This window comes from Populus alba, chromosome 6 (assembly GCF_005239225.2).
Source record: "Populus alba chromosome 6, ASM523922v2, whole genome shotgun sequence".
Taxonomy (NCBI): domain Eukaryota; kingdom Viridiplantae; phylum Streptophyta; class Magnoliopsida; order Malpighiales; family Salicaceae; genus Populus; species Populus alba.
In genome coordinates this window covers 6604617-6846130 of record NC_133289.1, presented here as the reverse complement: position 1 = coordinate 6846130, position 241514 = coordinate 6604617, and the positions used below count along the sequence as shown (strand labels likewise).

The following is a 241514-nucleotide window of genomic DNA, read 5'->3' as shown; positions in this document are numbered from 1 at the left end:
ATTCAAGGGAGATGGATATTTTGGCTTTTTTATAATTCTTATATTGTTTTAAGGGTAATTGTGTTTTTTAAGAAATATAAATATAATTTTAAAAAATAGTTAGCCAATGAGCGGGCAACGTGTGTAACGACGTCCATTCCCCTTAAGTTGCTTTCTAGGATGATGTTGGAAGTATCTTGACACCCCCTTCACGATGGTGCAACGCGTGCCATCATCAAATTAACGATTAGACTTTAATGGGGTATTTTTCTTCTCCCTTTCTTTTCTCTCTCCTCTCTTAAAAGTATGTTGGAATTGAAAGAGAAAAAAAAAAAGTATGCTCATTTGTTGATTGAATTAAATTTAGTTCTTATTGTTTTAAATGTAATACATTTGGTTTTGGATTTTTGTATTGAATTTTTTTTCAATTTCATCCCATACAAGTTGATTTTTATATCAAGATTGGTCATCATTGTTTTAACTATTATTTGTTATTTTCTTATCATTTTCTTGATTTAAATTATTTTTCAATTTCATCCCTCGCCATTTGATTTCATTTTATTTTTGTGTCAAATTTGGTCCTCATTCTTTTTAAATTTTATTTTCTTAGTTTTGGATCCTTTTTTAGTTGAATTTATTTTTCCAATTTTATCCCTTAATATTTTGGTTGGTTGGTTGGGAAATTGACTTTGTTATAATTCGGGTGTGCTTTTTATAGTGTAATTTGGTTTCATGACACGTGTCACGGGTTTGAGATATTAGATCAAGTTGACTTTGATCTATTTTAGGTTATTTTTAAAAATATTTTTTTATTATATCTTTAGTGTTGGGTTGCTGGAGATTGATATTTGTTATTTTTTTAACCTTTTTTTCTACCGGGTTATCTTGATCTCGTAGATTTAATGGGCTTTTCAAGGTTGGCTCGAGTCTTTTTTTTTTCCATTGTTTATTGTAAAATAACAAAGAATTTAGTTTTTTACTTTAATATTAGGTTGGTTTGAGAATTGAATATCATGATTTGTTTCAATTTGTTTTTCACAGGTTTATCTTGATACAATGACTGGTTATAAATTTGGTATGTTAACTCAAATAGATCGTGGTTGTTTTTTTCCTTAATTTTGCCTTAGACGTTTTATTTGTTGTGAATGGAGATTCGGATTTTTTTTCCTCATCTTGTTTTCTATGATATTATTTTACTCTTTTAATTTTTGATTTGTTAACAAATTAGATCATAGAGACCTTTTAAGAATACTTTAAACATATATTTATATAATATTGGCTAACGTTCATCTTTTGCATTGAATCATTATTGATTTTTTTTTTTTTTGCTTTATTTGTTGTCAATGTCTTCCTTTCCAATCATACTATTAAATTTCTTCATCATCTTTCTAATGGTTGAAAAGGATCTTTCTTTGCATCAAGTGATTAAGCAACCATAGGTATACTCAAATGATGAATATTGTCCATGTAAAAGTGTTTAAGACCTTTTTTATATACATTGATTGATAGATAATTTTTTTCATTTGAAAGATATTCAATCTATAAACCAGTATAAAATTTCATCTTTCCGAGATCTTTCATCTCAAATTCATCTTTTAAGTAGGTTGCAGTTTTTATGAGCTCTCCAATAATACTAACAAGATTGAAATCATCAGCATATACTGCAACAATAGCAAATCCAGATATGGTTTTTTTAATAAAAATACATAGGCAAATCTTGTTGCTCTTAAGCCTTTTTTTCTAGGAGGTATTCATTAAAATGATTATATTACATTCAACCAAATTACTTCAATCCATATAGAGATTTGTATAGGTTGATAAAATAAACACTTATGGGTTTATCATAAAAGGCTTTAGGCATTTTGAATCCTTCAGGGATTTTCATATGGATATCTTTATCTAATGATCTATATATATATACTGTAACTACATCAATTAAATGTATATATAGAGTTTCCAAGACTACCTAACCAATCACAAAATTAAAAGTGATTGCATTCATATCTAGAGAATAATTTTTCTCGTAATCAATAACAAGTGAGAAATTTTATGCAACAAAAAGTGTCTTGTATCGAATAATTTCATTGTTCTCATTTGATTTTATAACAAAAACTCACTTATATCCAACAGACATAACACATTTAGGTGTATAAACTAGAAGGCCAATACTTCATGTTTTGCAAATGAGTTTTGATTGCTTCTTTCTATATTTGCCAATAATTTCTATGTCGACACTCTTAAATAGTTCGTGGTTCAACTTAATCATCATTTTTTGTGATGTCAAAAGCAACCTTAAGCACAAATCATTTATAAAAAATTTATTATGATATAAAATCTCTCTTGTATGAATATAGTTTATGAAAATCTCATTATTTTTATGTACCTTGATCTCTTCAGGAAGTTCTTATTCAATATGATCAATATTAGGAGATGATTTTGACACAATATATAATGTTTATTTTATGGATGATGAATCTTCAAGAGTACCATCATCTATTTGTTGTAATTTTTGTTTTCTAGGATTTTTGTTCTTAGCACCGACAGGTCTTCCATATTTTAAGCATGATATAGATTCATTTGGTACTATGTTGCCTTTTTTCCCCCTTCATGGATTTCAATTCTAGATGGAGCATTGCAATTAAAAAATGAGATTTAACCACCTTTTTACTATTGATGAAAACATCCGATAATTGATTTACAATATTTTGTAAATGAATTATCTTTTGAACTTCAAGTTCATATTAATTTTTCTTTGAATCAAAATAAGATAACTTCAGGTTATTTCAAGTAATTTATTATCGTGTTTCAAGCGCTCATTTTTCTTTCCCTAATGATGGGAAAATATTCTCATTAAAATGACACTCTTTAAAATGTACCTTAAAAACATCACCAACTAAAGGTTAAAGGAGTCTAACAATAGGTGGAGAATCAAAACCAACATAAATTTTTATTTGTTTTTGTGGAACCATTTTAGTCCTTTGTGGGGCTATTATAGGTATATATATCGCACAACCAAGAGTTCATGGATGAAATATATTTGGTGGTATACCAAAAAAGGTTGTAAAGAAGAATATTTATGGTAAGCACTTAATCTAATTCTAACTAATGATGTACATGTAATATAGCATGTCCCCAAATAAATATAGGTAATTTTGATTTTATAAATAATGGTTTAGCAATTAATTGAAGGCATTTTATAAATGATTTTGCTAAACCATTTTGAGTATGTACATAAGCAATAAGATGTTCAACATCAAATCCAATAGAAGTGCAAAAAATATCAAATGCTTGAGAAGCAAACTCACTAACATTGTTCAATTGAATTTTCTTGATTGGATAATAAGGAAATTGCACCTGTAGTTTGATAATCTGTGTTATTAATTTAGCAAATACAATATTTCGACTAAAAAGTAAACAAATATGTGACCATTTGCTTGATGCATCAATTAATACAATAAAAATATCTAAAAAGTTTAGCATGGTGGATGAATAAGTCCACATATATCTCTTTAAATTCTTTAAAGAAAAAATGATGATTCTATAACAACCTTTGATAGAGATAGTTTGATAATTAATTTACTTTGAGAACATGTGGCGTAAGGATTTTTATTTGGTAAAAGAATCTTCAGGTTCTTTAAAGGATGCCCTTATGAATTTTTAATAATTTATCGCATCATAATTAATCATAGATGTCCAAGTCGATCACGCCAAAGCATAAATATTTATGGGTCGAAGCACTTCTGGTGCATCACAACATTTGTTTCAATAGATTTCATGATCGTGTAATAAATTCCAGAGGAGAAAGCAAGTAATTTTTCAAGTATATATTCTTAGCCTGAAATACACGAAATAATATAAAGATATATTTTTTGTCTTCATTTATTATTTCGATATGATAACCATTAGCACACATATCTTTAAAACTAAGTAAATTTCTTCTAGACTTAAGTGAATATAATGCATCTTTGATGCACAGTTTTGTGTTATTTGGTAGCAAAATATTAGCTCTTCTGGAGCCTTTAATCATGTTTGTTGAACCTGATATTATAGTAATATTAGCTTTGGTTAATGTCAAATATTCAAAGTATTTCTTTTTATTGAGAATTGTGTATGTTGTTGCATTGTCTACCAGACATAAATCTCCATCATGAAAAGCCATGCCTCTTTTTAAAATATAATTAAAGTTTATTATTTAACTGAAATAAAATTGATATTGTTTATTAAAAATACAACAAGATCAATATCATAATATAAATATTAATCATCCATAAGGATTCCACCACTAAGTAGGTTATCTATTTTATCTAGTTTTTTTAAAAAATAAAAAACATCAAGATAGGCATTATGACCTTCAAAATCATCTTTATGGATAAAATTAGTCTCAATTTCATTTTGTTTCAAAGAAGCTTGATATAAATCTGGAAGATGTTTTGATGTTCGACAAGTACGAGATTAAAGACGATGTATACCACACCTATAACGCTTAACTTCATGTTTATGCAAATTCTTGCCCTTTCCTTGTTTAGGTTCATTGTGTCTCTACTTCTAGTGATATGGTAAGTTGCTTTTCAAAGGATCATCTTTTTTGCCTTTCCATTTATTTTTTTCATATTTATACCCCTAGTTTTTTTTTGTCTTTTAGACAAAGATTCCATTCACTCTAGGGAATGATTTAGAACCTGTAGGATGGGATTGATGATTTTTCATCAAAAGCTAATTATTTTTGTTCAGCACAAGAAGACATGAAATTAGTTATGAATACCTTCTTGAAATTACATTCTCGATATTGTTATTACAGGACAATATTTGAGGCATGAAAAGTTGGGAATGTTTTCTTTAACATTTAGTCTTCTGTGATATTTTCACCACACAATTTCAGTTGTGAGGTCATTTTAAAACAAGAATAATTATATTCACTAATCAATTTAAAATCTTGCAACCCCAGGTATAACCAATCATAACGAGCTTGAAGGAGTATGATAAACTTTTGGTGATTATATTTTTCCTTTAGATTTTGCCACAGAATAAAAGGATATTTTATTACGAGATATTCAATTTTTAATCCTTCAAGAAAATGATGGTGAATGAAAAACATTGCTTTTATGTGATCCTTTAAAGATGTGTTGTGTGTGTATGTGTGTGTGTAGACACACACACATAAAGGTCTTTTTACGATTCATAGCTTTCAAATGAATCTTAATGTTAATGATCTACAACAAAAAAATTATTCCAGGTATATGAAGAGCAGTAAATTCAAGTTTTCTCAAAATTAACATTGAATAAAATCACAAATATAAAAGAAAAAAAAATCAATCTTTAAACACTTCTATTCAATTCTTTAAAAATATTAGTTTTTCTAGAACTGTATTTAATTCTTTAGAAACTTACAATACTAGTTCTTCATGAACTTTAAATCTTGACAAATAAAAAAGAAAATAAAATTTGTCAAAACAAGTTATAGAACCAAATATATTTCATAAAGTATGAATAATAATGAAAAGAAAAAAAATATTGAAATTTATACAACGTAACATAGGAGTTCATGCATGCCAAAATTTAATATAAATTAAATAGAGTTATCTTTGTTAATGTATTAAAAAAATAAAAAACAAGTAGGAATTTATATATTTAGAGTAAGACTTGAAAGAAAAATTCATATATTTTTTTTTATATTTTTATCAATACTTAAATATAAAACAAATAGTATATTTATATAAAAAAATAAAAACATCAAAATGTCATAAAAAAATTAAACACAAGAATCACAAAATTTAAAAAATTATAATATGCATTCAATATATATATAATTATAAATTTTACAATAATAAATTGTTAATAAAATGCAAAACAATTATTAAATTATTTCTCGTACTAAATAATTGATTCATTTCAATAAATTAAGGAGAACGTGCACGTCCATGATTCGGTATAAGAAAGAGAGCCCAAATGTCTCGCCCGTGGATTCGTTGACCGGACGATTTGCTTCCCCTATTTATACAAATACAAAACCCTATAACAGAGTGAGTCAGTCTGAATCTGATCCAAAAGGAAAATATCTTATCTCCACCGATCTCTTATTATTTATTTCTCCAAAAATTAGGTTGGGGTTTTTTTACTTCTCTTCGACGAACAATTAAATCCCTACGAGCTCCTTGTGACAATCTTTTTTTTAATTGAATTGTAGATTTTTTTTTTGACAAAAAAAATTGAATTAGGGTTTTGAGAGTGAACGTTTACAGATCAGAGAGGGAAGGGGGTGGTGGCGTGGTGGCGGTGGTGTGTTAAGGTGGCATAATAAATAAATATGCGTAGGGAAACCGCCATAGAAAAAATTGTTTTGGTCCCTTATTATTATTATTTGACGCTGTTTTGTGGTGGATTGTGCTCCCATCGTTTGAAACGTTGGCGCGCTAGTCATCTGTTCAGTTAACATTAGATTTTATTTGCTCACTTTCCTTTTTTTGTGCCTATTTTGCTCTCTCTCTCTCTCTCTATTAGGGTTTTTGTTTCCTTCTCTCTTCTAAGTGGAATTTGTCGAGAAGTCAGAAACAGAGATCGTGTTTCGAGGATTTTATTAGACTTGGTAAGATTCTTTAACGTGTTCGTTTTTCTTTGATCATGGCATCTGTTGATGAGATTATTTTTTTGTGTGATCTGTCAATTTTGAGTTTGGCGTATTCCATTTGTTTGCTGATTTTAATTTAAAGAATTACAGAATGGTTAATGGATGATTAATATGAAACTGAAGGAATGTGTTTTGTGATATTGCAATTTTCAGATATGAGAGTATCAAAACTCTTGGATTGGATATAGAAGTCTATATATTAAACACGGAAGGATTTTTTAGGAGAGAAACATTCTTTTTTCATAATTTGTTGATTTTGCAGTTCCTGTTTATTGATTTTGCAGTTCAGTTCCTGTTTATTGATTTAGTGTTATAATCAACATGAGCTCTCGTAGTCATGCTGGTGGTGATGTACTCGTGGATGAACTCGAAAGCAATCTTAGCAGGTTTGCAAGTTTAAAAGACATTGAAGAAGAAACGTATACATCTGATGGGGATGATAACAGCGATGCAGAAGAGGGATATGAACCATATGGGTCTCAACCTGTTAAAAAGTGCCATGATAATTCATCCTCTATGGCTCCTTCAGATGATGAACCTGAAACTGGGTTGCAACTATTGTTCCCTGAGGAGTTTCCTCACTTGAACTCAACCCGTTTGCCTGTAAGCGTTCTCTTTCTATTCCCAATGGCATTTTTGGAATTCTTGTTTGCTATTACTCATGATTATGTTTTAATGCTTGTGAAAACATAACATCTGATCTGAGACGTGACTGTCCACATATATACTCCTAACTAAAGTTCAGTACTCTTGGGTATTTTCAAAGAGATACCCTTGTTGGGCATGCTAGAACGTGGTCTTATTATGCAAGAGTAGTTGTAAAGGTTGAAGTGCTTTGCTATGCATGAGTGATGTATTTGCCGGTATTTGATTCATTGAAATATATTTGTAATTTCTAGTTGGTTGGGCTGAATTCCGTGCTAGAGAAAGTGAATCAGGTTTACTAATTTCTCATCCTCAAACCAGTCCTCTCTGCTGTTAATTGTCCTAATCAAATCAAACATGCAACTGTGTGAGTGAAATATTGATAGGAATTTGATAAAGCAAGCTGCATGTCCAGGTAATAACAAAGGCACCAATTTTTTATAGGGTTGGATTAAACAAAAGGATTCACAAATAAAAATCCTAATGCTACAAGCATTATAAATTCTTTCAGCATCTATTACAATGTTAGTGGCATCCATGCAATAGTTTCTATTACAATTACCTTGGCCTGTTAGAGCTTGTTTATTCTGAAAGTATCATGCTACATTTAGAAGTTAAGATAACTTGTTGCCTTGCTGTGAGTTCAATATATAAGCCTTCATGATTAATTTGGTCCTCTCTGTGTTTTTTTTTTTTTTTTTTTTTTTTTTTTTAAGCTTGTTTCTGCAATGAAAGGTAGCCGAGAAAAACAAGAAGGGTCACCAAGGAAACTGACGGTGTCATGGGCCCCAGATGTGTATGATCCAATTCCCAACTCCTTGTCTCACAGTGTTAAAAGCAAGCAAAAGAAGTCGTCTAGGAAAGATAGAGATAAAGATAACAATCACAATAAGAAAAATGGTAAGAAAGGGCAGAAAGGTAGCTCATCAAAAGGGCTAGGTGGCAAAGACAAGAAGCAATTTCGCAAATCTGGTGGCAGGTCTGACAAGTGCCATAAAACAATGGATGCTCCTGAAGACACTGATTTTGGTGTTGGGAGCCCGGACTATTGTGGAAGTAGCTTCCTCAAAAATTCAGGTGCCAAGTTTCATTATTCTGTCGCGGAGGCATTATGAGCATGTCTTCATTCACACATCCTTTGTGTTGTTCTGAAGCTCTGTGTATAAATAAAGCTTCTATCTGATGACTTTAGTGTGAAGGTTTTGTTTATTGGTCGTGATCATGACTTTGAGCACTTTGTTACCTACTCTGTGCATCTATTTTTGACACTGATTTTATAAGTTGTAATTGGCACTGATTCTTTCTGATGTTGCAATCTGCCTTGTAAATAGAAACAAAATGGCTTCCTGTCGAGCCTTTTGCCATCTACTGCAGTTTGTTGAAGCTGATGCTTGCGTCTGGTGTTCCATTCTGTGCAGTATTCTGAAAGGTTGGATGCACCACTTGGAGGCAAAAATGTGCGTCCACCTATCCATGGTTTTGCATGCTGGATGCCATATGTAGATAGTTCGATTTCATATGCGTTATTTACCTGTCCTTGTTTTTGCTGTACTGTATTGTATTGTATTGAGAGTTGTGTTTTTCATTTACTAGCTATTGAATGCTAATTTTGAATTTAGTAGCCAAGTAGTAAATCCGACTGGTTGGATTCACCAGTCAGTTGGAAGGAGTCATCTCTCTTATAGTAAATTTGGTCTTTTTAGATGAAGCCCACCGGTTGGTATGGGTTTGGCAAACTTTGAATATTTTTATGGTTTTCAATTGATTTAATAAGTTGATATTTAAAATATATTTTTTTAAATAAAAATAAATTATTATTTTGATATATTTGGAGTAATTGTTATCGGATGTAAAAAACCATTGTCTTTTAAGTTTTTGGTTTATTCGCAAATCGCAAGATATGGTGTAATCTCACGACCTAATTGATGGATCCGTTGGGACTTGCATCGGCTTTCCTTTTATTTTGTTTTTTTTTTTATCCATCCCAGCAAAGGCATGCCTGGGCTTGGTTATCTGCCCTTGACTGATATGTACGCAAGACATGGTGTAATCTCATGAACTAATTGATGGTATATTTTAATGTATGAAGTCATGAGTACAAAGTATGGGTGTTACCCAAAAGAAAGAAAGTGTTACCTTTATTTTATTCTTCACCTTTCTCTATCACTATCTTTTATTTGCATTGTCTTTCCTGATAAACTTTTCAAACTACTTCATTAAGTTACCAAAAAGCTTGTGCCCGGTTTCTTAATTTGATGGTGAGTGGCTTTACCTTCATCTTCTTTATGACTTCTACTAAAAACCTCTCTTCTTTTCATTTGACCAATCGATAAACTCCTTTGTCTATAAGGTTTATGGGAACTTAGAAAGCTCTACTTGAAATCTAAAATCTCTACGATACTTATCTTGATTAAAAGAATATCTTATGAAATGGGTTCTCACGATTGTTTATGAATCCATAACCACTCTTCTCGGGATCCTTTAAGGTTTTTAACTTTACTAACCATCAAGTCAATCATATAATATATCTCAACATGTTTATATCACTAATTTTGAACATCTTTTTCTCGAGAAGGAACCTTCTCATACCCTCATGCATAAGAATATCATGCTCTACAAATTATTTAAGCCATGAATATTTAACCGTATGTAACAACTAACCACCAGAAATATTTGAGATTTGATACCAACTCACATAAACAAAAATAACATAAAAAAGACAAGCATATCAAAAGATATAATTTAGTTGAATAAAATCAAAACACATAAAACCTGATAGAAAATTTTATTATTTTTTAAAAGGTTTACAACTCTTTAAATAAATTTAAAAACCGACCTAAATAAACTAGGAAAAAATTCAAAAATAAAGGAAACAACGATAAAAATCCTAAATAAAAGTTCAAAAATAAAAAGAAAAAAAAAACAAAACAAGCTCAAACAATATATCACGAGCCTAATTTAAAAGTCTTCAAGACCTTGACCAATTATATAGCTAGTCGATCTTTTTATAGAAATGGATCTTTAGAAACACCTAAAAACATTTCAGCGAGATTCATTGATTGAATAGAAAGTTATGGGCCTTTTCATCATGTTGATCATTTTATGCTACCCATGTCTCTTCTTGGAATTGGTCCACAAATATCCCTATAAGACTATCTATGCAGTCTAATTATGACAGATTAACAACTACCTAATTAGAATTACCTGCATAAAAAAAGCTAAATCACATAAATAGACCATCATTTCTTAAATTTTTAAGTAGACTTTAACTAGATATTTAACTTGCGCTTCGTCATGGATTATATATGCTTTTTTTTCAAAAAAATGAACGAGGAGGCTTTTTCCACACATTTTGTATGAATAAAAAAAATTCTAAATGTAAATTAAAAATCTTATACTAATATTTGATCAAATAAATTATTAATTATTCATATAAATAAATAAATAAATAAAGTCATCGAAAATATTTAAAAGCAAAAGGGGACCCTGGACAATCATTTAATTACTAGTATGCTAATGTAAAAGACTTAATTACCTCAAACCAAAGTCAACTAATTTTCTCAACCGAGGGTAAAAAAAAGTGATTTTAATGTTGAAGGGAATAGTGTTCAGTGAGTGTGTGCAAAATGGTTTCCTACGCTTTTTTGTGTTTTTTTTAATTGCGTGGAGCCATATCATTAGTGAATTCACAGGAATCAACAATTTCTACTTTTAAATATTTTCTAATTTCTATTTATATATATCCTTATAGGACAATTGATTTTGCATTTGAAAACAAATCATGTAGAATTTTTTTTTTTAATACAAGGATACTCCTGTGCTAGGAGTTCTGGTGGCAAGGATTAAAAATTTGGCTTTTCTTTTTCTGCAATGGACAGGATTGCAGCATATAGAAACTGCATTAGAAGGATGGGTCACCGCTAATCATCAACCGCCACCGTGGGATCCTTCTTTTGTGGAGTGGCAGCTTTCTGGGTTCTCCCATTTAACTAATTCTTTCACTTGTTTCTCAATCTCCTGTGTTTCTTTTGTCAGGCTACTGATGCAGAACTCTAGGCTGTACATGCGAAGGATCAACCGGCTCTTGAGCTCCTGTTCAATACCGATGGCTTCTTCTTTTGAATGTTGGGGAATGGAATTCTCATCTTCTTCTTCATCTAGTCGACTCAAAGTCCTAAATAGTACATCTGCACTTGGTGATGATTTTCCTAGCTCATTGTCATCATGAGATGTGCTTATCTTTTGCACCCCGCTTTCCAGTAGTGTCAAGGAATTCATCGAAATCAACTCTTGAATACATTTCAATGAAACGCCTACCTTTTCCCTCAAAGAATGTAGATAATTGTTGATGAGTTCTTGTAACCCATCTGATACTTGTGGTAGAGTTTCGATTTCAATGGCCACGAACAGCAAGAGGCACTCCATCTTTCTTAAAGAAACCAGTAATTTGCGATAACAAGCACCATAAAAAGGCAAGAACCAGAAGTTAGGCTCTGACTCGGCTGCAGCAATGAATTTCTCCAGGTTGTTGATGCGGGATGTGATCACCTCTTGATGCTTTCTTCGTAATGCTGGAATCGAAGATGACAACGCACTCTTTTGGCCGGCACAAAGCCGGGATGTATCGTCAATGCAATCTCGGAGTGCCCTCAAGCTCCATGCAAACTCAGTCTTTGCTAGAGTTGCAGCTCTCGCGGGTTTCAATAGAATCTCTACCATAATGAAGCAAGTCAATCCTATGCAAACCTCTACGAGTCTTGCAGTTGCAAACTCGTTTGGAGGGCCATAATTTTTCCTACCCAAGATTAGTAATGCTCCTGTCACAGCTGAAATCCCGCCGGCTTGGCCATACATCCTGCTGTGACTTAGAAAACTGGTGAAAATGATCCATGGAAGAAGAGGTAGAAGCCGTAAGTCCTCAAATCTTTGGAAAATGAAGCAACACAGGATCCCGTAAACCGATCCTATCGCTGCCCCTTGCCCACGAGCATTCGTAACTGTAAAAGTTGCTTGTCTTTCCGTGACAAAACCGGTGGCAATGACGAGTCCTGACCAATACCCGTTTTCTTTGTTGAATATCAAACCGAATAGTACAGCAAAACCCAAAGAGAGTGAACACTTGGTTGCAAGAGTCCACCTCTCCATGTTTGGTAATTTAATAGTTGAGCAATCCCAAGTCTTTCTAAGGTTTGCCTTCTCTTGATCTCTTTTACTGGTTACATCTCTAGTATCAGTTTTGTTGGTGTTCTCTGAATTGCACTCTGGATTTTGACCAACAGGCAATTCCCCCGAGAGGAGTTCCAGGCAATACAAAAAGAAGAAAGCTGGTAGGTCTGCCTGCGTTGCGCCACCAGTTTTGGGGGCCTGAACACAACTTTCTCCAGCCTTTGCTTCCGGAGCTGTTGTTGCATCAAAAGGAGCAAAGCACTTGGCTTTCTGCAGCTTTAGGCCTATTTTTCCTTTCATATCGAGTAACGCTTGTTTGATCCCTTCATCTATCACGCTAACAGGAAAAGAAGGGCATGAATCAAGAGCAATTTCCACGCCTTTCATTAGTATTTCGATGTCTTGCAAATTTTCTCCTGGGTTAAGCTTTCTGATTTTTGGTTTGATCTCACATGCCATCCCTCCCTGTTCACAAAGAAATGACTACAATTGGCCACCTGAACCTCTCAAGTCCCAAGCGGGTAATGGTAAATAATAATTAGAAAGAGTAGAGATGACTTACTCGAGTATCTTTGATAGTTTGAAGATGCTTGGCTCCTGTTACAGAGAGGAACTTTGCTTGGGAAAGCAAGTCGGTGGCAGCTTGCTTGTTTTGGGCTGTTAAGCCCTCTACATAGATATTCAATCTCTCTGACGCGTTTTCAACATATAGTCTGCACGTTTTCCTAGCCTGCAAATACCGCCAATGGTGTTTATATATGATTTACCTATACATGTAAAGTATCTAAACTTGAAAGCTATTGGAACCCGTTGCCATTCAGAGGAAAAGGACGAAAGTTTGTACCAATTTTTTTTTTAAAAAAGAATGAGATTATATATATATATCCGTTGCCATTTGCAGATGCTTTTGGACACCAGTAGTGGATTGTGGGATTCAGGCTGGACACACACATCCATCCCTAAAACACAACTTCAGAGAATATACTTTCTCATATCTTATGGGTATAAAGCAAACCTTCCCGTCTGTCCGCAATAGGAGTAGGAGTTGTCCGTTCGAAAATCAACACTTTTAAGCATGAAGCACAAGATACCATCGGAGGCCATGAAGATACAGAGACAAGATAATCTGGACAAAGCAACCATCCTCGTCGTGCTTTCTCAAAGTAGAAGTGCTTAAGAAACAGTCAGACACGCCCCGCAGATAACGAATTGTTGAATAAGGCTAGGACAATACTAATGCCATGTCTTTAAATCCCAGAGGGCTTTGAAATCTTGAAGGCTAGCACTGCCATAACCTTCGACATTCAAAGCAAGTGCTATGGTTTAATATGGCTTTGTGCAGATTTTTTATTAAAAGGGCAGCGCAATGCCGCAACTAAAAAAAAGAGGGTGTTAATTGTTATTATTCTGAATAAATTTTCTACTGTGCTATTTCTTTTTTAAAAAGAAAATCTAAGATTTTTTGCCATCCATTATCATATATCTCCTAATCCTATCACACGTCTTTCATGGCTACAATATTCAAGTTTCTGTTTCCTTTCTCTCCATTGTAATTTAAATCCCGGAGACTCTCATATTTTCCTTTCTCCCCTTTACACCATTAGCCCTATAACCTCAAAATCCTTGGATTAGTGGCTGGAGATACTTGGAGAATGGTCGAATAAGGTGTCTTCTTTATCTAACACCTCTCTCTGTTATAATTTTCTTTTCCTTTCTTTGAATTGAGATTTTACATGAGAGTCGAGAGTGTGAAGAAGAATATTCTCCAACCGGCATCTATAACAGTATAGAAAATTCTCCGACCGGCATGGAGATGATTCGTCCGTCATAGAGAAGCTAAAATATGCTACGAATCACCTTCAATAATTGTTTTTTTTTTTTTATTATATCTCCTCATAAACGCAGTAAGAGACTTCATGTCTTTTAGGTTTTGTCGAAGTCCTTGATTGCTTTTTTATATGCTAAATTTGCTGTCAAATTACTTAGTTTTTTCCTTTTTGATTGAATGGTGATGCCAAAACGTCAATTTAGGTAGTGGGATATTTCTAATGATGTGATATGATGGTTCATGCAGCAAGTGGATCACACCTGAAACAGAGAAAGAATTTTAGTTCCATGGTTGAAGGAACAAGTTGACCTGCCTTGTAGTCCATTGTCAAAAAAATAAGCATATAATAATACAGCAAGAAGTGTTTTAGATTGTAATAGTTTTTTTTTTTGGAAATATATTTACAAAATATTATTTATTTTTTTAAAAAATTTTATTTATAATATCAATACATTAAAACGATAAAAAAACATAAAAAATATAATTTTAAATAAAAACATTTTAGTTTTTATAAAATATTATTTGTACTGCGTCATCGGATGGAGCCTTATTAGGCATGCATGCACCATCCTATCAACTTGTTGCTTCAACTATGGACCTAAAATTCTTTCTCTGTTTCAGGTGTGATCCACTGGCCATGTGTTGGTGGTGAAGGGGTTGTGAGCCATATTTAGGATCAAGTTTTAATATATATATATAATATTAAAAGGTGGGGGGGGGACTAAACAAATCATGGAAAAAGAAACCAAGATCTCTTTGAAACTAAAACTAGGAATCTGCTTAGTCCCATCATGATTGCCCTGTTGTTTGGTGACCATGTAGTTTTTGTTTTTTTGTTACACAGAAGAGGTTTGAACTCAAAACCTGGTGGTGACATGTATCGCTGCAACCGGAGCCTTTTCTTCTAGCTATTTCTCTATTATTAACTACGTACGTATGGAAGTTTGAAGGATTATTTGCAGCTTTCTTGGACTAAAATTGTGGGAAGACAAAATAAGCACTGCTGTGAATCGACAAACTCAGGTAGTGGGACGTCGATGGCTAACACAAACAAACATAAAAAAAATGTAACAGAAGAAAGAGGGAGGAGATGGAAGAACGATTTTGAAGCTTTGATGCTGGATACAGAATTTGGGTATGAGGTTTACGTACGTGGTCAATGATCACAAAAGCAATATGATGTACAATGATCACAAAAGCAATATGATGTGTGTGTGTGTGTGTATAATGAGAAAAAAAACAAAAAAATTCTCGGATTTACGTACCTTGCTGTAGGCTAGCCAAGGGTATGGAATCAACATGGCCAAAACAGAAGCTAAAGCTCCCAAGGCTGTACTTAAAGCCACATGAATTGGGTGCGTGACTGCTCCTTCTTCTGCACCATGGATAGCTGCGCCTACAAACACAATCACAGCCTGCCCAAATGCAATCCTCTTAGCCATCAAGGGAGTTGATTCTGGCAGCGCCACCATGAAGGTAATGACGGCCACCGCCACTGCTGCCAGGGCATTACTGAACCTGGCTGGTCGAATCACTTGAAAGGTCAGTATACAGGGGATCATTACTTGGATAGTAGCATACAGTGCATGCCAACAGCCTCTAAGAGTGTCACCAAGAGTAGCATCCGAGACAATTAGGATTGCTGTCACATAAGAAAAGGCCGGATATGCAAGAAAGTCCCTAAGTCTTGCAGGGCCATAGAGGGTGGTGCAACCAACTATGGTGCATGCCAAAGCGGTCCTTAGAGCGGAGCTTAAGCGCTCAACCCACACCGCCTTGATTGAATCCTTTCCGGTTGCTGCTGCCATTTCAATAGCTGCGGCGATCGGCAAGAACGAGGGACTCTTTATATGTTGAAAGTGAAGATTTGAGAAGATATTTTGTAGGGAACAGGTAGAAATGAGTTAACTACTGTTTATGTATTCAAGCTTGGTCTGGGTAGCAGAGAAGATGTTCTACAGGAGAGGACAGTCGTATGATCAGTTGCTTGTGCGAGGTCACCCTCGCTAAAAAGAGTTACTTCGGGTAACTGTGGTTAGGTATCGAATTTACTTTTCAATAATCACTAATCACGTCTTTGAATAATAAAATTTTTCATTAGATATTTACGTTGTTACTAATTTTAAAACCTTTAAAATTAATCAAGCACACACCAACTGAAACTATTATAATAAAAAGGAAAAAAAAAAGTCACTTAGTTGTTAATTATAAGATTTGTGAGATAATAAATTTTAAAAAGATTAGCTTATCACCTAATGACTGGTATTTAATTGTTAGAAGATTGGTGGGACGACCGCTAAAGATATCGAGAGTAAATATTCTATTAGTTGGAAGGAGAATACAATTACCACCACACATGCATGGGGAATCAGTTCCAGCCTCTAATACTGACTTGCCAAGAAAATGAGTGCAGGAAGAGTGAAGGAGAAAATTAAACAAGTGGATTGACCGGAGAACTAAACTATACCATTCATCAATAAAAATAAAAAAATAATTAATTTAGTTAAAAACTCTCGTTGACTCTTAACGCAGTTAATTTTAAATTTTTTTTAGTTAAACCCAGATCCAAACCTTCTTTTTTTTTTCTCTTTTCCAAAATAATATTATTTTTATTGAGCCTTGACTAGTTTTTTTTTAATATTTAATTTGTTGAAAATTGAACTTAGATAAGATACTTTCTATATTAATAATTCAGGTTATAAATTGAAAAGATAACACGGATTAATATGTTTTTTTTTATATCATTTGATGTTTTTTATTTTGAAAAATAAATTTCATAATTCTTTTTGGTTTTTTTTAATTATAGTACTTTAATTTTATGATTTTGAACAATAAATTTGATCAGCTAAGACGAGGTTTTTTTTAGGTTTTGTCCTTGAAAATTAATTTTATTTGATAACATAATTGGTTTCAAGTGTATGAAAAATAAATTTCCACTGTCCATGGTATATACATGCAATAAGGCCATAAAAATGAAAAGACTAGAAGCATAATGCTAGAACAGCAAAAGTTCTCATTCCTTCAAAACCAAAATCTCACATTTAAATTCTTGATATCTTTATGCCAATTACTTTAGTTTGTTTTTCTCCCTTGTAACTTTGAATCCATGAAGATAAAAAAGAAAAAAAAAAATCAACGATCGCTCATCAGCAAGGCTAATGAACGTGATATATTCCTAAATAATTATTATTTTTAAAATAAAAACATTTTAAAAAATAATTTTTACCCCACCGTCGAATATTTAGTACGTCGAGGAGCGTATCAAAGCCATGACGTCAACCAGCTGCCATCCATTCATTTCGTAATATAACAAGCTAGCGATCTAGAATATATGCTGACTGCACCACATCGTCTCTCTCTCTCTCTCTCTCTCTCTTCCTTGGAGAAGAAGGCGAGGCTCCACATTATCATTCTCTAGTAAGTAGTAACGTGGAAAGACTAAAAACTAAATTCTTAACTGATCAAAATCCATGGAAAAACGATTTTTGATGCTGCGAAGCTCATTGCTTTTGTTTGACTTGAAATATTTACTTTTGTGGTGTAAGAAACGTTGTAAAGTGTTAAGTAATACATTAAAATATGTTTTATATTACGGGTTGATTAAAAAATTGAGTTTAAAATCTAGTTTTTATGAAATAGTTTTTATATGTTTTTTTAATTGAATTTCTTTAAACTAAACATTATATATATATATAATATATATTTTTTTTTGCTACATATAAATTTCAATCATAATTTTTACCAAACATATATCTAAATTTAATTTATAACTTCTAACCATATTTTTTTAAAATTTATTTTTTTTAAAAAATTATAACTGTAAAAGTTATCTGAAAAACAAACCCACTGTTCGAGGATGAATTCTTAGATCTATGTTGTACACGTTCTTGAACAATCTAGCAAACAACATAATAATTGTCACCAGCTTGTATTTTTAGCATCAGAAATGGATGGAATTTTTCATATAAACACAGCCTCAGACTGGCCCGATTCCACACAAAAACTGTGGTCTTCCGGTTTCCTACCATTGATATTACTGGATTAAAAGGCACAATCTTGAATGTAGTCACTTCAAGCAAGAACATTTTCCAATTTCTTCATTGAATTCGATGAACTTTCTAAGATTCCAAATTGAATACATGCAAATATATCGAGACCCTTAACTTCGCAAAGTTTTCACTGCAAAAAAAGAAAAAAAGTATCAGTGATGATCCTTTTTGTGTTTGTTATTGCAATAATAATGGTTATTTAAAATATTTTTTTGTTTAAAATATTTTATTTTTTAAAATTTATTTTTCACAAACAAGGCAAACACATTTTAACGAGTGTTCATCTTTAAATTACTACAGGGAAAACGCATTCCTAAAAAAACCAAACGGAAGAAGGAACAGACGCAGCATATGACCTTCCACGCCGCTGCATATTTGCCCCAGGTTGGTCACCTCATCAAACACTCCCTTTTGCCTTTTCGTTTGACAACCCATTTTTCGAAATTTTAAGTGAATAGATAATTAAAGAGTGGTCCTCCAAGTTGTCAATTTTTGTTATATTGTAATGCTACAAGTTCCTTTGATGTCCGGATTTTTTATGGAGGGGTTAGAACGATCAAAATGAAAATCTTGAGTGGCCAAGTAATGTGATTGTGTTTTTTTTTAAAAAGAGGTTCCCCGAAATAAAATCAAAATAAAAGAAAAGGAGAAAGGTAATTTGATTTTATTCAAGAGGTTGGCGAAGTATTTAGAGAAGGAAAGAAAGAAAGGGATGGATCTGTGAAGCTCAAATGAAGAATGAGTATTTCTCTATCTCTCTCTCTGTTACAGGTACAGCACAAGTAGTATAATCGTCTATCAGTAGTCAGATCTGTTGATAAAACAGATCAGATCGGATCTTACAAGAATCAGAAGGAAGGAAGGAAGGAAGGAAGAAATATGCTGCGATTAAGAGCATTCAGACCCAGCAATGATAAGATCGTAAAGATTCAATTGCATCCTACGCATCCATGGCTTGTCACTGCCGATGCCTCCGATCGCGTCTCCGTTTGGAATTGGGAACACCGCCAGGTTATCTACGAGCTCAAAGCCGGCGGTGTCGACGAGAGACGTTTGGTCGGCGCCAAGTTGGAGAAGCTTGCTGAGGGTGAATCTGGTACGGCTTCCCAAGTTCTAACCTAACCTTTCACCCTCCAACTGCTGCTGCTGCTGGTTTTATTTTTTCAATTCGTTTCATTTTCACTTTTTTGTTAATTTTTTTCAGAGCCGAGAGGGAAGTCTACCGAAGCCATGCGTGGAGGGAGGTAATTAATGGATTTGATTACTTGTTTCAATTCAATCAGTTTTGATTTATTTTTTATAAGTGTATGGTATGATAACTAGAACGAAACCAAAAAAAAAAAAAAACATAAAGTGTGCAGCAGGTTAACTTTTATGATGATGATGTCCGGTTTTGGCAACTCTGGCGTAATCGGTCAGCCGCTGCGGAGGCTCCTTCCGCCGTCAGCAATGTAACTTCAGCATTTGCTTCTCCAGCTCCATCCACTAAAGGGAGACACTTCCTTGTCATCTGTTGTGTAAACAAAGCCATCTTTCTGGACTTGGTCACCATGCGTGGTCGTGATGTGCCCAAGCAAGAACTTGACAACAAGTCACTTATCTGGCAAGTCTTACCACGATTTCACCAACCTCCTTTTTTTGTTGCATTAATCAATGGGGGTTTCTTTCTTTCACCTTGTCATGTTCATTTTCACTTATGAAAATAAATATCTGGAATTTAACTACTGTTAGTTATGTTATCAACTAGCATTTTCTGCTTTTGTATGCCAATGTTTCATGTAGACAGATAGTAAAATTTACAGGCAGCAGTTTGGTCTTTGATCAGACTTATTGTAATGATATTAAGATAACATTGTAGCAAACCAAAATTCCAAATATACAAGCAGAATCACGTTTTACAGATTTCCTTTTAAGCTACAACAGGGGGCTCCAGCTCATTTTATAGGGTGAGAGGGGCTATTTTGGTGATTGGAAGGGTTTTGAGAAAGAGGAGTTGCCTCTCTTAGTATCTTAGATCAACTAGCTTTCTTCTTTTATTTTACGGGAAACAATTTTTTTTTCATGTTTCCCTTGTTGCATCTTTTGTAGCCTTTCCTGTCTTGCAATTGAAAGTTTTGATATTGCACATGGGATTGCGTGATGCATTCCTTTGGTGCTCTACAGTATAGGTTTTGCGTGTCTGAGGTCTTGTAGGATCAATGGTTTTTTCCTACATATGATTACCAACTACCTACATGGACCTGCTAGTTCCTGTAAGCTTATCATGTTTACAGTACAATGAACGTTTTGTTTTTTGTCCTCTTCTGCAGTATGGAGTTTCTCTGCAGATCTACTGCTGGTGATGGTCCTCCACTAGTTGCATTTGGTGGATCTGATGGTGTCATCAGAGTTCTTTCAATGATATCATGGAAGGTTTGTGGGTGGCTTAGTTATTGGTCTGTTGTATGCAATTACTTGCTTTTTGTTGTTTGGTAATAGTTGTTACTTGCAGCTTGTACGCAGATACACTGGAGGTCATAAAGGATCCATTTCTTGTTTGATGACCTTCATGGCTTCCTCTGGTGAGGTAGTTCTTTATTACCCTTTGCTAAATTTGTCTTGCTTAATATTTTCCGTCATCCAGAGTTACTGTTAGATTCCTTACTGGTATTTTTGCATTGAAGGATACCTTCTCCTCCCTGTAATCTTTTTCTGTCGTGTTTGTTGCATATACATAAATATACGCAGCTGCGATTTGTGTTACACCTTGGATCCTTGCTCCTTGGTGCTAATAGTGTGCTGGTGCCTTTTATCAACACCGGACACTCAATGGGTACGGATGTAAATATGCATCTGGATATGGAAAGTGAAACTAAAAGATAGTAAGAGAGCCGGAGGGGTGCTTATCTTTTGCTCATTTTTTCATCATAGGCCTGGGCACCATCAGTCATGACATGGATGTTAGTTCTGTTAAAACTTTAAAAGACTGCAGATCTTTTAGAAACATGTGAGTTTTATGACTTTTGGTGGCATACTTCATTATGGATCTTTAAGAGCAGGAGCATCATTGTCGAGTATGAGTTAATATTGGAAATTTTTGGAGTCTTACAGTTTCAAGAGAAGGTTTGATGGGAGTCAAATAGTCATTGTTCCCTACTTTCTGTAATGTGCTTCATAACAGGAAGGCATATAGTCCTTTCTAGACTGTCTAGTGGCCTCGGATATGTGGAGTGAACCCTCGGTTTTGGTGTTGAGAGTTGCGGCAATCCTGAGTTCAATGTTGGTATGTTTGAATGAGGAAAGGATTGCAAGAATAAATGGTGGTGTGCTATCAATGTTGCGAATTGGGTCTTTGGATGGAATAAAGAGTACAGAACTTGAAAGGATCATTTTTTCAAAGAAATGTTAATGGATAAATTGTTTTTTTGTACCCTTTATGGTGCACCTCTTAAGGGGCTTTTGAGGGGTTCCTTTACCTGACATTCAATGTGGACTGTAAAGCCTTGTTGTTCTGAATATCTGTTTTTTATTTTATTTTATTTACTTCTTTCTTTTCTCTCTTGGAGGACACCTTATTCTCCATTATGTAAACTCCCCCCCCTTCTTACTCCACCTTCTGTCTAAGAAAACATTTGCATGCCTGCCTTCCACATTCTCTTTCTTGCGCATCCCCACTCAATTAATATCCATGCATTTTAGAGAATACATGTAACGACCTATGTGCATTAACTTGCATGTGCTATATATGATATATGTCATGTACCTCATATTTGTTTACAATTGCTATGCTATTGATTGCAGGCTCTTCTTGTTTCGGGTGGTAGTGATGGTTTACTTGTACTTTGGAGTGCAGACCATGGTCAAGATTCACGAGAACTTGTACCCAAGCTAAGCTTAAAAGTAGCGTTCTTACTCTTCTTTCATCATGTGTCATGCTGCTCCCCTTTCTATATCACACAACTAAAAAAGCAATTTAAACCTTGATTTTGATGCTGAGCACATTAACTTAGCTATGCCAAGAATTTATGATACCTGGTATTAAAGAGGCAAGATTTGCAACTTTGCAGCTTAAATAAAGAAAAATGCCACACCTATTTGAGTACCTTGTTTGTCCAAGAAATAATGCAAATATGTCAAACATGGCTGTTTTTACTAGTTTCTTTAGGCATTTTGAGTTGTAAATTTTATGCCCAAAGTTTTACTTGCCAAGTCATTTTGTTTATACATGATTTCTAAGCATGTGCACATTTAATCTTGTTCCAACCTATTTATGCTGTACAGGTCCTGCTTCTTTGAACTAGTGCTACTGAAGTAGGTTTTAATGCTTTAATTTGCCTTATTACCAGGCACATGATGGTGGGGTTGTCGCTGTTGAGCTTTCGAGAGTAATTGGAGGTGCTCCACAACTTATTACCATTGGTGCAGATAAAACATTAGCTATATGGGACACAATCTCTTTTAAGGTGTTGTAACAACCTTCCATTATTTCATAAGCTATGTGAAAATCTCATTTTATTTATGGAAATTCGAGTTGAAGGCTTTGGTACTATATCTGTCTTTCCTTCCTTTCCTAATATAATCCCACACACTTTCTTCTTTCTATCCCTTTTTTGTTTGTGTGTGCAGGAGTTGCGGCGTATTAAACCTGTTCCAAAACTTGCATGCCACAGTGTGGCATCTTGGTGCCACCCTCGAGCTCCAAACCTAGATATCTTAACTTGCGTCAAAGATTCTCATATATGGTATGCATAATTTTGCTATTTCTGTCATATGATCTGACAGAAAGTTGATGATTACTAAACAACTGTGTTTTGCAATTTTGCATCAAAGATGTGTACAGTGGATATCATGGCTGTAACAACTCATACATTTTGCAGGGCCATTGAACACCCCACTTATTCAGCCCTTACAAGGCCATTGTGCGAGCTTTCTTCACTAATCCCTCCTCAAGTTCTTGCACCAAACAAGAAACTTAGGGTATGTAATTATTTTCGTTGCCTTTTCTTTAGCAACTTTATATCACGAGTTTGATGTCAATTTAGCATCTCTTGGTACTGTTAAATAAAAGCTTTTGTTGATTATTTGTTGGATAGCTGGGAGGGAACAGGGGGATGTTTGAAACTTGTTATAGAAGTAGCATTATATTTTGCATTGCAACTCTTTATATTCCCATTTTTTCAGTTTCTTCTTCCTTTAGAGGCTTCTCTGGTATGATTATTTTTTAACAATGTTGCATGTTTCTGGAAACTGGCCCATAAAATCATATATTTATGTTTTTAACCATGGTTGTCACTCCCAGATTGGATGCCAAATCTACATTAACAAATGTGAAGGTTTGTTTTTCACACCTTTATGTTGGTTGAATCACTCCTTTGCCCTGATAAATTCCTTAAAAGGATGGTACTAATTTTGGTCAATTCTAAATTAACAAGGCACTTCTTATTTACTAATCAATATTACATATTGGAATTGTTGATCACTGAAAATTGATATTTCTACAAATAACAACTTTCTTTTAATTGAACTTGGGTTGATACAGTTGTCTATTTGTCGGATTATGCTCTTTCACAAGTAATGTGTTATCCTTTTAAGTTTTCATATTGGAATGCCTTTTATTTGACACCTATAGGTTGCTACTGCAGGTTTATTGCATGGTCGCACATCCTCTACAGCCCCACCTTGTTGCTACTGGAACCAATATTGGTGTTATTGTCAGCGAGTTTGATGCTAGATCTATTCCAGCTGTGGCTCCCATACCAACACCAACAGGAAATCGAGAGCATTCTGCCATTTATGTAGTTGAAAGGGAATTGAAGCTTCTGAATTTCCAATTGTCCAACACAGCAAATCCATCTCTTGGAAGTAATGGTTCATTATCTGAAACAGGAAAGTACAGGGGAGACTCGGCTGAACCATTACATGTCAAGCAGATGAAAAAGCATATCAGTACACCTGTTCCTCATGATTCTTATTCAGTTCTTTCTGTAAGCAGTTCAGGGAAGTAAGTCTCCTTGACCCTTTCTTTCTTTCATTTTTTTTTGCCTTTTTTAACAAGAGAAAGAGAGGATGCAATTAAGAAGGGCTGGTTCTACACTCTTCCTTCCAATGAAACAGAGGAAGCAATAGTCAAGTCAATGCAACTTCATGTCAAGTCAAAAATACTAACATCAGTAAAGACTCGTCCGAGGTCTTACTTTTAAACATGGACATAAATTTACAATCATTTGTCTATTTCTTCCTTTGAAACAAAACGGAAGCAACATGTGTAACCATCCCCTCTTACTCAATTGCCGGCAGCTATATCAATAAATATATTTACCCTGGCTTTCTGAACGCTTCGTATTCTGGCTTTGAGACTGTAATTATCTGTCCATTAAGTGGTTTTGACATTCTTTTTTGTTTATAACTGGTATACACATGACATTGCTTTCTTACCAAACATTTTGGTTGCAGATATCTCGCAATTGTGTGGCCAGATATTCCCTACTTCACTATATACAAGGTGAGTGACTGGTCCGTTGTAGATTCAGGCAGTGCAAGGCTTCTGGCTTGGGATACCTGTTGTGATAGGTTTGCTATATTGGAATCTGCATTGCCTCCTAGAATGCCAATAATTCCGAAAGGGGGTTCATCAAGAAAAGCAAAAGAAGCAGCTGCAGCTGCCGCACAAGCTGCAGCAGTGGCTGCTTCTGCTGCCTCTGCTGCCTCTGTGCAAGTTCGTATCTTGCTGGATGACGGAACGTCAAATATATTAATGAGGTCCATTGGTGATCGCAGTGAACCGGTACTTGATGTCTTTCTCTCAATTTATGGCACTCTTGTAGTTCCTGTTCATGCACTGAAATTTGGTGATTGCAGTCTTTATTTTTGCTGTCATCTGTTGATTTGCTGTCATCTGTTGATCTATCTGAGGCATATCCAGAATTTTCCTAGCTTATTCAGTAATTGCAATGGAATTTAGTTCTATGAAAGGACTTAAAGTCGTTACCCCTGTAATGTATTGCCCAACTTCCTTTTCTGGTTATTGAAATGACTGGCACATGGAAATTCATTGTAAAGAAGTCATGCCTATTTTTCATTCAATTATCCTTTAAACTCAAACATATGATTAGTAACATTGACTGGAGTGGCTGTACAATGCCATTTCTTTTACCTCATCAATTTTTATTTAATCATTTATTTATTTATTGATTTCATGTTTATCTTTTGATCATAATACCACTGACTGGAAAATACTATGGGATTATCTTGAAGTAGGATTCATTTGTGTTGTGTATGTTGTGGGAACTCCTGTGTGCGCGCGCGTGCGCGCCCGCGTGTTTTTAAACAGAGGGAAAAACATATGTCCTTAGTGTAGTATATCATGTAGTGTTCTCTACATGTAATTTAAGGCCAGGATTGTTTCAATCATTTTTCTTGCATGGAGCACTATAAGGTTCTCTAACTCGATGCAATCTCTTCTAGGTTATTGGTTTGCATGGAGGGGCACTTCTAGGTGTGGCCTATCGAACATCTCGGAGGATTAGCCCTGTTGCAGCTACAGCTATTTCAACTATTCAGTCTATGCCCTTGTCAGGATTTGGAAGTGGTGGCCTTTCTTCTTTTACTACTCTCGATGATGGATTTAACTCTCATAAATCTCCTGCTGAGGCAGCCCCACAAAACTTTCAGCTTTATAGGTGAATCATAGTCATCCTTTTAGTTGCCTGCCATTAGTTCAATTTCAAGATATTAGACATCAAATATTAGGTGACTAAGGTTATCTTTAGGGCATATTTATGCTTATATATTCCTTTACAGTGCTGAACAAGATCTTTTAAGCACACTGATCCTTCTTAATGCTTGTTTGACAGTTGGGAAACTTTTCAACCTGTTGGTGGTCTACTTCCTCATCCAGAATGGACTGCATGGGACCAAACAGTTGAGTACTGTGCTTTTGCTTATCAGCACTATATTGTCATATCTTCTTTGCGGCCTCAATACAGATACCTTGGAGATGTTGCTATTCCCTATGCTACTGGAGCTGTTTGGCATCGGAGACAGCTTTTTGTGGCCACACCAACTACCATTGAGTAAGATCTGTTTATTGATTCACTTTTTATTCTGTTTGATATTTAGCTTGAATCTTACTTTCTATATTTCTCTTCCATATATTAAGTTGGTTTTGTGTTGAGCTGCCATAGTATTCTGAGCACTTGCTCCTGTAGGAAATAAAAAGATCTACGGAAATACGCCAGTCAACTTTTAGATTCATTAATTCAAGTTTCACAGGGGACTTGGAATACTAAAATTAATAAATAAACAATTTGCGTATCTCATGCAATGGAGCTTTTACAATAAAGGAAGAGTAATAAGATGTATTTATGAAGACATAGGCCGGATTTCTTCTTTTGACGTGCCTATAGATAGAGATGATTATGTTGTCTGAATCAGTACTTTGAATAATACTATTCCAATTGAAGTGCTGGATTATAGTATTACCATGGATTATCATGTATACTGATAGTAGTAAGGAATCTAAGGGCATTAAGTCCCATTGGCGGTACTATTGTTGTGTCCTTGAGTGCATGAATGACGATTCTCGTGGACACTTTTGGACCATTGATTGATTACTTGTTGCCTTTGTCTTTGGGATTCATAGTGAGGCTACTGGCAAAGTGAGAGAAAGTTTGTTTAAGAGATTGTTGCATGTAAAAATGACTGTTTTGAAGGGCAACTAAATAATCAATGCATGAGTTAGTGACGATGATAACTCGAAATTTTGTAAATAAAGACATTTTTATTTCTGAAAAATGAATGGCTTTTTTGGTCACTCCTTGGAAAGAAAGGATCGACCTTAGTTAAAGAGAAACAAAAATGAGAGAAGTTATAAAAAAAACTGACTATTGTGAGTCAAAGAGTTTTAAGTTTTGAAATAAAGGTAATAATTTGAAGTGGTGATCGGACATCAGAGAGAATTCTAGGAGTGGTTGAACAGTTTGAAGTAAATTTGCAAAAGTGAGCTTTAGTTTTACGGTGAACACACAACTTTATATCTCAATCTGTACAATTTTTTTACTATAATTTTCTTATGTTATCTGGGTCAATAGGCCCACAAACATGAGCAAAAGGCTTGTTCAATTATCATGGCTCTTTCATGGAGTACTTATATACTTTCCCCTTTAGGTATTGATTACATAAGATATTCTCTTCTTCTTGCCTTTTCTTTCTTTCCATGCCTCTTTGGAAATTTTAATTTTGACAAGCTCATATCCAACACACCACTCTTCTTCAGATGTGTTTTTGTAGATGCTGGAGTAGCAGCAATTGATATAGAAACAAGAAAGAGGAAAGAGGAAATGAAAATGAAAGAGGCACAGGCTAGAGCAGTTGCTGAGCATGGAGATTTAGCCCTAATCGCAGTAGATGGTCTGCAATCTGCTACCCAAGAACGAATACCATTAAGGCCCCCAATGCTACAGGTTTAGTAACTTTATAGCTTTCCTGGTGTTAATTAATTATGTTTTTATATTGATCTTTCATTTTGGGCATATTGGGAAAATTTGGCCCCTCTTTTTTTGGCTTTTCTTTCTGCCTTTTGTTCCATAGAGAGATATTGCTGGATTAAACTTGGTCCTCACTTACTCAAAACAAGGCAATTATATTATCCTAATTCCATTACCTATCCTGTGTACAATTTGACGAGGGAAGAAAAAGATTTTAAGTGTTGTGTTCTCAGATAGTGAGCTTCTTTGGTGAGAAATTTCAGGGAGCGATAAAGATTTTGTTCCAGATTGTGTATCAACTTACTGAACTTCTGTGGTTCCAGTGTTCTTTTATTGTGTAAAGTTTGAATCGTCCCAACTATTTAATAAAGATAAAAGCCATGTTAGAATGTCTCTACATCTGTCAGTTTGGCTGAAGTAGTATTTCATATGTTATATTAGCCAAATGAATTGATCTGGGATATGGTTTCATCAAGTTGAGTTATGTTGTTGAATATATTATTTCAGACAGCAAACAACACTTGGAAAGCAAGCAATCAACTGATCCACTCTTTTCATTTACCTTTTATTTCGTTTTCTTAAAGTATTATCAGCCTTGAGTTTGTTTATTTTGTACCATGTTAACTGTGTGACTAGAAGAATCTGGTTTTCTTCTTGCTTCTTTAAGTGAATAATACATCTTCTTTTCAGGTAGTCCGGTTAGCTTCTTTTCAGCATGCTCCTTCGGTGCCACCTTTCTTAACATTGCCAAAACAGACTAAAGTTGATGGAGATGATTCAGCAATGCCAATAGAAGAGAAAAAAGTTAATGAGATAGCTGTTGGTGGTGGAGGGGTCTCTGTGGCAGTTACTCGTTTTCCAACAGAGCAGAAACGACCAGTAGGACCTCTAGTTGTGGTGGGTGTGAGAGATGGAGTTCTTTGGCTTATCGATAGGTAATTTGGTGATCTTTGTTTCAAGAATTTCCAATATTTAAGGCTAGTGCATTAGCCTTCACTATTAGGAAATGAGGATGCAAATGCTATTTCAACTTTTCCCTTTTACTATTCGCCTTCTTTGTTAAGACTTGTTGGCATAGTTTTTATGTTGTGCTTGTATGGTCTCAATCTAATTAGAAACTTTATAACTTGCAGTAGTGCCAGCAACATTGTTGTTTGGTCTTGTTTTTAAGTCAAACCTCAAGCTACCCAATTTTCCATGGTGAAATTGACCACATAACAGAGCATATCATTATTCACCTTTTCTCATGTTTTTTTATGGATGTTCAAGCTGAAAAAATGTACCGATTGTTATAACCTCTATTTATATTGATTTGTTTAGAGAACTTAGTTTTGACAGCCTGTGTCTCCATATCTTACTATGCTATATTACCTCCATTATCACTTCTATACTGTTTGTTTTGCTTCTATTGCAAGTAAAAAATCTGCCAGTCCATGTGTTGCTTTTTTGTGCACAAGGACATTAATCTGAGTCTATCTTCCTTTTACTGAATTAAGTTTCTTTCAATGACTTAACTCAATTCGTAGAAACTTTCCACTGCCCTGTTTGAGAAACCCAGGTTCAGAATGAATTTTTTTTGCATGTGGGTCCATGTTTTCCATGGCTATATTTGTGCTCACTCCAAATGAAACTTGCCTGTGTATTAGTTTTTAGAGTTGAAGCTCCAGTTTGTTGAATAAGTTGCACTTACAATGTAAAGTATATTGTCCTTAATTGTAAATTTGGGCCTGCAAAAGTTTAGGAGATAAGGCTAGGAAGTTAATTTCATGGGCTGGTTGTGTAAATTGGTCTTTTTAATTGGTGATAATAGTAGAGTGTTTTTACTAATATCAACAAGAAAAGTACTACAAAGTTGACTAATTGTTTCTAATTGCTACAGCATGTTGCCTGAGTACTCCGGCACATAGAAAATTGATCTATGGCATTTTTCTTTCCATTTTGAAAAACTGGAGCTAGTATCTTCATTTCAAGGTCTACCATTCAAATCTATTGTGTCATACAAGAGAACTCAATATGATAGATGAATTCTCTTTGGTAGGTACATGTGTGCACATGCCTTATCCCTAAGTCATCCTGGTATTCGTTGCCGCTGTCTTGCTGCTTATGGGGATGCTGTTAGTGCAGTGAAATGGTATTTACTTTTTCCACCTTGTTTAATTACAGATGAATTGCAGAAATGCTTTACTACGGATTATAGTTCTTGCATAACCTATATTCTACTTTCATATGCAGGGCAAGTAGGCTTGGTAGGGAACATCATGATGATTTGGCACAATTTATGATGGGGATGGGCTATGCTACTGAAGCACTGCATTTACCTGGAATATCTAAGAGGTCTGCCTTGCAACAACACCCCCCCCCCCCACCGGCTCCCTCTCTCTCTCACACACACAGACAGTCCCCTTGTATTGCGTCTACATAAATACTCATACCATTACATTGTTGATTAGTGTTTCAGTTCTTGATATAGTAAAAGAAGTTCAAGTAATTCTATTCAAATTTTTAACTATGGCAATTCAAGTCCATTAAGAGCATTTTATTGTTGCATTCTGCAGCATGTGCTTAACTTCTTTTTTTTCCCTTGCAATCAAGTTATATTGATAGTCTATATTATTTATAGGTTGGAGTTTGATCTGGCCATGCAAAGCAATGATTTGAAAAGAGCTCTTCAGTGCCTTCTTACCATGAGCAACAGCAGGGACATAGGTCAAGATGGTATTGGGCTGGATTTGAATGACATTCTCAACATAACAGCTAAAAAAGAAAATATTGTTGAAGCTGTTCAAGGAATAGTGAAATTCGCAAGGGAATTTTTGGACCTCATTGATGCTGCGGATGCTACTGCTCAAGTTGATATTGCTCGTGAAGCTCTCAAGAGGTTAGCCGCTGCAGGTTCTGTGAAAGGAGCCTTACAGGGCCATGAATTGAGAAGACTTGCTTTATGCCTGGCAAATCATGGAGAGTTGACAAGGCTGAATGTATGTACCATCATATTTCTGCATTTTCTTGAATATTGATTCAATGAGTTGTGAATGCATGCTTGAATATTATACTATCTGGTAGCTAATATTGACTAAAGTGTTTTTCTTTTGTTGAAAATGATTGAGAGTTTGATACTATGATTCCTCGTATATATGAGGTTTTAGTGCAAGGGTTTAGATTCTCAAAATTTAAACCAGAAGTACAGGACTGAGTTGAACCTGCAATGGTAGTTTAGGCATTGCTTTTGACTTGGTCATAAGAAACTAACGTGAGAGAAAAGAGGGGGGTGGGGTTGGTTATCTTTTGGATTAATAAACATGTATGGCTTTGTATTTCAAGAAAGCAAGCTGGCAGTTATTGCCCTGGCCTGCCTGCCATGAATGACTTTGTTAGTTGATTCTGGGTGTTCAATGATTTTCAATTTTATGCCTTGCTGTTTATGCCTTTATTTTTATCTCTTCTTTTAAAAGCAATTTCTTGTGTGCGCTCAAGGGTCTGGTAAGCAATTTGATTTCAGCTGGCCTGGGACGGGAAGCAGCATTTTCTGCTGCAGTGTTGGGAGACAATGCTCTCATGGAAAAGTCATGGCAGGATACTGGGATGCTTGCTGAGGCTGTACTTCATGCCCATGTATGAATAGTTCATATTCACTTTTTATTTTTAAACCCTGAGATTAAAATCTTTTATCTGACCTTCCTCGTGAATATCTCTAGGCTCATGGACGGCCAACACTCAAGAACTTGGTTCAGGCTTGGAACAAAATGCTGCAGAAAGAGATTGACCATGCTCCCTCTAAAAAGATAGATGCTGCATCTGCCTTTCTGGCTTCACTTGAAGAACCTAAGCTTACCAGTTTAACAGAAGCCGGGAAGAAGCCACCAATTGAAATTCTTCCACCGGGAATGCCATCTCTTTCTGCTCTAATTACCACTCAGAAAAAACCAACTCCTGGTATACAGAGTTCACAGCAGAAACCGTTACAATTAGAAGGTCCTCCGACTGCCACTCCTGAAGCAGTTACTGTATCTGCTGCAACCACAGCAACTTCAGAAGCTCCAGAAAATGCATCTGCTGCAACCACAACTACTTCAGCAGCTACAGAAAATGCACCTCCTAGCACCACACCAGAAGCAGGAAGTTCTCCACTGCCATCAGAAGCAAGCAAACCTACTGTTGATGATAAGGCTCCTACTTCATCCCCAGGAAGTAATTCAGATCAAATTGCTCCAGTGGAAGGTATACCGGAAACAATTGCAAGTGATTCGGCATTGCCACCACAAATACCAGATAACCAGGGAGCAAGTGTTCCAGCTAGTACTACATTGCCGATGAGTGATGTTCTAGGTTGAAAAAGCTAGTTTGAGCAACTTGGTGCCAGAAGATAGAGAAAATTCTTTCAATAATTTCTTTTTACCTGCAGGAATTTTTGAATTTCTTGCAGCCGGCCAAACCATTCCATAGTCAAAACAAACAGCAGCACTAAAAATCAGTTTGTAGCTTAGGTGCATCCTTTCGTGTATAATTTTGTCGGTGATTTACTTGGGTGCATCCTTGGTGTATATTTTTTGTTGGTGATTTACTTGTGTGTATCCTTGGTGTATGTTGTCTCGAGCCGATTTAGCTCGTCGAAATTTTCGTAGCCTCCAAAAGAGAGGAGAAAAATTGTACTCCTTGGTGTGTATGGTTGTTGGTCTTCAATGTTTCATACATACAGTGTCGAAATTAGAATTTAGCTCTGGTCTTCCTGTGTTGGAACTTAACATGATGTAGATACCTGAACAAATTATTTTATCCCGCACGATGAACATTAAGATAAAGATGGTGTTTGAGGGAGAATATGATTGTTTTTATTTGGAAAAATATTAAAATATTAATTTTTAAAAAATATTTTGATATTATTAATTTAGAATTGATATTGTGAGAACGAAATTGTCATTGTAAAGACAAATAAAGTATACCAGGCAAGTACGCTTCTTTTTTTTGTTCTCTGTTTTTCATCTGTTTCCTTCTTGTAGCCCTCGTTGTTAAGGTGAGGGACTTGAAGCAACAGAATCAATGTAGCGTTGAAATTACAAGGAACATAATTGAATAATGTACACGAGTAAACAGGAGTTGTACGTTTACTTTTATTATTAAGAATAATACACTAAAAGAGGGAGCTAAAATATTGTTTCTTATGCCATTATTCATAAAAAAAAAAAAAAAAATTATTTTGGATTGTTACAATTACTTCTTTTTTTTTTTTTTGTATTTTTATAGGCCTAAATTAATGGCTAATTAAAGCATATTTATCAAAGAAAGCAAAATTCAAAGATAGTGGACTGGGATAAATAAAGCAGCAAAAATATAGTTTTTCTAAACTTGAGCCTAAATTTATATTTTGGTCCTAATTTATAAATTTTTAGTTCTTAATAAGTTATGAAATTCAATTTTGGTCCAAAACTTTATTTTTCTTATTTTTTGATCCCATATTCAAGAGAAAAGAGGGAAAGTGACCAGATTCTGGTGATAGAGAGAGAGAATCTCAATTGAGACCAATTACAACCATGAAAACAAGTGGTTTTGGTGTCAATGAGTTCTTTTTAATAGAAAAAGTTTATACCCGATGTTTTTTCTTCTTAAACTTGCTTGAAAGGATAGATCTGAACTCGAAAGAATTTTTGTTTCGAGTTGATTATGGTTTTGGATTCAGTTTTCTGAGTTATTAAAGGCTATGAATATGTTTTAAAAGGTGATTATGGTGTTTTCTTGTTTTTTGTTTATTTGTCAAAATATGGATTAAAATGGGCTTCTCTTGATCTAAAACAGGTCACATCAATTTTTCGACGACTAGAAGTGATATGAATTTGGGTGGTGCAAGTGACGCGTCGTTTTCTTTTTTTTTTCTCAAAAACCAGGAACTTTGGGCCTTCCTAACCCAAGAGACCAAGTCTTTTTTTTTTTTTTCACTTTTACCCATCACAATTGCAATTATCTCATGGCAAATAACCACTTTTTAGCAATAAAACTCGTTGTTTTTATTGTCAACAAATTTTATTTGAGGGATTCTATTCAAGTCTTTTTTTTTTCCTTTATCTTGTAAAAAAAAATAGACTGGGGATTAGGAATATTTTGGATTTAGTTAATTTTTTTTATTTTCTAACCAATTAAATACTCATTTAAGACAAAAAAAAAAAAAAAAAAAACTTATAGATCCATAGGATGTTTCTTAGGTGTTTTAGTTGGAAAAATAGATGAAATGTTTTTTTAGCCCTTTAAATCGACTACTTTACTTTCTAACCATTTATGATGGACAAAATCTAAAGTTGGCTTGTAGCACTTTTTAAAAAAAAAATAAAAGTGGGTGGATGACATTTCATCCTTAAGAAAATTTAAAGAATAGGCTTAGCCCACAAGCTTGACCCTTGTTTTTCTTCGATTTTTTATGGAATTTTTCTTTCAATTTCGTAATTCGACCTTGAGTTTTTATTAGTTTTGTTAGTATTTGTTTTTTAATTTTATTTTTTATTACTTGGTCGATTTTGAATTGAGCTATGCAATTTACTTTAGTTTGCTTTTGTTGGTTTATCACAATTTTAAACAAATATCTCATAATTTTGTTGTTACAGTTTTACTAGTATCTATTTTATTTTGTCGTTAATTAAATAAAAAATATATTTAAAAAAAAATGTTATTAAATCTAGTAAATTTCATGACCCGAATCACAGGTTGTGCAGATTAATTGGGGTTGATTAGGCATTGAATTTTATAATTTGTTTTCTATGAGGTTATTATGATCTTAAATAAACATTTCAACATTGAGTTAATACTCGATTTTAAAAACATATTATTTTATTATATAATAAAATAAAAAATAATTAAGAAATTATTAAGGTCAGTGTAGTTTTTGACCAAGATAGTGGGTTTATGATTATTTTTTTTAAAATCAAATTATATTTTTATTGATCATCCAAATTATTTTTAAATATTCTAAATTGATTAGATCATGATAATTTATTTATAATTTAATTTAAAATCAAGTAATAATTAGAGTAAAGAATTTAAATGTTCATTTGTTGGCTACCAAAAAGTTCTCCATAACTTGGGATTTTTCCTATTTAAGATTTTTTTATATGACCTGCGTCCCATGGAAAATTATGTAATTGTTGCTATAATATAAGGTATAAATTAGTAAAGTAAAATAATAACAGTAGTGGTGGTGTAATAATAAAAATAAAAAATAAAAATAAAATTGGCTCAAATTCTCTTGCAGTAATTGACTTACTCAGACACTAATTAAAACGATTTTTTTTAATTAGCATATTTTAATTATGTAATATTTTATAAACATGAAATTTAATAAATATTATTATTAAAGAACATGATATATTTAAACATCACACTTTTAAAATACAACAATTTAAAATATTATATTTTATAAACGTTTTCTAAACACAATAACTTAAATATCTGTTTTGAAAGTGCGAAATCAATTATAATGGAAGATATTTTTTTTATCCCATCAGTGAGAGCTAGCCGGCACCTGCAAAAAAGAAAAACTCAGCATAAAGAGTCGATAATTCTTCTTCCCTGCCTCTATTATTTTTAGATGGGTTCTATCAATAGCTTAGGGGGTTGTGACCAAGAGGAGCAACTAGCGAAAAGGAGGAGGTCGGCGTGCAGGAGCTGCTGAAGGAGATTCTGTCACGGCTTGGCCGGATCGGGTTTGGTTGAAGGTGGAGTTGGTTGTGGCTGTTGTTGCTGACCACGGTGAAGAGGGGAGGAGTTGTTGGCTGTCGGCTGGAGGATGGGAGCATTTTGTGTTGTTGGTGGTGAGGAGTTGCTTGCCGCGAGTGAAGGGAAGGGTTTGGTGTTGAAATGTGAGGCTATGTGTTTGCAAGAGATTTAGCAGAAGACAAAATGAAAAGGAAGTTGGGGTTCACGGGTATGGCCTCTAGTGATTATGGGGAAGGAGAATGAAAAATGGGAGGCTGATGTTCTTGTATCATTGTATGCTCAAAACTACAACGGAGACTTTATTTTTGGATAAAGACAAAAAAAATGGTGTGGGGGCTGTTGATTTCTCAATATGGTGGTTTTTGTTTTGGGCAATGATGAACAAGTGTTGGTCTCAACAAAAACTCATGCATGGTGGAGGAGTGGGAGATGGTTGAATCTTCTTGTTGAAAAAGAGTTGTTTATTATGTAGACATTTTATTAATTATCATGATTGTAAATCACGATAAAATTATAATTAATATCGCGATATTTATGCTAATTCCCAAATTTATATGCTATTTTGTATTTTATATGCTAACTCCCAAATTTATCCGATTAAAACACGCCATTAGGGCTTAGAGAGAGATCTCATCTCTCCCATTAGAATCAGGTCAACGCACACCCTCTCTCACCCTCTCTCTCTCTCTCTCTCTCTCGTTTATCTGATTGAAAGCAGGTCTTTCTTTCTATTTTAATTTTTTTTTGGGCTCCCTAGAAACATAATAGAATCAATCATCCACAAAACCCAAAACAACAACATTATTTGATGTGTATTTGTGAAGAAATTAATTCCAAGAGAAACTGATAAATCAGTTAATGGCATGTGCCGCTTCCGCTGCTGCTTCTGCTTGTGGGGTCTCCATGATTTTCAGTGAATTCGTCTCTTTCCTTCTTCCAGAAACACGTCAATAAAAAATGGGGAAGGGCCTGCCTTTCTTTTTACGCAAAAACAGCCGTCGTCGGTTAAAGAAGGCTGGTGGCCTGCAATCACCACCATCTGCTCCGCCTCCTCCACCGTTGAGATCACCGGAATTAATTGATGCTAATCACAGCAACAACAACAATAGTTTGGTGGTTGGGGCAGCGACGGGGCCTGGGAAGGGGAAGAAGAAGGCCGGGGGAGCAGCCAGGCTGTGGATGAGATTTGATAGGCTGGGGAATTCGGAGCTGGTGGAATGTGATAAAAGTGCCATCATCAAGCGCGTCTCTATTCCTGCTAGGGATTTGAGAATTCTTGGCCCCGTCTTCTCTCACTCTTCTAACATTCTTGGTAATTTCCTTCCTCTTCTTCTTTTTATTGTCCTTTTCTTCCTTTTTAGTGTTAGTTTTTTAATTTTTATTATTGTTTCCAGCCAGGGAGAGAGCCATGGTTGTCAACTTAGAGTTTATAAGGGCTATAGTGACTGCTGAAGAAATCCTGATTTTGGATCCTCTGTGCCAGGAGGTTCTTCCATTTGTGGATCAGCTAAGGCAACAACTTCCTCATAAGACCGCGGTTAACATCCAACAGGTCTCTCAGAATGCAGACACTCATGCTTCTACCGGGGGCCAATGGCTGCCTGTTCCAGAAGCTGCTGAAGGCTTGCAGTGTGAGCTTCCATTTGAGTTTCAAGTTCTGGAGATTGCTTTGGAGGTTGTCTGTACCTACTTGGACTCCAATGTGGCTGACCTGGAGAGAGATGCTTATCCCGTGCTGGATGAATTGGCCAGGAATGTTAGCACCAAGAATCTTGAACATGTTCGCAGTTTGAAAAGCAATCTCACCCGTCTGCTTGCTCGTGTACAGAAGGTAGGTAGTTTGCCAATACAGTGATCTAAATACTTGTCATGCTCAACAATCTCTCTTCACTCTTCAATAGTACAGCTGAGAAAGAAAGAAAAAACTAATTTGTCAAACAAAATAATACTGGTACTGATAATACTAACACGTACGGCTTTACTCTTAGCATTGAAAACTAATGTTTAAATTTGATTTTTCTTAGTTTTTAGATGCACTTATAGAAGATATAAGCTAGAACATATCTGAATGGAATCTCTTAACAATTTTTCCAGTAGACCCCCCCTCCTCTCAATAAATTTTAAATCTAGGTGTGCACACATGTAAGATAGATCAAGAAAGCATCTAGCATCTTCTTTGCCATCCCTTATGTACAATTCTTCCTTTTTCCCCCAATTTCAATATGAACTTGGAATCCAATTACTTGAACTTGATACAATGCCTCCGCTTATCTTTTTCCAGTATCATAGGAATAATAAATATTCTACTCAGCTGAATTATGCAATCTTGGAAATGCGTGGATAAAGAACAGGGGAGTTGGCATGTAGAAATTATTCATGCATTTTAAAGAACCTAACTTTACCGTACATTATTTGAACATCATTTCGCATGCACAATCTTCCTCTCTCCCTATATATGCTGGAATGTATGGAAACTTCATGCAAAAATCTTAATGAAGCTATTTACATTAATCATGTTATTGCTAGAAATTGTTGTGGGAAATGTTTTTTAACTCTTTAATGTTTGTAAATCTCTTGTAAATTTTGCGTGTCTTTTTTTTTCCCTCCATAATTCTTGAAACTTGAAACTGTCACTTACTTTGTGCGGTAAAATATTTTTTATACATGAAACCGACAGACTTCATCAAGAATGTTACAGTTGATGCTGAATCCTAATTTACTTTCTCTTATGTTCTCATCAAGGATTACTTATCTGTCTAATATCAGGTGAGGGATGAAATTGAACATCTATTAGATGACAATGAAGATATGGCAGATTTGTATTTGACAAGGAAGTGGATTCAGAATCAGCAATCTGAGGCCTTGGTGGGTTCTGCAGCTTCAAATAGCATAACCCTTGCTACACCACATCTCCCTCGACTTGGCTCTAACCGGAGTGCAAGTATGGTGACCAGCAGTGTTTTGGATGATGATGATGATGTAGAGGATTTGGAGATGTTGCTTGAGGCTTATTTTATGCAGCTAGATGGAACACGAAATAAAATATTGTCTGTGAGTATTGCCTCCTTGTCTACAACTTGACAAAATGTTAAGCAAATAATTGTCTTGATAAATGTCAGTTTTTACACTGGTCACCCTCTAAGGATGTTCTTGGTCCAAAAGCAAGCTTGTTGGTCTAAATTAAATAGGTCTTGACATTATGAGGGACATGTTTCGCCTCAATATTAAAAGTATTCTATTGTAATTTTCAGATTGCTAAATTGCTGATGGATGATATAATTTGAGAAGCTCATAGGGCTTTGAACTCTACGGAATTTTGTCTGGTCAGTTCTGATTGAACTGCAACCGGTGTCATACAAAAATCAATGTGCCAATCCCAATCAGGCAAGAATAACAATTAAAGGATTAATGACTCCCACTTAGGTTTCTGCTTGTATAATTGGTTGTCTTTTAATGGTGAAGATTTTTCAATGAGGGAATCATGAATGTGAGAAAGTGGCATAAAATGCTTTGCTATTCAATTGCATCCATGATTAGATTATTGGACTGCTCAATCCATTTATGGTGATTATTTAGCTTCACGTTCTTGAAGTTAACTGGGTTCTTGAATTTTCAGGTTCGTGAGTACATTGACGACACAGAAGACTATGTCAATATTCAGCTTGACAACCAGCGAAATGAACTCATCCAGCTCCAACTGATATTAACCATTGCGTCTTTTGCTATTGCAGTGGACACCCTGATAGCTGGGATGTTTGGTATGAACATTCCCTGTCGATTGTATAATATAAATGGGATATTTGGCTACTTTGTGGGAAGTTCTTCTACCGGATGTTTGTTTCTTTTCCTGCTTGTTCTAGGTTATGCCAGATGGAAGAAGCTACTTGGTTCATAAGTCTTTTAACTCTTTGCCAGTTGCAGATGTGTGTTTAATGAGGTAGATTCTCACAACTGGCTTATCTGTGAATCCCAGTACACTGTCTTACAAGTGCATTTGGAGAGGGCAACCTTACTGTATGAAATCACTGGTGATCTTCTTATGTCCATACCAAAGTACGCTACACGTCAGTTTCTTCTTCTCTTCCTCTTTTCTTTTTTCTTGGGGCCTGAAAAAATATGACTCTTGCATTCATGTAATGCTGAATTTTTTTATCCTTTTCATGGCAACCAAACAGAGGGCTGTAAAAGTTGTGTTTATGCTGCTATTATTTTTTCCTTGTGTATTATATCGTCGACTTGAGATTTTAGTCGTGAGATTGGCTGCAAGGATAAGTTATTTACATTTTAGTTTTAAAACCCGAGACAAATCTTGGATCATGGTATGTGAGGGCTGTACAAATTTTTTTTAGGGATCAAAAAGATGTTGATCGAAAAAATAAAAGGCGGTTTTATTTGGATTACTAAATCAGTTATTTTTTAATTATATTTTTTTAAAAAAAAAACCTAGATTCAAGTTGACCCGCTAGGCTTTTTACAAGGGACATTGATGTGAACTTCGTGTAAAAATCTTGTATTCAGTTCAGTCCCCCTTTTCCATTTTAATTATCACGATACCCCCTACACTTTTTTCTTTATTGATTTTTTTTCTTTGTTTATTTTAGAAAATTTTTCAATATGAAAACATAAGTGAAAGAATAAATAATTAAAAAATTGCTAGAAATTAGTTGAATTACGTGAAAATACATGTTTTTTTGAATTGGTTATTTGTACCCTAGATTTTTTAAAAAAAAAAAAAACAGGGATAAAAAATAGATAATGACAAAACAAGTTCGAGTTTTTAAAAGTACGGTTTATATTTTCTTTAATTGTTAACTTGAGTTTTAGGTGGATTTGGTATATGATGGTTTGCATGGCACCAAAGGATTCATATTGCTGCTTCCAACTAGTTTGGGATAAGGCTTTTTTTGTTGTAAGAGAAGAGAACACAGTAAAAATTCTTCCGATGTTTTTCTTTTTAACCTGCAGGAATTCTGAATTTTGATCTTCTTGCAGTCGGGACAACCATTGCATGCCTAAACAAAAAGCAGCACTAAAATTAATTTATAGCGCAGTGCATCTTTTCATGTAGTTACATTGAGTTGATTCAGCTTGTTTGAGTTTTATTTCTTGGCAGGCCTGGCTCCATGAGAGAAGAAAAGTAATCATCATAATTTTGTTTAATTGTTATTTTTTTAAAAAAAAATTGTCATGATTAATTTTTTTTTAATTTCAGTCTTTAAATATTTGATTGATTAATTACTGAGCTTTGTGATTTTTTCTAAATAAAGTGTTTTCAGTCTAATACCTCAAATTATATGTTTAAAAAGTTAACATGAGTGATTTCTTTTATTCTTTTATTATATTATTTTAATTTTATAGCCTTTGAGTTGATTCGGATTTTAAAAAATACAATAGCAAAAACATAAATTTACTGTTTTTGCTCTTGCGGTTTTTGACTGTGAATGGTTGTATACCCCGCAGTAAACACAAAAGTAGAATCAGAAGAAAAAACACAAGTAAAATTGACCTTTCTGTTTTTTTTTTTTTTTGGTTAGCACAAATGACAGCAGCAGACCATTTCACAAGACTAGAACATAAACTGGAATTTAACTTTGTGCTACTTGGGTGCAGGTTTACATCATTATGTTAGACGACAAGTTTCATAGTAGACTTAAAGTTTGAGCAGTGCCCTTGTTACTGTTTTTCTTTCTAGGAAGATGGAATGAATAAAGGGAGGAGGGGAAAGCATGCGAATTTCAGGGGGGAGGTTTCAGTTCAAATTGTGTTTGTAAGCCAGAGACATGGGGCTTGTTTTTCTGAGTTGGTGAAGGTTGGCAAATCAAAATAATAGTAAAATATTAATTTAAATTTTTTAAAAAAAAAATGAAAAGAACAGGTGAATTGCAAAGCCAAAAGATGTCGTGGAAAGGGATTGGAGAACATTTTGTTGTTATTTTTTTAGGTTTTAAATGATAACAAGCAGCACTATTATGGAAGTTCCTGCCATCCTGTCACAGTAGTTGTCGCATCAGCCACACTTTTGCCATTTGTCCAGGAGAGTTTTGCCTCTCCCTAGGTGAAAAGAGAAAGCTTAAAAAAGAAGAAGAGGAGAGGAAACACGTGGAGGATGCCCATTGCAGGAAGCAGACAGCATAAGGGACACAGGGCCCCACGCTTTCGAAGAGAAAAGGTGCCCACCCCAAGACCAGACCACGGGTGTTCCCTTCTTTCTTTGTCTCATCAATGGGTCCTTTCCAGTTAAGGAACTATTTGGTAAGAGCAATGATGCTGGGTGGTGTGTGCCTGTGTGGTTCAAGAACAAGCCTATCCCTGGGACCGAACCAAACAAGCCCTATCTCCTGCAACCTTTTTTCTTTTAGAGAGAATGAAAAACACAACGGCAGAATACAAATAACATTTACCGTTCGTTGGGAGTACTAGTACCGAGCAATCCATCTTATCTATGGATACAAAAGCTTGCTACCCTCCATCCTTCTTCTTTTTGTATGCTTTCTTCCTGCTCATCATACACAATCCATCCAGATAATCCGGGAGGGGGATGGGCCAATCCTCTTCTTCATGCTCGTGCAATAATGGCCATGAGATTTACAGGCCTGTTATCATTGGTAAAAACAGCGGTGATATTGATGGGGACGACGACTTGACCTTGAGTCTACCTGACGAGTGCCTGGGCAGTGTGTTTGGGAAGCTGGGTTGCCTTGACAGGAACTCTTGCTCTCTGGTTTGCAAGAGATGGAAATGTGTGGATTCGAAGTCAAGAAACCGCCTTGTCTTGCTTGCTCGTTCCGAGTTGTCTCCATGCCTGCCTTCCTTGCTCTCTCGCTTCAACACAGTCTCCGTTCTGTCTCTCAAGTGCTCCCGCAAGCTCTTCAGCATAGACGATGCTGCCCTCTCTCGCATTCCCGTCTTTTTCCCATTTCTCAAGAAGCTCAAACTCAAGGGCTGCATCCATATTTCTGACGATGGGCTGCATGCTTTCTCTCTCCACCATCCCCCTCTCCTCACAAAACTGTCCTTTGCATCCTGTGGTTTTGGTGCCAAAGGCCTCAACTCCCTTCTCTCTAATTGCCCTTCTCTCCAAGATCTCACCCTCAAGCGCCTAAGAAAGCTGGATGCCACTAGCAGCACCCCTGCATCGTCATTGTGGCCTGGAGCTTTGAATGTCGATGGTGGTGATGTTATTAATGATCATCATAACAATATTAATGCTGTTGTTGCTGGAGATGCCATCAAGAAGGAGAAGGATGTTCACAATTACTGCTACAAGAGGAGCCTGAGGCTGGAGCGGCTGTGCCTCAAAGATCTTCACAATGCTCGCCTTTTCATCCCTCTAATTCTCTCAGCTTCCGCTTCCATCAAAACCCTCATTGTTTGCAGGAGCTCCGGTAACTGGGACAGAGTTCTCGAGACTAGTCTCCATGGCAAAACCACTTCCATTTCTGAGATCCAGATGGAAAACGTCCAGATGGGCGATGCAGGCCTCTTGGCCATATCCTCTTCTTGCCCTGACCTCCAGCTTCTATACCTCAGCCGCACCACTGATTGTACTGACGATGGGTTATCCGCAATTGCAAATTCTTGCAGGAAGCTTAGGAAGCTACATATCGATGCATGGAGCAGGTTCGGAAGCAGGACTATTGGTGATGGGGGGGTGTTTTCCATAGCCAACAAATGTTCCCAACTGCAGGAGGTGGTGCTTATGGGCATTCCAATAGCTATCCCATCTCTGAACGCCCTGGCTTCCAACTGCCCCGGACTTGAGCGGATGGCCCTCTGTAACACCGATTCTGTTCAGGATTCGGAAATGGCATTTATTGCTGCCAAGTTCCTGGCCTTGAAGAAGCTATGCATCAAGAACTGCCCCAATGTCTCGAAGTCAGGGATCGAAGCTGTTGGGCGCGGTTGCCCCAATTTGGTGAAGTTGAAGGTGAAGAGGTGCAAAGGGGTCACTCCGGCAATGGTGTCCAGATTGAGGTTCCAGAGGAGTTCGTTGGTGGTATCATTGGATGCAGGATCAATGCTGTTTGATAGTGGAGGAATCTCATTATTATCATCAGCAGTAAATGAAGAAGAACAAGGAACCGCGACTGCAATGACGAACACCAATAGTACCAGGAGCGCAGCAGCAGCATCAACAACAACAGTAGCAGCAACTCATGTTATCTGCAGCAGCAGGGGTGCTCTCTTGCTCAGGTCTAAATTCGAAAGCGCTCTTCAACTTGGTAGGAGGAGGAGGCCAACTGAAGACAATGCTAGTTGATATTCGCCATCATCATCGATTCCAAGCTGCACCGCCACCATCACCTACTAATACTTGTTAGCTAGGTTTCCAATATAAAATTCTGCTAGCTAATGGCACATCATCAATATTGCTTCCTTGTTCTTGGTGTATTTTCGCTTCCCTTTCCTTTCCCTTCTCCGAGGAGTGACGTGTACCTCGGATTGCATCTTTCAGGTTTGCTAGTGTTGTTTTATTTTTCCCCTTCTGATTCTTTTATTCGAGAGTTTGCTGATATATTTATGCAATTTTCTGTTTTGTGGTGTTACATGAATCTTCCAAAAGGAGAGGATTTTCTTTGAAGATAGAGTTTCCATGGAGGGAAACGTGAAACAAACAGTCTGAGAAACTACGGTAATTAATTTGAGAAGGCAAGGAAGGTGGCAGCAAAGACACCATGATTGCAAATAATCCTTAGGAATAATCAAATTAGGAGTGTGATTTCTTCATTTACTAGAGATTTATCTTTCAGAAGTTGAAAAATAAAACAATAAACACATTCTTGGCAGCATCTAGCCAAATTATCCTTTTTTAGGCAACATATATATCGGATAAAATTTATTTCAAGTTAATTTTGCATGCAAGGGAAGAAGGCGCTGGCACGAAATTTGTTAGTTGTGAAATGGAAAAATGTTGTATATGTTTCATAGAATGAATTGAAAAAAAAAAACATTAACTGATAAATTATATAAATAATAATAATAATTATGAATGCTAATTAAATACTAGGATAAAAAAATTAAAAATTAAAAAAATATATATATTCTTATTGAATTCATGTGCTTTATTATACTCGGATAATTTATTAAATAGCAATGTAAATGGGGATCTATTTTGGTTTTTTTTTAAAAAAAAAAAAAAAAAGCTTTTGTGGGCCAAAGAGGCAAGGCATATCTATCACGGGTAGCCTCTAAAGATGAAAGCTTAGGCCTGGGACTAGGCTCGTGTGCTGAGGACTGGTCAGTTATGTGAATGGATAATGTACCATTAGCTCACCTAGGTTAAGAAAATGAAAACAATTATATATGCATCTTCTGGTAAAAAAAAATATTCCAGCCATCTCAAGTAGCCGAAAAATCAAGGCTAATTTTAGTACCTTTAAAATTCAATTTTTAAATTGTTTTTTTACGTGAAAACACCATCTAAAACGTCTTAGGAATCTTAATAAGCATATTCTCAATCTCGAACACACCCTCTAATCACTTTAAAAATAAAAAAAATCAAATTAAATAGATAAAAAACCACATTATAGGCCCTGGTGTGCAATCGTTTTGGAATGTTTGAAGGGTAATATTATATCCATTAAACTACCATCTATAAAATGAAACTATTACCATCAATTTTATTTTTTTTATGGTAGAATGTGGCTCTCTCCTCTCTTTTTTTTGCGACTCTCTCTCTTTCTTAATATTCAGGGATTGGAATGTGAAAGAAATTAAGTTTAGGGTCAAAATATAATAACCTAAAACAACAAGGACCACATCTAGTTTAGCAAAAACTTCATGGATCAAAATAAAAATTTCCATACCTTCTGAAAGTAAAAATAAAACGGAATCTTCTTTTTTTCTTTTGTTTGTTTTTTTCCATGTTGTTTGAGTTTTTTAAACTATAATATAAAATTCTATTCGGTAAAATCGATCTATAATTAAATGTTATAATATTTTATGACACCTCAAATGCAAGAGAGTATGCAAATCAAAACAATTCCTAAAATGTAAAATTATGCCAACATAACATGAAAGGGTGAAATTGAAAATAAATAAAGTTCAGTAACTTTAGTTCCAAGTATGAAAAAAGAGTGGACTGCTATGGATTGTATAGTGTAATCCATACTGACATTGATCTTTACAGTATAACCCTAACCTTTTTTAGTTATAGAAACTAGTCTTTATGATCAAGTTACGCTACATGTAAGATTTCAAGTTAATCTTTAACATAAAAAAAAAAAAAATGTTATCTTATAAATATTTTTTCGAGTATTATAATTTTTTTAATTAAAAAATAGAAAAATATTGCTTACGCATAATAGAATAAACTTAGAAAGTGTAGGTGTAATAAATCTGTTTTTGAATATCATGATTTTTTTAATTGAGAAATTGAAAGATGTTGTTTACACTTAATAAAATATATATGAACTAATAAATTAAAGAAGATTGTTAATGTTAATTAAATATCAAAGTGAAAAACTAATTTTCCTAGTAAAAATAAAAAATAGATGCATGACACTTGGATGTTAAGAATAAATTATTTTCATTTTCATAAATGAATCATGTAAATATAATCTGTGTATGTAAAGTATATATATAAAAAAAAGTTAAAAGGAAAATTACAGTCATTTCTTTTAAATTTTTTAAAAAGTAATCAAAAAATTAATTATTATTTTAAAAAAAGTGAACTACACAATTTAAAAAAAATAGCGATGATATTAGTTAAAAATAAACTAAAAAGAAAAGAGAGGCAATGTTAATTAAAATTTAAATAAAAATAATAATCAAAGTACAAAAACAAGGTGAGGTGTTGTAAGTCTGGCAAGCCTAACCTAGCACCTGGTCCACAAAGAAAAGACATGTGCGTGGGCCTTAATTATTTTTTTAAAATTAATGGGGCGGATGATGCATCGTTCCCTTTATTCTTTGCAAAAAAATAGACAATACTTTGTCTATAATTGCCCACAATCTAACCATTATGATGGCTGGAAAAACAAAGTTTTTGTATTTTCAATTTAAAAACTTATTTTTCAATCAATTTTTGACCCAAGCACTTAGGGAACACCCTTTGAGCCTTGTTTAACCAATCCATAACCTTCAAGAACTCAAAAAATCATCTCAAAACCCAAAATCTTTTAGAATTTATATTTTTTTTAGGTGTTTTCAAGGTAACAAAACACTTAATCTTAACTTTCCTCGTCATATGAAACAATTTGACATAAAAATTAACTACTTTAGAGGCCGAAAACATTGCCAATGATGATTTTCTCTTTTTATGTCAAAATCTAGTTACTCTCCATCTCTCCTCCACTTGTAATGGCCTTGCGAGTTGCGATGCCACCCAAGTCCTGACGTAAATTTTATAAATTACAAGTAGAACTAATAGATACTATAAAAAAAGATGAAAAAAAAATTAGGGTGAAAACACTATTTATATAAACAGTCAACCACATAAAAAAAATCATTCTCATGTGCTTCTTTTTTTTTTCATTTAACAATCATGGTTCATTTTCGTAAAATTAACACTCGATAACCAATGAAATGATATTTAGAATTATAAACATGTAAGACAATATAAGATAAGAGGAATATTAAAAAAAACAATAAAAATACAACATGGGATAAAAACACAATTCACTAAAGGTTGCAATTACCCACAATGTTTTTTTTTCCCTTTAATTTTCTTGTCACTTGTTTTTTTTTTTTTTTTTTTAATTTAATTATTTTATATTAAGTTGACTTGGTATTATGTTTGATGTTTTGTTGCGGTTGATTTTACATGGGACTCACATGATGTTAATAATAAATCCTGACATTGAGTTAATACTTAATTTAACAAAAATAAAATATGTTTTTATTCGATTTAAATCAATTAAAAATTTAAAAATCTAATTTCAAACTGAAACAAATATTCAACTTTTTTTTAATAAATAATTTTTTAATCTTAATTTTGCGATTTAATTTTTGATTAAAATCAATATATTTTTTATCATTTATCAACACATATAATTTTTTATTTATTTAATTAAAGACATTCATAATTTTTTCAGTTTGTAATGAATTTTTTTATGATAAAAATAGGATCACAACGCTTAGGTTTTTTATTTTTATTATGTTTTTTTATTTTTACGTTGAGAAAAAAAAAAAAAAGGCTCCATCCAGAAACTAGTACAAAACAAATTAAGTTATGGATAAACCTAATTTTCCTCCCGTACACGAGTTCTTTCCAAAATTTTGTTCCTTGTCAATTATTTATTTGATGTTCCCCTCGTTTATCAACAAAGTCCTCGTGTCAGCTTTCACAAGCAGATCTAATAGAAAATATTATTTTATTGTGTTAACCTAGAATTTTCGTCAAAACTATTTGAATATATATATATATATATATAATTCATCAATTAACTCTCTAAAAACATTTCTCATATAATTTATAATTTCAATATTTATACTGCAAAATAAATTCAGTTAAAATATTTAAAAAGGTTTGATGAATAAAATATAGTTAATTAAAATAAGAAAAACACAATTGACATGCTAACTATATATTAATTTTCTTTTATTTAGTTGCATCAGGTTTTTTTCTATAGTTGGTGTTTTTTATATTTAAAAAAATATTAAAATAATTTTTTTAAAAGTTATTTTTTATATCAGCATATCAATTAAAAAATATTTTTAAATAATTATTTTTTAAAAAATAATAAAATGTAGATTACACTAAAATCCCAAATGCCTTTAAATATGTGACTCTTATGTGGTGATATAATTTAAAAAATTAAATATACATAAAAATATTTAAAAATAAAAATTAAATACATATAAAATAATTAAAAACACAATCACTATTTAAAAAATACTAAATACAAAAATAAAAAATCAGTAATAAAAGATATTAATTTAAATATAAATTTAAAAATTATTTAAAAAATTACATGTTAAAAAGCATGATTTTTTTTTAAAGAATCGAAATAAAAAAATAAAAAAAGAAAGACAACTGAAAAACAAAACAAAAATCAAAATGAAAAGTTAATATCGGTCATAGTGATGGGAAGGTTCCAGGAAGGACGACGCCAAAAACGATTTTTTTCCCTCAGAACCAGGACGGTGGAGCCCAACCGCTAAAGTTGTCAAACCTCTTTCTATCATAAAAAATTAAATAATCAGAACATTGAATATTCTACTCTTGATATTTTTTTTATAATAGAACACCATTAAAATCTGACTTAGCCTTACAGGTTAATTTAAAATTTAATCGATTTAAAGTTAGAATTGGTACCTAGTTAATAATAATAATAAAAAAAAAATTTAATGCGACCTAATTAACCTGGTGATCCAATTAAAAATTTGGTTATAATACGTTGATTTTTTTTTTAAACTAAAATAACATAGTTTTGATTAAAAAAAATTAGCCCTGGCAATCTGGTCAAAATCCAAAACCCGAGTCTTAGACCGAGCCAGATTTAAAAACTATACCAACATCTATAATTATTATATAATTTTAAAATTCAATCAAGAGTTGGTTCACGAGTTACGGGTTGTATTAATTCAATTTAACATAAAAATAAAAATAATATTTTTTATGATTTAAAAATCTAAGTTAGATGTCAATTATAGACAAGACCCAAGTTACAAGTAGATTGATAATTAATCTAGATCAATATTATTATTATTATTATTATTATTATTATTATTATTTTAACATCTAATTTAGATATCAATTCCTAGACAATACTTGACTTACAAGTGGATTGATAATTAATCTATATCAATATAACAATAAAAAAAAATAATTATTATAATTTTAAAACTCAAACTGGGAGTCGTTCGAGACAAAAATTCAAGTCAATCTTAATTTTATAACTAGAATTATTATAATATAATTAATTTCAAGTATACTAAAAGAGTTAATATCTATTATTTTTTAAAATATATAAATTTAACAACAATATATATATCAATAATAATTTTTATATTTTACTCTTGTTTATCATAATAAAAAATAATATAAAAATAATTATGTTCTTATATATAATTACCATACATAATTTTATCATAGCTTCTTTTGTTTATGCCGTCAACATGAAGATAAAGTAACCAAACAATACCTAAAACATAAAAATATATGTTTTTTTGTTTTTTGTTTTTAACCACATCTCAAATGACACCCGTAGACGAGAACTGTTTTGTCGTTGCTGTGGCTGGATGAATAGAAAGTGAGAAAAGTCCACTCCGAAACCGCGTGCGCCCCGCCGTCCCTCGCATCAATTTATTTACCAAGGGTGGGTGGAGCTCGGGGGTACCAATTCAGATACAACATAGTTTGAGGATTAAGATGTAAATAGGCAAAGAAGGTGTGAATGAGAGGAAAAGTGTGTGGAGATGGTTCATTAGCTGTCTTTCTTTGACTGACTGATGATGGTGTTACATGTGTATGCTCTCTGACGAGGAGTCTTGACTCTTGCCTCTCTCTCTCTCTCTCTCGCTCTAATTTGTAAATTAATAATAATAATATTATTGATGAGAGAGGAGAAAATGTTAAAATTAGTTGAGTTTGAGCTTGTTTGACGGCCGCGTAATTGAAGAGAGAAACAGAGGTGTTTTCATTTGGTAAACGCAACGCAAGCTCCTCCCTTTCCTGCCTCGCAGAAGACCAAAAAACAAGAACACGAGGAGATGATCATACCTGTCTTTTCTTCCTTCTTTTAATCTCTCAGAGCTGACCCGGAGATTAGCAAACAGTCGCTGCGTCCAAGTCATCATCGCAATTTCATGTATCCAGACAACAACCCCAGCACCAGAACCAGCCTGGTATTAGATTAGATTTGGTTGGTTGGACAAGAATTTCAGCCCCAATCACTCCCTTTTCTTTGATTTGATTTGATTTTACTACATATACATATACGCGCGCAGTATCTGTATCTATCAAGAAACGCTAATATTAGGAAGAGGAGGGGGAGGAGGACCATATCATCAGTTTTGAGATAGATAGATTGAAAGGCAGAGGCACAGACAAGTATAAGTACGATGAGTAGAGAATCAGTTGCCGCAGCAGGTGCTTCTCAGTCTCACACCTCCACCTCCGTCTTTCACAAGTTAAAGGTATCATCTAGCTTGAAACTCTCCCTCGTATGTATTTTTTTTTTAATCCCAGATGCTGCACCCTCTTCTTTTATCACTCTTGTCTTTCTTGTAACCATCTTGGATTTGATTTATTTATTATTAACTCAACGAATCTAACTATTTATGATGGATGATATGGATCGAGTTCCTTCCAAAAAGCTTCTTTCTTTCTTTTCTTTCCTTTTTCTTAAAAGAATATCTCTTATCAGCTGTTTACATATGATCACAAATCCACAATGAATATTATTCAGCTTCTGTGATGGGATGGGATGGGATGGGATTGGATGGAATGGGGAAAAAGAAACATTTTGACCCGTCAATTGATTGATTGCAGTGTGGTGCCTGTCTCAGTTCTTCATCTTCTTCAGACTGTTCTGGTAAAGGCAAAAGTAAATCTTCCACTAAGAAATTGTCCCATGGCTTCCACTTGGTCGAGGGCAAGTCTGGTCATGACATGGAGGACTACCACGTTGCTGAATACAGGAAAAAGAAGAATCACGAGCTTGGTTTATTTGCCATCTTCGATGGTCATCTTGGCGATCGTGTCCCTAGTTATTTGAAAGATAATCTTTTCAACAACATACTTGACGAGGTCCTTCCTTCCATCCTATCTCTGTTGTTGTTGTTGTTATTGTTTTTGTTGTTATGATTCCTCTCACTCTCTTATTTGCCTGTGAATTGTGATGATGCTTGCAGCCCAATTTCTGGAAAGATCCCACCATTGCTATTAAGAATGCTTATCGCTCCACTGATAATTTTATTTTGGAGAACGCATTGCAATTAGGACCTGGTGGCTCCACCGCTGTCACTGCAATTTTTATCGACGGCAAAGACCTATGGATTGCAAATGTTGGTGACTCTAGAGCTGTTGTTTGTGAAGGCGGCTGTGCTAATCAACTTACAGTGGACCATGAACCACACACTGAAAGAAAAAAGATTGAGAAGAAGGGTGGCTTTGTCACAGCCCTTCCTGGTAACATATCACCGTTTTTAATCACTTTCAAGACTCTTTTTTTCTTTTGGTGGAACATTTTTCCGACTGTGTTTGCTATTATAATGCACATAATTCATTGGGCTGTTATTTCCGTTGTATAAACTTAGTGCACCACTCTAATCTCATTACAAGATGGCTTGGTTGCAGTTATTCTTCTTACTGAATAAACTAATAATTTCTCCAGGTGATGTACCTAGAGTCAATGGTCAACTTGCAGTTGCACGAGCTTTTGGGGATCATAGCCTTAAAGCGCATTTAAGTTCAGAGCCTGATGTGAGACATGTACCTATTGAATCAAATATGGACTTTTTTATCTTAGCAAGCGATGGATTGTGGAAGGTCAGTCATTATAATTATCTATAACTTCTAGTTTTTGAATTTGTGCATCATCATGCAATCTATTCCATGGTGTTTGTTTTTTTGTTTTGTTTTTCCAACCATGTATGAAATGATCCTACTTATCGTGACACTTGTTGCATTGTTGACACCAGACTACATTTAGTTGGTGACGGACCTAGGAACTTAAGACTGTTGGTGTGTTAACCCAAAATATTATCTTCTATCAGCAGATGAATTAAATTTATGTGATTGACATGGAAATTAATTGATTTATAGGAAGGATTAGCTGACAAAAGGACAGGTTGAATAAGTAAACAGAAAAAAATGATGAGGTACTTAGTGGAATTATGGAATCTGGGATCTTAGATGATATTCAATTTAGTAAATCCATTTTCAGAGTATGCATCCTTGTGATATCACCTGGATATACTTATTTAAGAACAGTTGACAATTTTAAGAAACTTATCATGTCTCCTGGCCATTTCAGCATGTTTTTGGAATTTCTTCCAACATGTTAAGGGGTGGGATTGATTTTAATTTGTAGTTAGGTTGCTTTGATTATAGTATGTCAAATTTCCAAGGAGGATTTGATTATCTTTATCGATGTTGATTGATAGATTGAGGTTTAAAAATTTAGATTACAGAAGAAACTAGTTGGTAAAAAAGAAAAAAAACAAGAGATTTAATAGCTTAGAGAAGGGGGCAGTTAAAACTACTCGGGCAATTTACATTTTGGAGGCGATCTTTGATGGATTTGAGTTTACTCTGCAGTGGAAATGACATAATTTTCCAGAAAATTTGAATAAAGAGAACTTGTTTTGGGCCCAGGATGGATCAGATGCTTGTCCCACCCTTTACTGTTTCCTAATTAATTCTCACTTCTTATATAATCAGATCATGCATATTACTTAGGAGTTTGAGATGGTTGAGTTTCCAATTATTTTTTGATAAGTAGCTCTCCTAGCCCAGCATGAACGTAACTGACATGGTAGTGATAACAGGAACACTGTTTAGCAGACAGGAAGCCTTGAGCTAGGTAAAGTTATTTGGGGAATTTAACCAAGAACTATACTTTGCCAATATGGGAGCGATTCTTGGTGAGCATTGTTAAAAATGTCCATGTAATGGTGTTGGTGTTTTAGCTTGGTAACTTAACAAAAGAACTCTCAAAAGTTCTTGCTTTCCTTTCTTTTCCCACATTCCTTTCTCGTCCTTTAAGCTCGAATTACTCTCTCTGGTCAAATAATTGACGTTTCAAACCGTAATTTGGTTTTAAGACATTTGTTACAAGAAACAAATAAAAAGATTTGAGGTTTGAGTGATGTAGGATTAAACAAATAATCTGGAAAAGATGGGACTTCAGTTGGGTCACACCTAGAACCCTTTCAAATGACATGGCTCACCATAGAATTTGAATATCGAAAACTGATAACTGCTGCATCACACGTTAGAAAATATTGGTGTATTTACCAGCAATTGTCACTTCTATCTTTTCACGCACCTGCAGAAAATAATATGTGCAACAATGTTCAATAGGCTTTCATCTTTATTGAGTATTTGAAGTCATTCCTTGCTTCATATTTGCTGTCTACAGTTGTATGTAAATATGACATGTGTTGGTTATTAAGTTTATGCATTAAGCACGAACTAGAGTCCTTGAAAACAAATGTACCCTTCTGCTGAAATTCTTCCGTCCCTGATCTCCCAGTTCTTAACTGACATAAGAGCTTAGCATGTATTACAAGAAACAAATGGAAATTCACATATGGTACTCAAAGTTGCAGAAAATGGCCTTTCCATATTTTCTACAAGCTAGTACTAGGATCTTAAAGATTTAAGCCTAGAGATTACATGCTGGCGAGGAGGTAGGCTTAGGCAAAAAAATGGTCATGTCAATAAAATCAACATTTTGGGCTAGAATGGACTTGAATCCACATGTTGGTAGCTTTGTAAAAAAATCTGCCTCCTTGGATATTAAGTTGTAGTTAGCAAGTCTAAAAATTTGCTCCGAGGTGTAGAGTTTCATGTTTTGTCATTTTACTTGTTGGTTTTCTACCCGAGGTGCTTAATTTTCTATTGCAGGCTTTTAATATTTGAAAAGTACTTCACTTGTCAATGTTTTCTTGTCTTTTACTTGTATGTTTCATCTATATATACATGTCACAACCCGAGAATGGCATAGAGAATTGTTGAGTTAATGAAAATCAAGTTAAGCTTGACACCTTGTTTTTAGTGCTTTATCTCTTTGGTGGATTCCATTGAGACATGAGCTATCTTAAACTCTAATCTCTAAGGTGGTGATTTTTCTGTATCTTTAAATTTTGAGAGTTCAAGTCCTTGTTCATTCCCCTTAAGAGTTGTGATTTTCTATAGAGTAGTGATTTTTGTATCTCTAAAGGGTTGAACATACAAATATCCAGAATTCCCATTGAAATTCCATCCCCCTTTTCTGGTATCATTAACTATGATCAAGGAGAACATGATCATAGTAATTGGTGTGCTCGTAACTTCCTTAACAATTACACAGCAGCAGGACCCAGGCTAAACTCCACAACTGAAAGTAAAAAGGCCAAGTTGTCTACATGCCAAGCTCAACCTCTACATCCTTGGCTTGTCATGAATATGAGTTGAGCATGAGCTTTGCTAAAATTAGACGAGTCAAGCTGGATCACATCGAAGCCCTATTCATTTCCAAATCCACACAAAATTGACACTGACAGTCAAGGAGCACAATGCATCAATTTGTCCTAAGATAATATTCAATCTGTATAGAATTGCTAGGCTGAAACTTCTGAACTAAGTTCGCTGTTGGTGCACTAGCATAAGAAAGTTGCAGTTCTTTCTGTCATTGGAGTTTGGAAGCATGAGCTGAACCATTGAATCACATATGTTTACTTCGTTGATTTTTGTTAGAGGCCTGAATTGCAAATGAAACTGTACATGATACCGAATTCTCTTCGTTGAGCACACATGATACTGAATCACTTCTGCAGGTCATGAAGAATCAGGAGGCAGTCGATTTAGTGAAACCAATTAAAGATCCAAAAGCAGCAGCTAAGCGCTTGACATCTGAGGCACTGGCCAGAAAGAGTAAAGATGATATATCATGTATTGTGATCCGCTTTGGATGATGCCAGTGAGAAAGCACATCGGCACCACCAAGCTCCGCTTGCTGTGTTGACGTTATCCCTTTAAAATGGCCAGCTGATGGGGTCTGTCCGTTTGAAGCCTTTGTGTTGTAGTTGTTTTGCTTTCAAAGATAATCATGTTAAAGAATGGAAGTAGAGGTGGAAGTGTGATGCATTTTTTGTTTGAACCATGAAAGAGATTTTCCTCGTTAATCCATGAACCGCCTCCCTATACAGGGCTGGGAGTAGTCTGTAGAGATTATTGAGCCATTAATGGGGTTAGTTATTTCGCTGGACAGATGATAGATAGAAAACAAAAAGGTTAATTCTGTGTATAGAGGTTGTGGACATAAATAAATAGAGACGAACTCGATTTTCATGTATTGTACGTGTTATAGTGGTTGTGGTTGCCAAGGTGCTAATGAAAGTGTAGGTTTTTCATTGGAGCTCAGTTTATTTTGGGTTGCTAGTGGAATTATATGTTTTTTTCTGAGTTGAAAAAATAGAAGCTTTGGTTGTGGGGGTGATTTGATCTTTTCTAGATGTCCATTAATTATTAAAATTTTTTTTGGTATGATAATTATTTTAAAAAATTTTGTACAGTGAAATAATAAATTTTCCTCAAAGAACAATAAATTCTAGGATTGTTGATTTAAAATAGTAAAAATATTTATTTATTTCTAAGGTAAAAATATTTTGAGTTGTTGACCAATGGTTTTTTAGATGTTTTGTATTTTATAATAAAATAAAAATAGTTTTTACCCTTAAAAAAACAAAAAAAAAACAAGGTATGCCCATAGGAGTAATCGTGTTCTTTTATATTGGTTTCTTTTTTAAATGGAGGGTATTATGGTATTTTTAACTTGAAAGAATATTTTTTATTAAAAAATATTGGCATGTGTTCATTACGCTCTAGATCATAGGTGACAGTTGACACTGTTTGATGGTCAAACCTATCCTTTTAATTTATCTTTAAAACTGTCATCATGTCCTTTTTTTAATGATGAAAGATGATAAATGATTTATTGCCAACGATCATTTTTCCCCCTTTTTTTTTTTATTTTTCAGAGAAAGTACATTTTTATCCTTTTTTATTTAAATTTTTTTTTTATTTTAGTCCTTATATTTTTTTATTGGTTATTTTCAACCTTGACTCTTTTATAAAAGTTTTTTGTGCTTTCAATTTTGTCCTTAAATTACAATCATATATATATATATATATATATATATATATATAGACACACACACACAATTCGGTTCTTATTCTTTTGATTTCTGGTTTTTTTCTTAGCTTTTTTGTTAAAGTTTTATTGATTTTCAATTTCATCATTTAATCAAGGTTTATTTTTTATTTTTTTCAATTTATCTCTCATTCTTTAGATTTCATTTTCCTTCTGTTAATTCTTTTATTTTTAATTTAACTCTTCAATTTAAATTTTATGATGATCTCTAATTTATTTTGATTCTTGTTCTCATTCTTTTAATTATATTTTTTTGCGTGATTGATTTTTTTTCAAGATTTATCCTTTAACGTTTGATTTGTTGGGGGTTGGGCTTTACAATTTCTTCATTTGTGGTGCTTCCGATCTAATGACACGGGTAAAGAGTTTGAGATGTTAAAGTGGTTTGGTAGTCATTTTTCTCATTTTTTTTATAATTTATTATTTTGCATTATTATATATATTTTTTAAAAAATTGGTCTGTGGTCATTTTCAATTTTTTTTTTATTAGTTTATTTCAGTATAATCGCATAGGTCACACGTTTTTCAAGCTTTTTTTTAGTTTTTTTTTTTTTGTAATTTTTTTTATACTTTATATTTGAAGAATTGTTTTTTATTTCACACACATGAGCTTTAATTTATAAAAGAATTATATTGGCACGGAGAGGAACGCAGTTTGAAGCAGGCCACGGCATAGATTGGAATTGCCGTGGCCACGGACTGTTAATCTGAGAGTAATTTCTCAGGCCATGGTATAGACGAGCGAGAGTTTAGCGTTTTGACTTTTGAATGGCAGATGGAAGCCCTCGAGAACGGTCTTGAGCACCAACATGCAAGGAACTCCACAACCCCAAAACTCCATTAATTGAGGAAGAAATTGCTGACAGCCCCAAAACTCCACAAACTCTACTGATATGCTACGGTGCACCTCTGCTTTTACTTTGAACCCTCAGATTTCCCAAAACAACCAAGGATAACGACCAGCAAAGAAGCTAGAAGCAGAAGCACACAGATTTGAAAACTGAACATGGAATGCCAGATAACACAGGTGAGCACGCACGTATAAACCTACAGGGACAGCTTTTGCCACAGGTTCTCAACTCTCAAGCAAGCCCTTTTCTGGCAATGGATTTATTGGACTTGTCCAAATAAGCACAAAAAGTATAACCACTCTTTGGGACATTTCCACACAAAATATGAAGACCAATAATGAACAGAAATTGTTGCTGATCATCCCTCGATGAGAAGAAGAGAAAAAGGGAAGCCATCTAAGCTGCAGGATGCACATGCTGCAGTTGCAATGTTGACCAAGACAGTTGGCAACAGAAAAACAATTTTTTAATGGTTGAAGCAAGAAAGCAAACACAGGTCTTCATGTGACCCATGCACTCAATTTCAGCAATATACAATCAAAGGAGTAACCAAGCAAGTGTAGACACCATTCTAGACCAATAAAAAAACAAGACCCTCTCCGACAATTTCAAGGCTATACAAGGTGTCACAGTTAACCATCTATTCTCTTTTCAGTGGATAAAACAATAATTGAGTATCAAACATGATTAAGAACTTTCCTGCAGCCTGTATATCGTAATTTCCTGTTGCTTAAAGTAGCGACGATCCTCTTCATCAACCAGAACAAGATTCAAATAATACTTCACACTGAACTTGTTGTTAATGTTGCGATGGGTTGGTGTCAGTTCATAAGGGCTAAGAAACAATCTGATGGGAATCGATTCACCTGAAACAATATTCACATGCTTGTATGTCATTGCCTTGGAGAATAACAAAAAACAAGGATATTTCCTGACTCAAGTATAAGAAAGAGATCAAAACATACCTAAATTTGAAAAAAAAAATAAAAAATAAAATAAAAGATTCATTTAAAACTCAGGTCAGCGTTTACTTGTGAAGTAGAAACACTGGTCAAAAGACTTTTCAACTCATCAAAAAGATAATTTGTAGTGGAGTATGGTAGTTTGTGCTGCATTTCATCATATACCGCCTCAGTGGTTATTTTGGTTAGATACAAGAAATTTCAAGAAGAATGGTGAGCATACCTCTGACAGGAGCACCATCCATCAACTCAAATTTAGCTAGTGTCTCTGTCTCAACATGTGTATTGGCCCCTGATCCTGTTGATTCTCGACGCCTGATCTCAAGATCCATATTTTTTATCTTGATTCTTACTAAAAGAAAATATATCTTTCCAATAATCACATCTTTTAGATGATACCTGCATAGTTTAATTTCCAAAGAGTCAATAGGGAGATCCTTCAAAGTCACATAGCAGAAATTTCAATCAGTTCTACAACTAAATAATTTAGCTCCCAAGTGTGCTGCTAAACAAACTGTTTGAACCACCCGGTTTGGACACATCAAAATGCAATGAACGGAAAGGCACCTTGGTTGATTAGAAGCCACAGTTGAAAATAGCCAACAACCACAAGAACAAGAATTTTCAAATTACAGATCTGATTGTCCAGCCACACTCGGATTACTAAAGCCCAAAGAAGAGCATAACAAGCATAATGAGATTGAAAAAAGCCTATTCACAGAAACTATATTGTCTTACTTGCTTTTGTTGTATTCAAATTCAATGTGCAGGCAATCTTCAATGCCAACTTCCATCTGCACAAGTTGTTAGGAAGAATATAAAGAGTTAGACTAGTCAAAAAATGGACATCCAGGGCACAAAACTATCTGGTTATTGTATACTGTGACTATTGCAAGGTTGCTGTTCATCACTTTGTACATTAAGGAGTTGTCCACTTGAAACTACCAGAGGCATCACAATGAGTTGAGACATGGACAGTGAAGCTCAGGTTTCAGGTACAGATAGTAGAATTTTGCACTTACCTTGATGCAGTTGTTGATTGTTGGAGGGGGGGAATAGTTGCGAACCTGGTACATAAAAATGAAATACAAGACAAACACAGCAGGTGTTAATAGAAAAGGCATGTGAATAGTATGCAATCAATTAAACATGATGCAGATATCACAAAACCATTCAGGATAAATATGTGAGGTCAATGTCTAATTTTCCATAATAAAGACACTCTAAGCTCCCAAAAATGCACTCTGCTATACAGATAAAACAAGTTCATAAACCAACAAGAAAAGGCAACTTGATTTGTCCCATTTGCAAAATGCAAGACAACAGTCTGAGAGATATATTGATAAGCATCAAACTGTGTGTGCACGCCCGCCCATACATGAGAGACAGGTGATAAGTTTTTAAAAAATTACCACAAGGTCCTGGTATTCAATTATGCTTCCTGCATAACCACGAGTGACTGTCACTTTCAAAACATACCTGTAGAAGGCAAATGAGCAAATCATTAAGACATCAATTAACTATTATAATTTCATTTATCTATTTCATTTCACAAAATTTAGTTATTTTAGATCTCCATCCTGAGTACCAAGCAACTGATTATTCCTAATCTTATATTATTCCACCGCTCCTTTTGTACTCCACTCTTATCTCTATTCTCTCCATGCTATTGAGTGTATTGATGCTAAAAATTAAAGCGGTAATTGTGAAAAAAACGCATCTCCAATAATTTGTATATCGATGTACATTAGGATGAACTAGTGACAACAGCTATTTTACTCCACAAGCTGAACTTCAAAGATGACAAATTAAAGGTAAAGAAACATGAAATGCCAACAGTTTGATAGAGATATATTTATGATCAAGAAATGATACAAGATTGTGATATTATTCTTAATTGGTTTTTGCTTCAATTGTAGAAATAAGTAATCAACTGCAGCCTTGTATTTTTAAATTACTCAATAACCAAATTAAAGTCATGCTATGCCTTGACATGTAAAACAATGCATGGAGCTACCATGTTTAACATTGCTTCCATGTTTTAGTTGCAGATGAGGTCTGGTGCAATTGGATTATGAAAACTTACAAAGAGAGAATCTAAAACCATTCTCAAAACTGCTTATACTGATTTTGAAATAATTTGCAGAGGAAAACTAACAGCACAATGTCCACAAAACACCTTGAAATAATCAACAGAAAGGATAAGGAAAAAAATATTTAACTTGCAAATTTTAAGACTAAATAAGTGGTATACCTGAGCCTCACATTCACCCCATTATACGTTTCATATGGCATTTCAACTGTGGAAAACTCAAATGGATACGTCTTTCTTTCATATATTTCTCCAGGAACATCTAATTCACGTACTGCAAAGCAAGAGAAGGTGGAATCATGTCTGAAATCCAATCAATTATTGTTTGGGTACAAATATAGCTATTTCCAAGGTCATGAGAAGAGTGCAATTGAGGGGGCAGTCATATATCGTTGATAATTTTATAGCAGATAAAAGTACGCAACGGTACATAAAACATGAAATTTATAAAGAAAGATAAAGTAACATGCATGGTACACTCTATTTTTCAATTCTATACAAAACAAGGAGTAAGGAAATAATAAAAATTGATGGCTTAGTAGGGCACCCATTTCTCCAAATAGCACAGCATGTGTTTGAGACACTGAACCATTATAAGTTCAACCTTTTTATCAGAAGTTAAATTGTAAACCCAGGCCATTGATTATTGTGCTTCCTCTTCAATGACCAGTTGCATCATTGGCAAAACAATTCACCAAGGATTGTACTAGGAAGGACTTAGGAGGTAACCTAAACCAAATTAAAGGGTTCACTGGTTTTCAAGTCAGGTCAGCTGATCCAATCTGGTTTTCAATATCATTGCAATAAACAAAATAGACTTCCGCATACTAAACAGGAACCGTGTAAAGAAAAAACTAAAATTAAAGCAATAAAAATCATTTATAGAATACTCACCAAGTGATGTGAAGTCATAAAAATTGCCTCTATCAAAATACATCTCTGCGAAGTAGAACAAAAGGTTCCTTAAATCTTTCGAAAACAATTCAAGGACAAAATAATGCATGCATGCATGCGAGTTGACACAAATTAAAATGCAAATAGTACAAAACAATCCAATTTCAACCAAGTAGAAAACAGAGCAGTTCAAAATCACTGTAGGATAGTTAGCAAAGCTCATAAAATTCATTAATGTTTATTTTAAAAAGAAACAAAGAAGTAGTTATAAATTATTATTATTAGTATTATTGGTACAACTAGCATTAGAAGCTTTTTATATTTTTTTAATTAACGAAGAATATTCAGAGAGAGCCAATCCAGCAACAGGTTTAAAATTACTTGTCTGGTTTTGTATCATGCCTGAACCATTAACAAAAACAATCCTGAGAAGAGGACCAGAATATTTAACAATATTTTTATATGAAAATTAACGAAAGGCAATATTTGAAGTTTGGACTCGACTGCCAGTCATGGATGGATGAATAATAGCGAAGGGTAAGTTTGCTGGGAGGTTGGGTTAAAAAGAGAAACTATTTTGTTTCAAGAAATGAAAGAAGCAATTCAACGCACAGCAGTTGCAAATGGCAAGAAATGCAATGAAAAAACTTGACTAACCAATTTGGCCAAGAAGTTCAACTTTAACACCATTGTGGTCAACTTTCTTCCCTTGGAGAGGCTCTATAGAAATCTGAAGGAAAAATAAAAATAAAAATTTATTAATGAAGAAGCCAAGATGAATCAAGCAAGATATACAGCAGTACTACAGAGCACCTGTCCAGCAATGTTTTCTTGACTGTGGAAGAGGGGAACCATAACTGTCTGACCATTCTCCTTCTTCATCGGAACCTACCAATCAGCCCAATGTGATTTGATTTGATGAGTCCACAGTCACAAACAATGATGGATGGATGGGATCCAGTAGATTAAAATTGAAATTAAAAAAAAAAAACACCTGCTTGCGATTTTTTGCATCGGAAAAAGTGGTGGAGATATTACATGAAGGCTTGAAAGCTCCAATTAGGTAATTCTGATCATCCATTCAATTTGATTAGTAAACTCTCAAATTTTATCACCAAACACACACACACAAAATAATAATAACAATAATAATAACAACAATAATAATAATTAATGAAGAAAGAAAGATACCATTCTGTATAATTGAATTGAATTTAGCTCAAATCGTCAAGTATCTGCAAAACCAAGCCGATCAAAAAAGAATAAGCAAAAATGAAGCTGTGATTATGTAGTCAAACAAAAAGAAAGCGAGGTCTTACAAGTAATGAAATGAAATGAAACCCTAACGCGAAAGCTAACTCACCCACAGAAAGAGTGAGTCAGTGACGAGTAAAGATCTTAAATAAATAGGGATTTTGGATTCTACTTTCTACACAAACAAACACTTGAAAGAGAGAGGGTAGTTTCCTTCCTGTCTTCTTCTTTTTTCCAGTTAATATTATTATTATTATTATTACTAAGCATTGAATGAAAAATAATATGACGTGCTTGTGAATCCATGAGATGGTAATGGAGTCAATACATGGTAATGGACTGCAGAACTATTTATCCTCAAATGAAATTAGTGACTAATAACGGGTTGAATAACTATTTATCTTAAAACCAAATTAGTGTCCGTTAATGGTTTGAAACTTTGAAGAACTTGCATCTTTTAATGGAATCACTGTATCATTTTTCATAAATTTCCTAGTAAATCTTACAATGTTATGGTCATTGTTTTGTAATTTTGGATCTTAAATGTATAAATTAAATTTATAATGTTTTCTTAGGAAATTGTGCAATATCCTTCATTATTTATTAATTGTGTATTTGAATAATGGAATACAACGGTATGAGATGAATTCGGAGTATTGGACTATGATTATGATATAAAAATATTGCATCATGAAAGTTATTGATAATTTGATAAAAATCAGAGGATGGATGATAAAAATATTTGATTCTGTTTAAATTAATTGTTGGATCTGTAAATTTAACCGCTCAACCGTTTGATAAATTTTAATAGTGAAATTCACTATTATCTCAATTGATGGAACGAATTATCAACCAATAAGAGAAATAATCAAGTAATAAAATAAATCAGTCAACCGAATCATTGATAGAATTAAAATGGAAGGCTGTTACTTTAACTAGTATAGGGAATTGTTAAACCATTGAGCTAAATTAATATGCTAAAAGATTGATTTGGTTGACTATTATTACCACAAAAATAAAATAAAATAAAATTGCTACATCTTTAACATTATCCAAGAAGGAAATTGTCCATCAATCTGCATACAAAGTTGGGGTTGTAACACCAACAATGGTTTTATTTTCTTTTTGTTTCTATGCTTCGATTTTTTTAGTTATTATTATTTTTTTCCCTCTGATCCTTTTATATTAAATTCATTTAAGATTAAATTTGATGACTCATTCTAGTTGGTTTTATATAAGGTCTCGTGATGTCAAAGATAAATTTTAATATTGATTTAATTGTTGATTTTATAAAATAAAATAAAATTTTATTGATTTATAACAATACAAATTTTAAGGATTGGATTTAAAACTATGATAAATATTTAACCTCTTTTTTCATCATTGTACATGGAGCATGTTTTTCTTTTATTTTAGTTCATTAAGCTTTTTTATTTTCTATTTTGATCCATGTTTCTTAAGGTTTTCATGTTTTTTTAATCATTGTTTTAGCATTTTTAGTCCGTAAATTTGAAAAAAAGATATGGAGGGTGAAAAAGGGGAGGAGAGAGGAGGTTAGTTTGTTACCCACAATCCAGGCACCAAGAAAACTGTTTTATTTCATTGGTGGAAAAGGTTGATTGAGCCTTTAGAATGTTTTTTTGAATTTAGTTAGTGTTTTTTTTTTTTTTTTTTAGAGATTGAGAGCTAAATTGAGCTTATTAACAAGTTCATTGAGGAGTTTAAAGTACCTTTTAGATTATTTTTTTGTAAGAAAAAAAAAATTAAAAGCGGGTTTTCTTTATCAAATGTATTGAAACCTGACTTTGCCAGCTGCTTGATGTGGTTGATGACCATAGCAAAAGGCAACGTGTCAGCTATCACTACACTCGACATGTCATTTTTTTTTTTTTTTCAGACAACATGCTTGTAAGCTTGTGGGGCCTGGCCTTCTTTTTTATGGTCTAGGCCTAAACGTCTTGGCTCTATTTATAAAGGTTTTTTCTTTTTTAATTTAAATTCATTAAAATGAAATGACTTAAAATATATTTATGATATTATTTTATCATATGATTGTTCATCTTTTATGGGATTCAGTTTTTTTATATATAATGTCATCAAATGTTCTTCCTGGACAAACCTTTAATTTTTTTTATATTTTTATAATATTTCAAAGAGATTATTGTAATTTATCTTTATATATATATATATATATATATATATATATTATGAATGAGTTATATTTTCATGATATATTTATAAAAATAAAAATATATGTTTTTATAAGAAAAAATAACCTCAAAGATAAAAAAAAATATAAATTAAAAAGAAAAGTCATGGTTAAATATTTGTATACTTATCTTTTTGTTGCTTTTACAAGAAATATTATGGTTTTATTTTAGTATTTAATTAGCATTAACAATCTTTTCTTAGTTTATTGGCTCATGCATTTTAAAACTTATTTCATTAAGATTTTTTAATTAAAAAAATCATGATACAAAAAAGCATCTGCAACATTAACACATTCTTCTATTTAAAAACTAACTTGAAATTATACCCGCGACGTAGCATACTTAACAACTCTTTTTATCATTTACTAACATATATAATTTTTTATTTATTTTATTAAATATATGCATCAATTCATATTCCTTTTTTTTTTCTTCATGTTAAAAAATGCATTGACAGCGCATGTTGAATATTCATTTTTTTATGTTAATTTTTTTTATCTGACCTGGGCCAAAACATGGATTAGCTAACTAGTATTGACCCCTGTCAGATTGAGTTATATCTCAAATGGTAGATAATTTTGTCATCCTTATCCCAATCTCAGGTCCATTGTTGGAGCTTCTCGACCTAACCTTTGAAGACATATAGGATTTTAGGGTAGATAAGTTTCCATGGTCACAATGTTGAGGAAAACCAAGTTCATATAAAACCACCTTGATCCATACAGGTTTTGATGTTTAGAGCCTTGCATTATGCATCAGTGCTACTGTGAGCTAAGTAGGCTGTTATTTACAGTTCCTAAAGACCGAGTGAAGATAATTACATTAAATAGGTCCTTCAAAGAGTTAATTACATTATTAGCTAGAGAGTAGCTGAACCTGAACCCGTTATGAAGATATCAGCAACATAAATAAAAATATAAACAACACTTATAGTTGTTTGGAAAACAAAGAGAGAAGTATCATCTCTGTTCATGGAAATCTAAGGGCTTAAGCTTGCCTGAAAGTTTAGAAAACCAAGTTCCTGGAGCTTGACATAAACCATTGAGGGATTTATATAACTTGCAGACATATATGATTGAGATGTTGAGGATGAACATAACCCTATGGTTAGGACATGAATACTTCTTGTAAAACACTACGCAAAAAGGCAATTTGTATATAAATAGTTGCATGCATGTTTAAGAACTCGACTAAGGTCTCAGAAAAGCAGATTCCTTGTTGTTGGTGGAATCCTTTGGCGACTAAACCTCATATTTATCCTTCCAAGTTTGTTGCTATAATCTTGACACTTCTGGTAAATGTTTTTTTTTCCTTTCCAACGAGGTTAAATCTCTCGCAGAGAGGTTGGAGGGGGTACTGGTGTATATTATATATAGCTTCTTTTTTTTTTTTTTTTGTAATGTATTATTGCTCATCCTACCAGTATTTATCAATGCTATTTAATTTCTCTGTCAGTCCAGGAAAACAACTTGAATGCAATGCTGCAGATATTATTATTATGAAGTCAGGAAGAGGAACCCTCCCTTCTGCATATTCGCTTCGGTTTGAAGGAAATGGAAACAGGGTCCCGTCCCAACCCCAAAATCTAATTGAAAGCTTTGCATTGATGCAGAGCAGCAGAAGCATTTATGACGAAATCTGAAATTGCCATGCTCCATTTTCAAAGTAGGTCCTCTACATAAATACGCTCATGCATGTCTGTCTCCCGCCAATGATCTTAGTAGCTTCATGCATTGAATGAGTGATTTCCCTTCAAGATTCGCAAGTCCAGTTCCAGAAATCTTAATCAAGATCAGCGTTGTTCTTGTTGAAATCTTTTGAAAAGCATCCCGAAACGATGTCACTTTAAGAACTGAGATTATACGAACAACTCAAAATCTGCTTAATATTGATCGATCCCACAAATCTCTCCGATCACTACGAGCAGCTACGCACAATTCCTTTTTAAATAATAGCCCTAATGGTTTATGCTAAGCTAAATATTAAACATGAAAGAAATGGAGGATGTAGATCTAGTACCAGCTCCCTCCAGACTCCCAGTAGACAACTCTAGATGAGAAATACTACTGCAAATATTTATGAACTGTAAATTCTATTCTCCAGCTATGATAATCAATAACAAACGCCTACTACAATTATTATTGAGTGTTTTAGAGCACGGTATGTTCTGCTTTTATAATTGGAAAAAAATATTAAAATAATTTGTTTTGTATTTGTTTAATAATTTTAATATATTGATATTAAAAAATAAAAAAAAATATTTTAATGAAAAAAAACTTTTGAAAAATTATTTTTTTATTGAGATATCAAACACATTAAAGAGTATTAAAAACTCTGTTTGGTTTGAGAAGATGTTTGAAATTATTTTTGAAAATATTTTAATTTTTTTTATTTTAATTTTTTATATATATGTTTTAAAATTATTTTTATATTTTAATATTAAAAAAAATATATTATTTTAATAATAAAAAAAACTTTAAAAAATAACTACTATCATACTTTCAAAACATTAAAGTTTTTTTTATATTTTTTTATTTCAGCACATAAAAACATAAAAAATACTAACAAAGATATTAATTTAATAAATTTTAAAATAAAACACACTTTAAAATTTATTTAAAAATATTTTTAAACACAAACAAATAATATATAATTAGTTTTTTTTTTCTTATAATAAATATATAATTAGTTAGCTATTGCTAGTCTCCTCCAGCTATGAATGCCCCGTGCATGCACAGAAAACTGAAATCATGGAGCATGATGGAATCAATTAATACAAATTATGGATAAAAAATTAACAGAAACTTATACAATAATATGTTATTAATTGCTACAACTTGATCAATTTAGTTTGTTCTTCGAAAATAAAAAAAATAATCAGAAAATCAAATTAAAAGAAAAAAAAGAATTATAGCAATTGCTACAGCAAAAACACGAAACGTCGTGGGTGGACCCGATGGATGATTGTCAATGTTGTAGACGAAAAAGAATATTTCTCAACATGACCGACTCACCTGTGACTCGCATCTTCTTAATCATCCTTCTCCTTGTGCAACAATATTAGAAGAAAAAAAGTAGAAACCGTGCCATTAATCCTTGTAATATCATGCTTGCCAGCAACCTGCCACTTAGTAGTAGGGAATTATTGGGGGAGGAGGAGATGCATACGATACTCCTACAATCGGTGGAAGTGGAACTGTGTTCTCAATTGCTGGCGGCGGCGGCCGGCGGCGGTGGTGGTGCATATGAATTATGGGGAGGTGGCGGAGGACTTTGTTGATGGGGTATTGATGGTGGATAATGCCATTGTTGTTGATGAGGTGGAGGTGGAGGTGATTGCGGATGATGATAGCTTGGAACAGGTGGCGGTGGTGGAGGTGATTGTGGGTGTTCATAGCTTGACATAGGTGGTGGTGGTGGTGGTGATTGCGGGTGGTGGTAGCTTGGGGTAGGTGGCGGCGGCGGCGATTCTGGAGTGATACACCCAGTTGATGGTGGAGGTGGTAGGGGAAGCCATGGTTCTTCTGAAGGCGGCGGCGGTGATGGTGGCGTTTGATACAATGGAGGTGGAGGTGGACTAGAAGCTGCTTTAGGTGGGTAATACTCTACTGGTGATGGAACTGGAGCTGTAGGCTGGGTTGGAGGGGGAGAATATGTATATCCATTCGTTGGTGGAGGGGGTGGTGGTGGAGAGTTAGTGTGGTAACTTGGTGGCGTCTGATACAATGGAGGTGGAGGTGGACTAGAAGCTGCTTTAGGTGGGCAATACTCTACTGGTGATGGAACTGGAGCTGTAGGCTGGGTTGGAGGGGGAGAATGTGTATATCCATTCGTTGGTGGAGGGGGTGGTGGAGAGTTAGTGTGGTAACTTGGTGGCGGCGGCGTCTGATACAATGGAGGTGGAGGCGGACTAGAAGCTGCTTTAGGTGGGCAATGCTCTACTGGTGATGGAACTGGAGCTGTAGACTGGGTTGGAGGAGGAGAATGTGTATATCCATTTGTTGGTGGAGGGGGTGGTGGTGGAGAGTTAGGGTGGTAACTTGGTGCTGGAACTTCAGCTGACTGCTTTGGTGGCGGTGGTGCTTGGTATTGATGGGAAGGCGGGGGTGGTGGTGCATGGTAATGTGTACTGGGTGAGACTTTTTTGATAGGTGGCGGTGCTGGATGATTTGAATGGTAATGGCTGGGTGGAGGAGGAGAAGATGGTGGTGGCGGTATATGTTGCTCTACAGGTGGAGGTGGAGATGGGGGTGGAGGCGGTGGTGGTGGAAGATGTGTTCTGGGCGATACTTTTTTACTAGGCGGTGGTGGGGATGCAAAATGTGGAGATGGCGGCGGATGGAAAGGCCTTGTAGGAGGTGGTGGGGGGTGTGATCTGGTGGAAGGTGAAGACTTGGAAGTGGGTGGTGGTGGTGATGCAAAGATTGGCTTTCTAATGGGTGCAGGAATTGGTGCTGGCCTTGTAACTGGAGAGCCACTTCCACCACTGCCACCGCATTTGAACTTGCTGCAGTCAACAGGGCGTGCAGCTTCAGAAGAACATTGCTTGGCTGATCTCTGATTTGTCTTTCCAGGAATGCAATTCTGGGTACCATTGGAGACGCCTCCGATAGCAGCACAGCTAGGAGCTTCGCCAGTGAAGTAGTTGAAAGAATAGGTGAAGTTTTGCAAATTAGGCAACTGGCAAACACTGGCAGGTATAACACCTGTGAAACTGTTGTGTGCAATATCAAGCTGCTCAACACTCTTCATGTTTCCAATGCTGGAAGGGAGAGAGCCTTGAAGATGATTAAAGCTCACGTCAAAAACAGTCACTTCCTTGAGCATCCCGATCTGAGGAGGCAAGCATCCAGTGAGATTGTCGTTAATGAGAATGATCTCGTTGAGGGTTTTGCCCATCTTTCCGATGCTGCCTGGAATGCACCCTCCAAGGTTGTTGTTCGCAAAGACAAGAACAGAAACAGGAGAGTTCCCAAGATTCTCGGGGATGCCAAACTGGAACCTGTTGTCGTTCAAGAAGATAGCATCAAGAGGCTTGTCAAAGAGCTGGGTGGGCACAGAACCTTCAAACTCGTTGAAGCGCAGATCCAGGTACTTGAGGGAAGGCAGTGAGAGCACAACCTTCGGAAATTTACCCACAAACCGGTTATTGCTGAGGTCCAGCTCATGTAGAAGCTTCATTTTGCTGAAACTATTGGGCACCACTCCACAGAATCTGTTGGAGTTGATGTGGAAGAGCGCCAGATCGGAAAGAAGGCCAAGCTCGGTAGGGAGGTAGCCAGCAATGTCAGCGTGGTTGAGGTCAATGCCAGCCACCACCCTTACTTTCTTGTTCCGGGGAGATGGAGCACAAAAGATCCCCGTGTAAGAGCACACGTCTGAGCCCTTCCAGTTGGCCGTGAAGTTGAAGGGGTCTGAATAGATGGCTTGTTTCCATGACTGCAAGGCGATGTAGGCTCTGCGGATCCTAGGGTTCTCGAACTTGAGGTTTGGATTTACGTCTATATCATGATCTTCATCTTCATGGGCTGCAGAGGAGATCTGGAAGAGGAAAGAGGAAGCGGAAACAAGCAAGAAAAGAATCAAGAATAAGCGAGGAGGAGATGACATTGATGCTTGCCTGTGTGAAGAGAAGCAAGTCACATGAAGGAGAGAGTTGGTGTCATATGAGATACGCTGGACAGTGTGCCCTTTCCCATCTCCCCATACTTTGTTTTATAAAGCCCTTGTTTTAGCCTTTTCATTGCTGTAGTTTCGCTCTTTTTACTGGCCACCCCACCTGTTTTTTCTTTTTTTATCCCCTCTTAATGGTCAATTGTTTTATCATTTTAACAGTACCAAACCCTAATCAAATCCATTTGAGTTCAAATTTTTATTCATTTAACAGTTCTAATTAACATTTAATTTAGAGGTTAGCACCGCTGCTGCTGGGTGCTTAAAAAAATAGTTGTTTCAGACGAATTTGAAATCATAACATGCTGGCACGTCTGTACATAACAGGAAGAGAAATGAGAAGTGTTGTTGTGAGTGGAGACCCAAATTGTTTCCAGCCTATTTTCATTGCGTGTGAGTTGAAGTTGTCTTAATGGCTTTATCATGATTGTTTTTAAAAATATTATTTTTATTTTCATATTAACTCATTAAAATAATTTAAAAATTAATTTAAAACTAAATAAATAAATTTTTTTAAAAAAACGATTGAAGTCTAGTAAAAAAAATATAACATTTATTGTCATTGTTTATCTGCCTGGAGCTGGAGAGGACGTGCTGGCACCGTCTCACTCTAGGTAAAGAAACGACAAGGCAATCTAGTTGACCACTACTTTTCTTTTCCAAAAAGAAGAGGAAAAAAGCGATCATCGATTAGTTGCATAGCTGTTCTCCTTGTGCTTTTTTAGGTTAAAAAAAAAGGGACCTAACTAGATAGTTACCAAGAGCACAGACATGTAGTTAGCTTTGTTCCATTTTTTCGACACGGACCGTTCTCGGTTTCGAATCAATCAGAATGATGAACATGAACATGAACATGAACTGAACTGAACCCCTTACATTTTAAGAAAGAAATTTCATGAGACAAATGGTATCGCGTTACTCTTAATGAAATATGAATGCTCTGGCACAATAACGGACGCCTACCTACCTATATATGGATAGAAATCAATGTCTTTCTTTCTTTTATATATATATATATATAAAACCAGACATTACAGCCTAAAAATACAGGTGGACCGAGTTTAATTGGGGTGTTCGGAAGAGCTTCTGCTTTCTACTCTTGTTTAAAAGTGTTTTTAATTTGAAAAATTATTAAATTAATATTTTTTTAGTGATTATGTTAAAGTTTTTTAAAAAGTTACTTTAATGTTATTTTAAATATAAAATTATATAAAAAAAAATAAACCATACAGTCTACGTAGTTTAATTTGAAATGGAATTTTCCTACTCACCGGATAGTATTGGTTGGAGTTACAAGAAATGGCGAGATTAGAAAATTCCAGCCGAGTTATTTGATTGGTGAGGAGAGAGAGGGGGGGGACATGGGTCCCTCACATTACACTGTCTGCACGATGTTTGTTTGGAGATGGGAGTGGCTTTTGTCCAAATTTCAGAATCTTTTATTTTATTTTATTAAAAAAAATGGAAATTTGAAAATGAAAACGCGTTGCGTTGGAGAATTATTCTGCGGTTTCTGATGCGATGACAGTACGTTACATACGTAGTGGTAGTTGTTGTTCAGGTAAGCAGGTAAAGGAATAGGTGAGGCTTCATATTTGGAATTGTTTTAGAAAATAGTAAAGTGAACAAAAATATTTTACAAACTTTTGGGAAAATTTTTAATATTAGAGAGCATTACCAATATGTGTTGATGGGAGGAGCACAATTCAATTGATTAGTAGCACAACCAATTGAAATTTTATAAAATTAAAGATTTGAGATAAAAAGAAAATAAACATTACTTTTTTTTTTTTTTTTGTATCCCGGAGTGTCCGGGCCAGCTTGCGCGCACCAGAACTAATCCCCGGGCTCACTGAACATCCTGCAAGCCCAGTGAGTATGTAAGACACCGCAAGGGTGACAAGCGTACACAAGTAGGGCTTGAACCCTGGTGTGGAGGAAGGGAACAAGTCCCTTCAACCACTAGGCCACAACCACACGTGTAAAAATAAACATTATTTGAAGTTGGGTGTGGTAGCTTTTTTTTTTTTTTTTTTCTATTATTTTTTATTTTAACGTACCACATATTTAACACACAAAGCATCATCACCAAAAACAAGTTTTACGTTATTGTGTTTGAAAGTGTGATTGTAGTTGCTTTTTAAAATATTTTTTATGCCAAAATGCATCAAAATGATGTTTTTTTTTTCATTTTTTAAAAATTAATTTTAAGATCGGCGCATCAAAACAATCCAAAACATACAAAAACAATTAATTTTTTAGAAAAAAAAAAATTTAATTTTTTAAAAATACAGGTACAACCACGTTTCCAAACGCTCACTAATAACATTGCGCTTCCAAACACAAATCAAAAGCCTGTTAAAGCAACTCCAACCCAAGTGCTAAAAGGAAAGCTAAAAAAAAAAAAGTGATATTTTAGTTTTTCTTTTGCTTTTTTTTCATGCTCCATTAGAAAAACTAAACAAAATGTTATTTTAGCATTTTTCTTACAAAAATGTTATTCTTACACATCTTGCAAAAATATCAAAACACATTCATTACAATAGTGTTTTTTTTTTTTAATAATTTTTTTTTCTCCTTTGATTTTTTTTTAATCTATGTTTTTAATAAAATTATCTTGGTCTCATGACTCATGTTATAGGTTTTACGAATTCATCCAGGTTGATTCAGGTTGTTTTTTGTTCTTTTTTTTTTAATTTTATCTTTTAATATTTGATTGATTGAGAATCATCCAGATTATTTTTAGACCCTTCAAATCAACCAGGTCATATCAGATTGTTAAAATAGTTGTGTATCAAATATATTAAAATGTAATTCACTTTTCTAAATGACTTTTTACCATCGAATCGGAGTGTATGTAAGCAAAAAGACCATATTTATACTATTCAAAAAACCATATTACTAATTTGGCTCTTTTGAATAGCATTTGCCATTGAAAATGCTCTTATAGAGTGTGATAAAAATTGTTTTTCAAAATGTTTCTCACTTGAAATATATCATAAAAATATATTTAAAAAAATATATTTTTATTTTTGATATTAATATATCAAAATGATAAAATAAAAACACTAAAAGAAGCTTTTTTTTAAAAATAAAATTTTTTTAAACGCATGATTAGATCGCGCAAAGTGATGCATAGCCTTTGAGATTTTCAATTCCAATCAATTGAATACAAATCTATTATACCTATGTGAAAAACTAAAACATATGTTTTTGAGCTAGATGAGTAAGTATAGTTTTGAACTAAATTGATCATTTGCTCGCAGACTTTGCCGCATACTTGACCAATTTTTTTTTAAAACATAAAAGAAAAACACCAAAAATGTGAGAATTTTTTAGCAATACTATTAAATTTGGGTAAGCAGCTAAGTCTTGAAATTCCTTGACTTGGTTACTTGCATGACGTGAGTTTTGAACCAAACCATGTAAGAGCTAACACAATGTAAATTGGTTGATGTAATGGGTTTAAAAAAATTTAGATGACTGGTAAAAATATAGATTAATTTATTAAAAAAACCAAGAAGATTATTTTTAAAAAAATATTAAGACGATAGCATATTGGATAAACCCAATCACATGTGACCCGGTTCATGGATTTAACCGGGTTTAATAATTTTTTTAAAATAATTTTTATTTATTATATAATAGAAATTAGATACTTGCGAAATCAAACATTAATTATAAAATAGATGTTTGTTTGAGACCGTGATAATCCTAAACAAAACAAGAAAAAACTACTCACGAAGTCTATTCTCAACCAACTAAACATTGATGGATGAAACCAATAAAAAAAATTCTTAACATTAAATAAAGATCAAATTGCCCTTAATATGACAATTAAGCACTTGAAGTCAAGCTTTAAAAGTGATTTTTTTTTTTATAAAAAAAATCTTAGACCCAAGTTAAGTGTTGTTTTGCATTTATAAGCTATATAGAAACTTAACTTTGAAAAAATAATAATATAAAAGACAACAATAACTTCAATCAATTATAATCAATTATAAAATGGCCAGTTCACAATAATTGAAGGAGGGTGATTATTGAAGTCATTACGGGGGAAAATAATAAATTTATTGTTTAAACTCATACCAATTGATTTAGGCAAATCATTTAAACCTATATTAATATTCTAAATCTATAACTCGTGAAATTAAAAACCTAAGTCCAATTAAAAATTTCATTTTTCAACTAATTTAATACTAAATAATAAAATTAAAAAAAAACAAAAAAACTAACCATAGCAAGGAAAAAAAAAAACAAAAGAGCAAAAACAAAAAGAAGAAGAATGAGCATCAAATATGAATGGAGAAAAAAAATAAAGAGGTGAAATTGAAAAGAAAAAAAATTAAAAAACTATCTTAAATTAAAAAAAAAATCAAAAGAATGAGGACCAAATTTAATAGACAAAAAAAATAAAGAAAGGAGAATGTAATTAGAGATAATTTTTTTTTTGAGAAATGAATTAAAAAAAAAAAATATTAAAAAATTTGGAACAAGATCAAAAGAAAAAGAACTTGAAGGTTTGATATGAAAACATGGAGGAATGAATATCTATTAATAAAAAAATAATGAGGTCAGGCTTTATGTCTGGTCCACATAGAAAGGGCACACACGTGGACTTACAAATCCAAAAGCCCACGCACATGAGCCTTTAATTTTTTTTCAAGTGCACGTTGTCCACCCCTAATGAGCTGAACAAAAAAAGATGATGCAATGTCCATCAGTCACCGGGTTTCAACCACTGGGGTGGCCGGGAAAACGGGGTTTTTTTACCCCAAACACCAAAGAACTTTGTTAAACCAATCCATAGCCTAACAAACCAATCCAAAACCCAAAATAAACTCAAAACCAAAAATCTTCTAGAGCTTAGATATGTTTTCCTAGGTGTTTTCAAGGTAAAAAAAAAAAACCACCAAATCCTAACTTCCGTCATCATACAGAACTATTTGCCATAAAAATCAAACCATTTTGGTATAGCCAAAATCTTCATCCCCTGCAACTTTTTTTCTCTAAACTGGAATACAACGACTCCATCTCTCCTCCACAAAAAAATAAAAAGACTAAAAGAAAAGGGAAATTGAAGTTTGGTACTAAAATATATATATTTTTTAAATTAGAGAGGCTGGTTACCTAGTAGTCTAAAAAAAAGACTAAAATGAACTTTTCAAACAAATTGCAAATACATCACCTATTTTACTTGTGTTTTCTATTTCAGTCCTTTATCTTTCAATTCAACCCCCACCAACCCCCCCTTGAAATATAGTTTTGGCTCAACAGAGCTCTATTGTGTAAATTAAAACCTGAGGATCCAGTTTTTTTTTTTTTTTAATCAACATTTCCTTCTTTTATGTCCAAAAATATGTTCCTACGGCAATACTTCAAAAAAAATAAAAGCACCTTTTTTTTCTTCTTTTTTTTGCCAAAGACTGGCTATCCATCCCTCTCGTTCAAGCATCAGCAATGTGCTTCTACAGCTCGCCGGTCAACAGCAAAATATTTTCTAGAAGACATATTCTTCAGGAGGTGCTTCTTCTGGAATCTGGGTATGCACAAGGAAGAGACCAATTAGACTCGCTAAGGTCCAGAAATCAAGCATTACAGAGCCTAAAATTCACTTAAAAAGTAAATGCATAAAATGCAGTTGCAGTGTGAATCTAGCATAGTTTCTCAAAATTTATGGGCTACCAAAAACTGATCTCTCAGTTCATAAACCTCTGACTGGAAACACAGATCTAATTGCAAGTACCATGTAAGAGAAGGACACAAGGAATCCCATACCTCTCCAGGAATCCATTTTTCCTTCAACCAGATGCTTGCATCCCCAGAAACAGTCTCCCTTTGCACCATAGTTCTGAAGGATTATAAAAGGCAAATAAAAATTTAGTCGTACGCATCTGATATGAACTAATAGACAAATTAGGATTCTGTGTTCTTAACATTTTTCAAATTCTATCTACAAAAATACCCAGTAAAGAGACAGGATTATGTCTAAGTAGAAGGTAGTTCAAAGAAGATAAATGTCAAGCTGGAGAACAGAGGTTAAAAAAAAATACCTAAATATGAACTTGGATTCATCCTAGATGCAAGCTAAATGGAAAAAGAATGCCTTCGGCTAAGAAAAATTACAACTAAGGAAAATTGTGCAATGCAAATGCAAATTCAGTGTTCTTAAACCTTAAACTTCTGACAATGACGAAGCGAGGTCTTGATTGTTATAAGTAGCAATTCCAACTCAAAACATACATCATTGCGTATGCTCAGAACGTGAAGTGGCACTCAGAAATTCATAATTTCAACAGACCACTTATGCCTTTGGCTAGGAAAAATTACAACTAAGGAAAATTGTGTAATGCAAATGCAAATTCAATGTTCTTAAACCTTAAACTTCTGACAATGACGAAGAGAGGTCTTGATTGTTATAAGTAGCAATTCCAACTCAAAACATACATCATTGTGTATGCTTAGAACGTGAAGTGGCACTCAGAAATTCATAATTTCAACAGACCACTTCTAGTTTGCTTTAAAACTACACGTTCTTGACATGCTTACGCTGGCTGAACGTTTGTAGTAGCTTACCCTGCTGCATTAAAAGCTGAATTGAGCCCGTTGGAAACGCTAAGAGGGTGGATTGATGGGTTTTGCATTGACAATGGAGAAGAAGAAGAAATATTTTGAATGCCGTTTACACCACTGTTGCCAAAGCCTGCTATATTGGGGGTGAAGGAATTTCCAAGTGCCTGATTAGGAAGTTGGCTGCCAAGCAGGCCTGTCGTATGACTGATAATCAAAAGGCATAGATCATAACACACACATCAAAACAGAAAATACCAAAACCTACGAAATCGCACCTGCATTTATGGATGGAAAACTGGTTGTTCCAAATGCACTTGAAGTCTGGCTAGAATTTGAGGCGTTTGCAGAGAGAAAATTATTTGTCCCAAATGCATTCACAGTCTGGCTAGAATTTGAAGGAAGATTTGATTGCCCAAAGACAGTGTTTGATGGTGCAGGGGGGCTGAAAAGAAAATAGCTTAACATATATAAAAAGCCAAGGAGATAGCAAGGAACAAAATTTCATTAAATTAATAATTTCAACATGACTGAAACAAAATCAGAACACTCGGAAAGGTTTTCTTGCCTTACTCCAAATGCAGTCAAAGGCAGACTTGGTTGCCCAAAGGCATTATTTGATGGTGTAGCAGACCTGAGAAAACAGAGACAATTTGCTTAAAATGACTAATGAAAGCCTAATAAATATTAGGAACAGGATTTCAAGAAAAAAAATCAAGTAGGCACCATGGGTTTAAGGAAAGAATGGAACAAAAACCTCATATTAAGAGAAGTCCCCAGTTGACCAAAACTGGAAACTGATGGAGGGGCAGTATTTTGAGCAGTAGCTGGAGTTGCATTGGCAGTGGCTCCAAAGAACGGACTCTGACCAGCAGGAGCAGGCTTTAAGGGTGCTATATTGGGATTATGGAGAAGGTTATTGAACTCTATCAACTTCGAATTGAGTAAATTTCTCTCCTTTTCAACCTGCAAATGACGTGTTTAGTAATAACTGAACAAGGGCAGCAACATTAGTTTTAACTTAGATATCTAATCTCTATGCTCATCTACAATGGCATCCTTCTAGAGCCAAAGTGATTTTTTTTTAATCTTTTCTTCTGTTCTTTGTGGCTTTACCAGATTTTATTCAAATAAAAGCAATAATCAGTACATAGTTTATGTGATTGTTCATAAAACCATAAAAATTAAAAATAGAGTTTTTTTGAAGCAACAGTTTGATTATATCATCTCCAGGAAGTTTCACTTCACTATATTATAGATTTCTCAAATCCCATACCAATGTCCCATCCACATACATAAGAATATGAATCCCATCATCCATAGGACTCACTATTGCATCTATGAAGGGTTGTTTCCTTTGATATGCCCTAGAAAGTTATACATAGTTTTAATTGCATCCCTCAAAGTTTCAGCTGTCTATTTAACTTCATAAACTCCTCAGATTTAATTCCACTTGTTTGAAAACAAAATCACAAGCAGAAACAGTGAGAGAACAAATGATGATGGATAACAAAACATTAGTATCTGCTGTTAATAAAGTATAAGCAAGCAGAAGAGTGGGAACGCAGTCTGCTGTATTTTTCTTACAATTGATTGCAAGCTCAACCCACGCTTATAATCATCATATGCTGCAGCTCGCAATTCTTCGTAACTAACATCACCAATAATGTCACAAGGGCCACTGCATACAGACAAAAGGAAAAGCTCAGTCCAATGCATCCTCAAAATAAAAAGAAAGGAACAAAACTTGTCAGACAGTTTCAAATCAGATGGTGGAAGTCCACTGAGACATAAAAAAGCCATGATTATATAAACTTAGTATCATCATTCATTATCACATTACTTGAGAAATGCATTCCAGACATGCATTTTCAAGAAGCACAAGCTGGTTTTTCATTCCTCGTGATTGTTTTATCATCGAATTTCATCCTTTCAGCCTAACAGGGACTGTGCTGGTCCCTTTTCTCCATTTCAATCAAACACTTTGACTCTAGGGTATATCTTCTTGAATGTCCATCCTTTTTTTTTTTTTTTTGCATGATGGAACCTAGGTGTCTTCTTTATCCTTGGTGTAGCTAATAAAGAAATGCAAATGTTCTGTTTTCATTCTATTCAATCCAAAACCTTTTCTAGAGAACTGGTCATGGCTGTTTAACTCTGAATAATTGATGTCCATCACAAATGGGATTATTTCTGTTTGAAAGAAAAAAAGTGGGCCTAAACGCAAGATTACAAGACCAAAGACAGGATCCAAGAAAACAACATTTATAGTACACCGTGAACGTAGAAACAAAGGAAATAACTATATACAACGTGAATGCATTGGCAATTGATGATCATATGATCTATACTGCGGATGTTTCAAGCTTTTTTCAAGTGATAAATGGGAGTTAGAAAGACATACTCTCTCAAATGACCATAGCATGTAAGCTTCCAAAGCGGTCTCTCATGCTCAAAATCTTCAGCAATGAGACGTTTACACGAATCAGGATCCGCGCAACTGCAAACAAGCCAAATGGACAATTTAATTAGGTACAAATAAAACAGAGTCTCAGCAAAAATAAATGAAATTGTTTATTTGAAGGTATAGCAGCAAGGTTGTGTTACTTGAGAGTAGTAAATAGAAGAAGTTTACTTATGATTGGCAGGCTGACTGTCAGGTCGAGGACGCGATGAAGGGGCAGAGGCACCACGGGACCATTTATTCTCAAAAGGCTGAAGCACAAACACAATAAAGCAGCAAGTATTATTATGAGTAACAAAAAACGAATCATAAAAATAAATAAAATCATGATCGAGTGATAAGCGTAAAAATGCAAGCATGCACAATATATAAAAAGAAGAAGAAGAAGAAGAAAAGGTTGTGGGTTAAAGCAATGTGTGTGTGAGTGTGGAGGGAGGAAGGGAAAGAACCTTGAACTGTTGAGGTCTGTTATTAGCAGAATTATTAGGGGCAGACCCAAAAGGACTGTTGGGTCTTTGCTGTTGCTGTCGATTGCCAAATCCAAAAGAGTTATTATTGTTGTTATTGGGTGTTTGCTGATTGCCAAATCCAAAGGGATTGTTGCTGGATTTGGGGGGTTGCTGAGGAGTGACATGAAGAAATTTGCATCTATCACCATACTGGCAGCTAAATCAAAAAACAAAAACAGCAGAGTAGTTAGTATCAGCAATTAAACCCTACACCCGTAGGATAATAATTAGCTGCTGACAAATAAGAAGAAGATACTGATAATTGAGAAGGATGAAGAAGAGGTGATTAAATACCTGCCACGCTGAAAATTCCTACAAGGTTCCTTCTTTTTATACATTGTTATTCCTGTTTCTCTCTGAATTGAATGAAAATGGCGTTTATTTATAATTACTTTGCTTTTAGCTCTGCTCTGCTTCCCTCCCTCTCTCCCGATTTTTAATACCAGAGAGAGAGAGAGAGAGAGGGTTGGGTTGGGCCATGCTAGCCCACTCATGTTAAACAAGAGCCCACCATCAATCAAAGTTATACTATTATACTGGGACTGGGACTGGGGATGGAGGCTACTGACTTGTAAACAAAACAGAGGGAAGACAGAAAGAGGAAGAAGATGAAGTGATGAGATGTGCAGTATAATGGGTGTGTGTGGAAGGGTGGAAAGCTTAGGCTTGAGAAGGCCAAAGAGCATTATCTTTATCGAGAGCAATCCTAATCATGATCATGCTCAAGATGATCCCACCAACAAGAAACAGCCATTTCTGGAAAGCCCGCCAGCAAACAGCTCCTTTTCAGAAAATAATCAACTTCGCCTCTTCTTCCCCAGATTAGGAAAGGTGGAGTACTAGTATTATCATCATCACTCTTGCATGTGTCAGTCTCCAGCTATATAAGTACTGGCTAATGCATGTAAACGTATCTCTGTGGTGCGGTTGAAATCAATACCTTTTAAGTGGAGCTGGTCTTCCAAACATGTTGAAGCACCTCCTCTTCCCAAACATTTCCGTGATTGTGAAGGACGCTCTGGTCCTCCTCCATCTAAACACAGACACATTCCTACTATGGAAGAACAGGGTGCCGGGATGGATGGGGAAGAACTCAATAGGATGAATTCTGTTATGAATAAGCTCTTTCAGATGGAATATGTTTCAGACAATACATGTCGTGAGATTGAACTCGAAAATGAGGTTGATGATTCCATCAAAACAATTGATAATTCACAACTTAAAAGAGAATGAAGGTGATATTGATGGAGATGACGACGATAATCTCATAATTAATATGGTGAGTGGAGCACAGGCAACTATGGTAGCTGATCAGGGACTGATTAATATTCCATCAATCATAAATCTTTGCATATATATTTTTTTTCATCTCCTGGTTATTCGCTTTCAAGTTTGAACTTGTTGGTGGCACAAAACCGAGGCCAATACAAGAGAAGATTTTAGCTCAAAACTAAGTCCAAACACCAAGAAAAAGAAGGGCAAAACCGAGCCCAACAAAGGAAGGACGAAGGAAGGGCTAAACCAAATCTAGAAGGGCAACACCTAATCCAGAAAGGCAAAACCGAGCCTAACATGGAAGGAAGAAGAAAGGGCAAAACTGAGCCGAACAAGGAAGAGAGAGGAAGGGCAAAATCGAGGCCAAATGGTGGAGAAAATGGGCTCAAAACTGAGTCCGAAAGTGCTGGAAACGGGTTTTAAAGGCTGTTAGCTAAGGCAGTTAGTTGTTAGTTAATTTAGTTAGTAGAGTTAGTTGCAAGGTTGTTAGTCATTGTATAATTAACTGTCAAACTCTTTATCTCTCTCAACTCTCTTCTAATTCTCCCTCAAATTTTCTTCTAAAACTATTGTTGCTTAAGAAAAGATCCTTGACAATTTCTATCAGACCAATTTTCCAATGGTAAAGGAAGGGTAGCTTATCTTCAAGAAACTATTAACAATGATGGAAAGCACCATGGTGAAGGCTTTGGTCTTACACACGAGATTTGAAGAATGAGTGTGAAATACTTGCCAACAACTTCAAGAAATCAATGCTTTGATTCAGAAAGGAGAGTGAAAAGAATCATCTTTGGTGATTCTTTTACCCACAAATGCAGTCGAAAGGGTGCTGCATTTCCTACAACTGCACGGCCTTCTTCGAGATGTACGAGGTTCTGTTAGATGAAGGACTGAAGGAATTGGGACATCAAAGCCTAACATCACAAGGGTAGTTAGACTTCTTGTTTGAGCTATTTCCTCGAAATAACACTTGGGATCCAGTCTTCTCCTTCAGACATTCCAGAATACAAAGACAACTTTCAGACTTCTCACACTGAAATAGAATTCACCTTGCAAGAGTAGCATCATCAGTTGACCGTACGTGTAAATGCACAAAGTTACCAACCACCATATAAAACACAACTTCATCCTCTAACAAACTAGAAGATGGAATAAATTGTGTCATCATAAAGAACCACCATAGATAAATCTGAAAGATGCACGTGACATAATCAAAGTACCCAATAAAGTCCATCTCAAGTTCTGTTTGCCTACGCATTTTTAGTGCTTGGCCACAGGAAACTGTCGTCTTAATGATCTTTGTTACGTTTACATATGTTGGGGGGGGTGGGAACTGCTAAAAATTAACGTTACAGTCCAACAACATAAGGCAAGATTTTGAGGAAAATGCTTTTACTGGCCCCCATTTCTATCTATCTTTGAGTTCCTGCTCGAATTGGAGCAACTTTTCACGGACAGGCTGTAAAAACAGCTTCAAATCCTGACTGATCTGCAGCTTATCTTGCTGCGAGAGATCCTTCTCGTCATTAAGCTGTACTTGCATCTAGAATATCAAGAACAAAAGATTGAGATTTATCATTACAAATCTTTAAATAATCATTAGACTAGAGTCTATATACAGATGAGTGCAACCTGACAGGCTAGCACAAACCTCCATAAAGATAGATACACATAGAAATGGTTTGATAAAATAAAAGTGCCACCGGTTAATATGACTCATGCAAGTTTATGGGCTATTTGACCTCTTGTCTGCTATATAATTGTTCATGGAGCTACTACAGGTTACAAGTAAGATCTCACTGTAGCTCTATTCCACGCTATTAAATAAAGAACTGAAGTGTTTTCTCATCTTTTAGTAATTTTGATGCGAAGATGATGGAGCAAGCAGGAGGGAGCAAAACATCAAAAAAAACAACCTGGCCTAACATACAAAGGGGTTTTGCACTATATTTCCACAGGTCACCCTAAATTTCCCGATATTTTCCTGACACTTCCATCTAGATTTCATTCTATACTCCAAACACTTGGATGGAAATACAGAACTTACCTGCAGGTCATCCAGCTCACCAAATGAAAACTCGGGAAAATCTATGTCACCCTTCACCATCCTTTTCTCCTCTTTGACAGTCCATTCCCCTATTTCCAAGGACATAACAACTCTTTCAGGATAGAGTAGATAGATCAAGATGGGAAAGGAGGCCATTTCAAATGACACCAAATTACCTTTAACTTTCAATGTCAACTCATAGGTATATCCAACACGTTTCTTGTTCCTCACTATCACCAAGAATGCCTGCTCACTCAAGTGGTAACCGAATTAAACTTCCCATGCATATCAAATATGCAGGATATTGAAAACATGATAATGACAGAAATATTTGTGCAGGACCTCTTCTAAAATAATAATGAGACATCAGAAAGGGAAAAAAAGGAGGAAAAAACACTAACAACAAAATAAAGTGAAGTAGAATAAGGGTTTGAATCTAAAAGGGGGCAAATTTACATGTAAGATTATCAAGTGGTAACCAATTATCACACATTTTTCAGAATTTCAGTCCAATTTCGATCTGCACGAGCACTAGAACTTCTGGTTTGCTTTTTCATGATATTAGCCATATATAGGACAATTCAAAGACAACACAGAACGACAGCAATCAACCAACATAAAAAAATATAGTGTCCTTTTACCTGTTTCCCCAGATAAAAACAAAGTGGAAATATGATAGCGGGACTGGAGTAGTTCAAAGTGGCAACTTTTCTGTCATGTACTCTTATAAAGTCTTGGATTGGTCCAAAGTAGGAACAATAGTTTTCAATGGAAAGCAAGATGGATATCTCAACTTCCTCTAGACTTCTATTTTTTTCTTAGAAAAAATTCTAGGAGCTGTCTAAATCAGGAATGTGACCACTGGTAACTTCCAAAAGAGAGGCAAATCTTAGCAAAGTGAGTTTTAATTAAACCAGCTGAATCAATCAATCAATCAAGTCATCTATTCTTACATTAAACAGGCTAGAAGCTCTTGGGATTTAATCGGTAGAGTACATCTGCCTGGCAAAGGTGTTTCTTTTGTATAAGCAGCAACGATATGTAGGAATGTGCATCACTAACCATGTTTTTGAGAGCATTACAAAAAGCATTCGACAGAGAAGAAACTTCTCTTGCCTATTTCAAAGATATTAGAGCACCATTTCAAAAGTAATACACAGTAGTGTTAGTCATCAGACATGAAGGGAAATTTCTAAACCTCTGTTGTTGTGAATATTGTATGTAAAAAAAATAACTTTGAAGATGCATTAAAGAACAAGGGGTTTATCTAGCCTAAACTTTCCATCTTTACGGGATAAAAAAGAACTTACATCACCAGAACATTTGGACACTTGTGCTATTTCTGCTTTGCCACCAGAGAACTCCAAAGAGGCCACTGACAGGAGCAGCTCCTGCGATATAGGAAGAACGAAAGTGTAGAATATTTGGTAATATTGATTGTGACAAATAAAAGAGAGGAGTGAATTCAACAATAAAATAGAGTATAGGTTCACCTTTATCCTATTGGTGGCCCAATTATTAAGATTTTTCTCTTCCCATGTTCCAGCCTGCACAAGTTTATTAGCAATTAAAAAAATTATATAAATATAATGATAAGAAGAAAAGAAGAAGAAGAAGAAGAAGGGTACCGTATTCCAGACAGAACCAAGGTTGTTGGGTTGAGAAGGAAGGTGGTCTTGAGGAGACAGCTTCTTAGGAAGGGGGAGAGGAGCTGCATCTGATGTTGCTTCCCTCACCCAATACCTGTACGAGCCTTCTCCTCCTACTGATCCTTCTTTTTCTTTGTTATCTTTGTTACATTCTACGTCTCCTCCTCCTCCATTCTCCATTCTCTCTTCTTTTTCTTTCTTTCTCTCTACAAATAAAGAATCAATCCAATACTAAATAGCAACCAGGCAGAAAGAAAGAAAAGATCTTAGATCGATCGATAACAACAACCAATTTTTTATATAAAATATTCAGCCAAACACTCAAATATTAATGGAGGCGGGGGCGGGGGCCGAGGTGGGGGTGGAGGAGCAGGGTTGCGAAAAGAGAGGCTGCTGCTGTAATTGCCTATTGCTTCAAGGGAAGAAAAGTCCACGTTTTTCTTAATTTATTGTTCCTGTAATATTGGATTAAATTAACTATTATTGTTGTTATTATTGGGGAAAAGGCCGTGAACCAGACTGGAAGCCTGAAGGCTCTTCTCGAAACTTCTTCTTATCGGGAGCCCCATTTTTTTTTTTCTTTTTAGCTTAATAACATGTTATCCTTGAGTAGAACTCCACATTCCACAAACCCATCATCATTTGCTGGGTCCAAGCCCGGTTCATCTAACCAGCCCGACTCAGATAACTGGCTCCTACTAAAAGTATATGTGTAATGATAAGTCACCAAGCGGTAGAAACTCATCGTTTTTTTGCAATTATCTTTACATCAAGCACGTTGATTTAGAAAGTGTTTGAAAACATGGACCAACTTGTATTTTTTTAAAAATTTTTAATTTGTTTGTTAAAAATTATTTATTTTTTTTTATATTTTGAATCGTTTTGATGCGTTAATCTTAAAAATAATTTTTTAAAAAATAAAAAAAATATTATTTTGATACATTTCGGTATGAAAAATACTTTAACAAATAACCGCAATCACACTTTCATAGAGGTATTTAAAGTTGAGGAAAAGTTTGATGTTGCTAAAAGTCATGTGTTAGTGTGTTGCTAGTTTGCCATTTCTTGGAGACTTTTTTTTTGTATTTTCATGTTTGGATTATATAAATATATAATGTGAGGCTTTGTAATTAGCATGGATTGAGTGTATGTTTTGAAATGTTTGTACATAATTATAGATATTTTGTGAGAATATGAGTGTGTTCGTAAAATTGAATTGATGTGATTATATTATTTTAGCTATTTGAATTTTTTATTTTTAATTATAGGTATTTAAATCAGCTTGAATATATTTCAACTAATTTCTCGAGATCCTAAAATTAACAATTATATAAGTCTTTAGTAACCTTAAAATTTATCACACTCAAACTGATAATTTCTAAAAAAAATAAATTTATTATCTAATTAATTGAGAATTTATTTGAATCTTCTTTATTTGGAAGATGTTTTAGTGTGACAGGTTCGAGACTTAACATGGTTAAAGTAGTCTTTATACACTCTAGATCATGTGTCCATCATGTTCTAATTTAGAAGCGTGACAGATGTAGCAGCTAGCTTCGAGGTGCATCGACTGCCTTTACGAAATTTCCCTGCAGGAACGTTGCCTAGGGACCAATGTGTAGCCTGGACATGCTTCCATCCTATGCGGTAAAACACCAGTTCTAACAGCATCCTTTATCGACAAGGGCTGGAGAATGGAAATGAAGAAGATGACATGTCATGTGATCCCTTGCCGTTGTGTTGTTGTACTGATCATTGACAAAAACAAGCAGGATTCCAGGATAAAATAATAAAACAATACTGTCAACGTTTTCGCCATTATTGACAGAAGAAAAACCAGAGTCTTCTAAATATGAAAAGACTGAATCTTTCAGTGTATAATACTGTAACATTTTACTAAAAACTAGTGTTTTATTGTGAACTGTATATTATTGTATAGTGCAGTGTGCAGTCTACGGTAAAACAGTGATCTCTATACCTTAGTTTTTTTAAAAAAAATTGTGTTATTTTTTTAATTGTTTTTTATGCATTTCAGGATTTTTTTTTTTTGCTTTTTTTTTTTTTAATCTTTTAGCATATTTTTTGTTTAATTTACTTTATTAATGTTTAATTTTTTTTATTTAGTTATTAAATTTTCACAAACAGTGATTTTTTTTTGATGTGGTCAACCTGGTTTGACAAGTTAACTTAGAATTTTTTTTTGCTTTTTTTTATCGTTTTAATTATTATTTTTTGTTTAGTTTAGTAATATTAAATTTCCTGGGTTTCACGGGTGTTAGTTCGACCGTCAATTTTTTTTTTTTTCATAATTTTTTTTTTGTTAATTTAGTTTGTTAATGTTAATTTTTTTTATTTAGTTATCAGACTTTCATGACACAGATCCTGAGATCATGATTTGACGAGTTAACCCAGATTTAGTTCAATTTGTTAATATTCACTTTTTTTTTTTATTTAGTTATTAGACATTCATGACAAGGATCCCTTAACCTGGTTTGACAGGTTAACTTGGTTTGACGAGTTAACCTGAATTTTTTTTTTTTGCTTTTTTTTTTTTTTTTTCGTTTAGCTTAGTTTGTTAATGTTAAATTTATTTATTTTTTTTTTTACTTCATAGATCTATGTAGTTCTCGGCTGCTGCTTTAGTTTTTCTTTTTTATGTTTTTGACTATGGACTGCATAGTGCAGTCCACAATGTAAAGGCTGATGCCTTTTGTTTTTCTTTTTAATTAATTTAATTTAAATTGTTAATGTTAAATTTTTTTTTTATTTAGTTATCAAACTTTCATGGCACGGATTCATGAGTTAACCTGGTTTGACGAGTGAAAATTCGGGTTAACCCATTATTATTATTTTTCTATTTAGTTATCAAACTCTTACGATGCGAATCTAAGGTTTGACGGGTTAACCTGGTTTGAAAGGTTAACCCAGTTAATTCATATTTTTTTTCTTTTTTTCATTAGTTTTTTTTCGTTTATCATACGACCTTGCAACCAGACTCACAATGCTATTGGATCTGGTATTGCAGTCAAACCCACTTAAATTATGGGTTATGCTTATTAATATTATAAATGTTATTATTGGGTTAGACGTTGCGACCAAACCTAAAACTCTTGGTATAATTTTATAAAAAGACTTAACACTTTTAAATCTTAATTTTTTTTTTAAAATGTAAAACATAATGAAGTCATTTAACTAGTAAAAAAGAAAGATGATCAGTGTTGGAGCAGTTGAAGAAAAGCTATGGCTGAGCTTATTTATTATCGGTCAGGTATTTCAGAAAAACACTTAATCTCTCTCTCTCTCACTAATCATTATTACTAGATTGCCAACAAATTAACACAAATCACACCACATTCTAAGTTAGTTATAGTTATTTTAAGCTGTTATACAATAAATACAGAACCAGTGAAAATTAATGAGGGCTTTGTGACTTTGCATAAAAAAATTAAAGAGAGAAATCCCCGACGGGTCGGTCTCTAGCTATGCTAATTGCTAGGTTGGTCTATGGGCACTAACAAATAAACATGCGAGTAAATAATTTTGTTAGTTTAAAAAATCCAATCTTTTTTTTAAACACAATTTGCATTTCACGCAAGTGCTCTGTTTTTAGAGCTTAAAATTTTTCTACTCTCTCCACAAAACCATTACATTCTCATTCCCAGCAAGCAACACACAAGGGGCGAGGGCGGCGCCCTGCCTCGACCATAGATAAGCATCATAAGCTGCGAAAAGTTTTAATTCTCTACGAACTCAAATTAATGTACAATTCAAACGTATGTTACAAACCTTTTGCCTACAGTTCCAAATTCTAAACAACAGATTAACTACTGGGTCAGAAAGCACACGATTGTACAGAACTCGAGCAAACCGCAATGCAATATTCTAGCTCGTTGATTACATCACTGCATCTCATTCCGATTTCCTCTTTGATTCACAAACATTTGGTTAAAATTTCGCAGCCTTAAATGGAGAACAAAACTGTGTATGATGAATATGCTAAACAGGATCGAAAATTTGCGTAATCACCCCCCTCGAAGTAACTTTACAAGTCTTCATGCATAATCCCGCACAGCTTCGCAACCATGACTTCCACCTAGAAGGGTATTAATTAATCTTGGGTTTTGGTCGTCTAGGCTTCAGAACCATATACAGAACACCAAGAACAACCAAGAAAGCAGGGACTGTTGTCAAATCAATCACCAAATGTACTTTTCTCTCTCTCATGCAGTGAATTGGGTGAAGAACGGCTATAGTCGCATTCACTTGATTAGCAAACCTGCAAGAAAAATGTGGTTTCTAAGTCATAAACTAGCCAGAAATATCAGCCATTTCCTCAGTTCCAGCCATGCACATCGAAACAAACAGAAAAGGCATAAGTAACATAATGTTTGACATCCTCGAGGCTTTCATTCACCAACAAATCTGAAACAGATGTAAAAGGACATTTCTATACGATAAATGAAAAACAAATTCAAATAATTAAAATGCAAGCAGGTGAAACTGCCAGAATTATGCCCAGTCATCAAAATGGATCAGCAGCCAACAGAAGCTTTCCAGCTAAATTTATGTTTCATTAGTGTACCTACCACACTTGTTCGTGAATAGATTCAGTAGGGAAAGGAAATAGAAAAAGGTCACGAGTGTCTAACCTTTCAGATGCATCCTCTAAAGTATAAAGAAGTCTCATTGCATCCATGTAACGCAGCTCTCCATGAATAGTTGAAATCTGAAAGACAGCAAAATATATTACATAAGTCAAGCAGGTTCTTCAAAATATTAGACTTGAACAGGAATATAGTTCAGTGAAGAGGTTAAAGAACAAGCATGCTTACCCTTCTCCAAAGGCTAACAACATAATTATACTTGTTCACAAGTTCTCGCTCCTCAGACTGAAACATTTTGAAGGTCTTTTCAGCTGGTTTTTGTCAAGTCCTTATCCAAAGACAAATAACAATCACAGGCCTAAAAATACAGATGCATCTTTCAAGATTTTTTTTTTTTTTTTGTTAAACATCAACTGCAAGAATATTTGAACTGTCAGATCATGACAGCCTTGGTAGGTTCTATTGCAATTCACAGACAGAGTAAAGGTGGAATCTTGTTCTATTTAAACAAAAGGAAACCAGAAGCACTGGGTTATGAATTTCAATTTTTTTAATTGATTGCATACCCTGAGCATTCCAATTCCGTACTGTCCAGGTGGAACTTCTTTAGCTTAAGGTTATAGCAGGAACAATATGAAAGTGCAGATTGGATAGCAATGGATACCAGATGAACATGTGTAGGCAAATAAGTTGGGACTCCAATCAAAGTTAAGAAAATAAAAGGTAAAAACCTTGCAAGATTTATAGAATGGTAGGAATCACAGATATTCAACTGGAACTACACAACAAGGCAAGGATACATGTATGTTCCATGAGTAGACGACGAATGGCTGCATTGACCAGTTGTATTGACTCTTCAAGCGCTGTGATGATGTAGCTCCGAGCAATTGTATCAGACTGAAATTGTGACATATGCCAACCTCTGGAAGTGATTGAAAAAGGATTGCATCCCACTGACCATACCCAATCCTGTCACATTGCACGCAACATTAGCCATTCAATTAGTGTGGCAGGAGATGCAAGCTCATCTACAGAATCAGCAATAAGAAAAGGACGAGGAATCTGAAGCACACAAGTATGTGTGCATGTGCGTGTGAAAAACACATGACACAAAATGTTCAGTTCCAGAAAAACATCCAAGTGAAGATGGTATTCAACCATTCACAAGACACATGACTTGCTAGTTGGATCTCCTGATAGAACTTCAATTCTTTGACAATTAGAATACATGACCATTTTGGTGCAATGAGATAGTCTTGAGCTTACATCTTAAGTATGTAGGTTTGAATTTTCAAAGCAATCACGTCATGCAAAAACACTAAGGATCAGACTGTCTCCAAATTCTCCCTCTCAAAAGCCCATTTTCTGTCTATGGTCAGTTTCTCCCAGTGACAATTAGGATAAAATGAGTACAAGATACCATCATTAAGAAAGTTCAGGGCCAATTAAATTGGTGTTTCAGAGGCCAAACAGAAATTAGTACTGAATGTGTGCGTGTACAAGCATATTTATATATAATGCATATATCAGCCTGAGAAAATTTTGAAAGGAGTATATCAATGAAGGGCAGTGAACTAATTTTAACTCTTCTTTGGCATGTATTATGTTGCCATATTATTGTTCAAGAAAATCAACATAATTCCAACACTAACTTCCCAGTTTTTTAAGTTTAATGTCTCTGAGACTCAAACCTCAGAGGAGTGTACAAACTATCATGCGATCTATAACCTTTGAGGGGGTAAAGGATTGATAAGCCACAATAAACCTCTCACATAATTCTATCACCAGTAACTGAAAAGTGCATTACTACACATCTAATCATATGTTTACTGGAGTTCTATCATGTTATCAGGCAGAACTGCACAGAGTGATAACCTCTACATTGTAAAAAGTACCTCAATTGCAGTTTCATGGGCATGGCTGTAGACAAGATGAGGTGGAAGTAAACCAGCCAGATGTTCGGAGACAGAAGCCAATGCAGCTTTTACAGGGCTCCTGGATGATGGGGGAAGGGGAGAATATAACAATAGATGTGAGTTAGACTCTAGATTTCAGTGGAAAAAAAAAAAGCATACCTCAGGATCCAGAGTGGATTAGGATAAAGATTTCATGCTTTTGCACTTTCATAATTAAGGTAAATTTTCCAAGAAATTGGTTTCCATTTTCATTTTTTCCTTCCATCGTTCCTTATATATTTTTTTTGAAGTACTAAAATTTACTCAAACTAGAATAGCATGAATGGGCAGCCGCTGCAATATTACAGAAGTTTCCCTAGGAGAAAGAAAATCTAAAATTAAATGAAAATGAAAAATCATGCAAAAGTAGAAGATGCTAGGAAATTGTAAAGAGAGTGAAAGGGGGGAAGAGCATATAACAGGGACAAAAGGTCAAGAACTGGAGCAATTTAAAAAAAAAAAGGAGAGGGAGGGAGGGGGGGGGGGAGATCAGAAACTATGCATCAGAAGCAGCAAACCCTCAGGCAATTCCATCTGCTTCTTCTGGAAATTATCTAACTACTGAACTAAATATCAACAGTTGACAATAAGCCATTAATAAAATCAAAATGAATGGTCATATTTCCAACCTCAAATCCCACAAAACTGATTGCCCATTACACTGCAGATGGCTTTCCCAAGATGATGGTTCTGACTGGACCACAATAACCATGTCAGAAAGAGCCTTTGCCTGATAATGCTTGTCAACTAATAGTGGCTCGCCATAAATGAACCAAAAGATAGGAACTTCAAGTGTGGACCTACTACGGGCATGTGCTCCTACATTATTTAAAGAAAATGAAAACATTAGCCTGGCATATGTCAGTGATGAGAAATAAAAACAAAATGTATTTAGAGGATGTAGGTTATGATAGTTATCACATATACCAGAGGCAAATGGTAAAAATTGGAAAAAAAATAATGACATATACAACTTTAGTGAGCATGGACCACGGGTCACTGGATTGAAAGGCTACAGAAAATTGACAGAGGCTACTATGTGCATCTAACTAACCTGATTTACTTACAAAAGAATCATCTTACTAATCTGTCTTCCAAGACAGGCACATGAGCAGCTCTCTGACAAACAGAGATTGTTGCACACAAATTCGTCTTCATCAACACTAGTACAGGTGAAACATTGGAGGACCCAGAAAGAAGCGCAACACTCTATGCATATGTTAATATATCAACAATAGCCTCGGCCTCTTAAATGTGAAAACCCATACTTCTTCACCTATCAATTGTCTACCCATCTACTGAATTATAGTAATTTAACAAATGCACTGGTATCTACTCATGTATATGATCTCACATAAATAGAAAGAGAATACAGGTTAACCAAAAGGAAAAGGTTATGGTGACTACTCAAAAAAAGGATAGGGTTTTAAACATAGCTGACACAAATACTACAGGATCACTTGCACTGGGGACAGAAATAATATGTCCAACATTACAAGTATCATTAACATGCAAGTCCCAGAACAAGTACATTGTTTTCAAAATTATAGGAAAAAAAACTGTCATAACAAGCCAGAAGAAAAGAAGAGCTAGAAATGTAAGCTCATAGATGACCTTTGAGAGAACCATGGTCATGGAGCTGCCTCTGTAACTGATGCTGGAGAATGGAGGAATCAAGATAGGAACGAGTGGTTTTCCTATATGTTCCATTAACAAGCAATAATGGGACAGCTGCTGCTCGCCGAGCCACTGAAAAGGCCATTGCTAATGCAGGTTCCTCTGACAGCACTACCCTATATGCAATTTGGAAAATAAGTAAGTTGAAAGGAAGACAGGCCTGACAATCTAAGAGTGTTTTTTTTTTTTTTATCAAAATGAGGCTCTTATTTAACTTTAATAGAATAAGGTACTTCATGCCATGTAAGCTCTAAAAGGTATTTTATGCCATAGAGACTTCATTGCATACTTTTGTCACTTTCTATTTTTATAAATTATTAGCCACATAAAAATAGAGAAGCAGTCATGATCTCTCTCCCTCTCATATCATTTTGTTTGCACTTGATGCATGTCATCATGTCAATTAAATTTTCTATATTTCTAATTCCAAGTGTCTAATTATTATTAATAAAAACAATTAAAAGTAAACCCCAAGTTTTTCTTATCTAAATACTAGGATTTTTGTTTCTGAGACCTTTGAAAATCATTAAAACATGTGTAATTCATCAGTAATTGGAGAGACTAGAAGGAGTAACTTGAAGGAAGATTGAGCAATCCATTAACAAAAAATTAAAATACTTATAGAGTGTTGAGGATTACTAAAGCTAAGACTTAAGGATGTCTATGGCCTACTGTAAGAGAAAACATTCAAATCCATTTAAAACTCTTGTGAAATTCATCCAGCCAATCACCAACAGTAGGGGGGAGATGAACATGGAGAAGAATAATATCAAATAATCATGCTTGGTAAACTAAGAAGGACCAAGTTCACCGTGATCTTTGTTCCCGTAAAACTTACATGGGAAAAAATGCATTTAATTAGAAGACAGAGGATCAAACGATTTAGGGTAAAATACAGGTAAGAAAAGAAGGTCATGAGACATATAGAAGAGGTGGCAGCACCTTCACCTAGATTTTCTAGGTAATAATCTCTTAAAAAAATTTTTTTAAAAAAAATAACAACTGAGGTGTCGATATACATGCAGGACAAAGACTACTTGGCATAAAATACCCTATTCTAGTAAATAAGATTAAAAAGTACCCTGCAGTGGGAATAAGTTTTAGAGATGCCTTCTTAGGAAAACAAACTCTGACAACAAACCATGACTATATAAGCAGGGACCAACTGTTGATATACAAAGTTGTTCATGAATTAAATGAATCATACAAAAGATACTAGTAACAGAAGACAGAGATATCTTAATCTATCCAGTGACTAATGAACAAAGGACTTACTGGGACAAAATTTCAAAAATAAAACAATGGAGAAAACATACAGGTTCTCACTGAACATAGCCTTTTGTGATGATACAAGTAAGGAGGATAGCCCATTCTTTAAAGCCTCAAGATTAACAGGTAGATGTTTAACATTCCTAACTTTCTGCATGAACAAAGTAGGGGTTAGAGCAAATTACAATTTTCATAAAAGCTCCTTTAAGAGTATAGTAGACAGAACATACTTCATGTGTGACGAAAAACAACTGAAAGGATATCTTCTCGTAATAGTGGAATGCTCCATCAGATAGTGAAGGTGAGATTACGTGTCTCATAGACCCCCAAAGGGTTGCACCTAAATGTGCAAGAAAGGTATCCCTTGCAACTGTGTAGTTTCGAAACTCCTGCTGGAAAGATAAGTCTCCAACTCAAAGGCAAGATTAAATATTGAGCAACTATGTACAAATAATAAAAAGGGATGTGCTAAAAGATCATTCACATGAACCTTCTATCTAATGAACCCATACAACCATCTATTACTCTTAAAATCCTAAGAATAATTCTTCCAACCAAATACACAAGTTTTTTCCTCTCATTATATGGATTTTTAACAAATCAAAAGGAAAAAGACAGCATAATAATCCTTGTCAAACGACCGAATGGTATACCTCATGGGTATCACTGAAAAGATTCCAACTCTCCATTCGTTTTAATGCCTCTAAGGCCTTCTTCTTATGACTTTCATCATGCTCTTCACGGTCAAGAGACTGGAGCTCATTTTTCAAATCCCGCATTCTCTCATCAAGCTCTGTAACCATATATATTACAGTTATGCTAAATTCACAAAAACAAAAAAAAAACAAAAATTCACACAAGATACTGCAAAAGTAAGACATCATTATGATTTTTTTTTTTTTTTTTTGAAAAAAAAATTAAAAAAAAAACACCCATCAAGTTATATGCGAACCATAGAACCCATGCAGCCCAAACAAGCAAGATTAAAGAATACTACCTTCACAAAGAGCTAGCTTAACTCTCCTTCCTTTGCAATGCTTGAAAGCAAAAAGCTCATAAATATCAATCTCAGCCAAAAGAATATCGATGGCTTGATGATCCTTCTGTGAGATTTGCAGAATCAATTAAAACAGGAAATCTAGAGAACCTTACAGCACTTCATCTAGCTTAACCAAGTCATATAATTTCATCTCAGAACCCAGTCAAATATCATCATCTAGCCAACTGTAATATTAAGATTAGTTCTTGTGCTCATGCTTCAGTTTCACAGGGAACAGGCTGATCATTTGAAGGAAAGAAAAGTAAGTTCTTAAAGGAAAATGTGTGTTCCTGTAATGACGCTAATGGATCAATCCCTGTCAAAGTCATGAGCAATTTTTACACTATTGGCAATGGACAAACTTGCATATCTGACCCACTTAATCCAGTGCACAGTAGACTAAATAAGCAGGCAGAACACAGGGAACCCATGGAGTAGACACTAGCTATTGTTTAAATTATACGATAACTAGCTATTGACCTACACAAGAAGATGAAGATTTTCTAGATAGAGGTAAATGGATATCCAACACTCAACTTGCTGGTCACCGCAGACTTGCATTTGTAACCCTTTTATCAAATAATCAATACTTATCTTGGATACCTTGGAATAGGTAACCAACATTTTAAAATCAAACCAAAATTGAAAGTCTCTTTCAGGGCCCTAGATTTGTGGCACCACCTATCTCTCTAAGGCTGTAAGTCTTCTCCATTGGGATAGTTGGCCAACTCTTGGTTCTCAGAAAGCAAAGGTTCTCTTAAGATAAACATATCACACCATCTTTAAGAGCTGGGAGGTGCCAAGACAAAAGCCTAGATTTCAATATCTATCCATAAGACAGCCTAGGTAATGATCCCAACAAAAAGAATCCATCATTAGTCTTAGAAGTCAAAATAGGTTAATATTAATATGAATCCTATCACCATGGTGTAACCATGCAGCAATTTTTGTTTAGCATAAAATATATGAAAGGAATTGACATGGTGAATCACTACTTGTTTGATTACTTGTACATACATCACCAAGTACTGAAAACTTTTCCTGAATTGCTTCTTGCAAGCGCTCTTCAGCTTCATCTTCTGAAATCTCTGGATGCCAAAAAAGGAGCATGTTATTCGTTGAAAAGCTGGAAAAAACTGGTATAGATGCTGATTGATGCTTGATTGAACAATAAAGCAAAGTTTCCATGAAAGTGAAATACAAAGAGTTGATAGTTGGCATTTATAAATTAGAATAGTGTTGCATTGTTTCTAATTTGTCAAAATAACTGGTCATTGGATCCATAAAATCATGAATGAACTATTTTGACCACTTCAATGAAGAAGACAAGCAAGGGAGCACATATCAAAGCAATCAAATTCCAAAAAGGGCCTGTCCAGTTCTGCAGAAGGTGGAATAAAAGCACCTCAAAAAGAAATGAAAGAAGCAAAGCATCCTAAACCACAATGTATCTACCACAGCAACCATCATATACATTCAATCCAGAAAGCTTATATTACATGGCTTAAAAGTTGGTTAAATACAAATAATAGTGTAAATGCAACAAACAAGAAATAAAATTTAAAATAAAATAAAAAAGTTTCAGTGGAATAGTAATCAACAGTACCAGCAACTGCACCAATAGTTTTCTGCACATTTGGCAAACTACGCTCTGTGCGCACACCTTCTCCACCAACAGCAGGACCCCACGAGAAGGGGCCAGCAGTTAAATCAATAAAGGCCCACCTGATGCAAAATATGCCACTAGTTGAGTATCCACATAGCGTGTGTGTGTGTACAAGAGAGGTGGGAGGATGACGAAGAAAATGATACCTGTCCCTTCCGATCCATGTATCTGTAAGACACTCTGCAGGAAAATCACTGAAGCCCCCAGATTTTAACTCTTTTTCAAGAAGAAGCTTCATATCTTCATTCTTCCCTTTCAATAACTTGGTATAGACAGAAACCAAAAGTCTCAATAAAAGAATCAATAAAAGTTGCAAATCTATAATCTCATTTGGCAACAATTTAAAGGATAGCGAGAAAGAGAGATAGAACATACTTGTACGACTTTATTCTGAATGATGTCAGAAGTGTCCTTCCCTTGATATAACTTCTCAGCATTGTTCAATGCATCCAGGCAGATATTATACCATTCCACCTTAAATATAGAAATAATTATTACATCTTCCATAGACATATTGCAATATGATACACCAGTTTAAGTATCTTTCTGTTTGAAGGATAAAATTGAACAGTTTTAGGATTTAAGCTATAGAAAGTATTAACTGTATGAGTTTCTTCAGTTATCGTCCAGGTAAATGCGGTCATAGGATGCTTTTCATACAGAGGTCTCTTAATCTTATCAAGTGCTGCAAAATGTTTCCAGAACATTAACTTTTGAAAGGAACATTATAATATAAATAAAAAGCCTCCACAACATTTATAAATGGAAATGAAATGGAGAAGATGATAGTTTCATACCAAGAACACTTTCTGAAACGCCTCCAGACTGAAGAATTTTTGTTTGCAAGCTCTTATTCTAAACAATACAAATAAACAAAAAAATAAATTCTGGATCTGGTCTATAAATATCATATTAGCACCAAAAGGGAACAAGGATATCAAATATTTTTCCCAAGAACTAATTGAATGAGGGATTGCCTAGGATTCTCATTGTAGCCAAAATTATTGAAAATCATAACAGAATGTGCAAATAATTATCATGCTTGAAGAATGCAACAGATATATAAAGGAAAGAAGAAGCTAAAAGAATACCTCTTTTAGAAATGTTATTTCTGACTCAGACAAACCTCTCCTGCCATATCAAAATAAATTTCAAAACATAATATGACAAATCTAAGATACACTACATTATAAAATGCAACACAGATCACAGAATCAGTCTCAGTTCAAAAATGAACAGTTAGATAATTCAGAGGTTTGAAAAAAAAGGCAATAGATAAGATTCAAGCCAGCCATTCGATGCAGCTCATGTTCAGGGATGTATCATGTTGAGTGTTCTTATGTTCTAAAATTGTGCACGAAATGATAAAAGGAAGCAGGGACATCCTAAAAAAAATACAAACCTGTAGCCATATTTAGCCCTCTTTAGGTCATGCTTGGGATTCAAAATGAAAACGTTATATGCATTGTCAAGTTGAAGATAATCAACAAGACTAGTGAAAAGAGCATCCATCACGTCCATATCTACTTGCCACAGGACATCCTTGTTATCACTGTCATGGTGGATGAGCCACAGTTAACAAAGGAAGAGAGTGAATAAGGAGAGTGAGAGCAAGAGAAGGAAACAAATCAGGCATAAATGAATGGTGACGGACAAGTGTTCAGTGAACATCCACAGAAAAGAATCTCCAGAGAAAGAACATGATCTGCAGGAAGAATCCCTTGAGAAAGAAAACAATCTTTCTCTCCTTTCCAGAAATATGTTACTTTAGCACAGAGAATTAAGGTTCGTGACAGAAAAAATAATTTGGGGCTGACATCACATTCCTCCCAGCCTCATTCACTCATTGGAATACTAGGTGTGCAACAGCGTCTAAAAGACAAGATCAAAGCAGAATATGTGCAACTATAATACTATAAAACATCAATTTACATGTCTAAATAACTTGAACTTGACAGGTATCCTAACCCGCATGTGCAGATATATCAAGACCACTCTCCTCGAGCAATCAACTTCCATTCAAGCATTAAAATATTTCCTCCAAAGTTCACATGATAACAATTCTTTTGACCAACAAAACAAAACATTAAAAAGAATAATATTTTCTCACTGTCCATTTCGCTACAAATATTGTCACTCATAACAAGAAATTAACTTGTTGACCACAAGTTTATTACAACTGACAGTGGCCATGAAGCATGTGCAAGGTGAAATTGGCTAATCCTAGTTATTAGTTATAACAAGAACTAAGATAAGGAAGTAAATTGGGATTTCAACATACAGAAAGGGGAGGGGGGGGGGGGGGCAGATCACCTGTTATCAGACACATCATCCTTGCGAGCCAAAAGATTGATGGCATGCTCAAAGATATAAGTAACCTTTTCACCCATTTGAATAGCATGAACAGAAAAACTGCACAAGCAAGTTAATTATAATGACATGAGCAGAAATTCAAAACTACTCAGAGCAACTAATACCATTGCATCTTTAAATCAACAATCAATTTTAAAGGAAAGAAATATGCACACTACATGGAACCATTACTTGTAATTTATGTGACTGACTAAGGGAAGATGGTGATGTTGCTCTTTGTCTACATGAATTTTGTAAAATGGGGTGAGAACTTCTCCAATTTTTGGTATGCGTGTATGTTCAAAGATGTGATCAATTTTTGTGAACCAACGCTCGATTTCTTCTGAATGAAGCTTGAATGCTATACATGGGCACACAGATGAAAGAAGAAGAACAGGATTAAGGCAGTGAACAAAAAATAAATACAATTACTACTTAAGAAAAAAAACGATAGCCAATGAGATTATATAGACCTTGGTTCCCTTTTCCTTCGAAGCCTATGAAAATGAAATTTACAGGAACTGGAAGGTACATGGAATCCACTTCTTGGAGCTTAAGATAACTTGCAATGTTACCTGAAATATTATAATCACGAAAAAGCATTCAAGGACCTTCACTAGTTAGCAAGCCTAAGCAGAAATTACAGTTACCAGCACGTATAGATAAACAAAAAATCAATAAGATGCGAGGAAGGAACGATGAATTACCCGCTTCGGTGAAATTGATAGGTCCCTTTTTGGCAGGGCTAGAAGATTCCAAATCATCGAAATCTGCTTTCAACAATCAAATGATAAATAAATAGCTACTCACTCCTCAGTTAATTGGATATACGTGTACTTCGAAAGGAAAATGTAAAAACAAGAGAGAGACATACCGCCACTGTGAATAACAGATTCACTCCAAAACCTACTCTTCTCTTTGAGATTAAATAAAGAAAACACCGATGATAATGAAGACTTGCCCGTTTTGCGACTTCCAGAAGGAGACCCATTTGACCCCGTAGCTAGCAGCTGATAATAACATTTTTATCAATCAATAATTTAGTCAATAATAAATAAAATAACAAAAAATTCAAAAGCAACATTCACAAAATTCTTAATAACAGAGCAGAATTATGCATCGTTTTTTAATCCCTAATAATTATTATTGTTATTCACTGGAATTTCCAAAACCCCAATTCTAGTATTGTATTGAAAAAAAATAGAAGAATTGAGAATTATGCAAGAAAAGAAAAGAAATTACCAGTGTCAAAAAGGCGGAGATGACAATAATAAATCTAAGAGAATCTGTTGATAGATCGCCGGCCATCTCCGTTCGAATCTCTCTACTACCACTACCTCCAGAGAGCAATACGTGCTCTTGCTCTTGCTCTTGCTCTCCTCGCTACTCGTTCCTTAATATTACTGTGCATTGCGTTATTAAAATATTTTTGAAAAACATTTTTTAAAAAAATTTATATTTTATATTATAAATTAATAATTTTTTATATTTTTAAATATTTTAATATTAATTTTAAAAATAATTTTTAAAAAAATAAAAAATACTTTAAAAAAACCAATAAAAACAACACTCCTAAACATAATCACCGGAGAAACTGAAACACGGTAAAAGAGACTGCTTGACAAGTTTAAATAATATATGGTAAATTACAATAATTTTCCCAGGCTATCACGAATTACTATACTTCCACAAAAAATGTTTTTCTTTTAATTTAAATTTTTATTTTAAATTAATTTTTTATATGTATATCTTTGAATTATTTTGATATGATAATATTAAAAATATTTTATATATATATATATATATATTTTAATATATTTTTAATTAAAAAATAATCATTACTTATAATTTACTGTAAAAATCATAAAACATGGTGAATTGTGTCCACTGTCCACCATTATATTAAATTAAAATAGACTAAAAAAGGAGGCGATTTAGTGTAGTGATTTTATTATCTAGGTTTTTACTATTTATTAGAATATGATTTTTTTTTTTTCAATCAATAACTTTTTATAATTATTTAGTATTAGATTTGGTTTTTATTGGGTTATTCTATGCTCATGACATGAATCGTGAATATAGTAAGTTAACTTGATTGACTCGGGTTTTTTTAATTAACTTTTTTTTTATGATTTCATCATTTGATATTAGGTTGAAGGCTTTATGATTTGTTTTGTTTGCTTTTCTATTAGGTTTTATGATATATTTTTTAAATTTCATCATTTAATATTAGATTTATTTTTTTATTGGGTCATCTTACTCTTATGACATAGATCATAAATTTGCTAGCTTAACCTAGTTAACTTGAGGTTTTTTTATTTAATTTTTTTTTTAATTTCATCATTTAATATTGGTTGATTGAGAATTAAACATCATGATTCATTTTGTTTGCTTTCTACTAAGTTATTATGGCCTCAATACCCAGGAATAATGTTTAAAGGTTAACTTGGGTTGATTTTTATGTCATTTTTTAATTAATTTTTTTTTTCTAATTTTATCATTCAATATTAAATTATTTGATAATTGAGCTTCATAATCTATTTTGATTTGCTTTATACAGGGATATCTTGGTCTCATTATCAAGATTGTGGGCTTTGACATTTTAATTCTGGTTAAATCAAGTTGTTTGTTTTTCTTTTTTTTTTTTCTTTTTTTCAATCAATATTTTTTATTCATTTCATCATTTAATGTTGGATTTTTTTTATATTGGATTATCCCTATCTCGTGACACATAATGCAAATTTGCCGGATTAATCTGGTTGACTTGAGTTTTTTTTTTTAATTAACTTTTTTTTTCAATTTCATCATTTAATATTGGGTTGATTGGGAATTAGGCTTGATTATTTGTTTTGTTTTCTTTATATTATGTTATTATGGCCTCAATACCCGTGAATAGTGTTTAACGGGTTAACCAAATTAACTCGGGTTATTTTTTTGTCCTTTTTTCAATTGATTTGTTTCTAATTTCATCATTCAACATTGTTTCGGTTAGAGAGTGAGATTCATAATCTGTTTTGATTTATTTTATTAATTGTCCAGGGACTAAAATGTAATTGGTGTTGCAAATTGAGTGATGAAATTGACTTATCAGGGGTAAGATTGAAAGAATTTAAAGTTAAAAGGTCGACTAAGGGGTAAATTAAAAACTTTTGAGACCAAAAATCATTTTGTAACACGCGTTGAAGTCCTGGGGGCTAGTTAAAGATGGTTAGGGGTAAGATTGAAAAGATTCCTGAGATTAGGGCTAATTGAGGACCTAATTGCAAAGTTTCAAAATCAATGACCAAATTTTAAAGAATGATGTAATTTAAAGACTACTTTGTTTTTATGAAATGGTGCCATTTAAGCCAAATAAAAGGAACCTTAATTAAAATCTTTTAGATTACACATCGTCCAATACCTCGAGTGATATGTCATCCGATTACAATCGATCGAGTGATATGTCATTCGATTACAATCAAGAGCCCAGATTCCTCCTTCATACGACTTATCATCCATCTAGGCCAGGAACCCTAATTTTAAAATATGAATGACATGTCATCCAATCTAACATTTAAAAAAAGGATGATGTGTTGCTCAATGTGCTCCACCTCTAATTCTAGTTTAAAAAAACATGGTTGAGACCAACCTTTTTATCCATTTTGATCTCCTTTTCTACTTAGAGGGATAAAAAAAACACACATTTTACACATTAACATCTTCTTTGCAATCCCAACCTTAAAACCCTAGTTATAAAACCCGGCCCGGTGGGTCGATTCGGGACCTAGTGGTTGGACCAATTCGGGTTTGATAAAAGACTGGTCGAGGAAATAGCCCGACAAAATCCGGTCGACCCAGGCGAACCCAGACGAGACTTGGTTTTTTTTTTTTCAAATGTGAAATTTGAAACCCATTAGTATATATAATTTATGTTCCTAAGAAAAAAGTTATGTTTTTTTAATGTGGGATTAAAAAAAATGGTTTAAATACTTCAACTTAAATGGATAACATAGTATCTTATCAATGTGGGATTTAAAGCCCTTTCGTATATATATTATATGTTCCCAAGAAAAAAAGTCATGTGTTTTTTAATGCGGAATTTGAAACCCATTAGTATATATTATATACGTTCCCAAGAAAAAAAAGTCATGTTTTTTTTATGTGGGATACAAAACTTTTTGGTTTAAATACTTCAACTTAAATGGATAATATAATATCTTTTCAATGTGGGATTTAAAGCCCTTTTGTATATATACTTTATGTTCCCATAAAAAAAGTTATATTTTTTCAACGTGGGATTTGAAACCCATTAATATATGTTCATAAGAAAAAAATTATTTCTTTAATGTGGGATAAATGATAACATAGTATATTTTCAATGTGGGATTTGAAGCTCCTCTTTAAGTTGAAGTATATATACCAAAAAGTTTTATAAACCAAAATGTTTTATAAAATTTATGTTCCCATGAAAAAAGTTAAGTTTTTTCAATGTGAGATTTGAAATCCATTAGTATATATACTCAATGTTCCCAAGAAAAAAGTTATATTTTTTCAATGTGGGATAAATGATAATATATTATCTTTTCAATGTGGAATTTGAAGCTCCTTTTTTAAGTTGAAGTATTTAAATCAAAAGGTTATGTTTTTTCATTGTGAGATTTGAAATCCTTTCGTATATATACTATATGTTCCCAAGAAAAAAGTTATGTTTTTTCAATGTGGGATACAAAACTTTTTGGTTTAAATACTTCAACTTAAAGGGATAACATAATAACTTTTCAATGTGGGATTTGAAGCCTTTTCATATATATACTCTATGTTTCCATGAAAAAAAGTTATGTTTTTTTAATATGGGATTTGAAACCCATTAGTATATATACTCTATGTTCCAAAGAAAAAAGTTTATGTTTTTACAATGTAGGATTTGAAACCTGTTAATATATATACTTTATGTTCCTAAGAAAAAAGTTATTTCTTCAATGTGGGGAAAATGTTTTTTTTTTAATATTCTTTTAAACTTTATTATTTACAATATTTATAGATTATATTTACATGGATTTTTTTCCTAATTTTTTCATATGAAATATTAAAGCTTTAAATATTTTTTTTTAATTTTTTCGGGTTGACCCGAGTTGGCCCATGAAACCCGGGACCCGATCCCTTGACCGAATCAACCCTCAGATTAGGTTTAATAACTATGCTCAAAACCCAATCTAATAGCTCTGATCCTTTATAATACTATGCCAAATTCCATGCCCAAGCCATCCCTCTAATAACCTTGATCCAGTATAAGTTTAATTGAATTTGTTAAAAGGTGAAGACCAATTTAATTTGTTTCAAAGGCTCATATTGGTTCAAAGTGGGAAGGTAAATACTACTCTTGAATCTTCTATATATACAACCCTAAGATAGCAGGGGGACACCAAGAGATAATGAGCAAGGAAAAAAAAGAATAATGAAAAGAAAAAAAATAACAATACAACGAGAAAGAGATTAAGAGAGAGAAATACAATGAGGGAAGGGAATAGAAAAAGACAAAGAATGAAGGTGAGGAGGAAAGACTAGAAAATGAGTCGTGGGTAGGAGGAGAAGTCTAGGGATTATCTAAGGAAATAGAAGAGAAGTTGCATTGCAACTCTCAAAAGCTAGCTTTAAACACCATAAATTGGATTGTGTCAGGGTTGTGAGTTTCCCTAAGCCCTTGTTTTTCATAAGAAAGAAAAAGGATACCTAGCATCATTCGTGAGCACAAAATCAAACCTACATCACCATTATAGGTATCACTCTAATAACTCTCCCTATCACATGGTAACTATAACTTGAATGTGTAGATTTAGATATTTTCCTTTTCATTCTCTTATACATGAGATTTTGCCTATTTTCTTGCTCTTGTTTCAGCTTGTATATTATATTTCCTTTTTATTTTCATGATGATGGTGTGTTAGTGAATGACCATGTTAGGTAAACCTTCTTACCAAATTATATAAAGTCTTATCTTAGGGATGATGCTTTGATTTATTTGAAATGAGAGAAGGAACCAATTTATTTATTTATTTATTATTATTATTATTATTATTATTATTTTAAGTAGTGTTTAAGCTTGTGTTTCCTCTAAATTGAGGGTCTATAGGTTAGCTTTGTAGGTTTATAAGCACATGTTATTAATCATGAGTTAAAGATGAGGAGGTCTTTAAAAAGACACCTTGAGGCACGCTAAACTTTTGATAATGAAAGATAAATCAATTTTTTTTTTCTTATGTAGGGTGTGCAAGCTTTTTGTTTTATGAAGGAAATAGAGAGTTGATTTCAAGTTTTCTTGATGGCAACAAAGTTGTAGTACTTATGAAGGTCAAGTCCTAAGTGTTTAGGCGTGGTGGGAACCTATAGACAAAAAGGTAGGTTTTGAAGCCCTTTTAGTATTAACACTAACATAAGTTCCTTTTTTAAATAAAACTTTCTTTTATTTTTAATAATGCATGTTGTAGTCCTTTTCATTATAAAGTTAGTTAAGGTGTCTATTTTATTTTTCTGTAAAAACAAAAAATTTATCTATTTTTGTAAAAGCACGGATGGTAGCCCACACACTTTTCTTTTCATTTATGCTAGCATACATGGGTATAAGGTTAATGAGTTGATTGAGGGTCCTTTTGTTTTTTTGAAAAAAGTTATCTGATGAAAAAGATATATGATATGAGAATATGGTTATGTTTTTAGGAGGGTAATAAGAGTTATGTCATTTGATATTATTATGCTTCTTACATGAATAATAATACGTGTAACTTAGTATGATTATTGCTTGCTTATTGCCCAATCGTAGTCATTGGGAAAAAAATAAAATTCTAAACATTCTCTTTTAAATCTTCCATAACTAAGTTTCTCATCTAAAGAAAAAACAAGAAAAAGAAAACCTTTTTACATGCTTTAATATTTTATCATTAAAAAAAATATGTTTGTTTTAACATTTTACAAAAAAAATATTTATCGTGCATTTTTGGATTCCACAATAAATTTATAAATTTATTGGAACTTGCCCCAAATTAAAAGGCCTATTAGGCTAACAAACCCAAAAAAAAATGTCTTGATGTTTGTTTTTATGTTTAGAATATATAGACTCAACATAGATCATTGCTTTAAATATTAAAGGATTTTTGCATATCCCTTTGATTCTCAAACAAGTAAAGATTCTTTTTTGTCTAATATTCATTGACATTAAAGTGAAAAGTATTAAGAATCTTCAACATAATATTCACCAAAAGAATTAAGAGTATTATTTTTAGTTTTGTCATAACCCAATTTTTGATCATTTTATTTTAATTATTATTATTATTATTATTATTATTTTATTTACTGAAAAGGATAAAAAAAAGATGATGAAATAATAATAATAATAATAATGTTGGAAAAACAAGTAAAATGAAATAAATGAAGAATGAATATAAATTTGGTTTAAGGGCAACATGATTGGAAGTTTTGGGGTCTAATTAAACTTTGGAATTAATCTAATTAAGCTTGGGATTAATTTAATTCATCCAATTAAGGGTTTAATTGAAGAATTGATAAATTTGAGACTTAATTAAGCTTGGAATTGATTTAATTCATCCAATCAACGATTTAATTGGAGAATTGATAAGTTTTGAGACTTAATTAAACTTGGAATTGATTTAATTCATCTAATCAAGGATTTAATTGGAGAATTGATAAGTTTTGAGACTTAATTGGACTTGGATTTAATTAAATTAATGAAATCAGGGACTTAATTGAAAAACTAGCAAAGTTTGGGGTTAATTGGGGACACGATTGCAGCAGATTAAAGTCCAAGGACTAACTTGTAAAAGGCGCCGAAATGAAGGAGAAATTACGGTTTAAATCAGGGGCTTAATTATAAAATTTTCGAAACTTCGCGGGTCAAAGTGAAAATGGCCACTGTTATCTCCAAATGGCGTCGTTTTGAAGATGCTGGTCATCTTCTTCTTCTTTAAGCCAACAACCGTTTTCCAGCAGTTATGGGTAATAATCATCCGCTCACCTCAGTTATGGACGTTTTAATGTTGCCGTCCCTCTACATGTCGTTCGTTACCACCGATCAGACTCTATAAAACAGAGGAACGACGAAGAAATCAGGGGGCGGGGAAAAAGACTCAGGAAGAAGCTAAAACCCAGACGAAAAACCAGAAACCGGGGAAAATCAGAGCAAACATCAAAGCAGAAATACAGAACAAAAAAAAACCAAAACACAGAAAAGAGAAGGAAAAGTGAAGGAGCAGGAAGGATAGGAGTATTGGCTTTGCCATTGCTTTTGTCCCTACAGACAAAGGAAAAACCGAAACCCGAAAAACAGAGGAAAAATACCCAGAGTAGAAATCCAGAGAAAACAAATTCACAAAAAAGAGGAGCAACCATTGTCTTTGTTCTGTAAAAAAAAAAGGAACAACCCAGAAATCAGTCAAAATAAATCCAGCCAGCGTCTTCATCATCTTCTTAGTTCCTTCATCATCTTAGAAGCTATTGGAACACGAAAGCAATCGGTGAACACAGAAGCAAAGGAAAGCAGAAGGAGCAGAGAAGAAGAGGTAGTGTCGGCCAACCAGTTTCATCATCGTCTTCGTCCCTTCCATTCTCAATAACCGGGGCGACGAGCAAAGTTAAAAAGCAAGGGAAGAAGTTCAAAACAGAAAGACAGGGGAAGCAAAAGGAAAACGCAAGCAGGAGACACAGAGACCAACATTAATCTCCCCATCGTCTCCATCAGCACTGCAAGCGTCTTCGGTCTCCAGCACCAGGTAAGCAACCCTTTGCTTCTTTGTTAATTTAATTAGCATTGGCTATGTGCAAGTGAATTTTAATTCACTTGCACACTGAAGCAACAAGCGTGCGTTAGCGCACGCGTGTTGCTCAGCCCAGCCTGGTCACCGGCTTGGGCCAGTGACCGGCTGGGCTGACCCAGCCCCAAAAAAAAAATTAAATTAAAAATTAGAAAAAAACAGAAAAATTAAAAAACAGAAAAAATTAAAAAATGTGTATGCATGAATAAAAATAATGTAAATTTACTGGTTTATTCATTGACGCCAGAATCATGAATAAAAATACCAGTTTAAATTTATATTATTTTTATTCGTTGTATTTTATTTTATTTAGCTAGAAAAATAAAATATGTGCGTGCTTTAAAATATATATTTTTTAAATTTAATTATTGGCGCTAGTAGGGAATTAAAAAATATTGATCTAATTTTTTTCGTAGCTACAAATTTTTACCAACGCCAGAGTTGGAATTATTCAAGCTCGAATATTCACTGGCGCCAGAGTCAGGAATATTATAAACAAATCATCATAGCATAAACTAATAAACATTTAGCAATTTAAGACAATATCAACAATGCAGTCTGTCTTAGGCAGAACGTTTAAGGGGTGATAATATCTTTCCTTTTACGTAACCAATCCTGAACTATAGAATCTCTGTTGACCAGTTAGGGTTCCCAGTGACCATAATATTAGGTGGCGACTCCTCAAAGAAAATATTTTTCCTAAAAGAACCGGATGCCAGAAATCTGTTCTTTTTCCATAATAATTCTAGAGAATTATATTTTTAGGGCCGCCGCGATGTCGGGTGCGACAAGTTTAATACTCACAAATTACATCAAAAGTACGAATCATCACTAATGAGTCTTTATTTAACAGGTATTGCTAATAAACCCTGAGTGCTATAGAGCTAGTGAACCTCATTGGAAACCTTTTATAAATCTTTTCTGGAATTTAAGTCGGGCTTAATGAGCCCAACATAGGCTTATGGTTCATTGTTTAATATTTTATAATTATTTCTAGAAGCAAGAAATGAAAATCAATATTTAAAACATTTCAAAAATTAAAGAATATCAAAAAATCACTCATAGCAAATGGTTCTGATTATTAACAAAATATATTGTTAAGGGATCCCATAATAAAAAGATTTAACTAATTAAATCATAGCAATGGAGGTGTAATTAACTCCTATCATATCCTATCTTATCCTATGAAATCATAAATTAATTAACAAAAACTAAAAGATGTGTTTTTTTTTTATTAAACACCACCTTACAAAACATTGTTAATTGCAATAATGTTTTTTTTTCTTGTCTTTTTTCAATCCATATTTTTTTGTTTTTTAAATTCATTATTCAACATTTAGTTTATCAATGATTGAACTTTATGATTCATTACGAGTTGCTTTTTTTAAAATCATTTCAATCTCATGACCTATATTGTGAGTTTGACATACTAACTTAGTTGACCCAAGTTTTTTTTTAATTGATCTCTTTTAATTTTACTATTTAATATTGAGTTGATTATGAAATAAGTTCTATGACATTTTTTAGTTTTCTTTCTGTAAGGTTTTTTTGGTCTCATGACATAGGTTTTACTGGTTAACCCAGGTATACTCAAGTTATTTTATTGCGGTATTTTTTTAGATTGTTTTTTCCTTTTAAAAAAGCATATTTCAACAATGGATTAATTGAGAATTGAATTTTATACTTTGTTTCGATTTGCTTTCTATGAGATTATCCCAATCTCATTGACCCGATTATAAGTTTAACAGGTTAACCCAAGTTCACTCAGGTTATTTTTTCAATTTACTTTTTATGAGGTTATACTAGTCTCATAATCTAGGTCCTAAGTTTGACGGGTCAATTCATGTTGATTCAAGTTGTTTTATTTAAGTATTTTTTAATTGATTTTTTTTTTCAAATTTATCATTTAATATTTGATTAATAAGAAATTAAGCTTCATAATTTATTTTGATTTACTTTTTATAAGATTATCTTGATCTCATGACCTAGGTCGTAGATTTGTGATTTTTTTAAAATATTTTTTTTTTATTTTATCTTTCAACATTGGGTTACTTAAGAATTAGACTTTAATTTTATTTTATTTTTTACTTTATTCAGGGTTATTATGGTTTTATAACCTGGACCATAAATTTATTTGGTTAACCTAGTATGGCCACAGTCAATCCAATATGTTCTTGTCACATATATATATATATATATATTTAAATATGTGTTAAATTTTTAGTCAAACTATGATTTTATCAGTTGCGTAGATTGTCTTTGGACCTGCCAAGTTGATCGGGTCACTTCAAGTCATTTTCTGCATGATTTATTTTTTTTTCACTAGACAAATGTTAATAATACCTGATTATGTTTTTTACATTAAATAAAATTTAACTCGACTCTAGTGCAAGCCAGCTATGAGCTCGTTTAGTATTATAACAACGGTTGCTTCTCAATGTGCTTTTCATTTGAAAATACATTGAAATAATATATTTTTTTAAAATTTATTTTTAATATTATCACATTAAAATAATTAAAAAATAATTTGATACAAATAAAAAATAAAAAAATTATTTTTTTTATAAAATATTTATAAAATATAAAAATAAATTGGGTTATAGTTGGGTTTGGTGTCTGAACAAGAAGATCTGGTCCAAACCCAGTAAATAATGACCGACATGCGACCACCGAAAGTAGCCGTTGGAGAGATGAATGATCAAATTATTATTACATAGCTGAAACAAAGATGCCTGCCAAATCCTGTCTTGCCAATGTTGCAGACAGACACCCGACTCAAGATATTTGTTTCAATTTATTGCGAGTTGATTATAATCTAGTCCTCTTACTTTAATGAGACTAATTAATTAGTCCTTATTGTTTATAAACTATATTTCTAATCCATACATCTATCTATTTTTTTTTTTTAAATAGAAAGGTTCAAGGAGAGACTATTTATTTATGTAATGTGGGAAAGTTTTCTTATGAAAGAAGTCATTCCGAGAACTAAAAGTTACTGAACCGAGGATTGTCGATCGCGAAACTACATGGACTAATTATCTAGTTTCAATAAAATATAGGGACTTATTTATAATTTACAATTTCGTTTTTTGTTTTCATTTTCATATGTTAATGTGACGGCACCTCCTCTCACTCCCCTCTACCTAAAATAACATTTGGCATTAAGGTAAAAAAGTGCTTTTTAAAAAAATTTAATTTTTTTTAATTTAAATAAATATATTTTTAATATTTTTAAATTATTTTAATATATTGATTTTAAAAATAATTTTTAAAAATTAAAAAAATATTATTAAAATATATTTTCGATAAAAATACACTTTAAAAAACAACAATAATAACACTCCTAAACACGCTATAAATCACTCTCTCTTTGTCTCTCTACTTTTGTTTAGTTGCAGGCCAGGTGTCAGTCAGTGAGTGCGTGGTAGTGTTTGTATGGAGCAAGGACCCTTCCTTCCTTTTTCATGCTTCAGTATTACAACTCTTCTAACAAGTTCGATCTTTAGCTTAGCTAATAAAATACTGCCTGCTTCAACAGGAGCAGGATTCTTAACTTCTTCACGACCTCACATTCCTCCTGGCTACACCTCCCCCTCTCCCTCTCTCTTCCGCGCTTTAATAAACCCCAACTTTTCGCTTTGTTTGTTCTGGTTTTGTTTTTTGCACTCAGTGCGCTGTCTTGTTTACGAATCTGGTTCCTAGTTATCACTGATGCAAGTTGCTACTCTCTGTCTCCCAGCTTCTTTGTTGTAAATCTTTCCTTCTTACTTTTTTGGTTTAGCTTAATCTTGTCTTATTTACGAATCTGGTTCCTAGTTACCACTAATGTAAGTTGTTACTCTCTCTGTCTACCAGCTTTTTTGTTCAAAATCTTTCTTACTTTAGCTTAATCTCCCTCTCTTCACTTAAGCTTTCTCTCTTTCAATTTTAGTTTGTTTGATGATTTCAACTTAAGTTGACAACTCCCTTTTCTTTTCTTTTCTTTCTTTTGCGATTCATGGAAGACATGCTCTTGCAAATTCCAATATTTCTGTTTTCAGATGTTAGAGTTTTACTTTAAAGCTTGTTGCTTTATTGTTGTACTTGCTACTACTACTACTACTTATAATTAAGACCACCTATATACCCATCCTTTTCATCAAAACTAGATTTGATTGGCCTCCTACTCTTCTAGCTACTTTTGCATCTGGGGATTCTATAGTTGGTTTGCCTCTGAAAGATTAATTCCCTTTTTTTGTACTTGCTTGTAAGATTTGTCTCTTTACTAGAGACTAATCCCTAAGCATATCTTGTATTGTTGTTGTCATCACTATCTACTCCAGTTCTGTGCTGTTATTGTTATCGTCATCACTTTCAGAAAGAAGCTTAGCTCATTTGTTTGAAGAAAAGGAAAGATGCGGTTGTATCATGCGGCTATTGGATTAGTTTCATTGCTTTCAATGGTGAGTGGTGCAATGACCATAGGTGCCAACTGGGGAACGCAAGCTACCCACCCTTTGGATCCAGCAATTGTGGTGAGGCTGCTTAGGGAAAATGGGATCCAAAAGGTTAAGCTTTTTGATGCAGATTATGATACTCTAAGAGCTCTTGGTAAGACTGGGATTGAGGTCATGGTGGGTATCCCAAATGACATGCTTGCTACTCTGGCTAGTAGCATGAAGGCTGCTGAGAAATGGGTTTCCAAAAATGTCTCCGCACATGTGACCTCAAATAATGTCAACATCAGGTCAAATTTACTCTTGCTTTTTATGTGCGCGCGTATTGTTTCCTGGCTTGGTTTACAAGAAATTGAGATTATTAGCTGAAATTAATTGTTTGCTGTCCTTCCTTTGAACTGTCTCTTGGCCATTATTGTGATAATTTATCTTTTAGTTTGTGGTTGTTGAGAGAAATATTGCTCGGAGGGTAAGGATGTTGCCTGGTCTTATGTTCAAGATTACATTTAGTAAGTTAGATGCTGGGTTGTCATTATATCTTGCCTTAATCAGTCTGAGAGCCTTCTCTCTGTCTGCCTCATTCAAACTGATCTGTAATGATGTCTAAAGCCCCCTTTTAATTGTTGGCTGATTTATCTGTACAGTATGCTGATGTCCCCTTCGATTTATTGCAGACTAACTAAGCAATGTCATGTTCTGCAAAAGATTTCAATTAGAATTTGAATTAACTAAAGCCTTTTTGTTATTGGTGACAGATTTTATTTGCATATTTTGCTGTGGTCCCTCTAGATTTATTGCGGACAGCACAGTCATAACTCCAAAAGGTTTCAATTAGAATTTGGATTGACTAAATGACTATGTGCTTTATCATCATGTTAACACCAACAAATTGATTCTTGCTCTGGCTATATGTTTTTATCTGATACAGCCAAGAGACAACCCGATGAAGGTAACTTAACTTGGCTACGTAATTGTGGGGTTGTGTTTGATGCTTGGCACTTTTGTGAATTTGTCTTACCATGATTTATCTTATAGCCTTTTGTTTTCTCTATCTTTCTCTATAAGTTATTTATGTTGGGGATTCCTAGTTTATCTTGAAATTGCTACATCAAGAAGTGATTTTATGAGTTCTATTGCATGAAAGTTAGTCACTTGCCTTGGTTCCTGCTTAGAGATTTCCGAATATACTCTCCAAAATATCTCAAGATTTTCTACTGTCTAGCTCATTTATCGGCAAATGTGTTATGGAGTTCAAGTTGCACCTTTTAGGTATTGGCCGAATCTCAGGTCCCTTCTTCCAGTGAACTTTAAGCCCCATTCTTCAGTCATGGTTTCTTGCATGTCTTGGGTGATTCCATGCCCTATTCTTCGATTAATCTTGCCCATTGGATGGTGGTGCTTGGTCTAGAAAGAGTTGAATATGAAATCTTATCTTTTTGTCTTGGCTTTGGTTCACATGAAAGAAATGAACTGGAATAATTTATGATGCATCGGACAAACATAAAGTTGATTGAGGGAAGCATCATGGTCTTTCTGACTCTTCTGTGCTCCAACATTCATAGTTTGGGTGCAATCCCCATTTAGGTTCCCAAAAGGCCTTCTGTTTTCATAAGTTTCTTGTTTTCCCATTGTACATTTGGATTATAAAATGTTATGTCGGAAGAGGAATTGAACTATCAAAGTGTAAAAAAGGCCACAAACTGTGCAAAGCGAAGTCAGGTAACCTTGCCTGCAAAATTCCAAAAAAAAAAAAGAAGAAGCAATAGAACAATCAAACTACAATCTGGAGCCAGCAACTCTTAACAATTTCCTCCAGAATATTAATGATATGGGATCATATTAGTTGAACTGAACTTTGTGGTCCCATTTGTTTCTATCTTCAGCTACACTAGATGTTAGTGGCTCTATTTCTTTCTTGTAGAAATCTCATATTTAAACATCCAGAAATACAGTTCACATCATTCCATCACTGTTCATATCATCAGATGTGAATAGATTCTATTTGTCAATAAAATCACTTGTGCTTTCTGCTAATTTTATGTTACCCTGCATGTGAAATTGTCCTGAAATTCACCTCTGCAAAAAAAGCTCTTGAAAGCAAGTGCATGTAGTGTTAACTATGGGAGACATCATTAACATAATGGCACTGGCATCTTTATGTATTTGGCTGATATAATCTGTCTGAAAAAAAAAGTTCAAACATTCATCCTTTCTAAATGTATGGTATGGAAATGATGGGCTTTAGCAGATTGGATGGGCATACATCTCTTGCATGTCCTGGAATTTGTCATGGCCATCTTGGATTTATAGGTTCTTATATGCCCTTAGACATGAAATGTGTACTCAAACGATTTTGGTGTAATTTTATTTTGTCTAGATAGAGGTGATGAAATCTTTGGAGGTTTATAAGAAAGATAAAAGGGTTCCATAGACTTCTGCTATTTTGTTGTCTTGTGAAAACTTGACATCAAGTGCAGAAATATGGGCGTGACTCGACACTGTAATTATTCTGCTTTTTGTCTAACTAATCAAATTATTCTTGTACAGATATGTTGCAGTTGGAAATGAACCTTTCTTGCAAACGTACAATGGAAGCTTTCTCAGAACAACATTCCCTGCTCTTCAGAATGTCCAGTCTGCTCTGATAAAAGCTGGGCTTGGCAATTCAGTAAAGGTCACTGTCCCTCTGAATGCTGATGTCTATGAGAGCTCAAGTGGACTTCCTTCTGATGGTGACTTTCGAGCTGATATCCATGATCTCATGCTTGCCATTGTCAAATTCTTGAATGATGCCACTGCCCCCTTCACTGTGAATATCTATCCTTTCATAAGCCTGTACTCTGATGCTGAATTCCCGGTTGATTATGCCTTCTTCGATGGCAATGCAAATCCTGTAAATGATGGCGGCACATCCTACTATAACATGTTTGATGCTAACTATGATACTCTTGTGCATGCCCTACAAAAGAATGGATTTGGGAATTTGCCTATCATTGTTGGAGAGATCGGGTGGCCAACTGATGGGGACAGGAATGCTAACATAGAATATGCCCAGCGTTTCAACCAAGGTTTCATGTCACATATTTCCAGTGGGAAAGGGACTCCATTAAGGCCTAATGCTGATATTAATGCCTATTTGTTTAGTCTGATTGATGAGGATGCCAAGAGTGTTGATCCTGGGAACTTCGAACGGCACTGGGGGGTATTTACATTTGATGGAATGCCCAAATATGCTTTCAACCTTGGCACAACAAATACAGGAGCTTTAATTCCAGCAAGAAGAGTCAACTACCTGGAGCGTAAATGGTGTGTGATGAAGCCATCGGCCAAGCTTGATGACCCACAAGTGCCACTAAGTGTAAGCTATGCCTGCGGACTAGCTGACTGCACTCGACTTGGTTATGGGACATCATGTGGAAGTTTGGATGCTAGGGGGAACATTTCATATGCATTTAACAGTTATTTCCAGATACAAAATCAACTTGACGATGCATGCAAGTTTCCAAACCTTTCAACAATCACTAAGACAGATCCATCTACTGGAACTTGCAGATTTGAGGTAATGATTGAGCCATACTATGGAGGTGCGGTACAGGCATCCGGGCATGCCAAGAAAGCACTGGGTTTGGTTGTAGGTCTCATTCTATTTTTCCTAAAGATTGTGTAAACCTCAAAGCTCTCCCAACTTTTTGTGGTAACAGTTTTCATCAACTCGTTCTATTTTTCCTAGAGATTGTGTAAACCTCAAAGCTCTCCTAACTTTTTGTGGTAGCAGTTTTCATCAACTATTCTCATTAATATCTGGTGTGTAGGATGTAAAGGAAGCTAGCCAAGAGCGATTTTGTAATTGAAGACTGTATCTTGGTTTTTGTGTGTTCTAGAAACTAACGAATGTATGAAAATAAATTGTTGAACTATTTAATATATGCATGCATATTTAGAAAATAAAGCTTGCGAATGGAGGCCATATCATACCGAGCGGATCAGCTGGAAAAGGTGTAGCTGTTCTGAAAGTTGTAGTAGTTAAACAGCCATGGGGGAGTGGTTGCTTCATCTGATGAACTAGAACACCTTGTATCTAGGTATCAGTAAGGAACCGAGAAGATTATGTGTTTTGGCAAGCAACTAAGATGTTTTTTTTACGATGCCCCTTTTTTTTTTTTTTTGAAGTGGAAGTGGTAAAAGTGATGCCTATTTTTTTTTAATCATAATTAACCTGGCACTGGATATCTGAATAAATCAATGTCTTTTTTGGGATCCCAAATTTTTTTAATTATTAGGTGGCGATTCCAAAACAATCAATCTATTGTTGTTGTTGATTCATCATGGTGTGACTTATTGGATGATGGCTATATTTCTTATTATATTTTTAGCCATTTACCTAGAAACATCTGAAAGATCAACTAGGATTTTTAATTCTAATAAAATTATGTGGTAACTTTTTTTTTTTTTCTATTTTTATCTTTTTTACATGCACTTAGTCTAGATGTCCCTTGCGACAACTAGTTTATAGGTTCACGTTACACTATGAATTGGTTAAAATCTTCTTTCAATGTAATAAAAAATATTTAGATTGTAAAAAATTATTTAATATTGTTAAACCTGACTCAATTTATCAACATTGATATCTCTCAATCTGATTTTTTACCTAACTTGAATTTAAAATTAAACATATAAAAATTATCTCAACGTGACCAATCAATCTGGATGGTTTAAAAACAAAGTAACAGATTTGTTAAAAAGCCCAAAAATAAGATAAACAGGAAAAAAAACCTCTCGACTCAACTACTTGCATAATTCAAGTTTAAAATTAAAATCATCTCACATTTAACTTGGCATGAGCGAATTGACTTAGCTGATCGAAAAGCAACTTAGTCGATTGGTAAAAAAAATATAAAGATGAAATTGGAAAACACAAACAAAATTAATAGGAAAAAAATACATTTTGATTTAACTCATTACCTAGCCTCGATTTAAAGCTAATCCATTTTAAAGTTGTCTTAACTTGATTCAATCAACTAGGTTGGTATAAAGAAAACCTAAATAACTGTTATAAAAAGTACGAGGATGAAATTAAAACATATTACAAAATTAAAAAGAAAAAAAAGACTTGGATTGAAAAAAAGAGAGGTTAATGATTCATATAAACAGTGAAACTCGAAAAAGAATCTCAGGTTTTTTTAGCATATAAGGTACCATAAACTCTAATCAATTGGCAAGTGAAGTGATTGGAGGCCATAGGCTGGTAAAAGAAGATGATGGTGCTTCGTTTTAGTCAAGATTAGATCCATTTGCAAGTGAAATGAATTTCTCTCCACTTGTTTCAGATACTCGCATTCTAGAATCCTCCAAGAAACCTTGCCATACACGGATCAAAATCAAAGAAATCAGAAAAAAAGAAAAAAAAAAAAAAAAAGAGCTAGGTGCAAATAATTTCAGCAATTTCTGTCTTTTTGCCTTGCTTGGGGATTTTACTTTTGTTCGCGAATTTGGTTTGTTTTCCAACACTCTGATATCCACACGGTACTCCTCCACTGCCATAAATTTTATGGAAAAGGTTGTGTTTTAGTCACTGTAATTTAAGATGTGCTTCATTTTGGTCCTCTTAATATCAATTTTTATTTATTTATATAATTTCACCATCAATCTTAAATTTTCAGTTGTACTACCAAATGACTTTTATTTTTAAATTGGATTATTTAGTTAAATAAAATTCAGCAAATTTATCAATTATCTATTTACTTTTCATGCGATCCTAAGTGATGAAATTAAAAAGAAATTTTAGCTTTTTTAATATGGTATGAGAGAAAGATATTTGAGTGAATAAAACTACTATTTGAGAGATTTAAATTTTATGTTTTGATATAATAAGAGAACATGATTTATATTATTAAAAAAAATTTAAATTTTAGAACTCGTAAATTAATTTTTAATTTATTAAAGAAAATAATAAAAACAATTATTCTTCAATTCCCTCCTCCTCCTCCGCTGGGATCACATGAGGAGTACGTGAACACTTAATGATTTTATTAATTATATTTAATTAAATGTTATAATTGAGAGATAAAGTTTTTATTATGATATAAGAAATACTTTAAATGTGAGGTTTACCAGGAAAAAAAACAAAAAAACAAACAAACAAACAAACAAAGAAACAAAAATGCAAGGTCCAAACGGTGCGTTTTAATATGGGCGGGCTAAGACTAAACTTGAAAATAAAAAAACAGAACGGTGGAAACTCGAAAAAAAAATCCCAAATTTCAAAAGCAGTCATCTTCTCACACTAGCTCTAGAATTGAATCGATCATCGAAAATGGCAGAAGACAATAAAAAGTCAGAGCCGCGGCGAAGGGGATGGTCGATAGCCGACTTCGAGATCGGAAAACCCTTAGGGAGAGGGAAATTTGGCCGGGTCTATGTAGCCAGGGAAGTGAAGAGCAAGTACATAGTGGCATTGAAGGTGATTTTCAAGGAACAAATCGACAAGTACAACATTCATCATCAATTGAAGAGGGAAATGGAGATTCAAACTAGTCTCAGTCACCCTAACATTCTCCGTCTCTACGGTTGGTTTCACGATGACCAACGCGTCTTCATGATTCTTGAATACGCTCACGGCGGTGAACTTTTTAAAGAGCTTAGAAAGTGCGGTTATCTCTCTGAGCAAAAAGCCGCCACGGTCCGTCTCTCTCTCTCTCAATTTATTTTTACTGATTATTATTATGATTCATTTTATTGTTAATTAATTTCAGTATGTTGCGAGTCTGGCGAATGCATTGGCGTATTGTCATGAGAAGGATGTGATTCACAGAGATATAAAGCCTGAAAATTTGTTGCTTGATCACGAGGTGTGTTGCTTTTATTTGTTTTTTAATCAGAATTTGTGATTAATTAAATAATTGTACTTAATTTTGTTTAAATCCTTGTATGCTTATATTTCGATTACAGTTTAGATTAATGAGCAATTTTGAGGTGATCTATTAACAGAAAATATCTTTTTTTGTTGTTGTTGTTGGTTTGAGAACTTTGTTTGAATGCTAACATTTGAAGGGTCGACTGAAAATTGCGGATTTCGGGTGGTCTGTGCAATCGAGGAGCAAAAGACACACTATGTGTGGAACTTTGGATTACTTGGCACCGGAAATGGTGGAGAATAAGGCTCATGATTACGCTGTTGATAACTGGACTTTGGGAATTCTTTGTTATGAGTTCCTCTATGGAGCTCCTCCCTTTGAGGCTGAGAGTCAGCGTGATACGTTCAGAAGGTGGGAAGGGTTGTGTTTTAATGGGTTATTTGGTCTGATTTGTGTAGAGAATTGAACTGGGATTTATGTGGAAAGTGAATTTTGTGATGCAGGATTGTGAAGGTTGATCTTACTTTTCCTTCCACTCCTCCTGTCTCTGCAGAAGCAAAGAACCTCATCACCCGGGTAAGTTTTTTTTAGAGTAACGGTATTGCCTTACTAGTATTGTCTCAACATGGAATTGCATAACTGTGGGGTTCAATATGTGATCTGGGTAATTTCATTTTTGCAGCTTTTGGTCAAGGACTCTTCAAAGAGGCTGTCTCTTCAGAAGATCTTGGAGCACCCATGGATAATCAAGAATGCAAATCCAATGGGCAGCTGTGCTAAGTAGTAACATTTTCTAACTTGTATTCTATTCTGAATTTTGTATCTAATGTTCTCGTCTTTGAGAACGCAAAGCTACTTCTAAAACGTTGTATTGACCTAGAAAGATGTTGGATTATCACTGCTTGGAACTCGAATATTAACCCTGTAAGGTGAATGCATCATAATTATATTCAGTCAGTTTTGTTCTATGCTCTAATTAATAATAGACTAGATTTCTAGAAGTGGTTTCCTACCTACTCGATTTAGAGTGTGTTTGTTTGTGAGGTGAGCTGTCTGGTCGCAACTCTTGAACAAACACATTCTTAATCTAATAAGTGATTTAGAGACCGGTGGCAGTTAATGCATTTTTAGGAAATTTTCCTGAGATGCATTGTTGAGATTGTACTTATGGCATTTTAAGTCACGGTTCCTGAAAACACATAACAAAAAAACCTAAACAATTTCCATTTATAAACCAATAATATTCTTTCACTCCCACCTTTTCCTACTATTTCCTTCAGTTAGAATCCTGAATCCAAGGACTCCGCTTGGGCTTCCCAACATTCCCAAGCGCCTTCCAAACAACACTGTTGCACTTGAACCCTGAACCAAAAGCAAGTTGCCAGATCCTATCACCTCGTTTGATCCTTGTATTTGTCTCCAAGTAAGCGAGTTCATACCAGACACTGCTACTCGAAGTGTTCCCAAATCGCTCCAAAGTTTTCTTTGATGCTTCCATGTATTCCTCTGTAAGCTCCAAGTTCTTCTGTATTTCATCTAGCACCTTTTTGCTAGTTGCTAGGATGCACACATGCTCAAAAGCAAGCTTGTAGTTTGGAATGTACGGTCTGTTTTTCTTCTTGAAGAGCAAATTAGTGAAAAAATGAACTTGTTCAGACACAGGAAGGACTAAAGGGCCTAGAGTGGTGATGTTGGCCTTGAGTGCATGGCCTCCCACCTCAACCAGATCCTTGCTAACTGACAGACCTTGCTTTCGTTCTGCATCTTCCCTTAGATGTATGCTTTTGAAGCTTCTGTTGTCCATGGCTTTATGAGTTCGAACTAGCTGCATAGCAAATTTGAAATGTTAATAGTGCTCTGCTTTGACAAGTATGATTCTATAATTTCTCTGACTAGCACAAAACTATATGGACAACACATGTATAGGGACTTGAGATTGCGATTAGTCAAAAGAAATATACGAAGGAATAGGAAAAATGTAGAGGGAGTACCTGCTTCAGTTCATACTTAGACCGCCATCGGTCAAGGCGGCAACTGGATAGAAGCATGGCTGCTGCGCCAAGTCTGAAGAAACAATTAGGAAGGAGCATATCCATATCATTGCCACTGTACCATGTATAGCTCACCGCCTCTGTGCTCACCACCAGTGCATAGCATCCCGGATATGCATTCAGAAGGTCTTTAGCTAGATCAATTGCTATAATGCCAGCAGCGCATCCCATGCCACCGAGATTGAAGTTTTGAATATCATGCCTAAGCTTGTAGTGATTTATTACCATTGATGAGAGTGACGGGGTAGTATTTAGGATCCCACAGTTGACAATAAGAATTTTTATGTCCTTGGGCCTTATTTTTGTGGCGGCAAGAAGGTCATCTACTGCTCCAAACATGACTGTCGCTGCCTCTTCACGGCCATCCTTCAGTGTTATCCTGTGTCCAGGTTGAAAAACTATTCTAGGCATGTAGGTCTCATCTCCGATGCCAGAGTTCTTGAGAGCCCGGCGCTGAAACTCTATGGCGGCACCATTAAATTTGCCAGATTTCTTCGCCAACTCGATGAATTCGTCCTTCGAAATCTGTACACAACATAACAAGAAATTACTGTTATTCTGTGTGTGAATCCACATTGTTTTTGCTGGCAAGATTATGATACTTGATTTACAACAATTGAAAGAATGATCTATTAAGAACACATGGTTTTTTTTATATATATAAGATTTGAAGAACACAAGTTAATTACCTTGAGTTCATTTGGCGGACGATAACAAGCAAAGTCGACTAAATAAGTAGACCGAGGGCTAAAATAAAGATAAATGTATATAAATAAACTCAACAATCCCACAACGAAAAGTGCATCAATGGGGTCGCATTTTAGACAGAAATCTCGCCAGATGAAGAGCTTTCCAATCTGAGCACTGAAGATCACCATGAGAACTGGCGCTGTTAGGAAATAAAAGACAGGGCTAAGGAGATAGGAATATCCCAGCTTGACATATTTCAAGTTAATCGAGTTGAGGAAATCCGGCAATCCTCGTCGAACCCTGACAGAGAAATTCAAAGATCCAGCATATGGCCCAGAATTCTCTATGCCCCGGTTCACTATTTCAGTGGATAATAACTCCTGCTCTCCTGCCATGGGAGGCAGTTTTATGCAACCAAGTAACACCGGAGAGACCAAGAGGGTTAAAGGAGAAACAACGTAAGACCAGACAACATCGGAGGTGAAAGGGGTGTGAAGAAGGAGGGCTGCCACAGAATGGATTTATAGGTGTTGCAGGAAATAATACAATAAAGCATGGAGTTACGTGATGGCTAATACCACTCAGGAGAAGCTAACAGAAATAGGCAGGCTCTTTGTGCATGAAAGCGAGTGAACAGCAGATTTCTAGCACCCAGAAAACTGGTGCGTGGTGCAGAAGTTTTTTGCTTTTTTGTTCGGGTCTAAATTTATGTATATCTTGACTAATTTTATAAATTTTAAAATTAATAATTATATAAATTTTTAATAATTTAAGATTTATAGATTCAAACTAGAATAATTTTTTTTAAAAAAGCAAACTTTTAATAGTGGGCAGATGTTTTGCTTTGCCACCTTGAAGGAGAGGAAACATAGAGACCAGTCACAAGGAGCTTACATGATTCAACGAGTGTAGTTCAGATACTTGCTCAAATTTCAGGCACTTAATTTCCCTACAAAACTCGGTGCTTCTACTATCTAAAGATTATTTTGTCCACGTAAAACATCAAGAAAAACTTTGATTTTATTATTAAAATGAAAAAAAAAAAAGCAATAAAGCTTCTCACAACATACTCAAGAATATATTATTTTTTTGAATGCATCAAATCAAATTTATAAAAAAATGTGTCCATTAGGAAATTAAATTTTGACATTGAGAATTATATATATTGATAACTATTATAAATTGTTAATACTAATTAAAAATTAAGTTGTGAAGTAGAGAAATAAATTTTGTAGATGACTAGTCGAAACTCAGTTTGGCGTAAAATAACTTTGATGTATCAAAGACACCAAGAAGAAGATTGGTTGCACAAAAAAAACAAAATAAATAAAGCTTCTCACAACATACTCCAGAGTAGATTATTTTTTTTGAATGTATCAAATCAAATTTATAAAAAGTTGTGTCCATTAGGAAATTAAATTTTGACATTGAGAGTTATATATATTGATAACCATTATAAAGATTTGGTAATACTAACTAAAAATTAAATTGTGAGGTCGAGAAATAAATCTTGTGTTGCCGGGGCTATTACATTATTTTTATTTAATTAAATGATAATAATTTATTTATAAACCTAAAATAAATGATTAGTCAAAACTCAGTTTGACTTAAAAAAAAATTTAGATATCATTTTTTTTTTAATATTGAAATAACAATATTTTAGATCAACTCGGGTCAAGTTTCTGAACCTGTAACTTGAGTCAAGGACCTAGTTAAGTTTAATAACTTTGTTTTTTTTTAAAATTATTTTTTATTTAATTATATAATAATAAAAATATATACATGCATGAAAGACACCAAATGAAAATTAAAAAGAAGAAGAAGAAGAAGAAAATCATTTGCAAAAAAAAAACATTTGTTAATATTATAAAAAGAATGTTATAATATTATTAAAAAATAGTAAAAATTGAATGGTATTCAATAAAATAATATCTCACATGTATTATTAAAAAATTTAAGAATTTAATAAAATATTATATCTAATATATTTTTAATTAATTAATTTTCAAGTAATTAAATATAAATTTTAGAGAGAAAAAAAGGTGAAAATAGGCTAAATGGGTGGGACTAGGTGGCCAACATGCTTGGCCCATTAAAAATAAAGCTCGACCCGCACATTTGAGCCTTTTCGATGTGCCGTTTAACCTTTTTTTTATAAAAGAAAAAAGGTGATAGCTTGTTTCTTGCAGTGATATACAACACATCATGAAAAAATGTGCCAAGTTGCTCTCTCTCACTTTGATTTCTTAAAATGGATTAGTTCATCTTTTTTAAATAACATCTATTTTATATTTTTATAATGTCTCAAAAAAGTTACTGTAATTTGTCTTTAAATCTTTTCTTTCATATTTGATATAAATAAAATCATTTGTTCTTGTAAGAAAAAATAAAAAGCTATATATATAGCTTTTTATTTTAGTACTCAATAGCTTTGATAACTCTTTCTCAATTTATGGATTCATATATTTTTAACTTTATTTCATTAAATCATAAACATCTTTACATTTCCCTACTTAAAAAAAAAATATTTAAAAATTAACTTAGTGAATTGCATCTGTAATGTAATACACTTCTACTATGTTAAAAATCAACTTACAATCCACCACATCGCATTAACTTCTTTTAATATTTATTAACATATGATTCTTGATTAACAATTAAATTATTTTCTTGATGTCAAAAAATATATTAACAACATGCACATTCATTTTCTTGTGTTGAAATAAAATGATACAACCCACAACAAAGCACAAAGCACGGGTCAACAGCATGGTGTGAAACTAAATATTGTGTCGATCAATTTGTGTTGTCCTTCCATATGTGCATGCATGCACTTCAAATACTAAATGCGATTACCAAAGATGAAAATTTGTTGTTTACACACATTCTAAGTACTCCCCCCTCAACGGGGATCTCATTACCTGGCAACAGTTTCCAACAAAGATGTTCACACTGAATAAATAACAGTTCATGTCTATTACTGCAACAAAACCTTGAAATACCTTGTACCTAGAGGGAGTCTATCCATTCTGTCCAGCATTAGTAAATCATCCAATTGTAAATTGTCTATTGAACATAAATCTGGTACTGACGCACTAGCTGGAACATAACCCTCCACATTACCTGCATTTCCAGTTGCACTTGAAACCTGCAAATTGGGCAAGGATGGTTCAACCGTTTCCACCGGAGTTATCACAGAGGGAGACACTGATGCATTTGACGAAGCAAAGTTAAAGGCAATAGCCTTTATTTCCTTCTTGGACAAGGCATCTACTGGACCACTAGGAAGTTGTGGCCTTCTTTCAGCAGGAAAATTAAATTGCCCACATTCACCACGAATACAATACTGGGCAGCATCATATGCTCGAGCTGCTTTCTCTGGGGCATCATAAGAACCCAGCCATATCCTTTGTCCATTCTTCGAAACCCTTATTTCAGAAACCCATTTGCCCCATGTCCTCATTCTGACACCCCTGTAAGTTCCCGAATTTCTCCCTCGTCGAACTTTCTTAGGAGGAGCAGAGGACTGACAGGGATCCATGAGGAGGAGGTATTCAACAATTGAATGTTTAAGATGTTTTAGGGTAAATGCAGGTAACTACAAATCGTGCAACTTAGATGTGAACAAAATAAGTGATGCAGCTCAAGCCTTAGGGAGCAGGTGGAGCTAACATGATAATGGCACGCGATGTTACAAACTGCACGTGGCAGTGGAGATACTGTCACGTTGTCAGCTTGCCATAGACTTGGAGTTTCCATTTGCAAAGAACAGCAATTGGCAAGACACGAATGTAATGCAGTTGTCACGTGGACATTCTTAAATAAACAGCCTGAACCTTCCCATTAAGGAAAAAAAACAGACAACTTTCTATGAGTAAAGATTATCATTCATTAGACAGAATATCAAGCTCACCAATATGGAATTTCTGTTAATGAAAGATGACATGATGTACCAAAAAAAACAAGATGAAACAAAATACAAAACAGGACATAAATGCCTCCTCTTGTTATGTTTCAGTAACCATAAGGGTTCATCTGTCTATAATGCATCCAAAAATTCAAAATTCGAAACAAACACAGACAGAAAACTTTAATTTCAGCTATCAGCCTTCATTCTAAGCAATTGTTGGAGTTTCTTATCCCAATCCAAGACTTCTCAGTCTTTCAGATGCCTTGAGTAAACTGTCACAATGTCTAGAGCAAACTATCACCTGTCATAGAGAAAAGGCAACATCAAGCTTACATCTGGTGAACCAGGATAACTCCATTTTGGTTAATATCAATTTTCCTTTATGTGCTCCCACAATTCCAGCACTATGCTAACATGAAACTGTTCAAAATTATATTCCGGTACTAACAAGTCTTGAAACATGTTTACATGTCACACTGTAACTCTGAGTTCCAACAATCACTACCCAGGAAGTTATTTAAGAGAGTATTAAAGACTAGAGTAGAAGTTACATGTTTTCTCCATACTAAACTAGCATCTAGCAAAACACAACACTACCAAAGACACGTTGTCATTCTCTTCTGTACCATTATCATGTTTCTGAACTCTGAAACCACTTTATTTTTCTTAGAGAGAGAGAGAGAGAGAGAGAAGAAAAGAGAAGAAAATGTAAAAGGAACACCCCAATCTGCTCTCGCTTGCCGCTACTAACCAGCCATACTAGTCAATAAGAGTCAGACTGACAAGATCTCAATTGCAACACAAAGTTGTTAGAGCACTAATCATTCCTTCACAATTTTTGTTTTCAAAAGCCATCCCATAATCTATGAGAATTTGAATAAAAACAGCATTGATCAGAGAAGTATATCCACCACGATTAGAATCACAATAATGCTAGCAGAACAAAATGTTAAGCCCCAGTCAGCAACCTATGATCGAAGTCTTAAACATGCAGGCATTCTCACAATACGATGAAGATGCAACTTAATTCAAGAACATGAAACTTTTGACCTTGTAGGTTAAGTAGAAAGTGAAATGTTCATAACATGACATATACGATACTCCTCGCTCAGTCCACTTCACTTTTTGTTTTTAAAGAAACAAAATACAGAATGAAGATTGAATTGTGCACACAAACCTTTCCTTAGGAGGTCGAAGAAGTTGGTGCTTCCGCCCCTTTAGTTTTCGAAGCAGCATTATCTGCTGCTGATGGTGGCACATATATCCTTGCTTTCTTGAGAATTTCAGCAACAACCCAATTTTTCCGTTTGCTTAACGGCCTCGAAGGATCCAATCTAACCTGAAAACCCACCCAACTCCACAGATTCGAAAAATTTAAAAAGTTTCTTTTTTTTTTTTTTCATTTCGTTGAATTTATTTTATTTGTTTGTTTGATTAATCAATCAGTTACTCATCATCATAATAGTAATAATAATAAGAAGAAGGAAAACAGAAGAATAAGAAGGAGAGTTAGAGGGTACTGACTCGATCGCCGATATTGCAGAGGTTGTTTTCGTCGTGAGCCATGAACTTGGAGGTCCGCTTGACGTATCGATTGTAGAGTTTGTGGTGGAACAGCCTGTCCACCGCCACCACCACTGACTTCTGCATCTTGTTCGACACCACCATCCCCACCACAGACTTCATCCTCTCCCTCTCTCTCTCCAATCAAATCCTTAAAGGCTTAAACCCTATTTTCTCTTTACTTCTGAACTTCAGACACCAACGACGTACCGTTTCCTAAATGAAACCTTTGCCCTTACCTGTCCCTTTGTTTTTTTTAGGAAAACTTAATTTATTCCCTAACAAGTTTACATGATCGCACTACACTGCTGAGTTAAATTAATTAATTTTTTAATATAAAAAAAGAAGTTCATGCCAGAGAGGGTATGCTTATTAATCTGATTTTTTCATATTTAAAATTAAATTATATAGAAGTTATGATATGATTTAGTTAATTTATTTAGTTCAAAGATAATTTGATCAATCGCTAAAATATTATGAGGATAAGATTGATAAAGAAAACTTTCAGACTTAACTTATTGTTTAGCTTAAGTTTAAAATTAAATCATGTAAAAGTTATTTGGCGTAATCCAACCGACTTGATCGGTCAAAAAGCAACCCGGTTGGCCAGTAAAAAAAATTTGAGAACAAAATTGAGAAAAAAAAATGAAATTAATAGGAAAAAAAAAACTTATCAACTCATCTTCTTGTCTAACACAAGTTTAAAATTAAACTCTATGTGAGTTAGCTCGATGTAACTCAGTTAATTTGATCAGTCTAAAAATAACTAATATAATCGTTAGAAGAAATATAAAGACAAAATTGAAAAGAAAAGGAATGAAAAAGGAAAAAATAGCACCTTCATTATGTTCTGATTAATAGAACGCTATAGGGCGTTGTCATTTCAATGTAACAGTGGACACAGATTACTGTAAATTACTACAGTGAAAATACTATTTTGACCTTGAGTGTAAAAAAATTAGAGCTTTTGTTGCGGGGGTAATTTAGTCTTTTCAAATGGTTCATTGGCTATTAAAAGATTGTTCAGGGGTATATGAGTTTTTTTTTAATTTTCGCACAGTAAAAATACACTTTTACCCCTAAAATCAACAAAACTTAGAACTATTAACCAAAGGTTTTCTCATTTTTTCACAAACTTTAAAACATTAAAACATTTCTTTACCCTTGAGGTAAAAAAAACTAGAGTTGTTGCCCAATGGTTTTTTTTTGTTCTTAGGCTACCATTAATATACGTCTTTGCCCTTAAAAAAGCAAAAAAAAAATAAAAAGTATGCATTTAGGGGTATTTTTGTCATTTCACATAGGTTTGCTTGTAATTTACAGGGCTATAAAGGGTATTTTGATCTTTTTATGTTGAATTTTTAATTTTTTATTCTGAAAAGTTGTTGAACCAATATGTGAGTGGCATCCATGATCTTTGGACGACGCATACAATGTCACTCGGTGGTCGAACCCGGTCTTTCATTGTGCACTTGGAAGTGCCACTAGATCCTCTTTCTTATGGTGGGGGCTTGATAGTGGATGAGGGGTGATTTGTCACCTGCAAATGTTTTTTTCTTCCGTATGTTCTTTCTCTTGTAGAAAAAATACATGTTTGTTCTTTCTATCTTTTCGTTTTTGAATTCCAATTCTTATATTTGTTATTAGTTATTTTCATCTTTGACCCTTTTAGGAAAAAAAAAAAGTTTTTATGTTTTTCAATTTAGCCATTAAATTACAATTTTTCATATATTATTTTTTCCAATCCGCTTCTTATTCTTTTGATTTCTGATTTTTTTCCTCAAGTTTTTTTTGTTAAAGTTTTGTAGGTTTTCAAGTTTATCATCCAATCAAAGTTTATGTTTTTTAATTTTATTTTTCCAACTTAGCCCTCATTACTTTTATTTTTTTTCTTTTATTAAAGTTTTTTTTTCAATTTAACCCTTCAATTTAATTTTTTTATGCCTTCTAATTTAATTTTTATTTCAATTTCCATCCTAATTCTTTTAATGATAATTTTTTGTGTGATTAGTTTCTTTTTAGTTTCATCTTTCGATGTCTGATTAGTTCGGGATAGAACTTCATAATTTTTTCATTTGTACGACTTAGGTTGCGATTTAGGATGGTTAACTCGGGTTTTTTTTTTCTTTTTAGTTTGATTTTTTTAAATTTATTATTTCAATATTGGGTTGATTGAAAATTAGACTTTATAATTTATTTTGATTTGTTTTCTATAAGGTTATTTTGATCTCATGACCTAGGTCACGAGTTTGGTCAATTGACATTGGCAGATTTCTATGTCTTTTTTTAATTTATTTTATTTTTTTAATTCCATCCTTTAATATTGGGTTGATTAATAATTGAGTTTTATAATTTCTTTTTTATTTGCTTTCTATGAGATTATCGCGGTTTCATGACTCAAGTTTGACAAGTTAACCCGAGTTAAATAAGCTTTTGATTTATTTTCAATTTTATCTTTCAATATTGGGTTGATTGAGAATTAGATTTAATAGCTTTTTTTATTTGCTTTGTATAGGATTATCAAGATCTCATGATTCAAGTAATGGATTTGACATGTTAACTTGAGATGATATGCGTCGATCTAATATGTTGTCATTTTAATTTTTTTATGCTAAAAAACTCCTTAACAACACCTGGATATTTTTTTACGTACAAAAAATTTCTAATTTGACCCGCAATGTAATATAGACAATAATTTAGAATGTCCTAAACAATAACTTAGTGCTAAAATATAGAAAGATATTCTTTTATATAAACTATTAAAATGAAAGCAAAAAAATAAAATAATTTACTATGATTTAATGCTAAAGTAGTGATTTAATAAAAAAAATTGATTTCTCTTAATCTGAATTGCAAGTTTTTTGGTTAGTCATATTGACTTGCGTTATTTTTATGTTTTCTTCTCTAATTTTTTTTTTTCACAACCTAGTATTCAATATTAGACTGATTGAGAATTGAGATTCATAATTATTTCTTAATCTGATTTCTATGGGGTTATCACAGTTTTATGACTTGGGTCACAAGTTTTACGGGTTAGTCAGGTTGACTTGAGTTTTTTTATTCTTTTTTTAGTTGATTTTTTTTTAATTTTATCATTTAACAGTGGTTTGACTGATAATTGAACTTTATAATTTTTTTCAATTTGTTTTCTATGAAGTTATCCCAGTTTCTTGATTCAGGTTTAGTAAGTTAATCTTGATTGACCGATGTCATTTTTTTTTTTCCAATTTAATCCTTTAACATTAAGTTGATTGGAAGCTAGGCTTTATAATTTTTTTTTATTTGCTTTATATAAGGGTTATCATGGTCTTATGACCTAAGTCTTAAGCTAGGATGATTGAATCGGGTTTTTTGTCCTTTTTTAGTTGATTTTTTTTTAATTTCATCATTTAATATTGAGTTGATTGAGAATTAGGCTTCATAATTTGTTTTTGTTTGTGTTCTATGAGATTATCATTGTCTTATGACCTAGGTCACGAGTTTGGTCAGTTGACTTTGATGGGTTTTATGTTCTTTTTTAATTTTATCATGTAACACTGGATTAATTGAGAATTGAGCTTTATAATTTATTTTGATTTGCTTAATATGGAATTATTCCGGTTTCATGATCCAAGTTTTATAAGTTAACCCGGGTTAACTCAACTAGGGTTTTTAGTCCAATTTTGTTTTTAATTTTATCTTTTAATATTATGTTGATTAAGAATTGATTTTTTTTATTTGCTTTCTACATATCAGGGTCATGACTTAGATAATGTATTTGATAGGTTAACTCATGTTGATCGAAATCGATCTAATATATTGTCATTTTAATATTTAAAAATTATTATCTTGATTTGTTTTGCTAAAAAATACATTAAAAACATCTAGATATTTTTAAGTATTAAAAATTTTGATCGGACCAACAACGAAATGAAGGTAATGGCCTAGAATGTCCTAAACAATAACTTAGTGTTAAAATATATAATTTTTTTTTCTTTTATATGAACTATTAAAATGAAAAAAATATAATTTACTATGATTTAATGCTAAAATGGTGATTATGGGGAAAAGTATTGTTGTCTTGGATGGAAATAGTTAATGAGCACATGCAAATAAGGTTAACATTGTTTAATGTTGTTTACTTTTTGGATAAAATGATAGAATCAAAAGATTAAAGACTCAGCCTCCTAATTCCTTAGGCTAAATTGAGTTTTTTCCCTCTTATATTTCAGAAGAAGAGTAATATCGTAATTTAATATAAAGGATTTCTTTATCTTATCAAAAAAAAAAAAACATTTATTTATTTTTAATTATCCAGAAGTGAGAGTGAGAGCTCAAAGACCGCTATCCTCTATCCTTTTGCTCTTCCCTCTTTAGCTGTTTAGCTTAGCTTCCTCGCAATTACAAAAAACTCTTTCTTTTGTTGTAAAGTTCTTCTTGATTCTTCTTTTTCTTTGTTTTTTAGTTCTTCAGGTCAGGATATGAGTTTCTGAATTTTGTTTTTTAAAAGGCCAATTTAGTAGTAAAGATATTGAATTTCTTAGGAGAATGTCTATGTTTTTGTTTGATAAGAAGAGGCTTGATTGTTTTCATGATTACAGCAATTTGGAGTAGTGGTTTCTTGTCTTTGGTTTGCAAAGGCTAAAAAATGTTGGGTTCTTGATGACCACTTCAATTGTGTTATGCAACAGCCTAAGCTTTAACACTAACCATAACCAAACCCCACTTAGGAACAGGAACTTATTTACCAAATCATCCAGTTTCTTACTCCAATTGAGTAATAGAAGGAGGAGATTTTGTGGGGTTTTTCCAAAAGCAAAGAAGAATGGGAAAAATCAATCTAAAAGAAGGAGAAGTTGGTGGCGTAGGTTCTTTTTTGATGAAGATGGAAACTGGTTTGGATTAAAGGATGAAGATTTGCTTGATGCTGAGGCGGATTTTTCTGAGAATTCAAGTGATGAGGAGTTGTCCGAGGAAGAGAAGTTTGAGGCTTGGAAGAGGAGAGCTGAGGCAATTGTGGAGCTGAGAGAAGCACAAGAAGATATGTTGAATGAGGATAGCAGGAGGTGGGAGGATTGGATTGTGGATTACGGTGCTAATGGTCTTGATGATGCCAGTAATGGTTCTTGGTGGAGTCAAGATTTTGATGGAAATGGTGGAATTGGAAATGGGGGCTCAGTAGAGGATGCGCGGTCGGATCCTACTGACCTTGTACCTGAGAAAGGATTTGTTGAGTCTGTTAGAGATTTGGTTCTTGGCAGGGAAGAGGAGGATTTGCTCTATGAAGACCGTGTTTTCCGGTATGCCTCATTGAATTCGGTAAGTGAATTTCATTTCAATGCACTTTGTTTCAGACTGGAGTAAGTCCTGCCTTATGCCATTCTTTCCTATGTTGATCTGGTTGTTTAGGGGGTATCCATTGAATTCATTACTTGGTCATATGTCTCTGTGCCAATTGAGATTGTGCTCTATTATATGTGACCATCGAAAAATGTGGCGCTAATTTTATGAAATCGGTGATCTTTAGTTAATCAATCAAGCTATCTTCCAACCACTTAGCTTTAGGCTTTGCAGCACGTAAACTGTAGTGATGCAAAATAATGGACATCCACGTGAAGAGGATGTGCTATCCTATTTCCATTTTGCACATCAATATAGAAGAAGATAAAAGTATCTATACTTTTGGGGTTAAGTTAGATGTAAAGAAGAATTAGACAGAGTATCACTGACTTTTGACGGATTTTAAATAGTATATGATCAAAGTGTTTGGTTATTAAAACAGTTCACAATGGACATTTTACATTTCTGTAAGCTCTGATCTTTGTTGAACTTGACTACTTCATGCTGAGTTACATAAGATGTTGTAAATATATGTTTTGTTTATTCTCCTGTTATTTTAAAAATTTGCTTATTCAAGCTGGCATGCTTGTACTCAATACACTGCTTGACACCATATCCATATCTATATTCATCTCGTTGCAGGCTAAGTTTTTGGCAGTATTGATAATCATACCCTGGGCCTTGGACTTTGCAGTTCATGATTATGTTCTCATGCCCTTCTTAGACAGGTAATAATTAGGACAAAATGGTTGCTTAAGCGATTTCTCCTAATCTTAATAAGAAGAAATACTTGATATTTACAAGTTGCTTTCTTCTCTACCTGAAAAGTTTTAAAATACTAATGCTTATGCTGCACTTAAAGCTGACTTTCTGATTAAGTAACTCAGTCTATGTCACGAACAGATATGTCAAGACTGTACCGCTTGCAGCGCAGATGCTTGATGTGAGAAAAAGTCAAAAACTTGAGATGATTAAGGAACTAAAAGTTGAGAAAGCAAGATTGCTGCTTGAGGTAGAGATTGGTAAATCTCCACCTCTTTCTGATGAGGAGGAATGGTGGGAACTACGGCATAAAGCGTAGGGATAACATTTTTTTTGCTTGCTTTGCTAGCTCATGTTTACTATCTATCTGATTCCTCCGTGAATTTTCTCAGAACGCTTCTCATGAGTAGAAGTTTCATTTAGATGGTGTTCTTTAACATTAAATTTTAGGGTTGCTTTCTTCATAACATTAAATAACTTTGAACAGACCCCCTCACTCCCTGGAAAAAAAAAGGTGTCCATCAAATTGTATTCAATTTCTGATTGAAAACTACAATATGGCATGTTATACTGGATTTGTTTCCCTATAAATGCAATACTAAGGAAAGTTTTCCATGCTCTTTGCTGATGAAAGCAAATATACTGAATTCTATGTTTTTCAACTTCTGGTTTGTTGCTCAAACAGTTTAGAGCTACGGGATGATTGGAGGTTAGAAAATCGTAGATCATTTGCCAACATATGGTCAGACATGGTATTTGGGATCTCAATCTTCATTCTTTTGTACTTCAATCAGAGTAAAGTGAGTCATCAGCTGTTCTCTTTGCACAATGCCTTTTATGTATAGAATTTATATATTTTGCATCATTGTAAAAACCTTGATCATTTTCATTGTAATAGCCATCATCTATCAAGCAAAAACTGTGGTATTGTATAAGCAACAATAAGTAGCATGTCAGCTTATTTATGGTCAAAGTTGCGATTTTTCATGTTTATATCAATTTTCACCTAGTCTATATTCATTGCTGTGAGAAATTGTTTAGCTTTTTTCAAGAAAACATTGAACCACTCTTGCTTTGCTTGTCTACGAGCATTATTCACTTTTGAAGTTCTTTGCTCTTCTAAATTGTTATAGAACATCCCAGGAGTTGTTGCAGAAATACCTGGTGAATAGTTTTCACTTTTTTGCATTTGTTCTGCTTAAATTGCATTTGGAAATGATTCATTCTATCATACCCTTGAATCATGTTTTTATAATTTTCTTTTCTTTTTCTTCTGTTTATCCATATTGCAGGTAGCTTTGCTGAAATTTACAGGTTATAAAATACTAAACAATGTTACAGATATTGGGAAGGCATTTCTAATCATACTTATCACAGATATTTTTTTGGGGTAATATTTTTTGCTCTTTACTAAAATACTATCGGTAGTGTATATTTTCCACTGGTATTTTATTTTGTATGCTAGTTCAGAAGTTGGCTTTGAACAAATTCTGCAAGTGATACCAAATGTAGAATAGCTTGGTGTCAGTCACCACAGTGAATGTTGAATCTGTAATTGGCTTTGAATGAATTCGTGCAAGTAATATCAATCTTTCAGTTAGTGAAGATCTTGAGATTCCGTATATAAACTCTTTGGCACCATATTGTTTCTTGCAGGGTTTTTCTTAAAAAAATGCTCATTATTCTTCTAAGAATTTCACTTTCACTCTTGTTTGCATAATGAACACTATCCTTTATGAAATTGAATACTGTAGGTATCACTCCGAATCTGGTTGGCAGACCTTGCTGGATGTAATTGTTGAGCACTATGGACTTGAAGTTGACCAATCTGCTATCACCATTTTCATCTGCCTCGTTCCTGTCGTCATTGATGCATGTGTGAAGCTTTGGGTATGTTATTTTGACTCAAATAAGTGTTTCGTCGAACAAAATCCAATAAAAACCTTTATTTAGAAAAGCCTGTCTGTGGTTAAACTGGAAGTGATTACTTTTATGAAAGGTAAAAGGTAATCAGTTCCTTGCCAAACATGATTAATTTCCACACAGGAATGTGAGCGAATGAAGTGATTATAATTTACTTGAAATTTAAATGAATAGGGTGGCTGTGCTAGCCCCACCCCCACCCCCACCCCCAGCTGCTATGCCCCTCCCTGTGCTTAGCTATGAATTTAGAAGGCAAAAACGTGGGGAAAAGTGTCGTATATGGAAAGAAAAGGAAATTTCCATTGGATGATACTATGTTCACGGTGGTAAACTGGAGAGATAGCTGAAGTCACATGCGATGTATCTGGGTGATGCACCTGTGGTTTAAAATCACATGCGCATGCACCTTGTACGTACCAATTATGCATAAAACCAGCTATATATTACTCATAAATGAAGTATTCTCCTAAAAGAACTACTTCATTATGTGATGGGACATCATCAGAATAATTTTCTTTTGTTTATTGTCAAACAAGTTCACTAGAAAAAATTGCTCATGGTTTCTTGATTAACCTTTTCTATGGATTTTGTATTTTGAAACTAGTGTTTCATTCTATTAATTATGGTTACTCATCGTTGTTGATTGCATATGGTGTTTGTGTTACAGCTGTTCAAGTACCTACCAAGATTATCCCCAAGGGTGGCAAACATATTCCGTGAAATGAAGCGCCACTAGCCGAAATTTTGTGGTTTGGTCCATGAATCCTTACATTTTTTTTCCTACCTCCACACATTTCCCCCCTCTATATATCTTCCTTTATAGAGGCTTGTCCAGTTTTGCAAGTACATGGACACAATGAACTCCCAAACCAGGCCATTATTCTGTATGGAGAGGAGTCTTATGCTCTGTTCAAATACCTTCCCTCTGTTTATTTGATTTTCAAATGATTCAGTGACAATAAGAGGCCATCATTTCTTTCCCAGAATCTGCTGGCCCTCACCACTACATGTTTAAACAATGCAGAGATGTTCTCGTTCGATACATCCACTCGAATGGATCAATTTCCTTATACATGTACCTTAGTTAGAGACCAAATCCTGAAACTATTTTGTTCCCGAACTTTGAATATGGTGTGCTTATTTGGCATATCTGCTCCATGTTTATTTGACATCATTTATTCTCCCAGATTACATCTGGTATACGCATTCGTACATTTGTGCCTGGATGTTGCCATGGCTCCTACACCTGATCTGAGGGGGTGGAGGAGAGTAAAATGGATGAGGGTTAAGGGTTTGGATCCCCAACTGACCAGTAGCAACAATGGTACTAGCTTGTCATGTTTCCTTCATAAACAGAAGTACAGCTACAGAGTTTCAAGGCAGGCAGTCACTCCATCCTTAGAGAGAAACTAGCTAAGCTACATTAGCAGCAGGGGCCCGAAATGGATGGATGATCCATGGCAAGGCAACAAACTCAAGGCACCATAAATAAGTTTCCTGGGTGTCCGAAATTACAATGTTTCGGCTGACACCAGCAACCACATTGGTGCCTTGGTGTGGGGGAGGGTGGGGGGGGGGGGGTGGGGGACAGCACCGGTAAATTTTATTCAGTTGACAATTGGTTTAATGGCGATCTTTATCTTATTATCTGTTGAGGTTGTGGCATATTGAGGTCAATATTCTTAATTTGGTTGTTTTTATTCTTCATGTCTTGAGCGTATATTGTCCCTCTGTTTGATTTAACGATTTAAATTGATTAAAAACTCTTTTTAAAAATTCATATTTTAATATTTTCAACTGAGATTTTTCATGGATGCTAATGAAAATTCATCCCGCTTTCTCAAATAATTTAGATTTTTTTTTTATATCAGTATATAAAACTATTAAAAAGCATTAAAAGAATTAATTTAATACCTTTTCAAATCAAACACACTTTTAAAATTTAATTTCAACTTAAGAACCTCAATTTTGTCTCCTTTACTTGGTCAGCTATTAAAGTTGTTTGTTTTTATAAAAATCAATTTTTTTTTGTTTCAAATTAAAACTTTAGATTGATTAACATGCTGATATAAAAAATAAAATTTAAAAAATAAAATAATAATAATTTTGATAAAGAAGATTTTGAAAAATAGTTTTTAATACAATAATTAAAGGGGCTTTAAATAAATGTTGTGTATGTGCTGTAAAGTCATTATTGGTCTAAATATTTGACCAAAAATTATATAAATTGCACAATAAATTTTAAAATCTTTTATCAATGCAATTATGATGGATCCGAAGAAAAAAGTTAGAAAAAATAAACTCTCCTATGATGAATTTGAACAATTATTGATTTCATTTTTATTTTTATTTTTTCAATCCGGACGTCGTGAAAGACGCAAAGTAAATGCCTCTACAAGTGACTATAAGTATTAATAACACAAATCAAACATATATATATATATATATATATATATAATATATATATATATATATATATATATATATAGTAACAAATCTATGGCTTTCCTGCTTGTTATTTCTTCCTTACTCTCTCTTGCCACTTTTAGGGTTTATTTGGAAGTATAGTTAATTATTGTTTTTCATTTCAAAATGTACATCAAAATGATATTTTTTTTTATTTTTAAAAAAATTATTTTTAAGATCAGCGCATCAAAACGATCCAAAATATATATATATATATAAATTAATTTTTAACAAAAAATTAATTCTTCACTTTTCACTATTCACTTTACAGAACAATAGAGACAGGGAAATGCAACAAAAGAAGAAGGAGAAGGGGAAGAGCAGGTTACCTTGTGCGGCGGCGATGTCTGGCTGGCAGTTGAAATAGCAAAGGCCGGTGGTAAATCGAGGGAGCTGTTTGGCAGATGGACGACGATACTTCTTACTTTTCCTTTATTTCTAGAGGAATTGTTGAGGTTCTATAAAGTTTGATATTCCTCCAACAGGTTTTTTTTCTCTTCAAAAATATGTGTTTTGTGGCCAAACTGGTTTGTTGGTGGATAATTGAAAAATTGAGGTGAGCTGCTCTTTGCAAAACTCAACTTTTTTTGTTTTTGTTAAACCTCAGGTGCAATCTTAATTTATGGTGGGTCTCACCAAAACAAAACCAAGTTTTAACTTAACCAAACACATATTTATATGGCTCACTCTTAACCTCACACGCAGCCACATTACCAAATAGCTATAAAATAATTATAAAATCTGAAACAAAGTATGGAATTTGAATTAAAAAAAAATAACAAAATTGTCTAAATTGAGATCACAGGACAAGTTTTTAAATATCTCAAGATTTGACACTTCAAATAGCATTGTAGGTGTTATTATAGGAAAAAAACAGTTTATAAAAATTCATGTAAAAATTTGAGTTTAATCTGATGGTTTGATTAAAAGTTGTGGTTTTTTTAAGCCATTCTGATATGTAACGATTAGTCTTTTTATTGGTAAACAATACCAATAAATATATATGTTAGACTATTTATATAATCTAAAAAAAAAAAATCATCTAATTATGATAGATCAATACTTGACCAATCATAATTACAAGTTATCTCAAGCTGGGCTACACCATCAAGAGAACTCGTCAACGAGTTTTGTTTCTCTTTCAAATGAGTTTAGGCTACCATGTCCATACACCTTAATTGTCCGAGCATATAAAAATATTTTTTGGGTTTTAAAGGAGTTTTTTATGCGGTTTTGAACCCATTAAATTTAGATTTATGAGAAATAATCCTTTCAAGTTTCAAGAACCGGAGATGAGAATTCAAACTTGTTTGCCAGTACTGAATCTAAAACAGCAGGCAGTATTCAGTCAAGCATCACGCTAGCATTTTTGGACTGTTCTTCCAGGTCTGAAAAGCGCCCAGCTGAAGAGCATCCAAACCCTCCAGATACGAATCCTCCTCTAAGCATAATCAGCATCAGCAACAATATCATCAGAGAAATCAAAATCATACGGGTCCGGAGCATCATTACCAATTAATTACCTGCAATTGCAGTATCATGGGGGTGGGTTAATACGCAGCAACAAGAAACAGTACCACCTCCTAGAAATCTGCTTCAGCGAATAAGGGTTGAGCAGGCATGGAGTTAGGAGAATTTCTGAAACTTGCAATGAAGCAACATACTATTCGTAAATTATACTGTAAGGCAGCCGTTGGCTTCAAAACCTCACCATGCATGCATTAGAAAATTAAGAAAAAAAGACAAAAAAGATTAATTAGCTATGTATTAAATTAATCAAACAATTAATCCATTGCATAATTATACATAGCTTGTTTGGATTGCAGGGTGGAACTTGTTGGTTGAAGCTGAATCGCGCTGGTCAGCCCTGCTTGAATTTGAGGTTGCTTTCATTTGCTCGTTGGTGTGACCTGGAATTGGTGAAATGTTGATCCTTCATTAATTTTTCCAAATTTTTTATCTCAGAGACAACAGCAACCTCTTTTTAATCCAAATTTAGATTGGACTTCAAGAACTTCCTCCTCGACGCCACACATCTCTTTCCCTCTTCTTTATCCATGCACGATATATGATGACTAGAAGAAAGAAGCAAGAGGGGAACCTACCCAAAATAATTTCCATCATGATTTATTAGGAAATTGCAGTTAGGTTGCCATCTATTTGAGGACTCCTCTCGTTTGAGATACTCTATGATAGATCAAACGAGACATGCCATGAGCTTGAATTCCATCGAATCTTCCTTTACCTTCTTTATAGAAAGTAATTTCTTCTAGCTTGAACCCGCTTCAACTCTCCCTTTCGAGACAACACTGCCCCCTTTCGGATTGATTAATCCATGGAGTTCCCTTCTTAGTGCCGCAACCTCTTGGTTAGGAATGGGATGAGCAACTTCAGCGGGTGCTGGCGCTTGCGGAAGCGCCTCTTGAGCCGCCCGCCTCCGGGGGGGGGGGGTTGGGGACTTTGCTGGACTACCACTTCGCCCTTTTGAAATTGGCCAATTGCGTCGGTATCGACCCAAGTCCAACCAGGGCCCTGACTGCTGCCTCCTCCCATGTGACCGGAACCAGTTAGGGACACAGTTGGAATCACCAGACCAGGCCGAGTAATTCATTATTTACGTTATGATGTTTAAGGTCGTCGCTGAAAAGCATCGCGGTCCCGTAGCTCAGTTGGTTAGAGCGTTGGTCTTATGAGCCGAAGGTCGCGGGTTCGAGCCCCGCCGGGACCATTGTTTCTGATACTATGCTCCTTCTATCATATCACCGTTGGCTTCTTGCAAACCTTTTTTACCCAGGAAACGCTAGTGTCTGACTGTCTGTGTTCGCGTTAATAAATATTAAATGAGATAACTAAAATTGGAAGATAAATACAAATAAAGAACCATTATCTCCTATTATGCAATTTAATTTCTTTGTTAATTTTATATCAATATTATTTTGTAAAAATAAAAATTCAATCCAAACAATCTCATTTGCCGACATAATTCCTATTCTTCGGATCAATTTGACTTGGTTAAGGTTTGGATTTCAGATTAAATTCTACTGGAAATTGTCTAAAATAATTCATTTAACCCCCTCTATTCAAATGTAAATGTAATATGGATTTCAGATTAAATTCTACTGGAAATTGTCTAAAATAATTCATTTAACCCCCTCTATTCAAATGTAAATGTAATAGTGTGGATCTCTATGATAACATAGACTTATAAATTGTCATTGTAGTGTTATGGTGTGAATCTCTATAATAACATAGACTTCTTTGAGAAAAACTTTATTCACAATAAAATAGGTTTTAGTAGCTAGAAAATATTTCTTTTTGGAAAAATATTTTGAATCTCTAGAAATAATATCATTAACAATAAAATATAATTTTTTATTCTTTCCAAGATTAGTTTTAAAAATTTAATTAATTTTCAAAATCATTATCATTCCATGTAAAAATGGGAGTTAAAATGTTACTATGATTTTTGAAAAATTTCAAAATAACCAATGTGTATACCAATATATATGTATACACACACACACAAACATAAAACAAATACAAAGATAAAGGAGAAAATCACATTCTAATTTACTAAAATTAATAAAAATATATATATTGGCACGGAAATATATATTTTAAGTCTTTTTTTATACTTATCCTTTTTTTATTGAATAAATATTGATGTTTTATTCTTGAATTCTCATTTTAAATCTCATATTCTAATGTTCCGGTATTGTTATTATTATTTTTGTAAAATCCGGTATACCGGCACTATTGGAGTGGAAAAAATTGAAAAAGAAAAGAAAAGAATTTACAGTTACACTGCATTTGCTTGCTTTGAGTGTGTTTAGCATTGCGGTAGCTGTTGCGGTTGCGGTTTGAAAAAAATTGTTTTATAAAAAGTACTTTTAGTTGAGGTTGGTTTGAAAAAATAGGTGTTTGGTTAAAACTGTGGTTGAAAATTAAGGTTGAATAAAAAGTAGTTTAATGTGTTTGGTTAAAAATGTTTTTAAAATTAAGGTTATAAAATAATTTTAAAAAATATATATTAATATTGATGATTTTTAATTTAAATATTATGGATTTAACTATTGTTATTATATTATAAAATAAATCATACTTTATATAAAATATTTTTTATTATTTCAAGAAACCATCTATAATTCAATTATCTACAAAATACATCGGACAAAAACTACAATTTTCATAATTTTTTAGCATATAATAAAATTAGATAAAATATTATAATGTATAAAATTCATTCTGAATTTTTTTTTTTAAAATTTACACACTAAAAAAAAAAAAGGTCTGCGTGCAAGTGAACAGTGCAATTCCTTGCACTGTTCACATGAACAGTGCACCACAATGCACTGTTCATGTTAATTGCACTGTTCATCGAACAGTGCAATTAACGTGAACAGTAAATAAAAAGCAACGAATTCTTGCTTCTCAAATGCTGCGTTTCCAACGCAGAAAAAAAGTGGGTCCCAGTGAACAATACGCTTCAATTTTAATTAACCACGGCTGCAACGTTTCATAAAACGCAGCCGCAGAGCCAAATGGTTTCTTTGTGTGTCTGAATGTGTTAAAGTTTAGTCCACGAGAGAGGAGAAGAGAAAGCGGCATAACATTTAAAAAAAAAAAAAGTCATAATAAATAAATAAAAAAAAGAAAGCCCAAAAACCTCCTCCTAGTCCTTCCTCGTCCTTTTTTTTTTTTTTTTTTAAATAAATATTTCTTGTCCAAAACCCCGAGAAAAGAAAAAGAAAAGGAAGGTATTTTGATTCTTTGTGGGAGAAAAAAAAAGTCATAATAAATAAATAAAAAAAGAAAGCCCAAAACCCTCCTCCTGAGTCCTTCCTCGTCCTTTTTTTTTTTTTTTTGTTCTTTTTAATAAATATTTCTTGTCCAAAACCCCGAAAAAAGAAAAAGAAAAGGAAGTATTTTGATTCTTTGTGGGAGAGGAGAGTCAGTGGTGTTTCCCTTTCCCTCTCAAACTCAAAAATTTAATTCACTTCTCCAATTCAATTCCTTCCAAACAATACAAAATTACTCCTCCGTTATTTATTTATTGAATTAGGTTTCTTCTTCTTCTTATTATTATTATAATCGTAACCCTACCAACTTTCCTAATCAAAATCTCCAGAATCCAGATCTCCTCTAAAATACTGATTCAATTAAATGGACGACCACCCATCCTCTCGGGATTATCTTTCCCCTCCCCCTGGTATCTCTCTTCCCCTCTCTCCATAAATTTTTCATGCGTTTTCTCTCTTTTCTCCTTTCTTGCTCTCTTTTCTAACAATTTCTTTTCGTTTAGAACCCTAACCTAATCTATCGATTTTTCCAATCTTAAGCTCTGTTGCCCTTTCTTTTTTGAATTTTATGTTTTTCAATTTCTCAGTGTCAATTAATAATCGAGTCATTAGTAGACTTCGTAAATGCGTTTTTTTTTTTAAATGTATTTTCTTTTTTCTTCTTCTTGAAAATAGCGTGTGCTTGGTTTAGTTGCTGAGTATGTTAATGCCGTTTTGCAGGAGAATCACTCACTAATCGCGATAATTCTTTGATGGAGCAGGTAATTTCTTGTTTTTTTTAAAGACTTTTAATTAATGATCAGGGGAATTGTGTATTTTTTTTATGCCTTGGTTTTCTAATTCATATATAAATCAATTATGAAAGCCACTTTCGCCCAAAGATGAAAGGATTGTTTCGGTGAATCCTTCCCCGGAAGCAGCCGTCATAAAACGCCCACAATTATCTGCTACTGTTGCTCCAGATCTTACCATTGTTCCACCACCGCAACTCAATGTTTATGATTATTCCTCACATGACCAAGCAATGGCAGCTTATGCTGGTTAGTTAGTTTCCTTTTCCATCGTATCTTCATTTTGTTCACAGTTAAGAATGGGTTATTAGTAACCGTATATGTGGAATATTGATTAGTGGGATTGTGTGTCTCAACTTGGTGATCTTTGCATCTTCAGGTTATGGCAATAACACTGGTATTTGGGATGGGTATTCTCAACATCTTAATGCGGCCGATGGAATGCATTTATCTCCGGTGAGGATGATTCCTTTACTACCGTACTCTTAAATACTTTTTCTATAGTTCTAACTGAATAATTTCTTTTACCTTTATGTCCTGACGGTGATCAGATTATATACAATGATAATCAATCTCTTATGTATCATTCCGGATATGGCTTTAATCCTGATATGGGACACGGGCAATATTCTCCTATGGCTACGCCTCTAACTCCTATAATGCTAGATGGCCAGTTATACTCTCCACAACAGGTCCCATTCTCCCAATTTTACCATCCAGATGTGCCCTCATCAGGTCCTCTAGGCTCATCTGAGCTAATGTCATTTGAAAGCAATAGTGGCAACTCCTTTTTTGGACCAGGATCAGGTTACTTGGTACATTATGGATCATTTGGTGGGGGGAACATGTCCGGGGCTCCTGGCTCTGATTCCTTAACATCTCCATCTGCTTATCCTCAACCAATGGGCATACTCGGGCCATATGAGCACCAAGTTGCACAGGTTTGTTTTATCTTGTTCCAACTATTAAGAAATCTAGAATTTCCAAAAGTTTCAATTCCTTTTTCTCATTCACATCTACTGCCTGTTTTCCTTGCTCATCACCACTGCTTTTTCAGTTTCTTCTGAATTGGTGTACGAGTTTCTAAATCCAAAAAATCCCCTATTGAGTTTATCATCGTAACTTTTATTAAAAGTTGTGATGTAAATTTTGTTCTGGATCTTGACACATGATTGCTAGAAGTTGTTAATTTACCTGTTTAGAGCAAAGATTAATTGTAGTGAGGCTTCTTGCATACTTATCTGTGTTTTTTACTAGTAGTTCCTCGTCTGACCCTTCAACAAGGAGCTTGTTAAATATTGTTTGGACATGGTTTCAGGGTTCTCAGCAAAGATCATTGCATGGATATGGATATACATCATCTTCCCCTGCTGGACATTACCAGCATGGTGGCTCTTTTCAGAGCTCTAGTTTTGCCGGTGGTTCAATTTCTTATGCAGGGGCTAATGACCGGACACGAGTTGGACTTGATAAAGGCAGGAGGAGAGACAGAGACCAGGACTCCATGTATTCTTCTAATGATCCTTTTGGTTTTGACCGTAATCGAGGACCAAGGGCTTCAAAGCTTAAGGGAAAGAATGCCACTGAACAGCTTTCCTCCTCTGGTAATGGCAAAGGCAATTCAGCTAGCTCTGGGATTCAGCTTGATTTATATAACCAGCTAGATTTTGTCACTGATTACAAGGATGCCAAGTTCTTTATAATCAAGTCTTTCAGTGAAGATAATGTTCATAAAAGTATTAAATATAGTGTTTGGGCAAGCACTCCACACGGGAACAAAAAAATTGATGCTGCTTATCGTGAAGCAAAGGAGAAAGAAGGAAACTGTCCAGTCTTTCTTTTGTTTTCGGTATGTCAGTGTAACTTGATGTTATTTTAATGCATTGATTTATGCTAGTGGCATTGTGACTGCTGGGAACCAGGTTGAAGCTAATGCATGTAGAGTGATATCTGAATTGTAATGAATGGTTGAACATGGTAGCTTGGATTTCTCTGTCTATAGATATGAAAGGGCATCGTTTTCTGCAGTTTTTTTTTCCTGGGTTTTGCCTCCGGGTTTATGAGTTTGTATTTGTTTTAGAAGCCAGCAGAAGACCACAGACCTATGTTGTAACACAATGTTTTTTTTTTTGTTATTGTTTGGTAAAGTTAGTGCAATAAGCAGGTGGTTGCTGATTTTATTTGTGGAACAAGTTTTTTTTTATTTGTCTTTTACATTTTGAAGCTGAATTCCAACATCAAAAGCATTTTAATGACTAACCTGTTTCTGCAACCTGCATACTTGCTGCATTGTTTAAAATTTGCCGCTGCTCTGAAAAAGTCTGTTTTGGTTCATTAATGGTCTTGGATTTGTTTACATTTTTTTGTGCAGGTCAATGCTAGTGGACAGTTTTGTGGAGTAGCGGAAATGGTTGGACCCGTAGACTTTGAGAAGGATGCTGAATATTGGCAGCAAGATAGATGGAATGGCCAGTTCCCAGTCCAGTGGCATATCGTTAAAGATGTTCCCAATAGTCGTTTCCGGCACATACTACTTGAAAACAATGATAATAAGCCTGCTACTCATAGTCGAGATTCTCAAGAGGTAAAGCTATAAAATTTTACTAATATTCCTACTTTTTTATTAGTATTTGTACTATTTTATTGAGATTTATAGTGTTTAGAATGCAGGGATCATTCTCATGACTCAAGTATTTATAAATCCTAGATATTTTTCTGAGCATGAGTTTACTTTGATTATGTTACAGAAATGGGTAAATAAGTGCTGTTCTAGAGACACATGAGTACCAGAATTGTTGTTCTTTGTGGATTGCCAAATGTGTTTCCTTCATAGAGAAAAATGCTGCTTGATATTGTGCATTTATCAACTCCATATTATATCTGAATTCTCCGTTTGTTAGCTAGGTTGGCCATGCAAACATGTCGTCCTTTTTATTTTGGACTTTACTTCATGCTCGCTTCATGCTTTGTTTTATTCAAAGGCCTATAGGGGATTATATTTTAACCAGATCTCAATTATCTGCATGAAATATGCTAGAATTTGATCAGTATCATTGGGTATTAGTTTAATAATGTAACATAGGACAATTACATTGATTGCAAAAGGAATTTTTATGTTGAGTTTGAGTGATATGGGGGTCCAAAAGCACCGTGGTCTGTTTCTTTTTTTGGTCCTCAGCTGTCCCAGGCTATCTGTGCTGTTTCTTTTCATAAAAAAGGCTAGAGTGTCATGCGTAGTAGCTTTTGATCTAAAAGTATAATTTTGGGTGATTATAACCTCATTGCATTCTTCCTGGTCCTAATTTGTACCGTATTCTGGCTGCCCAGATATTTTTTCATGAATCAGAAATCATTTAATCTTTCTCTAACTTCATTATCCCTTTCAAATCTGTGTTTAACCTTGTGTGCATACACCATTCAACCAAGATGAAAGTTTTGTCTGGTCAAGACTGTTTGCTGATTTTCTTTTCTGTCGTTACATGGATCCAACCCTCTTACTGATTAGTTCTTTTTGCCTGATGGGTTTTTCATCTCTCTCTCTGGTGTGCTGAATACTTAGGTGAAACTAGAACAGGGTATTGAGATGTTGAAAATCTTCAAGGATCATGATGCACCTACATCTATCCTGGATGATTTTGACTTTTATGATCAATGTGAGAGAGCTTTGAAGGAAAGGAAGGCCAAACAGCAACCTAGTTTGAAAGTAGGTGGTGCAGGTTTGCTCGCTGATGATACCATAAATCAAATGTCTGATTTTCTTGCGCAATCTCTCAAGTTGGATGATGTTAATAAAGAACCAGCAGCCAGAGAAGAGGTTGCTAGCTTAGGACCTGGTATGGAGGTCTTACCGGCTAATAATTGCAATACTGCCGTGGAACTTGCTAACAATTCCAACATCGTGGTTTCAAAAGCTGAAGATTCCAGCAACCTTAACTTGTCTCCTGCCTTAAAGTCAAAAGAGGGTAGTGGCGAGTACCAGGATTAATTCTGTTGATACGATGACCACAGTTATGTTGACAGATAGGAGCTTTTAGTTGTAGTTGTGCTAGGATCTCTGGGATGCTGGTTCATAACGGCACAAAACTCCTTGTTCTCCTAAGATTTGATAGATTCTTTGCTTGCTGACATGTGGGATGGCATATTGGGTATCTGAGTAGCCTGAAGGGGCGTACTAACAAGCTGGTTTTTGTTTTTGCTTTGCTTTTGTTATGCACTGTTGAGGGAGAAGTGAATGTGGTCTATTTTTTGTCTGGGTTATTTAGAATGGGAAAAAGATGCTGATTGGTGCAGTGAGTTTGAAGAATGGGATGGTTTCGTAAAGTGGGAGTAGATTTTGTATACTATGCAGCTGGTGCCCAAATTGAATGTAATCCTGGGTTCTGTCTCTACTGATTTTCCAGAGAGCATTTGGCTATTGGAATGTTTGTAAAGTTACCATTTTGAAGGGAAAATAGTGATAGGACAGGTAAAAATAGAAAGAAAATTCAACAATTGCCCTTATACAAAATGATGAGGAATTGCCGCTCATATCTTGTTGTATGTTTACCGAGGTGTAAGTAGAGATGTTTCACTTTCTTTGTTCTAATTTTTCTTCGTAGTGGAAAATTTTTAATCTTTGTTATTGTAGAAAATATCCTCGGAAGGACTATTGAGCTTTGTTATCTAGATGCCCAGTTATTAAGAAATAATGATCTCTACTGGCCTCAACTCAGGTTGAAAGTGCTGGTAGGATAACCTTGAGGTGTTGGTCCGGATATCTATAGCCACTTGCCTTGCAGATGCACTCTCATCACTGAGATTAATTTGTTTCCTGCTGTGTCTAAGCTGCAGGAGGGGTGCATGCTCGTTGTTTTAAAATCCAATTCTGAACCTCATGTAATCCGGTGTAAGGGTAGTCTGTCCTCGTACCGGAGGCATGACTGTAGGATCAATAGCCACGCAGATCCGGTGAGCTCAAGAGATTAGGTTAATCCCCACTTTTAATCATGAAAAACTTAAAAATTGGATTAACTTGCTCAATGTGCGACATGGCTCTTGATGATTAAACCACTTTGTCTTTTGAAATATATATGTTTTTAATCTGATTATTAACAATCTAAAAAATACAAGGGAGGGTCTTAATCAAAATTTAAAAGAAAAAATAATGCAAACAAAAAATGCTTCTAGTAAGAAACCCAAGCTCAGTTGTGTCTCGGCTAAATTCCTCCTTTTTATCTAAAACAAATAACACCTTATCTGTTAAAATAGACGACATGTCACCTATAAACTTTAATTCTGGCCATCCATGTGGTGAATGAAAAATTAGGGAAGTTGTCACAAATAATAATTGAGAAGCGAAAAAAAAAAAAAAAAAGTGATTCTTGTTCGTTTTCCCACGTTCCGTATGTTATAATATTTTATTGTGTGATAATCTAACCTTAATTCAGGCCCATTGGGCCTCTCAATGAAAAAAAGAAGGAAAGGAAATAACGAAATGGAGCATAGCCAAACAAGGCTTAACAGGTGGCACCAGGTATTTTCCTCCTGCAGTAATATTCCTGCTCTGTCCAGCACTGACACACAAATACTGTACTGCAGTATTTATTCGCAGTCTCTCGCTCGCTCTCTCTCGAGCTACAAATAGAGGAAAACAAAGCGAGCAAAAGGAGGAGTAATTCTTGAAAGTTGAAAATGTTGGGCAGCAAAAACCCAAAATCAGAATCCGGAAAGCAGCAGCTGCTCTCTAAAATACTGAGAGCTTCGGTTTCGGAAAAGCTTAAGGACTTACTTGGAGACATCCCAGAACTAAATGAAGAAGAAGATAATAATGATGTCATCCAAGACCTATCTGTACCTCCACCCTTTTTCTCTTAAACCTGAAATGGTTTTTTTTTTCTTTTTTCATTTGAAAAAAAATAAAATTATTGTTTTGTAGGAGTATGTAACTCTGCTTATTTCTAATGGGAAGACACAAAATCAAGCAAAAATCCAGTTGGAGCCATTTCTTGGTGATGCCAATACTGCCCTTTTTGTTTCTTGGTTGGTAGCTTCATTTGTTAATACTTATCTTGGTTCAGATTTTTTTAATTAATAGTAGAATGATTGTATCAAAAAAAAAAAAAAAGACGATTGTTTTATTAGTCGAGCATGTAGTTAAGAGGAGATGTTGGCCAAATCATCAGGATCCAATTTAATTGCTACAGTAAATATACAGTGTTGATTTATTATATTATTTATTTTTCTTGCAGCTTAAGATTTCTTTTCTCTTCTTTTCTTCTGTTTTTTTTTTTTTTCTAGCTTAAGATATTTGATATTATTTTGCTAGATTTTACTAAAATATCTGTTAATTTATTTGATTTTTGTTTGTCAAGGCTCTGGGAATTTCTTTCCAAAAATTATATGAATCCGAATGCATCATCAGATGTTGAAAATGCCACTGGTGATGGTAATGCTACTGGCAAGAAGCAGGTAAAAAATAATTTGGATAAACCACTACCAATAAATACTACTGATAATAATAATAATGATTTTTTTCTTAATTTATTTAATTTTTCATTAGCTGTATTTAATTTGTATAATGGTAGAGTCAATTACGTGTCCTTGATTTTGTGTCTTCAGGCAAGCAAGAGTAGTCTTATAAAGCCTTCAGATGATTCTAAGCAACTTTCCGAAGGTGTCAAGTGCCCGGATGACGACGACTTATCTTCGGAGTCTTTGGAGGAGGGAGAGCTGCCAAGAACTCACCATGAATCTATCAAAGAGTTTGAAGAGTCGGAAATTGGTTATGGGGACTCCTTAAAGTGCACATCTTCTAGAGTGGAGGCATGTAGTGGAGATTTGGGTGTTGGTGGTGAAGAAAGCACCCCGGACAAGAAGGTTTATACAAGTGAGCCTTCTTTCTTAATTTCTCATAGTTGATACATTATTCAGGCTTTCTAATTATATGTAGCATGCGCCTGTCATCAGAACAAACACAATAGCTTGTCTCTTAAGCTCTTAGTTTGACAAAAGGGAAAGGCGCCTTTTCTAGGATTTTGCAGTTATATAGTGCTGATCATTATGTTGTGCAGCATTTGGAAAAAATATAAGGCGTGCTTGTTGTTTTTGTGTGTGTATGATATCTATGGTATGCTTGTTACTTGTTACTTTTCCCTTCCATTGACATGATGGACCAACATCCTTCATGATTGTCCATCTATTATGTATGCATAGCAAACATGCATGCAAAGGCTGCACATGATTTGCAGTTAATCTGTAGGAATCTCTCTAACGCAGTTAGCTGCAAACATCATCATCATCATCATCATCATCTGATCCAAACTTCGGTGTTATTTTTGTTTTCATGTAGGAAGCCTTCGGTGTAAGAAACTTGATGTGGCTAAGGTTGCTGGAGGGAGGCTTTTCACTAGGGCAGCAGCTGATACAATACTTCATCAGCGTGCAAGGGTGCATGGTAACGTGTGGGACAGACTGGGAAAGCTATCTGAAGGTGGAAATTGTGCAAATGCTGACATGAAAGGCGTTGAAAAGATCAAAGAGGACGTATTTAAATGTTATGGAGAAAGTACCGAACGAAATCATTCAACACGTTCTCTTCATGGTCGTAAATTCTGTGGAAGATTGTCAGAAAATTTTGACATCAAGACTGGAGCGAGTAAAGATGGTCACAAGAGACAATTCAGCGATATAAATTCTCATCAATCTGGTGTTTCCGATTCTATGGATTGGGAAGAAGAATTTCTTAAAAAGGTGAGAAGATTGTTGCCTGAAGAAGATAATGGTGTGCTGGGTGAGAATAGTGTTTCTTCAGGAGCTGAAACACCGAAAAGCCAAAAAATGGGTAATGCATCTAGCTCTAATGCTTCGACTAGTTCAAAGTTAAAGAAAATGCCCAAAGAAAGATTGACTGGGGAGATTTTGGAGTCTCCTGTGACTGCAGTTTCATATAGTACTCCTGTGACTGAGAAACCTTCTTGTAAGGACAATAGCAATGCAACTGCCAATCTCATGCCCGTGCACAATGTAAGAAAAAGAGCTCATTCTAAGAAAATCATCAGCTAGTTTCTGGTAGAATAAGAGTTCCTCTATGAAGCTGAAATGTGCTTCTGATTTTTTATTTTCTTATGTAGCAACTGATGGATATGAAACTAAGACTGGAGCATCTTGAAACGGAAATTGCTAAGCTCCAATCGAAGAAGGTAGAGAAAAAAGAACAAAGTTCATCTAAATCTGGTAAGAGAACTTCATGCAAGCAACCTTTATCAATCAGTAAGTTGCAATGACTGTTGCGTTTTTGGTGAATTGGGTGTTCCTTCTGGTTATATTGTGATGTGTACCTTCTCTTATTTTCGTTGTCCAGAAGTGGAAAATGAATTATGTTTAGATACCATATGATCTTAGGTCATAATCATTTTTCTAGGTTAAACTCTTATGACTGATTGATCGGAGTAGTTTCTATTTATTATGAGTTGAATAGGAAACAAAAGCTTTAGAAATATGAGTCATCTGTTACTTGTCATCCTTTGCATGTTCAAGATCCTTTGAAAGTACCCTAAATTAAGAGCTTGTGGAATCCATTAAGAGCAGCTTTTATTATGTTATGACACGCTGCATGAAGACTTTCATTATCTGTCATTATTATTTTGTTGGTTAAGCAGTTTGTGAAGAACAAACTTACAGCTTCAATGCTAAGAAATTGGGGATGCTGAAATCAATGTGGAAGACTTGCACACGAGGTTAGAAATGAAAATATTCTGGTAAGAGTATTTGAATTCTTGAATGGGTGAATCAATTAAAAATTTGGTGTTGACACAAGATATCTAGACCAACTTAATAGCGTGAAGATTGTTGGTTGTAAAAGGGCCTTGCTAGAAAAAGAAAAGGGAAAGGACTTTATTCTTTAGTACTTTTTAAGATGGCTTTTCACAGATTTGGCTGTGAGAAACTTGTCTTGATAGTTTTGATTTGAACATCTTCCAGCATCCCATGGTAAAAGGCTATTTGGCTCTCAAATGTTCATATTGACTAGATATATTAATTAGATACTTCTAAATGTTAAAGCTGTCTGTGCAAGCAAATAGACTGGAACCTATCGTGATTTAAACTTGGCCAAAATTTGCTTCTTTTTTGCTAGAGTCAACGTGTAAATTATTGTCTACTGAATTCTTTTTTAAATTGATGCTAGCCGAAGGCTTCATTCAATTGAGTTGATTGTTTGTTTATAATTACTTTAATTAGTATTCTGTTGGGGGCTTCAGAATCAAACCTAGTATCTATACAACTTCGCAACATCCTTTTCAGAAAGGCATAAAAGTTGCTGATTTTTAAAGGATCCGTATATGCAATAAATGATTTTAAACAGGACGTCACTTTTGCTATTTGCAGGTTCCATTTATCATCTCGAAGGGGATGAATCAAGAACTGTAGTCGTGAAAAATGTAAAAAATGATGAAGAGTTTCCTTTGTAGATCTTGCTTCCATCCTCTCTTCACTTCTCCCCAATTTCGATTAATTCAAAGTAACCATACCGTCTTTTCCTGTGACTTACCAGGTGCATGTTGCAGCAACTAGAGAAGACCTAATATCCTACTTTGCTAAGTGTGGAGCTGTCGATAGAGTTATTAAACTGACTGACACAGTTGGCATTAAACAAAAAGCGTACAAATCGACTAAGCGACTTTGTTGCACTTTTTGCTTTCATAATTATCGATCCCAATTAGTTAAAATAATAATAAGCTATCTTTGTTTCTCAGGTATGCCTATGTTACTTTTACTAGCAAGCACTCGGCAGACAAAGCACTGGCATTGAGTGGCGAATCTTTCTTTTCCCGGATCATATGGGTTAGTAGCCATTATTTCTTTGTGAGAACTACAATCTATTTCCAGAGGATATTTGACTCAAGCTTCCCGTCATTTATCACTTTAACAAACCATCTTTAAGGAAACCACTTGGGAGTTACTATTCTTATTCTAATTGAGAAAGAATCCGATGCATCGTGATGTTCTGTTCTTGTATATCATGAAAGTGGAGAAATTTCAAAATGAACTGCATCCACAGTCCATGCTCTCGAACATCTGCCCTTTAATTTTGACATGAAAAATTCTATGGCTGCATGAAAGACATGCAATGAGTTATTGCTAGCTTTGATTATTATTTGTTCCCTGTACAGTCTCTGTCTATTTCTCTCTCACACTGTCTTTGTGTCTCCGTTCTGTCACTACATTATTCAGGTCAGAAGGACAGGGGAGGTATTAGAGAAGTCCAGATGCACCCCTGATATTGGAAGGGGAGACTGTTCCACCACTACTGCTCCCATTAACAGTGGAAGCAGCAGCAGAAGGCCTACAAAGTATACGCTTTAGTGACAATAACTGCATATGAGAAACCTAGAGCTCTGGCAAATGCAATTATCCACTCAACAAACTGCATATTTTCCTGCGTTCTTCAGCTTGCAATAAGCAACTTCAGTCTTCAGGTGTACGGATTGTTAGAAAGTAATCGTCTTCAGAGGGTATTGACAAGAGGATGGCCTCTTGACAATCTGTTTACTGCAGAAGTTTTTGTTCCCGACTTTGGATATAGTAGTTCAATCATGCCAGTAAAGAAATACGTGGAAGTCTCAAGCAATTTTGCTAATCCCAAGAAATGGAAGAACTAAATTAGGCAGAACTTACTATCTCTGTAGGAGGACATTTTTACTTAATTGCATAATTGCGTACACGGCTCCTCTAGCTCTAAGTAAAAATCTCCAGTTTAGATATATATATTTATAGTGATGTATAATATATATTATACACATTGAAATCCAATTTTTTTTCCTTCAAAAAAACTAAAACCAAATAAAGACAAGCGTCAAGTTAAAGCGTACTAGACAATATCTCTTCGCCAAATCATTGGGAATGTTCAAAAGCTGAAGTCAGGAGAATATATAGAAAATTTTCAACCTCTTTCATCATTTAGCTCTCTTTATTCATCTCAAAACTTGCAAGAGAATTGGAAAAACTATGACTATTATTTGATTAATTTTTACACTTTGAGGCTTAGCATTTCATGTTTGTGATTTTCTGTGCATTCTGATCTTGATTAGTCTCCATGTTAAGAAGAAAAATATAAAATAATTAGTTTTATTTTTGTATTATGATTTTACTTACAATAAATTATTTGTAATTTCAATTTTCTTCCCTAAACTAGTATTATATATATGTGTGTCATGATTATACAATGTCTTATCTTGAGTCTACACTTACAATAGACCAGATTATTACTGATATTTTTTAAGGTTATTCAAAAATTATAGCTTATAATATTTAAAGGTATTATTAGAGATACTTTAAACTACACTCGAGAAGGTTGAGTTTCTCCAGTAATATTGGAAGAGTTGGTGGAGATGAAACCTAAGACATGATTTAAACATCCATATGATCTATAATAATGGAGGATAATCCAATTCATTATTCTTTTGGTTAAGAGATTGAGTACATTCAAATTTAAGTCATTGAATTTTTTTATTGGATTTTTGTTAGATTTTTACTGCTTTGTAGGTTTTAAGTACATTTTGATTAGGGTTTTATTATTTATATATAATTTTTTTAATATTATAATGAGTGGATGATGAATTAATAAAAGAGTTACGTACTTTTGTTTTTCAACCCCCAATTTTCCTCTATTCTTAAACTTTTTTCTTTCTTTTCTTCAGCTCAGTTTCTTATAATTCTTGGCTTTTTACTCGTCCCCTCTTACGTCTCTCTTTTATCTTGCATCAGCTCCTCACTGTGCTACGAAGAAAGCCATAAACCATGTTTTGGATCATAAGTTATAGAAAAACCTCACGGTCATTACCAAATCTGCAAGGTGTTTGGATTTGCCTTTAACTTGACCAGTGGAAGATTTTTCAAGAACAATCACATGTCTGCCCTTCACTGAATCCAAAAATATAGAAATAGAAACATCAAATTAATCTATGTTAAACGAAGGAGGGAGCCATACCAGTTCTTCAACAAGCTTGAGTACATGAGTAATCAAATGCAGAATGCAGACTACCAAGGGGAGCTTAATTGTTCTATCTAACATATGATTACCAATGGTAATGTTTTTAGAGCCAAATCGAGGCCCCTCTGTACATTGTATTTACATAACTTCTTACCCTCATTTTTTTGATTTGTTAGAAGAAAAATATCTACAAGTTAAAATTGTGATCAATCACTAATATTCATATGTTAACTATGGGTGAAAATTGAAGCAGGGAAGGATTACTAATTAGATGAAAGTTAACATCGAATATGAAAGAATCCTGTCAATATTGTGCTTTTTGTTTAGGAGTTTTTGTTTACGGTTAATTTGGGGTTTAGAGTATTTTAGAGTTTGGTGTTCTTCTAAAGTGTGGATCTTGTCAATATTGTGTTTCTTGTTTAGATGATCAAACCTACTGAGACCTTGACTAGGCCTTGTGCAAATTTACAAGCATGTTTGTTGCATCAGGTTTCCTTTCGGATCTTGTCTAAGCCTAGCTTTATTAGATCCAAAACAAGGCAAACTAGACATTCCATCCCCATTTTTTCTCTCAATATCCACCAGGCATCTAATATGTATGTTCTTTTTCTTTGGCTTACGAAGTAGAAAAGAGCAGGACTTGGATGGAAAGTCAGTCATTTCTCTCCTCCTTTGTACAAGTATCACTCGGTGCTAAGTGTCGTAAAATATAGCTTATATCCCCACCAACACACCGAACTGGCCGTCGACCAATCCTAACTGCGACATCAACAAAACCAGTAAAGACCACCATCAATACGGAGCAAATTTGAAGGATGGAGAATAATCTTCAAAGCCCGCTCCATTCATGGAGGCTGAGACCTGCACCCCAATAAGGCTTTCATCTTACAAAAGTCAGTTTCTTCAACACATGGTATCAGTAAGTTATCTGGCAATTCAGGATTCGTGAAAATTTTGGGTGATTGTGAAGTGAATGGGCAACTAACTTTATTTAATATCAGAAGCAGGAAGGCAAGGAAAATTAACAAAATAATTAAGGTTGGTCACAATTTAGTGAATCACTGCAAAGTTCTGGTATAAAGTAGAAATGATAGATGGAGCAGTATTCTTATCAAACCAATAAAACTATGCAAACATACAACAACGCAACTGGGCAAGTCTTGTTAGACGAAATTACATGACAAAGAAAGCTAGAAATTGCGCAAAAGTTTTTTTTATGATCCTTTCAAATGAGAAATTGAACATGACTAACATGCACTTTCAGTCACAGCAAGATTTACATTACACTCATGGACATTATCTGACGAGCAAGAGCTGGATCTTGCTGCAAAAGTTCCCTCAGGTTGTTCTCAACCTCTGACATATGCTTTTCCAAGTATTCCTTTGATGTCTGTCCAAAGCATAACAAATAGGATCATTACCACTAAGTTCTCAAGGAAGGAAAAACAATTATGTTTAAAGTAAGACTAGATTAATCAAAAGGGTACTGCTTCAAAGGTTGCTTACAAAAGTTATAGAAGATTACAGCCAAGGACAGTGTGAATACAGACCAAACTAAGCAGCGGAAATATTGGTACCTCACTCATCCACAACTTAAATTGCAATTTCCATTAGTACTAATAATCTAACATGGCCAGCTGAATAACCTGTTCAAATTGTGCAACCTGGCCTTCTTGTGCATAAACTAGGTAATTTTTCGTTGTCACATGTAGATTGAGACTTCAACTTTACATAGCAACTGCATATCTTAATTTTCTTTTGATTTTATTTAAAGCTATGCACAAGGGTTTCATACTTGAGGGGAAATAATTTTTGCAATTTTCCAGCTAGTCAACTAAATTCAATACAAAAACACATTTGAAAAGAAGACAATACAAGGTAGATCAAGAAAAAAACTCCAGCATAACTGGGAATAACTCATAATAGTTCCAGTTGCAGATCACCTGCAGACATTCATAGGTATTTGTCATTGGGTATAAGAATCTAGACTTTAATTCATGGCCCTACTGATTGTAACTCAAGAGGGAAAAAATATTATCGCAGCACATCTGATATTGAATACGCAATGAGCCAATAAGAAAAAACTGAATTCACATAACAGTTTTAACAAACAGTAACTCTAAAATAGATTTAGTAAATACAATGGATGAAAAGAAGGAACAGAACAGAGTCCAGGGTAGGGTGGAAATGGAGTTGTTTTGCATGTAGAAATGGATGATTTTAACACAAAAGTGTGTGTCTGCGTGAGAGAGACAGAGAAGAGGGGGGCAGGCAGATTTACCTGTAGTGAGGATATTGCAGTCTCGCTATCCTTGAGTTTCTGCTCCTGTTCACTCATCAATACTGACTTTGGCTCCAAAACAAACCTGACCACCATATGACAAACAAAGTATGAGTTTATAACAATCAGCCATCTATACAAACAGCCAATAAATCATGATTCAGCCTGATCGGTTTGAGTTATGCATTACTCACGTTCTCCCTGCAAAAGAACAAAGAGATAAATATCAAATCAGCAACTCATCCGCAGATACAGAAAAGCACATATAATCCAAAGAAACCAGCCCATGATTGATATAGAAATAAGGCATGACAGGACATCACACAAAGTGGTTTGCAGTCGTAATTAAAGAAGCAAACCCGACCATAATGTACTAATGCATGCCTATAGTAAAGTGTCTGCCAACTTACCTATAGATTTGTATGTATTTGTATCATCAGGAACTTGCCGCAGCTCTTCCAAGGTTAAGAAAGCACGCTTCTTTTCTCCCTCCTTGGTTCGTATCTGGTTCTGGACCTGAAAGCCAAGAGATAACTCACTCTATTCCGGTGTAAACTAATCTTTCAACAAATAAATATGAATGACAAAGGAATTCGCTATTAAACCAAGCAAGATGATATAAACATCACTAATGTACTGTAAACACCAAAGGAAACAACAAAACAACAAGCAATAGTACATATAGACCAGCATACTAAATTTAGTTCAGGTGCGAGCGATGCAACTTGATGCGCTACATCCACCTAAGCTAGGAATATATTGTTCGGACATGGAGATGTTATCCTGAGCTAAATTTTCTACCAGTCATAATTTAAAGTTCTAATCCACTGTAACAAGTTATCTTTTTTAAACTGTAAAGTTGCAGTTGAAAGAAAACCCCTTTCAAATCCAGCAAGAGAATGTCATACAATTGCATCCAAACTATCCTACAATAAATTCAACCAAGCACAGGGGGGGAAAAAAGAAAAAAAATCCAAATTACCTGCTTGAATTTAGAAGTGGTCTCAATCATGCGACCTTGAAGCTCTAAGAAAGCCTGTTTAGTTTGTTCCAAACATAAAACAACAATCAGATCAAGTTGTATACTTAAAAAGGAAGTTGACAATTTGATCCTATAATGAGTTTTTATCAGTCTATTTATCATGTACAGAAGAAACCCAGATGCCAAAATAAAAACTTTGATAGATAGAGATGGAGATGAGACTTACAGTTCTGTTGGCTTCGTCTGCCATTGGAGAAGTGTAAAGTTTCAGGTTTTCAAGAGTGGAGCAAATAAGAATAAGGAAGATCCATGTTAGGGTTTTTATGGATCAAATAAAGAACCCATTTGATTCTGACGCACTTGGCCCATAAAAAGTTTTTAAAGGCCTTGTTATCAACCGTTATTTTATTTTTTTTAGATATTTTTTTATCATGAATTTTTGGTTATTACTATAATTAAAAAAAAACTTTAATTAGTTTTAAATATTTTAAACTAATTATAACATATTTTACACTAGTTATAACATCAAATTATAATCCTCAATCAACACATTTTTAAATAATAAAGTTAAGAAAAAATATATATATATTCAATTAAAAATGACAAAAAAACCTAACTCAACTTGACTAACTTGTAAAACTCACGACTTGCGTCGTGAGACCATAATGATCCCATAAAAAGCAAACCCAAAAAAAGCTATGAAGTTCAATTTGCAACAAATCTAATCTTGAATTATTAAGTTAAGAAAAAAATAATAAAAAAAAAAGATTTGAGTCAACACAACTAATTTGCAAAAGTCGCGATCTAAGTTATAAAATCGAGATAACTACATAGAAAGAAAATTAAAATAAATTATAAAGTTTAATATCTAATAAACTCAATATCAAATGATAAAATTAAAAAAAAAAAAACCAAGTTTAAAATTTTAAAAAAAAAAGTCTTAAGAAAATTTATGCTCCAAAATGTAAACGTCTTTTTTTAAAACTAAAGTGTAAAAGACCTTGACATTTCACTGTAAAAGTCTAATACCTAATAAACCTAATGTTATAGGATAATTTGTTTTTTTTTTTAAAAAAAAACTAAGTTTAAAATATAAAAAAATCCATAAAAGTTTAAGGAATAAAATATAAAAGTCCTTTTTTAGAACAAGAGTGTAAAAAATCTTGGCTTTTCATTATTCATTACTATAAAGAAATGCCAAGATCTTATAGTAAATGTTAATTATATTCTTACAAAACATGATGCATAGTCTGTTTTTATAGTTATTTTTATGTAGGAATAGTTAGTTAGTTACTCGATTAAAAAAATATTAGTGATTTATAATTTATTTTAAAAAATAATATTCAATATTAACAAAAGTTAAACTAGTTGGGAAAATACGGGGGTTGTAGACTCATTGGCACTATTTATCAGAACAATATAATGACATATTTGCCCCTCCGACCAAAAAAAAAAATAACTAACTCTTTAGGATATTAAGGTCTTTTACGGGGAGCATTAGTCATTTTCAAATTTATTATGGGCAATGGTGTTATTTCTCATTTAAAAAGCACAATGAAAAGATCCAAATGCTTTTAAGAACAAAAATTTTAATATTAGCATCAAAGGAAATTTAGTGCTTTCAAAATGATATTTTTTCATTATTATAATTTAAGGTGACGGCCAAATTTATATTTGAACAATTATAAAAATATAAAAAATAATCAAAAGAATAATTAAAATGACCAAAATATTATTAGAAGTTAAAAACCAAACTTAGCCTTAAGGTGTCTTTTCATCTTTCTCTAAAGGTTTTGGTTCGTTATTAACATTTTATATGAAGGACAATTTGGTTTTTGACTGAAAAAACCTAAAAAGGACAAGTGAGTATATGACATCCAGAGGCACGTAGAAGATGTCAACATACTTTGAGGGGAACGTATGATGTCTTCGAGTGTCCAAAATGCACTTTTTGTATTGTCATTGAAAACGACATCAAATCCTTTTTTTTTTTCGACAAAGGTGATTTGATTTGTTTTTGTTAGGCTATTTTTTTCTTTTCTCTCTCATCCTCATACGAAATATAGTTTGACCTTTCTTGTTGTCAGTATTTCAACTTTAGTTATTATTATTTTTTATTTTTAATTTTTGGTTTTGGCTTTTTTGTAGAAGTTTTATTTATTTTCAATTTCATCCTTCAATCCCAATTTATAATATATTATATTCTCCAATTTGGTCCTTATTTTTTTTATTTCCACTTTTTTTCTTGGCTCTTTCATAAAAGATTTATTGGTTTTCAATTCTATCCTTCAATTCAAATTTATAATAAATTTGATGCATATTAGATAATATTGTTTTTAATTATTAAAACGATAACATATTAGACACATATTTTTTAATATTAAAACGATGATATATTGGATTGATACAATGTATTAACCTGTTAAATTTACAATTCGGATCATTAAACCATAATAACCTCAATAAAAAAAATTAAAATAAATTATAAAATTCAATTCTGAATCAATGTAATATTAAATAATGAAATAAAAAAAATTAATTACAAATAATAACAAAAAAAAAAACTGAGAATGAAAGGTTATTTTATAGTAAAGGGTATTGTGCCATATTCTTATAAGAATTTAACTAACATTACAATTTATACATTCTGATTCTGCAACTTATTTTAAAAAATATATATAATAATTTAAATCAAAACCAGCATTTTGACAGTGATATATGATGTTCTTTTCTGTTGTTTGTAATAAAAGAAACAAAATAAATGAGTTAGTACTCCAAATTCCAAATTCCAAATAGAAGTCTTCAGGTTTCATTCTATATATAAAAAAAACAAAAATTCAACATCTCCTACATGGTCATACCATACAATGTGAAACCTCAGAAATTTTGCATTGAAAGCTCATGTCAAGCTGCATAGGTGGACAACCCACCATGCCATATGTCATACATATGGCATGGTGGGTTGTCCACCTATGCAGCTTGACATGAGCTTTCAATGCAAAATTTCTGAAGTGAAAAAAATGCTCCTTAAATATGGAAATTTAATGGCAAAATTAGTGTATAACTAATTAATATTGGGAGGAGGAGGAGTGCTTGTTGCGTAAAAATAATAAGTAATTAAGGGCTTAAAAAGCTGGGTCCTACAAAATGGGGCCCGCTTGCTTTGGCGTTTTTGGCGGCTATTCTTACAAGAAATCACCAAAACTCATTATTTCATTACCAACCATGCTCTTGCTCTCTCTTAAAAGACACAAAGATACTTCCTTTTTATTCTCTTTCTCTCTCTGCCCCTTTATCCTGTTGTCCTTTGAAACTTGACAACTTATTGGTTCTGTTCCTGTTTGTCCCCTTAGAAAATCCTTACATTTCCTTTTTTTTTTCATTTCACTGGTTTTGCTTTTTTGTTGCAGCAACCAAAAAGAGAGTTTTTTTTTTTTAATGTACATTTTTATTTTTTTTTGGGAAAGAGACTAATGTGGGCGGGCTTGGTATGTAGTGAATGGGAAGATGAAAGGCAATAAATCAAGATTTGGTCTAAGGTCAAGATTAATGGGGATTTGTTTCAGTACTGATAATGACAAAATCCCACAAGAACGACAGCGGTTATCTTCCAAGGGAAACCAAGGTAATACTTTTAAAGTCCACATTTTTTTAGTTTTTGTCTATGTTATTTTTGCTGTGTTTTGTGTTTATTGCCTTTTGATTTCTTAGTGCATTGATTTGTTTTTTCTAGGCATAGTTGAGGAAATGGGTTTCATTTGGTTTTTTGTTGGTCTTGTTGTTATGCCAGTGGTGTTTTGAGCAACAAAATGGAGCATTTTAGTGAAGTGGATTCATTGATTGTAAACTTGAAAGTGTTTGTATGCAGTTTAATGTTGGCTTGAATTAACGCTACTTTGTCAATTTAGGAAATTAAGAGATGTAGCTTGTTGATGTATTCTGTTAATTTGCGATACTTAATAGCTTTACAATTCATAAAAAGTTTCTAACTTGTTAAATACTACTTCAATTGTCCTTTACCAAAAGTTTAGGGTTTGTTGATTTGTGTGCGTGTTAAGTGAATGTGTAGTATTTTATCTATAACTGTTCTTGTGAAGAAGCAGGGCGCGACTACGACCACTCACCAACTATATCAAATGGGCCGGAGGTGGTTGAGATCAAAAGAACAAGTAGCATCCCTTCAATTCACAAGAATGTCACAGATCTTCGTAATAGTCCTGGTTATGTCAATGTTGATATCTTTACATACGAGGAAATGACATTGGCCACTAAGCATTTCCGACCAGATTATATTCTTGGTGAGGGTGGATTCGGAGCTGTTTATAAAGGAGTATTGGACAAGAGTGTAAGGCCTGGTTACAAGACCACATATGTTGCCATTAAGGAGCTTAATCCTGATGGGTTACAAGGTGACAGAGAATGGCTGGTATTCATCTTTTCTTACTTTCTCAGAATATTTATCTTCTCTAAGTTATGATGTTACTAATTATCAACTCTGGTTTCTTATTTACCGTTTCCTCCATAAATGGCTGGTAGTTGATGGACTCAACTTTCTTTTAATTTGGATTAGGAATATTTTAGTAGGCTTATTTGGGAGACATAGTTATGTATCTTTTGATTTGTGTCAGTAGGATAATAACTCATATGGATGTATTTGAGAATCGAGAGTGAAATGAAAAGAGACTGAAATCTTATTTCATATTTTACTGTGCTCAAGAAATGAATTTACCTAATTGGATGCAAGAAATCTTCTATTAGTTAGAATGGAGATGGGGATATCAAAGAGCAATATGTATATATCTATCTCTTGAGAATGCTCATTATTGTTTGAGGGAAGGAAATTGGATAGTCATTACAATTTGGTATTGTTGGTTACGTACAACATAGTTAAACGATGGTTGTTTGCCATTGGGCGAAAAGTAAACTTGTTTTTCTTGTGTAAACCATTCTGTCAAAGATGGCATCTAGTTGCTTGTATTCATTGTATCCTGTTTGCTTTGCAGGCAGAAGTCAACTATTTAGGTCAACTAAGTCACCAAAATCTTGTGAAGCTCATTGGGTATTGCTGTGAAGATGAACACAGGCTGTTGGTCTATGAATACATGGCAAGTGGGAGCCTGGAAAAGCATCTTTTTCGCAGTAAGTGGCTGTTGAAATTTTGAATTTATGGTGCCTATAGGGAGTGAAGTTTTGTGTACAGTGTGGTGAGGAATCTTATACATTAGCAAATAATTAATCAATTCAGAAGCATATGACTGATCTAAATTTTAACATGACTATCTTTAAATAAATACATAAAACCTATTAGGGTATTCCGTAGCTTGCACTGTTGATGATATGATCACGGATGCTTTTATGTTTTCCAGTTGGAAATATGTAAGGTCACATGCTTTATAGCCACTTAAAATCTCATAAACTTAGTAGAGTCTAGAATCATTATGATTTATGGGGCCTTTGCAAATTGTTCATGTTCCCATTTATTTTCCTATAACTTAACCGCTTGATGCCTTTTTTCATTTAAAAAACATCAATGATGAGTCTTAAGCAAACCTCCATGGGATGGAGCATTACAACATAGAACAGAACTGAAATGGAGGCTCAACAGATAATGTGAATGGATTAGCAAATGGACACAACTTTTTAAGCTACGGAGGCCTGATTTGTTTGATCTCATGGTTCAAGTTGTCTATAATAATTAGATAGTCGAGGTGTCTTTAGCGACCAAAGTGAAAAGAAAAACAGAGGAACATTTTTATCCAGGTGGATATTTCTTGTATTAGTATTGGATTATGCTGTCTCGCAATGTTGTTTATTCTATGATACTCTTGATGATTTTTAAGCAGAGAAATAATCCTCCTCCTTTGGAAGAAGACAATTTTTTTTATTTTTCCTTTTTATTTGTTAGGAGTGGGTTGTACTTTGACATGGTCAAAAAGAATGAGGATTGCTTTAGATGCTGCAAAAGGACTTGCTTTTCTTCATGGTGCAGAAAGATCTGTCATATACCGTGATTTCAAGACATCAAACATCTTGCTGGATTCGGTTAGTTATCTTTGCTTCGGTAGTTGTTACGTATCAAACAAATTCATCTTCCTCTTGGTGCCGTTTCCTCCCTTTGAAGTTCAAATAACTGGCCAACTGTACCTTATCTTGCTGAAAATTTGTCTACCTCTAGTGATACATTGTTACATCGACATTGTGGCTTCCTTGAAAGCTGCTGAAAAGAATAAAAATGATCCATGTTTCATGCATGATGAAGTTGTAGAATTTTTGCTTGGGAAGTATTCATATATGAAATGAGATGCATAAGTTAAGTCTTCCCAAAGTTGGTGTTCATGCTTGAGGAAGTTTTCCTAGTTCTGTTGCTGATAGTGTAATAACAATGTGCAGGATTTTAATGCAAAACTTTCAGATTTTGGACTTGCAAAAGACGGGCCGATGGGAGATCATACTCATGTGTCAACACGTGTCATGGGAACATATGGATATGCTGCTCCAGAATATGTAATGACTGGTGAGTGTCTGGTTACATATTGCAGTAATCATTCCATTTGTGGTGATAATTTTGAAATTCTGAAGAATCCCTATTCTCTATTCCAAAGCAAAGAGATAAAGCATAGTTATAAATGTTGTCTTGGTATTGGATAAATGCTGAAGCTTTTCATTTTATTGCATTAGAAAACCAATTTGAATTGGATTTTGTTCGAATGGATCAAATTCTTGTACTTTCTCCAGTGCATAAACAGTGACTGATTGCAGGTGGATTGATAGGCATGGATATTTTCTATTTCTAAAGTTTCTCAATAGTCCAGGACTCGACTTGGTGCTTTTTTTAGGAAAGATGTTTGTATTTGGTACTGAACACATGAAGTAATTTGCAATAGGAAATTAAACATTGTCAATCTATTTAATGTTCAACTGGGATCGTTGATAAGAATTCATGGTTCCACTAAGCTTATATAATAATTTTCTGAGCAGGGCATTTAACGGCTCGAAGTGATGTTTATGGGTTTGGGGTAGTGCTACTTGAGTTGCTTCTTGGAAGGAGAGCAATGGACAAGAGCAGGCCTAGCCAAGAACACAACCTTGTTGAGTGGGCCCGCCCTCTCTTGAACCACAACAAGAAGGTTCTGAGAATCTTAGATCTCAGAATGGAAGGGCAGTACTCATCTAGAATTGCAATGAAAGTAGCCAATTTGGCATCCCAATGCCTTAGCCAAAATCCGAAAGGGAGACCCCTCATGAATCAGGTGGTTGAATTACTTGAGAGTTTCCAGTCAAAGGATGAAGCCGCTGTGTTGGAAACCAGTGGGAGAGGTGTAACCCCATATGAAGTCCCAAGGCTTTCTCCATGCACTCCAGAGAAAGGAAGAAATCAAACTAGAAGTCATGATCATAGAGAAGGGGAACCTTCTCCTTACACTCCGGATGAAGAAGGGAACCGGACTAAAAGTCATGAGCATAGAGAAGGGGAAACTCCTCACACTCCTTCAGAGAAAGAAAGAAACAAAACTAGAAGTCATGATCATAGAGAAGGGGAGCCTCGAAGGAGGAGCAAACCTGCAAATGTAGGGAGCAGAAGTGAGCCCCCAACTGAGAGTGATCTGATTAGCGCTCATGTTGGAATGTTGAATCCTATGACTGAAACGCATCTAGATTGAGCTGAACTTGTACCAATATGGATGGAAGTTGAAACTGTAAGAAATGTCAATCCATTTTGGTGTTTTGAAATAGCAATTATTCTCCATTTCTTGGTATTTTAGATTTTCTAAACAAATATGCTGCTGAAGCATCTCCGTCTCCTCTTCTTACTCAAGTTACAATCATGTGTCAATTTTACTTACAGGAGATTCAGGTTTATGTTTATGGCTGAAGTTAGCATGTCGCAGATGTAACTATTAGCAGCATATTTTACTTTCAGACATGTATAATCATTATAATTTTTGCATTAAAAAGAAGGCAACACCCTCATCTAGCTTGGTTCAGGTTCTTAAAGGCAGGATTCAGGATGCTTTAATGGTGTTTTGATTCTTTATTGATGATTTGGAAGATGGAACAGAAGCCATTAGCTCCATTCATGTCTATCAAATTAACTTAAATTATCACATGAATGTACTTCATCATTTTCATATAATTTCACCCTTTCAAGCACAGTTTCGGTGCTTGATCATAACCAATTGATCTGTAAGGGTGAAAAAAGAGAGAAAAGGACCTCCATTCGGGCAACTTCTTAGGCCTGTAATTTCAATTTGACACTTCTGACTTTTTAGAGTTAACAATCAAATTTACGGGTTTGTTTTGTTTGTATTTTACATTAGCATAACAGGAAAACAAAAATGGTTAAATAATATTGTTTATAAAATATTTAAAAAAAATAACACAGATTAGTGAGTTATAAGACTTATTTGTTACTCGTGAGTTGCATGTGTGCACACAACTCACCAAAAGAGTGTTCCAGAAAGTTTTTTTGGGCCTCTCAACTCTCTACCCAAAAAAACCAACCCAATAATAATCACAATTTAAAACCAAAATTTACAATTCATCTCCCAAAACAATTAAAAAATTAACACCATAAAAAAATGTGTTATCTTATCGATGCTTTCATAGATAATGAATACTGCTTTATGAGCCTCCCGTAATAAAAAAATAAATCTAATAAATAAAAAATAATAATTAGCACTCATCATCTATAAAAAAAGTAACCATCATTTAATAAATATTATATATATAAAAATATTAGATACCAATTGATTCTCTCTCGGATATTAGAGCTTATAATTGAATCGAATTAAGTGAATGCTTTGAGAAACTTTACCATGTAGGTGCAATAAACCAATGTGTTATGGGCAAATATCATTTCATATAGATAACTAGATCAATTGTTGAATGTCACTTTATAAATAGTCAATCTCTCCTTATATTGTAAGGATCTAAGTAAATTACATGAATCACCAATTAATTCCTTTCATGCTTATCTTGATGATTGATATTATATATAATTCATGATGTGTCAAGAGAGGCCAAATTTCCGCATTACCTTATCATGGCAATGCATCTCAACTATGTTAAAACAATATAATAGGACATGTACCAACTACAAATCACCAGCCTCTCAATATATGGATACATCAACATATCAAGTTGAACTAACCTTATTTTGTATCATTTTCCAAGTAATTTCAAATATATTTTGGCCAAGTCGATAGCATTTTAAATATTTTGTGAAGAGACATATTTAATGTAGTAATTAAAAACTCATTACTTTCTAACAATAATATCACCATAACACATAACATTTCAATAGTACGAGACATCTATCAAAATTATATAACAAAATTCAAGCCTAATTTATCAATATTGTAGGGTTAATCAAGGTAAATAATTTATTAACAAAACCTTAACAATAATATAATCAATAAAAAATATATAGCTAAGTAACCTAATTTTAACCTAACTCACAAAAAATTGTTATACATGTTTTTTTAAATTCCTAATCCAAACCCTAACATTTTCAAAAACAAACAATTAATATATATTATAATAAATTGATAGAAAAAGTGTAATACAACTCTAGATGTTGAATGTGAGTAGTGACGATGATGGATGGCAGGGGCGGCGGCCTAAACTTGGTGAGAAAGTTGCGGGTGGAGAGAGAGAAAAGCCTATCATGGTGGATGTGGGGAGAGAGGAGAGGGGCAATAAACAAGAAATAAAAAAAAAATATAGGTGAGGTTATAATTCGTTTGAAGTCGCTAGCCTCGCATTTGATTTGCAAGTATTGGCATATTTCTCAAAAACATTTCCATTTGGGAGACCATATCTCCATAGTGGCGGACTTCAGTTACCCTGCAATCCCTGCTTATTTTGGTTTTAGAACAACAGTCAAGATATTAACAACTAGCAAACTACTCATAAGAGAAAACATCCCAATGCCAACAACCAGCATCAAATCTGACTTCACAACAAACACTTGGCTTCTTGAGTTTACACACAATGGGGAAATGAAAAGTTTTTATGTGGAAGGATCAACACTCCTCGCATGAATCCCCGAGTGGATTGGAAACCATGCTTCTTCACATGGGGCTGAAATTATCAGGAGCTCTTCCCTGCAAATAAAATAAAATAAATGTGACATCTAATTCTTAGCACCAATAAAATTCCATAACATAGAAATATAAATAAATGAGAGCTTATCATTTTACAGGAGCTATACCATTTTGGTCACTTCAACGAGAAGTGCAAATGTTACAGTCTACACGTGCCATAACAGAAGACCAATCATTGATTCTGTACATGACAGGTGTTCGAAGTATTGATTGCTAAACATTGATTAACAGGTAAACTTTAGGCACGAATAGAAGCATGTGGCCAGCACCAAATTACCAAACTATGACACTTGAGGCTTTTAAGATTTGGATACAGTAACAAGGAATCACATGTACTATGTTTAAGTTTTGATTGTATTTCCATAATTTGGACATTTACTTGATTGCCACGACTCTTGGAAACTACTATTGCTCCAAACACACGTTTAGCGTTCAAAACCAAAAGACAAAAAAAAATACTTGCATGGTGAAATGTGCAAATAAATCGAAGACTCCTGAATGAAGAATTTATCATACCCCATAGTTGACGCAACTTCATGGCAAGTTGAGAGATGGATCTTCTCTCAGCTGGATTGGAAAATTCCATATTTACAGCCTCCTGGATCGCACAAAAGAATTCTCTTTTTGTTTTTGCAGAGAGAATAATATAATCAGGTCCATTGATTGTGCTCAAGTCCACCAGCTAAAGGGAGAAAATTTCAGAGGGTTTTTATTATAAACTTCAAGCCACTGAAAGTAATTGAAACAAAGTGACAGGGAGTTCAAAAAAAAAAAAAGGAAAGAAAGTATAAGTACTTGCCTGCTGCAACCAAGGGATTATTGAGTTTGTAAACCTCTGCTCTAAGAAGTACGATGCCAAAATGCTAAGAACATCACCAGCAGTCTTGGAGGACAAACTTTCTAGAACAGGACCAGTTCTTTCAATAAGCTCAATCAGAACAAGTTCATCAATGGAACAGAGAGCTTCCTCATAGGCAGACTCTAGGTCACCTTCACATAAAAAGTCTTTCACACATTGCCACACACAATTTTTGCTCTCTGGACCACTTTGTCTAGAATTGGCACTCGAGAGTGGAGCAAAGACAGAATCAACTTTTCTCGCCTGACCCATGCTCTGTGCCCCCTGCCCAGAGCGTTTTTGCATGTCCTTTCCTATAGCATTCCTACTAGTCTTTACAGTAGGATTAGCCCACATCTCTGTGCCATTTTTAGCAGGGTTGATTGGTCTGCTCCTGCTGAAATTTTTTCCCTCCCATATATCAGAATTCTTTGCAGAAAGCAGTGAAGGTTGTCTATTGCGAATATCTACAGATGGCCGAGGAGTGTATGTTGAAGGTCTGGGAGAAGAAACACTTTGATTCTGCTTCATAAGTCTAGAGATAGCTGAATCAGAACGTCTCCCATCTTGCATGAGAACTTGACCTATTCTATCTACTTCATGTTCTAAACCAGACACTTTAGACTGTAATATAGACAAGTTATCCATTACACCTGTTGAAAACACCTGTAAATTTAACTGAATGATTAAAAATAGCGAATAGACTTCACAGCAGGCAAATATTTAAGCCCTTTCTTGATTAGACAGAAAATATTTTAGCAATCCCTCAATAAAAAACATCAGAAAATGGGGAAGCAAAGAGAAACTCAAAAAAGTAGGAAATCATAACAAGCACTCAATATTGACAACATCTACAGCTACATGCATTGAGATAATGAGAGACTGAAGCTTGTAGCAAGAGGCCAGTAGCGGTAGAATTATGGTTAGCAAGAACATGCATACTGGACAGTGGACACATAATGTTTCATAGTTCTAAAGTAGATATAAAACTCTATACCAGTAAAGATATTAAGAAATTCTAATTTTATTTACCTGTAGTAGTTCCATTAAATTCGACTGCTTGTTTTCCATCTCCAAAAGTTGTTTCCGTATGCAAGCCATTTCACTGGCTACCTGTGAACAACATCCATGCAATGTTTGGAAACTGTTCTCTGTAACTGCAGAGTCGATACTTCTACGATCTCGCATCTGTGCAGAGTATATTTGCACCTCACTGTTTATCCCTTCAGATGAAAACTGCTGATTCCGACCCCTCGGCTTGAATGAACTGCCCTCCTCAAGCAAGCCGTGAGAAACTGTGACAAACTTGGTCTCAAAGTTGTTAGTAACTAGGTTGGACACAGATGAAGAGTCTTGCTTGTCATCCATGGGCACATATTCACATCCAATATCTGGAGGACTCATTACATCAGCACTCATCCTTTCTAATGTTTTGGTAACGGAACTACCCTCTGATTCCTCATTTTGAAGATCTGCCAAAGAACTGTTATGCTTTTTTGGGACAGAAATTTCAATATGCCAATTATCTGTTTTGGGATGATGAGAGTCCATATAATTTTGACATGCTTTCGTAGCTGATAAAGGAGCCCTTCTTTTAGTCGAGTCTGAAACTACATTTTTTAGTGTGGCCTCCTTCCGCACAACATCACTTGCACTCGTGACATCACTGTAGTCACCTCCATAGAAGTTTTCTGTATAAAGTGGAAAATAAAATCACCGAAATAATTCAAGCAAGATCAGAAAGACATGCTAGAGGAAGCATCTAAGGGACAATTGTAAGCATATAAAACCACATCACATGGGATTTTCAAGAAACTACAGGATTGTTCTTTAACAAATTAGGTAAAAGACTCCACCACAGCTCACAGTGAAGAATAATAATCAGTATAGAATGATACTCTCTCTAGCTCTTTATACCAAATGCTCTCAAGAATTTTACAAAGCAAATTTCTAGAGGCTTCAAACAAGTTACTCCGGTCAAATACAAGCAAATCTTCCCACCCATCTGAAACTAGGAACACATACCCATGGTAATGTGTTGCATGTTCAGAGTAATGGATTTTATAGAAGCGAATATATAGAAAATTAATTCATAGAATATAAAGAGGAAGAGAGACAGCACCATCTATAGCAGGCTTTGCAAACGTTTAAACATATGGGTTGTGATTTTCTTGCATAAGATACCGAGAGCAATAGTTAATCATGGATTATTCAGAAGGACAGAGGAATAATATTTTGCTTTAGGTCACCCACCATGCAAATTGAGCAAATTGGTGAATCCACTGTTTAGAATGGTTTGCTGTAGCGCAGAGCAGTCCTTATTAATTATGATCTCATCATATTACATAGCTTTGAATAATCAAGCACTGATTAGTTCAACGGAAACTTCCTGACAGCATAAATGCCACAGCTTTTAAATAGAGTTATTTTCCACTTCATATGGCAAAACTAATTCCGCAGCTATTTGAAGTCTAAACAGCAGTTTTCTAGTATCCTGACGTGTCCTTGATACGTCTCTCATCTCTGATTTCTTTCTAGATAGACTTGCATATCTGGCAAGTGGACCTCAAGTCTACTGCTAAAACATTAGTACATCATGAAAAACATATGACAATGCATTTAGATTTGCAAAGGCAAACAAAATAGAACAGTTTATAAACAAACTTAACCTTGCATAAATTTCAAAACATCCATTTTAACACAAGACTCTATTAACGCTTTTAAGTTAATGAGCATGGGCACAAAACCTTTTATAGAAGAACCAGTTTCAGAAGGTTCAGGGGTATCAGACCCTGGAAGACTTTTCCAGTACTGAAGGGCATGCTGTACTGCGTCCCTAACTGGTTTCACCTATAAGAAACACAAAAGGCATTTGAGTAATGCACATAATTCAACAGATGTGAATTCTTCAAATAAAATCTTAATTGACATCAACCTTGTCAAATCGGCATGATTCAAGATATCGGATGGAGGAAGCCCTAAAAGGTCCCAAGCAGGATCCACCACTTGAAGCAATTTCTCCCAATGCTGCAGAAGCTGCTTTGCGTGTTGTCCAATCACTGTTTTTGAGAGCTTCTTGGATGCTAGTCATTGCGGCGGATAGAATATTTTGTGATGGAGCACCTCCCGCCTGAAATAGAGAATAGAAAAATACCATTTTGCAAAGTATGAGTACATGTAACTAGCATAATAGTGCACCCAACTGATTATTTGTAATCATTGACAAATATTTGAGAAAACAACCAGAATGATGCTTCTGTTCAACTCAATTGCTGCTGGTTTTGCCATGAAATGTGGATTCTTGAGCAACTTTATTGTCCGAGCCAACATCCGCTGCAGAATAGAAACTGGAGGATCATGAGAATTATCAATGACCCTCGCCAAGCACAACGCAGAGCCCGACTGCACCTGCTTATTCTGCTCACCCAAAGCTTCAAAAAGCGGCTTGACCAACATAACAAAAACCCCATCACTCTCATCCCCATGGTTACTCAACTTAGCAGCCAAAATACCCATCGTCTCAACACAAGCATCCCTAACAACCGAATCCGGATCCTTAAGCCTCTTAACAACACTAGCAACCATCTTACTCAAATGGGGTCCCATTAAACCCTCATGAAAATTCACCAATGTACCTATCAACCTAACACACTCCTTCCTAACCGCACTCTTCTGCTCCTTATCCGTATCCAAAATACACGAAAGGAACGGCGAAACCCCATCTGGGGTTAAACACTCAGCCATTTTCTCAAGCTCATCAACACCAATCTGACAAGTATCTCGATCAGCAAGCTTTTTCAATGCAACAACCACCTTTTGCTTAAGCTCAAAAACCACTTGCTGTGCACTAACCCTAGAGGACCCTCTAGTTTTCAATTGGGAATGTGCCTCCTTCATCTTGAAATCCTCCTAAATCCCTAACTATACAAAATCCACGCCCTCCTCTCCTCCTCAGGTCACATTGTCAGCTGTTTTTTTTTTTAATAAAAAGAAAGTAACAAAATCTATCGCTCATTATCTATCGATCTATCTATAAGCAAGAAATTTAAAATTGAAGCTTGAACTTTATGACAGAAAAAAAAATTCAAAAACTTCTACTCAGAAAAATGTTTGAAACCCTAACCTTTTCTTGGAAATTGAAAAGTACAGAGAGAGCAGAGCGTTTCATTCAAATCAAAGCCAAAAGAAAAATAGAGAGGAATTTGAAAATAATAATAAATTACTAGTACCCATAAAAAAAGGACGAAGGAGGAGGAGCAAATCTCTCAAGTAAATGTCTGTAAGAATCAACGCTCCCTTTTTTTTCCCCCTCTCTCTGAGAGTTTTTACAGAGATTGATTGATGTAGAGACAGGAAGAGATTATGTTAGTAATTAATTAAGTATTTATTTTCTTTGAAGTTTGGGGGAGAGAGAAAGAGAGGTCTTCAAATTTCGCGCTTAGCACTGTGTATTTCGAATTTTGGGTCGAGGGAGCGTTTGGACTGTGCAGTCTTACGTACTAGTCTACTACTTGATAATGAGCAGTCGTTTTAGTCTTTGCTTTATCTCTTTTCGTCCTCACGTGCAGGCAGTCTCTCCTCCTCACCTTCTTTCAAGAACAACTTTTCAAAATTTGAATTCATTACGTTGATGGATGTATATATATTATAATAAGAGAGAGAGAGAGAGATATTGTAGATATATTATTGTATATTAAATAAGTGAATTTATTTTTTTATTTATTTCATAATTCAAAAAAGATAAAAAATACTTTTAAAATCAAGGTGGTTATTTATATTACTTTTATGTCTGAAATTACTAATTTGTCTCGTATTATTTTAAAAAAATAAAACAACTTTGAATAAAATTTATTTTACTCTGAATCTCAGTCTATTCCAAATTTTTCACTCAAATCTCAACTAAAGTATTCTAGTTTCATTTTATTTTTTTTCTTTTGTGAATATTGGTTTTTTTCATTTTTGTTTTTTTAATATATGTTTGTTTTCTCTAATTTTTACTTTTAACACTTAGTTTATAGTTTATCGAAGACTAGATTTATAATTTGTTGTAATTTTTTTTTTATTATTATTATCTTAGTCTCATGATCCATTTCACAAGTTTGCAAGTTAACTCTGTTAACTTGGGTGTTTATTATCTATTTTTTCAATTGATATTTTTTTTTAGTTTGGTCATTTAACATATTTCATACTTGGTTGATTATGAACTAAGTTTTGTCATTTATTTTGATTTCTTTTCTATGAAATTATCACAGTTTCATGACTCGATTATGAATTTTGCGAGTTAACCCAAATAGACATAGGTTGTTTTTTATATCCTTTTATTTAGATTGTTTTTTTTATCAATTTCATCATTAAAAAATTGATTTTTTGAGAAATGAGATTCATGAATTGTTTCAATTTGTCTTATATGGGATTACCATGACCTTAGGTTGTGAATTTGAAAGGGTGGCTCGAGTTAACCTGAGCTGATCCAATATATTGTTGTCTTAATATTTTAAAAAATAAGATGTTATCTTAATTTTTTTTATTCAAACTATATTTTTACTAGTTATCTAGATTGTCTTTGAATTCATTAAATTGATCAGGTTATATAGAATTAACTCTCATACGGTTAAATTTTTTCTCTACTAGAAAAACATTAGGTGCGCCTGGATATTTCTTCTTTTGTTAAAAAAATGATCCGGCTTACAGCGTAGCATAAATCAACAATCTAGTCATTAATAAATAGAAATGTTTAGATTTTAAAATTATATTTAGATACTTGACTTTGTATTTAAAATTTGAATTATATAATTTAAAATTGAATTATCTTTGAATTTGAATTTTAAATTATGTACATTGAACATATATATATATTCAAAAGATTTTTGTAAAGAGGATAAAACATATGTATAAATTTAATATAAACCGAAGAAACAATTCAATTATTTTAATATATCTTTTAAATATTTCATTGACTAAATGGAAGAAAAATAGGATTTTTTTTCTCTATTAAATTGTTACAGTGAATAATGACAATTACCTTAACTAAAACACTTTAGCAATCACCGCAGCTTAACATTTTTTCCACCAACATCCTTAATTTTTTTTTTTTTTTTAATTGCAGCTTTCTAAAACTAAATTATTGATCAATTTATTATAATTTACTATAGAATGAACATATTTTAACAAAGGAGGATCAAAGTGTGTAAAACAAGAAGAAATTCTCATGACCAATCTTAAACTTGCTATAAAAAAAATTATATTTTTTCAACCTACTTTCCTTTATATAAAGTTATCATGATCTCAAACAATAATTATAATTTATTATTTTTATTTCACCATCACCATTCAAGTTGATTTTAAATTAAGCTTCACAATTCTTTAGGTTTTTTTATATAGAGTTATCATAGTCTCAAAACAAACGTTCTGACATTATATAGGTGCTTAGTTTTACAGGTAGAGGTTTTTTTTGTCTAATAATTAAAATAAAAATACTTTTTTTAAAAAAAGTTATTAAACCTAGATGAATTCATAACTTGATTCATGAGTTTGACAAATTAATTTAAGTTAATTGAGAATTGAACTTCATAAATTGTTTCGATTTGCTTTGTATGAGTTTATCGTGGTCTTAAATAAATATTTTGGCATCGAGTTGTTGTTTAATTTTGTGAACATCTTTTTCATCATATAATTAAGTAAAAAATAATTTAAAAAAACAAAATTACTAAACCTGGTAGAGTCTTTGATATGGGTTGCGGGGTTGGTGGGTTAAGCCACAAAACTTAGGTTAATTTAATATATTTTTTAAAATATCATCTTGAAATCTTCTTAAAGTCTAGCCATGTTCTTACTAGTTATTTAGTTTGTTTTTAGATTCATAAAATCAACCAAGTTGCAACAACTCTATCACTCTTTAATTTGAGACCTAGGTTAAGTAAATAGTCAAATTATAAGATTTTAAGTTTGATTTGTCAGGTCAGGTTTAACAACAATACCATAGAATTTCTTGTGACATGAATATTATGAATCCACGTGATATTATTATTTAGAGTTCCTAAAGCAAGGAGAAGCGTTAAAGATTGTTTCATGAATGCTATGAATCCACGTGATATTATTATTTTATTAGCTTCAGATTCTACGTTTCCAGTAAATAAAATCGTGTCTGTTAAGAGCTTACAGCAGATCATAGCATGAATCTTGGCTATTAATTAGCATTTTAGTTTCATTTTTATCTATTTAACTGTAAAGATGCTAATCAAAGAAAGTAATGAATTATCCCTTGTCTGTGCTGCCTTCTTGTAGTCTCTTCTCTGCAGTTTTAATTCCTTCTCTCTTTCTCTTCTTTAGAATTATCAATCTCCTCTCACGGTTCCCTTCTTCTTCTTCTTCTTTTTTTTTCTTTTTTTTTTTTTTAAATGTGGATGTCTGGGCTAATTTACATGCATCTCAACTAATCTCACATATCCTGAAATTAACGACTATGTAAGCTTCCAATCACCATTATATTAGTAACTACAGGACTCAAACCTAAAATCACATCAATAATAAATCTTTTAGTTCCAAACTCTTACAATTAAAATATCTAAACCACAAGTTCCCTTCTTTTATCTTTGTTCATTTTTTTTTTTTTAGTTTAACGTGGGTGTCCGGGCCAGCTTGCACGCACCTCGACTAATCCCACGGGTCCTGAAGTTAACGACCATGTAAGCCTCCAGTGACCATCATATGAGCAATCCAGGGCTTGAACCTGAGACCATAGAGGGAGCAAACCTCTTGGTCCCAAGCTTTTACCACTAGGCCACCACCTAGATGGTTATCTTTGTTCATTTTGAGCCATGGAGATGCTGTCTCAATGTTAACTCGCAAGCAATTTAAATTTATTTTGTTTTTTGTTTTTTTTTTATGTCTTTGGGTCTATTTTTTTTTCAGTTTTTCTTATATATATATATATATATATATTTTTAAAAAACAACATCAATAGTAAATCGATGAGAAAATTAATTAAATTTTTAAAATAAATATATTAATAGTTGGACGAATTGAAAGTATATTTTTGAATTTTAATTTGTTTAAAAAGATATTAAAAACAATAAAATTATCGTGCAAGCGTAAAAAAAAAAAAATACATTTTCTTTCATATTTTTTTAAAAGGAGATAAAAATTGAATTATAACACCTTTTATCAGCTTCAACATTGTAAAGGAAACCAAATCTTGGCGAAGGGAAAATGACAGAGCACCCTTTTTGTGAGGAACAACATCCTAAATTAAATTAAAGCAAGATGACGTAAACTGAGATCCTGGTAAATGGGTTTTTGCTGAATTTTGGTCCAATAGCGATACGGAATGCCGACACTAGGAGTGGGCTGAATATAACCGATGTGGGCTTGTACGGTTATTGGTCCAATAGCCTTATGGAATGCCGAAGCTCGGAGTGGGCTGAATATAACCGATGTGGGCTTGTACGGTTATTGGTCCAATAGCGATATGGAATGCCGACGCTCAGAGTGGGCTGAATATAACAGATGTGGGCTTGTACGGTTATCGGTCCAATCAGGTTCCAATTGGATAACGGCCTATAACATCGGCCCATTCAAATGCACTGTAACAAAGAGAAGGTTACAGTGCAGAATACCCTAACCGACGAACAAGATCATGACATTAAAGATACAGAATTTTATTTTGATTAAGTGTGTTTGGAAGTATGATTGTAATTATTTTTTAAAGTGTTTTTTATTTGAAAATATATTAAAATAATATATTTTTTATTTTTAAAAAATTATTTTTAATATCAGCGCATCAAAATGATTTAAAAACACGAAAAAAATATGAATTTCAAGCAAAGAAAGAAAGAAAAAAAAAAACAAGATCATGGCATTAAAGATACATAATTTTATTTTGATTAAGCCACCAGAAGCTGAAGGGAGTGAAAAAATAAAAAGATCAATGATAAGGGAAATGGGTAAACATTTTCAAGAAGATAAAAAAGCACCTAAACTTGTCAACCCTTGGACGTTGGTAAGTAAGTTTGCTCTGTACAGTGTCATTTAGGATTCAAACTAGTATTTGGCCTTCGTGTTTTGCCGTGAATTGAACTAACTTTTTTCAAATATTAAAAAAAAATAGAGAATTTTTTTAATATTATTATTAAATTTGATTAAACAAGTTAATCTTAAAATCTTCTCATCCCGTTTTTTTAAGTCGTGTGAGAGCCGATTAAATGTGAATCAATTGATTTTATAGGTTCAAAAAATAACTTAGATAAATAATAAAAACATGGCTTAATTTTTTTTAAAAATTTTAAAATAACAATATAAAAATAAAATTCAAACGTTATCAAATTAGATTGTCTCTCATGACCTCATGACCTGAGCTATAAATTTTTTTTTATATAGTCTTTTTTATCATTCATTAAAAAAAAAAAAAACACCACACTACCTTACCTTCATTAGCCATGCCAAATAGTTTTGGATTGAGTTGTAAATTGTTACAATCCACGGTAAATCAAAATTTAAATCAAAATCTAGAGTCACACTAAATAGCACTAGTCAAACACACCCCTCCTTTTAGTTTTTTATTTTTGATAACCTGGGGTGTCTGGGTCAGCTTACGCGTACCATGACTAATCTCCGAGCCCACTGAACATCCTGCAAGCCTAGTAAACAGGTAAGACACCGTGGTGATGACAGGCTGGTGTACAGAGAGGATCAAACTCGAGACAGTCGCAAGACAAGCCTTGCAATTGACCATTGAGCTAGACCCTCAAGTGCCTCCTTTTAGTTTATTTGTTATGATCGGAAGTGACCTTCAAGCTTGCCGACAGTTTTCAGCACCCCTCCTTTTAGTTTATTTGATATATAAACACAGAAGTATGCCTTATATATACACCACAAATTAATTGGTCAATTTAAAAAATATAACAACTCTTGACTTTGGGCTTCCCTCCAGGTGGCTTAAAAAGAATGGACATTGAATCCCAGTTGGACAGTGTACAGAAGGGGACCAGAAAATCCCTAGTGGCCGCGACTATGAGTGTGTTTGGTATTGCGGTAGCTTTTGTGGTTGTGGTTTGAAAAAAGTTGTTTTATAAAAAGTACTTTTAGTTGAGGTTGATTTGAAAAAATAGGTGTTTGGTTAAAACTGTGGTTGAAATTGAGGTTGAAGAAAAAGTAGTTTAATGTGTTTGGTTAAAAAAATGCTTTTCAAATTAAATTTATAAAATAATTATATATATATATATATATTAATATTAATGATTTTAAATTTAAATATTGTAGATTTAACTACTGTTATTACATCATAAAATAAATAATATTGATATCAAATATTTTTTTATTATTCCATTAAACTATGTGCAATGTCATCACATACGAAATCTATCCAACAATGACTATATTTTTCATGGTTTCTTAAGCGCGCAACAACAAAAACTGAATTTTTTGTTGCGTCATCAAGCGATTTTCTTCTAATTTTTTGAATAGAACACAATAAAAATAAAAATAAAAAACTGAATTTTTTTTAACTGGGCCGGACCCGGCAAGAACATAATTGGAATTGCGATCAAATTTCACAAATGTTACGTCATCATGCGATATCCTTCTAATTTATGTAGTGTTATTAAATAATATTAAATACTAGTTTTTCGAGTAAAACACAATTTAAAAAAAAAAATCAACAATTTCAGTACGTATAAAAATCATTCGGCAATAACTACAGTTTCCATGATTTATCCTGCGTGCAATAAAATTAAGTAAAATATTATCATGAATAAAATTAAGATTACAATACAAGTAAATTTAATTCACCTTAAACTAATTTTTTTAAAAAATTAAAAAAATAATATGAGTGCAATTAATTAACTACACTAGTTTTTCGGAAAAAAAAAAAAAAAAACTTTGGGTGTTGGTTAAAAAAAAAAAAAAAAAAAAACTGTTCACGTGAACAGTGCGGTGAATTAAAAATTCACCCGCACTGTTCACGTGAACAGTGCACAGTGGAGCATGCTCCACTGTTCACTGAACAGTGAGCCATGCTCCACTGTTGAGTTCCTTTCCACGACGAGAAGCAGCAAAATGCTGCTTCTCACAACCTGCGGTTTAATCTCTAATTTTAATGGGTCCCACCAGTTAAATGCGTTTTGTTTTCCTTAACCAAACGTTTCATGTGTGGTTGCGGGTGAACCTCACCCGCAACCACACTCCCAAACGGCCACTATAATTCCCTTGCCCTTTCCCTCTTCTCAAGTGTTGATTCTAATAACCAGATCTAGGTAGGTTAAAATTTGATGAGGATCTATTGCAGATAAATTCTATGGATTATTTAGCGGATTTATTTATTTATGAATCAATGGGATTGGTTGAAGCCTAAAAAAAAATCTAGTTGTGTTAAGCTATAATATCAACTTAAAAAAATCATAATTTTTTATTAATTGTTGGACTAAGCTCAAAATTTTATAGGATTTTCTAGATAATGTTTTTCTTATAATAACTACGTGGATTATCGGATTTTTAGATATCAAAAATCTCATCAAGGCCTTCGGTTTTAGTAGTTTTTGTGATTTTTCTTATTATTTTTGAATTTCATACTTATTTCTTTTGTAATTTTAGGTTTTTGTTTCCGAGTTGAGATAGAGTTTTTAGTCTATTTAAAATTTTGTAAAACCTTTTAAAAAGACATATTGCATTAATTATTATTATTTTTAAAAATAAACTTATAAATTTAGAGTTAAAATCAATAATTCTTTTATCTTATAAAAAATAATGTGTTGTTCGATTATTATTGATATCTGCAGATTCTAGCAGCGTCACCTTCATTTAAAAAAGAAAAAGAAAAAAAAGAGAAGAACATTGAACTGCTCCAAGTCAATAATTAAATACATTATAATTTCACTTGTGAAAATGATGAGGTGCTCTTGACTTTTTGAAAGATATTATATTCTGATATTCTATGTATAGATCTTGTCATTGACTCTAAATCCCATTATTTGAATTGGGTTAAATAAATAAAATATTAATAATTAACATTTATTTTACCATTAAGGAAAGTCATTCTTTGCAAGCTCAAGACATCAAGAGAGCTGGTAACACAGGCAACATGGAAGCAGGAGAAAAGAAGAGCTTCTTATCAGAAACAGAAAAAGAAGAAGAAAAGGAAATAGGCTTTGACCTCCAGCTTCTTATAAATTGTTGATCCTCAATATTTAATTATAAGATGACACCTCATCACTAATTATCATTTAAGCAGACATTCTAATACTTAATTAATTCACCTAACCTTACTACAAAGTACATGCAAGAGGACATAGCTGATTTAAGACAGCACATACAAGTTATCAGACAATTATTCCTATGTTGAAAAATTCCATGATTTCCTGTCGCAAGGAAAAGAAGAAGAAGGTTTTTAGATGCAACGACACATAGCACTGGCGGACAGATCATAAGCAAGGCGCATCATTACGAAGTAATTAAAGAACCAAACTAGCTAATTAATTTCCCTGATGAAATGCGATTAAGATTAAGAAAAATACTGTCTTAAACAAATTGCAACCCATGCCGAGGAACTTGGAAGATAAAATGGATTGAGTATGGAGAAATCATATAAAAACCCTAGCTAGGGCATGCTTTGCTTATTGAAAATTTCCCAACGAAAAGGAAAATATTATTGTTTGCCAATTAGAATACAAGAAACTGGTTTCTCTTGGAAACCGCTTTGCATACTGAAACAATTTTGTTCGGTTTAGTTTAATTGGTTTTAAATTTTTAAAATTAAAATTGAATCAAACTATAATTATTTTTGGGTTTTCTGATTAGTTAATTTAATTTTATTGATTTAATCGGTTTTTCAGGTTTGTTTTTCATACCCCTGATCAATAAAAAGAGCTATTTTCCTGTTTTTTTAATATTGAGCTTAGATAAACATCTCACTAAGCTTGTCCCGCTTAATGTAAAGGGTGCCGAGCATTCAAGGCCTTAAGCCAATATAAAGGTGGTTAATGACGGTGCTAAGTGTGCTAGCTATTGGGTTCACAGGCTGAATTGTTGAACATGATATATAGGGTTTTAATTTATCCAGAGATTCACTTAGACACATGTGCATCTTTTATTGGTCAAAGTATTATAAAAACATATCATGTTATAATTAAGCAAACGAAAACATACTAGAACTAACGATATTATTGCATTGAAATATTTTCATAGCGAAGGCACGTGGTATTCGTGCAATTATGAAAATTCCCACAATCTAGTTTGAATACAAGAATGCCGAATGAAGAAGGAAAAAAGAAAAGAGTAATCGCATAATTATTTCATGAAAATACAATTCCATCATTAAATTGCTAGCAAGGCACTTGCAAGAAACAGCAACATAAGGTGTTGAATATCCTCAGAGAATGGAGCAACGGCCAAAATCCTGATAATAGGATGTGAACCCAATGGCAACTACCTCACACTGCTTACAGCAACTGGGGAAATTATCATGATGTTTTGGTTTTTCAGTTTCCATGTCTTCTTTCTTATACGGGCCAACGCTAATGAAATTCGCCACCTTTCCAGCTTTTCTGAGTTTATTAACCAACACCCCTGGGTCTACGATTCCAACCACTATCATTGTTCCCTTTTCACTATTTATGGCAATCTTGTCAATTCCTGCAATCAAATTCCAAAATAAACTTGTAATTAATATTAGTGTTTACTAACAGTTTTCATATATACATGCATGCGGATGGAATGCCTTTGGAAAATCCCTCGGCAAAATATATATCTTTTATAGAAAATTGTTAGCATTGCAATGACACACACACACACACAGAGACACGATTTGCGACAGCATATGCTGTTGCAGAATCCATGAAGAAGACGCTCGCAAATGCGGTCACAAAACGGGCGGTTTCTCTTATAGCCAGCGACATGTATGTATATATATGGCTTTTGATCAATATTGTTATAAATTAAGACCTTCGTTTTTGGCAACCGTTTTCATCAACTCCTTCTTGCACTTCATGCAGTTGATATTAACCTTCAACACTGTTTTCTGCAAAAGATGTAATGAAAAAACATATGGTTGAGGTGGCAATATATATTAAGAGATCAAAAGCTGCAAGTACTGCTAGCTAGGGTATAAATATTACAGCTGAAGTTTGCTTGTGGTTGTGATACGTACCTTCATGGTGGCACAAGGAATGTATTGCAAGCACTGTATGTAATCTGAACTGGTATATATCACTGCTAGATTGATACAGAAATGAACCCTTTTATAGGCGTCCAAATGGCTAACCTCACTATTGACAATTTGACATTGATAGTCTCTAGCTCGTATCATTTTTTTATTATTTATAAAAAAACATATTTTATAAGAATATTGGATATTAAGTAAATCCCAGGTCAATAATATACAACCGACAATGTTTAGTGTGTGTGTTTGTATATATTCCGGCTGAGGAAAATAGTGCATGATGCTAGAGTCAAAGGTAGTGTTTGGTAATTATTTTGAAACAGGAAAGTTTTTTTTTTTTTTTTTTTTTAAGTATAAAAATTCATTCTAACACTATTTTGAGACATATTTATTTATTTTATTTATTTTCTTTTCAATTAAGTATATTTTTGTCTTTTTTGTATTTTTTTTATCTTCATATACTAACCAAATACAAAAAAATAAAATAAAAAAAATACTCAACTTAATTGATAATATATAACTATAGTTAGCAATATCAAATTGGGTTAAATATCAATTATATATGATATGGATTAAAAATGTAATTACTTGGTGGAATAACCAAGTTTTGACTTGGTGGAAATTGGAAAAAAAGAATGGAACAACAATAAATTAACATTATATAATTAGCAATATTTTTTATAGTGAATTTCCAAATGCTATATATCACTTACTCACTTTTTCATTCACATTTCTCGTGTAAAAAAGTAGATGTAAGAGTAATTCTACCACGCACCAATAAATAAATAACATACATATAGTATTCACCATATATTAAAAAATATTATAGAATAATATAAATTATATCTTGAAATTTTATCTAATAGTTTAATAGTTTAAGTTATTGGATTGAATTGATTTTTTGATATGGTATCAAAACCTTGTTTACTAAGCGATAATGAATTTGAATCTTACCATCTTTATTTATTTGATAAAAATTAAACATAAAATAATGTAAGTTTATGTAAATTTTAATTTCAAATGACTTTCACTTAAAGTCATATATTAAAATATAATATAAATTATATTTAGAAGTTTTACCATAATCATTTAAATTATTAAATTGAAATAGTTATTTTTTTTTTTAAAAAAAACACCTTCACAGGTAATATAATACTACTATATTGAGTTGCAAGATTAGTCTCCTCTTGGTGGTCCCTAAACCGAAGAATTTTACGATGATGAAGTTATGTTGTTATAATTACCAACACGTGCAGCAGTTGCTAATCGCTGTTTAAGTACCTTAAAGTCTCTTCACCTCAACAAATCATTTGAACTTTCGATGCTCATTTCCCACGTTTCATTGAAACAATTTAGAAGTTAACGAACGAACGTTTTTTGGGTCAGCCTTTTCAAGCTGGTAGATTAATTGACTTGTAAGCCTGTAATGATAGTCACAGGCTGTATTATTATATGTACACATGGATATGAAAGCTGTTTTTTTTTTTTTTATTAATTTTCCTGTCGACTTGGGACAGCCAATCTCCGGGAACGATGGATGGTTGACATGATAAACAAAATGAAGGAAAGTAGGAACACAAGATCAGTTCTCGACTTGACCCCGCCGACATGGAGTGGTCTGATTTATTAGCAAGGTCTTGAGCCTGGACTTTCGTGTCTGAAGCACATGATGCCATGACTGGAGGGAGTATTTTTAATGAATCTTTCTGTGTCGAATTACTTAAAGACGAATTTAGTTGCAAGTGATCATTATGTAATTGATTAATTGAAAATTGATGCATTTTTTTTCTTTAACATAGCGCCGATACTTTAGTTACGGTTTAGTGGCCGTGACCGGCTACCGATGATCAGACTAATTGCCCGTTTGGCATTGCGGCCAAACCGGTTTTTTGAAAAAAAAAATTTTTTTTTTTTAACTAAAATTAAATGTGGTTTGTATTTTTTGGATCGTTTTGATGTGCTGATGTCAAAAATAATTTTTTAAAAATAAAAAAACATTATTGGCATGCTTTTCAGCACGAAAAACTATTTGAAAAGCAACCACTACCACACTTCCAATCACAAATGTGATCTACACTACAATACCTACACGCTAGAAAGATGAAACCATGATAAACCATAAAAGCTATCGATCTTCATGCTCCAAATCGATGTGAAGCATTATCACGAGACCTGACCCAGGGCACACCCAGTCCAAGGTCCCGGTCAGATGATCAGATCCAAACAATTGAACTCTTTTTTTTTTTTTTTAATAAAAAAAAGGCCTCAAACAAGTAAGAAAAAACTGGGTTTTTCATCGAGCTAATCTGGGTCAAGTCTCGAGTTTTTACATGTCACCGGTTTGACCAACCAAGTCACGCAGAATCTCATAACCATGATGTGAAAAGGGCACTCTTAAAATCGTCCAGAAAGAAGTTTAATTTCAATTGAAAAGCAGACTAGCGCAAGGATACTTTCACAAAAATAAAAAAAACCATCAGCTATTCAACAGTTTAATCCACAAGACATGCTATTATGTACCAGCTAAGTTTAAGTCAGAGCAGCAGTATATTTACTGAAGATGGAATCGGAATGGATGGATTGCATTACAAAGGACAAAATGCATAAATTAGACACCAGATAGTGGAGTCGTTGCTCATGGACACATTGCACGGTTTTAATTCCGGCAATGAACTGCCACCCATGAAGCTTGCTCACAGATAGATGAGACGGGCTTTTGAAGTTTATGGATTTTATTTTCTTCATCCTACTTTTTGGAACAAGTTTTGGTTGATTGCTCGTTCCTCATAATATCCCAAGCAATGAAAGACGCAAACAGCCTGAAAGAACAAACAAGGAGCTCCAAAACATTGAAAACGGTATTGTTTCGAACAAAAACAAAGTTGTAACCGTGATTTCAATAGAAGGAAATGGGCGAGGTACTCCTATGAAGCCTTGGCCTGCAACACCCGGCACCGGTATTCTCCCAATGCCCAAATGGGGAAAATGTCCCTGTAGGCAGCATATGTTATCATACAATTCCTATTGAAAACTCCCATGATTTCCTGTGACGAGGAAAAGAAAAGAAAAGTTTCAAGTATATGGATAGCATTGGAGAACAAGGACCTTCAAAGATAGAGGATACGAGCAAAAGCACATGACCATAAGAAGTAAATAATCAAACTCCGCCACAATGATGATTAGGATAAAGAAGTGTTTAAATAGCAGGTATGGAATAACCTGCTGCGGAAAGTCTCCATTTTCCATCTGGGAATTTATTAAATATCTTGCTGCACGGTGCAACGGTTCTGGCTCTCTCTCAGCCTGCATATTTAATAGGATATCCAATAAAATTGCATGCACGCAAGAAAAATAGAAGTTTCTAGCAAATGAATACCATGGTATGCTATTATGATATCAAATAACCCATGTAATTAATTGATCATGTATAGTTAGATTATGAATGAAGTCATCGTGTTTCAACATTATTACAATAGAGATGGCATTCATTTTTTTTCCCCTTCCAAATCCTGACGACTTCTAGCTTGATACCAGTAAATTTTAAGAACTTCAGGTGATATTTTACTCCATGTATCAAATGAAGTGGTAATAAGATGCGGTATAATTCAATGTCAAAGCAGTGAGATTCACCATACCTGCCCAGCTTCAATGAGAGACAACATAGCCCATGCTGTATTTACCACATGAGCTCTGTTCCCTTCAATATTTGAATATATCTGTACAAAAGAAAATATTAAAACAAGAGCTATATGCAATAAAAACCTTGAATTGAACAAAATAATATGATTATAACATAAGAACATGAGAAGCATTAATGATAACAAATTACGTGCATCAGGGGTGGGAGAAAAGGAAACAAATACTTGACAGTAAAAACATCTAACCTTGTTTTGACATGAAAGATAACTCTCTCCCCAACCACCAGAAGAACACTGTTTGGACAGCAGAAAATCACAGGCTTTACGAATGCTAGAGCTATTATCGAAGTTTTTTCCAGCAGCCACCAGCCCTTTTATGCCAAACCATATGCCATAGGTGAAGCAAACACCCCATGAGCCATACCTGTTGAGCAATTATAGATATTAAAGGACTACTTATTTCTTCAGTTGAATTTAATGAAACTATGTATCTTCGGCACTTGAAGAAATTGTTGAATGGGCTATCTTTACAAGTGATAGAAAATAAGAAAGCAGTGATACACATTAATGACTCCATAATCAATTAGTCCTCCAAAGACAGGTTTTTAATGGAAGAGGACAAACCATGAGCCATCCTTCTCCTGGATACTTTCAATGAACATAGTCGCCTTTCTGATACAACTATCTATTTCTTCTGACCGGTGTCCAGGATATAATTTCTTAAACGATGTCAAAGCTTGAATTGCAGCTGAAGTACATTCAACATATCTATAGAAATGCCATAGTTAGCATTTAAATGAAGTAGTGAAATGGACAAAAAAAATATCGCAGCCAATTTAACTCAATTTGCTGATATCTTACGGGTAATCAATGACAATGTCACCAAAAGTTTCAGCTGGGTTGATCAACTGACAATGGCAATGTGAAAAAAAGAAGAAGAAGCGATTAGATATATAATCCAATTGCAATGATAGATTAGAGTTAAGAAGTTCATTTCCAGTTCAAAGAAAAAAAAATGGCGGCGTTGTGATTCACTGTATAACATGCACTGTGCAACAGATGATTTCTTCAAGCGAATCTACAAACTGATGACTCAAATACTGCCCATGCTCACTTGTAATCATTGACATCAAACATCAATTCAGAGAGCTTTATGCCAGAGGTGAAATACCAAAAAATTCAGTTAGGATTTAGTTTAGCAAGGGCTCACATTATGCGCCCAGGTGAACATGGTTTTCTATAGTCCTAAGCTTCATTATCGGCCACAAATGATAGAGAAAACATAGTAAGCAAATTCAAATGAACCAATTTATGGGCAGGAGATTTTCTCTTTGGATAACAAAGGCATCAAAACAACCTCTACCTGCATAAGAAGCTTGAAAACAAGGCCTAGTGATCATGGTATGTATATTAAAACATTTAATATGACATGAGGGTAGAGATTATAAAAGAACATACTTTGAACTAATCCCATGCCAAAATTATCTTCATTAAATACAGAGTTGTGAAATAGCAATAAATGCAATTGTCAAGGTGACTACCTCTAACCAGCTGTAAGATCTCGTGAGCTCATATGTTGCAAAACCACCATCCCCATTCTACAGAAAGCAGGAAAAGAGCATTCAGTTGCATAAAAAAAAAGTTGTCCCTTGAATAGAGTGCTGTTAAGAGCAATCTCTGAAAAAAAAAAACATTCCAAATGACCGTCACTTTGTTTCATAACAATAGATGTTTCCCTAATCCCTACTCCTGCAAAGTGCCCAACATTCTGTCATAGCATTTGCATATCCAAGAACCACTTTCTTCTGCATAGTATCAAAATTCAAAATTCAAGTAAAAAGAAAAAAGAAATTCCATAAAAATTTATGACAGTATGCCATCACCCTAAAAAAAAAAAAGAACAAATGCAAATCAATCAGGAGACTTTTCAAGTCCTCAAATCAGCAAAAGTTCATTAAAGGAGATACATCTCCTTCAATAATTTTCCCAGTCCCTTTTTGAAGAATACTAGTAATAATCATGTAACATTGAGAAAAATCATATTTTGAATACATTCTATGTTAATAATAAAAAAAGGATTAGACAAAAAAAAACAGAGAAAATAATGGTTAAAAGTCTTGGGCAAGAAAATTTGCGGTTGCTGGTTTGAGTCTCAAGGGCAATCATTTCATACAAATATCCTAAAAAATAGGGCTCTCTCCAAATTCTTCCTTCCAGAACTCCAATATGGTGGGACCATATCAATGTGATGGCCCTTGGTATAGTTGTAATATTGGAATTTTATATCTTTTGGCATGTTTAAACACGCAGAGCATATTTGTTACAAAGTATGAATAACTCTGTTGTCCCATTAATGCAGACTTCGAGATACATTCACACCCAAGATCATAAAGTCATCAATTACCTGTAATGAGAGGATGATATTTACTGCATCATAAAACTGGTTTGTGACTAACGGTTCCCCAACAATCTCAGATGGAATTTTTGATAATAAGAGAGCAGCCTGTGAAAGATTGGATATATTACAAAAATAAAACAAGCATAATGAGCACTTTTAATTTGATCAAGCCATTACTTTTAGTCCCTCTGCTGTGCAATCTGAGATTGGCCATCCATGATCTGCAGTTGAGAAAGGCCATGCACCTTTGGAAATATGGCGATACCAGAAATGAAGATCTCCAGGGCAATCTTCCAAAACCTTCAAAGCAAAGAAAAATGGATCAACAAGGATGGAGTTAGATTAGTTAAGAGACAACATAATAAAAGCTCTCCCACAAGAAACAACAATAAATTAAGAAAAAAACACACCTGTGAATTTTTAACGAATGCATGTGCTTTTTTTAAAGGTGGACTGTATTCCTCAACAAGATTAGTTGAAATAATTGCTTGAACAGCAAAAGCAGTGTCCCACAATTGACTTCCATTGTAACCCTGGAACAAAATTATCATGTCTACTGTAGCTGGTAATTTCAGCCTCATAACACACAACATAACAAAACATAAGAACCCAAAGCTATTGCCCATGGAACCTCACGAGTTTTCAATGACATAGCACCCACACATTGCAAGGACAGCAAACAAAATGAGTTAAAAAAGTGATGCAAGATATTTTGGTCAAACACATCCTTTCATAACAACATAAATTTTGATCCGATGGTTGAATTGGGATGAAATTTTGCTGGAAGGTTCTGGAGGCCATGTTTCCTATAGCATATTAAACCCGGCCTGGGACCTAGTCCTCCCAACCACTGGCCCAAGCCAGGTTGCAAAAAAAGGTCAACATGAAGTTGACCTGAAACAATGCCACTTTAACTTTTTTAAAAGAAAAAAAATTGATATTTCGTTTTGATTGACCTGAGTCAACACACCCAACTCGAAACCCTAGCCTGAGTTGAGTCATGTGCTAAGCCGAGTTTAATAACTTTTTTTTATAGGGTCTGATTTTTATAGTCATCTAAGGTCATTAAAACTCCCAAATTTGGCCTAGAAGTTGCCATTTGGAATTTGCTATATTTTCCCAATTGATTTAGGATTCTTTTTCCTTTTTAGTTTAGAACTCTTTTATTATTTTTCTAGCATTGTTTAAAACGTTTTTCCTAGTATATAAGCAGCCTAAGGGAACTTTAATATTCAATTTTGATAAGAGAAAATATTAAGTAATAAAAATTCGAATTAGGGTTTTCATGGTTGAGATTCTTTTCGGCAAAATTTTATATTTTTGTGCTTATTGTCATTCTTATGTTATTTCTGTCAGCGTTTATTGATATCAAAGCCCAACAATTTGGTTAGTGCTATGCACTAGAATAACCATAACTTTAAATGGGTTTTAAAAGTTGGTCATGGATCTGTGACCACTCTCTTCGTGATTTCTTAGGTTCCTCACCTTCACTAACTAATGGGTAAATTATGCAATTTGTTTATGCATTTCTTCTATCGCTAGTTCCTAAAAGTCTTTTTCTTGACGGGAATCGTCCTCAACTCCTACACGAGAACGTCATGCTCTGCGTCCTCTTTCAGAGGCAAGGGCGGATAAGGCAGTCTCTTGATTTGAATGAATATCATGAAGAAATAGGGTTTCATAAAAAAAACTCTTTTGAGTTTGTGTAGGCAGAGGAGTTTATCAATTGGTTGAATGATTTAAAAAATGGTGGGCTTTTGGTGATTCCATTTATGTCGAGATAAATGTGAATAGTTACTCTCCCTCAATTTATAATTGTTATTTTAATAATGATTATAATGATAATAATAGCATAGACAATTATAGTAATGGAAGCGATAATGTCATCGATGATATCCTTGTTAATAAGTTAGAGATTACGTGCAAAGAGAACATGGAATGTACTCAACAATTTTTTTTAATTGATTTATGGTATGTTAATCCCTTTGATTACATATTTACTATTATCACAATGATAGATTTGTTCAAAGATTATATTGATACAATACTTATTGATGAAAGACTAAAGTTGATATCTAGAATTGTTGTACATCTTGAGCGAAGAAAGAATAGGAGTTGAAGAGCCTTAATTGGACATGCACAAGATCAAGGCAGAAATAATTTGAACTCGAGGATATATCTTTCCAACACAAGAAGACTAATACAAGAGATGTTGGTCAAACACGCAGCCTTATGGTAACGGGCTTAAATCCCGATCCAACAATTGGATCAATATGAAATTTTGCTAGGAGATTCTAGGGGCCATATTCCCTACTAGGTTTGGTTTTGGTAGCCATTTGAGGTTGTTAAGACCTGCCATTTAGCCTAGAAGTTAGTATTCAAGATTTGTTATATTTTCCTAGTTAATTTATGATTCTTTTCTTTTTTAACTAAGAAAGCAGCCTAGAAGAGCTGTAATATTCAGTTTTGATTAGAGAAATTATTGAGTAATAAAAATTTGAATTAGGTTTCTTGTGGTTGAGACTGTTTTAGGCAGAATTTTGTCTTTCTTTGTGCTTGTTGTCTTTCTTGTGTTGTTTATGTCCGTATCAAAAAGCCAACTCATTATATTGCAAATTTTTGCAAACTACAACTTGTGTGGGTGACTTTTCCCCATTTTGAACTCCCGCCCACAGGTTGCAAAAGCACCAACTAGAAAAAAAGAACTTGAGACAAAGAATGTGGAAATTAGGATTACGACCTGCATTTTCATTCCATCTTCAGCAAGCCAGAGGTAATCTTGTATTCTAGGAATGTGCAACTTGAAAGCTTCCGAGTTAGGGTCTTCCACCCAACAACAAAGCATATTTAACACCTGTATACCAAAAAACAAACAGGTTAGAAAAACAAAGAAAGACACCCACTGTCCCCTACTGATGGCATTGCCCTATGCGCATGGAGCTACTGCTAAATACTAGCAAAAAAAGCCATATACATAGGGAGATGATTTCAAGAAAATGAAAGGAACCAAAGAAAAGTGAATAAAATCATCTCAAAGAGACATCTAAACAAGCACTAAATGTATCAAATTTGTTGTGGATCTTGAAAAGGATAGAACATATTAACTTTAAATGATCATTTTCCCTTCACAGTTTCAAATTAAGCATCAACTTTTGCAAACATTAACAGAATTGAAACGTATACCGTATTTACAGGTCCCTCCAAAATTTCAAATTAAGTATCAACTTTTGAAAGCATTAACAGACTTGAAATGTATACCTTATTTACAGGTCCTATGCAAAGATAACGAGTATTTTCATCTTCATAGTGTATGTGCTCCATTGCAGTACAAAGGGCCTTTTCTCTCAACTTCTTTCCAGGCCAATGCATTAGAACAGGTTCAGCAGCCTTGTCAAGCAATGCCCAAAGTACATCTTGCACCAGAGGGTGAGGGTAATATAAGTCCTCCTGCAAAAGATCACTATTTTAAGCAACACAAGGTGAAATTGCACCCAAAAAAAATCCAGGAGAAATAAGGAGCGTAACAGCTCTTATATTAATCATTACAAGTCCTGGAGCCGCACCATAGTAGAACTTAAAGTTGGTATTGAAAATGTCATCATCTACCAAAATTAATCACTTTTTGTTGCATTTTTTCCAGGATAAAGCATCATGGGATTTAGCATGTCATGGATGGAAGGATTCTTTGCATATAATATTTGTATACTATTAATATTTTTCATCTCATTTGACTAATAAATCACAGTATCCTGTACCACACATCTTATGCATATTTAAGACAGACTTTACCATATGTCAAGCAGAAACACCAAATAAGATGTTTGCTCATCTCAGAGGCATGTCCTAAAGATTCACTAAAAATCTTCACATAATGTTAATGGTGTAAGAAATGAAAATGTAAATTAAGTACTTTAAAACTTTAAGAAACCAATTTTACCAACCTTTGCACATAGGGTGCGCGCTTGATTCCATTCTATTTCATGATATGGGACAGTGAACAGCTCCTTTCGCAAAGATAAAATTGTTGGTGTGATTGGGCCAACAAACCTCTTCCCATATAAGTAGGACATAGGCAGATAGACCATCCGGCAGTGACACCACATCCTTCCTGCAGAGGGGAAATACTATTGTTTCAATTTCCACTCATATGAACATGCATAAAAGCACACTCCCATGATACTCAGATCTATATATTGTAAAATACATAGAAAACCAATACAAAAAGGAGATGTAAACTGGCAAGAACCTGGATGAACTGGGAGCAAATAAGGAAGAAGCCACATCTCAGGGGGCATTGGATTATTTCCAGACCACTCAAACACTCCAAGTACCTATTGCCATCAATCAATACTTAAAACATCAAACAAAAACCCCTAAACAAAACTAAAACTCAAAACCAACTAGAAACAGGGTTTTATTACTGAACTGAAAGCCACATTTTCCCCCATGATGTTATCATAGTCGCACCACCATGATTCAAAATCCAATCACGTCCTTTCTCCATCGCACCTTCTCCATCATTCGGCCCTTCTCCAAGCAACCTTAAAGTAACATAATTCAACACCGAACCAAACATCGTACTCGGTCCCTCAATATGCAAACCCCATCCCCCATCTCTGTTCTGCAAATTCCATACATCTCCACATTCAAAATTTTGAAAAATCTTACTAAATTCTAATAAAGCTAATTTGTTTTTTTAAAAAACAATCACATGCCTGATGATTGTAAAGGTACCGAATTATCTCCTTTTTATGTTCTCCTGATAACACTGCATGTAGTGCTCCAGTAATTGACAAAGTGATCACCTAATAACCCATCAATTAACAAACAAAAATAAAATCAATTAAAAAATAAATAACTCAAAACTCTTTAAGAAAAGTTAAATTAAATTAAACTATGGATTACCAATCCTGGCATAAGAAACATAGGACCACCATAATCACCAGGCCAGTGTCCATCATGAGCTTGAATACTCGAATAATAATCCAAACCTCTCTTCAACGTAGTAGTAACCGCCTCCTCCGTAACTTTCTCACTCTCCTTCAATTTCACCTGCGGCAACACTTCCGACACCGGATTCTCCTTCTCAAACTTCACAACAACAATATTACCACAATGCCACTCGTTATAATAATAATAATTATTATTATTTATTGTTTATTTAAATTTAATTTACCTGCATGCGCATGATTAGATCTGCACTATGCTTGCATTGAAACCGATTTTTAGTGAAGTTCTGACGCGCATTTTCGATCTCTGAGATCTCTTCGGGAGATAGAGTTAGTTTCGGATCGAATTCCCAAATCTGTCTTCCAATATGATCATTATTTGTTCTTAGCCATGGATTTCCTCCTGCTGCTATCTTCAACCTCCACATTTCCAATCTCTATCAAAGGCGCAAACAATTATTAGCGTTTGATTTCTACTTCCAGAAATCAGAAGCGGAAGAGAAAACGCGATACGATTGTATAATAAGCTAAGCAATGAGACACGGAAGTAAGAGTACTGGAGATTCTGTTTGATTCTCGGGAAAAAGTTACTAAAAAAATTAGAGAAAAAGTTTGTACCCTTTTGTATGCTGGAAGGACGCCGGAGGAGAGAGCAGACGGGTGTTTCCGTGTTGCGTATTCAGATTCTAGAAGGAGTGAGAAAATGATATCCATATAGACCCCTTAATTATTGATTATATTTGAATTTGGTCCCTCATGCTCTTAATTGCTCCATGTGTAATAGTTTTTCCTTTATTTTGTAATTTGATATTTATTGTGATTTTTTTTTATTAATATATATGTCAGACCAGTTTATACTGATCTCAACTATCATATTAATTTTTTTCCCTACCAAAACCATAAAAAAAACTTCATTATCAATGAAACAATAGGACAATACACAATGCAATTAATACATTAACTTGAGCCCAGTTGATAAAGATGTGCCTGCCCTGATGCGCCATAAGCTTTTTTTTTTTTTTAAAGCTTAATAACATGGCTTGATTTTATAGATTCAACTGTGTTTTAAGCTCAATTATTTTTTTTAGCATGTATAAAGTATATATTTTTATTATTAATACATGTATAAAATATATATTTCCTTATTGATATAAATATAAGAGATTCCATTAATTCAGTTAGGGACTTATTAAAGGAAAAAAATCGACATTTAAAGTTAATTTAACCAAAATTAAAAAAAATTAAACGTTCAAGAACCATAAAAGAAGACATGTTGAAATTTAGGCATCAAACTAATTCAATTAGGGAATTAATTGAAGGGGAAAAAAATGGTATTTAGAGTCAATTTAACTAGAATTGGAAGAATTGGAAAACCAAGGATCAAAATGAGAAGAAAATGAATTTTTAGGACCCAATTAATTCAATTAAGAGCTTAATTAAAAAAATAATTTGGGATCAATTTGATCAAAATTGCACGGATTGAAAATCTAAGGATCAAAGTGTAAAAGACACTAATATTGAAGGATAATTTTGAATGTCACCAGGAGCTTAATTAATAGAAATCTTAAGAAACTAATTCAAAACTGGTCAAATATAAAGGAATTAAAAGATTAAGGGCTAAATAGAAAATAATAAAAAAAGAAATGAATAGTAATACTGAAAAAAAGGAAGTCATTAATAAAGAAAATTATTTTTCAATCGTGTAAAATGTATGGGAAACAGGAAAAAAACAAAAACAAAAACAAGCAAAAAAAAGAAGAAGAAGAGAAGCTTATTATTTTATATTAAAAGATAAGAAACACGTCATCCATCCATTATTTAAAAAAATATAACATTTGCTGACTTAGTTTATTTTTGCAATCATCCGTTGACCTTTGGTATCCAGTATCCACTACCTCAGATCGAAACACCGGCGCCTCCGCCTGTGGCATGTTATCCTAATTCCTCTTCTCCCATGTTTCTTTTTCGTGCCCATATTGTCCGCAATTATTATAATATAATAAATAAAGCTAATACTGGGACACTGTTTCTCTTTATCTGAACCCATTAGCATCGTGAATTATTCTGATCCAGTGAATTATTCTCATGCAGGAATTTAGAGTAAATAATTTATTTTAATTTGTTTTTATATAATTATTGTAATATTAATAAAATATTCTAATATCGGGTTGGTATTATAAAATTATCCTAGTATTGGATTGGTATCAGACAAATATTATACCGTCACAACATAGTCTTTTTTTTTAAAAAAAAAATCAGTTAAATAAAAAATAATTTTAAAAACACTAAGTTATAAGACTTTGTGGAGTTAATAGCCTTGTTTGCGAGTTTGACGAGATAATTTTGATTGCTCCTATTTACAGGTTTAGTGAAGTACTTTTTCTTTTTTTTTTTTTTCTAATTAAATTTAATTATGTGATCGTTTATTTTTATTTTATCATATAGTTAATAAAATAGTTTTGAAAAAAAATATTATTAAGTTTTGGAAAGTCCATGGACTTGTTGACGTGTATGGCGAGTTAAATTTTTTTTTTTTTAAAAAAAATTCATCCCTTGATATTAGACTAATTGAGAAATGAGTTTTATAATTTGTTTTGTTTTGTTTTGTTTTGTTTTGTTTTCTATGAATGTATCATAGTCTTAAAAAAAATTCTCAATACTGGTTTGAAGCTCGATTTTGCGATCGTCTATTTTTGTTTTCATATAGTTAAAAATATAATAGTTTAGAAAAAAAACAAGTTATTAATTCTAATGGAGTCCATTACCCGGTTTTGCAGGTTTGGTGTGTTGACTCGGGTTATCCAATTCACAGGTTTAGCAGGTTTACCTAGTAAACCTGATATTGTTTTTTATTTTTTTTTCTACTTTCTATAGGGTTATCACGATCTCAAATAAATATTATTTTTTTTAAGGTTGATGCTATTTTAAAAGCATATCATGTTATCATAAAATCAAATAAAAATAATTTGCAAAAATAATAAAGTTATTAAACCCATTGAAAATCATGACCCAAGTCGCAGGGTGACCGAGATCGATACAATCTGGCATCGTCTTAATATGAAAAAAAATTATAATGTATTTTTTTTTAAAAAAAAAGTTATATCATGTTTTTATTGATCATTCAAGTTGTTTTTAAATCTATTAAATTAAATAATTAATTTTGGATTAGCTCTAGCGTGATTTAATTTAAAACTAGAGTCAAATCAGAAATTGAGTTGGTAAATTTTAAGATTGAAATCCTTGATTGAATTTAATAATAATGGTAAATTTTTTTTCAAACTCGATAATTTTTAAAAGTAGTACAACTCACAGCTGATCGAAAACATTTAAGGAGTCCCTCGTAAATTACAATTCGTGGAATTCTTCTACGTAATTTGAACTTTGATGATTAGGGTTTGCCGCCATGGTTCTCTAATTCCTCTCTTTTCATCAACAACTAGTTTAATCACTACACAGTCATCCTCCCCTAAATCCTCTTCCTTATCTCCCGATATATTACCATCCAACTAAACATCATCTGACATATATAGTTATGCTTTGACCATAACTATATATCAATTATGCTTTATTTGAGTCTTTGACTCCTACAAGAATAGAGAGATCTTTATGAGAAGCACGAGAGTGAAATTTGAAGAGAGAACGATGTCGATGGCTACTCATGTGGCTAGAACTTTTTAAGGCTCTAGCTTTTAATCTTTAGAGTTCATGTCTAAAGCATCTAGTTTGAGAGCACATTTCATAGCGTGAATGGCCTCTTCAGAGGTTTGGAGTGTGAGTATTCTCATGCCTATTTTCTTACAAGTCCTTCTGTCTTATTTCTTTAAGGAACTAGAGTTGTCTATTTATATTAGTATTACATGCAATGAAGTTAGATGTTGTGCTATCTATTAAGAAAGTGAAAAAGTAAGAAGTTGTTGTTGTGTAGCATAAAAACTCTAGCGAGCGTTTTTATTTTATAAAAGATTTCTTGAAGATTTAAAGTAGCTATTTTATATGCGGTGGGGTCAGTGGTGGAGGGAGGGGGGGCTGGCAGGGCCCGACCCCTGCAAGCAAATGCCCCTCCCTTTATATATATTTATAAATTTAATAAACACAACTTCTTGGCCCCCTTAAATTATAAATTGGTCCCTCCTAAATTTTTTTCCTTGGTCCGCCCCTGGGTGGGGTGATCAATTACCTTTTCATGTCCTAGTTTTTTTGGGTTGTCAACCATGAAAAATCTTTTATGTGATGTGCAAAATAAAAAAGAACTAGTTTTTGTGTTCAAGTTTACACACATATCATGATGTTTGTGAGGAAGTCCTAAAATCTTCAAATTATATTTAGGCTCTTTATGGTGGCTTTTAAATCTAGTGCTTAGTTGTGATTGTTTTTTTAAATTTATTTTATACCAAAATACATTAAAATAATATTTTTATTATTTTTACAAAATTATTTTTAAAATTATTATATTAAACGATCTAAAACATATAAAAAAATTGTTTCTACCGGGCTTGGTAGGTTCTTCTTCGTCATCCACTCATCTCTGCTAAAAATTTCTTCTTTTTTTTCCGTGAAGTATAAACTCGTACATAAATATTAGAATAAGCAATATTAACTAATCTTTCTTCCCAGCTCAGCTAATGAAAAAACAGAGAAGATATTTATCATATTAGATAAATTGAAATAAATGATTTTGCAATAAATAACTACGATTTCATTTCATCAAGTTAGTGGGTGGTCAGAGTGTTTAATTTTTTAGTCTTAAAATCAATGTGTTTAATGATTAGGATATCATTACACCAGCTAGCATGCTCGAAAGTAAATCACTTTTTTGACTTTAATTCCATTGTAATCGCCCTGCTGATAGAGAATAAATTAATACCAAACATAGATAATTAACATCATGTTGAAATAGTATAATTTTCTATTTTAATATTGATTAATATATGAATGTGTCTACATCCTTTTAACACAAAAGGTTTTATGCTTATCGATGACTAATTTAATTAATCAAGTTTTAAATTTATTTTTTTAGAAATTATTAGTTTAATTTTTATAAATTTCAGAATTATTAAAAATTTATATAATCGTTAATTTCATAACCTATAAAACTAATCGAAAGATATACAAATTAACCCGAGCACATATATTAATAAAGTAAAAAAAAGATTTTTTAATTGATATAATCTTATGCTTTTGTTCCGGCTTTGCCTTGCAAGAGAGACGACCCGTGAACGTCTATTAATTATTATGAATAAAACAAAGCTTGCACTGTTCTTGTCTTCATTTCCTTGGTTGTTCCATTAAACTTTTTCCTCTCCCGGCCTTTTCAAATATTATTGCATGGGCGGTCTCTTTTGTACTTAAAATTTTTAAACTCTATTTAGTTTAACAAACAAAATTAAAAATTTGTCTCTTTTGTTTTGAAAAAAAAATTAATTAGTATTTTTTCAATGTTTACTATGCTTAATTCATATTACCTTATTTATATAAAAATAAAAAACCTTTTTTTTTATCAATATTATCTGGGATTGTGGTGTAAATATATTGAATGTGTATTTGATATTGTGATATAATATGTTTTTTAATAAAATAAAATATATTAAAATAAAGTTTTTATAATTTTTTTATTTTATATTTAACATCATCATATCAAAACCTTTTAAAAAAAATAATAATCTAAAAACACTATTAATTTGATGCTTTTGAAGCGAAAAGCATATTGCAACACAAACAAACAATCAATGAGCCAACTTGAAACATTTTGTAGGGACAAGAGAGCTAAATTAATATTTTGAAATCATTAAATAAACTTAAACAACAACACATGTTTTTAATTAATTAGAACAAAATCAGCATTATTATACGGTACCTATCATGAATCATGAATTCATAACAACTTTAACTTTTTTAAAAAATATTGATGAAAACCTAATTAATAATTTATTGAAACTCGCTAAACAGTGATGTTTCAACACCCATATATATATATATATATATATTAAAGAACTTTAAAAGGCGTGGGGAAAGCACTGTAGCTTCCCCACGCCTTTTAATTATACTTAATATATAATAATAATAATTATTATATTATTATATTATTATATATAATTTTTTTTTCTCTTCTGTAGCAGTTTTTTTTTTTGCTTTTGTTTTTTTTCTATAGCCTTTTTTTTTGTTTTTTTTTTCTGGAGCTTTTTTTTTCCCACTTTTGTTTCTTCTTCATTTTTTTTTACATGTTTTTTTTTTCTTTTTTTTTTTACCCAAACTTGACTTTTTTTTTAATTTTTTTCCAAACTTATTTTTACTAATTTTTTTAAATATTGAGCTGGTTGAAAATTTAACTATGTAGTTTTTTTCTTTAAAACATTGTGGATTGCTATAATATTCACATACATTTTTTTTTCCTTTTTATGATTTATTTATTCTTTTTTTTTTCAAAATGATCTTTGTAGATTTTATTTTTTTTATATTAAGTTGGTTGAGAATTTAGCTTTGTAGTTTTATTTTTTAAAAAAAACAATATGGATTGCTATAGTGTTTTCCCTGCATGGTTTTTGTTTTACTGCAGTGTTTCCCCACATAATTTTTTAAAAAACTATCTTTATCGAATTTATTTTTTCAATATTGAGCTGGCTGATAATATAGCTTTAGCTTTCCCTACATGTTTTTTTTCTTTTTTTATTTCTTTTTCTTTTTTTCCGAAACTGTCATTTTTTACATATTTTTTTTTTTTTCTTTTTTTTTTGTTTTAGAATTATTTTTCTTGATTTTTTTTTTTTGCTATTGAGCTGGTTGAAATTTTAGTTTTTTTTGGTTTTTTCTTTAAAACACTGTAGCTTTCCTCGCGTGTTTTTTTTCTCGCTTTTGTTTCTTTTTTTTTTACATGTTTTTTTTTTCATTTTTTTTACCCAAAATTGAATTTTTTTTAAAAAAAAATAGTCTTTGTCAGGTTTTTTTTTTTTTTTTTTTTATATTGAGCTGGTTGAGAACTTAGCTTTGTAGCTTTTTTCAAAAAAAAAAAAAAAATACTATGAATTGCTACAGTATTTTTCTTATATGGTTTTTGTTTGTCTGCAGTGTTTCCCCCACATGTTTTTTTTTTAAATTATCGTTGTCGAATTTATTTTTTCAATATTGAGTTGGTTGAGAATTTAGCTTTAGCTTTAACTTTCCCCACGTTTTTTTTTTTTAATTTTTCCCAAAATTGTCTTTCTTCTTTAAATTTTTTTTTTCATAATTATTTTTGTTGATTTTATTTTTTTACTATTGAGCTGATTGATAATGTAGTTTTTTAAATTTTTTTTTCTTTAAAACACTAGATTGTTGCAGCATTTCTCTACATGGTTTTTTATTAAATAATTTTTTTTTCAGAATTATCATTGTCGATTTTTTTTATATTAAGCTGATTGAGAATTTAGCTTTGTAGTTATTTAAAACACTGTAGATTACTACAGTGTTTTCCCACGTGATTTTTGCCTTGCTACAATGTTTCCCCACATGTTTTTTTTGTTGATGTTTTTTTTTCAAATATGTTTTTGTCAAATTTATTTTTTTTCATACTGAACCGGCTAACAATTTAGCTTTTTTTCCTTAAAACATCGTTGATTGCTACAGTGTTTTCCCATATGCTTTTTTTGTTATGTTTTTTTTTAAATGGTTTTTGTCGTTTTTATTGTTTTTTATATTGAGCTGGTTAAAAATTACAACTGTAGATTTTCTCATGAAACACTTTAGATTGTTGTCATAACCCAATTTTTGACCATTTTTATTTTAATTATTATTATTATTTTATTTACTAAAAAGGATAAAAAATGATGATAAAAAAATAAATAATAATGATGATGAAAACAAGTAAAATGAAATAAATGAAGAATGAATTAAAATTTGGGTTAAGGGCAACATGATTGGAAGTTTTGGGGTTTAATTAAACTTTAGAATTAATCTAATTAAGCTTGGAATTAATTTATTTAATCCAATTAAGGGTTTAATTGGAGAATTGATAAGTTTTGAGATTTAATTAAGCTTGAAATTAATTTAATTCATCCAATCAAGGATTTAATTGGAGAATTGATAAGTTTTGAGACTTAATCAAGCTTGGAATTAATTTGATTAATCCAATTAGGGGCTTAATTGGAGAATTGGTAAGTTTTAGACTTAATTGGACTTTGGATTTAATTAAATTAATGAAATCAGGGACTTAATTGAAGAATTAGCAAAGTTTGGATTAATTGGGGGCACAATTGCAGCAGATTAAAGTATAAGGACTAACTTGTAAAAGGCGCCGAAATGCAGGGGTCCAATTACAATTTATCCAGGGGCTTAATTACAAAACTTTCCAAAATTCAAGGGCCGAAGTGCATATAGCTGTGAATACCAAAACGGCACCGTTTCTCGTTACTGTTCATCTTCCTCACCCGACCGAAACGGACGCCCACCGCCGCACAGCCATTACTACTGCAATTATCACACTTTATGATTGGAAGAAAACGACATTGTTTTCTCTGGCTATAAAAGCCATGGAACGACTGAGCGCGGGAGGAGGGGGGAGACAAAAAAAACCCGTAAACCGGAGCACCAAAGAACCAGAGGGAGAAAGAAACCCAGAAACAAAGGGGGGGATTACAGAAAATGAAAGAAGAAAACCAGAGGAGACAGGGGAAAGCCAGAAAGAAACCGAGAGATTGAACCCAGAAAACCAGAGTCAAGAAAAAAAAAAAACCAACCCAAAAGACAGAGCAACTCACAGAACAGAAAACCAGAGCAATTAACCCAGAAAAAAAACAGAACAAACAAAAGACAACCAAGAAAGAAAATACCGAGAAGAACAGAAACATCAACCCAGATTTCATCCCTGCAAGAAATCAGTTTTCTTCCGAAAAACATATACACGGGAAAAGGAGAGAAAGGCAGAGGAACCCTGTTCTCGTCCCTGCAGGAACCCAGTTGATCACCGAAGCATTGGTTATTGACAGAAATCGTCCGAATCCACGCCAGCGTTGCAACCTTCCTCAGCATCCCTGGAAACAGAAGCAGTCGAACTCCACCAACGCTCAATCGTCTAAATAGGTGCGCCCGTTTCCATTGTTTTTTTACTCTTCTGGTTTAAATTGCATTTGAACAGTGCGAAGGTAATTTAATTACCTCCGCACTGTTGATGCACGCGTGAAAATGCTTCACGCGTGCATCGGCTGATTGCTCAGCCGGTCACTGGCTTGGGCTAGTGACCGGGCTGGCTGGGCCAGGCTCAGCCCCTGTGGGGCTGCGCTGGGCCCAGCCACCAATATACATGCTGGGCTGGATTTAGCCCAGCCCAGCCCCAAAAAATAAAAAAATAAGAAAAATAAAAAAATAAAAAAATAAAAAAAGGAGAAATAAAAAATAAAAAAGGTGGATCGCCTTCCAAATGACTTGTTTCTTGTTTTCAATCTCTGTAAAGGTCATGTGTCAATCTACTGTTTTCAAAGTTTTCAAGACTAAAAAAAAAAAAAAAAAAAAAAAAGGTTCTTTCTCTATCTACTTTTCTTTATAAATTTACTACACAAAGATAAAAGAAAATGAAATTTTCCAATATCTTTGCATAGTAAATATTATAAAGAGGGGGCAACTGTCATAACCCAATTGTTGACCATTTTATTATTATTATTATTTTATTTATTGAAAAGGATAAAAAAATCGATGAAAAAAATAATAATGATGATGAGAAAACAAGTAAAATGAAATAAATGAAGAATGAATTAATTTTTGGGTTAAGGGCAATATGAATGGAAGTTTTGGGGTTTAATTAAACTTTGGAATTAATCTAATTAAGTTTGGAATTAATTTGTTTAATTAAGGGTTTAATTGGAGAATTGATAAAGTTTTGAGATTTAATTAAGCTTGAAATTAATTTAATTCATCCAATCATGGATTTAATTGGAGAATTGATAAGTTTTGAGACTTAATTAAGCTTGGAATTGATTTAATTAACCCAATTAAGAGTTTAATTGGATAATTGATAAGTTTTAGACTTAATTGGACTTGAATTTAATTAAATTAACTTATTCAGGGGCTTAATTGAAGAACTATTAAGGTTTGGGGTCCAAATTTCGAAATTAAAATCCAAGGACTACATTGGAAAAGAGCTGAAATAAAGGGGTCCAAATTTACATTTTATCCAGGGGCTTGATTGCACGATTTTAGAAATTCAAGGACCATAATGCAAATGGCCATTAAACGCAGCACTGTTCATCTTCTTCAACGGTTCAGCTGCCGGCCGCCACCATTACTCCTGCAATAACAGTCGATTGATTACCTGGTAACGGTGGAATTCTGTGGCTATAAAACGGGAAGAAAACACAGAACCGAGAGGAAGACAATAGAGTATAAATCCAGAGAAATAATACGCAGAGACAGTGGGGAGAGCAAGACAGAGCGAAGAAAACCCAGGAGAGGGGAAGAAAATCACAGAACAAAGCAGAAAAATAACCAGGGAAAAGGGGCAGAAACGAGGGAAAGAAAAACAAGAGTAGAGCCGAGGAGCACGAAAAAAGCCAGGGGGAACCGGCAGGACAGATAGAGAGCGACTGAGAATAAAAAAAAACTGAGGGGAAGAACACGAAAGAAGTAAATAGAGAGCACAAACGAAAACAGAAAGGGGACAAAAAAAAAAAACAGAGAAGCAAGGAATAACACAGCAAAACAAGGAAAAGGGACGTAGAGAGGAGGACGTTGAAACAAGAAACCCACTGACTGCCTCTTCTCCAGCACCAGCTTCCAAAACCAGAGGACAAGACTGAAAAAAAAACAGGAGAGGAACGAGCAGCTGACAGAAGAGAACACCGACAGAAGGGGAACGAATGACCGCAGGGATCTTGAGGCAAGGATAGACGACCAAGAAAGACTGAAAAATCCGGAACGCCACCTCCAGCACCAGGTAAGTTGCGCTTTCCCTTCTTCTGGCAATTTAATTACATGCTCCTATAGCGGGCGTGCGTGAATTGTTCACGCACGCCTGCTGGTAAAAAAAACAATGGCCAGCCGGGTCAAGCCTGTGACCCGGCTAGGCCTGCTGGGTCCAGCCCAGCCCATGTGGGCTGAGCTGGACCCAGCCAAAAAAATAATAAAAAATAGAAAACAATAGAAAAACAAAAAATAAAAACAGAAAAAATAAAAAAATAAAAGTAAAAAAATATGTATGCATGAATAAAAATAATGTAAAATACAGAAAAACGGACGCCCACCGCCGCACAGCCATTACTACTGCAATTATCACACTTTATGATTGGAAGAAAACGACATTGTTTTCTCTGGCTATAAAAGCCATGGAACGACTGAGCGCGGGAGGAGGGGGGAGACAAAAAAAACCCGTAAACCGGAGCACCAAAGAACCAGAGGGAGAAAGAAACCCAGAAACAAAGGGGGGGATTACAGAAAATGAAAGAAGAAAACCAGAGGAGACAGGGGAAAGCCAGAAAGAAACCGAGAGATTGAACCCAGAAAACCAGAATCAAGAAAAAAAAAAAACCAACCCAAAAGACAGAGCAACTCACAGAACAGAAAACCAGAGCAATTAACCCAGAAAAAAAACAGAACAAACAAAAGACAACCAAGAAAGAAAATACCGAGAAGAACAGAAACATCAACCCAGATTTCATCCCTGCAAGAAATCAGTTTTCTTCCGAAAAACATATACACGGGAAAAGGAGAGAAAGGCAGAGGAACCCTGTTCTCGTCCCTGCAGGAACCCAGTTGATCACCGAAGCATTGGTTATTGACAGAAATCGTCTGAATCCACGCCAGCGTTGCAACCTTCCTCAGCATCCCTGGAAACAGAAGCAGTCGAACTCCACCAACGCTCAATCGTCTAAATAGGTGCGCCCGTTTCCATTGTTTTTTTACTCTTCTGGTTTAAATTGCATTTGAACAGTGCGAAGGTAATTTAATTACCTCCGCACTGTTGATGCACGCGTGAAAATGCTTCACGCGTGCATCGGCTGATTGCTCAGCCGGTCACTGGCTTGGGCTAGTGACCGGGCTGGCTGGGCCAGGCTCAGCCCCTGTGGGGCTGCGCTGGGCCCAGCCACCAATATACATGCTGGGCTGGATTTAGCCCAGCCCAGCCCCAAAAAATAAAAAAATAAGAAAAATAAAAAAATAAAAAAATAAAAATAGGAGAAAATAAAAAATAAAAAAGGTGGATCGCCTTCCAAATGACTTGTTTCTTGTTTTCAATCTCTGTAAAGGTCATGTGTCAATCTACTGTTTTCAAAGTTTTCAAGACTAAAAAAAAAAAAAAAAAAAAAAAAAGGTTCTTTCTCTATCTACTTTTCTTTATAAATTTACTACACAAAGATAAAAAGAAAATGAAATTTTCCAATATCTTTGCATAGTAAATATTTATAAAGAGGGGGCAACTGTCATAACCCAATTGTTGACCATTTTATTATTATTATTATTTTATTTATTGAAAAGGATAAAAAAATCGATGAAAAAATAATAATGATGATGAGAAAACAAGTAAAATGAAATAAATGAAGAATGAATTAATTTTTGGGTTAAGGGCAATATGAATGGAAGTTTTGGGGTTTAATTAAACTTTGGAATTAATCTAATTAAGTTTGGAATTAATTTGTTTAATTAAGGGTTTAATTGGAGAATTGATAAAGTTTTGAGATTTAATTAAGCTTGAAATTAATTTAATTCATCCAATCATGGATTTAATTGGAGAATTGATAAGTTTTGAGACTTAATTAAGCTTGGAATTGATTTAATTAACCCAATTAAGAGTTTAATTGGATAATTGATAAGTTTTAGACTTAATTGGACTTGAATTTAATTAAATTAACTTATTCAGGGGCTTAATTGAAGAACTATTAAGGTTTGGGGTCCAAATTTCGAAATTAAAATCCAAGGACTACATTGGAAAAGAGCTGAAATAAAGGGGTCCAAATTTACATTTTATCCAGGGGCTTGATTGCACGATTTTAGAAATTCAAGGACCATAATGCAAATGGCCATTAAACGCAGCACTGTTCATCTTCTTCAACGGTTCAGCTGCCGGCCGCCACCATTACTCCTGCAATAACAGTCGATTGATTACCTGGTAACGGTGGAATTCTGTGGCTATAAAACGGGAAGAAAACACAGAACCGAGAGGAAGACAATAGAGTATAAATCCAGAGAAATAATACGCAGAGACAGTGGGGAGAGCAAGACAGAGCGAAGAAAACCCAGGAGAGGGGAAGAAAATCACAGAACAAAGCAGAAAAATAACCAGGGAAAAGGGGCAGAAACGAGGGAAAGAAAAACAAGAGTAGAGCCGAGGAGCACGAAAAAAGCCAGGGGGAACCGGCAGGACAGATAGAGAGCGACCGAGAATAAAAAAAAACTGAGGGGAAGAACACGAAAGAAGTAAATAGAGAGCACAAACGAAAACAGAAAGGGGACAAAAAAAAAAAACAGAGAAGCAAGGAATAACACAGCAAAACAAGGAAAAGGGACGTAGAGAGGAGGACGTTGAAACAAGAAACCCACTGACTGCCTCTTCTCCAGCACCAGCTTCCAAAACCAGAGGACAAGACTGAAAAAAAAAACAGGAGAGGAACGAGCAGCTGACAGAAGAGAACACCGACAGAAGGGGAACGAATGACCGCAGGGATCTTGAGGCAAGGATAGACGACCAAGAAAGACTGAAAAATCCGGAACGCCACCTCCAGCACCAGGTAAGTTGCGCTTTCCCTTCTTCTGGCAATTTAATTACATGCTCCTATAGCGGGCGTGCGTGAATTGTTCACGCACGCCTGCTGGTAAAAAAAACAATGGCCAGCCGGGTCAAGCCTGTGACCCGGCTAGGCCTGCTGGGTCCAGCCCAGCCCATGTGGGCTGAGCTGGACCCAGCCAAAAAAATAATAAAAAATAGAAAACAATAGAAAAACAAAAAATAAAAACAGAAAAAATAAAAAAATAAAAGTAAAAAAATATGTATGCATGAATAAAAATAATGTAAATTTATTGGTTTATTCACTGACGCCAGAGTCAGGAATAAAAATACGAGTTTAAATTTATATTATTTTTATTCGTTGTATTTTTATTTTGTTTAGCTAGAAAAATAAAAAATGTGTGCATGCGTAAAAATAAATTTATTTTTATTTATTCACTGGCGCTAGAGTAGGGAATTAAAAAATATTGATCTAATTTTTTTCAGCTACGAATTTTTACCAACGCCAGAGTTGGAATTATTCGAGCTCGAATATTCACTGGCGCCAGAGTCAGGAATATTATAAACAAATCATCACATCATAAATTAATAAATATTTAGAAATTTAAGACAAAATCAACAATGTAGTCTGCCTTAGGCAGAACGTTTAAGGGGTGATAATATCTTCCCTTTTACGTAACCAATCCCGAGTCATAGAATCTCTGTTGACCAGTTAGGGTTCCTAGTGACCTTAATACTAGGTGGCGACTCCTCAAACGAGACATTTTTTCTAAAAGAACCGGATGCCAGAATCTGTTTTTTTTTTCCATGATCGAGAGAATTATTTTTAGGGCCGCCGTGATGTCGGGTGCGACAATTGTTATAGTGTTTCCATGGATGTTTTTTTTTCCTTTTGTGTTTTTTTATATTTGTCAAAATTATTTTTATTGATTTTTTTTAATATTGAGCTGGTTGATAATTATAATTGTATATTTCCTCACAAAACACTATAGATTGCTACAGTGTTTTCTTAAATGATTTTAATATTTAGCTGGTTGAAAATTTAGCTTTAACTTTCCCCACATGTTTTTTTTTTCATTTTTTTATTATTTTTTTTTGCTTTTTTTTCTTCCAAAATTGTCATCTTCTTTTTTTCATTTTTTTGTGTTTTTTTATAATAGTTTTTGTCGATTTTTTTTTTTTAATATTGAGCTGGTTGAGAATATAGCTTTGTAGTTTTTTCCTTTAAAATATTGTGGATGATAACATTTTTTTTTATATGATTTTTTTCACAAATCCACAATAATGCACAAGCATGCCACAAGCCCGCGGCATCGCGCGGGCATGTAACTCCTTTTACTAATATATTTACTTATTAATATATTATATTATTATAATTATTATATTATAATTATAATTATAAATATTATTATATTGTATTGTATTATATTATATTATATAAACTATTTTTTTCCTTTTTTTCTTTTTAATTTTTTTTAATTTTTTTGTTTGATTTAGTTTGTTAATGTTAATTTTTTTTTATTTAGTTATCAGATTTTCATAATACAGATCTCGGATTTGATGGGTTAGCCTTATTTGACGAGTTAACCCGAATTTTTTTAAAATTATTTTTTTTCATTTAGTTTAGTTTGTGTAAAGTTAGTTTTCTTTCTATTTAATTATCATACTTTCATGACACGTATCCTGGGCTTGACGGGTTAACTTGGTTTGATGGGTTAACCCAGTTAATTCTGGGTAAACCCGTCATTTGTTTTTCTATTTAGTTATCAAACTTTCATGATGTGAATCCCAGGTTTTACAGGATAACCTGGTTTAAAGGGTTAACCCAATTAATTCAATTTTTTTTTCTTTTTCTTCATTAGTTTTTTCCTTTCTGTTGCTTTTTTTCTTTGTTTTTTTTAATCAATCTATTTAATTATCACACTTTTATGACACGACCTTATATCTAGACCCACATCCAATATTCTTGGGTCCAGTGTTGCAGCCAGGCTCACTTAAACTTGGGTCATGCAAGTTTAATTTTATTATTAATATTATAAATATTACTCTTAGGTCAGGCGTTGCAGCCAACCCAAGTTTTTTGGGTATAACTTTGCAGAAAAACCCAAAATTTTTAATTTTTTATTTGTTTTAATATTTTTTATGCAAAAAAAAATGACCCGCAGCATCGCGCGAGTCAAGTGTCTAGTATATATATATATATATATATATATATAGTGTTGATGGCCATCCAAATTATTATATGTTCACATGCATGCGGGTAACAATCAATCAAACTATCAATCATGTCATGTGTTTACGTATGTATATATGCATGTATATGTACAGGCGATTTGTTTATACGGTATGGGTGCCTTGAATACAATTCTGCATAATCAGCATCGATAAGAGATGTGTCGTTATCTCTACAACCATAAGGTATCTATTTCTTTTTATTCTTCTTCTTATCTCGACAAGAGTTGTATTTGATCGTCGTTGATAATTGAGGAGGATAACAATAAAAAAAAAATCAACTCAAAAAAATCTCATAAGTTAAGAAAAATAACAATAAAAAGAATGAGAATTAAATCCGATAAAGAAAAGCACTTAAGAAGGATAAAATTCTAAAAAAAAATCAATTTAAAAATTATCTTAAATAAAACAATAATAATTAAAAGAATAAGAACCAAACTTAAAAAAAATTGTAAAGGGATGAAATTAAAAAAAAATTTTAATTTTATAAATTATTTCAAATAAAAAAAAAAAACTGAATATTAAGGAATAACAAATTAAAGGATTGCTTGAAATTTTAAAAGGGTAGACGCAATAATCGAGGAGAAGGGGAAAAAAAAGACCACAAACACCGAACAGAATAGCCATTAACTGCACATGTCATTTTATCATGGAAGGGATGCTAAGACAAATTAAATGCTATTATAAAAGACAATGTTTGGTCACTGGAAGATCATGTACATGTTGTCCAAAAAGACGTAGATTTCTTTTTCCTTTCCTTCTCCTTTTGTATAAAATTATCATTAGCAATAGAAAAGGGTATTTTACACCTGCTTCATTGCACACATCATTAATTTATTTTAATAATATTTATATTTATGAATTTATGAAATTACATCGTTAGATTTATATTTATGTAGGTTTTTGATCCGTAGAGGTCCTTGTTGAGTGATAAGAGTCATACGAAGTCCTGTTCTTAAAAAAAAAAAGATTAAAAAACTTTTATTTGTTCCTTCTTATTTGAATTTTTGAACAAAGTTAGTTTCTCCATCTAATTTTTCGTTCAAGTTAACAGTCAACTATCAAACTTTGATCATAAATTAACCAATTAGCATTTCCCTGCATCCATTTTCAGCTATTAATTTAGACTTTAACAGAATTAGAGGAAGTGGCAAAACAAATCTAAAATCTCAAGGACCTGATTGCTCTTTTCAAAACCACAAGGTTCAATGTTACTGAATCATCAAACAATAGGGACCTCAACACTAAAAAAACCCAATCTAAGTTTTTGTTTTTATTTATTTTAAATGATTAGGCTAACTCATGTTACTTACCCAACTCATGACTTAGGTCTTGAGCTGCTTGTCATACACCGGCTTGAATTTAATAACTTTTAGAAAAACCTATTTATGCATGAAATGAAATTGCAGGAAGGTTATGGTGTCACTGTCGGATGGTATATCTCCCAATGTCATATTTATATGGAAAGAAGTTCGTGTGCTCGACTACCTCCCTTGTTCTATCGATTAGAAGAGAGATTTATACTATTCCCTATCACCAGATTGACTGGGAGCAGACCACGAATCTCTGTGCCAAGGTATAATCTTTAAAGCATCAAGAAAATCGATTTTGCACTGTTTTTTTTTTTTCATATTGCTAACATCACAGCATTGTCTCGTAGGAAGACTTGTACTACCCTCATTCCCTTTTGCAAGACATTGTATGGGCTTGCATTCACAACGCTGTGGAGCCTCTCCTTACAAGATGGCCATTCTCTAAGCTTAGACAAAGGGCTTTAGACTCTGTAATGCAACGTGTCCATTATGAGGATGAAACCACTCAATATGTTTGCCTTGGACCCGTGAACAAGGTATGCTAATGGTGCTTCTTGTTTTTGATAGCAAGAACAAGTAATTTCTCATCATTCTCGTCGTGTTATAAGCCATTTTAGACCCGCAGGAAGGTGCAGATACAGATGGATTCATGAGTACGCAGGACTGACATGCAAGCTAATGCATTTCTTGTGTAATCTCAATTTAGCATTACTGATAGATGTTAAATAATATTTATGTTGTCTTATTTATTAAGGGTAGAATAATACTTTCAGTTTAACCTATATATACTTTATTTGTAATTAGGTTAAGACCATGCATTCATAATATACAGTTTATTAAGAATTCTAGCCTCCTTTTTGTGTTTGATCTCAATTAGTTTAACATGGTATCAGAGCTGGTTTTATGGAACGAAGCTTAATCCCAAATACAGCTTCACGGATCCAACTTTTTGGAGTGATATTTTGTCTTCCGCTTCTGCAAAATTAGGTATTTCGACAGTCTCTGCAATTATTTTGGTATTTCGACAGTTTCTGCAATTATTTTGGTATTTCGTCTTCCCTTCAGCTTCTGCAATTTGGTATCTGCGTTCAGTTTTTGCAAATTTGTTTTGTGTTTTGGGAGTAATCGTATAATTTCGAGAAGATATTTGTTTAGTTTCTGCAATTGAGTATTTTTTCTTCCGCTGCTTTTGCATTCTGGTTATCTGTGATTGTTGATTATGGCTACTGAAAGAGATGATTCGCTTCAGTCTGTGAGTGTGAGGTTGGATGGGAAGAACTATTCATATTGGAGTTATGTAATGAGAAATTTCCTTAAGGGTAAGAAGATGTGGGGGTATGTTAGTGGAACTTATGTGATACCTAAGAATATTGAGGAGGGGGATTCTGGTTTGATAGATACATGGGAAGCAAATAATGCAAAGATCATTACTTGGATCAACAATTCTGTTGAGCATTCAATAGGTACGCAGTTGGCGAAATATGAGACAACAAAAGAGGTTTGGGATCATCTGCAAAGGTTATTCACACAATCAAATTTTGCAAAACAGTATCAATTAGAGAATGACATACGAGCTCTTCATCAGAAGAATATGAGTATTCAAGAGTTTTATTCTGCTATGACAGATCTTTGGGGTCAATTGGCTCTTACAGAATCGACAGAATTAAAGGCATGTGGTGCCTATATTGAGTGTAGAGAGCAGCAAAGATTGGTACAGTTTTTAACAGCACTTCGTAGTGATTTCGAAGGACTTAGAGGTTCAATTCTGCATCGTTCTCCACTGCCTTCTGTTGACTCTGTTGTCAGTGAGTTATTGGCTGAAGAAATACGTTTTCAGTCTTATTCTGAAAAAGGAATTCTTTCTGCTTCAAATCCTTCTGTACTAGCAGTACCTTCTAGGTCATTCTCTAATCATCAGAATAAGTCTCACACAAGGGTTGGCTTTGATGAGTGCAGCTTCTGTAAGCAGAAAGGTCATTGGAAGGCTCAGTGTCCTAAGTTGAGACATCAGAATCAAGCTTGGAAGCCTGGAAATCAGTCATAATCTAATGCTCATAGACCACCTCAGGGTTATAAACCACAACACCACAATACTGCAGCAGTAGCTTCCTCGAGTTCTATTACCGATCCTAATATTTTGGCTGAGTAATTTCAGAAGTTTCTCTCCTTGCAGCCACATGCAATGTTCGCTTCTTCTTCCATAGGTCAGTTGCCTCATAGTTCCTCAGGTATGTCACATTCTGAATGGGTCTTGGATTCTGGTGCTTCTCATCATATGTCTCTAGATTCCTCATCTTTTACCTCTGTATCCCCTTTATCCTCCATTCCTGTTATGACTGCTGATGGCACTCAAATGCCCTTAGCAGGTGTTGGTTCTGTTGTCACACCTCACATGTCTCTCCCTAATGTTTATCTTATTCCACAACTCAAATTGAATCTTGCGTCTGTTGGTCAAATATGTGATTCTGGTGATTATTTAGTCATGTTTTCTGGTTCCTTTTGTTGTATACAGGATCTGCAGTCTCAGAAGCTGATTGGGACAGGCCGTAGGGAGAATGAACTATATATTTTGGATGAGTTAAAAGTGCCAGTTGCTGCTGCTGCCGCTACTACTACTACAATTGATTTGTCTTCCTTTCGTTTGAGTATTTCATCTTCTAGTTTTTATTTATGGCATTCCCGTCTAGGTCATGTTTCGTCTTCTCGTTTGAGATTTTTGGCATCCACAGGAGCTTTAGGAAATTTGAAAACTTGTGACATTTCTGATTGTAGTGGATGTAAATTGGCAAAATTTTCCGCCTTACCTTTTAATCGAAGTATTTCTGTTTCTTCTTCACCATTTGATTTGATTCATTCTGATGTATGGGGACTTTCTCCTGTTGCCACAAAAGGAGGGTCTCGATATTATATCTCTTTTATTGATGATTATACTCGTTATTGTTGGGTTTATTTAATGAAACATCGTTCTGAATTCTTTGAGATATATGCAGCTTTTCGAGCTCTTATCAAAACTCAATATTCTACTGTGATCAAATGCTTTAGGTGTGATTTAGGTGGGGAATACACTTCTAATAAATTTTGCCAATTGCTTGCCCTAGATGGAACCATCCACCAAACTTCATGTACAGATACTCCTGAGCAAAATGGTGTTGCTGAAAGAAAACATAGGCACATTGTCGAAACTGCTCGTTCTCTCTTGTTGTCTGCTTTTATTCCTAGTGAGTTTTGGAGAGAAGCTGTTCTTACTGCTGTAAGCTTGATTAATACAATTCCATCTTCTCATAGTTCGGGTCTATCTCCTTTTGAAAAGTTATATGGGTATGTCCCTGATTATTCCTCATTTAGAGTCTTTGGTTGTACTTGTTTCGTTCTTCGTCCTCATGTAGAACGAAGTAAGCTATCCCCTCGATCCGCTATTTGTGTCTTTTTGGGCTATGGTGAAGGTAAAAAGGGTTATCGTTGTTTTGATCCAATAACTCAGAAACTTTATGTGTCTCGTCATGTTGTCTTCCTTGAGCATATACCTTTCTTTTCTATTCCATCCACTACTCATAACCTGACTAAATCTGATCTTATTAGTATAGATCCATTTTCTGAGGATTCTGGTAATGATAGCTCTCCCCATGTTCGATCAATTTGTACTCCTAACTCTGCAGGTACTGGTACTTTACTCTCTGGCACACCTGAAGCTCCATTCTCATCTACAGCCCCTCAAGCTTCATCTGAGATTGTGGATCCACCTCCACGTCAGTCCATCCGTATTCGTAAGTCCACAAAACTACCAGATTTTGCTTATTCTTGTTATTCTTCATCATTTACTTCCTTTTTAGCCTCTATTCATTGTCTTGTTGAGCCCTCTTCCTATAAAGAGGCAATTCTTGATCCGCTTTGGCAGCAAGCTATGTATGAGGAACTTTCTGCATTGCATAAGACAAATACTTGGGATCTGGTTCCTTTACCTCCTGGTAAGAGTGTTGTTGGTTGTCGTTGGGTGTATAAGATCAAGACTAATTCTGATGGTTCTTCCTCGTCCTCATCCTCATCTATTATCTGAAACATTCTAAGTTCCATATCCAAATTTGAAGGAGATAAACCTTTGATATATTCAGTGAACGCTGAAACTGCAACAAAAGTACACAATTAAAACATTAGCAGGCTATCCAGTATGCTTTAATCATCAAAGAGCTTTCAGCTGGCACATCAATAAGAACAAATGATAGTATAGTGAAATTGTGCAAGGACTACAATGCTCACAATTTTTCATTTCAGATGAAGACTGAAGAAGCTCCAAAAATTGATTTGCTGGAATGCCTAGTTTTCTCTTATCACTCTCTGCTTTGTCAGGTTTGGAATCCTCCCCATCCACAGGCTCACTGGGTTTAAATAATATTTCTCCAGAAAGAGATGGAACTGAAGGCAAGAAGAAAGGAGCCTTCTCAGGTTTCTTTGGAGGCTCAATTGGTTTATTGCGCACCTGTGGTTCATTGATTAAGAGGGAGAAATCAAATTAAAAGAAAACAAAAAAGATTATTAAGTTGCAAACCAAATGTGCAGAGAAGATTAGATGAAAATAAAATTGGGCAGGGGGCGGAGAAACCTTTATAATGTCTAAGTTGATCAAACTCTGCCATTGGCTTTTAGGCAACAGTGAGAGAGTAACAAGATCTGGAATTTGCTGACTGAAAGCCGGAAAAGTTGAAACTTCATTTGAGACTGACTGGTTCACAATAGGCTTGTCAGCGTCCTCGTTCTCAACATTTGAACCTTCAGCTGAAGATAGAGATGGTAACTTTACGTTCACAACTTCTTTCCCACTTGCATAAGAATCAATGTTTGAAGCTCCAGAGAACATTGACTGATTAACCCTGAAATGTTAGCAACTATTAGCCTCAATGAAAGGTTTGCAAAGGTAAACTACATTGCAGCTGAACACTTCAGAGATCTCACATAAATATTCTATTGCTATTTATTTAAATACAAAAGGGCATCATCGTGTTTTTGCAAATTGTAATTATCCTTCAATCAGTTTCCTCAACACCATGCTTTCAGAACAAAATCCATATAGAAAACCTGAGAGCCTTAAATAGTCTAGTATCCGAACTTGTTGCTAGAGTCTATATGTGATCAAACCACAAAACCAACGTGAGACATACAATCAAGAACGTACCATAAGTAGACCCCATTTTGATCAACATGGGTAGTTGCCAGCACATCCATATTTGGTGACAAAGACAATGCTGTGATAGAAACATCAACATGCACTGCATCTATTTGTCTTGCTAAGATGACATCCCAAATTCTAAGGGTCCCATCCATACTGGATGACCAAAAAAAGAGATTTAAAGGAAAGCCATTCAAAAAAAAAAAAAAAAAAACAGGATAAGTTGAATTAGCACAATCATCTCCACTATAATATAAATAAATAACCAAGTCATCCAGAACATAAATTATAGAGCAATAAACATCTACATTCAAGTATTAAAAGAACTCTAAGAGCACGTTCATACCACAATCGAAGGCAATGACAGGCTTCAATTTCAGTTCTTCTTCCTGAAAATAGAGTGAATAAGAAACTTAAGTAGCCGATCAGCAGTGTTCTTTATATGCAATGAAATAGCATTGTGGCAAAAAATGAGAAACTAATCTATAATCGACAAGCAAACAAGTAAAAACCAGAAGAATCATTTTAAACAGACCTGTGTGAGAATGTCATATTAAAATGCATTTAAAAAGATTAAGGAATTTAATGCTTTTACAGGCATAGACCCAACACTTATAGCTGCTAGATATTTTAATCGACCTAACTCCTCATGTGTAAGACCATGAATAATGCAATATCCTTACAAATATATATCCAAGACCAAGAGAGCCAATGAAACAATATTCATAAAATATGCTAGCAACCAAGTTTACAGAAAATTTAACCACAACATAAATCATTGGGCAAAACTAGATTGAAAAGTACCAACCATTACTCCCTGTTAACGATATTATCCAATCTCCTGAAGATAATACTGATACTGAAGATAAACATGATCAGGGATTGATATCCCTGACCTGACCTGATCATACCTGACCATACCTGAACAAGAGAGATTACTACTACTGAAGATAATCGTGATCTCCAAGCATATCTACAATAAAGATAATATTGATATTGAAGATAAACATGATCAGGGAGTACGATAATTATCAGGAAGTCTGGATACTGGAGAGATCATGATCAGGGATTGTTATCCCTGATCATACCTGCTCATACCTGCTCATACCTGACCATACCTGCACAAGAGATATTTGAATATGAAGATAACGTGATCACATCTACAACAATATTAGAAAATATGTGTATATCTTATCATTAATTGTATCCTTGATTATAGGATTATTTTAAATTTAAGATGGTATTATATAAGACCATCATGTAACAGTAAAGATTCATAAAGGAAAATACATTCTTCTGTATCTCTTTAGTCTTCCCGTCTACAGCTCTTCTCTTCTCCTCTCATTCTTTTATTTCTACATGGTATCAAAGCCATTGACTCACGTCACACAAATGGCCTCCTCTACAAAAAATACCTCTGATGCTGCTACTAATAGCATTCCCCCACTTGTTTCCCCTCCTGCTATAAATGTCACAAAACTCTCAAAAGACAACTATCATGTCTGGAAAGCTCAACTAATTCCCTTCTTCCGTGGTCAAGGTATCTTTGGCTACCTTGATGGAACCATTCCTATTCCATCTAAAGAAATTTCTACTGCTGCAACCTCCTCTGTCATCTCCAATCCTCTCTATGAACATTGGCAGCGCCAGGATGCTGTTATAGTTGCTATTCTGTTCTCTACAATCTCCGAAAATGTTCTTATCCAAGTGGTATCTTACACCACCTCTGCTGCAATTTGGTATGCTCTAGCCAAATCCTTTTCTTCTCAATCACGTGCTAGAGTTATTCAACTCCGCACTGAACTTGTAAACACTCGTAAGGGTTCACAATCTGCCCATGACTTCTTTATGCAGATCAAACGTATGACAGATGAACTTGTTGTTGCCGGTCATGCTCTTCATTGTGATGAAATTATCTCCTATCTACTGTCGGGTCTTGGCCATGATTATGACTCTCTTGTCACTGCCATCACCGCACGGACAGATCCTGTCACCTTAGAGGAAGTTTATGCCCTCTTACTCACCACAGAAGCACGCCTGCAACACAACAATGCACCTCCTATTCAGCCTGCTGTCCATGTAGCCACTCGCCAGCACCCCTCTTCTTCCTACAGAGGGCGAAATATGTATAGAGGCAGAGGCAGAAATTTCAGAGATGCTTATTTTCGAGATGCCTCATCCTCTAATAATTCTAATGGCAGGAACAATTTTCATAAAGATACTATGATATGCCAGGTATGTGATAAACCTGGTCACTCTGCCAAAAAATGCTACCATCGATTTGATGTCACATATCGTGACAATTCTGCAAAAATCAACAATCCGCAAGGGCTAATGGCTACAACAAGGTCTGTTTCTGCATCTGATTGGCACCCTGATACTGGTGCTACACATCATCTCACCAATAACATGGACAACTTAAATCTTCAGAGTGACGACTATACTGGTTCAGATCACATCCTTGTTGGAAATGGTGCAGGTTTGCAAATCTCTCGTGTTGGTTCTTCTATTTTTACTCCATCCAAAACCCCATTTGTGCTCAAACAATTATTACTTGTTCCTGAAATTCAAAAAAATCTCATTTCTGTTCAACAATTTTGCAATGATAATCTAGTATTTTTTGAATTTCATGATCAATTTTTTCTTATTAAGGACTACTTGGGGAAAATCCTTCATCGCGGCACCTTTAAAGATGGGCTATATTCCTTCTCCAACCTGTCGGACACATTCTCCTCTCATGCACTCACTGCTGTACGAGAGTCTTATCAAATATGGCACCACCGACTTGGCCATGCATCACTTCCAGTTATTCAAAAAACTATGTCCGCATTTACGTTACCTGTTGCAAATAAAAAGCTTACAGTTTGTTCGGATTGTCAACTAGCTAAAAGTAGTCAATTATCTTTTCATTCCAGCAATCATAAATCTATTCATCCTTTAGACATAGTGCACACTGATGTTTGGGGACTATCACCCATCTTGTCAAACAGTGGCGCTCGTTATTATGTATGTTTTTTAGACGATTGCACCAAATTCATCTGGTTATTTCCTCTTAAACTAAAATCGGATGTTGAAAAAGTTTTTCTGCTCTTTAAAACTTCAGTTGAACGTCAGTTTAATCGTTCAATAAAAAATATTCAATCTGATTGGGGTGGTGAATATCGTCGTATGTCAACACTATTAACTCAAATAGGCATTCACCATCATAAAGCATGCCCATACACTCATCAACAAATGGGTGCAGTTGAACGTCGTCATAAACAAATTGTTGAGGTCGGTCTTTCATTGCTTTCTCACTCTAAACTCCCACAACAATTTTGGGAAGATGCTTTTCTCACAGCCACATATATTATCAATCGTCTTCCCACTCCTATTCTCAATCAAAATTCTCCATACGAAATTGTTTTTCGTCATACTCCTGATTATCATTTTCTTAAAGTTTTTGTTGTGCATGCTGGCCTTATCTTCGACCATACAACAAACACAAGATTGATTTCAGATCTAAAGATTGCATTTTTATTGGTTATAGTTCGGACCATCATGGATATAAATGTCTTGACCTTGCAACAGGTAAAGTTTATGTGTCCCGTCATGTCGTTTTCGATGAAAACAAATTCCCATACCAACATACTGAAAATCATTCGACTATTTCTCCAAACACTACATCAGTTACTATTCCATTTCCGAACACTTTTCCCTCTATATCACTAACACCTGCAGGTACAAATGCTCCTCCATCATTGCCAAACATGGATGCTCCCCTGCCGGTTTGCTCTTCTAACCCGGAACCACCACCTCCATTACTTGATGTTACAGCTCCATCCTCTCCACCCAGGCCACTGCCGCATCCCACAGAAACACCACCACCTCCATCCAACAAACACCCGATGGCAACCAGATCAAAGAACCACATTTCCAAACCAAAAAAAACCTCTGATGGACAAACCTTGTATCCCCTGCCCCGAGCACTGCTAGCTACTGCCTCCCCTCCCTACAAAGAACCCACTTCCTTTACTGAAGCCTCAAAATCCTCTCACTGGAGGTCTGCCATGAACACTGAGTTTGATGCCTTGCTCCAGAATCAAACCTGGGAACTGGTTCCTCCATCTCGCAAGGTAAATGTCATTGGCTGTCGCTGGATCTTCAAGCTAAAGAGGAAAGCTGATGGTTCTATTGAAAGATATAAGGCACGCCTTGTTGCTAAGGGGTTTCATCAGCAATTCGGGGTGGACTTCAATGAAACCTACAGTCCGGTAGTGAAGCCTGCAACAATCCGGTTGGTTCTGTCAGTTGCAGTATGTAAACATTGGAAAATTCGTCAGCTGGATGTCCAAAATGCCTTCCTTCACGACACTCTTTCAGAAGAGGTTTACATGGATCAACCACCAGGTTTTAAACATCCTCAATTCCCTGATTTTATCTGCAAACTCAAACGCTCCTTATATGGCCTTAAACAGGCGCCTCGTCAGTGGTTTTCTTGTCTTGCTGCTGTGTTGCTGCACCTCGGATTTGTTGCCAGCAAAGCTGATTTGTCACTCTTTGTTCTCAATGGCACCACCAACATCATCTATGTCCTTATTTATGTTGATGATATTATCATCACCGGCTCTAATGATGTTGCTGTCCAGGATATTATCCAGCACCTACACACAGAATTTGCTATCACTGATCTTGGTTCTCTCAGTTTTTTCTTAGGTGTTGAAGCCTTACGTGATGCTACAGGTCTCTACTTAACTCAACGCAGGTACATTGTTGATCTGCTCACAAAGTCCAAGATGGATGGTGCCAAGCCGTGTTCAACTCCAATGTCCACTTCTGTCAACTTGACAGCAACTGATACAGTAACGTTTGAAGATCCTACTCTATACAGAAGCATTGTTGGTGGCTTGCATTATCTGTCTTTCACTCGGCCTGACATTGCTTTCGTCGTTCATCGTGTTAGCAAATTCATGCATCAACCAAAGCAATCCCACTGGTTATGTGTTAAGAGGATCCTGCGTTATCTCAAGCAGACAATCTCATACGGCTTACTGTTGTCTTGCTCCAATTCATTCACATTTCAGGCATTTTCTGATGCAGATTGGGCAGGGGACATAGATGATCGTCGCTCTGTTGGTGCTTATTGTATATTCCTTGGATCCACTTTAATTTCCTGGTGAAGCAAACAGCAAGCTACAGTCGCTCGTAGCAGTACTGAAGCTGAATACAAGGCCCTCGCGGACACAGCAACCGAACTCCAATGGTTACAATATTTAGCTGCCGAACTTGGTCTGCCACTCTTCATAAGTCCCACTCTTTGGTGTGACAATATAGGTGCCACTTATCTATCCTCCAATCCAGTGTTCCATGCCCGAACAAAGCACATTGAAATTGACTTTCACTTCGTCAGAGATCTGGTTTCTCAACAAAAATTGATAGTCAGGTTTTTATCTACTCGTGATCAGCTAGCCGATCTCCTGACAAAACCACTCTCTACAGCACGGTTTAATTTTTTATGCTCCAATCTTCACGTTTGTGACCTCCCGTCAAGATTGCGGGGGCGTGTTAACGATATTATCCAATCTCCTGAAGATAATATTGATACTGAAGATAAACATGATCAGGGATTGATATCCCTGACCTGACCTGACCTGACCTGATCATACCTGACCATACCTGAACAAGAGAGATTACTACTACTGAAGATAATCGTGATCTCTAAGCATATCTACAATAAAGATAATATTGATATTGAAGATAAACATGATCAGGGAGTACGATAATTATCAGGAAGTCTGGATACTGGAGAGATCATGATCAAGGATTGTTATCCCTGATCATACCTGCTCATACCTGACCATACCTGATCATACCTGCACAAGAGATATTTGAATATGAAGATAACGTGATCACATCTACAACAATATTAGAAAATATGTGTATATCTTATCATTAATTGTATCCTTGATTATAGGATTATTTTAAATTTAAGATGGTATTATATAAGACCATCATGTAACAGTAAAGATTCATCAAGGAAAATACATTCTTCTGTGTCTCTTTAGTCTTCCCGTCTACAGCTCTTCTCTTCTCCTCTCATTCTTTTATTTCTACACTCCCAATCATACCTTTACCCGAAGTTTCTTGGCTCGTTTGGATACATGACGCTGAGAGAGCTCTCTACTTTGTTGGTCCTGATAAATGATTAAATAATATTTTCAGACAAGGGTCAAAACATAAATTCAAGAACATAAGCAAACACAATACACCTGGAGAGCGTGGCTCATTCCAATAATAATATTAGACAAACAAAAATAACCTGTACGCGACAACTCATTATTTGCCCATTCATATGCACAATGGCTGTGTAGTGGGGGCAAGGTTTATGGAGAAGATGGTAGTCATTTTTCACTTCATTTCTTTTACTTAGTCGGCATGTAAAATGTCAGGATTTTAATATGAAAAAAGGTTCTATGGAATTCAATTTTTACTTCAGCTGCAATTCAAGCTTTGATATCGTTTAAGAAATTATATCCTGGACACCGGTCAGAAGAAATAGAAAGTTGTATCAGAAAGGCGACTGTGTTCATTGAAAGTATCCAGGAGAAGGATGGCTCATGGTGTGTCCTCTTCCATTAAAAACCTATCTTTGCAGGACTAATTAATTATGGAGTCATTAATGTGTATCACTGCTTTCTTATTTTCTATCTATCACTTCTAAAGATAGCCCATTCAGCAATTTCTTCAAGTGCCTAAGATACATAGTTTCATTAAATTCAACTGAAGAAATAAGTAGTCCTTTAATATCTATAATTGCTCAACAAGTATGGCTCATGGGGTGTTTGCTTCACCTATGGCATATGGTTTGGCATAAAAGGGCTGGTGGCCGCTGGAAAAAACTTCAATAATAGCTCTAGCATTCGTAAAGCCTGTGATTTTCTGCTGTCCAAACAGTGTTCTTCTGGTGGTTGGGGATGTTAGAAATAATGTTCAGGACTGCTGAGCTGGAATTTTATTCTTTCTTTAATTTTTGATTTAGTCAATTCTGTTCCTATTCTCTTGTTCTTGCTGCTATTTCGCAGCTCTGTTATTTCCATTATCAATTAATCATGGCTTGAATGTAGGACCATGATCGTAGGAGTTTGTTATGTATCAGCTCTATAAATTGAGCTGCAGTTATGAATAAAGTATTCAAGCTTTTCATTCATCAATCTCTTCTTAAACACAAGCATTATCCTTTGTTATTTTTGTTGTTCAGAATCACTGCAACAACGACAATTGGTATCAGAGCTAGTTGATTTAAAGGGATCTGTGTTGTAACCCATGGAGACAGAAGTAAGCTTCTCATCAATTGCTCCAACAGTGTTCAATGGTGACAATTACCAGTTTTGGGTAGTATGGATGGAGACATACTTAGAGGCTCTGGATTTGTGGGAGGCAGTGGAAGAAGATTATGAAATCCCTACACTTCCAAACAATCCCACCATGGCGCAGATCAAATCACAGAAGGAGAAGAAGACAAAAAAAATCAAGGCAAAGGCGTGCTTGTTTGCTGCAGTAGCATCCACCATTTTCACTCGAATCATGTCTCTGAAAACAGCAAAGGAGATATGGGAGTTTCTTAAGACTGAGTATGAAGGGGATGAAAGAATTCAAGGTATGCAAGTGTTGAACTTGATGCGTGATTTCGAGTTGCAGAAGATGAAGAAGACTGAATCCATCAAAGAGTGCTCTGACAGGCTGCTTAATATTGCAAGCCGAATCAGTTTACTTGGCTCGTCCCTGCCTGAGTCAAGAATTGTTCAAAAAATTCTTGTAACAATTCCTGAAATCTTTGAGGCTACGATTACATCCTTGGAAAATACCAAGGATATGTCAAAAATTACTTTGACAGAAATGCTAAATGCATTACAAGCTCAGGAGCAAAGGAGGATCATGAGACAGGAAGATGAGATTGAAGGAGCTCTATTCGTCAAGCATAGAGAAAAAGGAAAGAATTACAAGAAGAATGGAAGCAGTCAAGCATCATCAGGTGATTCCAGGAATTTCAACAGGAGCAACACTGGAAACAAAAAAGGACCTTTTCCTCCATGCCAACACTGTAAAAGGAGATCACATCCACATTTTAAGTGTTGGAGAAGACCAGAAGCTAAGTGCAACAAATGCAATCAAATGGGGCACGAGGCTGTCATCTGCAAAAAAAAAATTCAACAGCATGGTGAAGAAGCTCAAATTGCTGATCAAGAAGAAGAAGATCAATTGTTTGTGGCCACTTGCATTTCCAGAAATGACTCAAGTGAAAGCTGGCTCATTGATAGTGGTTGCACCAACCACATGACACATGACAGAAACATATTCAAGGAGCTGAAACAAACAACTTCAAAGGTTCGAATTGGAAATGGAGAATACCTTGTTGTTGAAGGAAAGGGAACCGTGGCAATCTTGACTTGCTCAGGTACTAAGTTCATCTCTGATGTATTGTATGTCCCTGGTATAAATCAAAATTTATTCAGTGTTGGTCAGCTTATTGAGAAGGGTTATAAAGTAGTGTTTGAAAACAATTGCTACTTGATCAAAGATGTGAATGGTCATGATATTTTCAAAATAATCATGAAAGGGAAGAGTTTTGCTCTAAATCCATTGGAGGAGGAGCATACTGCTTTCCCAATTAAAGAAAATATCACAGATATTTGGCATAAGAGGCTCGGGCACTATCATCATAGAGGGCTGATGCTTATGAAATCCAAGATGATGGCTAAGGATTTCCCAGCACTTGATGATCACATATCCAACTGCAGAACTTGTCACACTGGCAAGCTAAACAGGAAGCCCTTTCCAGAAGCCACATGGAGAGCAACAAGGAAGCTGCAATTGATTCATACTGACATTGCAGGACCACAAAGGACACTCTCTCTAAATGGGAGTCTGTATTATGCTGTCTTTATTGATGATTACAGCCGAATGTGCTGGATTTTCTTCTTGAAGCACAAGTCAGAGGTAACACAGGTGTTCTGGAATTTCAAGGTCAAAGTTGAAAATGAAAGTGGCTGCAAAATTCAAGCCCTCAGATCAGACAATGGCAAGGAATACACTTCCAATGCCTTTAACGTTTTTTGTGAGGAGGCAGGCATTCATCATCAGCTAACAACTCCGTATACTCCTCAGCAAAACGGAGTTAGTGAGAGGCGAAACAAGTTCATATTGGAAATGACAAGATGCTTGCTACATGAGAAGAATTTACTAAAGAAATTCTGGGCAGAGGCTGCAAACACTGCTGTGTTCTTGCAAAACCGACTGCCTACAAGAGCCTCGAAGGATCAAACACCCTTTGAGGCATGGTATGGTTACAAACCATCTCTGAATTTTCTTAAGGTATTTGGATGTTTGTGCTTCACCCTTGTTCCACAGGTCAAGAGGGATAAACTTGACAAGAAAGCACTTCCAGGCATTTTTGTTGGCTACAGCTTAGTTTCAAAGGCTTATAAGATTTTCCAGCCACAAACTGGAAAAATCATTATAAGCAGAGATGTCCAATTCCTGGAAGATGAAGAATGGGACTGGAACGATGCAATCAAAGAAGATTCAACCTCTCCAAAAGGCAATTATCTTGTTTCAGACACAGATGATCAAAGCATGGAAGATTGGGACATCAACATGACAGATGACACTCCTGTTAGAGGCACACGGTCACTCCTTGATGTGTATCAAAGGTGCAACATTGCTGTGTGTGAACCAACAGACTTTGAAGAAGCCAAGCTAGATCAAAATTGGCTTGCTGCGATGAAGGAGGAGCTTCTCATGATCACGAGAAACAACACGTGGGAGTTGGTTGACAGACCTCAAAATAGAAATGTAATCGGTGTAAAATGGGTGTATCGAACAAAATTCAACGCTGATGGCTCAATCAATAAGCTCAAAGCCAGGCTAGTGGTGAAGGGTTATGCACAAATCTTTGGCGTAGACTACTCAGACACGTTTGCACCGGTAGCAAGACTTGACACTATCAGGCTGCTACTTGCCATTGCAGCACAACTGAATTGGAAGGTGTATCAAATGGACGTCAAGTTAGCGTTTTTAAATGGTGTTTTGCAGGAGGAGATCTATACTGAGCAACCAGAAGGCTTTGCAAATGAAGGAGAGGAGGACAAAGTCTGTCTTCTTAAAAAGGCACTATATGGATTGAAGCAAGCTCTAAGAGCTTGGTACAGCCGAATCGATGAACATTTGCAGCACTTGGGATTCACTAAAAGCCTCTCTGAATCAACTCTTTACATCAAGCAAAATGGTGATAACATTCTTATCATCTCACTTTACGTTGATGATTTGCTTGTAACAGGAAATAACAACAATAATGTGGAGACGTTCAAGCAAGAGATGATGAGTGTATTTGAGATGACAGATTTGGGTTTGATGTCCTTTTTTCTTGGAATGGAGGTTAAGCAAGCTGAACATGAAGTGTTCATATGTCAGAAGAAGTATGCCAAAGAAATCCTCAAAAAGTTCAAACTTGAAGATTGCAAAGCAGTGAGCACTCCTATGAATCAAAAGGAGAAACTATGTAAAGAAGATTGAGCCGAGAAGGTTGATCAAGCACAATTCAGAAAAATTGTTGGATGCTTGATGTATCTCACTGCAAGGCCTGATATTTTGAATGCTATGAGTATCTTGTCTAGATTCATGCATTGTGATAGTGAATTGCATTTCAAGGCTGCTAAAAGAGTGATAAGATATGTCAAAGGAACCTGTAATTTTGGCATAAGATACACAAGAAGTAGAGAGTTCAAACTGGTCGGGTACTCTGATAGTGATTGGGGTGGCTCAATTGATGACTTGAAGAGCACATCAGGCTACTGTTTCTCTTTAGGTTCTGGTGTGTTTTCATGGAATTCAAAAAAGCAAGAAATCGTAGCCCAATCCACTGCTGAAGCTGAGTTTGTGGCTGCAACAGCTGCTGTCAATCAAGCTTTGTGACTGAGGAAAATTTTATCTGATCTTAACCTGGAGCAAAAGGAAAGCACAGAAATTCTAGTTGACAATCAAGCTGCCATTTCCATCTCTAATAATCCTGTGTTTCATGGGAAAACCAAGCACTTCAACATCAAATTATTCTTTTTGAGAGAGGTGCAGAAAGATGGGAGTATCAATCTTATTTACTGCAAAACTGAAGAACAAGCAACTGATATTTTCACCAAACCACTGCCAGTCAACAAATTCGAATTTCTGAGAACAAAATTGGGAGTTTGCAGCTCCTAAACAAGGAGGAGTGTTAGAAATAATGTTCAGGACTGCTGGGCTGGAATTTTATTCTTTCTTTAATTTTTGATTTAGCCAATTCTGTTCCTATTCTCTTGTTCTTGCTGCTATTTCGCAGCTCTGTTATTTCCATTATCAATTGATCATGGCTTGAATGTAGGACCATGATCGTAGGAGTTTGTTATGTATCAGCTCTATAAATTGAGCTGCAGTTATGAATAAAGTATTCAAGCTTTTCATTCATCAATCTCTTCTTAAACACAAGCATTATCCTTTGTTATTTTTGTTGTTCAGAATCACTGCAACAACGACAGTGGAGAGAGTTATCTTTCATGTCAAAACAAGGTTAGATGTTTTTTACTGTCAAGTATTTGTTTCCTTTTCTCCCACCCCTGATGCACGCCATTTGTTATCATTAATGCTTCTCACGTTCTTATGTCATAATCACATTATTTTGTTCAATTCAAGATTTATATTGCATATAGCTCTTGTTTCAATATTTTCTTTTGTACAGATATATTCAAATATTGAAGGGAACAGAGCTCATGTGGTAAATATACAGCTTGGGCTATGTTGTCTCTCATTGAAGCTGGGCAGGTATAGTGAATCTCACTGCTTTGACATTGAATTATACCGCATCTTATCACCACTTCATTTGATACATGGAGTGAAATATGACCTGTAGTTTTTAAAATTGACTGGTATCAAGCTAGAAGCTGTCAGGATTTGGAAGGGAAAAAAAAAGGAATGCCATCTCTATTGTAATAATGTTGAAACACGATGACTTCATTCATAATTTAACTATACATGATCGATTACATGGGGTATTTGATATCATAATAGCATACCATGGTCTTCATTTGCTAGAAACTTCTATTTTTCTTGCGTGCATGCAATTTTATTGGATATCCTATTAAATATGCAGGCTGAGAGAGAGCCAGAACCACTGCACCGTGCAGCAAGATATTTGATAAATTCCCAGATGGAAAATGGAGACTTTCCGCAGCAGGTTTTTCGATACCTGCTATTTAAACACTTCTTTATCCTAATCATCATTGTGGCGGAGTTTGATTATTAACTTCATATGGTCATGTGCTTTTGCTCGTATCCCCCATCTTTGAAGGTCCTTGTTCTCCAATGCTATCCATACACTTGAAACTTTTCTTTTCTTTTCCTCGTCGCAGGGAATCATGGGAGTTTTCAATAGGAATTGTATGATAACATATGCTGCCTACAGGGACATTTTCCCCATTTGGGCATTGGGAGAATACCGGTGCCGGGTGTTGCAGGCCAAGGCTTCATAGGAGTACCTCGCCCATTTCCTTCTATTGAAATCACGGTTACAACTTTGTTTTTGTTCGAAACAATACCGTTTTCAATGTTTTGGAGCTCCTTGTTTGTTCTTTCAGGCTGTTTGCGTCTTTCATTGCTTGGGATATTATGAGGAACGAGCAATCAACCAAAACTTGTTCCAAAAAGTAGGATGAAGAAAATAAAATCCATAAACTTCAAAAGCCCGTCTCATCTATCTGTGAGCAAGCTTCATGGGTGGCAGTTCATTGCCGGAATTAAAACCGTGCAATGTGTCCATGAGCAACGACTCCACTATCTGGTGTCTAATTTATGCATTTTGTGCTTTGTAATGCAATCCATCCATTCCGATTACATCTTCAGTAAATATACTGCTGCTCTGACTTAAACTTAGCTGGTACATAATAGCATGTCTTGTGGATTAAACTGTTGAATAGCTGTTTTTTGTTTTTTTTTTAATTGAAACTATCCTTGGGCTATTTTGCTTTTCAATTGAAATTAAACTTCTTTCTGGACGATTTTAAGAGTGCCCTTTTCACATCGTAGTTATGAGATTTTGGGTGACTCGGTTGGTGAACCCGGTGAGATGTAAAAGCTAGAGACTTGACCCGGATTGGCTAAATGAAAAAACCTAATTCTTTTTTTTTTTTTTTTAACTTGTTTGAGGCTTTATATATATATATATATAAAGGTCCAAATGTTTGGATCTGATCTGACCGGGACCTTGGACTGGGTGTGCCCTTGGTCAGGTCTCCGTAACAATGCTTCAATGTTTGGATCTGATCTGACCGGGACCTTGGACTGGGTGTGCCCTTGGTCAGGTCTCCGTAACAATGCTTCACATCGATTTGGAGCATGAAGATCGATAGCTTCTATGTTTTATTATCGATAGCGTGTAGGTATTGCAGTGTAGACCACATTTAGTTTTACCATCGGTAGCTGGCCACGGCCACCGAACCGTAACTAAAGTATCGGCGCTATGTGCGCGGCGCGTCAAAGAAAAGAAAATGCATCAATTTGCAAATAATCAATTACATAATGAACACTTGAAACTAAATTCGTCTTTAAGTAGTTCGACACAGAAAGATTCATTAAAAATACATCATGTGCTTCAGACACGAAAGTCCAGGCTCAAGACCTTGCTAAGAAATCAGACCACTCCATGTCGGTGGGGTCAAGTCGAGAATTGATCTTGTCTTCCTAGTTTCCTTCATTTTGTTTATCATCTCAACCATCCATCGTCCCCGGAGATTGGCTGTCCCAAGTCGACGGAAAATTAAAAAAAACAAAAACAATTTTCGTATCCGTTGGTACATATAATAATACAACAATGGCTGGTGAGAAGCCCTACTCATCACTATCATTACAGGCTTACGGTAGTTAATTAATCTACGAACTTGAAAAGGCTGGCCCAATAAACGTTCGTTGACTTCTAAATTGTTTCTTAAGAAATGAAACGTGCGCAATAAGCATCGAAAGTTCAAATGACTTGTTTGGGTGAGCAGACTTTAAGGTACTTAAAACTGCGATTAGCAATATTTATGACATTAAAAAAAGACCATATCAAGTGTGCAAGTGTTCGTAATTATAACTTCATCATCGTAAAATCCTTCGGTTTAGGTGCCGCCAAGAGGAGACTCATCTTGCAACTCAAGCTACATTTAAGTTAAGTTTCAATTTGTCAGATCAATTTTCCATCTTTTTTTTTTTCTTATCCCTGTCACCCCATCCTCTAGAACATAAAAAGTCATGAAGGCTAAAGTTAAAGAAATCGATTCTCTCTTTCTCTCTATCTTTGTCTCAAAATTGATTTGCTTAACCTCACTTCCTTTTCGTTCTCTCACACATGGCTTCTTTGTCGTAAAATATTATTCTTTCTTTTCTCCCCATAAATATCCATTCACTTTGAGCCCGTTTATTTACGCGGCTGCAGTTACGTTTTATTTAAACAACAGATTTAAACTATTTGATAAAAATAAAAACAAGATTTACTATTCATGGATCTTACATTATTTTTGTGCCCGAAACATAGAGAAAAAAAAAAGAGCAAGGAATTCCTGCTTTTTGTGCACTATTTATGCTAATTGCATTGTTCAATAAACAAAGAAATTAGCATGAAACAATGTAGCATGCTATACTGTTCTGGTCGGACCAAATCTGACTGGACCGGGTCCGGTCCAAAGCTCAACATGCATTGAATCGGATCTGACCCAGTAAAATAAAATAAAATTATTTTTAATTTTTTTATTGTGTTTTATTCAAAAAACTAGTGTTTAACATTATTCAATGACACTACGTAAATTAGATAGAGATCGCTTGATGATATATCATTTGTAGAATTTGATCGCAATTTCAATTTTGTTTCTAATTATATTTTACCTTATGTTCTCGCGCGTTTAAAAAACCAAAAAATCTGTAGTCCTTGTCAGATATATTTCATACATGATGAAATTGTAGATAGTTTAATGAAACAATGAAAAATATTTTATATAAAATATTATTTATTTCATGATATAATAAAAATAGTTAAATCTACAATATTTAAATTAAAAATCATGAATATTAATATATATTTTTTAAAATTATTTTATAACCTCAATTTCAAAAGCATTATTAACCAAATACATTAAACTACTTTTTGCTAAATTTCAATTTCAACCACAGTTTTAACCAAACATACATAAATACCAAATTAACCTCAACTAAAAGCATTTTTTTAAAAAATAATTTTTTTCAAATTACAATCACAATACCAAACACATGTCTCTGTGTTTTTTTTATATTATTATTTATTTAAACACACACCAAACCTCTCTTCTCTCTTCCATTCACAAAAACAAATTGATCTTTTTGTTATTTCTATTCAATTATTGTAAACTCCTTCCTGCATGAAGAATTTTTCTTGATTTTAATTGAATTCCCTTATGAGCTTGCATATTTATTTATTATTGTGTAAAAGTTCTAGAATGGGTTGTTTACCGACATCTAGAAGTTTGCTCCATGTGCATAGCTCAACTCTGTTACATCTGCGATTTGTTGACATCTCTACACCATTTCATTAATAAGACTTGAATATAAGATCCCAGACACCGTTTGGTATTGTGTTTGTACCTGCGTTTTATCAAAAATTTTTAAAATTTTTTTTACTAAAATTGAGTGTGGTTTGTACTTTTTAGATCGTTTTGATGTGCTGATGTCAAAAATAATTTTTAAAAAATAAAAAAACATCATTGACATGTATTTTGGCACAAAAAACTATTTGAAAAGCAACCGCTACCAGCCAAACACGCATAGATCTCCCCTCCACTTCAGAATTTATCAGGTATATTGTCATATTTGCCATGCTATTTTGTAAAATGAAAGTAACTTTAATAAAAATAATAAATCTCATACCATATCGATTTATTTTTTTCAAAGTAGAAGTACTCTGCTTTGATTCGAAAGTAAATTAGTTTTTTTTTTAATGTCACATCCTTTATATTTTTTAAAAAATAAACCCTTACTAAACATTATTTTTAAATTAAAACCAGGTACAAACAACCGTATTTCATAATCACTATAATATTAAATAGTATTTAAATGAAAACCCTTTAAGCTCATTTCTTTATTTTTTTTTCTTTTATGAAACCAGTTTCTTTGTAGCGCACACAAGTAGTTGTTCTCTAGTGAAAATGACAGAGAGAAATGATTCTGAATAGTTGCTTTCTTCACGTTTATTTAAGAACTTGATGAACCTGCTACCTTCGGTACATTACAAAGAACAGCTCTTGCAATTTCTTAATTTTCTCCTGCCGGCCACAGCTACAATCCTGTTCTCTCGATAGTTTTTCATCACTCAGAACACAGAGCACAGGTATAGTTATTTGCACAGTATCATCATCACAATTCGCACATATGCACTCCTGCCATGTATACATGGCCACGATTGAATCATTCAACTTCGTTTTCTTTTCTTGAAAAAACTCATTTCTCATACCATGCATCAGAAATACATGATTGAATTATTCCATTGCATTCCCCTTGAAAAATATAGAGAACTATATCTGTTTTCTTTTATTCTCTCACAATTTGAGAGAGAGAGCTGGAAAATATCTATTAAAGGTTCGTATCGATATACATGCAGGTTGTTTGGAGGGGTTTTGAGCTCGAAGAAGAATGTGGAAACTCAAGCTTTCGGAAGGCAATGATCCATGGCTTAAAAGTGTGAATAATCATGTTGGTAGACAATTTTGGGAGTTTGATCCTCATCTTGGAACTCCAGAAGAGCGAGCTCAAGTTGAAAATTATCGAAACGAGTTTACGAAAAACCGTTTCCTAACGAAACACAGTTCTGATCTTCTAATGAGATTTCAGGTGACATTTATTCAACTAATTAATTAAATACGATTAGATTCTGTATCCACTGGATGCTCAATTACCTTGTTTTCAGCTTCTTTTACAATTCTACACAAGCTTGTCTCATGTTCAAAATATTGTAAAAGTTTGCGAGGGAAAATCCATGTGAGATGAAGCTGCCTATGGCGAAAGTAAGAAGCGAAGAAGAAATGACAAAGGAAGTGGTGGATACCGCATTGAGAAGAAGCTTGAGATTCTATTCAACTCTACAGGCGGAGGATGGATTCTGGCCTGGTGATTACGGTGGCCCTATGTTTCTTCTACCAGGCTTGGTAGGTTCTTCTTCATCATCCACTCATCTCTGTAATTTTTTTTTTGTTTTTGTTTCTTTTTTCCGCGAAGTATAAACTCGAACATAAATAGAACAAGCAATATTAACTAATCTTTCTTCCTAGTTCAGCTAATGAAAAAACAGAGAAGATATCATTTCATTAAGTTAATGGGTGGTTAGAGTGTTTAATTTTTTAGTATAAAATCAATGTGTTTAATGATTAGGATATCATTACACCAGCTAGCATGCTCCAAAGGAAATCACTTTTTTTACTTTAATTCCATTGCAATCGCCCTGCTGATAGAGAATTAATTAATACCAAACATAGATAACTAACATCTAGTTGAAATAGTATAATTTTCTATTTTAATATTGATTAATATATGAATGTGTCTATATCCTTTTAACACATAACACATAAGGTTTTATGTTTAATTTTGAAGGTTATAGTTTAACTTATTAGATTTTAAATTTATATTTTAGAGTTTATTAATTCGAATTTCATTAATTTTAGAATTACTAGAAACTTATATGATTATTAATTTTAAAATCAATAAAATTAATTAAAATATATACAAACTAATCTGGATAATTGTATTAATAATAAAATAAAAATTTTATGGTTGATATGATGTTATGCTTTTGTTCCGGCTTTGTCTTGCAAGAGAGACGACCCGTGAACGTCGAATAATTATTATGAATAAAACAAAGCTTGCACTGTTCTGGTCTTCATTTCCTTGGTTGTTACATTAAACTTTTTCCTCTCCCCAGCCCTTTTCAAATATTATTGCATGGGCGATCTCTTTTGGATTTAAAATTTTTAAATTCTATTTAGTTTAACAAACAAAATTATAAATTTGTCTCTTTTGTTTTGAAAAAAAAAAAAATTATTTTTCAATGTTTATTATGCTTAATTCATATTACCTATTATATATATATATATAAACCATCTTTTTTTATCAATCTTATTTGGAATTGAGGTATAAACATATTGAATGTGTGTTTGGTATTGTGATATAATATGTTTTTTAAAAGTAATTTTTAATAAAAAAAATATTAAAATAAAGTTTTTATAGATTTTTTTTTTTTTGTATTTAACATCATCACACCAAAAATTTTTAAAAAACTTAAAAAATTATTAATTTGATACTTTCCAAATAAAAAGCATATTGCAACACAAACAAACAATAGCCAACTTAAAACATTTTTTAGGGACACCTTTTTAATTAATTAATATTTTGAAATCATTGAGTAAACTTAAACAACCACACCTTTTTAATTAATTAGAACAAAATCAACATTATTATGCCGTACCTAACATGAATCATGAATTCATAACAACTTTAACTTTTAAAGAAAAATATTAATGACAAAGACCTAATTAATAACTAACTAGTAATAATTTATTCAAACTCGCTATAACGGTGATGTTTCAACATCCATATATATATTGATGGCCATCGAGATTATTATTATATATATTTTCAATTCTATTAAAATTTAGCCACTAGGAAAATAATATCAATATTTTAACACCATGTATAATATTGATAGCGAGGGCAGATGTCTCTGCAAGGAATTTTTTTTATAACCCTTCCCTTTATAATATTAATATATTTAGTCTAAATAATAAAACAACTAATATTTTAATTTTTTTTTTCTGGTTCGCCCCTGTTGATAGCCACTAGGAAGCAATTAGCTTGCATCACAGTAACAATCAATCAATCTATCGATCATGTCATGTGTTTATATATCTATGTATATATGTGTACAGGTGATTTGTTTATATGTAACGAGTGCCTTGAATACAATTCTGCATAATCACCATCGACAAGAGATGCGTCGTTATCTCTATAACCATCAGGCATCTATCTCCTTCTCCTCCTCTTCCTCTTCCTCTTCCTCTTCTTCTTATTATTGTTATTGTTATTATTATTATACTGCTTTATTATCATATATATATATATATATATATATATATATATATATATTATATATAAAATAATAGTAGTTGTATTTGATCTTCGTTGATAATTGAGGACAGAATGTAGATGGAGGGTGGGGATTGCATATAGAAGGTTCGAGCACAATGTTTTGTACAGTTCTCTCTTATGTCACCCTCAGATTGCTTGGGGAGGAAATGGACGGCGGGGATGGTAGCATGGAGAGAGCTAGGAAATGGGTTCTTGGCCATGGCGGAGCTACTCGCATTCCATCATGGGGAAAGATGTGGCTTTCAGTAAGAATTCCATGCAGTTCTTCTCTTTGATCACCAATATTTATCACTTTGTCTGAGTGTCAACATGCCTCAATAAATAAAATCTGCAGGTGCTTGGAGTATATGAATGGAGTGGGAACAATCCATTGCTGCCGGAGTTATGGCTTCTTCCTTACCTCTTTCCGGCACACCCAGGTTCCGGCCTTTTTATGCTTTGTGTAAAACAACTATCAAACTTTGATCATAAATTAACCAATCAGCATTTCCCTGCATCCCTTTTCAGCTATTAATTTAGACTTTAACAGAATTAGAGGAAGTGACGAAACAAATCTAAAATATAAAGGACCCGATTGCTCTTTGCAAAACCACAAGGTTCAATGTGACTGAATCATCAAACAGCAGGGACCTCAACACTAAAAAACCCAATCTAACTTCTTATTTCTTTTTATTTTAAATGATTAGGTTAACTCACGTTACTTACCCAACTCCTGACTTAGGTCTTGAGCTGCGTCATGCACTGCTTGAATTTAATAACTTTGAGAAAAACCTTTTTATGCATGAAATGTACTTGCATATTATTATTAAGACGCTAGAAATGAAATTGCAGGAAGGTTATGGTGTCAATCTCGGATGGTATATCTCCCAATGTCATATTTATATGGAAAGAAGTTCGTGTGCTCGACTACCTCCCTTGTTCTATCGATTAGAAGAGAGATTTATACCATTCCCTATCACCAGATTGACTGGGAGCAGACCACGAATCTCTGTGCCAAGGTATAATCTTTGAAGCATCAAGAAAATCGATTTTGCACTGTTTTTTTTTCATATTGCTAACATCACAGCATTGTCTCGTAGGAAGACTTGTACTACCCTCATCCCCTTTTGCAAGACATTGTATGGGCTTGCATTCACAACGCTGTGGAGCCTCTCCTTACAAGATGGCCATTCTCTAAGCTTAGACAAAGGGCTCTAGACTCTGTAATGCAACGTGTCCATTATGAGGATGAAACCACTCAATATGTTTGCCTTGGACCCGTGAACAAGGTATGCTAATGGTGCTTCTTGTTTTTTATAGCAAGAACAAATAATTTCTCATCATTCTCGTCGTGTTATAAGCCATTTTAGACCCGTAGGAAGGTGCAGATACAGATGGATTCATGAGTACGCAGGACTGACATGCAAGCTAATGCATTTCTTGTGTAATCTCAATTTAGCATTACTGATAGAAAAAAGAAAGAAGAAACATGACTTTTGATGCTAATGTTTGAGATTTTAAAAGTTTGAGACTGTTCGCACAACTTGTTGTCAATGGAGAGCAGGTATTAAACATGCTTTGCTGTTGGGTGGAGGATCCAAATTCAGAAGCATACAAGTGCCACCTCGCCAGAATTAAAGATTATTTGTGGGTAGCAGAGGATGGCATGAAAATGCAGGTACCTTAATATCAACGTTAATTTGAATATATAAATATATATTTTTTGGTTAATATGTAGAATTTGGCTAAACGGTATGTGTTGTTAATCCTTGCTATAATGATCTTGTTTCTATAGAACATGATGTTTTGAATTTTCCCAGTGAAAATTATTAGATTCACGCAGCTACCTAGTTAACATAATGTTTTGATTGACACCTTTTTTGTCAAATTCGTTCAATTTTCCCGTCAAGGGTTAATTTCACTATAATAATTCTATCATTTTATAAATTTTGATATCAAAGATAATATTTTGATATGTTCTCTGCTTCACTGTATTCATGAAACCTTGTCATTCTTGAGAAATATATATGAGGTACTAACTTGGGTGTCAAATCTTGTTAACAGGGCTATAATGGTTCTCAATTTTGGGATGTTTCATTTGCTGTTCAAGCAATCCTTGCGACCAATTTTTCTGATGAATTTGCTCCAATGCTTAAGAAAGCACACAATTTCATAAAAAACACACAGGTACCACTAATCCAAGATTCTTGTGTCAATTAACCAAGCAAATCCCTGCTGCGGCTTAATTATCCTCTAACATTGGATTTCTTTAATTTAAATCCATTTTGGTGTGAAGGTGAGGACAAACAGCTCTGATGATTTTAACGATTGGTATCGGCACATTTCTAAGGGAGCATGGCCGTTCTCCACCCCCGACAACGGTTGGCCAGTATCCGATTGTACTGCAGAGGGCTTAAAGGCAAGTAATATTTTGAGTTGATCCATAAAGCAAGATTACATTTCCTGTTAAAATCCTAAAACAACTCAAGACAAAGAAATAGGACCTAAGAACTCAAATTAGAAATCATCAAAAATTAATTTCAAGAGTATTATTAATCTTTTGAAATTAAATTATATGTTCTTCGTATCCCGGCTTGAATTTAGGAAAAAAATGGTTTGCAGGCAGGAATCTTATTATCTCGGTTGCCATCAGATATGGTGGGAGAAGCGATGCCAGCAGATTGGTTCTATGATGCTGTTAACGTGATTTTATCTCTGCAGGTATCACTTTTAGGCTTAATATATATAAGATTGATATATACATTTATATATCCAAGCATGAACCACCCATACACGCACAATTATCTGAGGTTGCAGGGATTCTTACTAACATAAATGAGATCTCACCTCACATATAGAGAGGCGGGGAAATCTTGGATATCTCTTTGTTAATGCGTTTGAAACTTAATTTCAAAGTGTTCTTGGACTGATGTCTTTCTAAATCTAAACGCATTTTTACAAAAACATCGGCACTTTATCACCAAACACGCTATATAAAAGATGAGTGTTTTATTTTTTTGAAAGGGATATTTGCTGAAGAGTACTCTTATTTTATTAAGCAATTAAATCTGCAAATTACAAACCTTATCAATGTACATTGACATTTCAGAATAAAAATGGAGGTTTTGCATCATACGAGCTGACAAGATCATACGCATGGTTAGAGGTAAAGCATTGATATTTCTCTTCCATTTCGTTTACAATGGCTGAATTGTGAATATTCTATAAAAGTTTTAGCGCACTTTTCTTAAATTGCAGATGCTCAATCCCGCTGAAACATTTGGAAACATCATGATTGACTATCAGTAAGATAATAGATTCTCGTTGTTCTTACTTGGAATATTCTCTCTGTTACAGCTAGTAGGGCACGACTATGAATGTCTTGGTGACCTTACTTTGGCTCTCGGCTATATATATATATATATGTTTAGGTATGTGGAATGCACTTCAGCAGTAATTCAAGGCCTGGAATCCTTCAAGAAATCTTACCCAGGACATCGAAAGGAAGAAATAGAAGCATGTATGGTGAAGGCAATTGACTTCATTGAGCGCACACAACAACCTGATGGTTCATGGTATGTCTTCTGCTTAAAGTTCCTTCTGCATAAATAACTTGTTTTCAGGCCGAGGCCTGGAACCACAAGAAGCTGTAAAAACTTTGAAACTCTGTCAAACAAAATAAGAAAAAAGGGGTCCAGACAATGATTCTAAAGTAGTCTGCTTCACATAGGTATGGATCTTGGGGAGTCTGCTTCACGTATGGAACATGGTTTGGAATAAAGGGGCTTGTAGCTGGTGGAAGGACCTATCAAAACAGCAACAGTATTCAGATAGCCTGCGAGTTCTTGCTATCGAAACAGCTTGTTTCAGGTGGTTGGGGTGAGAGCTATCTTTCAAGTCAGGATATGGTAACTCCTTTTAACATTTTTTGCTCAAAATTCTTCCATTGTGCAAGCACTCTATTTTTATTTTATCTTCTCTCTTGTTAAGAACTGAACTTGATTCTAAGTAAAATAAAGCACAACTAAAATTAAGGTCTTAAGGTGTCATCCATCGATTCCTCGGCACTAAACAATGAAGATCTAATGATTTCTTAACTTATTTTCTGTCATAACTTCCCTTTTATGTGTGAATACATAGGTGTACACAAATTTAGGTGGTGGTAAATCACATCTTGTAAACACTGGATGGGCGATGCTGGCTCTTATTGAAGCTGGACAGGTGAAGAACATGGTTTGAGATCGTCTCTTTAATCAGAAAACAACCGTATAGAAGGAAAATCATGGTGAAGTTTAATGTTAACATTCATTGCTTTTACCTTGTGCTGTACCAGGCCGAAAGAGATCCGAGCCCGTTGCATCGTGCAGCTAAGCTGTTGATTAATTCAACAATGGAAACTGGAGAGTTCCCACAGCAAGTAAATCTTCTGGTTTTAGTGCCCCATTGTATCATCATCATTAATGGAACTAACATATGATGACTCCATGTCTTGTAGGAAATCATGGGAGTCTTCAACAAGAACTGTATGATTAGCTACTCTGCCTACAGAAACATCTTCCCTATTTGGGCCCTCGGAGAGTATCGCAATCGCGTGTTGCTGCAGTAAAAACTGTTGTGTGTAAATGCTCCTGTAAAACAAGCAATAATGGAATGTGTCAATGGCCGCGGAAGAAACTATCCTGTGCTAAATTTCGTAAAATGTCATTAGCTGATTGTAGTAAGGTCCAAGCTTGTATAAAAACTTTATAACTTATTTTCTAATAAAAGTTCTTAACGTAAAATATTGATATAATTAAAATAAATTATAAAAAAATAAAAAAATAATCTTTAAAAACTCTTCGTTTGTGTATTTTAAAGAAATTCAAAACCCTATAAAAAAAATTTATCTATGCTAGGAAAATAAACTCTTCTTTACCTTAATTTAATTTCAATGTTTTCTCCTCTAGTTTTAACTCTATTTTAGGCTTTATATTTTCTTTTAATGTAGAGCCTAGATTCTGT

At 34.1% G+C, this 241514-nt stretch overlaps 24 protein-coding genes, 5 long non-coding RNA genes and 1 other non-coding gene across 43 annotated transcripts; 17 read left to right on the top strand and 13 right to left on the bottom strand.

The window, feature by feature from the left end:
- The first annotated feature begins 5949 nt into the window (after window positions 1–5949).
- On the top strand, window positions 5950–8867 carry LOC118053349 (uncharacterized). 2 transcript variants are annotated; one of them, XM_035064562.2, is made up of 4 exons: window positions 5950–6562; window positions 6889–7207; window positions 7966–8326; window positions 8668–8867. In XM_035064562.2, exons 2-4 carry the CDS (start codon window positions 6926–6928, stop codon window positions 8673–8675), a joined length of 651 nt encoding a protein of 216 aa, XP_034920453.1. In that variant the 5' UTR covers window positions 5950–6562; window positions 6889–6925; the 3' UTR covers window positions 8676–8867. The 2 variants fall into 2 exon arrangements, with proteins under 2 accessions (XP_034920453.1, XP_034920450.1); XM_035064559.2 differs by having other exon boundaries at window positions 5951–6562; window positions 7966–8867.
- A 2309-nt stretch (window positions 8868–11176) lies between these two features.
- LOC118053439 (uncharacterized) lies at window positions 11177–16139 on the bottom strand. The gene is made up of 3 exons (XM_035064696.2): window positions 15509–16139; window positions 12978–13145; window positions 11177–12880 (listed from the first exon to the last, which is right to left on the bottom strand). Exons 1-3 carry the CDS (start codon window positions 16049–16051, stop codon window positions 11177–11179), a joined length of 2415 nt encoding a protein of 804 aa, XP_034920587.1. The 5' UTR covers window positions 16052–16139.
- A 2408-nt stretch (window positions 16140–18547) lies between these two features.
- LOC118053348 (uncharacterized) lies at window positions 18548–32470 on the top strand. 2 transcript variants are annotated; one of them, XM_035064558.2, is made up of 21 exons: window positions 18548–18676; window positions 19064–19388; window positions 19497–19536; window positions 19647–19895; window positions 20602–20704; window positions 20784–20858; window positions 22073–22171; window positions 22618–22734; window positions 22898–23013; window positions 23149–23248; window positions 23914–24272; window positions 24725–25055; window positions 25736–25950; window positions 26125–26343; window positions 27546–27732; window positions 28447–28691; window positions 29795–29887; window positions 29989–30090; window positions 30377–30734; window positions 31231–31368; window positions 31452–32470. In XM_035064558.2, the coding sequence occupies exons 2-21, from the start codon at window positions 19172–19174 to the stop codon at window positions 32085–32087; spliced, it is 3999 nt and encodes a 1332-aa protein (XP_034920449.1). In that variant the 5' UTR covers window positions 18548–18676; window positions 19064–19171; the 3' UTR covers window positions 32088–32470. The 2 variants fall into 2 exon arrangements, with proteins under 2 accessions (XP_034920449.1, XP_034920448.1); XM_035064557.2 differs by lacking the exon at window positions 18548–18676 and having other exon boundaries at window positions 18952–19388.
- A 2747-nt stretch (window positions 32471–35217) lies between these two features.
- On the top strand, window positions 35218–39708 carry LOC118053410 (magnesium transporter MRS2-4). Of its 2 annotated transcripts, XR_004688365.2 has the most exons (5): window positions 35218–36766; window positions 36849–37285; window positions 38221–38505; window positions 38706–38838; window positions 39071–39299. XR_004688365.2 is itself a non-coding variant. In XM_035064661.2 (4 exons), exons 1-4 carry the CDS (start codon window positions 36412–36414, stop codon window positions 39347–39349), a joined length of 1356 nt encoding a protein of 451 aa, XP_034920552.1. In that variant the 5' UTR covers window positions 35220–36411; the 3' UTR covers window positions 39350–39708. The 2 variants fall into 2 exon arrangements, 1 of the variants encoding a protein (XP_034920552.1); XM_035064661.2 differs by lacking the exon at window positions 38706–38838 and having other exon boundaries at window positions 35220–36766; window positions 39071–39708.
- Window positions 39709–41304: 1596 nt separating this feature from the next.
- On the top strand, window positions 41305–44071 carry LOC118053435 (F-box protein SKIP2). 2 transcript variants are annotated; one of them, XR_012170108.1, is made up of 2 exons: window positions 41305–43909; window positions 44018–44071. XR_012170108.1 is itself a non-coding variant. In XM_073409812.1 (1 exon), exon 1 carries the CDS (start codon window positions 41993–41995, stop codon window positions 43712–43714), a length of 1722 nt encoding a protein of 573 aa, XP_073265913.1. In that variant the 5' UTR covers window positions 41305–41992; the 3' UTR covers window positions 43715–44000. The 2 variants fall into 2 exon arrangements, 1 of the variants encoding a protein (XP_073265913.1); XM_073409812.1 differs by lacking the exon at window positions 44018–44071 and having other exon boundaries at window positions 41305–44000.
- Window positions 44072–49907: 5836 nt separating this feature from the next.
- LOC118053434 (probable protein phosphatase 2C 44) lies at window positions 49908–55468 on the top strand. 2 transcript variants are annotated; one of them, XM_035064690.2, is made up of 5 exons: window positions 49908–50535; window positions 50891–51148; window positions 51253–51529; window positions 51735–51889; window positions 52891–54876. In XM_035064690.2, the coding sequence occupies exons 1-5, from the start codon at window positions 50461–50463 to the stop codon at window positions 52918–52920; spliced, it is 795 nt and encodes a 264-aa protein (XP_034920581.1). In that variant the 5' UTR covers window positions 49908–50460; the 3' UTR covers window positions 52921–54876. The 2 variants fall into 2 exon arrangements, with proteins under 2 accessions (XP_034920581.1, XP_034920580.1); XM_035064689.2 differs by lacking the exon at window positions 52891–54876 and adding an exon at window positions 54883–55468 and having other exon boundaries at window positions 49914–50535.
- A 2085-nt stretch (window positions 55469–57553) lies between these two features.
- On the bottom strand, window positions 57554–62611 carry LOC118053432 (vacuolar protein sorting-associated protein 26B). 2 transcript variants are annotated; one of them, XM_035064685.2, is made up of 12 exons: window positions 62377–62611; window positions 62249–62292; window positions 62052–62126; window positions 61871–61945; window positions 61715–61787; window positions 61058–61102; window positions 60326–60437; window positions 59484–59550; window positions 59094–59138; window positions 58810–58865; window positions 58295–58470; window positions 57554–57975 (listed from the first exon to the last, which is right to left on the bottom strand). In XM_035064685.2, exons 2-12 carry the CDS (start codon window positions 62249–62251, stop codon window positions 57797–57799), a joined length of 906 nt encoding a protein of 301 aa, XP_034920576.1. In that variant the 5' UTR covers window positions 62252–62292; window positions 62377–62611; the 3' UTR covers window positions 57554–57796. The 2 variants fall into 2 exon arrangements, with proteins under 2 accessions (XP_034920576.1, XP_034920577.1); XM_035064686.2 differs by having other exon boundaries at window positions 62421–62611.
- Window positions 62612–67315: 4704 nt separating this feature from the next.
- On the bottom strand, window positions 67316–70131 carry LOC118053431 (uncharacterized). 2 transcript variants are annotated; one of them, XM_073409635.1, is made up of 2 exons: window positions 68253–70131; window positions 67316–68093 (listed from the first exon to the last, which is right to left on the bottom strand). In XM_073409635.1, exons 1-2 carry the CDS (start codon window positions 70129–70131, stop codon window positions 67726–67728), a joined length of 2247 nt encoding a protein of 748 aa, XP_073265736.1. In that variant the 3' UTR covers window positions 67316–67725. The 2 variants fall into 2 exon arrangements, with proteins under 2 accessions (XP_073265736.1, XP_073265735.1); XM_073409634.1 differs by having other exon boundaries at window positions 67316–70131.
- Window positions 70132–75277: 5146 nt separating this feature from the next.
- Window positions 75278–80198, bottom strand: LOC118053429 (zinc finger CCCH domain-containing protein 46). 2 transcript variants are annotated; one of them, XM_035064682.2, is made up of 11 exons: window positions 80032–80193; window positions 79678–79894; window positions 79400–79479; window positions 79169–79264; window positions 78352–78445; window positions 77522–77730; window positions 77333–77398; window positions 77043–77209; window positions 76771–76960; window positions 75973–76045; window positions 75278–75733 (listed from the first exon to the last, which is right to left on the bottom strand). In XM_035064682.2, exons 1-11 carry the CDS (start codon window positions 80073–80075, stop codon window positions 75695–75697), a joined length of 1275 nt encoding a protein of 424 aa, XP_034920573.2. In that variant the 5' UTR covers window positions 80076–80193; the 3' UTR covers window positions 75278–75694. The 2 variants fall into 2 exon arrangements, 1 of the variants encoding a protein (XP_034920573.2); XR_004688366.2 differs by lacking the exon at window positions 75278–75733 and having other exon boundaries at window positions 76771–76971; window positions 80032–80198.
- Window positions 80199–82196: 1998 nt separating this feature from the next.
- Window positions 82197–85140, bottom strand: LOC118053430 (uncharacterized). The gene is made up of 6 exons (XM_035064684.2): window positions 84688–85140; window positions 84553–84606; window positions 84370–84450; window positions 83236–83305; window positions 83060–83148; window positions 82197–82555 (listed from the first exon to the last, which is right to left on the bottom strand). Exons 1-6 carry the CDS (start codon window positions 84886–84888, stop codon window positions 82421–82423), a joined length of 630 nt encoding a protein of 209 aa, XP_034920575.1. The 5' UTR covers window positions 84889–85140; the 3' UTR covers window positions 82197–82420.
- Window positions 85141–88428: 3288 nt separating this feature from the next.
- Window positions 88429–100680, bottom strand: LOC118053428 (uncharacterized). 2 transcript variants are annotated; one of them, XM_035064679.2, is made up of 25 exons: window positions 100513–100680; window positions 100145–100280; window positions 99978–100040; window positions 99744–99845; window positions 99463–99631; window positions 99232–99330; window positions 98321–98470; window positions 98010–98049; window positions 97716–97773; window positions 97521–97603; window positions 97294–97392; window positions 97065–97180; window positions 96859–96977; window positions 96270–96340; window positions 95211–95316; window positions 94867–95006; window positions 94444–94605; window positions 94261–94364; window positions 92882–93060; window positions 91897–92086; window positions 91208–91307; window positions 90113–90281; window positions 89541–89623; window positions 89358–89434; window positions 88429–88984 (listed from the first exon to the last, which is right to left on the bottom strand). In XM_035064679.2, the coding sequence occupies exons 1-25, from the start codon at window positions 100576–100578 to the stop codon at window positions 88813–88815; spliced, it is 2853 nt and encodes a 950-aa protein (XP_034920570.1). In that variant the 5' UTR covers window positions 100579–100680; the 3' UTR covers window positions 88429–88812. The 2 variants fall into 2 exon arrangements, with proteins under 2 accessions (XP_034920570.1, XP_034920572.1); XM_035064681.2 differs by having other exon boundaries at window positions 94444–94602.
- Window positions 100681–111500: 10820 nt separating this feature from the next.
- Window positions 111501–116431, top strand: LOC118053427 (glucan endo-1,3-beta-glucosidase 6). Its single transcript, XM_035064678.2, has 2 exons — window positions 111501–112797; window positions 115055–116431. Exons 1-2 carry the CDS (start codon window positions 112466–112468, stop codon window positions 116172–116174), a joined length of 1452 nt encoding a protein of 483 aa, XP_034920569.1. The 5' UTR covers window positions 111501–112465; the 3' UTR covers window positions 116175–116431.
- Window positions 116432–118746: 2315 nt separating this feature from the next.
- Window positions 118747–120327, top strand: LOC118053426 (serine/threonine-protein kinase Aurora-3). The gene is made up of 5 exons (XM_035064677.2): window positions 118747–119186; window positions 119260–119355; window positions 119558–119772; window positions 119865–119937; window positions 120044–120327. Exons 1-5 carry the CDS (start codon window positions 118821–118823, stop codon window positions 120143–120145), a joined length of 852 nt encoding a protein of 283 aa, XP_034920568.1. The 5' UTR covers window positions 118747–118820; the 3' UTR covers window positions 120146–120327.
- A 59-nt stretch (window positions 120328–120386) lies between these two features.
- LOC118053423 (3-ketoacyl-CoA synthase 15) lies at window positions 120387–122756 on the bottom strand. The gene is made up of 3 exons (XM_035064676.2): window positions 122102–122756; window positions 121353–121937; window positions 120387–121186 (listed from the first exon to the last, which is right to left on the bottom strand). Exons 1-3 carry the CDS (start codon window positions 122495–122497, stop codon window positions 120638–120640), a joined length of 1530 nt encoding a protein of 509 aa, XP_034920567.1. The 5' UTR covers window positions 122498–122756; the 3' UTR covers window positions 120387–120637.
- Window positions 122757–124936: 2180 nt separating this feature from the next.
- On the bottom strand, window positions 124937–125852 carry LOC118053421 (ethylene-responsive transcription factor ERF015-like). The gene is given in 2 exon segments (XM_035064673.2): window positions 124937–125133; window positions 125135–125852. Coding segments are annotated over 2 exon segments (531 nt in total). The 5' UTR covers window positions 125644–125852; the 3' UTR covers window positions 124937–125111.
- LOC118053422 (uncharacterized) lies at window positions 125504–127824 on the bottom strand. Of its 2 annotated transcripts, none has more exons than XM_035064675.2 (3): window positions 127537–127824; window positions 127190–127351; window positions 125504–125628 (listed from the first exon to the last, which is right to left on the bottom strand). In XM_035064675.2, the coding sequence occupies exons 1-2, from the start codon at window positions 127696–127698 to the stop codon at window positions 127196–127198; spliced, it is 318 nt and encodes a 105-aa protein (XP_034920566.1). In that variant the 5' UTR covers window positions 127699–127824; the 3' UTR covers window positions 125504–125628; window positions 127190–127195. The 2 variants fall into 2 exon arrangements, with proteins under 2 accessions (XP_034920566.1, XP_034920565.1); XM_035064674.2 differs by lacking the exon at window positions 125504–125628 and adding an exon at window positions 126006–126313 and having other exon boundaries at window positions 127537–127821.
- Window positions 127825–131855: 4031 nt separating this feature from the next.
- Window positions 131856–137286, top strand: LOC118053420 (protein DAY-LENGTH-DEPENDENT DELAYED-GREENING 1, chloroplastic). Its single transcript, XM_035064672.2, has 7 exons — window positions 131856–132873; window positions 133537–133622; window positions 133798–133971; window positions 134342–134456; window positions 134949–135046; window positions 135411–135546; window positions 136247–137286. Exons 1-7 carry the CDS (start codon window positions 132217–132219, stop codon window positions 136313–136315), a joined length of 1335 nt encoding a protein of 444 aa, XP_034920563.1. The 5' UTR covers window positions 131856–132216; the 3' UTR covers window positions 136316–137286.
- A 1950-nt stretch (window positions 137287–139236) lies between these two features.
- Window positions 139237–140853, bottom strand: LOC140955747 (uncharacterized). The gene is made up of 2 exons (XR_012170227.1): window positions 140151–140853; window positions 139237–139955 (listed from the first exon to the last, which is right to left on the bottom strand). It is a non-coding gene; the product is annotated as an uncharacterized lncRNA (long non-coding RNA).
- On the top strand, window positions 140700–140773 carry TRNAI-UAU (transfer RNA isoleucine (anticodon UAU)). The gene has a single exon. It is a non-coding gene; the product is annotated as a tRNA-Ile (tRNA).
- Window positions 140854–142921: 2068 nt separating the features above from the next.
- LOC118053419 (YTH domain-containing protein ECT4) lies at window positions 142922–148296 on the top strand. The gene is made up of 8 exons (XM_035064671.2): window positions 142922–143254; window positions 143565–143605; window positions 143710–143884; window positions 144015–144091; window positions 144187–144576; window positions 144954–145484; window positions 146007–146219; window positions 147195–148296. Exons 1-8 carry the CDS (start codon window positions 143209–143211, stop codon window positions 147618–147620), a joined length of 1899 nt encoding a protein of 632 aa, XP_034920562.1. The 5' UTR covers window positions 142922–143208; the 3' UTR covers window positions 147621–148296.
- Window positions 148297–150191: 1895 nt separating this feature from the next.
- On the top strand, window positions 150192–151756 carry LOC118053438 (uncharacterized). The gene is made up of 3 exons (XM_073409670.1): window positions 150192–150199; window positions 150238–150500; window positions 150963–151756. The coding sequence occupies exons 1-3, from the start codon at window positions 150192–150194 to the stop codon at window positions 151673–151675; spliced, it is 984 nt and encodes a 327-aa protein (XP_073265771.1). The 3' UTR covers window positions 151676–151756.
- A 913-nt stretch (window positions 151757–152669) lies between these two features.
- LOC140955690 (uncharacterized) lies at window positions 152670–154176 on the top strand. The gene is made up of 3 exons (XR_012170094.1): window positions 152670–153271; window positions 153367–153454; window positions 153845–154176. It is a non-coding gene; the product is annotated as an uncharacterized lncRNA (long non-coding RNA).
- A 2476-nt stretch (window positions 154177–156652) lies between these two features.
- On the bottom strand, window positions 156653–159228 carry LOC118053418 (prefoldin subunit 1). Its single transcript, XM_035064670.2, has 6 exons — window positions 159093–159228; window positions 158867–158920; window positions 158295–158400; window positions 158079–158085; window positions 157885–157969; window positions 156653–156993 (listed from the first exon to the last, which is right to left on the bottom strand). The coding sequence occupies exons 1-6, from the start codon at window positions 159114–159116 to the stop codon at window positions 156880–156882; spliced, it is 390 nt and encodes a 129-aa protein (XP_034920561.1). The 5' UTR covers window positions 159117–159228; the 3' UTR covers window positions 156653–156879.
- Window positions 159229–162093: 2865 nt separating this feature from the next.
- On the top strand, window positions 162094–166837 carry LOC118053417 (probable serine/threonine-protein kinase PBL17). 3 transcript variants are annotated; one of them, XM_035064669.1, is made up of 6 exons: window positions 162094–162491; window positions 162970–163292; window positions 163870–164005; window positions 164772–164908; window positions 165257–165380; window positions 165845–166837. In XM_035064669.1, exons 1-6 carry the CDS (start codon window positions 162374–162376, stop codon window positions 166525–166527), a joined length of 1521 nt encoding a protein of 506 aa, XP_034920560.1. In that variant the 5' UTR covers window positions 162094–162373; the 3' UTR covers window positions 166528–166837. The 3 variants fall into 3 exon arrangements, with proteins under 3 accessions (XP_034920560.1, XP_034920558.1, XP_034920557.1); XM_035064667.1 differs by having other exon boundaries at window positions 162967–163292; XM_035064666.1 differs by having other exon boundaries at window positions 162964–163292.
- Window positions 166838–168608: 1771 nt separating this feature from the next.
- Window positions 168609–174311, bottom strand: LOC118053416 (TORTIFOLIA1-like protein 2). Its single transcript, XM_035064665.2, has 7 exons — window positions 173054–174311; window positions 172746–172940; window positions 172558–172660; window positions 170843–171501; window positions 169772–170476; window positions 169489–169654; window positions 168609–168972 (listed from the first exon to the last, which is right to left on the bottom strand). Exons 1-7 carry the CDS (start codon window positions 173705–173707, stop codon window positions 168959–168961), a joined length of 2496 nt encoding a protein of 831 aa, XP_034920556.1. The 5' UTR covers window positions 173708–174311; the 3' UTR covers window positions 168609–168958.
- A 12101-nt stretch (window positions 174312–186412) lies between these two features.
- LOC118053414 (cycloartenol synthase) lies at window positions 186413–195673 on the bottom strand. Its single transcript, XM_035064664.2, has 19 exons — window positions 195563–195673; window positions 195172–195381; window positions 194901–195086; window positions 194711–194800; window positions 194422–194616; window positions 194242–194326; window positions 193937–194103; window positions 193254–193442; window positions 192736–192849; window positions 190406–190528; window positions 190173–190295; window positions 190002–190100; window positions 189139–189195; window positions 188459–188505; window positions 188222–188365; window positions 187844–188021; window positions 187595–187675; window positions 187179–187262; window positions 186413–187003 (listed from the first exon to the last, which is right to left on the bottom strand). The coding sequence occupies exons 1-19, from the start codon at window positions 195656–195658 to the stop codon at window positions 186884–186886; spliced, it is 2388 nt and encodes a 795-aa protein (XP_034920555.1). The 5' UTR covers window positions 195659–195673; the 3' UTR covers window positions 186413–186883.
- An 18162-nt stretch (window positions 195674–213835) lies between these two features.
- Window positions 213836–215006, top strand: LOC140955675 (uncharacterized). Of its 2 annotated transcripts, none has more exons than XR_012170069.1 (2): window positions 213836–214374; window positions 214683–215006. It is a non-coding gene; the product is annotated as an uncharacterized lncRNA (long non-coding RNA). The 2 variants fall into 2 exon arrangements; XR_012170070.1 differs by having other exon boundaries at window positions 213836–214398.
- Window positions 215007–224140: 9134 nt separating this feature from the next.
- LOC140955695 (uncharacterized) lies at window positions 224141–229161 on the top strand. The gene is made up of 3 exons (XR_012170114.1): window positions 224141–224286; window positions 228883–228908; window positions 229078–229161. It is a non-coding gene; the product is annotated as an uncharacterized lncRNA (long non-coding RNA).
- A 323-nt stretch (window positions 229162–229484) lies between these two features.
- Window positions 229485–230308, top strand: LOC140955746 (uncharacterized). The gene is made up of 2 exons (XR_012170226.1): window positions 229485–229572; window positions 229748–230308. It is a non-coding gene; the product is annotated as an uncharacterized lncRNA (long non-coding RNA).
- Window positions 230309–233568: 3260 nt separating this feature from the next.
- Window positions 233569–241296, top strand: LOC118053412 (cycloartenol synthase-like). Its single transcript, XM_073409848.1, has 19 exons — window positions 233569–233727; window positions 233998–234227; window positions 234356–234541; window positions 236315–236404; window positions 236585–236779; window positions 236869–236953; window positions 237366–237532; window positions 237614–237802; window positions 238078–238191; window positions 238578–238700; window positions 238810–238936; window positions 239140–239234; window positions 239623–239679; window positions 239772–239818; window positions 239945–240088; window positions 240244–240421; window positions 240654–240734; window positions 240847–240930; window positions 241009–241296. The coding sequence occupies exons 2-19, from the start codon at window positions 234030–234032 to the stop codon at window positions 241117–241119; spliced, it is 2271 nt and encodes a 756-aa protein (XP_073265949.1). The 5' UTR covers window positions 233569–233727; window positions 233998–234029; the 3' UTR covers window positions 241120–241296.
- The last annotated feature ends 218 nt before the right edge of the window (window positions 241297–241514 follow it).

Bases quoted from the DNA above. Each gene is read 5' to 3' on its own strand.
- LOC118053349 (XM_035064559.2), top strand. From the start codon at position 6,926: ATGAGCTCTCGTAGTCATGCTGGTGGTGATGTACTCGTGGATGAACTC. The intron at 7,208-7,965 runs GTAAGCGTTCTC...TTTTTTTTTAAG, and splicing joins TGAACTCAACCCGTTTGCCT to CTTGTTTCTGCAATGAAAGG.
- LOC118053439 (XM_035064696.2), bottom strand. From the start codon at position 16,051: ATGGCAGCAGCAACCGGAAAGGATTCAATCAAGGCGGTGTGGGTTGAG. The intron at 13,146-15,508 runs GTACGTAAATCC...CGGTATTTGCAG, and splicing joins CTTGGCTAGCCTACAGCAAG to GCTAGGAAAACGTGCAGACT. The intron at 12,881-12,977 runs GTAAGTCATCTC...CTTTGTGAACAG, and splicing joins AAACTATCAAAGATACTCGA to GGAGGGATGGCATGTGAGAT.
- LOC118053348 (XM_035064558.2), top strand. From the start codon at position 19,172: ATGCTGCGATTAAGAGCATTCAGACCCAGCAATGATAAGATCGTAAAG. The intron at 25,056-25,735 runs GTACTTGATGTC...AATCTCTTCTAG, and splicing joins TTGGTGATCGCAGTGAACCG to GTTATTGGTTTGCATGGAGG. The intron at 29,888-29,988 runs GTATTTACTTTT...TTTCATATGCAG, and splicing joins GCTGTTAGTGCAGTGAAATG to GGCAAGTAGGCTTGGTAGGG.
- LOC118053410 (XM_035064661.2), top strand. From the start codon at position 36,412: ATGGGGAAGGGCCTGCCTTTCTTTTTACGCAAAAACAGCCGTCGTCGG. The intron at 36,767-36,848 runs GTAATTTCCTTC...TATTGTTTCCAG, and splicing joins TCACTCTTCTAACATTCTTG to CCAGGGAGAGAGCCATGGTT. The intron at 37,286-38,220 runs GTAGGTAGTTTG...GTCTAATATCAG, and splicing joins TGCTTGCTCGTGTACAGAAG to GTGAGGGATGAAATTGAACA.
- LOC118053435 (XM_073409812.1), top strand. From the start codon at position 41,993: ATGGGCCAATCCTCTTCTTCATGCTCGTGCAATAATGGCCATGAGATT.
- LOC118053434 (XM_035064689.2), top strand. From the start codon at position 50,461: ATGAGTAGAGAATCAGTTGCCGCAGCAGGTGCTTCTCAGTCTCACACC. The intron at 51,149-51,252 runs GTCCTTCCTTCC...TGATGCTTGCAG, and splicing joins TCAACAACATACTTGACGAG to CCCAATTTCTGGAAAGATCC. The intron at 51,530-51,734 runs GTAACATATCAC...TAATTTCTCCAG, and splicing joins CTTTGTCACAGCCCTTCCTG to GTGATGTACCTAGAGTCAAT.
- LOC118053432 (XM_035064685.2), bottom strand. The intron at 61,788-61,870 runs GTGCTCTGTAGT...TTTTTCCTTCAG, and splicing joins AAGAAAACATTGCTGGACAG to ATTTCTATAGAGCCTCTCCA. The intron at 59,139-59,483 runs GTAATTTTTTAA...TTTATGTACCAG, and splicing joins TTGAATACCAGGACCTTGTG to GTTCGCAACTATTCCCCCCC.
- LOC118053431 (XM_073409634.1), bottom strand. From the start codon at position 70,131: ATGTCATCTCCTCCTCGCTTATTCTTGATTCTTTTCTTGCTTGTTTCC.
- LOC118053429 (XM_035064682.2), bottom strand. From the start codon at position 80,075: ATGTATAAAAAGAAGGAACCTTGTAGGAATTTTCAGCGTGGCAG. The intron at 79,895-80,031 runs GTATTTAATCAC...TTTTTGATTTAG, and splicing joins AGGAATTTTCAGCGTGGCAG to CTGCCAGTATGGTGATAGAT. The intron at 75,734-75,972 runs GTATGGGATTCC...GTGCATACCCAG, and splicing joins AAAAATGGATTCCTGGAGAG to ATTCCAGAAGAAGCACCTCC.
- LOC118053430 (XM_035064684.2), bottom strand. From the start codon at position 84,888: ATGGAGAATGGAGGAGGAGGAGACGTAGAATGTAACAAAGATAACAAA. The intron at 84,607-84,687 runs GTACCCTTCTTC...AAACTTGTGCAG, and splicing joins TTGGTTCTGTCTGGAATACG to GCTGGAACATGGGAAGAGAA. The intron at 82,556-83,059 runs GTAAGTTCTGTA...TTGATATTCTAG, and splicing joins GTGAGCTGGATGACCTGCAG to ATGCAAGTACAGCTTAATGA.
- LOC118053428 (XM_035064679.2), bottom strand. From the start codon at position 100,578: ATGGCCGGCGATCTATCAACAGATTCTCTTAGATTTATTATTGTCATC. The intron at 94,365-94,443 runs GTATGTTCTGTC...TTGTTCATGCAG, and splicing joins TGTTTTTCGTCACACATGAA to AAAGTTAGGAATGTTAAACA. The intron at 89,435-89,540 runs GTAAGCATGCTT...GCTGTCTTTCAG, and splicing joins TTGTTAGCCTTTGGAGAAGG to ATTTCAACTATTCATGGAGA.
- LOC118053427 (XM_035064678.2), top strand. From the start codon at position 112,466: ATGCGGTTGTATCATGCGGCTATTGGATTAGTTTCATTGCTTTCAATG. The intron at 112,798-115,054 runs GTCAAATTTACT...ATTCTTGTACAG, and splicing joins TCAAATAATGTCAACATCAG to ATATGTTGCAGTTGGAAATG.
- LOC118053426 (XM_035064677.2), top strand. From the start codon at position 118,821: ATGGCAGAAGACAATAAAAAGTCAGAGCCGCGGCGAAGGGGATGGTCG. The intron at 119,187-119,259 runs GTCCGTCTCTCT...AATTAATTTCAG, and splicing joins CTGAGCAAAAAGCCGCCACG to TATGTTGCGAGTCTGGCGAA. The intron at 119,773-119,864 runs GTGGGAAGGGTT...TTTGTGATGCAG, and splicing joins CAGCGTGATACGTTCAGAAG to GATTGTGAAGGTTGATCTTA.
- LOC118053423 (XM_035064676.2), bottom strand. From the start codon at position 122,497: ATGGCAGGAGAGCAGGAGTTATTATCCACTGAAATAGTGAACCGGGGC. The intron at 121,938-122,101 runs GTAATTAACTTG...TGTTGTGTACAG, and splicing joins GTCCGCCAAATGAACTCAAG to ATTTCGAAGGACGAATTCAT. The intron at 121,187-121,352 runs GTACTCCCTCTA...TTTGCTATGCAG, and splicing joins CTAAGTATGAACTGAAGCAG to CTAGTTCGAACTCATAAAGC.
- LOC118053422 (XM_035064675.2), bottom strand. From the start codon at position 127,698: ATGAAGTCTGTGGTGGGGATGGTGGTGTCGAACAAGATGCAGAAGTCA. The intron at 127,352-127,536 runs GTCAGTACCCTC...GTGGGTTTTCAG, and splicing joins TCTGCAATATCGGCGATCGA to GTTAGATTGGATCCTTCGAG.
- LOC118053420 (XM_035064672.2), top strand. From the start codon at position 132,217: ATGACCACTTCAATTGTGTTATGCAACAGCCTAAGCTTTAACACTAAC. The intron at 133,972-134,341 runs GTAGGGATAACA...TTGCTCAAACAG, and splicing joins TGGGAACTACGGCATAAAGC to TTTAGAGCTACGGGATGATT. The intron at 134,457-134,948 runs GTGAGTCATCAG...TCCATATTGCAG, and splicing joins TGTACTTCAATCAGAGTAAA to GTAGCTTTGCTGAAATTTAC.
- LOC118053419 (XM_035064671.2), top strand. From the start codon at position 143,209: ATGGACGACCACCCATCCTCTCGGGATTATCTTTCCCCTCCCCCTG. The intron at 144,092-144,186 runs GTGAGGATGATT...GACGGTGATCAG, and splicing joins ATGGAATGCATTTATCTCCG to ATTATATACAATGATAATCA. The intron at 146,220-147,194 runs GTAAAGCTATAA...CTGAATACTTAG, and splicing joins ATAGTCGAGATTCTCAAGAG to GTGAAACTAGAACAGGGTAT.
- LOC118053438 (XM_073409670.1), top strand. The intron at 150,501-150,962 runs GTGAGCCTTCTT...GTTTTCATGTAG, and splicing joins GGACAAGAAGGTTTATACAA to GAAGCCTTCGGTGTAAGAAA.
- LOC118053418 (XM_035064670.2), bottom strand. From the start codon at position 159,116: ATGGCAGACGAAGCCAACAGAACT. The intron at 158,921-159,092 runs GTAAGTCTCATC...CAAACTAAACAG, and splicing joins CAGACGAAGCCAACAGAACT to GCTTTCTTAGAGCTTCAAGG. The intron at 158,401-158,866 runs GTAATTTGGATT...CTTGGCTTTCAG, and splicing joins CCACTTCTAAATTCAAGCAG to GTCCAGAACCAGATACGAAC.
- LOC118053417 (XM_035064666.1), top strand. From the start codon at position 162,374: ATGAAAGGCAATAAATCAAGATTTGGTCTAAGGTCAAGATTAATGGGG. The intron at 163,293-163,869 runs GTATTCATCTTT...TTTGCTTTGCAG, and splicing joins AAGGTGACAGAGAATGGCTG to GCAGAAGTCAACTATTTAGG. The intron at 164,006-164,771 runs GTAAGTGGCTGT...TTTATTTGTTAG, and splicing joins GGAAAAGCATCTTTTTCGCA to GAGTGGGTTGTACTTTGACA.
- LOC118053416 (XM_035064665.2), bottom strand. From the start codon at position 173,707: ATGAAGGAGGCACATTCCCAATTGAAAACTAGAGGGTCCTCTAGGGTT. The intron at 172,661-172,745 runs GTTGATGTCAAT...TGTTTCTTATAG, and splicing joins AATCATGCCGATTTGACAAG to GTGAAACCAGTTAGGGACGC. The intron at 169,655-169,771 runs GCAAGTACTTAT...TTCTCCCTTTAG, and splicing joins TAATCCCTTGGTTGCAGCAG to CTGGTGGACTTGAGCACAAT.
- LOC118053414 (XM_035064664.2), bottom strand. From the start codon at position 195,658: ATGGATATCATTTTCTCACTCCTTCTAGAATCTGAATACGCAACACGG. The intron at 193,443-193,936 runs GTTGGTAAAATT...GATCTTTTGCAG, and splicing joins CGCGCACCCTATGTGCAAAG to GAGGACTTATATTACCCTCA. The intron at 192,850-193,253 runs GTATACATTTCA...TTTGGTATACAG, and splicing joins GCATAGGACCTGTAAATAAG to GTGTTAAATATGCTTTGTTG.
- LOC118053412 (XM_073409848.1), top strand. From the start codon at position 234,030: ATGTGGAAACTCAAGCTTTCGGAAGGCAATGATCCATGGCTTAAAAGT. The intron at 234,228-234,355 runs GTGACATTTATT...ATATTGTAAAAG, and splicing joins ATCTTCTAATGAGATTTCAG to TTTGCGAGGGAAAATCCATG. The intron at 240,735-240,846 runs GTGAAGAACATG...GTGCTGTACCAG, and splicing joins CTCTTATTGAAGCTGGACAG to GCCGAAAGAGATCCGAGCCC.